Genomic DNA, 205,167 nt, shown 5'->3' with positions numbered 1-205,167 from the left:
CAAAATCTTTAATTTAAAAAATTGTTTAAAAGAAGAAAAATTACGTTTATTTGCTATTTTAAGACACGTTCTCTGCATGCGTATTGGCAAGAGGCCACTTTGGTTAAGTAAAATGGTAAAACTTCTCGCCATGGTTTTGTTATAGCAACGTATGACTCTTTTGGTAATATTTGATGTTAATAACTACTTATTTTATCGGTGATCGATTCGTCTTTTGTGCTTGGAAAGATTTTACTTTTCGGTCTTAGGACGATAGTGACTTCGGCAGTTGGCAAGGTCCGCCACTGACTGTCTTGGGGCGATAATAAGCAGGTCCTGCATGCACTGGACGTCCAGTCTACTCTTTGACGTTCGCAAGCCACTTCTTCATCTGGCCACCGCAGATAAACAACGCACACAACAGAGTTTAAAAAAAAAACCACTTGAAACATCTCAAAATAAAGAAATGACCTCTGTTTTCGTGTGCGCGTTCTTTTTGTTTCAACACAACTACACCTGTCTTCTGCAGTCCCTGTCTACTTAATACTGTATATCAGTAAGTCAGTCGATCATTTGTCTTATGACGGGTACCGGCCGCTTGGGGAGGGGTGCGTAATGGATATAGACGCTGCAGCATTTCGAACACCTTCCACAAATAGAAAATGACAAAAAACTGTTACCAAACCGTGTTTTATTTCAATATAACAATACTATTTCAAAGAAGTCTCTTTTCCTCTTTATAAAAATGCATAGACAGGAACGTAAGAAATTTTGTTTTTTGGTAAAAAAAATTAGTTACAAAGTAAGTGTGATGAAAAATAGATGTTATATGTGTCGATGATATGTTTATTGAACTATGTTACTTTAGACGCGCTCTCTCTCTCTCCTTTTCTTTCTTTTGCGACAACAAGAAAAGTGGTCGAGTAATACATTTTGCTTTTATTTCGAAATAGTTATAGTTCACTGCAGTGAAAACATGAGCGTGTAAATTTTTTATTTAAACACTGGACAGATATAGAAAAAAAAATAACGTTTTGCACTTCAGATAGGCTTTGTAAAAAATGTTAAGTACCTGTAAATAGTTTTAATAGGATCATAACTGCTTTACATGATCTATGACATCAGTTGTACCAATACAATATTGTATATCTAAGAGAGTGGTCATAAGCTACTATGTCTGCAGCTTGCATTGAGAGATGTTCATGTGGGAAAGGGGGTGGAGTGTTGCAATAAATGCTTTCCATCCACACACACTCTCATACAAAAACAGTAATATAATATATACATATTTACATTTTTTAGATATTCAGGGCTTCTGCAGGCATAAGTGCTGACATTTATTAATTTAACAAAAATACTTTAGTACTGATTATATTAAGATTTTAATTACGTTGTTCGGGTATTATTTCTTATAACTGGCGTCGTTCAGGTTGATTTCTGCCGCTGACTCTTCCAGTTGTGATTTCATTTATAACTTGATCTATACTTTTATTTTTTTTTTTTATTTGTTCATATGCAGCATCCGTGTAGCGAAATAGCTGAACACCTACTCTTGTTGCCTCTTGACAGGTTAGCAGCTCATGTTCAGCGACGGGGGTACGAGTGAAAACATGGTTCCACCCCCCAGGCGACTCGCTCGTTCTGTCTCAGTGTTAACAGTTTCATACAATATTGTGTTATGATTTTTAATTATTTTTTATTTTAGAGAAGCATGCTAAGTTGACGTAAGTGCTAAGCACTCACGGCATTGCAGGCTGCAAATGCAACAACTTCGAACATACACTACATCACCTCTAAAACCTAAACACTTCATCTAATTTTAGAATGTCACACAATGTGAGGCCTTGACTTCTCTTAAATCTAGATGTGATCTGCGATATTCAAAAGTATTATCTTGTGAACCTAACGGAGTTTTTCTACTGACATTTTGGGAAAGAGTTTCCTATGACGTAAACACATGGAAAATAATTCCGCCCTCGAGGACTTGTTAAAAGTTCTTTCTATACTGAGATTACTCACAGATAAGCTCGTTGTGATTTGTGCCGACGATCATCATTCAACAACACTTAAAAACAAATTGCAAACAAATAAAATTAACAAAAGGTGTTGGCATGATGAACAGCACTCGAGCCGGCCCAAGAATAGGACAAGAAGGATCAATAGCGAGTACTGGGCTGGATTTAGCGGTTAAAGGAAATGGGGGATCGACCAACAACCGTGCAGCCCGGCTCATATAACAGTAAATACAGACATAGGATTAGAGATTACTAAACATCGGTTCAATGCTTTGGTTGGTGACATGCACCATTGGGTGCAAATTTGAGTCTGCCGTTGTGGCTAGTCAGCACTTAGAGTTTGTGGCTTTGACATGGAGCGAGTCTCAACTTGATGTTTTCATGGTATTGGGTAGACGCAACCTTTTCAAAAGAATCATCGATTCGAAGGGGAGCACGGCTTTATGGTCTCGCCTTTGACCCAGCGCTTGACCTATTTGCTTAACAGCTCCGGATGTTCGGGTGCTTCTTGTGATTGAGGCTAACGCAGCGCTCGAAAAGCGGTTGGGATGGGGCACCGAGTCAAAACGATAAAGAGCTGAACCAGCACAAATATGCCAAATCACCCTTGAATTCCTCTGCCAGATTAATCAGTTTATGTTAGTCTGTCTTAATCTCTGTGTGCTGTGTACATCGAAAACTTTTTTCATGCATGGAAGACAAATCCATACATGGCACCTGGATCTGTGCCTCATGAGCAAGGAAGGATACACGATTTGTTCATAAGTTGGAACAGAAACGTAGCTGAGCAAAATTTCAGACATTTTCCAAACCCCCTTTCAACTTTCCCGGACCTAGTTTCAACTTTGACACTCACTGGCAACATAGAACCACGAACTAATATCCCACGTCCATGATACAACCGCAGTACCTCCGAGAGTTCCAGAACGAGGCCATGGACAGCCCAGCGGGATGGCCTTTCCGGGCTCCTTGCATGAAATTTGATCGTAAATTTTATTAGATTCCTCCAAATAACATTATGTTAACAAGGCGATTGCCATTATCTAAATGTAATAACTCAATATCGACAGGGAACTGAACAAAGGATTAAGTGTGCATAGCATAGGTTCCACATTGTTACATGCACTTCAGATATATTTTGCAAAACAAACCAATACAGGAAAAGTGAAATAAAATTCTTTTAAAGCAGGTGCCTAAACGAGTATCTTCTTGTCACCCACTAAGGTTAAAATCTACCACACCCACGAACATCCACCCTCAATTAAGAAAAAGGTCGGCAGATATGTACTTACAACAAAGCACATGATGCATTCTTTAAATCAATTACAATAACAAACGAGCCAAGTGTTGTTAGAGAGTTAGTGAATAACATGTCACTGCGGCTATAACCTCCGCTCAGACTAGACACAACGAATGCAGCAATATAATAATCATCTATAAGAAAAAAAGGCAAACGTGGTGTATAAACCTTACACACATCCTCTGCAGCTGTCGAGGCAACCCTCCCTACCTTTCCCTCGATGCGCCTCTGTTCACAGAGTGGCTCAAACATGGGGCCGTAGATATGAAGCGAGGGTAAGTCCTTGTTTGGACCAACATTACGACTTCAAGGACAAGCGTCTTGCTTCCGAAGTCATAAAGTGGTGTCCAGACCCTGCATATGTTATTTCATCCCTGGAGTCGTAGCGGTGGTAAAGGTGTCCTAGGGTTGAGAAATATGTAGTGTACGCGGGGTTTGGATATCGTTTTTATAAAGTTTGTTTCGGAAAACAAGACAGATCTCCTTGAGTTCCTCATTTTGGTCTGGGGAAACGACTTACTCTCACTTTATAACTACGGCCCGTGGTACCACCTTCATCCCTCCCACCTTCCAGTCTTATATTTAAACCCGACTTTTAGCGTGCACCCCATATGACCCAACTGTCGTGCACTCCAAGTGTGACGAGAACGTCATAGCGCTGCTTATGAGTCCTCAGCACCGCTCATCCTCAACCTCCCCCGGGCCCGAGAATACCACACTGCTGTCTTGAATCTCGCCATCACCAAGTCTGATACTTTGATATTGTACTTAAACACTCGCAAACAAAAATAGACAAACAAATTTTAAAAAGTAAAAAAATCGCACAGACTGAGGCAGGGTTCCTTTTACAGCCACAGGCCCGTGTACAGTAGCCCTCCTCCCCCTCCTCCTGTCCGACCTGCGTATAAGTGAGGTATGCCTTGCTCAAGAACTCTGAAGCAAAATGGGTAACATACTCTTCCATTGAAGTTTTTGCTCTGTTTCTGTCAAACGATCCCATCTATGTCGCTGACAACACAGAGATGAGCATTTGTACGCATGTACGCACGCACGCACACACACACGCAGGGAATGACATAAACAGCAGTTCACTGTATTGACAATTATTTTCTAGATTATGGATTTTCATTCTCAGTCAGGTAATGTATTCTTAATAACTTGAGGATACACCATCAAAAAATTCCAAGACTTTATCGACACACATAATGACTTTTCCAGCCTTAGAAAACTGTTTTACATTTTAACTATGACCTCAAAACTCTGAATGAAACCTGTGTTCCTGTAGCTCATCAGGTAATCTCGATGGTTTGCCATCTAAAGACTTTGTGTAATCAGTGACAAAACTCATGCAGGTATCCCTTAGAACCGACTTCAGATGAAGATAAAGAAAACTTATTTCACATACCTTTGTTTCTATTCTAATACGATCAGCTCGTTTGTGGAGCATGAGCAGACTTCGTTTACACTTAGAAGCGGATTATTTCTATTAAAAATTACTAGATAGGAAGAAAGATTAAAAGTTTAAAGCTCCGATGCACACAGCATCACAATCCGTTGTGTCTGACGATCACCGGGAAAAGTTCAGGGATTTAGATGCATTTCATGCGTTCAAAATGTCTTGGTATGTCAGATAAATGAACGAATTTAATGGTGATGGTCCAAATCAATAAATGAAGTGCTGAAGATGTACAGATTTGCTAAGAGTATAGGCACGGTGGCGGCTTTCTTGAAGATATGCATATTTTTAGTTTTGTCTATCATAATACTGTATCTAGTAAATCACATCAAGAACTTCTTACACTCTACTGCTCAAGGCATCCCAGAATGACTTTATACAAACTTTTTAAAGCATTACATCAGTCCCTTTCCTATAACTAAATGTTGCTAAAAACTACTTATTTTTCTTCTATTTGGAGATTTCAGAAGCCTGAATGGTTATAAATGGAAGTTTGCTACCTAGTCAGTACATAGGCCCTGAAGTCCTCTATTTAAGGGACTGAATCATAGGATGCAAAAACAGGGGGAAAACATCAAAACAGCAAATGGAAACAAGAGAGGAGAACTGAGAACACAGTATTATTTCACGCCGATATCTGAGCCTTTTGGATTCAGATTCTACACCAAAACGTTTCAACCTATAACGCCTTCTACTTAATGAAATACTATAACGATTTCATGCGAATTTGTTACACACACATTTAAAACAAACCAATATCAACGGTGTCATGTGAATCAGGCCATGAGATAACAACATTTCTGTGTGTGCTGCAGTATATCAGTGACTGCGAGTAAGTAAATTAGCATACAATACGGTCATCATCAACAAATAGTAGCCAAAAAAAAAAAAAAGAGGTAACCCCCCCAAAAAAAAACAAGAGGAAAAACCTCAAAAATACTGTCTCTGCACACCCCACAGTTTGCTTGAGTCACAGCTTCATAGTCTCCCGTCTGCTTGCAAAAATGTCTACGGGTAAAATATATCTACTCGTCACTCAAAAAGTCCTCATTGTTTTATTTTTCTGTCATGCTCCAGTTTTTCATGGGTTAGTGCCTCTCTGTTTTCTCCGACCGAGCGGCAGTTTTATTAGAAGTGTGTTTCACTTTCGCTTTTTGCTAGAAATGTAAAAGTAGAACAAAGTTGTTTTTCATAAAAACTCGTCTCAGTGCCCGCCTCTGAGGTGACACCAGACCTCAGCTGCGCGCTTCTCTGGAGCTGCAGTTGGCGATGAGAGTTCTCAAATCCCTTGCTAACGCCCCCGAGTCTAGAAGGACGATGCTGACGCACGTGGCGACGATGACGATGATTCCAAAGTAGCCGAAGGTCTGAGCCGACTGTCGCTTGTCTGGCACGCTGATCTTCTTGCGCCGCACGGCCGAGATCTCGCTCTTGTTCACCGTCAGCTCGCGGACGATGCTGTCCGTCATGGAGGCCAGACTGGCCGCGTCCACGCGCGTGGCGTGCACCCAGGCTGGGCAGGTGCAGGCGCAGAGTGAGGACGCAGGGGCCGCTACTTGCGATGTGGTGGAGCTGCTGGTCACAGGGTGGAGGTGCTGCTGAAGCTGGTGGTGCTCGGCAGGACAGCTGTGGGCGAAAATGCAGACTGTGTCGCGATGTCTTGAGACGAGATCAGTTCAGAGCTGGTCGTCATCACAGCAGAGATGTAGGTGCTGGGGGACGTTGCCGTGGGCGAGATGGTAGACGCTACGATGACGTCTGATACAGAACTTGTCATCGTCACTGTAGAATCATAAGAATAGGAGGGCATTGTCGTGGCTGAGAAGGTAGACTCTGGTGACGTGTCATCTGATGAGGTCATCTCGACATAACTTGTCATCGTGGCTGTAGAAACATAAGTAGAGGAGGATATTGTCGTGGCTGAGAATGTTGGCCCTGTTGGTATGTCGTCTGCTGAAGTCAGCTCTACAAAACTGGTCGTCGTGGCTGTAGAAACATAAGAATAGGAGGACACGGAATTGCCAACCTGAAGACTGGATCTCATGGAATCCTGGGTCAGCAGACCTACCTTCTCCACACTGAGAGAAAGTGTAGCAGACAGCAGCGTTAAAGAGGCCAAGACAGGCGTGATTTCGATACCCGTACTCAGCCCCTTAGTAGAGTAAACACTTTGAGCATCTTCCAAAAGGGAAGTAGGTGAAATGGTGTCCAAAGTCTCAAAGGAAATAGCTGTCAATAAAAACAGGCAAGCGTACTAAGACAAAAAAACACATGTCAGTAACACAGAACTCAGATGAACCACATGTTTTAGCAAAATAATTAAAAAATCTTTAAATATACAGGGTGTTCCAAAAATAGGTATACAGGACTGATTATGTTTAGTCTCTGTGGTGCTCGAAATTTTTTCAATCATGCAACGCGCAATATTTTTGGAAACTGTTCCTGACACAATACCACACAGTAACAGAAACTCCGGTTAATGTCCATAAATAAAACGGAAGTACCATGCCCCAGCCCTGTTGCAACTGCTTTAAACTCTTTTTAAAAAACCATTGCTACTAGTGATGGGTTTGCTCCGTGTGCACTGTATGGGCTTCGAGTTCGTAGGGGGGTGTGTGTACTATAAAGCGAAGTTTGGTGTCTCGTAATGTCAGTGTTCTCACAATGTCACGATTGTTACCGACTTTAAACTTATTTTTCACAGAAAGGTGTGCAGCTTAAAAAAACGTGCTTTAATATAAGCAATACAAGGATATTAACTATTTAAAACTCTAATGAGAATATCTGACAAAAAGGGGTTTTTACACACACACACACACACACACACGCACGCACACACACAATGTAATTTTCACTGAGGAAGACAGGAGTTTGTGTGTGTGCAGTATGCACAATAACAAATGGTAGATAAATTGCATACAAGAACATCTGTAGATAAATCGTTTACGCATGTAAAGTGTGTCTCGGCATAGTAGCTTCACATATGTGTGGATAGCCTTTAAAGGTATGGGAATTGTATGGAAAGGAAATCGGGCAGTAAATGGCTTCTAATTGGGCATATCAGGAGTAATTCTGATGATTAAGAAGATTAAATTTCTTATGAAAGTGCATAAGAGGTCAGGAGATGAAAAGTTTCTGAGAGGACAAAGATCTTGCTGGTTGTTTGACTCAAGATGGGCGTTTAACCACGAATTAATATCCCTGGACTGATGGCAGACGATTTTTTCCAGTTAACTGCTAAAACGAGGCATAAGACAAGAAAGCTTCCGCTTTAGTCACATTCTTTGTTACGGGTCGTCGAGACTAACAGCGGAGAACTTCTCAAGAGGCTAATCGTTGGTCTTGGCAGACAGACAGCAGTCCACCTATACATGTCTATGGTGTGACTGAGCTAAGCCCACGAGCCCAGTGTGCTAGGGCAGGACACTTCAGGACTGGATGTAAGCGCATCTGACAGAATAAGCTGCTTACTGGAATGTCGGTGAAGCGAGACCTAGGGCACCCACTTGCATACAGGAATATAGAGGACATGCTTTCGTGTCCATGGCGACGCAATACCACAAGCAGCATGTCGTTAACGTGTTAAATGCGCTTAACGACGACTATGATGATTAAGAGGAGAAGAAGGAATAGGAAGAAGAAAAAAAAAGATGTTCATAAAAACTCCACCCAATCTAAAACAGGCAGAATTGTTTCATGGCGAATGAAATAAAAAAGAATGGAATGAGACAGACCACGAAATCACACCATGATTATTTGTCACGGATCAAAAATATACCCACCTGATGAATCGATCATGGACGAGATGGTAGAAACTGAAACACAACCAACAGTTTTGATGACAAAGTATCTAATCACTTTCCTATATATCTACAAACATACACGTAAATACATAAATACGAGCGTGCGTCTGTGTGAGAGAGAGAGAAAGAGAGTGCGCGAATGTGTTTATCTACATGTACACTAACGCGGACTTAGTATTTAGTAACGCAAGCAGTCACTGACAGTGAGTTTGAGTAGTGACTGAGTTGGTGGATGAGTCGATGAGTGTGCCAATTTTAGGTGAATTACAAAAACTACATCAAATACAACTGTATTACACCACATGCTAAATCGAATACATGATCCACTCAAATGTGCACTTCCTTCTCACACAGAGTTAGCCCCTATCATCAATTCAGTAAGTGTTGGCTATCCTGGGTTCAGATCTCGTCTCGGACACGCTGGGGTTTTTTTCTGCATGTGGTATCTGCTTACAGGGCTGGCTGCTTTGCCTTGATAAAGCCTTAGTTGCTGGCTCGGCGTAAAACATTATCTCCATAGAGGTACACATCTATCCTATTTAACATAAATAGGCTGTAATTTGAAAAAAAATGATGCCTCAGAGGTGGAGTGGGGGAGGATAGTACCCGTTTTGAAACTTCTAAAGAAATTAAATCCATCAACTTGAATACTGTAATCAATTGAATTTCAAAATTCAGGATGCCTCGAGAATTAGACATCTATACACTGGCAAGAAAGAGGTGGAAGAGTTACTGTCTTCATAAACTAAATTGGCTCTTTTGCGTGAAGATGTCCTTCACTGCTCGCTGAAATGAGAGTGTATGTCCTCCTATCTGCTGAAACGAGAAAGCCAAGTAAATAATGCTGAAAGGTGGCTGGCTGGCTAGTTACCTTCAGGCATGCAATCTTCATTGTACCGTCCGTCTGAGTCAGTGTCTGGAACAAGAACCGACAAGAGGACACATCTTCATCGCAGTACACGCAATTTGACCAAAATAAAAAAAAAACACCACCCAACAACTATTCTGTACAAAACAAAGGAGTGCTTTGTAATTCTTTGCAGATGAGAATGTATGGATTGATCTGTAGCATTATACATATATTATCTGATATTATGTCACGTGCAATGATCCGTTTCCTTCTAATAACACTTCAAACAGCACGAACAAAAAATATCTGAACGAGAAACCTTTTGTTTTTGTGTGTGTGAAAGACTTCGACTTTGCAAAAAGGGAAAGAAAATGATGTGATCTCAAACTATATCTGTCACTCCACACTCTGCCAGCTCCCACCGTTCCAGAAGGAGATGAAGCATGGCTCCTCGTCTGTGATACCATCACAGTCGTTGTCCACTCCGTCACCTGGCTGCGGCGTCGACACATTACAGGTCTGCGGACAACATACAAATAACAAGTCGTCTTGTGTCATGACAAAGTGCACGCACTTGGGTCTTGCAGCGTAAGGATGAAGTGTGTAAATTCGGTAACAAAGTTCAAGTATGTAACGCACATACATTTCTGTCAATTCGGTCTTGTTAACGTCATACTAAAGTGTATTAAGTACACGTACTTGCAATATGGTCTTGTCACACTTCAGGTACTCTCATACAAAGAACGGAAGGATAAACAACAGTACTAACAGCTAATAAACGACAACGGTATAAGACGTAAAGAGGAATCGGGTAACAAACAGTAAGGACTGAGTTTCATGAGTATGCAGATGAAGACGAACATGCGGGCTAGTCAAATGACGAAAAAGTCAAAGAAAGGATTAGAAGATGGACTAACATTACGTGGACTGTTGTTCGGAGTAATGCTCATGGAAGAGATGTGTCTTTAGTGCACTTTTAAAGGATTCGATGGTGGGTAGGCGGCGGATATAAAAGGTGAGAGTTATCTAAACATCCTGAGACCATTTGTTGTTGTTTGTTGTTGTTGTTGTTGTTGTTGTTCAGGCGACAGGGATAATTAGTCTAGTCATTAGACGTAGGGTGGAGATGTCTGGCTGAGATGTAGGGGACGAGAAGTTGAGAGAAATGGGGCAGGAGCTTGCAAACAAATTAGAGCACAGCACAGACAGCTTGTACTAAATGCGAGAGGAGATGAACAGCTAGGTCAAAAAACGAAGAAGTTACATGTAACTGTGTATCAAGGGTCATGTGTCCAGTAATAATTTCTGAAGTTCCAGATTTCTGACAGATGACGTAAAGGTGAAGTCGGTTTCGCCCACCTTCACTTACTGGGGAGGGACTGATGAACGATGAGCGATGAGCGATGAGCGATGGGCGATGAGCGATGATTTATTTCTTCTCAACCATAAGATTTCTATAAGATTTCCTTATATAACGGTAGGGTCAGTGCGCTTCACAAAAGTAAGATAAATACACAAAATACACATAAAAACATACGGACACAATCACAACTTGTCAGCAAACAAGCGAACAAAGATAACAGTTTTAACGCAAGACAGAAAAAAAACTTTTTTCACGAAGCAATGCGGAGCAGCTCACCAACAAAAAAAAATGAGACTGGCAGACAGAGCTTGCGGAAAAGTTAAGTTATATGTATAGTGCATCGAGACATCGATCAACAAATTTTCCTCATGGCGGAAAAAAGATAAGAAAATACGGAAAGATGGTTTGTTGGGTTAGCTGAGGCCCACTGTTTATGTCAGATTATAAGGGGACACTTCAGAGACTCTCCATGAAGATAAAAGCCGCCATATTGGTACTCGGTAAACTTGATGCTTGCCAATACACTTTCGTATATTAGTATAAACTGTTAATGTGTGTGACATAAGGCAAGTGTTGGCCTTATTCCCAAAATGAACCATGACCATGAAAACGTCATTTGTGACATTGACGACCTGCTCATTTTCGGTAAGAACAAGCAAGAACATGATCGTCACTTGAAGAAAGTGATGTCGACGCTTCAAGAAGCGGGCATTACCCTGAACGACGAGAAGTGCCAGTTTGCCAAAGAGAAGATATCCTTTCTCGGGCACATCATCTCGAAAGATGGGATCGCCATCGACCCAGAGAAACTGTCTGCTGTGAAGAATTTTCCCAAGCCAGAGAACATTTCTGATCTCAGAAGATTGTTAGGAATGGTTAACCACGTTGCGAAGTTTGCAGGCCCTAACCTCGCAAACGACAGCAAACCGCTACGTGACCTGCTCAAGAAAAACATAGAGTGGTGTTGAGACACTGCTCAAGAAACATCGTTTGAGAAGATTAAGAAACAGCTGACTGAAGCTCCAGTGTTAGCACACTATGGTACTGACAAAACGACCGTCGTCTCAACAGATGCTTCATCTTTCGGTCTCGGTGCAGTATTACTTCAGAAACAGTCAGATGGTCACCTCAAGCCAGTTTTCTACGCTTCAAGAAGTATGACGGAAACTGAGCGCAGGTACGCACAAGTTGAGCGTGAAGCACTCGCAGTGACTTGGGCGTGTGAAAAGTTCTGTGACTACATCACAGGACTTCGTGATCTGACAATCGAAACTGACCACAAGCCATTATTGGCTCTACTGAAAACAAAGAACCTAGAAGATCTACCTCCGAGAATTCAGAGATTCCGGATGCGCCTGATGAGGTTCAAGTACAACATTGTCTACACAAAAGGCAAGAATCTCGTGACTGCTGACACACTCTCACGAGCCCCAGTAAGAAACACTCAGAAAGATGAGAGAAGTGAAGAAGAAGAGATCTTCATCAAGCAAGTGATTCAGAGCTTGCCAGCCAGTGAAAAACGCACATAGACTTGAATAGGAAATTCAAGAATATTAAAATTAATGTTAATTAAGTTATATTGAAACAATGTCCATTTTAAAGAAAGGGAGATGTGACATAAGGCAAGTGTTGGCCTTATTCCCAAAATGAACAATCCGTAAAAGGTTTAGTTCCGGTTAAGAGGTTTAAATATACTTGGGCGGGAGCCGACATGAAGCTGTCTCTTGTGTGTTTTCTAACTGGACAGTTTAATGAGTGCCACCACTAATACCCACAAACCAATAACACAACAATGTGCATGCATTTTATTTTCTCTAACTGTTTATAGTTCTTTGCTTTAAAAACTAAGATGGTAGGTGTCGATCTTTTTATGTTCCATTCTGGCTTAAATGACATCTTGAGAAGCAAGATGGCGGCGTGATGGCTTCAGCAAGGTCTATTGCAAAGCGCGCAGGGTCTGCCCAGCAGTTAACGCGTGCAGGGACGCAGGAAACATTTCCCGAAAAACAAAGAAAGAACGCACAAACATACAGACACAGCTGGAGACAAATACACTTATGTAAAGCTAGCCAGACTTGGCGATCGAGCTAAAGAAACAAAAGAAATAAAAAAATAGGCGACAGATGACACGGAAGATGAAGACTGAGATAAAGACAAGAAGACAGACACAGGGACTGAGATGAGAGTGTGTGAGTACCGAGCTGTACTGCTCCAAGATGAAGGCCAGGCTACTTATATCCGCCATTTGTTGCGACGCACAGTACGTGAAAACGTAGCCCCCAAAAGTTCCCCTTTTCGGCACGACATGAAGGGACTGAGAGACGTTGGTTGGAACGTTTGGAACGTAGCTGACGTGTACAACAAAGACGGAAATATTGGCTGAATAGCTAATCAGCATGAAAGGATAGGTTTCGGTATTAATGGTGACATCCTGACCCAGGGCATCGAACGAGTGGGCCACAAGGTGTATGGAATGGACCGTAATGTTCGGATACACCACTGGGACGGTCCTGAAGATGTCCTCGCTCGTGAACTGATTTGCTGCAGGGACCACCAGCATGGCAGCATCAGCCTTCACTAAATTCAGCAAAACATGAATGCACAGTACGGGGTCACTGGTCCGCACCACAGTAGTATCGTTAAAAAACAATTCTCGCACATCTCCCGCCCTGTTGAGTGTAAAGTCTGTTACCGAGCCGTTATCAAAACGTACAGTTGTATTTGGCTGGCTGGCTATCACATACAGTAGATCTGGATATGCCACATCTAATGAAAAATTTTTAAAACCGTACGTCGTGACGAAGAGATTACCGTATGATACAACTGGTGGTAGCTGTTCCATTAAATGATCTTCATTAGTGGATATTTTCGAAGCAGCCAGTTGCACTGAATCAGTCAAAGAAAAGACGGCCACAGGCTTGGAGGCACTGACAAGAGAACCACTCATAGTGCATGCGCTATAACAACTTATCTGCAACGCCTGATACGCGTTCACTCTGGTGTATATCACATCGGAATTCCTGTAAACAACGCCGCCGAACGTCACTGTTGTGTTCTGAGGATCAAGTACCAAGTAAACTTCAACAGTGGTGTTGGGAAAGACTCCAACAAGCTGGAAATATAATAAAAATATGATGTCAATATTATTGTAACGTTTTGCGACTCATGTGGTTAATATTCAAGTATCTTTTGTAGGTAAAGGAAGAGTTACTTTTAGTTATTTTGATTTTTTTTTAATTTTAAAATGCATTAGGCGCGTGGATACACGCTCATAATAACTGTTAGCATATTAAATCTTACATACTTATAAGAAGGACACATATAATGATTTGAAACAAGTAATGTGTGGTATTCAATCAAATAATTTTTGTATCTAATCTTTTTATGCCCGTCTGTACTGTAGTAATGTACACCATTATTTGTTTCGGTGGCTTTATAGATACAACAGCCATAATGTTTACCAAACACCCGAAACTTCAGGCTTTCTAATGTATTCACCTGAAAATAACCATTTTGGCCTCTGATGATTGGCGTGAAAATATAATATTCCCTGCCAAAAGCGTCTACGGGAATCAGTCGCATAGCACCGGCAGTTGGTTTTGTTTTTGGAGTACGGCCATTGAAGAAGAAGGTGACGCTGACCTCTGCACTACTGTTGAGACGATAGACGTTCATCGACATGTCATCTGCGAGTACGCTGTTGTTGTCACAGTTGATGATGAAGTATGACGAATTATACAGCGAGACATTGATGGTGGAGACGGAGCGGTTTGGCTCGTGCAGGTCAACTTGAGCCGTGTTCAGGGTAGTCACGGCCACCGTGATGCTCACCTTGCTCGGATTGCCGCCAAACACATGCATGGGGATGACGAACACGAACTGGGTTCCCCACACGTCTCGCTTGCCCCCTGTTGATGAACAACAATCTCGTTAAAGTCTAAAGTTGATAATAATGACGTCTTCAACCCTGGTTTATTATTTAAAACATTTCAACGCACAGCATTTTATCCACCCAAAATGACGAACCTGTAAGATACAGTCCGTTTGTTTGTTAGCAAGGCCTGCTACGCTACGATGACCTCTGTACATTGTGCAATGACTGCAAGAATTGTTCGATAAACTGCTGGGACATTTTAACATGCGACAGGTGCGTGCAGGCAAACGAAGGAATGGGCGACGTAATAGGAAATTTGAACAGCTTCAAAACAGAAGTCACCAGTTCTTACCTTTGGTCTTGTATTCTGTAGTACATCATCGTGAGTAAGTGTATAAATGAGTGTGTGCGTGCGTGTGCTTCCATGCGTGTACATATAGTTGATGTTTAAGTTTAACAATAGCTATTAGGAATCCACTCCCCTTACACTTTAAAGAAAACATGTACTCACCACTGATCGTCAGCTTGCAATCAGTACCTGAGACAAAGCAGGAAGTGGTGAAAAAAGAGAAACCAGCAAATGTTTCGTTCTGACAAGTACACCTTCCAATGCCGGATTTCTATATATATATATAAGACTACTGTTTAGAGTATAATCTATAGCAGAAAATTACAATCTATTTTCAGAACTTTATTACTGTCTTTTGGAAATCAATTGTTATAAATTAAATTATTGTTTTCAGAATAACCATCTATATCTTTGAATTGCGGCTGAGGCGCAAAATTATGTATTTTAAAAGACATTGGAAAAAAATAGAATTCGTTTATCTATTTGTTGGACTTTTGCATTTTGGGCATTTAAATGCTGTAGTCGTACGATTTAAGAGGGTCACAACGTTGCCTTTAAATGCTTATATCTATCAGAGAGTAATTGTCACGGCTAGGCTGAGTTTATTTTCTTGTTTATACCTCTTTGTAACCCAGTGACTGGTTCTAGGATCTCGTTTACAGAATGCTGAGGACCATTACCTGACGCATCTCTTTATGGCTCTTTATGTAACCTATGACTTATGTTTTACTCCTCGACACTTCGACTTTTAGCCACGCATTACCTCTATTTCTAAGAAGGAATGAAGAGAGAAACGTTTCACGAAAAAAAAATTCTATAAATTCCGCAAAATAAAAATATATGACTCGTCCCACTAGATCAGTGGTTCTTAACCTTGTCTGAGGTACCGAACCCACAAGTTTCATATGCACATTCACCGAACACTTCTTTAGTGTCATCACGAATTGTGGGTGTGTCTTGACCTCCGTGGCGGAGGCTCCGCCGAACCCCTGAGACCGACTCACCGAACCCCTAGGGCTCGATCGAACCCCGGTTAAGAACCACTGCACTATGTTCTCGCCTGGCACGAATTTATTTTCACCTGTCCATAGCTAAGTACATGGACAGCAAAAGATTACGATGGAAACGAAATTTTTTCTAAACCAGATTCAAAATAGCATTGCTGCGAGAAAATTTTCACAGAAACCGAAAACAACTAACTTCCACTGAATTTTATCGCTATAAATTGAGAATGATGACTAGTTACTCGCTTGGAGACTGAATACAGGTGACTGTGCTACTTGAGGGACTAGGCTTTACTTCGGAACGGAGTGATGGCACTTGCTTTGAGACTGACTTACTTTAGGTACTTGTTTTAATACTGAGTCCATGCTCTTTGAGATTATGAGACTAGGTTTATTTACCCGTGGGTGTTCCACTGCAATCGTCTTCATCGACCTTGCCGTCACAGTCGTTATCCACTGTGTCGCCAGCTTCCGAGGGTGTTGTACTATTGCAGTCCTGTACATTAAAAATTCTCTCTTCAGTTCTTATCTTTGTTTTTCATTAACGGTTATAGGACTCAATCGAATGGTCGTTTGAAATGCTATCCATCCGCCACCAGGGAAAAACTAGAAAAGAGACGTGATTGGTTTAGGCTCGTCAATTGGACCACGAACATGTATTACTGGACTGCTTGCAGACGATTTTTTTCCGGTTAACTACTCAAATGAGGCTGGTGTACACAAAGCTTCCAGTTTAGTCATATGCATTGTTTAGGTTACACACTTCGTCTCACCACGGGTGTGTATAGGTGGACTGTCTGCGGAGACCAACGCTTACCTCTTTGCAAAGTTCTCCACTGTGAGTCTGGGCGAGCTTAAACCATGAATGTGACTAAACCGGAAAGCTTTGTGCACACTATCCTCGTTCTAGTAGTTAACTGAAATCATCTACAAGCAGTCCATTAATACAAGTACGTGGTCTCACTGAGCCATAGTCACTGCGAAGTAGAGTGATGTCCAGTATCTAGGTGAGACTGAAATTAGAAGTTAGTATCGTTAACAAAAAATATTGTGCTGAATGTGAGAGAAAATTTACAGAATACATTTTTTTCTTAGTATTAAAGCTACTTCATCATTTCAAAGGGATAGGGGGCAATTATATTAAATTTACACGTGACGTGTTGAAACCTTTCTCATAAGCATAATTTACGTGATAGATTTGAAATTGCCCCAGTTGTTCAATGTCACATCATTAAAAGTATTCACCTGCCCACGTGCACAACGAGGAAGTGGACAGCCTAGCAGAGAGCGTAGATATAGAGAGGCTGCACTCTGTTAGCATCATGTTTTGAAGGGACGCAACTTTTCTTAACAAGTAAAGACAAAGAAGGAGTGCACCCTCTCTATATTTACGCTCTCTGAGCCTAGTTTTTAAAGCGGAGAAGCGCAAACCCGAAGGTGCGCACACAACCATGTGGCACCTCGTACTGTACTCAGCTGATCTGACTCTGACCCTAGGGTGGCAATGGTAAGGCAGCGAAGGAGAGAGGAGATGGACACCGCCCTCAAAAAAGCTTAATGAGAAAAGTGAGGACTCTGATACTTCAATATTTCAATTCCTTTGTCATCATATGGTCACATAGCTGCATTTAACTGAAGTTTAACACGCAGTTGTAATAAAAAAATTAACTTACTCTTACTTTCTTAATAAAAGAATAAACAACCGTACTGAACGAAGAATAAAATCAACTACATAAGACACAAAGAGAAACCAAATAACAAGAACAAGAGCTGAGAGTAACATGATATGGCAAAAGGAAGGATGTGAAAAGTACTAGCATTATGGGAAAGGTTAATAATAATAATAAGTGGAAATTTATAAAGCGCTATATCTCAGCCAAAGGCGAACTTACAGAACTGAACCAGATCATACAAAAGTAACAAAGATGTAGAAGGAAGAACAACGCGAGGACGTCTCGCTGCGTTCCTGCAGCAAAGGGAGATCACTGTAGATGCAACGGTAACAACAGCAGAGAATAAGGTCAGTGACATCAGGAGAATACTGGGGCGATATTGAGTAAGCTTGAGAATATGAAGAAATCTTATCACATGAAACTGCAAAAGGGTGATCATCACTTCAGTTTGTTGAATGCAGATCAAAGTCGTTGCCGAAGCGAGTGAAGCGGGCGGAATGGAAGCCAGCCAACAGATCCAAAAAGTTCGCACTTCAAAATAACATTATATACAGACCTCTTGCAAACCAGAAGAGGAAGAAAACGCAGCAGAAGCACATGTAAACATGAAGGTCCAACACTTTTATCCAAATCGAAGCACGACAACAAAACATAAACAATATCAAGGAGAGCAGATCCCCTCAGCCTGTTAGGCAAAGGGACAGAACTCTCAATCCCCATGAAAACATCATGGCCTGCACTTCTGGCATTACTAGCAAGCAGCAACACAAAGCCTTTGTATAACGGGTTTCTTACCGTCTAAAGTTATCTCTTCTGAGAGACTGTACTCGCAAGGGTGTTCTGGCATAAGATGAAGGACGTTAACGGCTCATTAACCTAAACATTTTGATCTTGATTTCATGTTCACTTGAGAAAAAAAAAACCAACTGAGGTAAGGCGACTTTTAAAAATCCCATTACAATCAATAAAGGCTGATGTAGTTGTCAGGTAATAAGGATCAACTAGAGTAGGCAACTGTTGTCACTGGCCTTGCGATGGACAGTTTGATACACAGCACAGCGTTGGTACTTACGAAAGGAAGATAATTACAAAAAAACATCAATAAAACGGCATTCTCTGGCCATAGAGCCAAATTTAATATTTTGCCAACTCGTATCGTTTGTTAACAATTTACAGTTTTTTTAAAAGGTGATCTTCCACGCAGCTGGCATTAAAAACACAAAGTGGTGTTCGTCAGCTGCAAATAATTTGCGGTAATTTTGTGTTTAAAAGTGTAACATGCTTTGTACTTAATATTCAAAACTGTTGTACGTACACTATGTCTGTTTATGTGCATTGTACAGCAACCCGACAAATGTGTGCTTTCTCTCTTAATTATTGTATGAACACACCTTACTCGAGTACATTTTAAGACTGTGATTTGGTTTGCGTAAGTGAGATGATGAAATATTTTATGTAAAAAATGTGACAAAAAATCAGTATATTCCTCATTTGTTGTGAAACAATTTAGCTCTAATACCACTGTAATTAGGATAAAGAGATACATTTCATGTGTGTAAAAAGTTTAAGATTAAAGCATTTTAAACATTATTGGAAAGCTTATTATAAATAATCTAACCTGTAAAATGTTGATAATGGAGAAGCCAGCTGCCAAAGGTGAAAGAACAACCCCATCAGGGCTCTGAAGCTGTATGTAAGCCGCTATGTCTCTTTGTCCACTCAGTATGGAAGTTGAAGCGACGTTTCTTTTAACGACCGCATAGTCTGGATAAACAAACTGGCTGGAGCTTGTCTTGTCTTGCACTGTTTGATTGAGCGTGACACTGCCATACACTATGTCCTCCATGTAGCTCTCTCTGGTGACGATGAACAGTGTCGAGGTGAAGGTCGGTAACAGGGAAGGAACGATGATGGATTCCGAACTGTTTACAAACTGTTGGCGCGTCGTCAACACAACCAGAAAGGGGAAATTGTTAACAGCTGGAGCTCTTGCCCCGAGTTTTCCGAACTGCAACACAAGGATCGGGCGGTCTGAGCGGAGGCGGGTAGGGGAAGCAACCTTGAGCTGAAAGCAGTGGGAAGCGGAAGTCAGGCTGATGGACTTCCGGTCAGGGAAGTGGATCGTAGTGAGAGGCTCGACGGCCACAACGCGCACCGTGCCGTCGGTCAGTGTGACGTAATCTGTGCCCAGCGCCGCCACTGGGGGTAGCTGCTCGATCACCGAGCCCCCGGCCCCTTCGTAAGAGTCCACTGAGCCCCAGCAAGGACCCCTACATCAGCGTCGCTCTTGATCAAGGTCCCGGACAGTTCGAAAGGCCGCTGGACCACCAGTGCTTGGTTCGCACCCAGTTCATAGACAATGGGAGTTCGTGGAACAGGGCTGATGTCCTCCGATTGAAAGACAAGATTCTCGACTGGAAACGTTATATTAACTTTAGTGTTTTGGCGGCTGGCTATCACCACCACCTCGCACATGCGGCCGTCGCCCTGGCAGAATGTGCCAACCACGTGCCTCTGACCCCATGCTTCCACTGGAAGGGCCATGTAGCCATCTTGAGCCCGTGTTCCGTACACCAACACTCCGAAAGGAGCTCCCGCCGACAACACCAACGTTCTGATGCAAAAGAAAACACAAATTATCTTCGTACCCGCGCCTTAGGATATAAGTTCACTTTTCCCACAGCACGATTGCTTATATTCAGGATGTTTGATACCTATATATATTAAAGTCAAAGTATACGACGATACTAAAAGATATCTCTAAATCTCTAAATATAATGCTTTGCCTATGTCAAAATGAGTAAAATTGGGTCATGAAAATTAGAAATAAAAATTCCGTCATGGTGCTGTGGGTGAATTTCGAGTAATTAAAAATATTTTGTATTCCTCCCTCCCCCCGAGTATGTTAAAACTATACTAAAAACCACACAAATGTGGGTTTCGACCTGTCGTATTATAGATAGCCTATCTGCTTCAGCTTACTTCCCCACCAAACACACACTCCACACACTCTCTCTCTCTCCTCAGTTCACTAGTTTTTATTTTCGCTTTAATAATAACAACAATAATAATAGCAATAATAAAAATAAATTAATAAAAAATAGATTGCTTCATCATGATATCTGACTGGGATAAACAAAATTTCTGGAGAACAATCTGTGGGTCAGGTGTCATTGTTAATCATGACAGGGCTATCAAATATTTACAAACATGACGAAGTCTATAAACAAAAAGTAGAAAGAAACAGAATTATCAAGCCTTTCAATAAGAATAAACACCTTGCATCAAATACCCATCCTTCCACCAAAACACACACACACATATTAGAGTGGAAAAAAACAGATAAAAAATAGTTTCTTGACCCGTTGGATATACTGTTTGGCGGCAACAGGTAGTCGGCAGTACCAGTCAGCTTGACAGACGTGGAGTTTCTGGCTGTGATGTGTAGTTGTCAGTCACTGAAGTGCTGGTGCGGATGCTGGTGACCGTCAGATCCGCAGTCCCAGGATTGGTCAGCACGATGTTAAGCTCACTTCCGGTCACCGTGGAGTTGGGCATCGCGAGGATGAACTTTTGACCAAACTGAGTAAAGCAGCCTGCATATGTATGAGAGCAGGACAATCAGGTTATGTCCCCACTGATAGGAGTAAGACATTTAGACAAATATAGCAACACAATCAACTGTTACAGATAAAAACAGGCAAAGAATCTCAGTTGTAAAGTCTCGTGTCTCTCTAAAAGATATGTAATTTCTTTTTTAACTACTTCTTAACTACTATAGTTCATATTTTACTACCATACTACTACTACTCCTCCTTCTCCTCCTCCTCCTCCTCCTCGTCGTCGTCATCGTCATTCGCCAAATTTATAGATACCAACAGTTAGGCGAAAAAATATCACAGTATGTGTGTGTACAGGAGATGTATAAAATTAAATGGATTATTTTATTTTGTGTTCTCGTGGTTCCCGAAGCAACGAGGCCGACTCAGTGATTACACTTGATTAAAGAACACACTGCAGTGTGGAAATGTTTCACGGTCAACCTCGTTGGCACACAGTTAAGAAGGAAGATGAGAGCAGAGACCTTTAGTCAATGCCAAAATCAAATCAATTTATAACTGTGACCCATTTGTAACCACTAGCACGAAAGAAAGCACATCAACAGAAGTGCGTATTTAATAACAGATGCCAAAATCAAAGCAGATTTGAAAGCAATATGGAATAACACTAGTATGTAAATACATTGACCTATTCAGGCAAAGGGACATTCCTGTCATGTCGGAGTAGAATTATTTATTTACATTTTTGATATGGGTTGGTAAGGCGACTGCTTACCGGTGGGAGAGAAGAGTTGTACGAATATCAGGCCCACGATGGCTGTTGGAAACCCCAAGGTAGCCATAACGAAGACTTGTCAACACCGAGTTACTCGGGTGACGCCGCCGGACTGGTAGTAACTGCGAGGATCGTCTGCTGCAGTGCTGGCTGCCGGGCAATCGGGCTGACTTCTACTGTCGATGAGGGTGGTCATGGTGGGCTGAAACTATCCATACAAGGATAGGCTTACATCGTGATTAGATCATGCTGCTTAATGAAATAGGTAGTAAACATGCACGCGCGCACGTCCACCCACACAAGATGTCACACGTACTACAAAGCTCTCCCGACATGAAGTTCAACACTCACAGCATACACTGTAATTGCGTTAGATTGTTTTCACGTGTCATAAAGAGCTCATGACATGTTTATGGAACTGAGGTACCTGTAGTTGTACAGTTTCCAGAATTTTGTAGTCCAATACAAAACAATTTTGGCACAAGTCAGTTATTAGTCTGTTTAACATTTAAATGTAATTTATTTTTAAGAAAATTCTGTCCTGACTTCCAGCTTGTTTTTCAAAGATTTTCACAGACCACTGACTCGACCATCCTGTGCTGCCGCTATCGGCTGTTGTTCTGTGTGCGCGATGTCACACGCAACCTGTTTTACTTCTGTACTATCCATCCGAGACAAAAACAAAGTTTGGTCGTAAGCACTATCATGAAATAAGTCAAACATGGGCATTTTTCTAGGATGAAGACTATTTTTTTTTTAAAGTAAACCGTCATTTTCCAACGATTGCCAACTGCCTGAGGCCACCGTGGAAAGTCACGCTTCACTGCTCACGAATGAAATCGGCCATCTTCATTGACGTGAACAGCTACCGTTCTTTCTGTTCGCTTATCCTTGCGGACCGTCAGAGTACAAGGGCTGGGACGCCATGCATCAGTTACCTGTCCATTTCAAGCCATACCCGGATTAGCACGAAGCTGGTTGCGCAGTGTTAGTGTTTTACACTGAGTCAGCAACCAAAGCTATATCACGGCAAAGCAGCCAACCCATCAAACAGGGCAGTGTCGGTAAAAGCCTACAAGAGCAGTCCTTCCTCATCATCAAAGGTTGAAGGTCATGAGGGGGTGTTAGACTGAGTTAGATTCACACACACACACACAATCGCATATTACGTGTTATTATTCTTTAACCTAACACAAATGCCGCATCGAAACACCCAGACAGCAAAACACGTAAAAGAACACGCAAACAACTTCTTGCATGATAGTCTAGCTAGGGTAGTTCAAAGAAATAGAAGGTCCCTAGTTTATAACAGTAAAATGTTTTCATGCAATGTAGGGAAACACATCTCATCAAAGCATAAAACAAGTTATTTTTCGCCATCGCCTTCTGGTTTGTGCATTCAACCTTGGAGAGGAAAACTCCCAGAAGGACAGGCTTTGCCATCTACACACGGATGTGGCTAGATATTTGTCCACCCCCTTGTTTGCTCTTTCTCTCCCTCCACAAAACACGAGTTCAGGATGTCAGCATGCGCAATAGTGAATTTACAATACATAGAACTTTAGAGTGAAATACGTGATTTGGTGTTCATCAGTGACTTGCAGAAAACAATAATTTCAACAACAGCACAATCTGGATAAATAAACTGATCAGAGTTTGTCTTGCTGAAGCAAATTGTGTATATTTGGCTTTTGATCAACGTTTGGCAAATCAGTCGTAATGTAAGCATAAGAAAAAATAAGGGTACAGTACTTGAAATCTCGCGTGAGCGCTAGGATGAAATCTCGTGTCAGCACTAGTGTCGTCTGGATCACGTGGACTGAGTCAACAGTCCATTAAAATGTAAGTTTGGGCTGCGCATGTAGCGCTTTAGACACGGTAATCCACTTAAAGTTTACTTCCGCTAAGATAAAAGGCTACGAAACCTTCACATGCACGCCCACCCACACACACTCGCACGCACGCACACACACACTCGTACGCGCGCACGCAAGCACGCACACATCTTTCGCATTACTTTTCTCCAAGCCTGGGAAAGGAGTTTCAGCCTGCACTATAAGCAATTGTTTTGCTCGTCACGGGGAAGCTTGTGTGCTCTCGCTTTTCTACTCACATAATGTAAAATTGATATCGAGCTGATTAAACACGGGTCATTATGTGAAAATCATTATGTCGCCCGCATACTGTTGATTATGCTGTCGGTGTCAGCACGAAGTTTTCTTCGTATCGCTTACAACATAACCACCATTTTTGCCTTTGAAAGTTTTAGGCATTGACCATCTGAAAAGATGATAATACTAAATTTCTCCTGGCTTTTTAATATTTACTGTCGCGGCGATTGATAACAGCAGTGATGTGATCTTTTTCTCCCTTTCTCTTTACTCTCATGTGTCTCGGTAAAAGCAACTGAATGGCTGAACCCCAGCATCCGCATGCGCTGAATAATTGACGAAACACCCTCATTGTATATAACAAGTAGAGAAAACACGTGGCTCATTCTCTTTTCCTCTTCTTTTTTTTTTCAATTGGGGGGGGGGGGGGAACGAGGCCTCTGGGAACGAGACGAAGAAGGTAGCCTCACGCTCGTCAAACAGGTCAATTGGTAATCGTGTTAGCTTGACCTAGGAAGTGTTCATTGTTAGTACTAGGTTTATCAAAAGATCTTCTGCGTTGCCTTGGAATGACCGAGAAATCGCTGTCTTCATTCCTCCGTCTCGCCCTCTTTTCTTCTCTTCCTTCTCCTGTTATAGTCATCTTCTCTCGGGTGATCGCGGCGCAGCTCGCGGTTTATCCAGACAGTAAGATCCGGGTACAACACAAAATAACTGAGATAAGCGGTATGCCGAATAGGATTCCACGTTTTTTGATGAAAAGAGTAGAACACAGTGAAATATCACAGTGTGAACTAAATTTAAGACGACTTTTATCTGTACACCTTTGCCCTCAAATGTCCTTTTCACCCATTTCCGAAACTGGACTAAAATGTTAAATATTAATCCTAAGACCGGAGGAAGACCAGTTGTAAATAGACCTTTTGCTAGAGCACTCCATAAAATATACAGCTGCTCTGAATCGATTCAAGATTTTAAGAAAGCTTCTTGAAACCTACTCTCCGGCTTTATCGTCTTCCGACGACTGGAGAAAAATAAAAGTTTCTATGGATAGCTATAAAATATCCGTGTGTATTGTTACCCCTGAAAATGATATTTCTTAACAGCTCGCCTAAACGTGTGTTAATGTTGATAAAAGTATTATGTCATCAATGCCTGCCATAACAACATTATTTTCTTATGAGAGGAATTTATTATATTATTTTGCTGCCAGACAAATAAAATAAAAATATGACAACTGAAAAATGTATGTATTCCAAAAGTGGAGTGTTCATACTTCATTTATATAACATTTAACATATTTCACACACAATGCACATTTTTTTACCAATGGCACAATTTCACGAAGACATTTAAGATCTTTACTTCAAAGAAGAAGTTGATAATGAAAGAGACGAAGAAGCAGAGCACAGTGTGTCGTTGTGACCTTCAATCACTACTAATAATCTTAAAGGCCCAATCGATCTCCAGAAATCTTGAAGACCCAAACGCTTAAAGAAAAAGACAATAATGTTTAGACAGCAAGTGTTTTGACAACCCATCCATGATCGATACACCCCAGGGAAAGATTTCCCTCTGCCACTGCGTTAGAAATGGAGGTAAATCAAGGAGCAGTCCGGACCTGTGGCACCACTCAGCGAAGATGCATTAAAATTGCATTCATCCCTATCCGTTAGTGCCACACAACACGGACTCTCTCTCGTCGTTCGATTCCTCCATATCTTTCCCTTCTTACTCTTTTTTCCACCACCTCCACCGCCACCGCCATCTGGGTGAACATACCACTTTCTCTTTTTCGCGAGGTAAACATTTTAAAAAACATCAACGTCCATAGAAAATGATCAGAAACACTGAAATAAAATTCAGCCATCGAGAGAGCTGGGACAATATGTTTATTAGACATAGTTGTGAACACATACGATCTCACGAGTTTGACCTGTGTTTGTGCATTGTGATGTTGGTAGCCACATTCATAGGATTTTGAAACCACAGCATCTTGCATTAAAAAGAAACTTCTCACCTCGTCAGAGTTTTAATATCCACGTATGTTTTCAGTCACCTTGTCTGATTAAAAGGCCAAGCTTTGCATTTTTACGAATAACAAAAACCTTTGTCTTTAACATTCTTGAAACTTCGATATATTTCTTCAAATAGCTCTCTTAGACGAGAACAATGCACACTTTTAATCATCTCGTTCAAACTTTATGTTGAAATTAAAGAGAAATTGATGAACACTGAAAACAACTTTTACTGTGCCGCGGTGTCCATGACGACCATTTAGAAACAAAAAACGATGTTATCCCGCTATGGACGACTTTTACACTGGACATGAGCAGAAGCTGCTTCTTTGTCTTCTCAAGACCTGCCTGACTGCCATTGTTTCCAAGAAACAGTGTTTGCACGAGACGTGGCCAGAAACGAAGTCTTTCGGGCAGCCCTGAGACTTTCGCAAACACCGAGGTAAAGAATTCTGAAAAAAAGTCTTCGATTATCTTGTCCGTTTGTAAGAGGCAATCTTCACCCAGTTAAAAGACTCATGATGACACGAATTTTCTTGCCAGTTATCACTAGACAGTGGTCATTGTTTTAGGTGTTTTATGTAGTACAGGCACAAACATACGTTATAAAGGGTTTTATAATTTTTTTAATTATCTAGGTGTAGACAAACATAATGCAGAATGAAGAACTTGGGACATAACTCGACCTTCATGAAATAAATGGGACACTGATACAGATTCTAGAAAATGGTAGCTAATTTTATAATGACGAAACACTATGAATCGAGGTTGAATTGTGTCATGGAGAGATTATCACTGAGTTAGTGTCACAAATCAGATGTGTTTAAGAACAATGGAAGGAAGCTAGCACATAGAGTGTGACAAGGCAACTTTAGCAGTGCCAAGAACATGCAGCATTAACTATCAGAAAATCCACTTCACTTTCACCAGCCACCAGGAGGAAGAACTTAAAATAAATGATCCTTTACTCGAGTATAAAGAGAGAGTGTAGAGTAAATATACACACTCAGCAGTAAACAAAAACTAAAACATAAACAAGAAAGAGGAAAAGAAAAAAAATGAAGGACGAAGGAGAACGAAAGGGAAAATATAAAAAAAAAACTTCTCAAATCTGAAAGAACCTATTGATAAATGGCTGTTACCCAACACAGCCTGCAGGCAAGCCTTCGTCGAAGGCAATTTCTATAGAGAAAGAATAAAAGGCCCTAGCGGCATATGAGCTACAGAAGGGGGCAGGTTACATAAGACAGACCTTTCTTGCGCAAACAATGTTCTACACAAAAGAGTCCAGCGGCAGTAATGTCTGGGGACTTTTCTTACTCTCCAAGACCCAGGTAAGAGCTCGGCTGATGCAGAACCAATGCAAAGAACAGACGTGGCCTCCGTCTTCACCACAACCATCGTTAGTGACAACAGCACGAATACTGCCTGAGGGGTCTTGAAGCCAAGAGTGTTTGGGTTAATTGAACCTTACAGCTAGGCACAGAGATTATATTATTTCAGTAAGAAAACAATTTTTGAAAGAACACAAAGGATCAGTCATAAGACTCCAAACAAGATAAGAACTGCAGCACATGACACAAAATAGTACACAGGTCTATCCGCTGATTTTGAAGTAGACAACTGGTCGAGAGGAATTAATCAGATATGTTCTGTACAGGGGAGAGTATAGGTAAAAGGAGAGCGGCTCAATAAACAGAACTTTGCATGACAGATTCTAACACAATAAGACATTGGTTAACTCTCCTTTCTGTCCACTGGCAAAAGTATCAGATTGTGAGTCTTTGACTCTAAGCATCCGTTCCATTTATCAGCATAAAGAGTCTTCTTAACTAGACGCATACTCTCATGGCGGTCGAGCTAGTCACAGAGAAATGAAAGAGATGAGACTTGAACCCACCAATCACTATCCTCACAGCCTTGGTGGCAAGCTTTTTGCTGCTTCGACACCAGGACACGATATTTCTCATGGGACTCTTCCCTTTTCTCTCCGTCTTGGGCATATCAAACATGGGTTCACAATCCACTCTACATGTTTACACACACGGACTTGGGACACAGGCTCTTCACCTTGCCACAGTCTCTAGACAGCTCCTGAAACAACTCGAAGCTCAAGGATCCTGGTGACGGTGACCCTGAGGACAGTAAAACGAAGCAACAAACTTGGGTAGCGGCCCAGCGTTAAAGGTCTATTTTCAACTTCCTGCGGGGAGTCTACCCCCAAGGGTGATCAAATTAAAGGAAGAAAAAACTATTCGAGACGCAACTACACACGACTTCCTGCTGTTCGACCAGTCAAACAACAAAAACATCCATCCGCACTAGATTGATAAAAGAGTCGTGAGAGGTGATCGGGTTAAAGTGTTTGAGTAGCAGAGGACCACCTTTCACACGTTTGATTGCACACAGGAGTTTTTGATGCAGCCAGATAAAAGTGCTTTCTTCTCCTTTAGGTCGGCTCAAGGACGAAGAGGCTCTTTTTCTTTGTATTTAGTGCTCGCACCACTGATTTGGAGCAACCAAAAAAAAAAAAAAAATCAGACACTTGGTGGTTGTTCGGTTCCTGGTTTCGTACATCGATTAGACAGCTCTCGATAACGTGATAACATCATCAACTAGTTTTGTGTTTTGTGCTGCATCTGCGCTTGTGCGCGCGACAGAAGTTTAAAGGTAGAAGAGGGCGAAGTTGGGATGGAGTTTTATAGGGGTGGGGGGTGACCTCTCCGTCTTATCACCAGCTATCGTCGACCAGATGAACGATAATTGCCGATGGGAGGGGAGTGGTTGCAAGAGGAAAAGGCGCTTAGCCCCGCTTGAAACTGATCACCCAGATCAGAGATCCAATCGCCATCTTTATTTCTTGGCAACTCCAGGCGGGCACCGGAAGTTTGGTGATCGTTCGTCTTCGTGCTGATCCGCATCGGACATACACCACCTGCTTGGCATAGTGCGTGCGTAAGCGCGTGTAAAAATCAGTGTATGAGCGTCTGTATTTATGTCTATCTGTAGGTATGTCTGTTGTAGAAGTGTGTCTGTTATTGGTGCAAGATGTTAGTGTTTCTGTAGAAATTGCAATCACTTTGGTAAAGCCGCTCCTAGCAAATTATTGGACGAGCCCTATAAAAATTATTATTATTTCAAGAGAGAACATCTATTTATGCACGTGTCTGTGTCTCCTGTGATCACCAGTGTGCACGCATTGGCTGTAGTTTGAGTGTACATCAAAAAAGGGCTAAATGATGATGATGATGATGATGATGATGATGATGATGATGATGATGATGATGATGATGATGATGATAATTTTTTTTTATCAGATATTTAGCCTGTGGCATGGAAGGACTCAACCGTCGAACGAAGTCTGTACTTCCCCGAGACTCCGCCTTTAGCGAAAGCCAACAACGTTCTAACCACGGACCCTGCGTTCCAGAAACAAAATTGTTTTTCTCAATTACATAACTCAAAGATAACGGCCCGGGCACAAAACCAACCTATGATCTTAATCGACGTCATTTCCGGACTACTGCAGGCTCCGAATTTTAACACTTTCTAGCTCACTCTATACATCTTTGGCGGGGGGGCCCTCCTAGCTGGGCAGCAGGAGTAGCTTCTCCATTTGCATAATGACAGCCACTTAATGCTATGATTGATAAGGGGAAAATGCTTTCGTAAGCAGCGCCAAGGAAGTGTAATGTAAACGGCTATTGCGCCTCCTTGGCCACCAAAAGCTTCTCGAAATTTCCATCAGCCCATTATTGGAAAAGATTAGGTAAACCTGCATCAGGCCTATAAAGGATTCGAGGGGGAAAGTTTGAGTTCTTCTTCTGCATTACCATGGGAATGGGAAAGTTTGGAGGGGGGTGTTCTTTTTGTACTGAGAGGAGGTTTCCAGATTAAAGTGGACATTTTCCATTGTAGATCTTATTTTCGCTAACGTGAGCAGTAAATAGTTCCAAATTACTTCAAGTGATCTCCATATATATATATTGTATATATTTTTAATGCGATCTTCCGTGTGTGGGATGGTAGGGGGTGGAGAGGAAACAATATCCACGGTTTACATCAACCTTTCAGCCATATTCAGAGAGGATTTACTGGAAGAAATGCGGAGTGGGAGTCCATTACTGGAAGAGCATAATACAGCCACTCATTGTTATGCGCAAAAGCCCGCTGTCCACATGTAAGCAATAGCAATCATATAGCCCCAGTGTAACCAGATAGATTGCCAGTGAAAGCTCAACAGCACACATCGCACATGGGTGTCACGTGACGGGGTGTTAAAAGCCTTTGTGTCGACGCCGACATCAATCCATCGACTGACTCGCATGCCGCCATCAGCACCAAGGTCTGCAACCAGGTGTCATTGTGCTGGCTGCCCTTGTAAATCCTTTGCTTCGAACACACTTCACAGGCAACAGTTTTTACTTCAAACAATGGATGGTTGAGAAACAAAAAGAGACCGGATCAAGCAGCATCCCAATCCCTCCCAGTATTCCGAACGCCATCCACCAGCACATCTGGGCAAGGGTCAGGAGGCGACAAATCCTTCGGTGTCACTTTAGCTGGGTCAACAAAACGAAATAAAGTGAAGCAAAAAACAAACAGAAAACAAACAACAGGAAGAAAGGAAACATCTAATTCAATGAATTTATTCTACAATAACGTCAAAAAAAAAAAAGAAAAGAAAAACAAACCTAGATGCCTGTGAACAGAAATAGAGCACCTTGCTCGATACAGGTCAAGGACTTCAGTGATGATGATCGGCATTTATAAAGCGTCTATTCCACAGGTACGAGGTTGAAAACTGTGGTGACTAGTCTAAATCGGGATGTCACGATTTGTCCAATTAACATATTTGTCCAGCTCTCCTATTGATGAGACCTTCGAACATCACCAGTTGTATAACTCTTAATGATTATTTCTTGTTTACCAATGCCTTTGATAATTGTGATGTTGGTGCCGCTGACAGCTTTGACTTATTTAATGATCGGCAGCATCACAAAGTTCTAGGAAATAATCAAAGGACAAACGAATTATAGTCATCGTTATTCGTGTTTGGCTTACAAATAATGAATAGTTAAATAAAGAAAGGGTGATCGATCTGCAATAAAAAATTTGACCCTTTATGCTCCTTATGTGGCAATGGTGCCATAGCGTTGTTAGCAGTGCCATCTAACGCCTGAGTCAAATGCGAGTGTTTGCCAAAGATAAACATTATAAACGTCGAACAGTCCGAGGGCGATGTTTACCTAACGGGCAGTAGCCTTGGGACAACGATAGTTGAAAGGAATGTTGCACAGCTTCTTAAACTTTAAATTATAGCTGATCATCGCCCCACCCCGACCCTAGAGCAGACGCGGGCATCACCTCAGTCCAGGCTCCGCAGACGGAAAAAAAAAACAAAACCCAACTACTTCGAGCCGTTAAAACGGGGCTTTCCAGAAGATGACGGGTGAAGAAAGAACTGGCAGAAGTGTATTGACAGAAAAAAGTAGTCTCGGTCGTTCATCAACAACAAGCTATTTACACTGCATTCTACACCCTGGGTGGGTGGCTGGATGGCTGCCTGGATGAACGCCAAAACACAAGCCGCTCAATACGGCCTTCTGTCGATCTCTTGCTTTATCGGGTACCTTACTTAAGAGCACATAGCAGTAACGGAAAAAGAAGTTAAGAAAAAAATGTTCAAGCTTCTATCAATGGATCAAAGGCGGCATTTCAAGTATTGCCTTGCCTCTTTGCAACACTCGCAGAGTAAACGCATGGTAGCCTAGCTACAGAAAGTGAGTGCGCGCAAAACAGTATATTATGTGTCTATAGTTTCTAAAAAAAATATTAAGTAATAATGTTATTATTATCTAGTGTGGAGACGAGCGCTGATGCTCACACTAGACTACAGTCTAAAGACCCACCAAGTGGCTCATCTAGGGCTGTTCGATGGCGCGACGGTTAAACACTTATCACAAAGAAGATCGTGAGCTAAGAGTTCAAAACTTGCTTGCTCACGTCATTTTTTTCTAGTTGTGGCCCTTGTTTACACGGTTTGAACAAGATAGTCTTAGTTGTTGGTTCCGCTCAAAACGTCAATATCTTCTTTCCCTTCGTCCCCATAGCTAGATAGCTAATGCGAAACAGTGAGCTAAAATGTTCCTAACATAGAAAATAAAAAAGCTAAAATAGAAGCGTTGTCAATCATCTAGCTTGCTGGGAACCTAGGGTCAGGCGGACGGCGGACATAGCTGCTACTAATATTTTATAAGTATTTAATATTCACTGTCAGGTTTTAACGTCTTGACAACTTGGTGTTTTTAAAGCTCGCCACGTGGGGTGGTCACTCTAACAAGCTCGCTTTAGACAGTGAGCAGAGAGCATAGAACAATTGTTTCATTGTGTTCGATCTTTCTTCATCATAAGACATCGTCAAGTTTTATTTTAACCATCCTGTTAAATAAACAGTCAGTAATTCAAAACAATATTATTTCTTGTTTTTCCTCGAATATGTATATTCTACACACATTAACTCACACCCAACGAAGCTTTAACTGCTCCTGAACACGCACGCTCTCTGCTTTTTCCTTTATGGATCTCACTCTCTTAAACACAGAGAGAGAGAGAGAAGTCGACATACAAACATGCGTGCACACACATAAACACATATACAATCACACATACGTGTTCTTGCCTATTTACTGATTAACTCATTTTCATCAATTGTGTGTGTTGGATTATCTCGACAACCTAAAGATCACACATACTAACGCGCATGCACTCCAAGGCTGCGCAAAATGCAAATACAATTTTTCACTTATAGGAAAGAAAGAACAATTTTACTTGTTGCTGATGGCTAAACACTAACCAAAACTCAGTATGAGGTCCCTGAACCCTTATCGACAAGAAACAGTTGAAACAGCTACGGTAATAGTCGCCTCACGCTTTGTCGATTTCTGTTAACCGAAAACGAAAATTGCAGTTGCCTTACACGTATGACAAGAACACGAGTTCTTTCTGTTCATGGGCGCAGTCACATTTACAATCACATTAATTTATTGTTGAATAAAGCACTTATCTGCTGAATTTTTCAGATTAAGGGAAATCAAGCTTATTTTACCCAGTGCAACCAGCTAAATTTAAATTTAAACAGGTTTTTTGTAATTGTGAAAGGTAAGAATATTTGCATTCATTATAATAATATTATAATAATTTAGAGTAATAATTAATAAGAGGAAAAATTGTGGCTCGGAGTTTTATATGTTGTAAAGAGAAGGCAGCACAGTTAAAGAAAGTGCAAAGGACAGTGCAAAGGTGGATACATTCGGTGAAAGTCACTTCAAACATTTATGTAGTCACTTTTATTAAACTGTAAACTGGAAATCGAGGGAGGTAGTCGTGAAATGAGGCAAAATCATGGGCTCTGGCTGTCACCATTATCTCTTTCTATGTCTTGCTTTCTCTCTCGCAAAGAGTAAAATGTGGTCGCTGAGAAAATTTACTCTACGCAGTCATTTTACTTGAACCACAGGAAAATCTAGTAATATGTAAAAGAAGCATTGAAATAAGGACTCCAACCGTAGACAGCCACGACATCTGTGTAGAAAAAACATAGGCTTCAACATTCAAACAAGAGGCATGACTAGTTGGTGGTCCGATGGGGTAGTGGTGGCGTTGGGCCACAAATATTTTGACCGTCGGTAGTTGCCTTCCAGCGTTCCGCTTTCTCATCCTCTCATTACTTCTTCATCCATCCACCCCCATGGAGCGCAGTCACTGCTTGGAAAAAGCACTTTCCTAGTAGTATCAATCAACCAGCCATATTGATCATACTTTAAGCGATGTCAGATCTCATAAACCAAATGGTTAATGCAATATTCATCGGTAGTATATATACCCTTTATTCATACCACCCGTCAACTTTTTTGCTCTAAGCCGATATGGGGAGAGGTTACTGTGACCTTTCTTTTGCTACCCGCAATAGCTACTGCAAACGGGTGCCACCCGAAATTACACGTAGGCGTATAGCAAGTAAGTACCTGCCTATTTTAATCAGGATGTAACAAACCGTGTTTGGCAAACTTCGTCCTGCTAAATCAGCAACACAGTCAGCGATCTAGAGCAGGGGTGGGAAATTAATTTTCCCAGGGGGCCTCATGAGAAATTGGGATGGTTTTAGAGGGCCGGACTAATATAGTTACCTCAGTTTTACCCAATACTGTATATATAGTATATATATATATACTGGCGGGCGGGCCAGCGGGCGGGCCGGTCAGAGACAGGAGGCGGGCCGGATGCGGCCCGCGGGCCGCCACTTGCCCAGGTCTGATCTAGAGGATATGTAATCATCGGTTCTCTCTAACCGAGGGCTTTATATATTATATCTGCATATTATACTCAGTAAAAAACCCAATAAAAGCTCTTCACAAATACATTTAAAAACTAGTTTTGAAGATGTTTATAAAAGTGTATTTTATCTTATAATGACTTTGTTAGCCACGTTTTTTCATTTCGGTGTCGCACTATCGATGCAATTAAAAATTATCGCAGTCACCACCTATCATCTCCCTTCCTTCCTCCTTGCTACTTAAGCATAACTTTAAATGTAACTGTTTTTGCCACCACAAGAACTGTGCCATATCGTTTCATTTATGAGTACTTTTTAATTCACCTTCTCTTCCTCCTTTGCAAAAATGCAGGCAGAATGAGGAGGTTTTGCTTTCGACTCTACTAACAGGACCGGGCTCGAACTTAATTCAGCAACAATTTATGTGACAGCCAGCGGTCCAGGAGGGCGGGCAGCTGCTAGGAGCAGGGTTTGAGGCTAATATAATTTGAGCAGCAGATCAATGGCGCGACATTCTGCACCTGTTGATGACGTCAGGCACTCTACAAAATGAATTGCATGCCTCGAGAATATAAATTTCCGATCACTTTTTTCGTATTCGTTTTTTCTATCTGTCTTTCGTTCATTGTTTTGTTCGTTCAGACCAATACAGATGCCGTCAATTCTGATGCAGAAATTGCTTAATTCGGTTTGGTTGGTTGGTTTGGCAGGAATGTGTCTCGAACTATGAAGGGAAAGCGTTGATTGCAGTTGGGTGAGGGGAATGGGAAACTACAGCACCTGAAGAAAATCTCTGACGTTTACTCCTGCAAACATGCATCATAGTGTCTGGAGACGAGATCTGAACCCCAGACCTATGTTCTCACTATGTATTTTAACCACCATACAACCGGGCGTCCAATTTTGGAAAAGCTGGCATTTGTGGTTGTTTTAAGTTCTTCACGGGCCTACTTTACAGGATACATCTTGTCGAACATTTGTGATAAAATGTATGTCTGATGTGTAAACATTTCCCGAAAATTGTACCATTTTCGACATGTTGACCGAGACCTTACCCCAGAATCCCATAACATGGCATAACCCTAGTAATAATTATATATGTACACCAGACGCCCTTCAGCATTCCAGTAATGTCTAAAAATAATTCATTTTATTCTAGCACAATCTGCGCTATTTTTATTGCTACAATGCTTTGAATTGTCTCGAAAACGTTAATGGATGCGTATATTTATTGCTTTTGTGGCAGCATAATCGACAGGCCCTCCACACATCTATATTTTAGTGACAAACGATTGAAAAAAAGCATGGCCATTAGTGGAATTTGAGAACCTCGCCTCTCTTTGATCGAATGCAAAATGTCCCGAATGGGCAAAACAGTTGTTTTTAAACAAGTCCATTGTAAACAGGCTACATTTATGTCTGCAACCAGGCGTGGCCAGCTTTTAACCTGAAATCCGTTTACAGTTCCGCCGACTCAAGGCTAGGTTTAGGAAATTTTAGCTTTGGGCTTCTTCTACCTCTTCAGGGCTACATATCTCCAGTTACTTCATTCAATTAGTACTTTTTGTGATGTTGACTTCTCCAGAAAAATGAAGTAAACGATATTAATATGAGATATAAGATACCCGGGGCTCCATGTCCTAAGCCAGTGATGCCCAACCTTCTTCGGCCTGCGGGCCATACACATTTCCGACATGCGTGTCACGGGCCGCTTCACCGCAAAAATACAAAAATAGAAAAAAAATAGAGCAGATACCATTTTTATTAGAAACAAGTTGTACTTACCATTAATTATGTAGTAATTAGTGGGATATTTGAAGTTGTTTACCCGAAACCAACTTCTGAATGTCCGGCTGCATCATAGAGACACAAAGTCGGAGCACTGAATCGAAATGTTCGTCCATCAAAAAAACGATTGAGAGACGCCCCTACGTAGGGATAAATACTTCTTCTTCCCCTTTTTTCGCTTTTTTATGTCTTTTTTTTTTATTACTAACATGCCGATTTCCTGCACTGTGGGCAGAAGTTTCGCGGGCCGGATGGCACCGCGTCGCGGGCCGGATATGGCCCGCGGGCCGTAGGTCGGTCATCCCTGTCCTAAGCCAATACAAGTCTCCAGTTGATTACTACTCAGCAAACAATGTCGTTGCCCCCAAACAAGTAAAGTTCAAGTTATTAATGAAGATCTATTAACTTCATACTTAACTATTTTACTGTCGGCAACAAAATGACAATAACCCGTTGTCTGCAGTTCTTTTGGTTTTTTTTCATCCGGATCGGTTTTTTTTTCGTATGGATTATTTATTCAATTCAGTGTGGCTGTTGTCTGTGGAAAAAAAAAAAACACACACACTCACACAAAATGCTATTTAGATGAGTTGGAGGTAAATCGTTACCTTGAGGCTGATTTTTGCTGGCTGCCAGGACAGTACGACCTTTTACCTGTTTCCAACTTTAATATAATTCCAGCAATATTAAGTTAGTATGACTTGATAAGGCCTGTAGCCTTACTGTATTATTCCCCATCCTACTTCCATATAATTAAAAGGATATCAGCCATCGATAGGAGGCGCTGGCTACAAAATGTGTGTACATTTTAGAAGGTTTTGTCTGGATAGACGATAGGGCTACAAATGTAATCGATCTTATTATGCAGATGGATTTAGGAATCGAAAGACCGTCTTGTTGTCCTTCTTAATGTTTCCGTTCATACTTCCCCGAAAATTCAATGGTAACTTAAGACGAGGGTGAGAGGATGGTTCGTTGGTTTGATTGAAGCACTTTGCGAATCATTGTATAAAGGTTCCTACTTGTTATTTCGCTAAAAACTGCCTCAGAATTATTTACATGCTTTTGTCAAGAAAGAATGGATAGAGAGAATAATGGATTGCATACATTTTTAATGCATTTTGTCTTGTTTGTCTTTCTTTTTTTCGCTGCCCGTCACACAAGTATCCCTATTAATGCACAAGTACCTTCCTCGTCAAGTTCACCTGGCACGCCATTTTCCATTCCATTGTGATAAAAGAAATGCCTGTCAAATACGACTCGGTCCGTGACCACATGAAACATTAAATACGGAAACCAATTATTCATCTGAATGACAGTAAAATTATTTCTTTCCTGAAATCAATAAAGCTATATGTTGTTGCTCTTGTTCCGGTTCTGCGTGAAACGACATTTACACAGAAAAACAAAATATAAATGTTTTAGACTGGTGTATTTTTATGGCCGAGTTAGAAAGATAGCTCAGCAGTGGGGCACAAAGTTAAGCATTTGAATTCCGAGCCTAGGTAGCCTAAGTAATGGTCATCCCCAAACCTTTAGGTTGTTGAGTGATTGGGGATTGAAAAATGTGACCTAAACGCTACATTAAACACAATTTTCAAAGAGAAATGCAAGTAGTTAATATGTCCTAAGAAGGTCAGTTTACATTTCTAATCCCTTTTCCTATCTATTCACATTAATTAACAAATAATGTTACATTTTTTAGGAATTTGTTTCCGGTCTGGAAGACAAGATGGTAAACGATTCATATGTACAACACGCTTCTTTTAAACCAAAGGAAATAAATAAATAAAAGGAGCAGCTCCAAAGATTTCACAGTAATTTGTCACCAAATGTTTATGTGAATCTATTTTTTTAACTGAATAACTTCACTGGGATAACTTGAAGACTTGAAGGATGCGGTGTATCTTTATATCTTATCAATAAAGCAGAATGTAGCGATGTGTGGTGATCTGTGTGTTTGTACGTGTGTCTTTGTTCCTGTGTGTGTATGTGCGCGTGCGTGCTGGTGTTCCCTTGGTAACTATAAAACAGCTCTACACCGTTTGTTCTATATTAACGATATTTTTCATGAAAATGCTCCTTTTGTTGGAGACTTAAGTTGTCACCTTTTTAATGTCTATTTTCCTCGCACGATGTCATGTGTGGCTTCAGATTAAAGACTCATTATGTAAAGAAAGTTTCGGCGAAGATTTCGTTGTCGTTTCAAAGGATGTACTATGTGAGATTTATTGATTTATTGATTTACTGATTAGGGCTGTAGCCTTTTGAAAGGGTGTAGTATATAGAAGAACACCAATATATTGTATATAACAAGCCCAGTGTACGATAACAGTCTTTCTATTCATGACACTGCCCTTTCCCACAATTTTCTGCCTGTATCTTCAAGTTTTGGAAGACAAAAGCAGCGAGAGAGAGAAAGAGAGAGGAGGCAGAGGAGAGAGAAAGTTTGTGTGTGTGTGTGGTAAGAGCGACATCCCTGGTCAGCAACACTTTGATCACCTGTGCCGCGCTTTGATCTGATCCACGAGCGTTCTGATAGGTGTGCTTATACTGCCATTGTCTAGAGCAGAGGTGGGGAATATTTTTTCCTCCAAGGGCCGTTTTGATATTTATAACATCATTTGTAGGACATGCAAAAATTATGAACTTTAAAAATTAGCTTTGCTCTGTTTGGTCAAGCTGTAGCCTCACCAGAGTGGAGAAACAATCCTTCGAGTCTGGACAATATAATTAGAAAGTTCCTAAAGGAGGCAGAGTATACAATAACTGAATAACCCTTTGTTTACTAATGTACAATTTTCTGTTCGTGATTGCGCAGTGATAGTACACTAATAATGATAACCATTACTATTTAGTACTATTTACCTCCTCCTCCTGGTGGAAGAGTTCATAGTATTAACAAAGTATCTACACATATGGCACACACACACACATACATGCTTGCAAATACACTAATAAACCCAAAATTAAATTTTACCAGCTAAAGCTTTTTCATTTGCTCATTGTTTAGAAATCCATAAAAGGACAGTGTTGGACATTCAGAAGCCTGAACTGTTCACTAAGGTAATGTCGACGAATTTATTTTATTGTTATCAGCCGAAAACGGTAGACATCAAACTGGAAGTGATTTAAAATCGGCTTGGGATGAAGTCACATGTATATTTGCTTGATTCCATCCTTGCCTAGAATGTTCCTGCGTGCGTGTGCATGCGTGATTGTATCTCGTTCAGGTAGAAGGGGTTCCATGCGTCTCGCGCGGATCTTCGATCTGGTCTTCGAGCAGATCAGGGACTGGTCGTCTGAAAAGGTTTAGTCTGATCCATTGCGCTACAAGCTTATGACACAGACCTAATACACCATCTTCATTGAGTAGGCCTAGATTGTTCGAAAGTAAACACTTTGTCGTCAATAAAATCGAAAGTGCTTTTCGCTAATGGGATGGGGTTGAGGTGTGTGTGTATGTGTGTGCCTAAAGATTTCAAAATAAAACGCACGCAAAGGTTTGTTAGTCATGTCTGAATGCACAAGAAAGAGTTGTGCGGATGGCTGGTTGATTTATTTGATTTAAAGGTGCTTCCACCTGGCGGAGGTTTTGTACTATAGAGAGGAGGGTGATGAAGGGGATAAACCTGCCAGGTTGTGAACAAATGCGAAGTGCAGACAGTGCCTGAGGTGGAATTCGAACCTATGACTTTACGACTTCGCAATAAGCGGTGATTTCTGCCTTGTTTGCAATGATTCTCGTGAACTTGGGGAAGAACGAGAACTTGCCAAGAACAAAACACTTGTGGTAAACACAGAAAGATCGGCTGTCAGCTCCTTTATAAAAGCACAAAGCATGCGATCGCTTCCGTGCGAAACAAATGTCACTGAAGACAAATGTAGGCATTAAAAATCTAGTGGGGCACAATGCATTCTAACTGTAAAGCTATTGTTCTATTATCATATACAAACATCACCATGAACAGGTCAAACTCGTGACGTCATGTTTGTATACAGATACGCCTAATTAACACCTGACCCTACTGATGGAAGTCTTCTTAAAGTAAAGGTATCCATTACACACTTCTATGTTTTTGACCTCTTGCTTAGCACGGGGATGTTTTGTAAGCGAGTATGTCAAAAACAGGAGAAGTATTTGCCCAGCTCTGGTGAATTAGTATCTCGCACTGAGCTTTACGAAGATCTTAGAAAAATGCACTCCCATTAGACCTTTAACCAGTCCAAGAGCAAAGCTTTGGTAGCGAGGACGTTCGGCTTAGAAAAGTCTGAAAGACATGTATACATGTATACAATTCACTCAGTTTCACACCAATAGACGTTCGAAGGAGACTAGAAAACGGTTCCTCTTTATCTTTGTCAAGCACGTGCTCACGAACCCCCGTCGCGCAGCGTGTTAGGATTTAATTACGAATGCTAACAGTCAAGTGTACATTATTTATAGCCAGGTCCGAGGTTCAAAAGCTCTTTGTTGTAGAAAATGTCATTGTGTGAAAATTCGATAACATGACCTATAACTTAAACTATTATTCTCGTAAAAGCTACATCACGTTTGGTTTGGAAAGTATATCAATGTTGCTATGGCAACTTCTACTGGAGCGCTCCAACATTTACCACTACCAATACTTCTACTGCTGCAGTTATTACACAGTACAGTGATAAATACTGCAAAAAAATTGATGACAACATTTGCTCTATAGACTGACTTACAATATTAGTACAACATGACTAATAATTTTTTTCTCAATAATAGATATATAAAAAGAAATAATGAAGGACATAGATCTCGTAAGAACTTTTTTCTGAAAACCGAAGAGACTACTTAATAAATTGGATCACTCTGGAATTTTGCCAGGTTGAAAAAAAGCAGAAGATGAGTTGTAAGTTCTCTTCCTGGCCGCCAAAGCCAATCGTGTGCGCAAAATGAAAAAAAGCATTCCTTTCATACTGCTATCTCGAAGAGCTAGAAATATAGTCATCAACTTTTAGCCATATAAATAACGCATTACTTTTGTTTTAGCTCCTCTTTAGACCTTCTAAAGTAGTTATCCTTCGGCGACAGGGGCGCAATGGGAGGGTAATAATAATTTTGTTTATCACAACATGGATACCATACTTGCCTTTAGTTTTGTCGGCTCTGCGAATCTCTACGACATAAAAACATTTGCTCGAAAGACGAATAACCAAGTGACTTTCTCCTTCACCACATTAACACATTTTTCAGAGCCCATGGTCAAATCTCTGAAGTGGACACTAGTCCTAATGAGAAGATCCCTGACTTGAACAAAGCGAGCACTTACTTTAAAGTGTCCAGTAGTTTTTGTGACACTTGCAGCCCGTGTCCTTCGCGGAACTAGTCGATCGACAGAGGAATGACTTGCCAAAAGTTTTCTACTTTCTCTCAGAACTTATGGCGGAGCTTCGTTTTCCCGTCTGCCTTCCAGACAGAATGAAGACTTCGATAAACGTACGTCATTGGTTACATTATCCTGAGCCGGCCAATGAAAATACTGGACACTTGCCCTGGCCAAAGAGGTCTTTATTGATTTCATTAGCAGGAGAGGCTAGAGTAAGCGCTTCAAGCAGAGATCAGTTTCGAATTGTGTGACAGATGTCTGGGGGAAAAAAAACCAAAGGCCTCTCCATCCTGAATACCTTCATCACTATGGAACCACTGTCAGATTTGTTCTGTCATTAGTTTCCATCAAGGCAGGGCTGGACTAACAAACTCACAACCCGAGATTTGCTGCTTTTTTTGGGAACGCCTTTAATGGATTGTGCGGCTGTGTTTGTGCCATGGAAATTATCTCCAAGTCATCAAAAGATATTCTGTTCTCTCGACACGTTTTCCACTCACCTTCTGTATGATTGCCTTATAGCTATCATTCGAATCATAAACCTCTTCTTGTCGACTGGTGGTGTTGTTTGATCATACTGTCGTCAACCCAAAACGGCCCCAATAACTTTAAGAACCATCGCCAGTTTCCAGTCTAAATTTTTGGAAATATAGAAATAAAAATAATGGAAAATTTGGTGCTGTTACAATCGACTCGAACGATTTCAGCTTGAATCATTCTACTGGGACGGCTTTGATAGGAGTGATGAAAGTCCACAATCATCTGATTGCGACAAAAAAATCGTCATGCGAACGTAACATCCTTCTTCGGGATCTTATTTCCTTCCATTTCTCTGGCACTGCTTTGAACTGGTTTCAATCTTACCTGACTGACCACACAGTTCGATTCAGACTCTTCCTCTATGGAGTCTATGCCTTCGACCTTGAAGTATGGTGTGCACTGGGGCTCGGTTCTTGTGCATCTGGATGGTCTCGCCATCCACCACGTGGACCTACATTTTCCCTTTCTTTTTCCATGCACTTTGTAAATGTTTGCCACTATGTTATACATTTGCTGATGACCATCATTCGTGATACCGTATTTACCCGAAAATAAGACATAGTTTTGTTCCAAAAATGTATTAGGGCTTATTTTCAGGGGATGTCTTTTTTTCATATACAAAAATCTACATCTTTTCTAGTATAGTCATGTAATTTTCTTTTGAAATATCTTCCTAACTCATAAAATTATTTTTTATGTCGTAACATGATTACTTTATAATTCAATACGTGCATCTTGTGTTTGGACGGACAAACGAAATCCGTCCGCCTGGCTGACGATCTTAGCTAAGGCTTATATCTGGGGTCGGGCTTATATCATGAGCACTCTAAAAAAACATTTTATTTTTGTGTTATGTCTTATTTTCGGCAAACACGTAGGTTCATCGCATGTTTAGCTGTCGGTTTCATTTATTTTTCCCCATAGCTCATTGAACTCTCATTCACACAAGGAAATGAGCTGTCCAAATAATAATATTTTTTTTTAAGTAAGTAGATGGCAGATAGTAGTGAGCTACACTTCATCATAGCTCCCCCAAAATCCCTATGAAAGCAGTGATGATCAAAACAAGTGGCACCGTGCCAGTGGCAAGTGGTCCGACGAAGGGCCATGCTCCAGTGGATGGCACGATGAATATGAGGCTTATCATCCGGAGACCCTACACGACACCCCATTCTTCTCAATCATCGATCTGATGAAAGGGAGCTCAGCAGGTCGTAAATTATATAAAGCAGTCAGTCTCGGAGACATGAGAGCTCAGTCGGTCGTAAAGAAACGAAAGATGAGGTCTGGTCCACATGCTGTGTTTCCAGATGTATCTCATGTTGTCTAATAGTAATCGTGTTCGCCGTTCATTTGAAAGACCAGCTTTGTTTTTAAATGAACGCGTTTTATCGTAAGGGAATCCTACTTCCAGAATGTAAGCAATCGACAGGTTTTCGAAATGCAAGACTTCAAAATCCGTGACGTCTAGAGGTACCTTTTTTCCCCGTTGAGATAATAAAGTCGTTTTGTAATGCATTGTGTTGTACGTTGTCATGGCCACAGCCTGTGACTGAGCTAGGAAAGTAAAGATGACCCCCGAGAAAAGTGAGGTCTGTAACACCTCACACTCCAACACCTGAAAAGGTTAGATGACGACCCTTGACCTTTTAGGAGAATATGCTAGTCACGGCTACAGCCTGTGATAAAGCTCGTAGAGTATGCTTGTCATGCGTCTGTCAGAGATATCAGGTTTCAAGGTTTTTTGTGTTGTTTTTTTTTTTTTTTTTTTTTGCTTAAGAAAATCGAAGAGTGAACGCTTGTATCTAGCAAAAGGTAGAGCTTTATTCGCTCAGATTTGGAGAACGCTTATCTTATGATCCACTAAGTGACCAGAGTTATTAAAGCCTTTTCTTTCAGATCGCTAATTGATATTCCAACAGACTAACATACAAATATCCTTTTGTCTGTGCATAACTAAAATATTGCACGTCAGTCATTCAACGACCAGGCAATGATAAGGAGGTTGTGATGATGCTAAAGCGTTCCATGATGTTAATGAGTACTGTGGAAATAACTTATCTTTAAACGAGTTTTAGATAAAACACGATATAACGAGAAACGGATTATATTTTTGTAATATTATAGTCTTTCTACAAGATAATATTAGAACTCAAACTGAACATGCCTTGCTTCATTAGGGACAAATAATAAGCTCGCGCAGGGGAAAACAAATCGATTTCCAAAACTTTTGAAACTTAGCCCTCATGTCATTTCTCGTCCCTTTCCATCTCCACTCGCTTTCTGTAAATTTAACGGATCGACTTCACCTGCTAGATAGGGAACCTGTTGTTAAGTGCGATTTTGTTGGATTCTTTTTGTGTTTTCTGACCCATGGCGTTCCAATAATGTTTTCACAAAGCCTGACTTGCGCTAATCAGACCGTGGTGTGTGGTCTAGTCTGGCAAATGGCTTTCCCTGCTCACCAAGCAGGACACCTCTCACCCCCTTGCTCTCTAGTCGTGTATATAGGGACAACTAATACCACTTTAACACCAGGCTTCTATTTAAGTCAACGTACTTGTGGCAAGAAGCAAAATACCGATAGAGGCCTTTAGCTGTAGAAATTAAATTATTAATATCACCCCACAAACCAGAGTAATTAAGCAGGTATGGCTGTTATGCTGGCTGGAATCAGGGTCAGCGAAAACTTTTTATAGCTACAATTTTACATTGAAAACTATACAATTTTTTTGTATTAACTATACCTAATACATAACTACATCAAAGAGAAGTAATAAAATTAAATAATTTTTTTTTGTATTACAAATTCAAAACAAGACTGCATTGGTTTATAAGCAGCGAATATATACAACTTGAAAGCTGCATCATAGGCATTTCGTCTTGTTTTCGGCACGATGAGGGCGTGTGCTTCAGCTACTGACCCGAATGCTTAAATTGTATGATGTTTTGATTTTAAAATGTGAACAATTAGCACTGCCACAACGTTAACACTTCAACATGGAGCTCATCGGAATCTGAAAAATCCGCAAACAAGCCTCATCGCTATTTAAACCGCAGGGTTTAAAACTGGGGACAAAAGTCACGGCTTATAGTCCGAAATTTTCGGTAGGTATGTGTATAGGTGTGTGTGCGCGCGCGTGTATTCATTCTATATTTTGGATACGCTTTTGTTATGCACACTGTAAATAGTATGCAACGTGGAAGACTAAATCTTGAAAATCTCAATAGTGGAAGAATAAAGAATTTTGAATCTTAACTCTTTAACTATACAAACCTTGCAATCATTTCAAGTTAGAAAAATATTTACAACGAGTTCTTCCACTTGCTTTGTTTTGCTATGAAATTTCACGCATTTTACATCAAGGGTTGAAAGCATGCATATCAAACCTTTAGTTCTCTCCGTGCCCTGCACACACACACACAAATGACATAGAGACATTGCTCATTCCATGCCAGTGCTAAAGAGTGTGACAGAAAACCCCGTTATCAGCTGCATAACCCTGCTGTGCTTAATTATTGAAGGAAATCTTATCAGATTTGTTTGTCGATATCTGTACACAAGCAGGAACAAAGAAATCAACTGACAGCGCCCATATTTTGTCAGTGACGTCACTAGTGTCCTCAAATGGTTTTTAAGTTTGTCAGGTTTTCTCTACTTTAAAAAAGCCAACAATATTTTTTATTATTATTATTATCAAATCTTTTCTCCACTACTCACTCTTTCGTCCACTCATTCATATTACATATAAAAAAATTACATCTCGTACATTAAATCCATGATTAAGATCGCAATTTCTCTAAAGCTGAACACCTCGCCAAGCAGACCGGCATCTTGGACCAGCACTGCCTGCCCTGACTGCATTCACCTCACAGTTGGAAATCAATTTGGTGCCAGAAATCTCCTTCCAAATGAAGTTAAGTGCATCATTACGCGGGTCGAGCAGCGGTATTTTTGACCACCAGGTGGTCAGCTAGCCACACTGCGGTTCCACTTGTGTCAACACAAACGTCTCTTTCATCCTTGACTACTGCGGAAAAAAAAGGAAGGGAGAAAGGCAAGAAGACAAGCAGACGAACGAATATCAAGAAACATTGATAATAAACCGGTAAGAAAGCAAGAGAAGAAATGAGACGAAGAAGAGCAGAATTACATAAAAAAAAGAGAAAATCTTTTAGACTCATTCTGCTCTTCTTTGTCTCTGAGCAAAATGGTTCTTGCCACAATTTCTTAAACACCATCTCTTAACCAAACATAGGCCATTCTTAAATAAATCTTGCTTATAAAAACCACATATAATTCTCGCTGGAAGCATATTCAGAACTACTATATATACATCAGAGCGTGAAGTATTTTCTAGACTTGTGCACCATTCCTGACAGAAAACACCACTGTCTTTCTGTAAACTTTTTTTTAGGAAACATTCTCCCTCCCTACCTGTTGGAGCATCTAGATATACCGAAATCCCATGGAGAGCAGTATCCTACGTATTTTGGTCGCCCATGTTTCATTGACCACTGGAATCCCTCAGGTCTAGCACGTTTCCTTTGTGGCTAGAAGCTTCAACAACCGTAACTAATATAGCATATAGTGGTTGAAATGGTATACAAAGGATACAATAGTGTACAAAGGAAACCTCCCTAAATTAGTTTGTTGAATGCTCTTACTGAGACCCCTTGGGGCAGTAGTTATGAAGTGTGGGTAAATCTTTGTCCTAGGGCAACATGGGAAATTAAAAACAAGTGTCTTGTTTGAAAAAATTATAAAGCGGTGTCCAGACCACGCAGATGTTGTTTTACTCCTGGAACCGTAGTTATAGAGCGGTGACAAATAGGCCTTTGGTCTGGACATCGCTTTTTGAACTACGGAAGCAAGACTAATCAAAACTTCAATTATACCTTTCTTAGCTTTATTCACGATATCATTCGCTGCATTGTTAATACATGTACTTAGTTTTGTGGAGAACCCAAGCCCAAGATAAGTGTACACATTCACCTTTTTACTAGGATACAATTACAGAGAGAGAGAATTTTCAGGTATGAGTACTTTAGAAGTAGTAGAAAGAGAGAAAGAGAAAGTGGAAACATGTCACTCCACTAGTTTCCTAGCTCTTTTTCTCTTCTATTTCCAACGGAAGCGACCAGAGTACATGGGCGGCTGACTCTGTTTGCAAATCCACAGTTCGATGCTGGCATTTTTGACATGATCGAAGTGATCGAAGAGCCAGCGTAGAAAATGTGCCACTCATATGCTATAGCTAGCAGCACCTGGGAATCAGTGGCTGTGTTAAATGAGTGAAATGAGCTGTAGCTTCGTTTAGTCGACAAGACTGATCAATCTCTTGAAGCGGATTTTGATCACTTCAAATTCTGTCATAAAACGAAAACCGTATACAGAAGAAACCAAGAAGCCTTTAAAAGTACTTTATAGCAAAATAGCATATTTTTTCGAAGTTATATAGCATTATATGCTACTACCAATGTACATTTTGTACCTATCATTGCTCCTCTGCAGTGGACCATAGAAATGTATTTAATACTGACTCAATGTACCTATAATTCCCACTGCAATGAAGCACTTATAGCGTTGATATACTGTGCTGCATCAATATCCAACATTTCAAGCACATCCTCCTCCAGCATGCAGGCATTTCGTGCCCAGTCTTCTTCAGCTGGATATGTAGGCCAAAAACAAAATAAATAATGTAGCAGCAGTGCCACCACCACCAGCAGAAAGGCTGGTCAGTGCAGCTACATAGTCAGGGTATTATTAGTAAAGATGGAATGCCGATGCAAATCTGGGGGCAATGTATACAATTTTCTTTAGACATTATATCTTCATCTTCTTTCTTCTTGTCTTCTTCGTGCATCAGGTTGCACATAAGGCCATATCTTAAGGCCATATATCTTCATCACTGAGGTCTAAATAAAGAATATTGAAAATATTTTAATTGAAGTGTGCGCATGAGCTCTGATGATATAATGCATACACGTGGGTGTTATTGCTTGTATCAGTGTTTTCTGACATACACTGATCTTATATTTTATTCCTCGTTAATATCAATATTTGCCACACATATATATATATTTGCACATAGTAAACTGCAGAATTCCGATTTCTTTGCACGTTGATTCTCAAACCTAATAACGATAGAAAAAGTTTGTCAGATTCACTTCATTGTAGTCATCACAGACCTTTATGAGTCTCTATGAAGTCTGTGGTAGTACTCTTCACATTCCGTTCGTTGTTTTCTAAGCATGCAGTGAGCGCGTATGCTAAAGCCGCGAAGTCCCTTTAAAAAAAAAAAAAAGCACACAAACTTACGGACATTTCCTTAACTCACAAGAGACAAGTAATATAAAACTTATGTTAAAGGCTACATTTGAAAATTATGCTATTATATATTAAAGATAAGAGAAAAAAACCCTTGATCCCACAAGTTCCTGAATCGAAGACTCAAAGAGTTTCGTAGCCATTGCATGGTTATCTCCCTTGAGCGTAACTCTTGTCGCGGAAAAAAGGTATTCTGACTAGTGTCATGGCTTCGTCTTTAAACAACTTTACTACTTTTCGATCATTTCATTGCATCACATAACAAGGGAATGGCGTGAGATCATAAGTTAACCTGGTGGACTATGGCAGCGACTGTTGACCCCTTTTCGTTTGCAACAGCCGAATTGTCGGAAGAATATGTTGGTTTTTTCCCACATCCCGACATTGTTTTCAGATATTTAGAAAATGTCAGTGATAAAACTGGAGCACAATTGTTGTTGGGTTTCAACAATACAGTCAGTCTCAAAGGCTCCTGGATGTCTTTGGGTAGGGTGCGCTCTTCCCTTACAGAACTTTTGGCATCCTACTCTGGTACAGACTACTCTAGTAGCCGCTTGGATAAAACAGACGAGGCTTTCCAAACATCTCACCATGTACAACAGTCGATTCCAAATGAGCACACGGTATGTGCGCAAACCTCAGCACTACCCCAACGAATTCAAGTCAGTACGAGTGTGCCTTCAAAGAATTTTCGGATTCGTTTCATCCACAAGAACATGCAGCAAAGACAAATCCAGCTGCCCAGAAAGTCTCACAAGACCAGGTATTTAAACCTCCAGAACCACTTGTTATGTACTCCGATCTGCAACTTAACCCAGACCCTGCTGCCAAAAACATTCCCACACTTGATAACATTGAGAGAGCTTTGAAGAATATGTATACAAAAAACAAATTTGCTACTTCAGCTGTAGCCAAGTTAATTCAGGCCAAAAAGACATCTTTCACAGAAAATGAGCCAAATAAAGTTTCTCCAATAGATGTTCCAAGTCATTTTGGAAGTTTAGAATCAGACCATGTTGATTCAATCATTCAATATGTTCCTGTTGGAATTGCTGAGAAAACCACCACAACATCAAAACATAATCCAGTGATTAAACAAAAAGAATATTCTAAAGAAATGCTGGAGAATGTGAAGAGTGAAGTTGAAGATAGTGGCACCAAAGGGGAAGAAATGCCTGTTCCTGTTTACAGTAAAGTTGAATTAAGTTTAAAAAAAGTTGACATTGATAATGCTGTGAAGATAGACAAAAATATTACAGCATCTAAAAATAAATTATATAAAGAAGAACTAAACACAGGTAATTTCAATGTGGAAAATAAAAAGGCATGCTTATCAAAGACCTCTAGTAAAAGTGGATCAGCACTAAACAGAGCAGATGAACAATTGACTGCACCTATTATGGGTAAATCAGAAAATGCAGATGATAAAAGTGATGTAACTCAAAATAACTCTATCAAGATCAAAAAGAAGGTTTTAATTGAAAAGGATAATGTGAATAAAGTTAAGCTTAGGAAGAGAAAAAAAAGGACTGTAAAAAAGAAAGAAAACCCAAATATAGCAAAGGTAGAAATAAGTAACTTCCCTCAAAAGAAGAAAAGAGGAAGACCTCCAAAACCACTTTCTCTTTCCTTGGAGGAAAAGCACTTTTTGTGTGACTTGTGTTCATATGTTACCAAAAATCACAGTGATCTGCACCGACACAAACTAAAGTCTCATCCGCGAAATGAGTATAAGTGTGAGGAATGTGGTAGAATGTTTGGATGTAGTAAGAATCTAAAACGCCATCTTGTAAGTCACAGAGGGGCAGAGAATGCATGTGACACATGTGGTAAGATGTATAAAAGCCGTCGATCCCTGGCTGCTCATTTGAAGACACATGCTGAAGGTTATGTGAAGCCTGAATTTCCTTGTGAATTTTGCAGCAAAGTTTTTAGCACAAAGTATGTTTTAGCACAGCATATTAAAGCAGACCATCTAGGCATGAAGCCTACATTCTTCTGTCCTGTGTGTGGCAAGAGTTTTACACAAAAACATTCCTATTTAGAGCATGCAAATATTCACTTAGGTGTGAAACCATATCAGTGTGAGATATGTGGTAAATCATTCTCATATGATCAAGCTCTTAAAGAGCACAAATATATGCATGATGAGACAAAGAGATTTGAGTGTCTTATTTGCCATAAAAAATTCCGTCAGCGCCGTGCTTTGTCCATTCATGTTAAGATTCACAGTGATCACAAGGACTATGTCTGTTCAACTTGTGGCAAAGGTTTCAGCCAGAAACAGGCAATGATCCGCCATGAACGGGTCCACACAGGACAAACCCCATTTCTTTGTGCAACTTGTGGTCGAAGCTTTGCTGATTCCTCTGTGTTAAGACGTCATATGATTTTTGTCCACAAAAAGAATTCTAAACTGCCTCCAAAAAATCAGGAAGCTATTTCGAATAATGCTACTTTTTCAGTGACACACATTCATGAAATAAAAGAATGCCTGCCACAGCAGTTTCCATCCCCAGTTATTCAAGAAAGGTCTACAGAACATACTCTGACACATTTATGAGAACGAGAATGCTGCATTTAGCCCATTATTTGTGTGCTGGAAGCAGTGATAGTTTGGACTACAGTCCTTGCAAACTGTGTAGTGCACGCCACATGTCTATTCACTTTTGAGTGATATATTGCTTTTCTATAGATTCAGGAAATTTTTTTCAACTGAAGTGTGCAAAGCATGTAATTATTTGTTTCACTCCTGGTAACCAATTCCTACCTTTGCAGGCCTGCAACTTTGATGTACAAAAGTAAAATGCAAATCATTCAAATTGTTATCCTGTTGCTTCAGAAATATTGTAATAGAACCCGTTTTGCTCTTTACAGCTCCATGACATTATGCAGTTTAAGAGATTTTTTTTTCCTCCATCCCATGTTCTTCTGGTCGTAATTTTTATCATGCATGATAGACAATTATGCTAATTTAAACTGCATTAACTTTTTTGTGGAACAATGTCGCAACAGTAGGTGATAACTACTTGGTGTATGTGTGTGAGAGAGAGAGAACACATCCGTGTGTTTTTAGATTCTTGAATGCAAGGTATGGTAGCTTAATACTAGTTTAGTAACTTTATGAATGTTCTGTTAACAAATAATTTTGCATTTAAAGTTACAGATGTGCAAATATTTAATATTAAGCCATACTTTGGCATCAAGATGTACCTCTTTCCAGAAACTGTTGCAATAACAATATTCCATTATTCTGCCTTGTTACAGTCTACCTGAATCATGCATACTTTCCCATGTTATAGCACCTGTGTATCACAGTGGTTCTCAAAGTGTGGTCCACGGACCACTAGTGGTCCGCAGGCATAAGTCAGGTGGTCCGCGGCTGAAGTCATCATATGTCAGCAAAGTGATGTTTAAAGTGATGCATTCCTCGCATAAACATTTTAATTACAAAGAACGAGGTACGTAGTTTTATGTCAACTTATTACTATATTACTGTCACAGAAGGACATTTAGTTTTGAATTGTAATGAAACAAATGCGGTAATTTAAATTTGAAATTCATAGTACAGAGTTATTTTTAGGGCTTGGTGGCCCGCCATAATTTTTACTTAAGTAAAGTGGTCCGCGGTCCGAAATACTTTGAGAACCTCTGGTGTATCAAACAGGTCAGCATAATGTAATGATAACAAACAGCAAGTACTGTAAAATAAACTACAGAATGAAATGAAAGTTTGGATTATTCTGGAAATTAAGCAAGCTTTATGTGGAATACAGACCAGCCTGCAATGATTGGCATCATGTATCTCCAGGAAGTTCAGTGAAAATATGTCAGACTAATCTGACTGATGCTGATGCTGAAAATGCCAACTTGTTTTTGACCTGACTACTGTACTTGTGTCTTTCTTAAATCTAGTAGCTGGTAAAGAGTAATACCAGGCTAAAGAGAGACAAAAGTTATGTCAGACAAATCAGCAACAAAATATTGTGCTTGTTCCAAATCTCAACTGTCTGATTCTCCACCAGCAAGTCAGCCATACGACATCACCTCACCACTGTCAGAAAACAAGGTGACCGTCACTCTTATCATCATTTGGTCATCATCATCAGAAGTGGTGATCATGCAATTTTGATGGTGTTGCCTGTGCCTGTCAGCTATAGACTGTGATAGGCAAAGGTCACAAATATACAGTGATTCTACAACTGTTTTTGAGACCAGCATCCATTCTTATTATATTTGTATTTTTCATTTTAGTAAAGCGCTTTGTGTGCGCTTTTAATGGTGGGAAAAATTTCTATACAGATAAACATTATTATTATTAAATTACCATACCATTGTTTTGTAATAGATGCTGCCTTCGTTCTTGGATCTGCCATGTTTCTTCAGAATTAGATTTTTCAGATCTAATCATATATTATCAGACACTCATTTATATAGCAAGACCTAGTAGTTTGTGTTGCATGGGAGGGTATTTAAAAAACCTTGTTTTTTTAAGCAGGACTAGGGCTATCAAGGTATATTAAAGTTTGACTATTATTTTTACACTATATTTACGTTAATACTTCATTCTGTATGAATCTTCAATCATGTCACAACTAAAGTTGAAATATATTGTATCATTTAGTGTTATGTTAAATGTAATGTTTTATAATGGCTTTAAAGGTATTTTTAAACATTTTTACACTGTCAAAACACCTTCCATTTTAAAACTTTTATACAGTGTTTGATTATCACTTTGGCAAGCTAAATTTCAGCCTTTCACAGAACTGTCTTGTGATTGAGAATAAAAGTTATCCTTAATACATGCTTGATATGCTGCTCACCGATTCAGTATCCTAGGCCAGAGTTAATAAACAATTGATAAAGAGTATGTGTTTGAATTATTCAGTGTAGCTGTATTTTTGGTAAACTCATAAGAACATTTATTTACTGATTCATTTGACAGAAATATACTTTTGTGCATGTTGGGGATTTGAAAGTGGGGCTAGAATAGTGACGAGTGATAAGGAAACCAAAATATCCAAAGAAAGGCCACAATAGCCAGCTTTGTTAACTGATAGAGAAGATCTGAATCCTCCCTGTGGATTTGTCCAGTAACACTGGACACTTCACAGCTGAACGATCACCACATCTCAACCAAGGGAACACGGCGTGAGTTTTACTATTCGCGCACTCATGTACAGCCCATGTACAGCCCTGTACAGCCATGTACCCATGTACAGCCCTGGAATCATACACCCATACTTGGATACGGGCTACAGTTGGAACTCTTTGGTTGGGCCAGCTTGTGGCAGCTTTGATCTGCAGGAGGCCAATGATGGTCCTGGCGGATCAGTAACAGAACTCCAAATTTACCAATTGATCCTTGCAGCTGCAATCGTCAATAGAGAAATCCCACAGCAGGACTTCGATGCATTATGTATCGTTCAGTCACTTGCTCTTGGACTAACTATATCTAGTTGCATGCATAATCTATGCTTGTCAAGTTTATGCATGAAAAGACTTAAAAGAAACGAAAAGATGTGAGCAGCAGTATCACTATATCCGTCCGAGATCGTGATCTCGAGGGACGAAATAAAAGTGTGTATGTGTGTAGAGGAAAAAGCAGGTACATGTATATATATTAATGCACTATTAAGTGCCGAGACTCGTTCCATCTTTACCATTGTCGAGTTTTAGCCGACTGTTTTTTTAAGGGTAAACTTAATTAGTGCAGATACTGAGGAGGCAAGAGCTGTGAATGTCAGCATGGAATTTGCACCCCCTTCCTCCAAAGCTGAGCATCTTTCTACGCCACTGTAGTGTTGAATTGCAGAAACACCAAGAAAAAATTAGGGGATTTTATTATCTTGTCGTTCATTCGTATTTGCCATGTTGTGTTCCGTTTGATGACGCTTGTGTTTTGCATGGTTGATTGTCCATTCATTTGTAATCTTTTACGTTCATCGCATTAAGTTCGCTCCATGCATCTACAAATTATTATTATTAGTATTTTTTTACAGTCCAACGGGCTGGGACTGTACAGCACACAATCCTCCTCGTCCAGCAAATACATTTTCTGGCCAAGTTACAGAGCGTCGACCGGATGATGGTCACAACACAATGCCTTTGCAAAGAGCAGATCAAAGGAAGGAGGTGAGAGACTGCCACCCGCTTGTAGCTAATGAGATAGACTTTCTCTTCTCCAATAAATTATTGTAGAGTGAGCACTACTGTCCATCCAATAGCATCCAAGAAAACCGTCTACGCTCTCTATATAGATCATCGACGGTCGCCGCCCACCCCCTCCTTCCGGAGCCTGGTGTTCCGTTCTCGATCTCCAGAACCCGTTGCAAACATGGGGAAATCAAGGACAGACGTCTTGTTTCAGTAGTTATTACACCGTACAGTTTTACCATTGGCGCCATAGTCATCAAGTGGTAGCAAATATATGTTTCGGCCTTCGGGAAACATAATTTCCAAGAGGTCTGGACATCGTATTGCAACTACGAAAACAAGACGCTTTTTCTTAAGCTCCTGATTTTGTCAAACGACTTATCACTCCCTTCGCTAACTACCGCCCCTGTTCGGGAGAGTTGGAACCGCAGTCAGTCCCTGAGGGTGGTTCGATCCTTGAGGCAAAAAACCCACCATACGTACGTGATCCCGGTGTGGCTGCGATCCACGTGGACGAAACCAAGTTGATCAAGACTGCGGTGCCATGTTATCGGGGTAGCCAGAGACTAAAATTTAATGGTCTCTGGAATGGCGTAGACACACGCGCGACTTAATTAGTCCTGCGGTACTTGTTTGGCTCTGTCCACCATCTTCGGCGGCAGAGGTTTTTACGCAATGATTCGTCCTTCCCAAGAACAGTTGCCTTTCTGGACTTACGTGTGTCTACCTAGCATTTGTTCATAGCCGGAGCACGTAGCCGTTGGAAATTATTTTTTCCTTATCCGTCTTCTATGAGGTAAGAGCATATCTCGCAAAATTAGTTCCTTCGTGCTATTTGCTTAACAACGCAAGGGAAGTAACTGCAATCAAAAGAACACGTACAAAGGGAACTCTCGTATTGACAAAAAAATATCTGAAGCATAACCAAGATGGCCACTACGCTACCCAAAACAAATGTCCTGTGTTATGTTTTTTTTTAAAAAACGTATTTAAGTGCGCTGAAGGAAAACAAAAAGTAAAACATGGCAGCTCTTGTTGATCCGTTTTCGTCCGCAACTGCAGAACTTTCTGACGACTATATCAGTTTCTTCTCAAATCCCGACATAGTTCCAAAGTACCTGGAAGCAATTTGTGATAAGACAGGTGTGCAGCTACTGACTGGCTACAGTGCAATCAGTATCAAAGGTTCTTGGGTATCTATAAATACAGCACATTCTTTTCTTTCAGAGTTTCTTACTTCCTACTTGAATTCTGATTTTTCGAAAAATCAAAATGGAAACAAAGACCAAAGTAATTCTTTGAAGGGGAATGATGAACGTTTTATTCCTGACGGAGAAACAGAAGACGATTTGAATGGATTTCACAAAAACGCAACGTTGAAACATGTGGAAAATAAAGATAATGCAGAAGGATTATCCGACTGGCACAAGTGGGCGTCGGATGTGTTACCTTTGATCCAACGCAGACGATCAAAGCATACCCATGTGTTTACTGCAACAAAGTGCGATGCTCAGAAAGCACCAGAGCCACTTGTTTTATATGCAGATATTCAGCCAGTCCCCAATCCTGCTGCCAGAAAATTGCCCACGCTCAATGAGATAGAACGTGTACTGAAAAAAGTGTATGAAAAAGATACAATTTCAGTAACACCTATCTCCAAAGTGTCTGCTTTGCCTCCTGATGAGAGCAAGGCTGTGGTGACTCAAGAACATCAAAGAAGTGAATCGGAATATATTCAAAATGAAAAAGATTTTCACATCAACATGATGAGCAGCCTGCACAGCTTTCAACATGTCTTCCACATACGTTAAAAGATGTGATGGTGTTGGAAGAAAATATGGCAGAGCCAGCAGAAGATCTTGTAAAGTGTCTGTCTGATCAAAAGAACAATCAAACATCACGAAGAGCAACTGAATATAATGCTAATAAACAGAAGCTCAAGCATCAGGCTGAGGATATAAGTATGGGTTTAGTAACTGATCAAAACAGTTATGTAAGAAAAAGGCTTCATCCTGATGAGGTAGGTGAACATGCTAAAGGTGAGCCATTAGCAGAGAAGAGTAATAATGGCAGGGAATGTTCTTTGATGAAAAGGGATAATAACCAGTTTAAGACATTACCAACCAACAGTTCATCAAACAGAAAGCACAAGTCATACGCTCAGCAGGCAGATTGCAGAGCACCATCTCCTAACAGAAAAACTCGACGTAAAGGTAGACCAAGAAAGAACACTGATTATACCACTAGAAAGAAAAGTGAGGGAGCACCCTCAGCATCCAAAGAAGGGAGAGTAGATAAAACTGCAAAACAAAAAGCAAAGTCAGTTCTGGTGGAGTTAAATGATTGTCCAAATAAAGATCACAATCCTGTGAACAGTGTAATTCAGCTGGTGTCAAAGAAGAGAGGACGGCCCCGGTCTAAGTCGGATGCAAAAGCAGAAGATAATTTTACATGTGACAAGTGTTCATTTGTTACTAAGAAGCATAGTCATCTGCGACAGCACAAAAGAAGAGTTCACATTACAAAAGAATTTAAGTGTGACAAATGTGGCAAGATCTTTGGTTTTGGCAAAGATCTGAAGCGCCATCGTAAAACCCACCAAAAGGCAGAAAACTGCTGCAGTGTTTGTGGTAAGATGTACAAGGGAATTCGTTCTCTAGAAGAGCACAAAAAAACACATGCTGAAGGTTACATCAAACCAGAGTTTCCTTGTGAATTTTGTAGTAAGATTTTTAGCACCAAGTATGTACTTGCATATCATATAAAGTCTGATCATCTTGGTATGAAACGCACCTACCTTTGTCCAACTTGTGGAAAGAGTTTTTCTCAGAAAAATTCTTATCTTCAGCATGCCAATGTTCATATGGGTATAAGACCTTATCAGTGTGATGTGTGTGGCAAATCCTTCTCTTATGAAAAATCACTTAAAGAACACAGGTATATGCATGAAGAAGACAAGCAGTTTGAGTGTCCAGTCTGCAAGAAAAAGTTTCGACAGTCATCGGGTGTAGCAATACACATGAAAATCCATAAAGAGCGTAAAGACTATGTGTGCTCAGCTTGTGGGAAAGGATTCAGCCAGAAACAGGCTTTGATCCGCCATGAAAGAATTCATGCAGGTGAAAAACCTTTCACATGTGGTGTGTGTAAGAGGAACTTTACAGATTCCTCAATACTTCGTCGTCACATGATACTTATTCACAAGAAGGATCCAAAGAAATGGAGGGAAGATACCATATCAAATGTGTCACGTCGGACAGACTTTTTCATTAGCGTACTAAATGAGCATGATGAGTCTGCAAATGGTGGTGAGCTACTTAGTAGAGGGACTCCCCAGCCGACACTGGGTGAAGACATGGCTATCAGTGATGTCGATAACGAAAGTACTGGGGGAGAAAATGAAGATAATTTGAAGCTTATGCCTGAAAATCTTGATCACCAGCAGTTGGTGGAGAGTTCTGCAGCAGTTACTCCTGAACTTTGCAAATCTACAGAGCCATTTGCTCAGAATCCACCATCTGTATCCAGCGATCTGGCCAGAGTAATGCCTGTACCTCTGAGCTCTGTATCCGAGGAACCCAGCATTATTTTGCATGTTAGCAATAATTCAGCTTCCTCCCTTAACCATGAATTTGGCAGAGATCTCATCCAGCCTCTAGACATGTCTGCCCCAGCACACACTCAAGTGTATGATCAGATTGCGGATGCAGTTTCAGCAGAACTTCCATCCCTGTCAGCAGGGGCCATTTTGAAATTTGAGGACAATTCATCAAGATTGTCTTCTGGTCATTCCAGAACAGTATCTGTTCCTCTGAGGTCTGTTATAGATGATCCCATTTCTATCTTGCCCATCACACATAATCCAGTCTCTTCCTATAGCCACGTGCCCCTCAGGGATCTTACCCAGCCCCTTGATATGTCAGCACCAGGTCTGAGCCAGGTCTCGGGGCACAACAGCCATCATTTTTCTACCTTTGGATTTGGGGACCATCGCTTGCAGCCGTCTGACCTCTACCCTCCTGAGATGCAAATTGTGTCGGCTGGACTTCAGATGCCTTACTCTAGCATGCTGAGCCATGGAAGCATGGCAGGGTACTATCAACCTACCGTGGTAATGGTGCCTGAGACAGTAAACACTGTTAGTTATCATGCGGGAAGCATAAGCATTAGTAGTTCTTCAGAACTGTCTTCTAGCCCAAAGTATGAACAGATGGCACCTTCCCCAGCAATGCAACAGGTTCAGTATTCACCCAGCAGCACTCCACAGTTATAGGCCTAAAAGTTATGATTGTGCAGCATTGTTTGATGATAATGAAAATAAATACTTCTGCATGAATGTTTTATGTGCCACTGTAAGTGCATCTGGAACTTGTTCTATTCTAGCTTATAGTTTTTTTTAGTTGTGGATTTTTTTTTTTTTTGGTTCCTGGTTGGAGTTGCATAACATTTGTTAGGTTTTGCTAGAAGATTCAGGTGGTATAACTTGCTGCATTTAGAACTTTGGTTTAATTTTATTCCTGCTTATATTTTTTGGTTCATGAAAGTAAGTTATGAAATATGTGTACATAGATGATTATATACAAGCTTTATAAATTCCTATGAATGAAATGGGAATTTTTGTCTTTTAAAATGACATATCAAATTTTAAAATAATTTCAAGTGAAATCTTGTTTAAAAGTAATTAAGGATTTTCATGAAGGCCACAGTTTAAAAAAAACAAAAAACCTCCTGTTGTATTGCTTATTTCAATGTGTTTTGCTTATGGTGCATCTAGGATCTTCATTATGAATGACTGGAGTGATCTGGAGTCGATGGTCACGTAGCAACCAGAATAGTCAATAGCAGCCAGAAACTAGGAAAGAACCATAATCTTGAGGTTTGCCTTTACAATCAACATGTACAGTAAACTACATGTACTTTTAAGTCCTTCTCCCATGATTAGAATTAGAAATGAAGTGCTTTTATACTCATTGTATTTTTGATGGTATATAAATTTATTTTTTATATAGGCATGTTTACTTATGATATGAAATTTGTGATTTTTCATAAGAAAATGTGATTTATTCTGAATCAGAAAGTATAATAAGCAATTTTTTTGTTATAAACATTTCAGGTTTTTTCTTTTTAAAAAAAGTTGGTGTATTTTCCAGATAAATCAAATGACTGATAAATTTTTCTAGTTATGAGTGTCATCCTGCCTCTTCTGATCTCACAAGCGTGCATGGTTGATCCTTTTGGGTTCACTTTAACTATAGGAAATTTTTTCTTCTTCTAACATTTGTACAGATCAGAAGAATGCATTCTTTTATTGATTTTTATAAAATTAATCAACAAAGAGGTGAAGTATTGGGTCTGGACATGCATGCACTTTTCTTCCTCTAAGATGCATGGGACAAAGTGATTTATCATCAATGTGATGACATTACTTTCATACAGTTTGGATTGTACAATATAGTTTACAAAGTAAAGCTTTTAATAAGGCTGTCTTCACTATGCAAATAATTCATCAATACTGTTGTCACTATTAATGCTATTGGTGCCACAAGCATATAATATTTTTATTACTGATAAACTCAGTCTAAAACTAAAAAACCCGTGTTATATTTGTCTTTTGAAATATTTGGAGTTTTATTGAACATTCACACAAAGCACATTTTTTTGTTATTCTGCAGACTTCCTGACAAAAATTGCGAAATAACCTTTCTCTTTGTCACTTTTTCACACCAATCACCTATAGATTTAATAAACATTTTTGTATTCTTTTATTGTCACCATAAAGATACAATTTGTGATCATATCACAGTGCTTTAAATGCATGGATCAAGTATCACATTTTCCTCAGTACTACACACCAATTGCCCTGATCATAGTAACTTTTTTCAATGATGCAACCATTCACTCCAGCACAAAGTTTCTCCAGTTCACCCTCTTCAAAAACATGATAAAACCGATGTAGGGTTTCATGTGATGATGTGCTATTTGTAAGTTCTTGCTGCCCTTTTTTCACTCTTGCTTTCTGTAACTGCCATGGAACAAGCACGTCCTGACTTTTAAAATCAGTCCTGTTTATGTGCACTTGCAAGATAGAAGTCTTTTGAGTATCAGGAAATCTGTTGTTCATGGCTCCAGGAACAGATGTCAAATGCTGATTTCCACGATCACCAGTATCTGCTATTTTGCTTTTTTCAGCTGCTGAAACACTTACCTCACCTTCCACATTATTTTCTGGCTTGGGTGTAAAATGTGAAACAATTTTCACCCCAGCATCATTACTGCACATCATGCTCAACTCTTCCTGTCCACTATCATCTCCATGGGGCAGCTCTTTGTGTTGTTTGCTGTCAGAAGGTTCTTGAGGGGAAGAGCATTCTTGTATAGGCTGTTTATTCTCTTTCAGGTATTTAGACTTGCATCTGTCTTTTTCTTGCTCTTTGGCCCACACATAGATGAGGACACTACCACCAGGTCGAAGAATTCGAATTAATTCCTGTACTGCCTGCTTGCGCCTGTTCTAATTAAGTAAAGATCAAAGGACTGCTTTAAGATTCATTGACTTTCAGACGTTTCTACAACAGACCTTATAAATAACATCCCAGTTTTTATTTATCTGTGAAATACAAACACTTTTAACTTCTTTTTCAAAGAACATTGACTCTGAAGAAACCTTATAATCTATTAATTCTTAAACAAATAGCAATAGTTCTCTTAAAGCTTTACTCTAAAATGAAAAAAAAAGGTTACCTCAGTGGACAAATGGTGAATAACTGCAATACACAGTCCCACATCCACAGCACCATCTCTGACAGGAATAGCCCTCACATCAGCCCTGAATACCTGGAACCTCCGCTCTCTGCAGATGGCAGCAAGCTTTTCACTCCTATCAGATCCAATCTTCAAAACAACCAGCCAAGCAAAAGCAAAATTGTAGTGATGCACAGAAAAAAAATGTCAAAGCAATAGCAAATGGGTGAACAGCAAGCTTCAAACTATTAAAACTTCTCCCTCCCATGCAAACAAGAGCAAAAATCATCTCATGTACCAGTTCCTCTAAACTAAGATGATGTTAATGAATCTATCTTCTGCAATGAAAATATCAAGATAGACAATAAAGTATTTCCCTATAGAGGATGGTTAAACAAAGGAATATAAGCAATAAGACATGTACTTAAAAGAAATGGGAACTTCTTTTCATATCAAGCTTTTATAAGTTTGTTTCTTATATGGGATGTATGCAAGCTATCAAGAAACATAAGTTACTTGGTAAAAAAACATATTTACTCATGTAAAATGATAAAAGACAAAACATCCGTTTATTCATTCATAAAAAATCTTGAAAAACAGACACAAAATTGAAAAAATGTAATGCATTTATGTCTATGCAATGTCAAAAATCTGAGGATCATTGGTCTCCTAATCAAAATCTGGTAGATTGATTTTCAAGTTACATGCTTTGATGATTTCTTTATACCATATGCACCTATCAAGCCATATCTATTGTATAAACATGCTAGTACTGTCTTCATGCATGTAAAGGAAGACTGCTCTCCCTCTAATATTTTTGTTTCACTTTACATAAAATGTATCCCTAGTAACTGAGAATTATATTGTATAAATGTAAAGAAAAACCACTCTTAATAAGACATAATGTGTGGTACTGTTAAGAAAACCACTCTTAATAAGACATAATGTGTGGTACTGTTAAGCTTCCACTGTCTCTGATACTCAGTTCTCCAGTGAATGAGACACTTTTAGTAGTTTGAAAATTAGTATTATTTTTAAACCATAAAGCATCATTGTTTTATGGCTGTAGCTGTCTCTGCACCATGTTAAGGCCATTATTATCATGCAACTTTTGTACTTTGTATGTGGTCTTTACTCCCTGTAATTGTTATGTACCAAAATATAGTCATGAAATAAACTGTTTAAAAAAAAGGCAGCAAGGAAGAGGAAATGGATACCATCCTCATAACAATCAGCACCGAGATAAGTGAAACTCTAACACCTCAATCCCACCCCCCTACAGCCATAAAGTAGCACACTATGTCTACTTTTTTATTTTTTTTTTTCCTTTTTTTTACCTCAAAGATGTTCTTGTTAATACCAAAGTATTTCCCATTGCCACAGCCAGTATCCATAAAAAGAGAACCTGGCTCTTGAGCCAAAAGAAACTGTGCAATTTGTGGCCAAGGCTTGTAGCGGGTGTCACTAAAATGAGCACCAATCTGTTCGTAAACCTGTAAAACAAAGATGGCAGTAAACAAATCATGTGATATTTCTTCGTTTTCTGTCAACCAGATGGTATGAACAGATTCATGGAGGATATATGTTACATCACTGGCTTAATAACATCTCAGTATGGAATGATAGTAATAAAAAGCGCACAATAATTTTGCAAATATTTTCATAAAGGTGAAATAAGAAGCAAGTCACATCAGCCTTCACAAACTTATTATACCTGAACAAGTACCTGGAATTTCTTCTTGTTTATTTGTTTCTTTGTAGGAAGGGATAGGGCTGGTGGTGAAAATGAGAATAAGAGTCTACTTACTGTAGTTACATATCTGAGACAAATATCAGGTGAAAAATAGCAGGTGAGAAATCTATAAGCACCTGATGGACGTGTTGATTTTCAAGAGCCATAGCTTGTCTATCTGTTGTTGGCAGAGAACTGAAAAATGGTATCATTTTTCATGTTATTACAGAAACAAAATCTTTTTTTTTAAAAAATCTCTAGGCTAATAAAATACTTGTAACTTCATAGAAGCTTACATAAGCAAGAATACTTCAAGATTTTGGAAAACAGGAATATCTTTTCTGAAAAGAGTAAAACCTGAGCAAGTAACAGCCTTTCAGAGTAGGGTCTTTTTTTTATTTTTAATTCATAAACTAATGATAAGAGCTAAATAACTGCAGTCATATAATTGCATTCTTCATATTCAGTAGAGGCTTATTTTTTCCCTCACCATAATTCATTTTTCTTGAGGATAACTCCTGAAACCAAAATGTGCAGATAATATGAGTACTAAAAATGGTTTTCTTTCACACAAAAAAGAGTACATTCATTATCGTGTATATTGTTCCATATGTTCTTGCACACAATGTTTGACAATGAAACTTATTCGATGATCATGGATATCAACTGACTGTTTTCTGAAGATAAAGGTCAGTGTCAAAGTATTTCACCAGCATACAAAAACCAATGTTTATGTATGTTTCCTATGCCATCACCACCACCATCTCCTTTAACAAAGTTCAGATTTTTAAAATTATTTTTCTAATAAAAGAAATCATTTTTAATGTAGCCTCTGCTTTTCTTCTGCTGATAGTCTAAAAAAAAACAAAAAACAAAAAAACTAACAGAATATTTGACATAATTAATTCTTTAAAGATCTGTTGATTGCTAACCATATGATTAAGAAAGAAACTCTGAACAGTAAACAGTTAATGTAACACACATTCTTAAAAGGGGACTGCTAAACTGTAGTTCTACTCTTTGTTGGCAATGACTCTGAAGTCCTACAGATTTTCAATGCATTCACTTTCACAACATAGCAATCATGGTAGAAAATATTAATATTCTATAATTATTTAAACATCTCTTTTCTAACCAGCAGTTGGTGACAGTTTTCTGAAGGTGAATGATGTCCTTGTTTCTCGAGCTACTAATGTCAGTCCCCCTGATGCCAAAGAAACAATATCTGTTTTTCTGGGAGTGATGCCATGTGACCAGATAAAACGTGACTCTCCACACATCACTAACAAACTTCGTCTTGGCAACAACACAGAAATACATCGCCCATCAGGATGCCGAAAGTCCATAATGACCTGTAAAACAGTTTAAAATTTCTGTCCTTTAAAATTTTTTTTAAATGTTCGCTCAGCTTTCAAGATACTACAGTCATATACAGATATACAAATATATCTTAGCAGACAGTATTTCTACCTTCAGTTTACCAATGAAGGTGGTAAGATTATAAAATCTTTCAAAACTAACATTATTATTCCATCATGGTCATGGAAAGTCACAAATTATAGTTTTAATTTTAATTCAAACCTGCACATAAAAATACGCTTATGTAAAAAAATTATATATACAGTCGGAACTTGCTAAGTCGACCTTCCCTATGTTGAATTACTTATTAGTCCCTGGCTGAATTCCCATAAGACCAATATATTTTAGATCTCAAATCGAACACTTTTCAGCCCCCAAACTCTGTTAGTCAAATTTTCTAAGGCCTTTATACTATTATTCTGGGGCTACATTTCAGAACATGTGTGACAGAAAACCAAGAAAACAGATGCAAATTATTATCTTAATGCATTCCACAAGGGATTAAGCAACTCTCTGAGGGTAGGACATTTATTTGATCTGGACAAAAAAAAAAAAAAAAATGGCTGGAAGAAGGGGAACTAATCCAGATCTCTTGGGGGCTCTGACTCTTGAATCATAACCAACCAGGTGGCATCTGGCATTCCCAAATTGTCTCAAGAAACATTTCAACCCATTTTCCCTTCACCTTTGTCAGTCTCTTATTGGTAGGAGGCTTAAACAGTGTTTGCATCAGTGTTGTTTTCTATAGTCTCCCGAATGGTATGTACCACAAAAATGGCAAGTGGTGTCAGCTCAAAATATTGTTGGTGTTTGAGTTCAACAGCTAAGTCCAACTATATATATATATTTACCTGTGATCCACAACTGAGAGATACAATTCCATCTTCAAATGCTGAAGGTGTGTCCACATGTGGAGGAATACCTGGGCATAGAAGTCTGACACTATTGTGCAGCTAGTGCTTCACATACCTCCAAATGCTAGTGTACACTTTTATCCAGTTTCACTGTTACAATATGAAGCAATCTTTGGTTTAATTGTTCACAGAAGCAACAGTACAGAATTGTTTAGCAAGTTTTTATTAACTCATTTTTCTCAACCATTTAATCTCAAATAAAAATAAATTATTTGACATACAAAATATAATTATTTTTAAATGTATTCTTCCTGTATTCCCTTTGCATTATTTTTTTCTAAAAGGAACACTTAAAGTGGCTTTTTTTCTCTTATATTTATGATCTTTAATTTTCAAGTTATCTTAGGTAGACCTGCACTGATATCTTTTTGCTGTTTGTGCAAGTTCCAGACAATTCAATTTCAGACATAAAATAAGAAAGTGTGCATGTGAAGGATAACAGATTTGGTGTGCATGTGAACTAACACCAATTCAGTATGCATGAGAATGACAGCCTCTTTAAAAACCTGATAAAAATATATTCCACTCTAGTGACTCTACTCACTTTTTGTCTCTGAATGACAATCAACTTCAGCCTACAGATCCCTTATGCTTAAATCAACTATTCCATTACACACAGGGCATGGATTTCTGGAGGTCAGTTTTCATGAAAATGTGCTCACTTATAAAATATCAATAAATACCTCTGTGTTTTTAAGTAGATAAAGCTATATGTGCAACTATGTAGTCCAAAAGAATTTAGTCCTATACTGCTTGTTGGTTTAAACAAATTCGCCAAGGCCAGCTCAGTGATCATTTTCAAATCATTTATCAGTGATCAAATAATATAGCAACATGAATGTTATATACATGTATATCAAATATTTTACCTTGACCAGCAAGGTACTGGTTGACTGTGAGCTGATCAGGCATACAAGCAATAAGTTTGCTGTCCAAGGCCTGCTTTAAGAACTCATGACAAATTTCAGGTATCCCCTCTTTAAGCGGTTTTCTTGGATCAACGTTGTTGATTTCATAATTGAACTCATAGCCATAGTGTTTGACTTGTCTATGCTTCAGTGATGAACCAGCTGAAAAATCAACAATAAAGAAGCAAGCTAAAATGTATACTTTTCATGATTTAAAAAAAAAAAAAAACAACCCAAAAGATATCTTTCTGATAAATTCAATATTATCCTCTGAAATGTTAAAATGTACATACTTAATTAACTGCATTCATATATATCATTTTAAATACCTGCTGTGGAAAAATGCAAAGTATTTAAATTTGATGTGCAAGATATGACTTTATAACAGTTAAAGAAGAGAAAAAAGCATGTTGAATGCTTGTTCTTATTTAAAGGAAAATAGACAAACAATGTGTAAATACCATCTCTGGAATCTCCATCAAAGTTGATGATTTTGAGAAGCTCATGCTCCATATCTGCTGTGATGAAATCTTTAACCAATACAAGTCCCGAAGGCAAATCAGTCACAGGGCAGACATAAGAAGCAGCTATGTCAACAGAAAAAAACCCCCAAAAAAACAATATTCAATGAATCTAAATTAGTCAAAGACATGATTTTAATTCTGAAACCAGTATAAAGTGCACACCATACTCATTTGCTCATGAAATGGACAAAATGACAAAGATGCATCATTATAGTGTATGTGTCTGAGAAAGTGTGAGGATGCAAATGAAACTTTCTTTCAGTATTTTCAGATATCGACCTGAATTATTTTTTCGGTATAATCCCACATGCACACACACAAAAACACAAAATAGAAATTCATTAACACCAAAATTACTCACCTTGTGATACAAAAAATGGATAGAGTACAACATTTTGTGAAGGATCTATTCCCTCCCGAAGCAGATACCCAGTTGTTTTTTTTTTAGCATTAAGTGAACTGTCACAATTATCAAAACACACAAAACAATAAGGTTTTCTTGGAATCATGATGATATCCTGCACACAGCCATACTGGCTGAATATCTCCAGAATATCTTCTCTGCTCACACTGTTTCCTAGACCTCCATTCTGCACACACAGTATCTGTGAAAAGAAAGAAAAAAATGAAACAAGAAATGTTTTTTTTGCATGAAATGTGTTAATTAAATGCCATGACATCAAGTTTTTATCAATAAATTATTCATCATTATTATTATAAATATACTAGTATTATAATATTAATAAAATTCTTAAATAGTACTATCGCCAAAAAAAAGGGGGGGGGGGGAGGGTTAACTATTATAGCTTTCCCTTGCAACTTTGGACCTGCTCTCTCATCAACAATGCTGCTGCTGACAGTAATATAAATATTGCTGTAGTGTGCAATTGCACATAGCTCTTGTCATGTTCTCCAGGAATGCAAAGCTGATACATTAGGAATACCAAATGTAAATGCTAACAACTGTGTTATACTCCCTGACAAGGCTACTGCTGACACTTTCAATAACTTGCTACTACATTATCTGAGAACAGTTTATTATCAGTCCTGTTATCTGTCCTGCTCTGTCATTTAGCAGAACAACCCACAGCTTGTAAACACTTAGGAAATTTGATGTATTCAGGTTAGCCCTTTAATTCCCACTGCCAGTCAAAACTTCCAGGTCAGCAATACCCAAAGTATGCCTCATCCATCTATGATTCACATTAAAAAATAGAAAAAAATGTAACCTTGACAACAGGTGTGCTATCAATCATGGGCACGTACACGTCAATTATCTCTATGCATTTGTCCTGATTCCATTTGATTGTACCATGTGTACTTTAATGGTGAAGCTGGAAACACTTCTGATTGTTTTAGTCAAATTAGGAACATAGACTATGAACTATAGTCAACAGCTGTTGTTTAAGGCGGTTCATGTGCCCACGTTTTTTATCAATCGAAATTTTACTATACAATATTTCTTCCTATATAATATTACAAAGTCACACAAAAGTAAGCATTGCACAATCCAGCTATAAAGGACCAACGATAATTGTATTCTTACCTTTGTTGGGTTATCATATATTATGAGATTTTCAGAAGTCTCAAGATATTTTCGACACCGCAATACTTTTTTATTCAGCTTTCTACAGGTTTTGTAAGTCAAGTTTACAGGAGTGGACGCTGCCATGTTGGAAATAGCTACGGACAACAGCAACAAAATTTCTCATCGGTTTTAGTAGATATGCAAAGAAAAACTACACAGAATAGTGTCGAGCAAAGTTATTAACACTTTCGTTATATTTTCTGAGAATTTTATTTTACAGTAATGAATTAGGAAGTGCCATCGTAATATTTAAGTCCTTAGAGACTAGACTGACGTCAGAAGCGGCTTGCAAGAAAATGGCGTTACGTTGTATTGGTGTGGAAGCTGCAAAGACATGGGAAAAGACTGGAAGAACAGACTTGTAAGTGGGATCAGTGGTTGCTGTACTTCAGCAAATGATTACCAGAGTAAATAATTTAAGGGTGGCAATTATGCTAGGCATTTGTCAGTCGTTAACTGCATTCCCAAAATTTGTTGTGTCGTCCGAAGTTTTTGTCAGTCACGTTTGGTTTGGGTTTGTTTGGGCAGACAAATTTTTTTTAAATACACAAGCAGCTGCAAACAAACTACAAAACCCTTAAAAATTTCGATGATAATCATTGGAAACTGCATACAATTCATCAGATTTACTCGTAAAGACGGGAATCCCAAACATGGTTCCTAAACTCTTTGGCGCCTTTCAAAAGCTTACAGTTGGTGTAGAACACAAATCTGTGGTCAGAATAATGTGCAGACGACTCATTTTGTATAAAGGAACAAAGAAGACCAATAAAAATGGACGTTTTACAGTATAGTAATGTATTAAAGAAATATCTAGTCAGACTTCCTACCATCCCATTGCTCTGTGTGTGTGTGCATGCAAGGAAGTGGTAGGGTTGTTATGTTAACTAGGTAGAAATATTGTATATTAATATAAAGTAAAATCATAGCGTAAGTGAAAAAAATGAAGCAGTCAAGCAATCTAGAGTTCATTTTTTTCAAAGAAAGAACTCTGGAAAGCATTAGTGGCTAGCATTTTAATGCTTAGTTTTCTTTGCTATGCATCCGGGTGTCAGGCTTTTATCATGCTTCCACTTCAATGCTCATCATGCATATGCGTTTTTAAACCATGCAGTACTATCAGATTAGGGATGGGCCTAATTACAAAACAGCATTGTCTCTCCACATTACTGGTTAATTGATGAGTGGACTGAACCCTAACCACTAGTAGTATAAGAAGCACTAAAGGTGCAAAAGTGCAAGGACACAGAGATATGACAATTTACCATTATCCCTCTCACCATTACTACATGTATGTTTCTTTACAATTAAACCTTGTTGAAGGTTTGGATGAGAATCGATTTCTAAATCATCTGTTATGCTAGTTTCACAATTTTTTGTCTAACCACATTAGACTTGTTTGCTTGTTTGTTTTCAGTGTAAACTTATGCAGGTCTCTGTCTGAAGACAATGACAATGCCAGACCTGAAAGCCTTGCTAGACCTCTGTATGAGTTATGTGACCTTGTTCTTAAAGGTCACTTCAAAGTGGAGACAGCCATTGCCACCTTAACAGAAATAGCCGTATGTCGCCTTTTTCTGATACAGGGATTGCTTATACTATTTACTTGTTATTGCTTGTTCTTACCTCTGGTTAAACTCTTCAATAATTCCTTTTTGTGTTGTTTTTCACAAGCCCTACAGATGATGAGTGTGTTGCCTTTAAGGTACTTATGTTGCATTTTATGGTAGTTGGAAACAGATGAAAAACAGAGTAGTGGTTTATGAACAATGAGGAGAGTGAAGATTGCTCTTTGCACTATAGGGATCACTGAAATGAAATATGGCATGTGTATTTTTCCTTAAACTTAATCTAAAATGTCAAGTGTAACAACATAAAGAAATGTGCCATATAATTTGCTCTATGTGTTTTACAATTTTATATTTGAGGTAAAGCATCCAAAGTTATCTGAGTAGTCATGGCATGACTGAAAATAATATCTTAATTTTTTTAAATATATTTTCAGGCAAATTTGCTGGGTTATGCTAAAGTTGGCTTACTGTTTGTTGTCAGCATCTATAAGTGTTGTACACAGTGTGGTAAATAAATGATGGAGTACTTTATTGGCATATTAGTGTTTCTAATCAGTGTGACAGTGACTGAATGATGGGTGTATTTCAGGATCAGGTTCCAAGTCTTCCCTCTGTTCTTGCTGATGTGCTGGGTGTGCTTGGTAAGCAATAATGCTAACAGATTTGTTTGTAATATGTAGAAAAATAGTTTTGCAAACATAAAATCTTAACTACTTTTACCATATATTAGAAAAGAAGTTTGCAGTATAGATAGATTATACATCTTTCTGTATAAACATTAAAGAGGTTTTTTTTAAAAATATTTACCGTAATTTCAGGCAGACCACTTTGCTGGCATATATTAAAATTGGCTATTGTGAACATCTATAAGTATTGTCTCAAATATGTGGTTAATAAATTAAGCTGGTGTACTGCACTGGAATATTGGTTGCAGAATTATGATATGTTGTATGAATGCACAGGTTTTTTTTGGCTTTTCTTTGTAGTTAAGATAAAAATTTTTAAAAATTGAAAAATTCTTTGTATGATGCTGTGGGGAACCTACAACAAAAGGTAGAGAAAACTCACATTCAGGCATTGGTTCCATACATTTTTTTGAAGTTGATGAGTTGAAGGATGGAATCTTTTGAAAAGGCAAATCAGATTTATATTAAGTTCACTAAAAAGTATCATTTAAAATTTCACACTTTCAATATGATAAAAAAAAATGAATTACAAACCTGACCAATCTCTCTGCCTGTGATGTACATTTCATCTTATGCTGTGTTAAAAGCTTAATATAAAATAAATGTATTAGTAATTACACTTTTTTTTTTTTTTTTAGATGTTGAAACATCTAGTATTGAGGAGAAAAGTGTCAGAGACAAGTTTGTTTCACTCGTTTCTGCAGCAGTTGTAAGTATATTTGCAGATCAGACATTTTTCTCTCTCTCTCTTTTTTTTTTTTTTTTTGCTGCATTATTACATGAGTTATTACCTAAGTGACAATATAAATTGCAAGTCCCATAAAAACTGAAAGTGGTGGCAGAACTCCATGGACCTAAGTGTTGAAGTCAAATGTACAAATATGAATGATTTATTTGTTAGGCCTTTGGGCCCATTCAAAAGGGTTAGTATACAACATATTTCGCAGGAAAAATATTCACAATAGATGAAAAATATCTGTAGCATAGAGTAGCATGTCTTTTCTTTGTCACTAAATATAGAAACTTGGTAAGGTTTGACAGTATTATTCCATTTTTTGCAGACATAGTTTAAAGCTATTTGTAGTGTAAGACATTTTCGGAATGAAACTTTTTCTTAATATAGAAATATACATCTTTTCTATCTTTTTTTAATCCTGTGATTTTCATACATGCAATAGGATGATATGACTAAGCCATCCTCAAGGACCATTAATGGATGAGTAGTGTGTCCTTCCCTTTAGACCTTGGGTTTCTCATCATCTTCTGCTTCTTCATTTCACTATATACACTGTAACAAATAGCATTTTTGTTCTCACTATATGTTTCATTCCATTTTGATTGTACCTATTTATCTCGGTCATATCTGATTCCATGTATTTGATTTCAACAGAGCATTGTAACGGAGGGTCTTCTAAAAGAGAGACTTGATCAGGATACATTAGAAGTGGCAAACCTTGTGTCATCTAGGCAACAGTTTCAACAGAAATATGTCAAGACCAAAACTCGACTTTAGTAAGTGTTCAGTTCCATACCAGTTTCTACATGGAATATTTTCATAAACTCATATTTAATCAAAACTGATATGACTAGATGATGTAAATTTAGTGTGATTTGTAGATGATGTTCATATAGAGTTAAGGGCAAAAAATTACAGGGTAGTTTTGTGATATAATAACAATAATACTACTACATTGGTTTAGATAGCACCTATCCGCAGCACCAAAGCACTTTACATACAACATATGAGGGCATGAGCATCCACCTTTCTAGAGTAGGGATCAAATACACCTTTATACATGAACATGTGTAACACAAATATGCATGCACACAACACAGTTTGTAACATATCCACACGTGTGTTTGATTTAGTAGATTTGACTGTAAATTGCCATTTATCTTGAAGGTCACCTCATAAAAGTTGGTGCATGTTTGCCTGTAAAACGGGAAAACCTGCATTAGTTTTAATCGTAAATGGATATAAACATAATTTCAGCAGTGATTATCTGTGCACACAGCTACAAACAGCAGAAATTCAACTTATTGCGTGAAGAAAGTGAAGGATACTCAAAACTAATAGTGGAGCTGAATCAGGAGATTACAGACCATGTGACACCGGAGTCTGTCTTGCAGCACATCAAGTCTCTCATTGGTGAGGAGGCTTTCTACAGGTCCCCAAACTTTCCCTTCCAGTCTATCACATTACTAATGAGCATTCTTCATCATAAAAGAAAGTGAAAGGGATGAAAATATGTAGTGAATGTCAGTTCCTCATATTGTTTGCTCATATACCATAAAAGATAAGTCTGTCTTCCTAGATTTATGAAGAGATTACTACCATTCCTATTTCCATAGAATTTCTCACATCCTCTGCAAGAGATTCCTTATCCTTATGATTAAAATTTTAATGTCACTTGTTAGTTAGATTCTTATTATGGGTAAGGTAGTAGCTGTCATAATTTTTGGGACCTTTTAGGTTCACATCACAAGAAAGGCATGGTTCCAAACTGATGTTTTATAAGATGAAGGTGTTTAGCTTCCTTTTGCCAACTCTTGCCCTTCTGTCTTTTCCTAAATACTTTTGGGAGTTTTTGTGTTAAAATTGCTCTTTTTTGTGTGATAATTTTATTGTCAGATGAGCCCAATGATAATATTATTATTATATTATTATTATTTAAGGATAAACAGTTTTGACCAATACCTTTGTTCAATTCAGGATGCTTTGATCTTGATCCAAATCGTGTGATTGACATCGTGCTGGAGTCCTTTGAGTGCCGACCACACCTGCAAAATTTCTATCTCCCATTATTGTGTGACTATGTGTCAGACCCACTCACACTCTGCCACATCTTAGGGTTCAGGTTCCATTTCTACTTGGTATGAAAATATTTCACCCTATTTCTAAAAGTATGTAGAGCAAGTGTATTATTTGGTTGTCATCAGTGCTATACTTTTTTTCATCGTAGTCTGAAGTGCATGTTACTGTGTAGCAGTTTTATCTGAAAATATGGCTTTGAAAAAGGGATTATATATTTGAATATTTAAAATGTTTGCAGTGGCATGTGTAAAATGATTGCATAGCATAGCATTTTGCTTTCAGCCTGAGGATTCTGAGACTCCAGCTTCTTTGTTCCAAGTGGCAGCATTGTTGCTGAAAAATGGTCTTGTAGATTTGGAACATCTGTATCCACATGTGAGTAGCAGTTTTCAAAGGAAATGCCTTTTTATTGCTTGCGCAATACATTTATATTATTGTAAATAGGTTTTACGATCAGTTTACTTAATCTTGATATGAAATTTCTCATGGAAAATAAATTTTACGTTGCAGCTGCTGCCATCTGATGCAGACATGCAACAGTTCCAACAGAAAGAGCTACAAGAGGCCAAGGCATATGCACGTCGCCTCAACACAATCGTACTTGCAGACAAGAAAGAGGAGGACAAAGAAAAGGAAGAGCTTCAGAAGATAGACTTGGTAAGATGCACTAATCGAAATTGATGAAATTGCTTATAAAACAATTGTGATGAACACTGAATTTAAGCAAGGTGTTTCCGTGCAGCTTGTGCATGTTTCTTCTGCTGTTGTGACTTGCAGAAAGTAAACAACCAGAAATTAGGACTGTGTGAGGCCTTATTGGAGATTGGTGCATGGGACAGTGCCAAAGCAATATTGGATGGACTTCCTGAGGGGTTTGCCATCTCACATAAGCCCATAACCCAGGCACTCTGCCACCTGATTCATGCTACCATTGAGCCACTTTATGCAAAGTAAGTGTTAAAAATTACGGTTTGCACAGGGCATGTTTACTCATAGTCTGTTTTATACAGTAAAACTTTTCTTATTTGAGTACTTCTCTAATTAACTCATCTCTTTAAAGATGACTTTCTAGAAAGTATTTCTTTTTTACAAACTATTATTGACATATTCCCAACCCACCTCCATCAGCCTTAAAAATGTAATTAGCTTAAGTTTGTTGGAGTGGGAAAAATTGATGCTAGTACAACAAATCTTTGGTCAAGAATAGCTGCTGATATGATGACTAATGATAATAAAAGTCATTTACTACAAAGGCTGTGATCTTTCACTAGACCTGTCTGTTGGAAACTGAATTGTAAAATTTTCATGCATATACATATAATTTAGAAGTGAATGTCTTGCTGTGTGGCTGATTTCATTGTTATAAAAATTGTTTTAGATATACTGGTCTGACATCAGCCCTGACCAAACGACGACCAATACCTGTCAGACGGGCTGAAATTGAATCTGTGACAACATTTTCTGGCTTGCATCGTGTGGTGTTCCCAATGGTGCTGTATCTGGGTCCCCACATAGCAGCAGACCCAGCCTTGTTGGTCAAACTTATCCGTTTAGGAAAGGCATACATGGTCAAAGTTAGTTTCCTATCCCCTCTCTTTGCATGAACTTCATTATTTATTTGGTGGTGAATAAGACATTTTTCAAAGAATTCATTTTAAATTAAGACAGTGTCTAAGATACATAAAAGATATGTAAAAGAAATGTCACAGAATGTCTGTTTTTAGTGTTTTAAGAATATAAGGTAGTGAAGGAAAGATTTTATCTTTAAAATGTGACTGCAGCATTTTAATGAAAAATATGAGTGGGGAGAGGAATGTATTTATTGTGTGTTGGGAAAAAACTACAAAATTGCTGCATAAACACTTAAGCTGTCTGTTTAGTTGATTGTGTAAAAGCTAGTTTGCAAATCAGACCTGATAAAGATCCATACTTTCAGCGCCAAGATGGGACACTCAGTTCAGATGATGAGGCCACTTACTATGGGCTGTTGACCATAGTAGATGATGCACTCCTGCCTTCACTGTCTTTACAGCCTGGCAATTGCTGCATGGCAGAGGAGTTGTGGGGGCTTGTCAGATTGTATCCCTATGAAATCAGGTTTGTGATTCTCTTATTGGAAATTCTGCTGGAGCTTGTTCGTATCTGCAGACAAGCTGAAGGAATTAAAATAAGAAACAGCAAGAACACTAGAAGGAGTGGTAACTACAAACTAGGCTAAAGTTGCTTTCCCCTATTTTAGCATTTTTTTTTTTTTTTTTTTTTTTGTTTGTTTGTTGAGATTGTGGATGACTTACTACTCAATCTACTTGAACTCTGAAGAAAGAAAAAGTTTGTGTATCAGATGTATGATGCTGTTTCAAACAGGTATCGCATGTATGGACACTGGAAAAATGAGACCTATTTTACACATCCAAAGCTGATTCGTGTCAGGGCAGACACACTTGAGCGAGCTAAGTACATAATGAGGTAATACATTTTGTGTGTGGGTTTTGTTTAAAACAAAAAACATTCAGTCATTCTCTTTTTCTCTAGTAATTTCTAAGACATGCTATTCTGTAGTCAGTTGATGCTTAGTGCAAGGGTGCAAAGGGGAGAATAGGCTGGCTGAAGAAGTGCTTCTATATTTTTTGTTGTTTTTATTTATATTTATTTTGATGGGATGAGTATGGTCAGAGATATGAAGATATAATGATGTGAAAGTAAGACATCTTTTTGTTTCAGGCGCATTTCCAAAGAAACAGTAAAGCCCTCAGGAAGACAGCTGGGGAAACTGTGCCACAGCAATCCTGGTGTTTTGTTTGAACTGGTTTGTGCATTTGTGTTTGCTATAATGGTTACACTTGTAGTAAGTGGGAAGAATTAACACTGATTGCTTAATCACACAGGCAAGTCTATAGAGTAAATGGGTTTTTCTGTATGGAAAAAGTGTGTGTGTGAGAGAGACCTTGATTATTGTATGTGTTCTTGTTCAGGTGCTGTCTCAGATCCAGAGATATGATAACTTCATTCTACCTGTTGTGGATTCCCTGAAATATCTAACTGCCATGTCCTATGACATTTTGGCTTGTATCCTTCTGAGTTTTTTGCTGGAAAATCACATTACACTGAATGTATAATTACTACCATTGAGAATATGTGTAAATTGTATATCCTTACTCTCATTAATATGATATAAATAACTTAGGTGCTCATAAAGTGGGAGTGTGTTTATTGGAATTATTGATGGCTTCATGAGGTTTATTTCTGTGGTGGGATCACAAGTGGCTGTCAAGGCTAGTCTGAGCCTAAAAGACTCCTGAATGTGGGTAGTGTGGGGGATGGTGGGATGCTGTTAGAGATGATGGTTGAGGGCAAGGGCCTCCCATTTGCAGTGTTGATGTCAGGGTCCTTAAGAGAGGCCTTTGACTCCATGATTGCACTTGTGCAGTTCTTCACAAAGAAGCTGCTTGGCAACTATCATGCCTGCAGGCCATGTGCTCAGCTAACCTTGCTTGTGCCTTCAACAGAAAGGTGTGGATGTTGGGAATACCAATATTTAGGTTAAATGAATTTCTATTAATGCCAGATAACCCTGTAAAATGCAGAGGTTGAAAGTAGGGTGCACTTGTATAAATAAAGGGGAGACTCAAAAGAGTGACAGCTTAGGTTACACAGTCAAGTCAACCATAGATAGTCAGAAGCAGTTCCACGGAACTTAAGTGCTTTATGAAGTGCAAGACTGATGAATTATTTTGAGTAGAAGCCATTGAGGTAAAAAGTTTCAGAAGTCTTGAGAGAGTGGGGCACTTGATATCATTAGTGGAACAATTATTAGCCAGACAGGTTGATGGCTATGGAAAGCCCTGCAGGAATCATGTCAGTAGTAAAATGTGTTATTCTGTCCCAATTATAGCTTTGAATAGCCAGGGTTGGGGGAAGTTATGTTTTATGGTGTATGCCTAAATAGTGTGAATGGTAATGGTAGAAATGTTGGCACTGTAGAGGTCATTTGGAAGTACAGGTTTGTAAAAAATTAACAGGACACCGTTTGGTACATTCTCCATTAGTACACATCTTTTTGTTGGTAGTGGGAGGAAGTAGAATCATGTCTGAAGATTAATTGTGAGGGATTTAAAGCATGTGAGACAATTGTTGCTCCTAACAACCTAACTATTCATTTGATGTGTTGATTATTTGTTATCCCCAGGATGGATTTGTTGGGGCAGTGGGGATCACTGTGCATAGAAAGGCAAAGAATCCGTTACTTATGGTGCTCTTTTCCCTAGAACTAAAATTGTCAGTGAAAAATAATAATAGTCATGCTCGGCCTTAACTAACGTGTAGATTGCATCATTGAAGCTGTGGCTAATCCAGAGAAGGAACGAATGAAAACTGATGACACAAACATTTCCCTTTGGCTTCAGAGTAAGTATCTTATGCCTTTATTAACTTGCAATCAACAGGATATTATAGCAGTGCTTGAATGTTTATGGAAGGGTTTTTTCCTGGTGACACCATGAAATCCTTAATTTAACGGAGAAACAATAAACTGGAAAAATAATCCTAAATGTTACTGGATAGAACTTGGAAAGCCACAAATAAATTGTTATAAATAGTTCAGTTTTCCTCCCATACAGAACTCAATAACTTCATCTATTAACTGCCTTGTGCTTTTGGCCTCTTTTATCATCATTCTGCATGAGGAATAAAATTGATATCAGGTGCCATTTCAACCAAACCACTAACATGTTTAAAGGCTGTTGAGAAACGTGGGCTTAATTTTTGTTTTCATACCCCATATTTTGTTTAGGCCTGGCTAGTTTTGCCGGAGCCATCTGTCGCAAGTACACAGTGGAGTTAACAGGAATCATGCAGTATGTAGCAAACCAACTGAAGGCAAACAAGAGGTTAGTAAAGCTGCTGTGTTTTCACTCCTGCAGTGTGTGTGTGTGCATGCTGTTCAAGTTGATAAACTTAAAGTTATAGTCCTTAGTCTGCTTCCAAGTTGTATGTTGTTACTGTATAGTAGAGCAATTAAAAATCCTGTACATTTATGTTCTAAAATTATTTTTCAGTTGAAAGAGATGAACATGAAAGCAAAATTAATTTTAAATGAGTGTTTAGTGCATGTAAAGATACTAATTCCCAGAATTTTGAGATACTGGCCTTTAAGTATTACTTTTTTCATCTGGCTTTTTAAAATAGGTCAAAACTTAATTTCTGATATCACAAGTGTTGGCTCACTAATTAGGCAATGCTTTATTAGCATTAGCTCAGTGCTCTGCCACCATCAGTAATGTTAGAAATATGTATTTAGTCATGTGCTTTTTTTTTTAGAAAAATAAATTAAGAATTCTCTAATTATTTGTAACCAACTTGAACAGCTGTATGTTCTGCTAAGAAGTTTGAGCTTCACTTTATGCTTGACACTGCCTCATAAAGTCATTGTTATACAGTCTTATTTATGGTGCATGTCTAATTTGTTTCCTCTAAATTTCTGGCTTAAGATTCCATTTCTCTATTCTACACTGTTTATAAAATGGAAGATGCCACATGGTTTGCACAGTTTAAATTTTTTTTACCTAGATAATTTGTTTTAAAACTAAGAAATACTTTTTTGAAGAAAATTTTGGGGAAAGAGGACAACTTGGGGTGGTTTAAAAGGAATTAAAATTAAATTACAAGCAAAAGTAACCTTTTGTTTTGAGCTAATCAGCTCTTCCATGCTTGTGTTTTCAGAGTTGTCATGAATGCTCATTTTGGTATACTTGCGCCACATACAAAATTGTCATCCTTTAGTCGAAACAGTGAGCAGTTAGGATAGGATAGCAGTCTTTATGTTGTTTATGAAATTATCAGTTTCCTACCAACTGAAGACCTCGTTATGTTTACTCCTCAACAGTTTAGATCTTCTACTATTACGAGAAGTGGTGCAGAAAATGGCTGGCATTGAAGTGTCAGAAGAAATCACAGATGACCAGTTGGAATCTTTATCAGGGGGAGAGCTCCTTCGCCAAGAGGTAGGACATCTTTTTATCGCTTCACACTGCTTCTTGGTTGCCTATTTTGCTTGTCTTCAAGGCAGTTGTAAAGGCAAATGTAAGCTCGGCTCAGCTCAGCTCATGATTTTACCATACTACCCCTCTTTCCCCATGTTTTCTATATCACAGAAAAGAAATAATTTGACCTAAAGGAGGAAGGTGAGGAGCATACATGGTGCCAAGTACATGAGCAGTTTGCATTTTGTTGTCTGTTTTGCTGTACAGTACAATACAACTTTATTGATTCCCAGGGGCAAAATAGTGCTCATACTAGCTGTTTGTGGGACTTAAGATAGATAGGGGAATTAGAAAGGGAGAAGGAGCAACAGCAATAAAAAAAATAGTTCAGAACTGTATGTGCTTTAGTTTATGATTGTATTTGCTTTGGTCACTTTTCTCCCCTTATTTTGCTTAATATTTAAAACACCACCTTCCTCTTCCTCATGAAGCACCTGTTAGTCAGAAACTCACCATTCTCATGAGCCCAAGTGAAGTGTGGGCTGCAAGCAAAATCTGTGGCTGTCAGCACTGTCATACACTGTTGGACAGAAGGCATCAGTGAAGCTTGACCGCGTAGTCACCTTCCTATGCTTCTCATTTACCTCCTGTGGGTCAAACCTATACTTTCTTGCTGTAGGCTAGAAGTTTAGCCTTTATGAAGTTTCCTTAGACATCACATTAACCCATAGTCTTTCAAGAAATTTTCTTTGGAAAAAAAAAATATACCTCTGTTGAACATCAGAATCAAACTTTTATTTTTGAGGTGTTTTTCAGGCATGGGAGTGAGAGGGTACATCTAAGTTTTCTCATTAATTATGCATGCTTTGAAAATACATGGTCTCTAGAGGCTTCATCTTTCTCCAGTCCTGTAGACAAACACTCTGTTAAGACCATTAACTTCAACAAATTAGCAAGAAAACAAACATTCACAACATTTGATGTCACTTTAAACATTTCTTTTATTGAAAGTGGGCCCCAGTTAAAAAGTTTACAGAAACACTTAAATATATACTCTGCTAATGGCATGTTGAGCAGGCTGTTGTGGCAATAGCAGTGTAGTGTGCCCCATCATCTTGTAAGTTAATGCTTACTTATTGTAACTATAAAAATATTTTTGGCTTTGTGGGACTGTGATAAAATGGTAACTTTTTACCCAACATTCTCTGTCTAGGGAGGGAATTTCCAGCAGGTACGCAACATGAGGAAGTCCTCAACAAGGCTTAAAGACACTTTGCTGGAACGTGACCTTGCTTTGTCCTTGTGCCTGCTGATGGCCCAGCAGCGGTCTAGTGTTATCTTTAGAGAAGACACAGGCAGCCGCCACCTGAAGCTAGTAGGAAAGCTTTATGATCAGGTACACTTTCCGATTTTTATTCATTGCTGGTGCTACTTTCATTCCCAATGATGATTCATGTTTTTTTGACTAGCCATTTGGACCATGTTGGTCAGATGCATGTTTGGTGGAGTCCTGGAATGAGCAGGACAAATATGCTAAACATAAAATTATTTTCAAGAGACTACAAAGTATGCTTGTTGTCATTATATTGCTGCTATGTGCAGGCCTGTTTTCCTTTCTGAAGAACCATCCAGCTTTGCATGAAAAGGGAGAATTGATAGCTTTTAGGAAGACTCACTTTATTGTTTTCATTGCTATAATTATGTCAAAATTAGCAATTTTTTTGCCATTTCTTTAATTATAATGTTAAAGGCATTCCCAATACATTAGCCTTTCCATGCATTTTGTAAACTGCAAGTTTTGTATGCTCTTACTATTTTTATTTTTAAGAGCACTATCATTGTTTGAACATTCTGCTGCAGGATGTATAGTCCCAGGCACACTATATATTCAGAAAATGTAATTAAGTCTTTTTTGTTTATCTGCAGTGCCAGGACACTTTGGTTCAGTTCGGCAGCTTCTTGTCCATGCAGCTGTCAACAGAAGAATTCGTTAAACGTCTACCTCCCATTGATGTACTTATCTCAACATATCATGTGCCCCAAGATGCTGCCTTCTTTTTGTCGCGACCGCTGTATGCTCATAGTATTGCTGTAAGTTTCTTCATCATGAAACTGTTATCGTACACTACAAGAACGAGTTCAGCTTTCACTTTCTGTGAGTATCTAAAATCCTTTCTTAAAGTAAGCTGTTGTATAAATGTCTAGAATTATATGCAGTGTTCAGGATTTTTTTTTTCTAATTTTCAATGCTATCTTTTTGCAGACTCGCTATGACGAGCTTATAAAGAGTGATGCCAAAAACAAAGAAGCGTCTTCCTATACAAAGGTAAGATATTTAATGTTCAAATGCAATTAGAAGAAAACTTTTTGACTATAGTTAAACAAATGTTTCTCTCTAATAAACACCATGCTATGAAAATATAATAAATATATGCTTCTGTGATGTATCTTTTGCTAATCTGTCCTGCCATATGGATTTCTAGAGGTACATTGAAGCTTCAGAAGAAATACAGAGACCTGTCCTAGAAGCATTAAGGCCCCTGTTTCCTCCCAAGATTTGGGAGGATTTCACGTATGTATGGCTTCTTTTTTTTCTTTTTTTTTTTGGGGGGGGGGGGGTGTGCATACTATATTGGGAATAATCTCCTTCCTTGTTTGCATTATAGAGATTACCATTTATAGATTTCATTATAGTTAAGGGAAAAGGACTATTTCTCTGTTCATTATAAGAATACAACTTTTTTTTATCTACATGGGCAATCCCAGATAGTGTTCATATTAGCAGTATATAGAGATAATACATTTATGTATATACTTTTTGAAATAATTTCTCTCTCACACATATTCCCAGCAACAGTAGATACAGTTGGTGACCTAAGGTCTCCTCAGGCTAGTACAAGACCATCTTCTAAAATGATAAACAGAGTGCTTTAATAGCTGCTAATTTTGTGTTTACTTTTTCTTCATTAGATTGTATAAAACAGACTTTATTTATAACAAAGACACTTTGTCAATCTTATGCAGGCCACTGTTCTTTCTGACTTTCTGGTCCTTGTCCATGTATGACCTTAAAGTCCCAACCACTGCTTATGACAAGCAAATCCAACTTCTTCAGGCACAGTCTAACCAGATTGAGGAAAACAAGGACATGGTAAGTTAACTTCTTGATTTTTATTTTTGGTGCCCCATTTTGGTTCATTTTTTTTTTTTTAACAGCAAACGAGAGTTCTAGCAATTATTGTTCTGTTAAATAATGTGACAATGTATGAACACTCCTCCTGCAACTGCTTTTGGTGGATGCTTTTACAATAGAATCCAGAATACTTTTTTGGTCATAACATCTATATCACATTAGATGAGACAGTTTTGTTGTAACATCTATACCACTAGAGACAAGACAAATTTGACAGATGCTCATTCTCCTTTTCTGATCTCATTGCTTGGAATTTTTTGCCCCTTTGAACCATAGCTGTTCAAAGCTTATATGTCTGGCTTCAAAACACACATTTTTTTGGAAGTATCTTTTATAATCTAGCAAACTTTTCGACTCGTCCCTCAGTTTCCCATTCATCCACACACCTTATACATGTTTTGACTAAGCATGACCAAGTGAAAAGGACAAAGTAAAATCACTGTGATATGGTTTTTTAAGAGCTTTATTTTCAACATTTAAATAAATGAACTTAAATTTATAAACTTTTGAAGACATGGTTCATGGAATAAAAGCAGACTGGTTGATTTCCCTGCTAAGACCTCTCTCAGTTACGTCTTGATTTTGATGGATTTTAGGGAGTTTTAATGTACTAGTACCATAATGGATACAAATATAAGTTAAACATTGCTGAAGACATGTTTAAAGACCTATCTGATTAGTGACACGTATCACCTCAGAAGACTCCTTTCATATCACTTATTAATGTCTTGAATATGAAGTTGCAAAGAGAAACACAAATCTTAAGAAATTAAGGCCAGGCACCTGCCAAAAAAAAACCTTTTATGTTTCACGCGATAGCGCGGATTTTTTTGTATCAGCCCTTGGGATTATTAGCCCTTGACTGAAGGTTCAAAAAATAGTTTTACTGCACTTGTCACACCATCGGTTGCCATGGAAACAAACCAAAATGGCGCCAAAACAAACATTTTAAAAAATACAAAACTTCGTCAATTTTGTGAGTAGACTCGAACTTTTTATTGAAATAGTTACTTAAAAGACAGATCTACATTTCTATGAAAAGAGATTTTGCAAAATCGGCTTAGTTTTTTTTATGAATTTTTTTGTAAAACACTGTGTTAAATTTTAAGAAACTTGATTAAAAACAGTATAACTACCAACTACTAAATATTTCTTTAAAAATCGTTCATAGAAATGTTTTATATATGAAGAATTACTTTGTACGACTATATCTCTTGTCGATAAAAAGTTTTGTCCTTTGAAGTAAACAGTCTGTACCCAAACAAGAAACTGAGAAAACGAGGAAAGAAAATTGAAAGTTTAGTAACTACTAAACTACTAAATTTTTTTAAAAGAGCCCTCATTTAAATGTTTACATGTATATAAGAAACTCTCAACCGAATTTCATGACTATATCACATGTCAATATTAATTTACAAGCTTTTGAACTAACCAAGCTTACCAAAACAAGAAACTGAAAAGGCAAGGGAAAACAAACTAAAAGCTTAGTAACTACTAAACCACTAATTAGTTTTTTAAAAGCTCTCATGGATATGTTTAGATATGTATAAACCAAATTTTAAGCCTGTAGCACATGTTAATATAAAGTTATAGGGTTTATAAGTAAACAAACTGTAACATAAACAAGGAACGGAAAAAGCGAGAACAGAAAGTTCAAGCTTAGTAGCTTTGTTTTATCTAAGCCTTTCATGTAATTTACCTGTTGAATAAAAACTATAACCATCTTTCAATGTGTTAACATTACTAATAAAATTAATTATTTTGTTCACTTTAGTAAAGTCAACATGGTTGTGTTGTGTACCCAAATTTTGACTGGGCTTCAGAGAAGTACACAGTAATAAAAACAATGGTGTTTGCAAACATTGAGCAACACAGTTATAGGTTTAGATAGTTATATAGAAGTTCAGTGTCCACTAGCTTCATGGTTTTATGCCATCTTTGGTCTTTTGCTATCTAACATTTAGTGATGCTGTCTCACATATTGCTTTCAATTTTTGTAAGCATCTACTGAAGTAGCAGCATTAGTGGGAAACACTCTCATCTTTCTTAGCCTTCAGTTGCAGAGTGATGAGATGAACATCAAAATATAATTCTTTCATTAAAGAAATTATTTCAAAAGCTTGTAGAGTATAACCTATTCTTGCGGCCCTATATACTCACTGGGGGGCGAATAGGAATAAGAAGAATAACCTGTTCATGAAATCTAGAGATACATCATTGTGCACCAGAATTTGAGCAGCTGCTCATGTTCTGTTCCTCTGTATGCTAGGATTATTTTATGAATTACCTCTGTAGTCACATGGATTAAAGATGGTTGATTTTTGTGGCTAGGTGGTTTTTTTTTTGGTTTTTTTTTGTCAAAAATTTATGGGGAAAGCACCAGCTGTCTGGCCTTTTAGGGCGCTGACAATGATGTGCTCTCTAGACACTGAATGGCTACAACTTGACTAGATAGCAGTTTTCATTCTATTTTTTAGGAATGTTTCATAATCACAATTCTTTGTGACATTTGCTTGGAGTAAGACAATCCAACCCCACCCAACCTTTGTTTTCTATGCAAATGATGTAAGCTCTGTTTCGTACATTCCTGACAAAGTTAAATAAACTAGCATTGCAGTTCACTCAAATTTGTAATGTTCACATCTAGTCCTGATTACTACCGAGTGCAGCAGAAAATTAAAACTTCGTTCAGCTCGCTTACCACATGACTGATGGTGATTTCGACAGCCGAAGTTCACTAAGTTACCTTTTTTTAGCTGCGGTCTAGAATGTCATATTTTTCGCACGTGTATTGTGAGAAGAAATGAGCGTCTGACAGGCACAATGAACTTAACGTTAATGTCTTAGAAAGAAAATATACTAGCTTTGAGTTGCTGTCGTACATCCGGAGGCCATGACGATGCATTGCGGAAGCACGAAGCGTGTTCGTGTGACCTATGACCCGTCTAGGTCGGCATTAGTGAATTCTGATTGGCTAGATGCAGTATGTTACGCATGCATCCATATAAGGAAATTCCAACCCTTTGTGTTCTAGAAAAGATAGGCCTTCTATGGGCCTTGACCAGCCTCCTGACGATGTTTCGCACGTGGTCGAGTGTGTTTCTATGTCCCAAACATTCTCATTCTCGTAGAAGTAGATGTTTTTATTGACAAAATAGACATATTTCTAGATTGTTTTATGAAATCCACGGTGAGTGATAGAACAGACTTTGTCAAAATGGCTAAATTTAAATTTTCGACAATTTTAACCCAGAAATTAAATAAAAGCAATTTCCTTGCCTGTTCAAATCTCCATTTGGGCCCAAAGCCATGTATAACTTCAGTACCAGTGGCATCATGGCCAACCACAGCATGGCTGATACAAGTTGCTCAAAATATAAAATCTCAAAAGCTATTGTGCAGATATGGAAATTATCATGTGGTTGAATGCACAGGGAAACATAATGGTGGAATAAGTGTTCATACATTTCCAAAGGATTCATCATTTAGAAGACAATGGATCAACTTCGTTCATGTGTGTAGAGCTGTCTTCACTTTGCCCAGACTCTGTGGTATGCAGACACCTGCTCCTAAATGTTACCTAATAGCATATACGCTGAAGAAGCAAGAGTTTTTTTTAAAAGCTTCTTCCAGGTAGAAGAGTGCCTACTCTACATTAGCATGCTTTTTCTTATCCTACAACATAGATTAGCTGTGTGAACACTTGAAGTTATGATAATAAATGCACTTCAAATTCAACTTTTCAAGCCACAGTATTATAGCTGTGACTGACGACACAATATATTGCTGGTAACAGAGACACAGTAAATGTTAAGGGATATTTGCAACAGTGTTCTTGAAAACGTGAAATCTCTGGTTTTCCATTTTTAACAAAAATTTGACCAGACAAAAGTCTCTTTTCGTACTGTTATTTACACCATCAGCTGTATGAGCAACAATGCCCATATAAATGTGCAAATCAGTCTTAATGGTAAATTTTCACACTTGAGGCTTTTGTGACAACATGTAAAGAGACAAACATAAATTGTAATGATCACTATGTCTTGCAAAATTTGATAAACATCAATGATGCTTACCATGTGGTATTGTGAATGAAGTTGTTCTTTGTCATCTGCTGCTTGAGCATATTGTGTTTGGGGTTTTGAACCTTCACAGTCATCAGGTTCAAACCTGACAGATTTAATACTTTCAAGGCTAGAGAATAATGTTTCCCTTAACTACTAGTATGATAAAAGTAGATTGTCTGATGAACTTGATTTATTGCTCCACCCTCTGGACATTATATGCTTACCACAACACAGTGTGGATGCCACTGGCTATGATGTCACACATTATTCGCATGCAGTAGCAAGATTTTGCAGGTCTTGCTGACTGTAGGTGCAATTACCAACTTTGAAATTAGTAAATAAGTTGCTGAAACGGGAATGGTGACTAATTAATGTCACAGATTCATCTTAAAACTACAAAAATGTGAGACCTATTAAAAGTTCTGGTTTTGCAACTACTTTGAAGCATTTAACTTTTAAATATAAAATGGAGACAAACAGATCAAATGGAGCAAAGATGAAAATTTCTTAAAGAGTTGTCAGTTTCTCTTTTTTGCTTGCAGCCACAGAGTAAGAAGAAGAAGGAAAAAGAACGATGCAACCAGTTGATAGAGAAACTCAAGGAAGAAGCAAAGAGGCAACAGGATCATGTTACAAGGGTGATGGATCGACTGAAAAAAGAAAAAGACTCATGGTTTCCTTCTGGTAAGCTTTGTCAGCTTTTATGAAATGTACTGTTTTTGCATTTAAGCATTAAAGCTTAAAATGATGTTGAAAACAGTTTTTTTTTAAAAATATTATTGTAGCTCAATCATGTTCACAGCTATAAAAAGTTAAAAGTGTTGCCGTATCTGCTTTGAAGAAAAAAAATCATTTCTTAATGCAACAATATGCAGATGTTTGGTTTCAGACTGCATTAAAGTAGATATGGATGGAGTGATTTTTGTGTTTTATTTTTTGCAAATGCAGGGACAACCAAGTCGGAAATGACAACAAATTTTCTGCAGCTGTGCATTTTCCCACGGTGCTGTTTCACAGCTAGCGATGCCATCTATTGTGGCCAGTTCATCCATGTTTTACATAGTCTTAAAACCCCAAACTTCTCAACTCTCATCTGCTATGACAGGGTTAGTGTTCGTGTGTGTGCATTTCTTTATTACATTAATAGAAAATGTGAATTTCCCTATCAGTGTTTGACAGAGTGGTTTCCGTTAGCACTAGAGGGCTTTTTACTGTTAAAAGTTGTTATTGCAATTAGCATTTGTACTTAATCTTTTGAAAATAGAATCGCCCATTGTATGTTAAAAATCATCACTAACATTAAGAATGATGATGCAAAGGTACTGGACAACTTCCACTAATGATAATTACAATCAGACTGAAGTGGTGAAGTTTACACAAAAAAAATTTTAAAACACTTGCCAGGCATCTAAAAAAACAAACTTTAGTGTCTACAAAACAGATAAAAAAATTTTCCCCATATTTACAACTCAATTTTTGCAATGTTTCACTTGAAGTAAAACTAAGTCATGTAGGCATTGACAAATTTAAAAGACAGGGTTATAGTTGGAACCCTTAAGCAGGTTTTCAGGCAAAGTGCTTGTCAAAATAATTTTGTTGCTTGCAAGGTAGCTCAGATTTTGAGGAAAATCAATAGCACATTATGAATATCTCACTTTTTGACAGTTAAAAGACTTAAAGGTAGGGAGATTTCAGTCAAATAAATGATTTTATGAGAAAAGTAGGCAGTCCTCAAGATTCATATACATCTGGGTTGTCTTTCAGATTTTCTGCGACATTACTTACACGGTGACAAGCTGTACAGAGAATGAGGCACATCGCTATGGACGCTTCCTGGCCAGCACTCTTGACACCATCATGCGTTGGCACAGCAGCATCAATGTCTATGAAAAGGTAAACCAGAAGGTGGCACTCTGTTTTGAGGATCGTAAATTAATCCAGGGTGAAGACTAGAGGGAAGGTTTAGAATTTCAAGTCTTGGCAGACTTTCTTAAAACTATTTACATACCTTCTGCAATGACACGAAGTCAGAAACACGTAGGCTTTAAGAGCCAATAAGAGTTGTGTTTTCAAGACACTAATGCTAAACCAGTAATTGGGTCAGGTCATTGCTGACTTTAACTTGCTGCTTTGACAAAAAGCATCTGATGTGATGCAGAGCTTTTGTTGTGGAAAGGATAAGCTAATTTGCTTATAACAGACCTTTTGAAAAAAAAAATAGTGATTTTTTTTAAAAAGTTTTTTATGTTTATGTTGTCACTTTTTAAAACAGTTAAAATATTAAAAAAATTTTTTAATGTGACATTGTGGCTTTTGTTCAAGAAACAATATAATTTTCAGTACATGATATGGAAAATGTATTCACTAAATACTGATTCTTTTGAAAATGTATAGACGGCTCTGCTTTCTGCCTTAGAGAAGCATTGAATGCTGAAGAAATATTTTTTATTTGTTGCATAGGAATGTGCCAAATATCCTGGCTTTGTGACAGTCTTCCGCAAAGGACTTGACAGCAATAATAAGATGGACAGGCTTGACTTTGAGAACTTTCGTCATGTCTGTCACAAATGGCATTTTCGTCTAACGAAGGTGAGTAGTATTTAATGTGACCTCTTATTGGTGTTAGTAAAAAAATAATAATAAAAAACACTGTGATATTCTGTGTTGTGTATCACCTCCAGCATCACCAGAGGCTGGCTCGCAAACCGCTCACACAACCGGCACAAACACACACCCACTCAGCCAGAGGCGGGACACAATGTACCTATTGAACCACAATAAAGACAAAATGAATAGTACAAACAATCACTTTAATCATATGTATATAAAATAAATAAAATATAAAAGTATTTTAAAAAAGGAGAAAATACATTACTGATACACACATACACAAGAAAATACAGATATAACATGCCCAAACAAAAGATAATCAGCATTATTACGGGGAGGAAAAAAAACATCCACACACACTGCAGTACAGTACTGTTAGGGCGCTAAGAGTTTTTGCCCTTGAAGCCTTCAGGCCCAATGTTGGATCCAGAAAAGTTTGCACTTTGTTTATTCTGTCTCTCTCACTTTCTTTGGCCTTGCGCAACACTCTCACACTGACCTCTCCACTGTCTGTCCAGTGCACACACGGACTCTTTGTTGGTCCTCAGTTTAAGCTGCTTTGTTGACCACATGATGTAGGACAGAATGACGAAGGCGACGGATAGATGAAACGAAGGGGTTAGATAAGTGTAGAAAAGTCTTGACTCCGCACACACAGGAGTGTATAGGGGCAAAGAAGAAGCGGATAAAAAAGAGAAGATGTAGAACAGCAACAATGATAACAAGGACAAGAATGAGAATAAGATTGAAGACAAGAACAAAGTCTATGGACAAGGTCAAAATGAGAAGCAAGCCTCTGGAGAAAACAAAAGGGACATTTGTCACTACCAACAGTTTGTGCTATTCGGACATTAAAAGTCTGCATTTCTTGTGCAAAAGTAGCAGTTTTTCAGAACCACGAGAAATGCAGAATGTCTGCGTCCAGATAATCCAAACTGTCGTTCATTCTCTCTCTCTGAGACTGATGTTGACTGCTGGCAACCTTGTAAATGGTGCACTAGAATGGCGTAGTACACCTTAATCAGCTCTCATTGATCATAGTGAATGATTAATGGATGGGTTTTGAAAGCTGAAATTTACAGGTTAGTTTTATATTGCCTATATATATATCTACTGACATTTGAAAAAAATGCAAACAGGTTGGTCTTTAAGCTCGTGGTAATACTCTAACTCGCATGGGTCACATTCTCTGACAAGCAGATATATCTCAACTCTTGCACTGAGAAAATATACTCACCCATATGTGTAGCCTTTTGCTTGCTAACCAAGGCTTTCACATACAAGAGAAAATATTGGAAATCACTAAAAGATCTTAGCACTCACCCACGCGGGTTGTGAAAGGTCCAGCAGTCACCTTACACTAACCAGCACTGGAAACATGCTCGTCTCACACAGACCCTGGTGGTCACCACCTGGCTACTGAATTCAGTTCCATGCACCAACCTTACGGATTTCCACTAGCTCCTGGTGGTCACTACTGGCTACTGTGTCTACTAACCGTACCAGCCTTCCAGTCCACCCCTAGCTTGCATGGTCACTCCTGGCTGTTGTTCAAACACGTGGCACCTTGCCTAGGCAGTCTCTCACTGCTTTCTCAGCCTCTTAGGAAGAATGCCTTGAGGGACCTACGCTTTGGGGTTTGCTACATTGTCTCCCAATGACCAGCACCCATAACATCCATGCCGCACTATAGCACATAAAGGCTTTTCACACCAACGAACAGCAAACTCCTATTGCTAGACCAAGCAGTAAACAGTACTAAAGCAGACAACGCGTGACATAGCACGGGCATGACATCAAATGTTGCTGCAGTCAGCGAAAGAAGGCCTTGACCTTCTGTGAACTTGATATAAATAGCCTTGCATTTGACCTCAAACATTGCTGTAAGTTGCCTTTCTATTAACGTTGCGTCCCATGCGCTGAGAGAAATGCAGGCACAGAAAAATGTCTGACACACAACATTCTGCTTTTAACATTCTTGGTTTTAGTTGGTTGTGTATGACTAAGTACAGACTGGAGAATGTGCTTATGTTTTCTCATTTTTGAAATAACAAGCTTCAGGTGACTGTCTGTTTCAGGCCATCATTGCCTGTCTGGAATCTGGCAACTACATTCAAATCAGAAATGCTCTCATCATCCTTACAAAGGTTTGTGGTATACCTACATTAGTAGTATCACATCTCACATTTTGGAAAACGCCTTATCCCTGGACAGTGAAATGTATCTAGCTGGTAGTCAGAAAGTGTTCTTAGGTAAGTTTTTTTTTTCCTTCTGTTCCATGGAAACCTCCAGATCTTGCCTCATTACCCACGCATTGTGCAAATTGGCATGGCGATAGAACGTCGAGTTGACAAACTCAGCAAAGAGGAGAAGGAGAAGCGCCCCGATATCTATGCACTTGCCATTGGGTAAGACACTTCATTTGTTATGAATTATATCAGGATTCCAAAGTTTAAGTGATGGTATTTATAAATAGATAAATCTTTGTGTGTGTGTGAGAGAAGGTAAAGTTAATTAGTCTTATGGGAATGAGGTTTTAGAGATAGCACTTAAAATTGTTTTTGTGTGTGGGTGTGGCCCTTCTTTCCTACCCATTTAACACCTTGATAAATGGAGTAAGCATAGAGATGCAGGCGGTGGCTGCTAGCCTAGCTTTCCATCAAAATGTGGTTCTGGCCATTATCGAGACCCCCATCAGGTGGCTTTTTTGACTCTTCCCTCTGGATTTTCGGCTTCAGCCCATTGTACTATTCTGCATCTGATTACACGCACAGCCTAATGTTACTACAGGAAAGTTGCATTATTGGCAAGTGTGGTTTGGCAGAGCTACTGTTCCTTAACATTAAGTCATCTGGTGAAAGCTAAAGAAAAAGGAAGTTTTTCTTGTAAATTATCTGATATTTACCATATGACCAAGTGTGAATGGGCTACTAGCTTTCCTGACATCTCTGGGGAGTTGATGAAAAGACTGCTGAACTCTTTTGTAGAGCTAGGGCAGAAGCACTAAATCATCCTCATGACATAAAGGTTAGAGAGAAAGTATTGTATGGTGACTGTTTATGATTATGCATATTTCAGTGGCTATAAGATTAAAGTAACCTTATTGCAGGTACTCTGGACTGATGAAGAACAAGAAAACAACGTGGGTGCCAGAAACAGAATTCCATATCAAGGAGGTAAGATACACTTGTGTGTACAGTTTGTAGTCCTTTCATTTGCATACATCTTTTAGTGCATTGTCTTATGCTAAATTATCTGTTAACAGCTATTATTTATTCAGTTGCATTTTGTTTTTTTAAAAAAGTATTATATGGTCTGTATAGTTCTAGTAATCTCTTTTGTGTCATGTAAATTTTTTTTTTTTTTTGCTACATTTTTGTGACCAAATAGCTAGTAACATTTTGTCGAAAATGTATTTACTTATTATTAAGATAGGGTAATCCATTGCTTGCTTTGTCATTTTGTAGTGTCAAAATTCATACTAAGAAAAGTACAACTGAAATTGTAATAATCTATGAAGGCCTTGGGTATTCAAGTATCTGGCAGCTGCTGTTACAATATTGATGATAAATTACATTACAGCCCAAACAACCTCTCAAAGGATCAGCAGCTGGGTCTGCAGCAGCAGCTTCTGCCAAAGAGGGAAGCCAAAGTGTCAATAACCGGAGGCCAGAAGATAGTAAGTTTCTCTAGAACATCAGATTTGTTTGGGTAATTTCATTTCTTAAGGTTTGACAAGCACATCTGTGCTGAGATGATGTCCTGTTGGTGGTCATATTTCAGCTTGGTTGGCCTTTGAAATAATCCATTAAAAATAGAACTGTTTACAGAATCATCCACCACAGCTTTCCTTTCCTTCTTCCACAAGGTTTAAAGATACTTTAGTCAAGAACCTACATTATCATTTTCATGAAAGTGACAAATATCATTTTCAGTAAATAAGATAGTTGCTTTCCTTTTCTTCAAAGAATGATGCATGATAAACCTCTTTTCAGGCAAGGTCAAAGAGAGCAAGACAGGAGGTGAAAACCGAGAGGACCGAGCCAAGGACCGTGGCAACGACCGCAAGGAGAAAGACAAGCGTGACAAGAAGGACAGCAAAGGGAAATCTGCAAACAGCACAGACGCTGGAGAGCAACAGGACGTGGTGTATGTTTCTTTCACCTTCTACATTTGCTTCATGGCTCTTTGCCAGACCTTTTTATGAGATTAATTGTAGTATTTTGTGGATCTAGTTAAACTGACCAGAAATTGAAAGTAGATTTTCACCATTGTAATAAAAGAGAGTGCAAGCATTATGGCAGCATCTTGAAAGTTTTACAATAAGCACTTGGCAAGAAAGGGCACACGAGTGCAGCTAAATACCATCTGACGAGTTTTATTAGAAGGGACAGTAAATTTACTAGAGATGCACAAGTACTGCCAAATTGACATCTTTTGTTCATATTCATTACCTCTTCCTATTTATAATCCAGGAATCTGCACGGGTTGGTTATTTTCCTGGTTAAGTCTGTGAACATCAGCAAAGACTTGACATTTATAAAGAGAGAATATGCTTCCACATTTTGCTGAGCTTTATCTTCATATAAGAAAGTGGGAAGCAGAAATTTATGTTAAAAATAAATAGCAGATGCTTTGGAAAGGGTGTCAGCTTGGGTATTGTTAGTACTTAGTTCATGCAATGGGCAAGTTAAGAAGTGCATAGAACATTTTGTTAATTGCTTGCCATCTTGAAGTTTGTGCTTGTCCAGATTGTTTCTTTCAGATTTCAGAATCAGATTTTTTTTATATTATTATTAGAAAGTTATCAAAGGACAAAAGTACTGATGACAGAAAGGCCAGAGAGGTGACATCATCACAAGCAGCTGCACTTTCTCGACCAGGGGAAGCAGATGAGATGATCCGACGGGACGGGAAGGCTGACAAGCTTATCAAGGAGGAGAAGCCAAAGAAGAGTGAAAAAAAGGACAGGGAAAGAGGGAAGGAAAAAGAGGAACGTGGGGGCAAGGACAAGTCAAAGCGCAGTCACAGCCAGGAGCCCGAGGAGGAGAGGACTACAGCAGTTTCATCATCTCATTCTTCATCACACCGTCGCAGCATTGAGGCATCACCATTGGCTGTTGATGATAGAGGTAACATAGTCTGAATGCTATTGTTTTAAATATATACAACATATAAAGTTTTAAAAAAATTAACCTATCATGAGCAAAAATAGAAAAAATAATTTTATAAATAAAACTAAAAGACAGAAGCTCTGTCTCATTGTTTTCACTGATTTGTGCATTGAGGATGGGTTGTTCTGTCTTTTACCAAAAATGTAGAGAACACGCGTTTGAAGTAGCATATGTAGTAGTATGTTTAAAAAATCAAGAAATGATCACACAGAATAGAGAAGACAGAAATTTCAGAATGTGAAGTGTATAAGTTTGTTTTTTTTTGTCTTTTTTGTTTTTGTTTTGGTTTTTTTTTTTTTTATGCTTTTTGTCAAGTTCATACAGAAGCTATTTTGGAATAGTTTATTATGGCTTTGTAAATGGGCAAAGAAATTTCAGTGTTGCTGCATCACATTGTCTTGGTGTAAGTAGCAACTTGTACAGTTAGAGATTTTGCAAGCAGCCAGTGTTGTAAAAGTGCTTCTTTAATTTTCAGATACAAAGCGCAGAAAAGTGGAAAATGCTGGATCAAGTTCGCAGGTTAGTATAGAGTTAATGGAGGTGTGTTATTAGAAGCGGCACACCTGCACTTTCCATACGTCTACATGTTCCAGGGCACTGACAGCATCCCAGGGTTGCCTTCACCAAGAATTCAGTAGAATTTCCTGTCTTCCACCCTCCAACCTCACGATGTGGATGAACGAAGCTTACAGCCCATTGGTTATTTTCTTGCTATCAAGGCATGCTGGCTGAGCTGCACCAAGAGAAAGCCCCACACACCTAACCTGAATCTTCACCAGCCTGTCCAAATTGTCTGCGCTATACAGGAGGCAGCTGAATTATTTAAAAGAGCGATATTTTTTCAGGATCATCTTGTTTGTTTCCTGTTACCACGTTCACAGCTGGCAGATCTTGAGAAAGGCAGTGTCTTTTGTTGTTGATTTTTGAACGGGAAGAGAAGCCAGCGGCAACCATGATGGACCTGGCAGCAGCATCTGCTACAGAGAAGTGACCTTTAAGCATGAAATATCAGGAAAAGACAAGAGAACGGTTTCTGAGGAGCAGCAAGTCATGAAGTTAGGAGGGAGAGAAGTGCTGTCCAGGAACGGGGGCAGAGAAAATCTGCAAGGTTTTCTCTATGTCTTTGTGCCTTGCTCATGTGAGTAAAGCCATCTTTGTCTTCCAGTGGCTGTGTAATACACACCCCCTTGATGCTCTTAAAGTATAGGAGGAAAAACAAGCCATGTCTATACACTGGCCATCTAGGAGCTTGCTGCTGAAACACCATTGTATCTAGGAGTACAGAGTAGTCCAGTTGATTTTCTTTTCTTCTTTTTAAGTTGCTTTCCTGTCTGTTCTGCTTCATGATACATCAGTGCAGTATACCCCTACCAATGATCTCCACAGCTGTGATGTGATGCCTAACCATGAACACTGCTGACCAGCAAAATGCACCGCTCACATCGAGCCTTAAAACATCCTGCACATTCTGTCACATTTTGAATCAACAGTCTTCAGTTGCAACAGTCTTCATGAACTAAAGCGAGGAGGGCAGATGAGGTGCATGATCTCTTGCCTTACAAGCAGCTTTTGGTGCTGTTTATTCAGCAACATGTCATGATAGAAATTTCCACTCATCTTTGTGCTTCATATCACAAGATCAACAAAACAACTGCAACAGAAGGAAAACAAACCCCAGCTGAAGCATCACTGCCTCCAGTCACAAGTCTTGCAAGTCAAGAGTTCAGCAAATTTTCTATACAAGAATTAGATGTCCGATAAGCATCCAAAGTTTTTGAAGTTGCTGCTAGAAGTCTACTCCAATCCAAATGACAGTCAACTGAATTGGCATGAAATGTCATAAAAACAAAGTGTATGGTTCCCAACACAAGGTCATTTCATATTCCCTCTCCTTCCCCTTTTTTTGTCTTCATCTGTGATAATCCTTTACTGCCAGTAATTTATCGTGTTAAGTCATAGAGGCAGCAGTTTCATCAGAAATAAGCACGTGCATGTGTTATCTACCTTTCCTCCCACCCTCAGCCCCCCCCGCCATCCTGAATTCCTATTCCTTTATTCAGAGTGGAGGAGATCTACAGTTTCTTAACCTAAAAGGTTTGGTAAAGTCTTATCCTGAAGGTTTGTCCAGCAATGGGCTGTGCACATGGAGGGGAAAGAAGTCCCTTTTTTTTCCCTGGTCTTTTATGTTTGTGCTGTAGCCGACAACTGTGGAAGAGTTCCGGTGGTTCTGTGCCACTTGAGAAGATTTTATCATTGTGCTTTATACATATCCCTGCAGCATTGAATTCCAGAAGTGTTGTGAGAGTCAGATATCTCCATCCTAAACAATCATTTATGAATCAGCTTTCTCAGGAATTGATCTGGAAGTTATGGGTGGGGTAGATTAAAATATCTTTTCTATTAGCACAAGTTTCTAAAAGTTTTTTCTTATATAATGGTATGGTTTCATGGCACCATATTTATCCCACATCTAATTTACTCAGGAATAATGTACTTACATTTAAGAGTTCTTGGCCTAGGGCATTTACAAGAATAGCCTAGTACTGGTTCATAAGGTAGATGCTGTCTGTAAATTTGCAACATTTGACATGATGGTTAAAAACCTGAACGGCAGACAGCTCTGTAATTCCCTCACTTTCAAGTTTCTTTTTGCATATTGGGATTGCACAAAAACACTAGGTTTGATGGGTGAGCAATCAAACGAAGGAGACCAGAATGCATTTCCTACTTTAGAGTGCTTGAGGGAAAGCTGTTGATCTTTTTTGGCAGGAGTAGGGGGAGAGAGAGAGAGGCCGGCAGAGCTGAATCTAAATGTAAAAGCTCAGGATAAATTTCAAAGTGAAATTTTTTATGAATTGATACAAAACAGCAAGGAAAATAAAGAGGCAGGCGCAAAGTATATCTTTGTCACAAGATACTTTTGTTAATACCAGGGTGCAATACTGGTGGTGTGGCTTTGTGGGTAAAGAAGATACAGTTTAGGGCCATTAAGCTGCCATGATTGGGGTCCAAACTGCTTAACCATGACTTAGGTGGCCCGTGGCTTAAATATTTTTTGATAATGCATAAATTACAAAAAATAATGAAAAAATAAATTTTTTTATCACAATCCTTTCTCACATGTTGACCTTTTGATTCACCATTTTGTTATTTAATCTGTAGTAGTGCATAGCATGTCAATCACGGACATTCAAGTGTTTGAGAAGCCATGTCCTTGTCTGTACGATCCATAGTGTCCAAAAATTGGGATCCAAGCATTTTACGCGGCTAAGCGAATTTGCAGATTACTGGACTGTGGCTTAATGGCCTTACATTGTACATGCTTCTGCATTAGTGTGTGTGGGTGTGCATGCAGTGCATCTTTGCATTCATGTTGTGTTCTCTTTTTGGACTAGATGCATGCACACGTACATTCACACATTAATGTGTGCTCAAAAGCGAAGTGTGCGTTTATGCTTGTGTATATGGATGGATGTCTGCAAACATGGGTGTAGAAGGTATATGCTCTGTGTGTCTGCGCAGTTGGTATCAACAGCTGCCTTTCCTTGCTGCTAAAAGCCCTTCATAAGTTTTAGGGTTTGTTTTAATGATGTGTTATTTTTTGTAAAAATTAGGTTGTAATTTTTGTATGCTATTTAACTGTTTAAAATGTTACAAGACTGTACATTAGTGCCAAGAAGCATAAAAACCACTTCAGTCTTTCAAAAGTCTTTTTTTTTAACCAATAAGTATAGTGTTTTGGCATTTCTTTTATATTTCCAGTTTAGAAGTGTGATGTTTGTGTGACCATCGTGTGAGTCTACTTACAAGTTTCTCCCTTTGCATGTGTATGTGTGGACTGTCTATTCTTGTTCCTAATCACCCCCAGTGGAGCATAGGGCCGCAACTACACCATGTGGATTGTCTATATTGAGATTTAAAAGGATATCAACTTCTCCTTCCGTTTGGCATATTTCTTGATGGCAGAGTGGGAGGATTCGTTTTCCTAGATGGTTTTAGTTGGAAATGAAAGCTTTTGCTTTGGTTCAGGGAAAACCTAGAACTTCATGCTTTGTTTTATTTGCTAGAGTAGAAGTTCATAAGTGACATACCAAGCAGATAATATCAGTGTGAACGAATGTATGTTTGCCATGTTTTTTCTTAAGAGGGCAAAAAATCTTTGCTGAAGCAAGAAAGCTGTATAACAGCATCGGTAATGATGTGTAAAGTTCACTGTCTCCTATTTGTGTCCCCTTAATAAGACAGCTTGATGCTATTATCTTCATATTACATTACAGACATAAAAAAAAGTAAATTTTAACTATTTGATGGGTTCAGAATCTGTGTCAGTTCTTTCTGAACGAAACTGCAAGATGTACATTCAGTAGGATCTTATTAATTTATTCTTATTCGTGCCATAGTAATGTTTATTGCAGGTAACCTGTATCGTGTTTGCTAAACTTTTTTTATGCGGCACTTGCTTCACTAAGAAGTGTCTTACATTTCAAAATAAAGCAAAACAGTCTACGTAAGAAAAGAGGAAACACAACCAATGTTACCCTTCCTCCCTTTCTCCTCACCCCTAAAGAAAAAGTTGAACAGTAGTTTCTTGGTTTATAAAACTTAACATTGTACAGAACTTTTTTTAATGTTTGGCGATAGCTTATTAAATTAGTTCCACATTAGTCCCAAATTATAAATATTATTTATAATGTAATGCTTGAGTTTTTTTAATTACCAACATATTTTTAAAGAAGTCCAAGATGTTCTTTGTCTATAGGTCAGTCATGTTGCTCTGAAAATATTGATTTCTCCTTATTCATTAAGTTTTTTGCATGCAGGTGCAACATTCTGAAAAACTTTCAAAGAAAAAATACTTTAGTACCATCCCGCAGTGTTTTTGACTTCTAGTGGTCATGGAGAGAATTGTTATAATGAATTGAATGGTTTCTTGAATACAGTGTTTTGAAGATTTTAACCCCCTGTTGCAAAAAATATTTATTGCTTCACTATACAGAAGCATGCCAGGTCCAGGTATCAAACTCCATTAAATCTGTCAGTGCATTAAAGCTTATATGCATTTTTTAAAAAGTTACATGTATCTTACCAAGAGTTTACATACATTTCAAAGGCCCAAAACTTTCATTTGGCTTAAAAAGCAGTTAATAAAAATAATTTTAGAATTAAATTTAATTGCATAGCTGCTGTTAGCAATATCTGGCTGATCAGCTAGCATGCAGATGTGGTCTTTTCATTTGTAATTGGCGTAAACTTTTTGTGAGAACATATGGACAATATTTCCCTTTTCATTTTTTAGCACTGCAATAAATTTGCTTTGCTGGAATGTGATTAGATATTCTGCAACTTGCAGGCTTATTATATTTGTATGCACTTGTGGGCTCATGCAAGTTTAGCCAGCAGGATACTTTTTGTTTTTATGTTGGATTGTTTAGATGGCCAGTATCTTTTAAATATTACCTTCATTTTGGTGGGGAGACCCATAAAGACAGTAGGATATGGGGAACTAATGCCTCTTTCTACTGTAAATATGAGGTACAAGAACAACAAAGTGCTAAAAAGTAATTTTTATTTACCTTTACTTTGTGTTGAACAGTGATTATAGATTATCATTATGCTTAAAGTGCAGCCTAAACAAATTGTCTATTTTTCTAAATAAAAAAATAAGTCTAATCATAACATTGATTAGATCTTGTCCATTGTTTGTCCATTTTTTTCTCTTTGATTTTTACCTGCATTGTACAGTTTAAATAAAAACAGGACTTTTATGGTTTAAAGTTGATCATTTGTATCATATGGTGCAGTGTTCGCAGAAAGTGTCCAAGTAATTGTATGACAATTCCACATCTGCTGCGCAGATTGGTTGTGGACCTTAAGATGGCTGTAAACAGTGGGTAGTAGGATGCATCAAGAGTTGAAACTCATTGTTTTTATTGATACATGACACTCCTAGGTACAGATGTACCAGTGAGGGCTGATATGATAACCATGTATGACATGTTGATGTGCGATTGTTCTGTGTTCACAAAATTCTCCATCAGCCAGCTTGGAGGTTGCTTTGGCAACAGTCAGCGCCAAGCCGCTTGGAAAAGAAAAGGGAACTGAAATGCCTTTATGCCTATCAAGTCCATCTTTTAGAATAACTGCTTGACTAATTTATTGCTGCTGACACTGACAGTGAACATGTAACAATGAATAGTGTTCTAATGGGTTGAGGAGAGGTATTTTGGGGGATGTGCATGTGTGTGTACATGGCTGTGGATGACCAGGAGGGAATAGGATGCTGCTATATGGTGTAAGTGCTGCATGTTTGGAGAGAGATTCATGTGGTCAGGTCTGGAACAATGCAGATACATTACATGCACCTGGCAAGATTTCTGTGAATGCAGAACTTATTAAACTGTTGCTGTCAAGGTTTACTTGAAATAGTTAATCATCTTGATTGGCATGTTCATATATATTAGCATCAGATCATCACAATATCAAGTGACATAATGTTGCCAGTTCATTTTTTCACCCTTGGCAGTAACTGTGCCATGGTATTCTGCGGAATATTACAAACAAGTAAGAGATGATGAATCATGAAAGAAATGACATTTGTGTTTCAAAATCCTTAAAGGGAGGTTGATGTAGTTTTTTATAGCAAGGCTTTTGAAAGGCTTAATATTTTCTTGGGATTTCTATGAGGCAACAATTTTTTGAATTTACTTCTTCAGTTTTTATACAGTATTAATACAAAGATGCTGTAGTGTTACTAGCATTCTTCCACAAATGACATTTTGCCAGTTTGCCATCTGTCCACTTTCTTATCTGCCTTCCTGATTAGTCTCCTGCATATGCACATTTGCACACAAACTTTGCATTACAATCTGTCATATTTAATTGGCAATTGATGAAAGAATCAAAAGCCTGTTTATCAGCAAAGCTTGTAAGTGTATTCTCAGGAAATCAGAGAAATGGATATTAGCAGTCAGAATGTTATCTGTATGGTGAATGGACAGAACACCTCATTACAGCTGCGGCTCACTTTCTTAGCCATGTCAAACATTTATTGTTCTTGTTTCCCTGTCACTTGTTACATGCATCTAGCTGACCTAACAGAAAGGACCATACACTTTGTAGAAGTAGCTGACAACTATTTCAGTTAGACTTAACAGACTTTACTCTGCTCAGGAAACTTTTCAAAATGTTTTGCGGTAGCCTTCAGTAATCAGGTACTCAGTAGCACTGCTATGTTCTGTATTGGAAGGATTTTCTCTTGCTTGCATTCAATCTTACTGAAGAGGGACAAGATCTTGGAAAACAGCAACAGAACATCAAGATGGCTACTAGTCGTTTGTTTTGAGACCCCTAAATGCCCTTTCCACCCCCACCCATTCCACCAGAGATTCCTGAGCATTATAAAGTCTGTTGATGAGCTGCACATGGCAGGGTTGGTGCTGACCAGCAGTATTTGTTGATTCTGTGATGACATGCTATGTTTTGCCCATCTCTTCCTGTAGGAGAGCCCCAACGACAGTGCTAGTAAACCAAAGACAAGGAAGGTGAGTGGGTGCTGCTTTGTCATGCTCATTAACAGCACTGCTGCCACTAAGGAGTTAATGTTAGGTTATATATTAACCCTTTGCTGTTCCTCCCACCCAGTCAGTAAAAGTTATAATACAGGCTAAATTTTGGCAAGTGAAATTGAAGATTAAAACGTGATTTGTAAAATATTGCATTTTCAAAAAAATATGAGGGTCAGTCCAGTGTTGCAGTGGTTAGTGCTGTCACCAATACAGCAAGAGTTGGCTGTCCTGGGTTCAGCTCTGGCTCAGGCACGCTGTTCTTTCTCTGCATGTGGCATCTGTTTACACAGCTTGCTGGCTCAGTGTAAAACACAAATTTTCCTTCCTCAACCCCTCACTTCCAAAAATATTATGTCAAGACTGTAAAAGTCATAAAGAAAATGAGGCAGGTGAATTCTCCTTTTTGTTTTGCTTTCAAAGTTTGCCAAGATTCACAATATAATATTTTTTGACTAATGGAAAAGCAGTAGAGGTGTTGCATTTACATGTGCATGTGCACAACCCCATACATGTACAGACGCAGAACAAAAATGTGCTACAGATTCTATCACTGCCAATAGTTCATCGAGATGTGAAACTTTTAAAATATGTTTTGCGGAAGAGGATTAATAAATTGGCATAGATTTAAAACTGTTAGGTGTGATATAATTGTCAAACACCAAGAGAAAATTTGCTAGACTATCACTATAGGAAAATGTTTTGACCCATTTCTAAGGAAACTAGGTGGTTTTATTTGCCTGTTTGGAATTTTTTAAAAATATCTTGTACCCTGGATAAACCAAGTAATTTAAAGGTAATTTGTACACTGATGGGTCTTTAAAAACTAAAGTGTTTTTTTTTTTTTTACATTTGCACCTTTTCATCTATAAGAATATTATGAAAAATCCAAAGGAAACCTTTACCATTTGTTGGTGTTTAAGAAGACTACCATTCTCAAGCTTTTCACTTCAGGTTGTAGTTAAATTTAAACTGCCTTTATCTTTTGATTCAAACTTGATGCCAAAAAGTGTCCAATTTATCAACAAATAGAATTTATAATAAGAGACTAGATCAGTTGCGTTTATTTCATGCATTTTAGATTAAGATAAAAAGAACATTCCAGCAGCTTTTACAGCATTACTAACCCTTACAAAATGACAGACTAATTTTCATGTGTTTTGTATTGTGAACACAAATAAATTCTATTGAGGTATCTTTACTGTGAAATGAGAAACAGTTAAACCCAGGAAGGTTCAATTGTTGCCCTTTCTCTGTTTCTTACACAACATTAAGGTAAGCATATAACATGCAAGATGACTTTTTCCAGTTAACAATAAAACCATTAAATATCAATATATAAATATATTTTTAATGTAATTTTTATTTTAGTGAGGTGGAGTATATTTTGTTTACATTACTGTTGTCAAACTATTTCCTCAAGTTTTCATCTTATTTTAGTTTTATTTTAATAAAATTTGTGATTTACATTGCATTTAAAAAAAAAATTGAACCTCAGACCTGCAGAGGCAACTGAATTTTCACAGCAAAGAAATTTGGCAGGTATATATTTTAAAAAAATGTTCTAACGTATCAGTCTGAGAATGGCTTATTTTCTTACAGAATATGTGCACAACATATTTCAAAATATGGTAGGAATATCGCTATTACTGTGCAGATGCAGTGGATAACCATTTACATGGTGTAATTCATGTACCCTACCTCACTAAAATAGGAATTGCGTAAAAAAAACTTCTGCAGCCACCTAGTTTAAATTTCTTCAAAGAGGGATGGTCCATGCTTTTCCAGTCAACAAATCTGAAGGAATATAATATTTAGTGGTTTTATTGGTAATAAAAAAAACAACAGGAAAACAATGTCTTGGAAGTTATATGCTGACCTAATTGCATGTCTATGTAGTAGGTAAGAGACAATAGTGGAAAAAGCAGCCAGTGACGATGATGTGCTGTTACTTTCAGAGCCCGTCAATAGAGAGAGAGGGCAGTGATAAAGACAGGGAAACCGGAGACTACCGCAAGGAAAAGAAACGAGTAAGTCACGCGGATGTTGATGTTGCCAGCTAGAGTGGCATGCATTATTTGTGCTGCCACAGTTGAACAACTTGTGCTGTAAGATATAGTGTTGCATTGTTTATCAAACTTACACTGATGACAACATTTCCTCACAGGAAAGACTTTAAAAAGCGTAGGACCCAGTTTTTAGTAAGCCCATGTAGACAAAGTTATGTTTTCCCTTGTTTTGCTTTTCCGCTTTTTCCCAAGAGTACAAAGTGTGAAAAGTGTTATTAAACTTAATTTGTTCAAAATAAGGATGATAAATTAAGTTTGTGTAAGTGTCCAAATGTTTAATAGTGTTTACATATGTTGCTTTGAAAAATTAGGGTTCTAATTTACAGAATTTAGAACTTTAATGAACCAGGATGATTCAAAATTCTTTCAAGTACTTCTTCAGAACCAAAGGCTCTAAATCATAGCAAACTAAAATGCACATTTACTGTATTGGAAAGGAAACAGGTATTTATTAATTTAATTTAAAAGCACAAGGTGCCTATTCACCCTACTTTAAATTATGCTCCAGGAATTGAGAATAACTGATTGCGATGCACACTTGTAAGTGTTCTTACCAACTTGACTAACAAAGTTTATGTTGGGTATGAAGGTGGGTCTCATCTATGCCCTACTGGCACATGCATGAACATGATATACATTTTTCTCACACATCCTTCTCTACTTCTGTTGGTCTTATCAAGAACCTTGGGAAATTTTTTTTTTTTTTGGAGTGGTGTTTTCAGTGGCCATTGCAGCTTATCAAAACTACTAAAAATCAGAGAAATCTGATGGTGGGAAAGGTGATGGTACGAATAAGAAAAAAGTATAAACTGTATAAAAATGTTTGGTGAAGGAAAGAAGTGTTACCAATACACCGACCATCAATGATAGTGAAGAATACTTGAGACAGTTTTAATCTTGTTCGAAAAAAAGAGACTAAATGTCAAGAGAGATGTTTCACCTGTAAGTTACATTTTCAAGAATTATAAGTAGTGTTTCTAGATTTGTTTCATTTCTTTGGCTTTTTTTTTTTTCAGGAGCACTCTATGGATGCTGGTGATGCTGATATGAAGAAACGACGTAATGATGACTACTATGATCACTACACCTCAAGTTAATACACTTTGTTTACTGCTCTGTCATCTCATTGATATATTTTATTTACTGAGCTCTCTCTCACCTCAAGTTGATTCATTTGGTTTACTGCTTTCTCATCTCAAGGTTATATATATTTGTATATTGTTTACTGCTCTTGCTATCTCTACAAGTTTTTTTTTACAAGTTTACATTTTGTGTACTGCTCTATCTATAAGAGTAAACATTGTTATAGTGCTTTTCCAGGGTTTTGCTCAGAGTTCTTTACAGAAGTGACATTACACAAATGGAATCACTAACAACCATGCACCCATATTTGCATGTAACAGGACACACTCACTTCTACAAAAGACGCACCTGCTTATACATAAGGTAAATATAGACACGTGCATGCTCATTGTCAGGACAGGGTTGCAGTGAAGTCTTCTATTCACTGTGATGTTTGTTTCAGTTTAGGAGGTTTGGGTTTTGTTTTTTTTTAAACCACACAAGCTGTAAAACTTTTCTTCAAGCTTTGGCTCCAGAATGTGCCTGATTGATGAACAAAATATCTTCAGATAATTTCTTGTTGACTTCTCATGCAAAGCATGGAACAGCATATTCTGGTAAAGTGAAATGTGTTATTAGGCATAGCCATTGTCCACAGTGGACCACCCATGGCTTACTTTAATGGCATTAAGCAGCTTGAATAAGAGAGTCGAAAGATTTCTCAGCACTTCTATAATTGAAATATAAATGAAGCCCTGTGACCTTAATGTCATAGGGTAGTTTGGTGTCGGAGCCCTTTACATGTCTTATGGTCAGACTGTTGATCGTTTATTTCTTGTCAGATGTCCACTTTACTGGGGAGGTGTGGTTTGTCACATTTCATTATCAAATCAACTAGTGTCTTCTAGTTTGGATGCCTGTGTTGTAACCACTAGGTTGTATGCTCCACACACACAGCTAGGGAGTTGTACATTGAAGCTCTAACGTTTTTATTAAAAGATGAAGGACAGTGTGACATTCAAATTTGAAGTCTTTTTGTGATTAATTGCAGAGAACCTGACATGAATTTTTTTAGGGATAGCTGCCATCAGCATTTAACATAAAATGTAATTTATTTTCACATTCAGAGAACAAAGTAAATGGAGAACAGAATGGCTCAGAAAACAGACCTCGTGAACGTGACAGTCGTGAGAGGAGCAAACATGATGGCTCATTCAAGGTGAAAGACAACAGAAAGGTATACAGTTGACTTTAAAAAGGACATTTTTAATCTTGATGTTACTGACCCCTTTAACGTGTAGTCTTTCTGGCACAAGTTCTGTGACAATTGCTGATGCCAGTCAACAAACATATTCTTCACATCAAGCTCTTGCAATCTCCCATCCCCTAGGAGATTGTGGTCAGCCTTAAATGGTATGTTGGTGTTTGTCAGGAAGAGTGATCATTAATCACTTCTCTTTTGCAATTGCACTAAGAGTAACTTTTTTTACAGATTGGTATTCTCTCTGATGACACGAAACTTAAAGCTCCTGTAAGGATCACTTTTTTCCCTAAACCAGCATTAATTTAGGCAGATGTTAGATGACTATGCATGGTCTTGTTGGATGTTGCAGGAGGCAATGCCAGGCCCTGATGATTCTCCCAAGTTAAAAAGCAAAGAGAAAAAAGAAAAATCGTATCCTTTCAGCTTTAGAAAAAAAAGTATTTCCTTTACTTTCTTTACTCAGGCAATTTGTGGTTTGCTTTAAAAGTTTGGGTGCGTGTAAATATGTGCATGTCTGCTTGTATCACTAACAGTGTAGGATGTGATAGTGTTTCGAAATTTTGTTTTGTTTTAGATGCGATGTTGCCTTACAGACTTGAGGGAGGCAAATGATAATATTTTAATACAGTTTCTCTGTCACAGATCCCAACAGTCTTGATTTTTTTTTATCTTTACTTGGCCTGAGTATCGATTGATCTGTTTCCCACCATTGTCTTTATGACCTTTAGATCTGAATTGTAAGGAATCACAATTTCTACAGATGTACTCCACCAGAGCAACAAATGACTTTTTAGCTTTCCTGTTGTCTTTTCTACATGATGTCGTAACGGCTTCTCTAGTCATCTCTGTTTTAGACCACTGATCTTTTTTGTGTTCGCCATGGAAGAAACAACACCTTTACGACCCGACCCGTAGATTTTCACTGTACTAGATAAACATCTTGGTCTATAATGATTTCATCCAGCAGAGCAGTGACAAAGTCTTTCGTTAACTGCAATGAGAGAGCCACAGGATTTTCGTCTTTTGTATTTGTTAAGCGCGGTGAGCCAGGCTTTGGCCAGGGAAACAGCTCTATACAAGCTCATTGATTATTATTATTACAGATGAAGGGTATGCTCAGAAATGTACTGGGAAAGGAGGTTGTGCTGTCAGTTGTCATTTCTACCCTCATTTTTACAGTCTGTTGATGGGAGTAAATAGATATTTGTAGTGTGATTTACTTTCCATCTGGGTAGGTTTATGTTGTCTATTATATGGGATTTGTTTTAATAGTACTTAAGTGTAAATACAGCTTTTCTTAACAGCTTTTACAGCTCTTCCAAGAAACAGAAAAAATGATGAGCCAAGGCTCCAAATTACCAGCTACAAAGATCATCTCAGGCAGTCTAGTGCGATATTGTGTTCCGACATTGGCAACATTTCCATGTTGTCAGACCTCGTACACATGATCCATGCATGCACCTGATAGAAATGCTGCAGAAAGCATTTCTGTTTGGCACCTGCACTTTCCCCAGTCAGTACTGCTATTAAGCAGAGCATGTTGAGGAGCTTCATCATGTGAGCAAGTGATTTGCTCTGCATGAAACATTTCCATTTTCTTCTTTGTTAGAGCTGTACAGCATGAACTGGCAGGTTAAAGGCAGTTTTGTGATCAGAGGACCAAAATGTTGACTGTATTTTGGCAAAGTTTCTTTGTACCTGTGGTCATATTTTCATCCATTGAGCTGCAATATGTTCTTCGTTCAAAAGAATGGAAGAAAGTTTGGAGTATCTGCATGTAGATATTGTGAGGTCGCTGATTGCAGTTACATTTTTACTGATTGCCATGTCTGCCATGTATATATTAAATATGAGAAAGAAAAACAAACTGAATGATGGTGAAAACTACCAACATCGTTTATTTTTGTTTGACCAAATGCATTGTGTGAGATTGACAGATGTATTTCTTGATGTGTACACATTTATGTGACAGAATCAGTCTGGATAGTCTAAAACTTAGAACTTTGACTGGATCTCACTTGCTTGACCTACTTAGGATGGCAGTAATCCTAGGTGATTAACATGTTTAACCCTAAACTGATGGTACAGCAGAATGGCGTAGGCTACAGCTCATCCCAGTTTTCCTAACAGTAAATAATAGAACGATGCATTTACCATCTTGGCTTGTTTTTCTACAACAGCTGTAGTAAAGTAACATTTGATATCTGCTCCTGTATGCAAGGAAGTAAGGAACACATTCACATTCCAATGTTTCATAAATTGTATTGCTGCATTGTACATTTTAAATTTGTATAAAATGTGTGATTTGGTCAACCATCACGTTTTTGTGCAATAAATATGGCACAAGAGAACAATAAAATGTGACAATAATTCACTTTCCACAAACACAGTATATGCAAACTATATACCTCTCAAATAAGATGAGGAGGGGGTGAACTGTCTCAAGCAAAAAAAAAAAAAAAAATAATCTAAAAACTTTTTCAAGTGATTAGAGCACTGGTGTCTAAAGTGATAAATGTGCAGGTTCGATACCCCACTAGAATTGCAAACTTCCCACTCAACCCAGCTGATAAGAATGAGTACCTGATTCCAATGATAAGGAAGGTAAGGCAGCATGGGAGAGGAGATAGGCACCCTCACATAAAGCTGGCCTCCAGAAAAGTGAGGTCTCTAAACTTCAATCCCTAATAACAACCTGAAAAAGTAAGGGGATGATCTTCATCTTTTCAAAAGAATGCAGTTGCCTTTATATAAAAAAAAAAAAAAAAAGCCAAAGGGTTTTACACTTGTTTTTATGTCTACAATTTGTCATGTACAAAAACAAAATAGTACTGCCAAAAGTACTAGCAACCCACAGAATTTGACCATGTAAAATAAAAAGCTTTGAACTGCCAGGATCTATCAGGATTTGGTTTTTAAAGTGGTCATGGAATATATATCACTTCCAAGAACGTGGGATTTTTACATGAAGCTATCTAATTGCACTGAAGTAAACTACAGTTGAAAAATTCTGTGGCTAGTAAGGCAACCAACAAATTTACATCTTCAGCCAACAAGATAATTAAACAAAATTCAATTTACCTAAGTAAGGTATTTGATGATATCACATGTCCAAATCTGCAAAACACTGTTACACTGAAATATTTTTTAAAACATTAACTCCATGCCCCCTTGAAAAACAAAGTAAAATCAAATACTAATCTAAACACCTATAATCAATTAAAGCATTTCAGCTGGTTTGCAGTATTCAGCACAGAATAATGAAGGATGTTGGATTACTGCAGCTGTTTCTGATGTGGAAGTAAAGTATCTACATCATCTTCAAACACAACAAAGGAATTCCACTCAGCTGCACCTTCAAATCCATTTTGATTCAGTCTATAGTCCTTTTCAGCTTGTCTGATTTCTTCTTCTGTTGTCATCACAAATGTTCCTGCCAATGGAGTATGTCACCATCAACATTTTGGTCAGGTAGTTGGTAACTACCCCAAGGAGTTTGGACATTTAAAACAAAACAAAACAAAACAAAACAAAAGCATACAAATTTACGACTTTTGCTACAAGAAAATAAAAGGATTGAGATAAGTATCTATTTGATGGTGTAGATTAAAATTCAGCAATTGCTAGATTAGCATGCTTCCTAATCAGAAAATAAAATTGTGCATATCTACAGTTTGTAGGGGTTTCTTCTGGAATGTAATCAGTCTTTCAAGAGATCTAGCTTTCTACACCTTTGAAGTAATACAATACTGTCAAGCTTGCTAATCAAAAATATTTTCAAGGTACCCAATTTAAAGGATCACAAATTTGTTCATCAATGTCAGAGTTGGCTGAAGGCCAGAGGTAAAATTCTAATTAAAGAATTGTATGAGGGATGATTGAAAACCATTTACGCAACATGCATGATGTGGCCATAGACCATGAGAGTCTGCATTGTGTGAGGGTTGGCATGAGAAGCCCAAAAGCTGTAATCAGAATGGTATGTATTTTTGATATGACAATTCATGTTAATAACTTGTTGAGCTCCAGGTTGGTGCTTTTTCAAAGCCATTTCTCCCCAACCGATAATCCTTAAAGGTCTCCTTGATCTCTTCTTCGGTGTTCATAACAAATGGGCCTGCAAACAAATGTACGGAGATAGCAGTATTGCTCTCAGCACGCCATAACATCTTTCAAGGAATGTTTAGATAAAACAGATTTTTTTTTGGTCTCGTGTGTCACTCCTCATGTGTCGCTCCGTGCAGAAGAGAATATCTTCACAACCTCAGTGACTATTTGTAATGTCAACTGGTTAGTACCACAAAGCATCGCACTCTGTGTGCGTGAGAAAATGAATAAGGGAAGAAACTGTTGCAGCCTTTAAGGACCTTTTTTTTTCTATGAATTACTTCCCTTGAGGAGCTAAACTAGTCATTAATGTATTTTATTATATCTGAAAAAAAGACAATGAGTCAAGAGTTGGTCATGTTTGAGATAGTTGTCGGTTATTCAATTTGACATGGCGTGATACTCAAACAGCAAAAAAAATGACAACAGAAAGTCTAATGTATATTCTAATACAATTTTTTCATAGTTTGGCACTTTCTTTGTATATATTGTGTAATCAAAAAAAAAAAAAAAAAACAATTTCTTCGTCTTAACCTACTTTTATGATAGAAGCTCTTTGTTTCATATCATTATCATCTTTCATTTGAATTTAAGATAGCAAAAACTATATTTCTTGTGTTACTAAATGTCTAAAAAAAAACTTTAAAAAGATGTGTCAATTATGTTCTCTTTATTTAGATTAACAGGTGTAAATATTGCAAACATTGTACTTTCAGCCACCACTTCTGTTCTAAGCATTGCATCACTGTGCTTTTGGTCCTTATTGAATGAGTTAAAACTGTAAGTCTTAGTGAGCAAATGATGGGACAGAAATATCTTACCATGCTGCACCACTTGTTCTCCCAATGGTTCACCAGCCAAGAGCACAAAGTGACATATATCAGAATCCTGCAGAGGATAAATCAGACATCTGAACAGATAGATCTCTCTCTACCCAACAAGACTGCAAGAGGCAGCTTTAATTTCTTGGAAGAAAATGAGTGATTATTGTAAACTGGTATAAGCACTACCATACACCCTTTTGTTACCAGAATGACTAAGGCTGCACTTTTAAAATTCTTATATTTTGAGACTGCATGACAGAACAAAGAATTTTGCCCACACCATGACATCTTAAGTTCATCTGGACAAAGAAACCAAGCAGTTTAAATGGTTTGTTACACACAATGTGTCAGCAATTGAAGATGTACCCTAACATAGTATATGACACTGAGTAAGAGCTCTTCATGTGCATAAATCCATGCAATCATAAGCATTTTACTAACCTTGTTGTAAACCTGTATATGATCACCATCCTGTTTGAGAGTCAAAGTGTGATGGGGCTCACCCAGTGTTTGTTTGTTGTCAGGACCTAATATTTGAGAATTTCTTATTTAATTATGCTGCAGTAAAATAAACACAGTACTGATACACATTTTCCATGGTGACAAGTACAAGTGTCCTACACATGTTTATATCTCATTAGTCAGACATCTTTCCTTTCTGACGTTGTGCATCAATTAAACTTATTTTTCAAAAAAGCAATTTTTGTGGGTAGCACTTTCATTCTCTTCTGCAGACACAATTTTGTAAAGTATGAAGGACACATCCCAAAATATCAAAGGTCCTTGGTATTCAACTTTTTTTTTTTTTTTTCATTACCCAGTCTGTATGTCCATGGAACAAGAAATGACTAAAAAAATTAAATATACCAAAGAAAGCAGAACCCTCCAGGATGTAGACAAAACCATTCCAGCTTGTAGGGATAGGTTGTGTGAGGCGTGAGCCTTTTTCCATTTTGAAGTCCAGGTACATGGTGGGTGTGCGAGTATACACCTTTGACTAAACAAGCATCCAAAATTTTAGAGATACTCAAAAATGGACCAAGAAAAGTTTAAGTCCTACAAAACCCAAACTACAGGCTGTTTCTTTCCCATAATGTCTTTATTATCTAAAATGAAAGAAGAAGTGATCATCGCTATTTTTTTTCAATGTGACACTTTTTATTGATACCATTTCCAGATCTTTAGCAAGGATTCATCTATCCTGTTACAGATGTTTAAACTAGATACTGCTCACTTTGAATCAAAAAGGAAATGTCTCTACAGGTTATTTATTTATCCTTTCAGGCATGAATTTACTCTATTGTTGATTTAAAATTATGCTTTGTTTAAAACACTTTAGATGTCTCCAACACTGATCGTTGAAACATTTACTCTATTTACTCTTTTTTTTAAAGTATTAATTCTGCAAACATACCCCTTCAAAAAGTATGTTAAATATATTAAAAACATTTTGTAAATATCTTTATTTAACCTTCTAATAATCTATCCACAGGTGAGCTTGTGTCAGACATATAATCCCAAATTTTCACCTTGTTGCTGCTTCAACTCCTAAGATATCATAGCTACAGCTAAGAAGATGAGGGTGTGAAATGTAGGAAAAGTTAATAAAATATTTTTAAACAGTCTAAATAAAACTGACATTTACTAAAAATTATGTTCTCTTTTGTTTTCTTTTCCTGTTATATCAGCCACAAAATAACTTTTCATAATTTATCAGAGCTGAAGAGGGAAAAAAAACCCCACTTGACAAGTGTTATAAATATGTTTGGATCTACAAAGCTGAAACTTTTATCATCTTATATGCTAACTACTTACCTTGATGCCAAAAGCTTCTCCAGCAATGACCTTGACCGTGACACCATCTTTTGTCCCTGAAGGAATGTCCTTAGCTAGCAGTTCCTGATACTTGGGCTCAATCATTTTTTCTGCTTTTCGAAGGTTGACCCAGAGCTGAAGGCCATGCCCAGTTTCTGGGCCATATGGCATCTCACAGTGAACTATACCTCGACCTGCTGTCATCCACTGTAAAAGAACAGCACAGATTTACAAAAATACTGGACAGATGATGCAGGTTATGTGACTCCACATGTCCTAATGTTTGTGTGATGGTGATGGCACATCTGTTTAGTTTACACTCATACAAAAACTAACACGACAAAAATAGATTAATTTCTCAATATAAATACCCAAATCTTTTTTTTAACAAATACATATTGTTTCCTATCAACTTCAGAAGAAAAAAGACCTGAATCAGACATTACAACAAAAATGCTCTGGTGGCAGTGCTTCATAGTACATAGTGATTAGTACTATACACTCAATACTGAAATTTAATCAAACTTGTGAAGTATAAGATGGTTCTCTGCCTTGCTCACATAATGAATATTTCAAGGCATGCAACTCCTCTCAAAAAAGAAGAAAAAGTTGATTGTGGTAGAACCATGTAGTACATGAGAGAGCCAGAAACCATAATTTAACTACTCCCTTGCCCCTTGTTGATTCTGCCCTTTTCATGAAAAATTACGCACATCTCAGAGGCAAGATTAGTGCTCAGGTCACTATAGGTTTAACTACATTACCAACCAAATCTCTTTAATACATAATGTCTATCACCTGAAGATCTCCAGCTTTGATGATGCCCTTGTGCCCACAAAAATCCTCATGACGAAATGCACCAGACAACATGTAAGTTACCTGCAGATGAAAAAAAAAATGTACTGAATACAATTATCCAAAATGTAATCACATATACAATGATCCTGTTATGGATAAGGATTTTGTTTTTCGAAAAGAAAACTGCAGTTAGAAATATCTCATTTCTAAATTGTCTTAGTCATTGTCCCCGTTATCTTAATAACAACTTTACAATTCAGTCAAGCATACATAATCAACAAATTACATTTACTTGACAATTGAGCAGGAAGCTATGAACTGTAAAGAGTTAATTTTGAATATTTTGTAATAACAAAGACCAGCTATTGGGATAGCATGTTTCACTTGCTGAAATATGAGCGAGGAAAGGATACAAAGTCATATATTTCACTAAGAGCTCTTTACAAAGGACAACCTCTTTCACCCTTTAAATTTCCAAAACTCATTGTCTTGCACATTTTTCTTCCTAGGCAACTAATATTTCAAGGTTGAAAGAGGTCAAGCCACCTATAAATATTATGTAGCTCACTGTTTCAAATCCACGGTGTGGATGATCTGGAAAACCTGCTGGAGCGGCCACACGAAACTCATCCAGCATCAGAAAGGGATCAAATCGTGGCAGCTGTGGACACAAGGAAAATCAGTTGGACATGCACAAGCCTCAAGTTAAAAAAAACAAAAAAAAAAAAAACAACAAAAAAAAAAAACTACTATGCATACTATGCATAAAATTGTTGCTATTACTTTTTATTATATAGCACTCTTCTATTCATATTTCAGCAATTCAATATAAATAAATATAAATTTCAATAATTTATGACGAGCATTTATATTTTGCTGACATAACTCCAGCAATTATAAGGTGGAATAAAGCAACAGGGTTCACAAACACTGACACGTTGCTTGCTGCAACCATAAATGCGCCATTGATGTGCTCAAACATTTTTCTGGTTTTTATTTTTCTCTTCCATCATGAACAGTTATTCTAAAGGGGAAGACAATACACATACTGCATTTAAAAGCTTAATAAAACTTTTTACAAGTTAGTTTCCTTTGCTTTAAATTATAACAGGATATCTGGTCTTTACCAAGTGTAATTCTTTTGTGGTTAAGCAAGCAAAACATGTGCAAGGTGATGTGATGTGATGTTTCCCATTACATGTATTCTGGTGGTTTGATGTGGCAAAGTCATCGGAATTACTAAGTTTATTGTGACTCTCCTAGTTGGATCACGAACTAATATCCCTGGACTGCTGGCAGATGATTTTTTCAGTTAACTGCTAAAATGAGGCACTAGACAACATAGCTTCCGGTTTATTCACATTTCAGATTAACTATTAAAACGAGGCATTAGACGACATAGCTTCTGGTTTATTTACATTCTTTGTTACGGCTTGGCGAGACTAACAGCGGATCACTTCGCAAGAAGCCAAGAGTGAGTCTTGGCATAAAGACATCAGTCCATCAATACACGTCCATGGTTGGATAATCTACATTGATATTAGGATGATTTCAAGAACTAGTGGCTTTTTTTGGATTGGCTAAATATACAGCGCATATGTTATTTTTCAAAATCTAAAACTGCATCCCTTCTGTTCTCGAGAAATACATCTACTACACAGAAACACAGACATCAGCATTGTCCAGGGGGATGTCGTGAAGTCCTCAGCCAATGGGAGAGCTGGGCGATCAGTGTACAAACATGATGTCAAAGTTTTCTGATGTGGGTAAATATGTTGCAATGAGCTTTACCCAATAATTAGAAAGAAATTTGCATTTCATAATCATTTAAAGTTTATTCAAGTGATTTGATAACTGGAATTATTCACATACATACCAAGCCTTCAGTGTGGTCCAACTTTAGTTAAAAATTACATTTTTTAAGAGCAATTTCACATAAGCTATATGTGCATTTTGTAAAAAGAAATGTAAAAGAACAAAACATGCTATCATCTAAAGAAAACAACAGATAATTTCTACTAATTTTGATACTAAAAACTCATTTGCAATTATATTTTTGTTTTTGTGACAGTTATTTTTTTTAAACATGTTTTTGATTTAAAAAAAATAAAAAGTTAAAATGTGTCATTCTGAAGCAGACATTTTGCCTGAATTGGAGGTGATTTTTATGAGTTGAGACAACTTTGCTGTTGTATAAAGAAAGTAAAGAGAATAATGGATTACAATATCCATCTACTACAGCATTGTACTACATGGAAAACTGCTGTGTGAACGTTACCTCACGTCGTCCAATGCTGCGTCGAACACGGGCTCCAACTCCTTCATCTTGTTCTACACTGAGAACACTTTTGTCTACTGTGCGGGACATTTCTTCTGTGAATGGAGGTACGCAATTGAAATTCTGATGCTCAGTCACATAATTGTGTCTAATAGTGCTGCTTTTGCTGAGGCACTCATCCAAATCTGATGTGAACACTCTAGCAAACTGTGTCAAGATAAGAACAGCTTTCCAGGTGTGAAATCTGCTGAAATGGGAAATGCCAACCTGAAAGCAAAAGTAGTCAATTTATAAAGTGCTTTTACGTCAGCAAGCTTAAAGCACTTTACAAAAAATAAAAACGGTGAAGGCGATTTTCATTACTTTTATTGCAAAGTTCAAGTTTTCTCCTTTCCAAAAATGTATATATAGGTTTCTTGGTCTGATCTTAATTATGCATGTTTACCTCAGAGCAGTAAAAATAAAAAAATAAATCACTCAGCGTTGTCTTCACAGTCTTCAGTTATAAGCCAGTCATTGTAATATATAACAATAATATAAAGTACATTTTTACGTGGTGCTAAGAGGGTTAAAGATCTCCTTTTATGTCTTGCAAAAGGCCTGCGAGCTTATATATGGAAGTTAGATCACCAAGAAAGCATTTTATAAGTTGCTATTCAAGTAATGGTTTTATGAAAATTAGTCCATTTTCCAGTACTTCAAAGGCCATTTGTTATATATTACACGTTATATATAATAATCACTACTTAATGATTCTTTCTTCACATTCTTTTCTGTATATCATACAGCCTAACGTATATATATACTGCACGCGATACTTATGATAGCACCAAAGTAGATCCGATCTGTAACATACAATTAGTTACTTAATAATGTAATGTATTAAATAACTCGCAAACTATTCAATAGTTCTCGCAGGCGGCAGCCTAACAAAACTATACAACGTTGAGAAAAGCAGCAGCACCTGCATCAGTCTTACTTGGCGTATCCCACCGCTAGGTTGTCTCCACACTGACACTTCCTAGAGCCCCTCTGATAATCTACTTTGGCAGTAATTTTATAGGGCTGAGCGTCAAACACAACAACAGTGACTCAGCAGAATCAAAGTTGCTGAATCAGAGGCAAAACTTTTTTTAACTCGGTCACCGTGAGACAGTTTACGACAATCAAACACTTGCTTTTTTTTATTATTTACCAACAAGAAACCTTACTAAAATTAGGTTTTCGGTTATTAACTGACCGAAACACCACCAATCTATTCTTAAGCAGGAAATCAAACTGCAACAACGGAGGGGTTTGGTTTTTTTTTTTCCACTTTTCTCCTCAACTGGAACTAGGGGTGATAATGAGTTTGTCCTTTTGACCTTTGTCTTGGAGTGATCACGCCTGACCACAGGAGAATCCAGAAGAGTGATGATTGCTGACTGTAAGAAACTGTACATTCCATTTTTGTCTCTCATCACAAATGCGCGCAGACACGCATATGCACGCAGAGAGTTATAGCTATTCTTATATAAGACTGTGCATGAAATTAAAAAAGTATTCTGAAAGCTTGAGACTCTTCGCTACAGACGACACAGTAACAGTACCAGTGTGTCTGTCAAAGATTCCCGGTCAGCCTCATTTCACCTCAGAATTATTTTGTTGAGGTCTGTCTATAAACCGTAACAGTAAGGATATGTGCCACCAACGCAACAGCCATATCTTTGAGATCATCTGTTATTATGTATAGCAGTGCTGTCTCCCTGCTATGAAGGACAGGAAAAAAGTGGTTTGCGAGCCGAGAATTTAATAGTGTAGTTAGAGAAAAAAGACAAAATACAAATTTACGTTATTTAAAAAGCAATAAATCAGTTAATGTTTTGTAATGTCCATTTAAATGTAAGGTATTGAGTGTAATATTATTAAGTTTATTGTATTGGAAATTATTATAATAAACGTGTGATTTATATAAAGCATGATCACGGTTATGAAAGTGCATGCTCTCAGCACTTAAGAACGAGACATACACAACATGCGAAGGATAGATGAATAAACATCCGTGAAGACAAGTAATAAAGACAACCATAGAAGACACAAAGAGGAATCAGGGAACAAACTGTAAGGATTGAGAGTTTCGTGAATCTGCAGAGGAAGACAAGCAGTCGGTAGACGAAAAACGTTTTAAAAAAGGGTTAGAAGGTAAACTAGCAGTTGGTAGATTGTTGTTAGGAATAATGATCATGTAACAGACATAAAGCTCACAATATAACATCTTTGTTAAATTTGCTTGGCAGGTCTCTTTTAGTGTTAGCTCTATGAGACGAAATTGTGAAACTATAGACATTATTGGAGTTTTCTCTTTTTAATCTGACAATAAAACATTTAATCACTGTTCTTTCAGGAATGTAAATTATTTTATGCTATAATAATGTACATGAACAGTTGCAGTCATATTCAAGAACAGTAAAACATGTATCAAGTCAGTGATCTGACTGTGTGAAAATTATCCCCTAAGGTGCTTGAAGAGGATCAAGTTTACCCTTACTTTTCCTGACAAGATAACCACAACTAATGATCACACAAACACTTAGTTTTCCAACACTGGACAACACACTGTCGAAAAGTTTCCTACTTTTAATGGAATTAGACAATTACCTTAATTCTTAACTGTTTTAATGCTTATGAATATACTTATATGCATGTGCACATGAAAGTTTATGGTGGTGTGTTCAATGATAAAGGATTTTTATTGTTCTGGATTTTTTTCTTTTACCAGAATGGAGGGAGGTAAAACAGCACTATTAAACAAGGTACGGCAGCAAAGTGCAAACCAAAAGCTCCCACCTTTGTTAAAACGAGAATTTCAGACAGCAACGTTTAATGGAGTTTCTAGGGAGCTGCATCAGCCTACGCTGCGCATTATGCAGTGGAACTTACTAGCTCAAGGTATGAATCATTTTAGCATTTTCAAGTGAACATTTGATGGTTTTCTAACTTTTGAGACTCATAAACTGTTAAATGTTGTCTAATAGAATAAAGGGAGAAAATAAATATGGAGCTTTTCGTTACAGTATTGATGGTTGGCAGTAGTAAAAATGGTAAGAAAGTAGGCTTGGTAGCAGAGAAGCAGTTTGTGAAATGTGTGTACTGCAAAAACTCATTGATATTTGGTATAAGTATGATGGATGGATACATTAGCTTGTCAGCTGCTTTGATTTGTTATGTGGAGACCTATTTCTATAATATCTGTGCTTTCTTGCCCACAGCTCTTAGTCAAGGTGAAGACAACTTTGTCTTATGTCCAGAAGAAGCATTGGCCTGGAATAACCGAAAGCTACATATTTTGGAAGAGCTGCTTACTTACAATGCCACCATTCTTTGCTTAGAAGAAGTTGATTGTTTTGATTACCTCCAACAGAATCTGGCTGACGCTGGCTACAGTGGTATATTTCTACCAAAACCGGATTCTCCTTGCCTTTACAGCGCTCACTGTGTTGGCCCAGATGGCTGTGCATTGTTCTGGAGGTCAGATGAGGTGACTCAGATTTTCCAAAAAGGCATTGTCCTCCATGATGATGATGGGCAGGAGACAAATCAGGTAGCACTTCTATGTAGATTTACCCTCAAGGAACTGAAGAAAGAATTTTATGTGGTTGTCACACATCTTAAGTCCAAGACTCCATTTTGGCAGCTCCGACATGAACAGGGAAAATACTTGGAAAAGGTCTTGTCTGAGGTCACTGTAGATTTTCCAGTTATTATTTGTGGTGACTTCAATGCGGAACCAAATGAAAAAGTGTACCAGGTGTTCAGAGAGAGCATCATGGACTTGGGCAGTGCATACTGCCATCTGAGTCCACAGGAGGAGGAACCCTCATTTACAACATGGAAGATCCGAGGAGGAACTCATGGGAAAAACAAAGAAGTGGCCCATTGCATTGATTATATATGGTATTCACGTTCAGAATTAAGACCAATATCTCTTCTAAAATTTCCATCAGAAGATGAGATAGGCAAAGACCGCCTGCCATCCCTATCCTATCCGTCAGACCACTTATCCCTTGTGGTAGATTTTGGCTTTATCAAGCACTTACAAGAGACAGATATGTAATGACAGGTTTTCTAGTAGCTGTGTTGTTATTTATTTAATCCTGTATCATCTTTGATGCTTTATCGTATGCCAAGAAACAACCCATACAAAAATATTTTGGTGGCTTGTCAGGATCTATTTATGAATCGTTTATCTGTTCCAGTGCACACATACATCCACAAAAATTTGCAATGATGGCATTATGACTTTGCCTCACCCCCCAGCAGCAGAGGAAGTAAAATAATGCTATCATAGTTTATTTTACTGCTCAGAAATTGGCTTTGCTGCTTGAATAATATCTAGTACAGATCTCGTCACAGGCAAACTTTTTTTTTCTGCCTTGTGGCACCTGTTTAGTTTGATGCATCAGTTGTTAGCTCAGCATACAACATTCTTTCCAACCCACCCCCATGACAAAACACATTAACGTGGATTAACTATTTTACTCTCTTTTGTACATCAATACACCATAACACAATTTCTGAATGTTCTGTTTATTTCTAATCCCAGAGTAATACACTTGGGGGAAACTTCCAACTGTGACTATTTTCACACATTTAAATAAGTTTAAGCATGTATGCATACCTACATATAGGCAAACCTACATTTTACTCCCAGCCCACAATTAAAAAAATTATTTGTATGGTTTCTTTGCATCCACATTGTATTCCTAATGTCTCATTACCTGTTTGAATTGACTAATGCTTATTATTAAAGGCATCTGTAATATACCGTAGTTCAAATTTCTGTTTAGTTCTTTCACAAGCATTGTTATTATGAATGCAAGATCTTTTAAGAGCAGGTGTTTATTGAAAAATGCTTAGGGAAAAGTTCCATACTTTAAAAAAAAAAAAATTGAAAAAGTTGCAATTCAAGAACCTGACCACAGCTCTTGTGGAGAGAACTGACTTAAGTGATTTATAGACCACAGACCAAGGGAAGGGCAATTAGTCTTTGAAGTTACAAGATTTTCTGACCACTGTATATTGCAGTTTTTCCTTCAGTATTCTAGATTTCCCAGTTAGCAAACATCCAGAAGCAATGCAGAACTGTGGCACTATGGTTGTGTGATTACTGACAGATAAAAGAAGGGTTGCTAGACAGTAAAAGTATCTTACAAAACAGTTAATAAGAAACGAAAATCTTTTTTTTTTTAAGTGTATATGTGAACATTTAACCACTTTGTCTTGAATATCATTTAATTAATACTACATTAACAAGCAAGTAGACTTGTAATGCATTTTTAAATAATCAGCAATTATTTGCAATGCAAATTCATGTTCCAGGATTCTAGTAACAGGTTGCAAATCATATTTCAACTTAGGCAAACTGGCCGAAAGCTTGCATTTAGCCTGCGTAATCAAAGACAGTAAGTCTCAAGATGTGAACTGCAAAGATAACAGAACAGCTAGGCTCAACAATGTTGGCCATTGACATATGCAGTAATTTGTCGATAAATGACCACACTCTCTGCATACCTTTATGGAACAACGATTCATTAATGAAACAGTTTTTTTTTACCATTCTTAAGTTCTTGACCAAAATTTACCAGAAAAAAGTTGAGATGATTTACAAGGCTAAGGACTTGCCACCAAGAACTTGCAATGGCATAATCTCACATGTAGCTTTTTTTGTTTTTATAAAAAGAGGGGTGGGGTGTTGCTGGCAGGTTCAAGATGCAAACATTTACATGCCTTAGTTTACATCAATATGATCAAAATGAAAATTTAAGGCAAAATGAATGTTGCAGTTTGTGTCAATTTTTCTACTTGGATGCACAGAGGGAGGAATTAAGTGGTTTACACTGAGACTGCTCTAGGCAGCAAGATTAAATAAAGTATACAAACTGATCATCAAAAATAGGCTATGGAAGGATCTTCCAAATTAAATGTTATTGTTTGGATCTCTATTATTTTGAATTTCTATTATTTTAATTTGCAGATGGTTAGGGTAGAAAACAATGAGTTTTCTTTAACAGAATCATTCAACGACTCAAAAATGTTTGCCTCAAAAAATGTTCATTCCATTTTGCACTTTCACATGCTTGAAATAAAACCCACAAAAGTTATCTTGTCAGCACCAACGTCATACTTTTATGATACAAAAGAATCAAACCCACACATACATCCTTATAAACATGCATCTCCACATGGGCGGACACATATGTGCACACGCGTAATCATACAACAGCAAAATCACCCAACACTTTCCTTAAAAAAATAGTTTGTAGTTTTCACCAAAAGGCATCTTTTCCTGGTCTCAGTTCAGTGAAGATATTTTGCAAAACAACATGGACTGCATTATGTGTGCAGATTCTTCAACTCCAAATAGTCTAGGATAAGCCAATCACTCTATGCAAACCTTGACATAAAAAAACCATATTCACTTTAACCTCATTCATGTAACTTGGCATCACAGAGTGGTGCAGTGCTATTTAAATGATGAACTTAAGACATTCTCCCTTTACAATTCACATTATGGCACAAGCACTATCCACCTACCCATGGAGACCAACAAACACAACAGCCCAAGGTAAGAACCTATCACAGTGTGTGCCTACAATTAAACCCAAGTGCACTTTCTGAATGCATTTTTCGGATGCACCATTAACAAATTTTTTCAAGTGACCAAATGAAAAGAAATTTTACATCCATTCAAGTCACAACTCAATGTTAGTTTTCTGAGTCTTTTGATGCACTCTCTTCTACTGCAGAAGGTTCCTTAACATCAGCAACCTGCTCCAAAGATGGAGACATGGTGGGAGGTGAAGAAGTATTGCAAATGGCTTTATTTAATGTGGCTTCAGCACAAGTCTGTTCAGGTATTAATGAATCTGTAGGCTCTACCTTAACAGGAACAGTTAAGGGTTCTGTTACATTATCACTGCTTGGCTCTGTTTTAATGACAACTGGTACTAACATAATGTCAGAGCTAACAGGATGGGAAGTATCTGCAGCAGTTGTTGCTGTATCTGTCTTGACAGGAAGAGAAGAGTCAGAGATTTCGTGTTTAGCTTCAGGTAAGCTGTCAGCCGAGGTGACAGATGATGCAGCTGTGACGTGTGCTTCTTCTACTGGTAAAGGCTCAGTTTTCACATTTGTTTCCCATTTTTCTGGCACTCTTGTAGGTGCTGGAACCTCTTCAAAAGCTACACCTGCAGATGCTGAATGCTGAAGCTGAGTTTCAAGTGGATTCACAGCAACATCAACTGTCGGCGTTGGGGTGACAGTTGCACCACTGCCCTGTACACACACACAAAAACAACAAAGTTTTGACAACTTTATAGGAAAATTTAACCGTGTATGGTCCACTTTGTTAGTACCTCAGTGTACATAACAACTAATGAAATCTGCCACTCATCTGACAATGGCAAAATACAAAAATATTACATTTATGTCTGCTGCATTTTCTGGAAACACCACTTTTGCTGATTGTCATGAATTGAAAATAAGAATCCAGTTTAACAGAGATGGATTATAGTTACAAACCCCAACAAACACAGCCCCTTCTCCCCCCCCCCCAAAAAAAAAAAAACAAAAACCCAACCTCAGACACTAATGGGAACAGGTGCATCACATAATTCTAAAACCACATCTGGAGATGTATTTTCTCCATGCTTACCTCTTTAGCATCTTCGTAACACACAGGATGATATACCTGAATGAAAGAAAAGAAAATATAGTTTAACTATAAACTATTGATCTACCAGTTTATTTGAGCTAAGAACTTTATTTTTTTTTACTAAAATAAGTGTTCCAAAAATGTGATGTCATGATCAGCTAATGTATCTGTTTCAATGAGTATGTGTTCTGGATGACTGCTCGTCCTTTTGCTAACTGGCTGCGACTTCATGATCATCACTTTACGAACACTTAAGCAACACCACACGTCATGATCATCACTTTGCAAACATTTTAGTTGCATGCCAATGAACAAGGTAAGCCTGCAGTCTTCTTGCAGACAATGAGTACTAACCCTAATTATTCTACCATCTTTCTCTGAAGTCTATGACCTGACATTAATATCTCCAACAAGAAAACAAGATGTCAATATCGAAAATATGAAAATCTGTCCAAATTTACCTTATGTTGAATTACATTAGGTCCAACTGGTATGCGTAACAGGTAAAACAAAACTAAAGATGTTCTAAAAAATATCTATGAACCAAACATACTCTGACCTAGACAAATGAAACTTTGAACTAAAAAAATTCATCCACTCAACATGCACCACAAAACAAAACAGAATCAAGGAAAAAAGGAAAAGCAAACTGACCTTGCCGTCAACTTTAATAGCATCCCTAAGGTGCCAATCTTCTGCTTCTTCATCCCAGTATTGTTCAAATGGATCATTGCAGATCAGGCAAATCTGGTAAACATTGAAGGAAAAATACACACTTAATGTTATGTAAAAGCAACAACAAAAATGCACTTCAGCATTCAAATAGATCAATGGGGCTGAATCATTTGCTGCTATGTGTATTGCACTTGGTAAACTGTAAAGTTTGCATATCATTAATCAGCCTAGTGCATTCTAAAATGCACAATATTTCACAAAATGAAAATCTACTAATTAAAATAATAAAAATATTAAAATAAATACTATTTAGATATTCTTACTGTCACCATCATTTTCTACTAAATCTTTATTAAAAAGGAATGTGACAATGTAATCTCCTGTTCTGTAATTCATGAGTCTTAAAATAAATAGCAGACATGAAGAATAAAACACCCAACGCTAAACAAATTCACTCACATCCTCTTTTTCATTGCCTGTTGCTGTAGGGTTATGAATAACTTCAACCCCTTCAGGTATCTGAAGTGGAAATGAAGATGCTTGGTTCTCAGCAGAATGGGCAGAAGCTTCTTCTTCAAATACAGAGCTGCGCACTATTTAAAAAAAAATCCAATGTTTGATATGCACAATAAAATTCACCTATACTATAAATACACATATATATATATATCTCTCTTGACCTTTTACTTATCCTTTAATTTAATCCTTCTACCTCCCAATAAATGCACAAATGTGATCTAAAACCACTTACATTTTTCTTCAGACTCTTCCAGTTCTTCATACAAAATCCACTCCTGTAAAAACAACAACCAAAAAAAACAATTCATTTCCTCTGCTCACCGAGATTCTTAACACATTTAACAAGAATATAAAAAATGTTATTCGACAGATATAAAACCAGCACAGCTCTTTAAACTTTGTAGCCGCCATAATAAAATTTTTACAAATTACCTTATGAGTGTGTTTATATACTACTAATCCCTCAGTATAATTCAAGACTCACGTTCATTTCATAGTACCACTTGCGATAGCTGGCAATCTTAGCAGCTTCCTTCTCTCGTTTGTTGGCACGGAAATGCCAGTCCAAATGCTGCCGGTATTTCTCAGTTTCACTCATAGGGAAGCGGCAGCCACAAGAAGAACACTGAATACCTTGGTAGAGAAGGTGAACCACCTCACTATACTGCCTGAAAGCATTGAAAAATAGGTGTTTGATTTCAACCCATCAAATCAGCATGTACAATCCATCTTCTACTTACATTTACATCTAGTCCATACTATGTATAAGCAGAAAACCAACTGCATGTAAAATTTAATATGTAGAAAATGCATTTGCATATCTTCTGTATTTTGTTCTAGCATAAGAAGCTTCTAAAGAATGAAACACAATTGTTCAACAATGACAACCAAAAAGTGTACTTACTTTTTGAGTTTGACTGACTGGAAGTCTGATAAATCAGGTGGATGCTCAAACGCAGGCTCTTTTTTGGGAATAACAATCTGTAAAGTATCCAATTAAATTTATTATAACTTCAAGTGCATTTGAAAATGATCTCTAAGTCAAGTTAACCATTACACTTAGTTATCACCATTTTAAAGAACACAAACATACCGAAACAAAATGAAAAGCAAACGGTTTGTTGTCCAGAGTGATAGGATGATTAAAGAATATAAAATACTCACTTTAGGTTTCACAGCAGGAACCAAAGGCTTTTGCTCCACCATCTCCTGCTGGATTTCTGCAAGTGCTTCTTTTGGTTTTGCTACCTCTAAACTCACAGTGGTCTCCTCCTTTTTCTCTTCTTTTTTGATGATGCCAACTGCCACAAGTTTTTCAAAAAGATCTTTTACATCCAGCATTGATGCGCCAGCAGCAGGGGCCGCAGGAGAAGCAGCTGGGCCAGCAGCAGGTGTAAGAGGAGTAGCAGATGTCACTAATGTCTGTGGAGTAGATGACTGAGTCACCATCGACTGATGGATGCTTATAGGTCCAATTTGTGGTCCTGTGGTAGCAAATGGGCCTGGTGATGGGGAAATCATACGTGGCAAGGTTGGGTTTCCAATAAAAGGCGGGCTTGTCATTGGCTGTGCAAAGGGGTTTCCTCCCACTGTGGCAAAAATCAAATTTTGGTTAAAAATAATTTTTAGAAGCACATATTCAAGATGCATAATCCAAAACAAAAAAACTGGGACAGCCATGTATGTCTTTTTCAAAACCAAAAAATTTTAAATGTACAAGATAGAAAATATTTAATAAAAGTAGTCAGGTCTTCAACACGTGTGCCAAAATGAAGGGTGCTGCCCAAAACCGTGTCCGCTGGCAAGATGTTATTGCGGTCCTCTGCTCCTTAAGAATTACAAGGACCAAACTAAACTTCAATACATGTTTATAAACTAGAGGAATAAAACTATTTGTTTTGCAATGAAGAAAAACATTTAAGACACAATTTCCAGCAACATTTTGAGTGATGCATAAAGGAAAGTGGAACAATAAACTTACTCTGTGGGCTCATCATACGCTGAATGCCCATAAGGGCTTCTGGCAGCCCCAGAATTTGTGGCATGGTAACGGGCATCATAGGCAGTCCCTGCATCATATTTGCCAGCAGCATTGAATTCCCCATCAAGTTTTGTGCCTGTAACATTGCTCCTGGTCCTGGCCTAGGTCCTTGCATAGGGCCCTGCCCTACAGGGCATCCAGTTCCCTGGAACCGCACGCTTTGCTGATGTGGAGGCCTCATGCCCATCCCTTGGAGATGAAGAGCTTCAGTTCCTTGCTGCATTGATACCACAGGCTTTGGAGACTGGTTCACAGTAGTAGTCTCAGCAACTGGGGCTGGAGGTTTGCCAGAACTTACATCCTGAGCCACAGCAACAGCTTGAGATGTACAAACAGGCAAAGGTGACTTTTCAGGCAGTACTCCAACAACGGGGGTTGAAATTCCTGCACCAGGCTGATTTTGACCAATTGATCCTGGTTCGACAATTGGTTTGGCTGTTACATCTGCATCAATGCGCTGCCTGACACCAATGGTAACTGAATCAACCGGATGAGGATGACGTAAATCAGCTTTTGGTGACAGCTGCTGGGGAGTGCGTGCAAATGGTGATGGGCGATTAGACTTCAGTAATGCAGACTCATCATATGCCTCTGTCATTTCAGACAAGATCTTCACACGTGGTACAGGTGGTTCGAGGCGCACTGAACAAATGCGATTACCAATGGTGATGTTCTTTGGGTTGTTGTTGAACTTCACTTCATACCATCTACCATCAATGATAACTTCATGTGCTGGACCTCCAAATGCAAGAAAGTGAGGCCTTGGTCCAATCTTGACCTTTACAGCCCTGTCAAAAGGCACCAGATATGGAACATCATTGATGTAGATGTTGCGAGGATCACCCTCAAACCGGATACCATGAGGCTTTTTATTGTACATTATCACAGGAATTTTTCGGTCTAACTTAAGCTCGCATGACTGATTGTCAATAAGAATGCGGCGAGGTGGTGGCTCAAAACTGATTTCATGATGAACACCATTCAGGATTAAAGGACGAGGGGGACCTCCAAGGGTACCTTTCTCAAGTCTATCCACCAGTATCATGTTGTCACGGCCATCAATCTGAAAACCATATATTGTATTATCAAACACCATGTTGAGTGGTGGCGCATCTATACGCAGACGATACTGCTGACCATCAATCCAAATGTCACGATGAGGTCCATGATAAAATATCTCCACCACCTTCCCACCCAAGCTTATATCTTTCTTGGGTTCACCAAATTTGTAGACTAGTTCTCCATTTACACGAATGCCACGATCAAGAGGATCAATCAGAACATCGTAAACAACATTGTAGATCTTGATACGGCGTTCCACACCCATGCGGACTTCAAATGGCTTTCCATCTATTACAATCTCTTCCTTAACTTCATTACCAAGTAAGCCACGCATGACTGACCACCTGGGGTCATCCATAGGACTACTGGGTATGGGTGCATCATCGGGGAATCTGGCAAGACTATCTTGATGCATATGTGGCGCAAGACCCCGTGGCCCACTTGGTCCCTGAACAGGTACTCTTGGTCTAAGAGGACGAGGACCAGCTCCAAGGAAGCTAGGCCTGGGTCCATTAAAGGGGCCTGCTTCAAAACCAGGATGGTAGGGTTCCCTGATTTCACCATGTGGCACACGTTCAGATCTGTTCAGCGGAAAACTGTCCACTGGTCCCATTCTGCCTTCATGATCCCTTGGAAGGTTTCTGTCATCAAATTCTCTTGGTGGACCTCTGCCATCAAAATCTCTAGGACTCCGGTGATCAAAATCCCGAGTGTGCACCCTTCCTTCATAATCCCTAAGAGGCCCTCTGTAGTCAAAATCTCTTGGCATTCCCCTGGCATCATAATCATAGTCAGCATTCCTGTCAGGTCCGTGCCTAAAGTCTGGTCTGGAGGGTCTATTTCCTTCAAAGTCAGGTCTGCGGGGAACCCTTCTATGAAGATCTCTTTTGTCATAATCAGTGGCGGGTCCCCTTTCATCACTTTTTACATGATGTGAATCAACCGGAACTCCTGGAGCAATGCCTAGAAGAGGTCTTTTACTCCGGGGCTCACCATGAGGCATATCCTCAAAGTCTGCATGTGGGCTCCCACCATATTCTCTTGCACCTTCCCTGCTTTCAAAGTCTCTTGGACGGTCTCCTCTAGCAAAATCAGGCCTAGCACCAAATCTATGATCTCGCTTGGGACCCTCTCTGCCAGGATCATAATCTTGACGAGGTCCCGTCGACCATCAAAATCAGATCTAGGGCTGTCTCTAGCATCAAAGTCAGCTCTTGGACTCCCATAGGGTGCTGCCTCTTCTCTTCTACCAGATCTGCGAAGATCAACATCTCCTTCCTCTGCTCGTGATGCCCTGAAGTCTCTGTCTGCATGGCTTTCATGAACTGAGTCCTGTGGTCTATCAGAACCACTCTTACGAAAATCGCTGTCAAACAATCTCCTGTGATCAACATCATCTTGTATTTCTTTTCTTGAGGCTAACTTATGATCTCTCAGGTGAGGATCACCATGTCTGGAAGGATCATTCCAGTCTGCATCTCCACGATCAGAGGTTTTACGCTGCTGACGCTGAATGTCGAAAACTTGACCAAGCTGCCGAAGGAGATTTTGGTGCTCCTCATGAGACATGCGTCCTGCACGGAGTTCTTGCTCAGCCTGCATCATTATCTCTTCTTGATGTTCTAAAGAAAGTGCCTGTGGGATTGACTCCTTTATATCTGCTCTTACTAATGGACGACGTGTCAAACCAGGTTGTAGAATACTTCTTCTCCTGAAGTCCACATCATGAAGATCACGATCAAAATCACGATGACGAGGTCCACTAACTCCTGCTGCCTCTAAAGATGCACGCCTCACTTCATCCATTGATTTACGTCGCTCAAGTTCTAGGGTAAAATCTTCTGGATGGTTCTCTTTGAATTTGGACCAGCGCTGTTGAGCTGGACTCTGCATCAATGAACCTCCTTGCTGTCTGTAGTCGATATCTTGGCCGCTGAACAGTTTTCTGCAGAAAAAGGATCAATCAATCACAGTTGTTGTATAATTCAAAAAAAAAAAAATTAAAAAAAAAGGAGAGAGAAAAATCTAAGTTGCCTTCCACAAAATAAAATCAGTTTATTTTGGGTTGTCTAAACATACTGGCCAAAGGTATTCTTAGTCATTTTCCGAAAAATATACATATGAACATACTTTTGATTTCTTAACCATATAGCACTGCCTATAAGTATTATAAAGACCATGGCTAATAAATGAAGACTGAAAAGACAATACTGGGTGGTGTTTGTTATTATTACTGCTCTGAGGTAAACATTCGACTAAGAAACCTGTGAATTTTTGGAAAGAAAAAAATCTTGAAATTTACAATAAAAGTTATGAAAATTGCCTTCCTTGTGCTTCTCTGGCAAAGCCATGATCGTGGCTCATTGCGCTTTAAGGGTTAATTTGCTACTGATGTGATAACTTTTGGGGAATAATAATGCTTGTTTAATGGTAGCAAGAGCAGAAAATTTTGCAAAGCTTGAATAGTTTTCAAGTTGCTTGCTACTTATTCTTACACATCCAAGAAAGGCACATCATGGTTAGAACATGACATTTTTTCTTCTCTTATTTAATAGTCAGTGTCAATTATGATAGCTATATTATGTTTTCATTAGCAAATGGTTGACTCATTCTTGTGTGTTATTAAAAACATTAGATCCTGACAGGATCTTCACTAACCCAAGTTTATATGAGAGGACTACTGCTTAATCTGATACAGGCTATAGTGTTTAGCAACTATTTAACTAAGGAAAACTATGTAGGAAAAGTTTGATGTAATAAAGACAGGCAAGTAAAACGTACTCTATGTCTTCTTTGGAGTCAGATTCCCCAACAGAAACATCTGTTGTGGAGTTGTCTCCAGAAACAGCTCGTGCTTTCTTGGGTTGTGGAGCTAGGTTGTCATCACTGTCTAGAGACCGCTTTGCAGCTGCACGGTCATCGACATCAATAATCTTTTCCTGACTAGAAGCAGCTGAGACTGTGCCCTTGCTAGATGCAACATCACTGCCTGAGGAAGACGTTGTGATACATGAATTCTGATCAATACTTTTTCTCTTATCACCCTTGATGGGTGATCGGGAACGAGATCGTGAAACAGATCTTGATCGAGAATGATAATGGTAACTTCTACCTCTGCCTCTACCTCTTGAAACTCGTCCACGAAATGAGGAGCGGTGAGGGGGGGATTTGCGGTGGTCAGTCTTTTCTTCTCTGCCACGCCTCTCTCTTTCTTTAGCAACATGGCGTTCCTTGCTGCCATGTGATCTGTCTTCACCGGACCGAGCACGATCAGAATCCTTTGAGTCACGACGCTCGTGATCCCTGCGCTCTGTTGAAAGTGACCTACGAGAACTGGTGCTTTTTTTCTCTCTAGAAATGCTAGATGTTTTGTCAGTCTTTCTGGGACTTTTCTCACTGCTATCCGTTTCTCTGTCGGATTTTTTCTCCACTTTCCTTTCTTTACTCGACTCTTTTTCAACAGGCTTGTCCTCCTTTTCTGATATTTCTTCAACCGTTTTATCAGTCTTCTTTACCTCTGGATTTGTTTCGCTTTTTTTAAGTTTTGCACTTGTCAAACCAGAATCTTCATCTAAAGAACCTTTTGCATCAGTCTTTGGCACTACCTTCTTTTTCACAGCAGGTGGCTGAAGTTTTAGAGGTGGTGGCGTGCTAGGCACCTCAGATGTGTTAATTTTAAATTTAACTGGTGCAGGTGTCTTTTCTGGAACAGCCTTGTCTGGAATTATTTTTGGTTTTGCTGGTTTCTTTACTTGCTTACCCTGCTTTGATGTTGCAGAGGATTGTGCATTGTTTGGAAGTGGAATTGTGCTAAGCAAAGAGTCCTTGTTTGAGGGCTTGTTTGACAGATTAGGAGTTTTGGGCTCAGCATGCACAGGTCGAGGCTCTGTTACTGGAGCTGTGGTGACTACATGTGTGTTACCCGCTGATGTAAACCAATCAGCCAAAGCTGCAAGATCTTCACCAACTGGTGCAGGGACAACAGGAATTGCAGGTACAGGAGGTATTGGTTGTAGACCAGCACCAGCTAGTGTCAATGTCTGTGGCAAAAGCTGCTGCTGCATAGAAGTAGGTGGTGGTACCTGATTAGATATAATGCTAGGTTGTGCTTGTGAGGTAGGAGTTAGCTGTTGCTGTGATGTTGGACCTTGATTACGTCGCCTAGGATCTCTACTGGCCACAGAACTAGCAAGATCTGGATTTCGGGCCAAACGTGGATCCCTAGACCGTGCAGATGCAGATGAAGACTGAGATGCTCCAGTGGTCCGGGGAAGAGGGCCAGAAGAAAAGTCTGGTGGTGTTGAGCCTGGACCATCTACACTCATGAAATCCTGAGTAGCGCGCAGACGAGCTTCCTCTTCCTCCACTTTCTGTTCATACTGAAAAAATGAGATAGCAGTTACACTGTAAATTGTTTTATCTCCATGAGAATTATCAGTGTTTCTATTCACCCTTATACAAAGACATAGTACTTGAGTGATAGTCATTGAAATATCTCTACTGCAAACTTGCTCGGATATCCTTAACCATTGAACAATCTAAAAATCACGTGAACTGACACATTTTGGAAAAAAAAATCACCATTGGTAAACCATGTTATAACCTCTACATGAACACAAAACAAATGCTTCAGTATACAGGAAGAGCCCCTCCCAAAAAAATGCAACCTGATGTGTCAAAGCATCATTCCTGACTCTCACCTTTCGTTTTTCCTGCTCCAATTTTGCTCTGGTCTGAGCCAACTCCAATTCCAATTTAAGTCTCTTAAGTTCTTCTTCCTTTTCCTGAAGCTCTTTCATTTTGTCATCAGGAGAGCGATCAGGTAATGTTGCCTCAGACTGAGGAGAACTCGACCAAGTTGGACTGTTCTCACCTGAACCTGCTTGTGCTTGTTTCGCCTGTAATCAGTGATAACTAGACTAAGCCCACGTTTAATGCACGAATGGATAAAGCACAGTCATTTCCACCAGAAAAAAATAAAGTGTACTAAAATGGTCTATAGTTAAGACTTTTCTTTATCCTATTATTTTAAGTGTTTACCTGCTCTTTTCCAGTTTACTTAGAGATGCGATGTTATTTATCTACAAAACTTTCTTGGAATGATGCCATCCACTTATCTTTTGGTAATATACAAAAGGGTAACAAAATACTCAAAATCTTCAAAGATCGGTACATGGAAATTTTCACTTTTTTGTATTTAATAGACACTGCATATTGTTAAGATGGAGTGACCAAAGGTTGCATGAATGCTATAATCACAAGCTGGGCCTTGCATGTTGTACATGTGTTAATATCTTTAGTTCCATTAACAGTGTGCATCAGAATGCAATCGTCTGGTTTTAATCTTTTTAAAGGTGACAACTTTGGGGGAAAGACTAGTGTGCCAGTCGTCGATGTTTAAACAAGTGCATGGGGCAAGCAGTATTACCTGACTCACTAAAAATTTAGGGTTGACATGGATGCTCCCTTGTTCTGGTGGTTTTGCTGTGATGGGCCAAGCAGGGTCTATTCGTTTCACTCGCACATCCAAGGCAAAAAGCTTGTTGTTGGGGATGCATTTCACCCAAGTTTGTCGTAGTTTGTACATAGCTGTTCTGGTCTTCTCATCCACCTGTTACAAATGTCAAAACTTGGGAGAGTCCAAGATGGTGGACACCTTTCTTTGGCATGAACAATTTTATTGCTCTTACATTAAAAAAAAAAAAAAAAATATTAACTTTCCTAAAAGGTTGAATGGCTATATCTCTTGTCTGGAGTGCTGTCTGCCGATTCCAAAAAAGAAAAAAAACACCAACAAAACTCAAACTTAAAACATAAGCAGAAATAACCAAGCAATTTAACACACACACAAACTTCTATACCACAGCAGCATTTATTGCCCTCTTTCCAATCATAGCATTTCATGTATCAGAACAAAATAGAACACAACAGAATTTGTTCTTTTCTTGAAGTATCATGTATCCGAAATGCACCAGTTTTCAATCTTTTAGCTATGTTTGAGTACTTCGCAATGGCAAAGCATTAAAGACTTTTAATAGCTTCCTGTCAAGTACATAGAAAATATTCTAATGTAGTGTCAATTCTGTGTAGATATTTATGGAAGAAAAAGCTGGATTAACATCTTTAACACCATACATAAAAATTCCTTTAAACCTTGGTTTAACATATAAACTAGTGTAATGGCAATTGGAAAGGATTGCAAAAAAAAAAAAAAAACCCCAAGTTTTCCTTAACCTGTTTTTACACCGCGCATTTTGTTATAAACGTATAATCTACTCTTTCAGAATTCCAGCACTATGATAATTTGGTGGAAGCAGATTACCAAGTGGACCTGGAGGTGCAACAGTTCAATACTTGTGTTTTTGTGAACTTCCCCCAGTTGACCTGTCAGCAATAGGATAAAGCATTAGGGAAAGGTGGGGAGATTTGTGTTTTATGAGAAGGCAGCAACTAGGCTATATTGCAGCAGGCCCTGTAAACAGATGCCACTTCTAAAGAAAGAACATCGTGCCTGAGACAAGGGCTTAACCCAGGACAGCTAACCTTCACTGCATTAGTGACAGTGATAATCGTCGCCGGACTACACTTAGAAAAAGGTAAGGGTAAAAGGAAGAAAAAACCCGAGGTCTTAAAGCCCACCCCCTAAATCTCAGATACAAAAATTTTGGTTACTTATAATTTATACTTTTGGGGTACTGTTTCCTAGATCCAAATATTGTCAGTGGTGACAGGGAAAGTTTCTTTTGGTGGCTTAAAGCCAGATACCATCTTAATCTCATCTACACCAACAGGCACATTTGCAAAAACTGTACCCTCCAGAACTGTGGAACCCAAGTTTTACAAGTAACTTTTCATCTGCAGTAGTTGATGAACAAGTAGACTTCAAACTGATGCTGTGACAGCTTGTAACAGCAAATACTGATCGGAAATGTCTAATAGGCTTCTAAAAGTGCCTGTTAGATGTTTTCAGCGGTTTCTCTCGGCCATACTTATTAATATGTGCTCAGCTTTAATAATTAAGAAGTTGTTTCAGGCTTTTTCGTAGGCCTAATTCAGATTGACTCTTTAATGATAAAATCTGGGTATCAGTTAACATGCTGTGCAATATTTATGTACTTTAATGTACCAGAATATTTACCCCACTACGAAAATAATGTGTTCAGAGCAAGGAAGCACATGTAAAAAAGGGCAGACGCAGACATGCACGGTTAAAACTTGTATTTAAAAATGTAAACCATTAACTGTGAAATGTCAATAATATTGACTGGGCTAACATCACACTAAAATTAATTCTTCAAAAGAAAAGGGTGGGGGTGGGGGCGGAACTGTGCTGACCCAGTGTTTTTCAAATAGTTTCTGGGAATGCTAAATTAAGTCACAACTGAAATCATTTTGATTATATTGCTGAATTTGTATTGATTGCAAAGTGGAACATTCCATAAAAGCACCTATTTAACTGCAATTTTTTAGGTACTGCCGCAGATATAATGATACCCGCACGACAACCACATCATATGAGAAGCAGCAGCAGATGTGTACTGATACTACAGAAAAATTATGAGTACCTCTGAATGTCAACTCATTGTTTCTTTATCATAATAAAATCACAGAAATGTTTGCACTTAGGAATGCATTTTGTCTATATCTAATTGAAGGCAAATGGACTCAACGCAGGCACATCTCTATGATGCATATACTATTTGAGGTTTAAACATGTTAAAATGTGCTGTACAACTGCAAAAGACAAGATTTTACCACTGTAAATTACTCTTAGCATAAATTTTAAAGGTGCTACTTTTTCATTTCATGCATTCACACAAGCCCCGTGCATTTCATAATCTGTTCCTTCTCAACTTTCAAGTACGATAGCATCAGAGATGTTCAAACACTTTACTAAGTTTTAAGTGTTATGGCTCCCAAATACATGCGCTGAAGAATGCCACCAAATACTTATGGAAATGTGAATGGGGCATTTCAGACTTGCTTATCATGGGTGGTGCCCTCATCATCTAAACTTTTCTCAACCCTTTTGATAGGTGGGTCAACATAGGAAGGGGATCGGAGTACACTGTATTGTGTGGGTACTAAACTCGTTGATATGCCTTTTCTTTAATTACTAGTCTTAATGTAAAATAACTTTGTGTCTCTTTATGTTGTTTGTACATTGCCCACATTTCTACCAAGTCTACTAACAATGACAATTAGTCACCACAGGATGGCACAAAAATCTAGCTGAATCTGTATAAAAGTTGTACTATTCATACAAATGAAACCAGTGTTTCGAAATGCAATGTTTTTATTATTTAAGCCCTAGTGGTTTTTTTTTACTACAATCATACTTTTATAATTCAGCAGTCTACATCATCTGCACTGTAGATCCATCACAGTAAAATGCTCACCACCAACCACCTAAGTGAATTGGAAACTGGACCGCATAGACCATCTACACCATCTTTTCAAGACTGGTGGGCAACAATCCTTTATGACATAGCATGCCACATAAGGCTCAAATTTAACAGCTGAACTTTCGATGCTTGAGATTTCCTATAAACATTTAATATCAATATGGACATAAAATGGCTTTATTTGAGTAACATTTAAAAAAAGGTTTTAGGTTAAATACAGAAACTTTTACAATGATGTAACAAAGAGCACTTTAAGGCACGTGGTGTGAAGGCGATAGCTACCTCTTCAAACACTCGACAAAACAGCGTGACGATATTCTGGATAAAAAGTTGAGGGTACAGCGTTGATGAAAGATTCTTTATCATGGAGTCTATCAGATACAAAATAGGCAATTTCCGCTGGGCTGGAGCCTGAAAACATACAACAAAGAGATTAATGAAATGCTGGCAGTAAGACTCACAAGGCCATATTGACATGCATCGCTGCCCATGCTGTGAGAACCTGCAACAGACAACAGATGCATTTTAGATACTTGCAAAAACATTAACAGTGCAAACTACTTTACAAAAAAATCCTGTCTTGCACCTGGCTCAAGTCAGACAACGCTCCTTTGAGAGTCCCATATTTGTTGTCAATGAATGCAGTTGGGGTTCCTTGTGCAGGTTCTGTGGCGATGGAATATAGTTTCCTCTGGCCCCATATTTCCATCTCAGGTGATCAAACATTCCAAAATCATGGAGGCAACAATAAGTGTAAATACAATATCAGGGTAGTGTGATGTTGTCATGTCAATGAGTGACAAACCTACCAAAGTGTAATTTTAAAGCTTACCCGCCTGCCTTAAATAGGACATTAATAAAGCAGCACTTTGAAGTGGATAGAATATGATTTGGGGGCAAGAAAACTGCTGCAATTTTACGTCACAGTAAACCCATAAGAAAGCAAAATTGATTTAACTTCAAATCATTATCTAATGCCATGTGCACAATTTACTATGAATCAGTATTGCATGAACAGCAAGAGAGCAAAGGTTGCTTTCAACCATACTCATTAGTGTATTATCATTACAAGCTGGTTTAGGGTGTTATTGGTGACTGTTACTGTTATTGGTGACTGTTCATTAGTCACAGCCCTGAGAATGGTTTTCAGGGTTATCTTTTTGCAGAAGAACCATTAACATGGCACAAGGAAAACTCTGCTTTGTGAACCTAAACAGCAACAGATGTAGAAATGTTATGTGCAGTCATTTTTTTTCTTTTATGCACATTTGCATACTCAACGTGAATAAAAAAAAAATCGTTGTCAATTCTGAAATAATGCATAGGCCTTGTCAAGTACCAGGCACTTCTGCATTATTTTGGAACCAACTCAACAGTGTTTCAGATGTTCAGTGAACAAAAGTTTTCCGGCACAGCTTGGGTGCAGAACTGTATTTAGGCATGTGTTGCATGAATGTTAGAGTGGCTCACAATTGTATGCTTTTAAACATAATGCCTCCTAATCATCAACTTTAAACCAGGTTACACTATTCCTAAACGGTTAGAAAAGTGCACACTTCAGGTAAAGTGTTAAATCCATGACGCACATGGAAATCCTATTCATAGCAATTTTAGTTCTAGCATAAACATTCGGAACTAAAAAATATTGTTTACGAACATTCAGATTTCATGCAAACTGTATTGTCCCATGGATAGATTTAAATCAAATACAAAATATAATGCAAGACACACAGCTGACACACCAGGTTGGAAAATACACAGAATCAGCACAAACAACAGGAACTTCAAAATTTTTATTTTTTCATGAACTGAAAGAAAAACAAGCATAAATTTAATGCGCTCATCTTAATTTTAAATGATAACCGAATTCCCAGAATTGTCTTACCTCATCTCTATACAAGTCAGTGAACCACAAAAATACGCACGCCTAAACACTAAAACCCCGATTCGTCGATAGTAACTGAGACTTTATGCGTATTACTTTGAATTGGGTCAACCCAAAAGATTCGATGACGGCCATTTTGATCTCGTTCGCATGTAAGATAATTCGTCAACACGAAGGACGCCATTTTGTCACTCATGACAAGCGTACTAAACATTTTACAGAGCAATACATATATCTTCTAAAAAATGTGCGAAATACGATCTGATAAGTACTCGTAATACCTTTTTTGAGAGTTGCTAGTAGCTAATATGCTAGAAATAATATGTTGAACTGAAAAACAGGTGAATCCTAACCGGAATTACCAAACGTTTCCGCAAATGCTAATTTTCTTTAAAAATGAAATCTTACACTCTTAACTACAAATGGAATGTAATTATGAGAAAAACACACGCAAATAAATATAAAAACCTTCTCAATTTCTTCTTCGATAACTTGCACGATCTGCGTCGCCGTCTGCTCGTTTTCTTCGGCCAACATTGTCAGCATGTTGATCATCGGTTTACTGTTGAAGGTCAGGTCTGCCAGTGCAGCTCTGTAGCTTTCGGCGCTGTCGGTCATCTTTGGTCCAAAATAATATGAACGTTCTTCAAAGTTTAAATTGCAGTTTCATATGTCCTTAAATTCCTTTTGTTTGAGTGGCACATCGCTTGCTCACGTACGTTACAACATGGCGTAAGCTGAGTCACGTGAGTAACATACGGGTTATTTCGAAACGTGCACTGGATTGTGATTGGTTTTATTCGACCAATCATTAGAGTTGAAAACTTCATTGACGTCACCTACTTTCCTATTTCCGGAACTATGAGCAAGTAAAGTAATAGCAGCCACACGAAATGAGATTTGTATTGGGTACATGAAGTTTTCAACGAGAACAAACACTACCCTGACAAGAAGTTTGGTAGAATATGTTTCTGTTGAGATTTGTCGTTAGTGATTTGAAATGCTGCTTAAGCTTTGAAATCCTTCGACTGTGTCCTTGCTGTACTGTGTTGCCAAACCTGTTTACCCCCAAAATTCATCGTTTATTCTTACTCATAATGTCTTTCTTCCCAAGTGCATTTAGCCTTTTATTTTTATCAGCAGGATTCGCGACATTTTCGCCTGTTAGTGTCAGTAGTTTTAAATATATTGTCGGAAATTGGATTTCACTTTGGTATCGAGTGCATTTTAGGAAAACGTCCTCGCTCAGTTCCAGTGTTTATATCCAACCTCAGGCCATCCCTTTTATGTATTTAGGGTAGTGACAGGTAACAACAGCAAGTGCTAAATGAAATTCCAAGGCATCAACTACACAGTTAAGGTTGTCTTCCAGTAATTGTTAAATTCCCCATCATTGCTAATTGCTTGTGCTTCAGAGAAACTGATGTTGGTTTATGAAAATCCGGTGTCCAAATCCGTACCTGTTACGGAAAATCCGTAGCGATAGGCAAGTTTGATATAACCTAGGCAATACAACAGTATTATGACGATGTACTTCTCTTCGAGAACTAATGCTCTCTCAGCAAGAACGGGACAAGAAAAAGTTCTGGATATGATTTACTGAATTGAGTATCTGTTTAAACTTTAAAAAACAAAAAGAATTTATAAATAATTGAGGAATATTAAAAATAGTACTACCCATGAGTTGCAACCGGATTAAATACTGATTAGGGAATTAACCATTGACAGAAGTGAAATTGAAGTGATGTAGAAGAATCTGAAAGTATATGTTAGCTACTTATTGCACACAAAACACATGCTTACATGCATGCTTATGCAAGTCATTTTTCTTTTGCCATGAAGTAGTGAAGTAGTGTTTTATTACATGATGCAGTATGGAGAAAATGTACTATTTAAAATGTTTCATGGTGGGAAAAAATGTGAACCTAACATTTTCAGGTATTTTTCAGTAACCTAGAATAGCTAGATTTACAGATCCAGATAGATGACAGATTAATGGGGAAAAAATTGGAATTTTTATATCACCATATCATTATATTTTGTACAAAGGTTTATTATAGAAGTCAGCTAAAGATGATTTTCTGTAACATATCTACTTTTAATAAAAATATTCTGTCCTCTTTACAGGTCCACTACAGGCTCTAATTGGATTATAAACTGCATTCATACAAAGATTTTATGAATGGAGGACTACAAGTATCTGTTTAAGGTAGTTCTGATTGGAAATGCTGGTGTGGGAAAAACTTGTCTCGTGAGTCGATATACAAAGGTGAGGATATTTTTATATTTTCCTAGTCGTGTGATCTTTTAGTTGATCATCATCATGTTAGCAATATGTAGCTGTGGCCCTATGTGCCTCGAAGAGTAACAAGGAATAAACAAAACAATTTGTTGCTTGTCTTGGTATGTGGTAAATTTATATTTTTGATGGCTGTGTGTCCTAATCAATACCAAGAAAGTAGCATATAGTTTTTAATTAACATGTGAAACTTCTTTCTTCCTATCTTAGCGTTCTCCATTTGCTTAGTCCACTTAGTCCATTTTCCCAAATGTTTTTGTAATTGAAAGAAAAGATCATGGGTTAATACACTTTGACAATGCTAGTGCTTATTAGTATAATAGTGTGTTCATAAGCATCTGAAAACTTTTGGTTTCAGGGGTTTTTCCCTCCTGGACAAATGGCTACCATTGGAGTGGATTTTATGATAAAAACAGTTGAAATTGATGGCGACAAAGTAAAAGTATGTTGAATAACATTTTGGTTTATTAGAGATAATAGTGATAGTAAAATATTTGTTAATAAACCCATTCTTGATATTTCCTCCTTGCCATGCAAGTAAGTACAGTTTACTTGTGATAGTTAAAAAAAAGATAGAATTTAGTGATGATCTTTTCAGGTTCATTGTTTAGACTATGGCCATTTTTGCCTGACTCCACCCATGCTTTTCCAATCTGTCCACTCGCTGTCTTTCACATTAATTTACTTGAAGGAAACAAGAACATGGGTGAATAATTTTTAAAATGTTACCTTTGGTGCCATTGAAGGAAGATTAGGTTACATAGTTCTGCAATGTTTTCTTTGCATTGTCATTATATTTTTTTTCTTTACTGAAAATGCAGCTGCAGATCTGGGATACTGCTGGTCAGGAGAGATTCCGTTCGATCACCCAGAGTTACTACCGTTCAGCTAATGCTCTTATTCTGGTATACGATGTCTGCTCCCAGCAATCATATGAAAGCTTACCTCACTGGATACATGAAATTGAGTTATATGCTGGAACCAAAGTTCTTTCATATCTTGTTGGTACGTAATTGATATTATTGGAGTTTGCTTAGACTGTTGTATTGTTAACTGTTAAATGCTAAAAAAAAAATTGTTGGTTGTCATGTTCTGAAATCATCTTTATTTTCTTTTGAAAAAGTGCTTAACACTAAGAGCACTGATGTAAAACTGACAAGGTAAAGGTCACAAATGAAAGTCATTTGGTAGAGCAGTGTTATCTGAAATAGTAACGTCATGTTATCTTTTATAGTAAGAGATAGCTGAGTAGATTGGAAGGGGTTATGTAAATTAGTGTTTTTAAACACACACATATAAAAGTTTTATACCTGTGTTTTTACCAAAATTCCTGGTAGCAAACTTGCTAGGGCATCTTTACTGCATCTGTAATTTTACACTTTGCTTACTTCTCCTGCTCTGACATGTAACTTTGAGAAGTTTTGTCAGAAATCTCATAGTCATTAGACAGACTTTGCTTCAATAAGTCTATGCATGAAAGAATTAAATTTCAGGCTTTTGTAAAACAAAAGAAAAGAAAGATGAGGAAGTAAAACTAACAATTTATAGTTTGTTGCTTCTCCATTACTTTGATTTATACTTTTTATGCATATTTTTTGTTGTTGTGTGTGTTATAATCATATTGCAGTGCAAAATGACCTCTATTTCAATTTCAGGTAACAAGATTGATCAAGCAGACAAACGTGAGATCCCAACACATGTTGGTCGAGAATTTGCTGAACGCTATGAAATGCGGTTTTTGGAAACATCAGCTAAAGAAGCTGACAATGTGGAAAAGCTGTTCTGCTCTATTGCTCACCAGCTAACTGCCCAAGCACGAGATTTGGAACTAAGGCCAGAACAGCAGAATACTTTTGTCACAGGAGGCTCAACTCCAATATCACCTCCTGGTTGTTGTAAATTTTGATGACGTGTCACTGGATCAGTTGCCCTTGGTATAGAAGTTTCTTTGCAGCTCTTCTTGAGTAAGTTCTATTGCTAATGTTTGTTTTTAAAGCATTTTTGTTGATAAGGTGTGATTGACAAAAGATTTTATTGCAAGCTTGGCTTTGAATTTTTGAATGAAGATGTGTTCATTATTCATAGGTAATGGCTTTTTAGAGGCATCAAAGAGAAGAAATTGCCAGTGAATCATCCCCTTGTTATGTATCATAATATATTGTAGATATTACCAGTTTATCACTGAAATGAATTCTAGTATGTAGTTCGTTCATTATAAAAAAAATACATGCCTTGAATCCTTGTGATCCCCTCACTTTTTGTGTAGGTGTGGCAGTGGTGGGGGAGAAATGTTAGAGGAGGCACAGCATATTATTTCTATGCATGTAGGGGTGTAAGTTTAAAAGAATATCATAATAAAGATGTCCATTCATCCCTTGAATGCTGCCAGTTGATAAATGGTTATGTCATTATCTGCTATATCTGCTGGTACTGCTTGTTGGGGTGGTGGTGGGGACAACTGGATAAACACTGGCTGACAAGGATTGCCACTTAGACCTGTCATGAGCAGTGGTGAGCAGGTTTTGCATAGCCCACTCCTTTATGTTTGCAAGCCAGTTGTTCCTCTGTCCACCTTAGCATTGCCTCCCCTCCTAACTCCCTCCAAGATACCATGAAGGATGATTTAGAGTGTTGCGCCAGCTAAATCAGACCAACTTGTGCTACCTTAGTGTTGTTAGAAGGAGTTTCTTGTGGCCCACTGGGGTGGCAACCACGCTTCATGTAAATAGATTGAAATGGGTTGTAAGTGTAACGAAATCATTTAAACAGTTAAAGTTCTGTTTTGCCATAGCATTCTAGATTTTATTTCTCAGTACCTTAGTTTTAGGCAAGATTAAAAAATATATATATTTATATTCCTGGCAGATGTGAAGGAGTCCCATGATTCACCTGGTGGATGACAAACACTGATAGTAGTCCTTGGAAAATATTCACGAGTGCATACACAGTTAAAAGGATAAAAAGCATTATCTGTTTACAGTTTCCTTAGTACTTGTAATCGAAAAACTGAGTTTGATTAAGTGATAACGTTTAGAAAACAAAATGCTCATTATGGATAGATTTACTGTTTTGCATTTATTGTGTGTGTGCACACTTATATGCATGAATGCTTACTCTTACAGACAGAAATCCATGCTTGTGTAAAAGTGTGCACATGGATTGTTGCATATGTTTTCATATATGGAATTTGATACAGGTGAAATATGTGCCTAGGTTTCTTTGTAGAGTCTGTAAAAAGAAATATGTTTTTGGTAATTTTTTTTCCCCTGCCTGAATATAGAGAAACATTCCAAGCCAGTGATATTCTTTATTTGGCTTAGTTCTCAACAAAATTTGTTTTTCAGTTTTGCACAAGAGCGTTTGGACTAAAACCTCAGACACATGAAAAATGTGAAACCATGTTTTTCCTGTTTGCTGAGACCTACACTGCGAACAAAATAATTTGGCAAACCTGTTTGGATCTTGCTTGTGGCTTGTTTGCCGCTTCAGAACTCGTTCTAAAATTTTGCATGGGTTTTCAGTTTTTCAACATGGCTTCCATGGCCACTTGCCAATTTGACTGAATTGAATTTCTGTTAAGTGAATTATTTATAAATTGATCTTGAATTATGGGTCCTTCAAACTTTGTTGTTTCTCACAAAAGACTTTTTAGAAAAAACAATCTTTAGGTCCATTTGGCAGGCAGTATTGGGCCAGGGCTTCTGCTTACACAAAAAATTGCGTACAGTACGCATTAAAAGTTCGGAGGACCCCTTCAATTTTCGTCAATGGGGTCCCATTCAAATTTGGGCGAAGAACAGGGACCCCTTAAAAATCTGAAGAAAGGGTCCCTGGGACCCCATAGAATTTAGCCTTAGCAGGAGCCACTTTGGAGATTTGACAACATCACTTCAAAACTTCATTGTAGATTTTAAAAATAAAGTTACAGTGTGCTGGTATAAAATGTTTGCTGTGGCTGGGTATTATATGCTTTGCTGACACCATAAAGTTGTAAAACAAGCTCAGAATTAAGAGAAAAGTTATGCTCTCATGGTTAAAACTAAGTACTTAGTGCTGATACTAGAGGTAGCAGCGCTTGAAGCCTATGTTGTGTAGTCGTTAACTGTAGCTCAAGGCAGGAGATTTATCTTCTCAGTGTGGTTTTTTTTCCTCCTGAAACAGCTATAATTTGACTCCGCCTATAATACCTTTTTCAGCATGATTCATACAAAAAGATTCATGTTGCTGACAGTCTAATTTAGACACAACTGCTGAAATGACAGATTTTACTTGCCTTGCAATGATTTTATTGCTAGAACAATGCGTTCAGTAATAGGTTTACACTATAAATTAATCACTCCTTAATCTACAAATACAGCCACAGCAGAAGATATAAGCCCACATTATGGAGGTCTAAGTGTTAAAAGCAAATGTGCACCATTATTTACTTTATTTCATTGCTTTGAGAGATATATGTACACACACTAACATGAGCAGATTAGCATCTGTGAACAGTTACTGTCGTACACATAGTTTCCCAAATGGCATACTTGAAGGTTTGCTGTGTGATTAGCAGTTGCAAAAACTGGTTTGTGAAGCAGTCGGCAAGCAGGCTTGGCAAACCGCTGTTTTTGAAAAACAGGTTTGCCAAACTATTTTTGGTTTGTTGTGCATCTGAACCTTTACAGAATGTCAGTCCCTCATCATTTTGACAGAGTGGACTTTTCTCCCTTTTGGATGCTTGGTGGTCATTTGTAGTGAAAATCCTTTTATGCTGGGAGAATGGATAGTCTAGTCGTTAAAGAAATATCATCTGAACTTGAAGCTCTAACACAGGGTACTTATAGTCAACCCAGCTGAAGAGTGAGTACCTGATTTAAATTGGATATTTGAAAAATTAAGAAATGATGCACCATCCTAAGGGGAAATCGAGACTAAAAGACAAACTTTTCCTGAAGATTTGAATTTATTTATGGTATTTTTTGCTCTCCATAACAGTATTTTGCTTATTGCTAATCAAATCAAACACTGTTGAAAAAAGCTTGAGCAATTTTAGAGGTCAAGATATGATTGAAATGTTTGGATATGGTCATGTTTTGTATTCTCTATCCTGTTGTCTTCTATATGTAACCCATTAACAAATTCCAAGTTACTCGATGCTATCACATTATCCGTATTCTATTGTCATTGTCCCCTAATACTTATTGACAGTACAACTTGACTCATTCAGTTTTGTGTACAAATATTAGTGGCCTCTAATTTGTCACATTCAATAATGTTCACTCCAAAAGTATGTAAACAAACAGGGATGAAATCTGACCATTTAACGAGTCATTTTAAAATAGAGTTACATCCCTTAACAAACAGAAAGATTTGATTGGAATTGAAAAATTTTTCTAGGTGTATTTTTTTCTTAAAAAGTCATGTAAACATGATAGTGATAGCACATATCAAGAAGGCCATTGACTTTTTCTTTATTTTTGAGCCAGTTTCATAGTCTAGAGCTATTCTTCCTGATCACAAATTATGTTTCTGTATGGTGTGTGACCATTAGAATTCACTTCCTAGACATCACACAGGTCATACATTTTCTGTAATATTGTGTCCAAAAATTACTGATAGATTTAGAAGATTTTCACGATGGACCGGGGAGTAGCTTATGTCCACTTTCTTTAAACTTTATATTTTTTTTTATTTGTCCTGTTTATTTTTTATGAAAAAAATCAGGGATATCTGAGTACTTTCATGAACGTCAAGGTCACATGTCGATATGAACACAGATTAATGTATGTATGAAGGGGTGTGGTTGTGTAGGTTTTCAGTGTAATCTACCCACATTGACATTCTGTGCTGCATATTGTCTCTGGGGCTCAGGGTAGCTACATCCCTGCCTCATGGATTAAACAGCTGTCATTATCCACTCCTTTTAAAAGTGGCATTTATCAATCAAAATAGTTTTTATTTAGCGTGCATATAGGTATAGCTTGTGTATATATACTTAGGCATGTTTTTGCATGGATGCATGTGAGTTGTAAAACAAGGGAGTGATATGCTTTGCAGAAGAACACTTTGATAAAGCTAAAAGGTTATGTAAATATTATAAGAACACTAAAAAAATCTTTGTATATGCAGATACATAGAAGTGTATAGATGTGTATATTCATGCAAACTACTGTGGGTATGGGTGGTTGCTGGGATGCATGTATGTATTGTTTGATCAAAATTGCAAAATCTTCCACAGTTTTTTTTTTTTTTTTTTTTTTTAATTTTAGCTAGTCATGTGGATTTTCTTCACAGTGAATAGTGGAAGTCTGCATTTATTTGGTATTGCAATCCACATTCATGTTTATCCACTTCCACAGCCTGTCTTTTTATGTGGCAGTAGAACCTGTTGATTTGTTGATGTTTTTCAGCCACATGATATTATGCCTAAAAATGCTCATAGCACACTGCCATTTTAATTTTCTATTTGCTGCTATTTTTTTCTTGTTCCAGTATTATGCTAATGAATTTGAAACACTGTCTATGGCACTAAGATTTGTGTAATTGTCCTCGGCTTTACAGTTCATATGCTTTAGGGTCTTGTGATCAAGGAGTGGTCCATACATATTTTTAAGACCTACCTTGTTTGTGTTGGCCTTTTGGCTTGTATTCAGGTGGATGTCCCAGCCATACTTAATGTGTCACGTTTTTGTTGCGTTTCAACTTGTTGTAACTGTTGTATGCTTTGAAGTTTCTATGATTACCTGAAAGTATTATAAGTTCCACAAGAAGACAGTTGTATTTTTTTGAAGTAAAAGAGCATCCTGCATTTTTGATAGAACATTATTATGTCATCTAAGAGTACCTGTGATGGTGTGTTGAAGATGCTGTATTTCACAAACAAGTTCTTATAGTAGTGTAAGTTTTATGTTTTTGTAGGTTTTACACACACACAAAAAAAAAAGTTTTGCAAGTGACATTAGTGTACAGTTTTTCTGAAAATAAGAGTAGGGTGGAAAGGTGAAAGTACTGTCTGTTATTTCCTGTGATTTTTAACATGACATTTTCCTTATTCTATTATCATTTATGTACAGTATGCTAATATAACGACAGTCTTTTGCAAACAGTATTCTTTTATTTGCATTGGATGCTTTACATTACCTATAATTTCATTTCCTGTCCTTTGTACACTTACATTTCCACTTTTTTGGTTTATTATTATGGACTGATAGTTTGTGTCTTGTGCTTTGCACAACGTTAGAGGAATGTTTAAACACCTTTTCAAACTGAAATTTTTCAGTTTCTTCTGGTTTGAAGTCAGCAATATATTTTGTTTTACTGCTTTGTAATCTTGGAGCCCAAAGTTTGTATTCAATAATTGTAAACCACTTAAACATACTTTTTTCCCTTGAATATTGTAACTACAAAGATAATGGCAGGTGTTAGGTTCAGGTTGCCTCCCTTTTACCTATTTTATTTGACAGATAACTTAGTTATCTCACAGCCATATGCGCAGATCAGCAATGAAATAACAAAATAGAAGTATTATTCATGCGAAAGTTTATAAGGTTACTGTAAGATAATACATGTTTTTGCATTTTTTAATAAACTTGCGAAAACAGGTTTTAATACATGCAGTTACTTATTACTAATGTTTATTTACTTCTTTCCTAAAAAGGAAAATATGAGTAAAGATTAAGCTGGCTTTTTCATTTGTGTTTAATGAAAACATTGTTTTCAAGGACAATTGTCTATTAAACTGGCATGGTCGTTTTATCAGTGTGTTAAGTTGCATGTGCCAAAATGTATAATTAAAATATTAATTTTTTTAGGGGTTTTGACATCTTCTAATGTGATTGATGTAAATGAAATTACTGACAGTTAAAGCTATATTATAGCAAAAGTAGTAATGCAGGAGCACTAAAAGTCTTTTAAAAATGATTAGTGTCAGCAATAGTATTGGTCAGAATAAGTCCCGAGAAATCACTGCTGAAGAAGTAGTCTTAATCCATCAAGCTTAATTTATTTCAGTTACATGCATGCATACATACTTAACATAATTCTTCACACAAAAATATTTCCATGATTTTACTTAGTCATTTACTTAGTTATGTTTGCATGGCAAATTTAAAATTAAAAAAAAAATATTATGTAACTGATTAGGCAGTGTTATTTAAATTATTAATGATTATTTAATCTTTCACATTTACAATAATCATACATTGGCATAAATATGAACACTTTAAATGATCACACAAGCAGGCTGGGAGACAAAAGACATTAAAAAAACCAAACTATTATTAAAACAGCATTGTTGTAATGACCATTGCTTTGTGAAATTTATGCCTACCACAAGTAGCTCATGCTCCAAATACGAAAATTGTGACCAGCGTGCAAAATAAAAAGTGCGACTTCACCCAGTACCAGGGTATTATCTGGATGCTAAGGCCAGGCTGTCCGCTAAATGTTTAGAAAATGGTATTATTTTTGACGACCTCTAGATCTTGTCATCCAGTTAGTGCAATTGTGCACTGAACCCTTGGGAATAAAGTTGCAAACAAGGTTCATTCTTTCAATCAGTTTGGTGCAAATGTAAATCAGTCATGCTACATGCAGCAATGTCTGTCTTTGCCTTTTTTTTTTTTTAACTAAACAAAAGTAAACAGTTTTTTAAAAACTTTATATACTGATAATCCCTGGAAAGAAAATCAGGATTTTATGCTCGTGGAGGGTTTGAATCTCCTAAAAGAATTAAATATGGTACGTAACAGCGTGTTTTGCTTCAGTGACATATTAAAGGAGGTAAATGTGTCACTCAACTAATGGAGTTCAGGTGAGAAAATAACAGCATACAGACAAGAAAGTAACAGTATACACCTATACAACTTGAATTCGCTGGGTGCAGTTTTACTGTAGTGTTCTGAGAGCATTTACATTAATGTGGAGTAATCAAAGTTCCTATGACAATTGTATTTGTGATCTGGGATCAGTGCATTAATAATCATGAACTTATTTTAAGAAAAATTCTTCCACCATCATGAATAACAGATGGGGAATGTGCAACTTAATTTGAAAATGTTACCTAAATTTTAATTAGTAAATTTTTTTCTGCCAAAAAAAACCTGTCCAGTTCCTTTTTCCATACAGTTTCATCTGAAATTCTTGGTCTGATGGTGCAATGCTTGAAGACAGTGGGGATTGTTTGATAGTGGGTTCAGATCATGCTCTGTCATGCACAAATTCTTTCTGCATGTTGCACCTGTTTACAATGCGGAATTGGTGTAAACACCAACAATTTATCTTCTGAGAATTCTGTGGAAAAATGATGACAGAATAGTTATCCATTCATAATTCTACTATAAACGAACAGCAGCAACAAACACTAGTTTTCTGTGTTGCATTCCACCTAGTTGATATCTGCCAATCTTTCTTCTAAATAATGACTGATGAATTGCATGCAGTGTGGCAAAGAATAGCTTAAAGATTAGAATTTGTTTTGTGAAAACAACTGCCAGAAGTAAAGGAAGGAGAACATGAAAGGCAAAGGGACACATCACCTCTTTCAAAATAACAGTTTATTCATAAGCTTGAATGACATTTGGCATATATATATAAACATATATTCAGGGGACATACAATGGAATATTTTTACAATGTAAAATTTTACAAACTTGTGAAAGTGGTCACGAAACCATTGCCAATCAAAAAGCCAGTCACGCTTCCAATGAACTGGGTCCAAATTCATGTTGAGCTTGTAATCCGCATACAGACTGGTCTAAATACTTATTTCACCCCTATCCATCATGAGTAATGCATGAACCTAGCGTGGGTCAGTGAGGTGGATGTGTTGCATCATTGCGGAGAAAGGTTATTGGCTGACTGGCCTGTTAGTCTAGTACAAGCTAGGCATGCAATCCTTGTCAGAAGTTGGATAAAAAACAAGGACCTCTCCCTCTCACCATGGGCAAAAAAGTTATAACTTTTTAAAAATTAAGCTGCTTAATAACAGGCAATGAAACAGTTATTGATGAAACATAAAAAACATGGCTTTTAAAGTCTCATTTTCTCCAAACTAACATCATGAAAGCACCACAAACTTATAACTGGAAAAGGTTGTGATTTTGGGTGTGACAATATTTTAAAATAATACATAATTTGACAAGATTTCTGAGAGACATGACACATGAAGACATTTCAATAGTTTCACACCAGAATCCAGCTGGTGTTATTCTGTGATTACACACTGAAACACATTGAAAGTCAAATACTGCTCTTCCCTAAAGCTGTACTTTGTCATGTAAATGATTTTTGATACCTGTCGTGCTATGTAACGAACATTGGGCAAAACTTAACAGACAATACAATTACCACAGAATTTTATTTTACAGTAATGTCTACACATATTGACAGAAAAAGATATAAAAGAATACAGCAGATTTATGATGCTATTAAGACAACTCCAGTTTCGTGGAGCGTGCTCTGAAACAATCGCCTGATATATGTATTAGTGATAGGCTAAACATTTTACTCTTAAAGCTTATTTTGTGTGGTGTTAATCCATCTTTATTGAATTTCACACAGAGTTGAAAAGTGTGCCTACCGGATGCAAGCCAACACAGAACAAAACGAAAAAGCACGTATGAAACTGTTACCTTCAACAGTTTCTGGCAAGCAGCATTAACTCTGTCAACACCGGAATGACTCAATCACTTTCCTCCCCACAGTCGGAGTCCCTCGCACCTTCCTCTGGCTCATCAACAAACACAGGGTTCGCGGTCCCATCCGCACCACCATGGCAAAGGCTGCCCAGGAGTTTCTCGCTCGCCTGGTGGTCCTCGTCGTCCTCGTCGCAGTGTTTGTCACCTGACCTGTTCTTGCTTTTGCTCTTGCGGGAGGTTCCGCTGAGGTGTGGGTCAACCTGACATCCGGTCACTGCAGAAGGGTGGCACGTGATGCCAACCACAAGGCCTTCACTACTTGAGGCCATCCGTACGTGGATGTTCTCCGGGTTGATGACGCAAGCGGGTTTGCAGCTGCCTGCGCTTACGTAGTGCGCATCAGAAGAGCCGTTTAGGCAGCTGGCCTCAGCTTTCACCTTCACCTTCACCCCGGCGCTCTCCGTGTAGACAGGACGGGGTCGCGGGATGCGGGTCAGGGTGAAATCCTCCAGCTTGAGATTGACATGCGGCACCTCCAGCAGATCGAAGGACTGCGCGTGCTTGCGGCGGTAGCACTCCTTGACGCAGATGGCCACCCCGATGGCCACCAGCACGGCGCATACGCAGCAGGCGACGACGATGACGATGACATCCACCTCGTCCATGACCTCGTTGACGATGTTGTAAGTCTCCACCGTCGACTTGAAGGCCACTTCTTGCACATGCACGAGCTGGAACGTCACAAAGTGACTCTCCATCCAAACGGGGACCACCAGTTCCTGCGCAGAGAAAGTATTACTACTTTAGTCTGACCTGCGACCTGCGTGCTTTAGAAACCTGAAATATCGCATCCTCCCTCCCGCTAAGGGCTTTTTACGGTCCTTCACCGGGAAAATGTCGAACGTAAGTTTGTCGAATTTGTGCCCGAAGGTCGCGGGAAACCAGTTGTTGGGGGCAAACGTTTGGAACATCAGGACTTTGTTCAACCTGCTGTCCAGACTTGCAATACGATATTGCTTTTGGATACTTAAGGGTTTGATGTATAGGCAATTTACCTGGCATAGAATGGTCTTTATCCAGACAACATTATTATTAATTTGAGATAGCATCTTCTTAAAAAAAAACCCCAGATATTGGCAAAATATAATTACTCTTGTTACAGTCTTATATTATTAACTTTGGACTCCTGATGTCCTTGTCATTCAAATTAGATATTGACGTGCGTGGCCTTACTGTAGCGAAATGGATGTGATCAAATACTGAAGCTGGCTTAGCTGTCTTTACTTCTGATATCCCTTTGATACTCTGACTAACAAGAAGCTCAGACCTGGAAATTCTCTCTCTCACCCACGCACACACAGATATTCCAATATCAGAAGAAGCCGTGTGCGGACGTTTTGCCGACGGACGTTTCACCGCCGGACATTTCGGAGCCGGACGTTTTGTCGACTGGACGTTTCGCCGCTGGACGTTTCGGAGTCGGACGTTTTGCCGCATTATGTCAGAGAGAGAGAGAGAGAGCTTACTTACCTCTCAAAGAATGAAAGTAACTACTAGATTACACAATAATTCTTTATTTCAAACAAATTTTACACACAGACTTCACAGACAGTTCACTTTGATTGTCACAGATTATGCGCAACAGCTTTGAGAAAAAACATTGATACAATGGCGAGAGAAATGTGTGAGCTAACGGTTCACATGAGGAGGGATAGTGAGAGAGAGTTCACTGATACATTGATACAATGGCGAGAGAAATGTGTCAGCTAAGGGGCGTCACACACTTGACTTCGGCTAAAGGTCCCGCGTGAAATGCCGAAATGAAGTGTCCCGCGCCGAAACGTCCGGCGGTGAAACGCCGGTCGGCAAAACGTCCGACTCCGAAACGTCCCGTGGCGAAACGTCCGATCGGCAAAACGTCCGTGTACCGAAGAAGCTGACTGAATGTCGAGGGGCAGAATAAAGGCATCAGATGGGAAATAGCCGGACTCCTCCCATCACATCAATGTTCTCTCTACGCTCTCGAATTTTACAGTTCGAACTTTTAATAACTTTGTAGCACTTTCTCGACTGATATTTTATAAGCATTTTGGCTGAGTGCTATGCGACGTTCATATCAAGCCATCGAGCCCCTAAATTTTTGTCCAGTCATAACCAACAAATGCTAGTAAACTGATTTATGGAACACCTTCATTTTGTCAAGTTACCTCCCCTCCTGTACGGACAGCTGCCTGCAGAACAGCGTCGAAGTGTGGCATAGGCACGTGCAGGAAGGTGACGTAGACGTGGACCGAGCCGCAGGTGATGTCACCGAGCTTGTAGGCCTCCTCGCGAATGTGCAGATGCTTGGTCAGCAGGTCGTGGAACCCTGCCAGGAAGCGCTCGAAGTACTCGGTGTTGTTGACGATCAAGTGGCAGTCGCCAGACAGCTTGAAGAGGTAGCGCGCGTCTCTGATCACGGTCCGGGTGGCCGGGTGCCGTGGGTGGGTGGTCGTCAGGGTGACGTTTCTGGTAACTACAGCTCTGCTGGTATTGCCGACGACAGTGGGGGGTACCCTTGTACCAGCCGCGGTACTGGCAGTTGAGGCTGCTGCAGTGACGCTTCTATTGGTTGCAGTTGGGCTGGGTAAGGTGGTGGCTGTGGTGGGGATGGAGGTTGTCGTGGTGGTCGAAGCCGTGGAAGTCTTAGCTGAGGGGGTGACATTTGGCGAGATGCCAAAAGCAGAAGATGGGGTTTCTGAGGCAGCAGGTGACATCACGCTTTGGGTTGCTGAGATGACTGTCGTACTAACGGTGGACTCTCCGCGGACTGGTGTTGAGGATAACATGAATGTGCTGGCACTCGGCTCCAGCATAATGGTTGCTGCTGATGCAGGTGGCGCGGTTAGTTGGGCAACACGTGTGGCTGGTCTTAAAGCTTCGCTCGTTGTCGACGCAGAATAAGCAACGTCACTGGAAGCAGTGCGCGTCTGGGAATAAGCTCGCGAGCTAGAATCTTCCATTAATGGCGGTAGAGTTGTCTGTAACGTAACACGTGGTGATTCCTGGGAAGATGGGTGCACATCGAACGCCCGACGAGACGATGCCTGCACAAACAGATTGGAATGGAGCGCCGAAGGGCCCACAGAAGGAAGAAATTCCATCACGGGTGTAGAGGAGAATGAGGCAGAAACTTCAGAAGACTGACGCAGAGATGAGGAAAGATGTTCGAGGAGGGTCTGAGAATGAGAGAAGGGAGGGCTCCGTGAGGACGTGGGTGCTACTGCTGCAGCAGCTGCTGCTACACTGATTATTGAAAGACTTTCAGAAACAGCTGTGGCTGAATCAGTCATACGGGTGGCTGAAATCTGTGCTGGCATAGATGTTACAAACACGGTCGGTTGAGGACGGGTGATTAGGTGTGCTGATGACGTCAACGGTGTTGCTGAAGTTGCAAGAGCGATCTTGGGGTGACACGTCGACGTGCAGCCTTCATCCAAAGTGGAAACCTCAGAAGCCTGCGTCTGGTCCTCGGCCAACGAGGACATCATTGCAGTAGACGGCAATGTCTCGGACGATCGCACAGCCAAAACGGACGCAGCCGTGGACCGACTAAGAACCCTCGACACTTCAGCCGTCGATGACCGGTGGACGTTTGATGAAGTGAGCCTGCCTTGGGGCTTATGTCTGAGGCTCCTCCCATCGTCGGTTCCGGACTGGAAGTCATCGCGGCCGACTGCCACGGGGAGATGCTGCGCAAAGTAACTACATCAGGTTCGTTCAACACCTGCGTGCTTGTCGAATGAATTATTTCAACATAACCTTCAGGAGAGGAAACCGAAACAATGATGTCGGAATTTCCGGTCGCTGCTGGAAATGCCATGTCCGACTGTCCTGTCGTCACGATTTGTGACCGGACCCGCGAGGGTCTCTCATAGCGACTAGCTGGGATCTCTGTCCGCTGAGCAAGAGTTGCTACTGGTGTCCGAGGAGCTGAAACCACTGATGTTGATCCTGTGAATGATAAGACCACACCAGTGGAGTGGATTGCTGCAGTCGTCATCATCAAAGCGATTGGCGCCCCTGGTATTTCGGTATTCACCCATTCCTCTGATACTGCAGACGGACTTGAAGGAAGAATAGGTGTACTGGAGTAGGGCTCAGTAGATGACGCCTGTTGAGCTGTACCCAGCGGTAACACTGAAAACAATGACCGGCAAATAATGATGACAAACTATTTGAAAGATCTGAAAAAATGCCCAGGCTATCTACATAATCTATTATTGTTTCTGTTTGTTCGTCTCATATCTGTTTCTAAATTAATACACACATATTTGATGCCCTCCCGGACATTTCACGAGAAATATTGGGCATAAGACTAACATTCGTCAATAAAGCCATCTTAACGAGACACACATTGTCGTATGACTACGGTAAGTTTTTAGTTATCGTTCATAACAATCAAATAATTAACTCTCTGTTGTTAATAATGTCCAGTTAATAAGGTTTTTAAACAGAATTTTGATAAGGATACAAAATAAATAAATAAATGCCTCCGAGCATGAACCTTTGACACCTGTCCAGACACCTAACCTTTGGCACATTGATGTGGGGGAGGCCCTAATCTGCAGATTGTATTGTCTCAGGTAAGTCGGCTTCCTGACTGGACGACACTGACCCTGACAGGCCATGGAGGTATCGGTCCTCTGTGTCTGATATCGGTACAGACAGGCACCCCCATTGTTTTGTGAAGCCGCCACACTGATCTCTTTTATTTAATTTATCATCAACACCTAGGATGTGCGCTGGGTGGGTTGGACGGTAATACTCCCCCTTTGCTGTGGGTGGTGCAAGATTACTTCCCCCCTCCCTTGTCTCCCTCTCTGTCTTTCGTTACATGTTCATGTGTGCTTGCGCCCACGCGCCTTACTTGATTTCCACTTTTTCTTTTAAACCCCTACTAGAAATTTCATGCAACTATTATATAACTAACTAGGGAATATTATTGCGTATATTACATAATTATGAAGATAATATCGATTGTGTTACAATGAAATGGTGACAGCATACTTCTTATTTCAGCGCCAAGCTAATCTGTCTTTGTGAGAGGGATCCCCACAGGTGAGAAGGGCAGTCAAACCGACGCAGTAAGAGCCAGCATCCAATGAATGTCAGCATCCAATGCCAGCATCCAATGGCGGCGCCCAGAGGGCAGACGGGGGAGGGAAGATGGTGCAACATGCACAACTGCTTGCGCAAATGAAGGACGCATGTGGACCAGTGGCAGCGCAGGTGTCAGAGATACTCGAAATGGAGAAAGGCAATTTCGAAAACCTGATATTATGGGGGTTCAGGTGCTGCAGGTGCTACAGCATGTTAGGTTGAAAACCCAGGAGAACCGTTTCTGAGGTCTGTTTACCGGCATTAATTGATTGTTCGCGGTTTTAGAAACTTGGTTCTCGAAATGACGAAACAAAAGGACTGAAAACGACAGGAACTGGCACTAGACATGCGCGCACATGTTTGAAAACATCAAATCAAAACCAGCAAACAAGCAGTCGGATTATTTACGCTATATATTTACTCTCCTAAGACATAGTGCAAACGTTGTAGTGCATGTTTAATGCTGGCAAAATCCAACCCTTCTGGGACTCGAACCATATGCTGGGAGCAACTTCTGGCTACATAGCTTTTATTTCATATGACAGTCTATAGACAACAATTTTGCATGCTATGTTGCGTGCGTCCGTACGTATTATTTTTTTCTGAAAAGCTCCATGAGCTTGCCCATGGGGCCAGGATATGAGACTATATGTTTATTATTATTATACGACAAGGCTGCACGGTGATGTAGAACTCTAACCACTAAACTACTCTGCCTTACTCTATTCGATATAGGGGAACTAATTGCAGGAACTAAAAGAAAGATATAACAAACGCATATGCAACAGGAAAAAAAAAAGGTGTGGAGAAAGTCTGTACTTACAGAGTGCTAAAAGCCAGCAGGCAGGCGCTGCCATGACTACGATGCGAGGAAGCGAGGACAGCGAGGCGAGTGCTCGGTACTGGTGCTGCTGCTTGTTGTCGTCGCCAGGCGGCGCCAGCGATGCCCTCAGCGCCGCACCCACCCCCACACACCCACACCTTCAGCCTTGCATGTTGTGGCGGTCGAGACTGCAGCTGCTGGAACGCAGCTTCACTTTGATGTCAGCTGCACGAGACACAAGATGCGACATGAGACATGCGCGTGCAGATCAAGATACAAATGTACGGGTGGTTCGGTTGCCACGGCAGCTGAAGAACGTCGGGTGGGGGTTGGGAGCAAGACGGTGTAAAAAAAGTAAGAAAGATAAAAAAAAAAAAAGGCATCGAGCTTTAGCATCTGTCTCCACACACGCACGCACACGTGAGCACCATCACAATCTATGGCTTCATAGTCTTCGTCAGCAGGATGTTCGGCGATAATAGGACAGCGCAATCACATTATAGCGAATTTATGGCTGAGAGCAAGCTAGGATAGGATCAGGAAAACGGACAGACCCTTAGGACATGATGAACAACAAAGAGTTCGGTGTAGAAAACTGAAATCCGACCCCCCAATCCCCCCTCCCCCCACACACACATATTTCCAAAACATACTTTATTAAAATTCATCGTTCATGTCACGAGCTGATGTTGCGTCGGAAATATTTTGTCTAAAATTAATGTGCAGTTTGACCTCCTGTGGGTTACTAAGATACGCCTATATCTGGACAACAAGCAGGTATTTTATTGTTTATTACTGCACACAAATGTACGGATATAGTACATAAAACAATGTGTAGGACATCGGAAAAAAAGTAACACAATCGTCTTAGTAGACAAAAATAACCCAAGAGTTTTTAAAAATGCGCAGGCACAGTTTTAAAAAATGCACAGCATCATAGCTTTTCTTGAGCCACCTAAAATAATGGCGTTTGCCTGCGGCAAAAGACCAATACCTCACCCAGCAAGTGATCTGGAAGATATTCCAATCGATCGGCAGGTGTACCTACCATGTTCACAGCACTTCATGCTCACCAAGTCCAAGACCTAGTTCCTGATGGCGCACATCGTGTGACACGCTGCTCCATCCCTCGTTCAGGCGCCTCCTCCCTCGTCCTGCTAAAGTCAACAACGACTCTCGAGACTCCACTAGAAGATTAAACCAGACGACTCTCTGTTTGTCTGTGTTTTTGAAATCAGCAATTCTAAACATAATCGAGATATACGTTGTATTATAGCTGCAGGCGCCAATCTTTTATGAAACTGTTTATTGCTGCGCTGGAGGGACCCTAGCATCTATTTCTTCTTCTTTTTTTTTTTCTCTCCTTCTCTCTCACTCTTTTCTGTCTCTCTGTGGGTGATTAGGTGTTGCGTGACTTCGAATCCCACGACATTTCATCACGAGTGTCAACTCGGCGAACAGAGGTCGTGGGTGGCACGGCCTTGACCTCTCGGCTGTAAGTCCCGCTGCTGCTGCTGTGACCCTGCGGCAGACGAGGAAGAACTGGAGGTTTTGCGACATCCGCAGGGGTCTAGTGTGTGAATGACAGCTCCATCAGGGTTTCAAAGCGTTGTGGCTCCCTACGTTCGATAGCAGTGACGACAAACTCTTTTTGGTTTTTATTTCCAAAGATGGGGGGAAGGGGAGAGAATTACGGGAGCAGGCTCGCGGGGAACAAAAAGAACTAAAGACGATCAGACCACACAAATGTTCCAAATGACGGACTACTCTGTGAAACAACATAAAAAGCAGAAATTTCTTAGTTTCAAAAATACTTTCCTTAGAAATTCATTCGCAAATTTCAGGTTTAGCTGCACGCACCACTCAGGAGAGGAGTTACAATTTTTAAAAAGTAATGTAAATCACATTTCTTAGTTATTCTATAAAATATCTGGCAACTACCACACTTCTCGGAAGAGCAGTTTCCAGGCATCAATATTTTTGTTGTACGATGCACATTGCAAAAAATGACAACTGAAAACAGCTGAGTCCCAGTCGGTCTGTGAAAGTGTTAAGACTGCAGAATAAATGCATCGAGTGGCCAAAAAAGTGTCGGCTTGTTAATGTAAGTAGACCGCGCCTCTCGAGCCAATATGTTGTCTGGGAACGCCGTTAACAACAGGCACCTAGTCTCTACTTCCTGCCTCACAGGCTCTACCGTTCCCAGGGACATCGCTCTCATCTTAGACTAGGGGGCTACCGCACTTGAACTGAGACATTTTCAGACTAAGTGCGTGTATGTTCGCGAGCACACACACACGCGCAAAGAGAGAAAGATGACAGAAGAAAACTGCTTCATCGTGTACCAAGAACACAATAGAGCATGAACAGTGTATAAGGCTAGGACCTGGTCACTCAATACATGACCTGTAGCCCCACAAGACAGATGTAGTCCTTGTAGTCCTAAATGTAGTCCTTTTCTAAAAGGATGCTCACCACAGATCGCTTTAAAAATTATTTTATTTCAAAGTTCAGTTACATATTAGAATACGATTTTCCGCCATGAAGAAATAGTACTTTATCAATTTTTCTCCAACTACTGCAGAACTCACTAAAGTATTTATTCACTTATCTCAAAGCATGATAATTTGCTATATTGCATGTACTCTTTACCATCCACTATTTGCATCTGCTGTAAGAGAGTCTGTAGACCTACTGCCTTAGTTTGTTTTATGTCCGTCGTTATTGTCGTCTTGACTTCAAAGACAGGAGAAAACAGTTCGGGAAAATTAATCCCCGAATAAAAGAGTAAAGGTTAATGCACTTTCTACTCAAAAGCAGGTAATTACAGGTAGATTGAAGATTTATACCTGAAAGGCTTGGGGTCTGACGTCATAGTCTCGAAGCGTTTCGCGCTTGCGGGATGCCAGCCAGCCAGCCCGCCAGCCAGCCAGATGTTGTCTGCTCGTTTGCTCACAAACACTGGGACAGCCTTTCGTCTTCAGTCAACAGACGTAATCCCTGCTCCGTTTTCAAACCTCTTCCTCTCGCTTTCCCACAATCCCTTGAGATTTCTAGCATGCTTATCGAACAACAAACCCATCTACAGCTGTCCTCCCTCTCTGTCTCTCTCTGTGTGGGAGGGGTGGAGGCAGTGGGGGTGTCTGTTGAGGCTAGGATTATCCATCCCAGAGGCATTCACAGGCAAGGGCTTGCTCGGGTTTACCTGGCTTTTGTTCAAGCTTACATTTCAGCTGCGTGACATTTCGGATGACACGGACCTTGGCTGACTTATACAAACGTATTTCTGTATACAAAAATGTCCGCAGCGCCTGCCAACGATCTGAAATTTATCACTCTTTTCAAGAAAGACGATACAAATTGTTTTACTGTGGAGTGATTGTCAAGTAGGTCGTTCAGTTAAAGAGCGATATTCAATACCAAATGTTGCTGCTAGCGCCGGAGAGAAGGGAAAAATACCTGGAGATGCAAGATGTCGATTGACTTTTACCTGGCCGCCAGACAGTGGGTGGAACAAAAGAAGAGCGTGGAAAGAGGGTTAGCGGGGGTGGGGAAATAGGCTGAAGGACTACACCCTTAGTGGGTCTGCCGGGACATGTGCAAGTCTGATCTGACCGGACTTCATGGACAAAGCGCGAGCGATATCTGCGGTCTGATACACAGCAAGGAAGGAAATGACCCCTGACAGCCCTGGAGCCAGCGGATCCATGGAGCTCTTAGTCGACCGGCAGTCGTGAAAGATTCTAGACATTTCCATACAGTTTGCAAAGTGCGTACGCAGAAAAAAACGACTGGATAGTGAAGAAAAAATGAAGTAGAGTTAGCTCGAGAAACACAGACTAGAAGGAAAAATAAAATTATCAAAGATCACTGCCAACGAACATCTCCACCTACCCCCCACCCCTATATGTGAAGGTTTGAAAGCTCTTGCAACCACTTGTATCACGAGCACGCAAAATGCGAACACTGCTCACGCAAGTGGAAGCCACACCATGTTCATTTATCCTGCAGGCACGGAAGCTGGCGGCCTGATGTAATGGAATAAATAAAACTCCTCAACATGCAGCTTCCTTTACAGAGTGACCTGGGTTCATCATTTGGTCTTTTAGTGGGAAAGTGGTGTCACCTAGCGGTGACCGCTCACGAGTGAGACATCAAGCTCTTAATCTGATGACGACACAGCTGGCGTTTCTGTCTTACAGCTTCCCTAGGGATCCTGGAATCTGATCCCCCCGTCGGGAGTTCGCAGGGAGACCAAACTTTGCCCGGAGGAAACGTCAAAGCACAGATTGATTCCCTTGATAACAAGAAGTAAACTGGGGAGGAAAAACAAAGTTAGAAATGAAGCGGAAGTTGAGGGTGTCGGCGTGGTGTAGCTGAGAGGAAAAAAGCCAAAGGTTGCAATCAATGACTTATTTACCCACAGGGCAGTTCGCTGGCAGTCGGCGCTTTCGCGTCACTTCCGCAAGGAAACGGAACAACGGTTCAGCCAGCAATTTTGGAATGACTGTGTCGTGGCCCCAGATGATTTCTCCACACAAGTGACCACACTACCTTTTAAAACACTTATTTGCTCTTGCTCATCCACTTCACACACAGTCACTATAAAAAATTAATAGCTTTTATATCTGTTGCATTCTATCTTTTGTCCAAGAAACAGTAAACCGACAAGAACAAGAAAATCTCTCTGAAACGGTAAGCTTCTTAAAAACAAAATCAAAATAAATAAACAAAAACTACTAATACAAATAAAGCAAATACGATCCCTACTGCTGGGTAAAAACAAACAAGCTTCGTATGATAACATTGTGGTGGCAGCACAGGTCCGACTGCTGTGTGCTCATCAAATCAAACCTTGCCGTTTATTCAGCCCGAGGTCCCCCTGGGGACCGTTTAAACCAAACAACAGGGAAGCGACCAAATCGCAGGCAATGAGAAATTCCATTTCGCAGTTTATTTCCAGCAGGAAGAGAGTGGTCGTGGAATAGTCAGTTTTTTTCGGCATTGTCCCTTTCTCCCACGCGAGCAGTCCATCCCTGTCTCTTGCTGACCATCGAAAAATTATGTGATATGTTGGTATGGTATGCCACGGACGCCCTACAAGATCCCAGAAGATTGTGTTTGAAAACGTTGATATGCGAAAAGAAGCATGCCGGGAAAGCTGTTATGGCGGTGATAGATGCCTCCTGTTAGTGAAGGATGCTGGATTCTGGCCTGCGAGCTACATTTATTGTCCTTTGTTGTCCATCTTCCCGACTTGTACTCTGAGGATACGCTTTTTACTTCTGATGTTACACTCGGCTACACTGTTGCTTCTGACAGCATACCTTTACATCTGGTGTTTCTTTGCTTCGGTCTTTAGTCCCTCCGTGGAATAGCTTGCGTCAGACAGAGTGCGACGATCCGGTGAGATAAAAGACAGACAGCAGACCAGCGGGTGGATGCTAACGTTCCACCGCAACCTGACACGGTAGGCACGTACACAAAAGGTCCTGCTCCCTCCCAGCCCCACACCCCCAGCATACCGTTTCGCACGATCGAAACCGGAAGACATTAGCCCAGACAGCGTCAACCCATTAGAGCGTCTAGTGTTGCCGAGGTTTTTATGGACCTTCGGTTAGCCCAGAAATTTGCAGCGTCATGGGCCAGCCGCTGCCAAGAGAGGAGGGATCCAGACCCCAGACGACAGGCCTTAGAGAGTCGCAGACCCCACAGGCGGACCTATACTTCGACGAGACGTGAAGATAAAATAAAGCCGGGCCACCCAGTCGGAGAGGGCCAAAACTCAAGACAGCGACAAGCGGAAGACACTTAGAGCACGAAAATCAATCTACAAAACAAATGGACAAGATAATCGATGCCCGCTATTTTCAAGAAATTTATCTGCCCATCCAACAGCATTTCTTTCCACCAGAAGACGGGAAACTCTCGCCGACAGGACGAAGAAATAGGAATGGAGGGCGAATGAAAGAGGAGAGGGCAGGGTAGGGAGGAAGAGCAATGGTTCTATCAGAAGATCTTCGAGTTACTTTAGGTCGGAGAGGCTGAGGACTGCGACCATGCTGCCTGTCAGACGGACTCTTAGTAACACAGTGGTCTTCCCTGGTCAGATTTCGCAAGATGGCAGCAACGAAACTTAAAGTGTCTTTGCTTTCGAAGAAGAGGAAGAAAAATGTAAACTTCGGACGTACACGTGGACTGCTTACAGACGAATTTTCCGCCTGTTAACTTCTAGAAGGAGGCCGTTAGTCCAATTCGCTTTCGTTTTAGCTATCACCATGAAGATCAAACCATGCAGCTATCATGTTGACGGAGGTATAAAAGCTCAAGCTTTATGGTCTGTTGTGTTTTCAGTTTATTTCCTCTATGCTGTGAAAATTGAAGGTTACTTTTTTGGAAAAAGAACTAAACCAAAGAAAGTAATCATCACACTTATTGGAAGTATACTGTTGACGTTAAGAATTTTTTCGTGATTTCAGCTGTCAAACGGCTCGCCGAGACTTGGCAGCCTGCAACTTCGCGAAAGGTGAAAGGTTGGCCTCGGCAGACCGCCAGCTATCGAGAGATAAGCCTTTGACATAACAACATCATCTTCACGCTAAGATCTGCAATGGATGAGTCAGACGATCTTGTCAGAGGTCCACGCAAATTCTGAGGGAGTCGGGTGTCGGCAAAGCTACAGACACTAACCTCTTGCCACGAGGTATAGTCATTGCTGTGGAATCTGACCACCATTGGAGAGCTGCTGTTTGTTTATCCAAGACCCGGAGCATCTTTGACACATCGTCAGTCTACCGACACAGAGCCCTCCCACGTATTCATATCTCGTTCCCCCTCGACAGAGGTCGACATGGCATCTATAGGTTCCCCTCCTGGCGTTCAGTCTACAAATTTTCCTAGTGCTCTCTTTCTGGAGGTAAAGAAACATCGGAGGTCACCACTTACCTCCGGTTCACAGTGACAGGGCCCGGACTTACAAGCATGGCTAGCTACCAATACCATCACTAGAACAGATCCAGCCTGAGCACCGAGGCTTTACCGAGACTTGACACAGGGGACAGAGCACTTTCTCTCTTTTCTTTTTGTCTACATTATCTATATGCGTGCACGCATCCAAGTATTGTTGCATGTGAAAACACGACTTTAGATCTACTAATCTTCGGTTAAAAAAAACTTTCTTAACGACGAAACAGAGTAAATACAATTAAAAAAATTATTTACCTTCTTTTTCAAAACAAGAACGCCTCCTAGATGGTTTCTTTTTTCAGAGAACCGAAAGTAATTTACACATACGGCATGTCGTAATTCTGTGACGCCAATACACTATCCTCTCTTGCACGCCACCTGCTGGCGAACTCCGCAACCTGACGAAAGGCGAGTCCGGCCCCCAGACAGCACTCCATCACACGATGACGTACAGCGCCGCCACACCAGCCACGTCCTCTCTCGACGTCCTCTCGAGCCACACACCTCCAGCAAAACGTCCACTTGTTTAGTTTTGACCAAAAAATGCCGGTGTAGCTAGATGAAAACCTGGATGGATGGATGAGTTGTGTGCGAGCAAGGCGTGGTTTGACTGACTTGCTCGCACAGTCTCCACGCCTTTTCTAGGGTTAGGAGGTGTAAGTACCGGACTTCATCAACTGCTTCCTTCGCCTGTGTCGCCAAAGGCGCCAGCACACTTGAACACACTTATTAAACTGCGGCTGAAAAGGCCACAAACTTTGAAGGAGTGAGAGGACGCTAGCCTCATATGCAATGTATGAACAAGAAGCACAACCAAAGCCGTTCAGTCACCGACTGGGACGTTATTGCAAGCAAGCATCCAGACGATCTTAGCTGGTTGAAAACAAACATTTTATACAGACATTGTCTAGAACAATACTTTACAACACAAATATATTTATATGAGCGAGTAATAGAGAGAGGGAAGGAGAAATGGTGTATAGTTTTTCGTCTGAATGAATTCACCATGGTCTTTGTCCTGAGGCGACAGAGCCTCCGTCTGCGACTCCCAAGAAAGTGTGTGGAGTACAAGGCTAAACACTCGAGGAAGCTTCGTATCAATTGGCCACTCAGCCACACACATCGCTGCTTCGGCACAACTGCCATCAAGGCTTCAAAGAGCCTCTTGTATCGACTGCATGCTATTTCAGCTCCTTCTTGCTCTGTCCGCAAGACACGGTCTCTTTTGTGACTTCTGTCGACACATGAGCACGCACGCCCTCAGAAAAATACACTAAAAAAAAGTTAACAATAACGGTTGTCGTGTGGACTGGCAAGAAAAGCTCCATTATCATCATCAGTTACATTTCACGCTGCCAGAAGCACAAACAATGCGTTGGAAAACAATCGAATTTACTGTTCGAACTGATTGACAACAAAGCCGAAATTAATGACACCGCAGTTTACTGATACAACAAAAACTAAAAGCAGTGTCATTGATGTAGGTCTGTCAGTCAACCCCGAATCAAACTCGAGACTGTTAAACACATTTGCCGAAAAAGACTCAAGGGAATAGTAACCTGGGGTTGTATGTCATAAAATGAAGATAAGTAGCTGTCCCTAAGTAGCTCCTGGGTTCATAGTCACGAAACGAGTTCCAGACCTTGCGGATATTGCTTCAGGTTACTGTACCCTTGGGCATCTTTGTTTCATAGCAACATTCAAGACTTTTGACACTGTATTTAATTTTTCTCCATGTTATCCCAGAGGGCAACAACTTGCTTCATGGCCGACTCATGAACTGCCATGAAAACTTGCTTCTGCTCCGACCACCGCGTGAAGAATGAACCTGGGGCACTCTCTAAAAAGCTGAAACACTCACTCTAGGCTCTAAGTTAAAACATTTTATTCAAATATCAGTTCTCTTTTCCCGACATACAGGGCGATTTGAGTCCCTAAACCTTATTTGTTACTTTTTTCTCACAATACAGCCTTGAACATTTGGAAAATAAAGTGTCTGAGGATGTGAATGTGCACGAAAGAGTTGGAGGTAGACGTAAGTAGGATATTTTATCCCAGGGTGCACCAAGTGCTCGCCACGAGACTGGTCCTGAAGGCGTGAATAGCCGGGTGAATGCAGACAATCAACATGGCCGCCGGACACGAAGAAAACAACAACACATGCACGCACGCACGCACGCACGCATGATGGGAAGCATAAGGAGAAAGAAGAAGATGAGGAGTAGAACAACAAATTGTCTGAATGCGTCTGTACATGAGTATTTTTAGCGTCTTGAGAGAGAGAGAGAGAGAGAGAGAGCAGGCCATGTAAAGAATCCATAAAAAGCCGTTTCTTTTGATTAAATAAAAGCCTTGAGTGGGCATCAAACTAATAATGCAAGGTTTCAAACAGATCACTTGTTCGCGCGTGCAAGGCTTCTTATTTTTCTCCAACTCCGACAAAACACGTTGGAAACTTATTAGACGGAGGTGATGACATGGACCAGAAATAACCAACAGGAGTGTCTACACCCCCAAAATAGCAGAAAGCTCGGGTTTAAGTATTTTTTTCCCCGACAGCTGCTTAAATCAGCATCATCTTTGTGCAACAGGAAAAGCTCTTTTCTTATCTCGCCATTTTTGTGCACGCAGTAAGACGAGAATAGACGAGAGGACAAACGAGATCTTCCATCCTACTCTTCTCTTGACTTGGCTAGCTTGGTTTGTAGCCTCAGCTATGTTCATCATAGTCTCTTTTTTCGTTTGTCATCATTTACTCTGCATTTCACTCAATTTTCGTTTTCTTGTCACTTAATAGGTGTGTGTGGGTATACACTATAATATGTCTCCCTCTTTCTTTGTATGTATGAGTGCTTGCGTGCATGTATGCATACATGGACTTGTTTATTTCTGTGTTTATGTTTTATTTACACGTGTGTGTTAGTCAACATTATTTATTTCTATTCATTGTATTGTTTTTGTCTGTCAGAGACTATCCACTAGATTACCTCTCTTTGATTCAAAGCGACAGGAAACAGGAGAGCGGGGAGAGAGGGCCAGCAACTCTAGCGGAAACCCAGGACATGACTTACTGCGCAATTTGAGAACACGTTCTGTTCTGGAATGGTTTACTGCGACGTTCGATTTCCGCTGTTCACGCGGCCTCCCGTGGAGAGTGCTAAAGGCACGATTCCACGACCAGTATCAAGAAAAAAAAAACGACCATCTTCTCTAGAAAAGTAGTGTGAGTTAAAGCAGTTTCGAGATTGACTTCGGTCGCCATATTGTTTTGAGTGCGCACACGCGTGCGCGCGAAAGAGAGAGAGAGAAGGACGCTGGATGATCACATTTTTCTTGTCTGGTCACGAGATTAAATGATGTAAATGAAGCCAAGGCTGCAGATGTTCCCACTAAAAGACAATGCTCACAAGCCAATGTCCACGTGCAAGTACCGCACGTGTCTTGCCTGGCCTGGAACACTCTCGTTAGACCAGACGGAACATTCTGCAGACAGAAGATTGCAATCTCCGGGTCCGCAGCTCATATATGCAGGTTCGTGGACTGCCGAGAAGCACCTTTAATCCAATTTTGATGTTAGCCATTACAAGATTCATTACCGGTTGACCCCAAAAGGAAATCAACGCAGAAAATGTAGACAAAGTTGTTTTTTTGATTTTATAATACGGACATCGACGCCATTTTTCTCATCACAACAGTCGACATCCTTTGATAGACCATCGTAAGTGAGAAGAAAGGCAACGAAGAGGGAATAGGGGAGGAGAGAGCGAGAATTACCAGATCTGTGTGGCCCTTAGTAGTCAGTTATCAAAGGGGCATCTGAAGACTAGACACGTTGAACCAGAGGCAGTACTTGATCACACAGGCATCACGTCCATTTTCAAACACTGACGTCACACATATCAACCGGTAATTTGATGAACTTTACTCAAGCGTGGTAGGTCCAATCTTGACAATAAAATAAGACGCGGTCATTTTACATTTTGCCAAGAGCTTTCGATATTTGTTTTAAAAAACCTGAGGCATTCGAGATTAGAATTCGAGAATGGCTCTTAATGTCTACTAATTGTTCGATGGACGTAGTTAATATATTGTCACCCAGCGCCCTCACAAACCTAACATGGTGGGATTGGTGGCACCTGTCCCACTCAGCGCAAGACTGTTGGCATCAACCTCGAGTGGCTCTCTGGCCGGTCCACTTGTCTCTCCTATGACACGACAACTTCAAACACAAACGCAGCTGAAAGGTAAGACATCCGACATCGAGTGACTCATACTTCCGGTATTGCGCTTTGTCCAATCAAAAAGCAGTCCCCCAGGACCATCCCAGAAACGTCTCGTCTCTCGGCTTCGTTTGTCAACCACCAAGATGGAAATCACATGCTCGTCTAAGATTTCCCTCCCAAACATCATTTGGCGCATCGACCATGCAGATCTTGCGATTTGTTTAGCTCTTCTTACAATATGAATCACCGACTTTGTCGCAAATGTTTCCTTTTTTTGGTGCCTTTATGGAGCCCGTAAAAAATCGTGCTGCGAAGCGAGGACACCAATACGGTGCAACGACACAAACCGAGGACACGAAAAAAGGAAATTTGTCCATCGAAAAGCTTTACACTCGATAGATGGCGTCCCTTGGTCCTCTTAAAATTGTTCCTCTCTGGCATTTCTTACCTCATGAATAGTTTCATCAGATCGTTCCCGAGAAGATTTAACATCCATTTTCTACTGATGTAACTGTATCTTGCTTTTTTTTATAGCAGAGAGCTTTCCAGGTCGCATCCTCCCGGTCTTGAGGCTGTCAGATCCCCGCTTCTGCACTGCTTACTCGTCGGGTCCCCCAGAGTTTATTCTGGTGCAGTGCTAATGGAACGTCACTTCCATTTCTTTAGTGGCGGCCAATAGCATCAGAAAAGCCAAATGAAATTGTCAATCTGCCAGCATGTCATGAAATTTATCACAAAAAGATATGAGAAGACAGAACACGGGTTCATGGCGCAGGCACCACGGCGCGAACAGACGCATACGCCATGCACGCGAATGCATAAAGATATTTCTGACACATTGCGCATGCATGTTAACATTCAAAAAATATCATGGACAGACAGTTACGACTTGCGATAATGTCCTCCACACAAAGTCTTCCAGCCTGGAAAATCGTAGAGGAGGTAACAAGGTAGTAATCTTGAATTAACTTGGGTTTTATTTATTTATTTCCACAGATGCTTGTGACGCTTGAAAAATCTCAACGTTAAATTTTTTTTTCATCTGGCTTGATGGTCTCCTTTTTTTTCTGGCAGATCACCGAGGACCGATATTTTCAGCAAAAATAAAGTTAACGATAGTGTTTGTTGCCCGCTAATGACTGCTTAAAATTCCAACCAGGACGTTTAGCGGCGGGTAATTGAGTCATAAAGCAGCCTGGGTGGCGTTTCCAGTTGATGTCCTTTGGATTACCCCGGCGCCAAGCGGAGGCTCGTTGGATTTCTAGCGCCTTCCAAATATTCTTGCAAGTATGCCGACCGTCCGGTGTTTTGATGTTCGTGTTCCGAATCGAATGTTTCGTGTCATTAGGACCTCTGAGCTTTACTGGAACGAGCGACTTTTGAGCGTCGAGACACCGGAGTTACTTCTCCTGTGAAAATGGTGGTAAAGGTAAGAAATAACTGAAGTTTAGAAGAGTGATTTTTTTCAGATGACTAGATTGAAGCCACAGTATTCTGTAAATCTGAGAAAAAAGCGTTCTACAGATACACCCCTACAAAACAATACAGTGAAAATAAAGATGTCAAACTATACGTGAGTATGATTGTGTTGTCCGTTGTTGATTGTAGCCAATGGGAGAGATGGAATCGTAGATATGGACGTTGGTGAAGCGCTAACGTTGAAAGCGTTTGTGTGCTTGCTGATGTTTGTAGGCGTGTGTCTCCCAAGATACATTGCGAAGATCTGGAGATTCGGGGAAACAATATCAGGGAACTATTGGAAAAGAATTGCTATGGAGGACCTTTAAGCACTTTGCTTACAACAAGAGCTCTTTGCTGACGTAGACACACGTTAGGGCAGTATGGGAAAAACAACAGCAGGGAGAGAATTGTGAAGGACGTGAAGTGTGTGTGTGTGAGAGAGAGAGAAAGGACCGTGATTGTAAAAAGTTGGAACCTTGCGTAAGGCTTTGTTATGGGACACGGAAGTTGTAACGTCACCTAAAGCTTAACTATGGAACTCTAAGAGGTGTAGAATTATGTAAATGGAACAACAACAACAACAACACAAGCCCAATAACAAACCTAAAAAGATGGACTAACTGTCTAAAGGTCCGCCTTGCATACGGCCCTAGTAACGGCTACAGAGGGCTGGAGGTGTTGCATGGAGGTAAAGATACCTCGGGAGTACGATGTGCCGCTGATGCGAAACTACTCTCTACAATGTTTCATTTACAAACACTTTACCGTTAGTAATATGGCCCTTCCTTTTTACACGTGTAAAGGATGTGAAGGTGTTGGAGCACGATGCTATCGTTTTTTATTATTTCAATACTCCCGGAACACACTGTCAAACAGTCTTTTGTTTTGGAACAAACAAGTCTGCAGGAATGAAACGCTTGTAGTTTAGTGTGTAGGCAAAAGAAGATTTTTTGCTTCATTAACCGTCAGATTGTTCACCTTCTACAGTGACGTCACGACCAATCACATCAAGACTTTGGGTAGACAGGGGGAGAGAATGAAGAGTACTTCGCCTGATCTTGGACAAACAACAAACCTCGTGTCTAGCAACGACACGCCAACGACTGTAAGTCTGTAACGAGAAATGATGAATCTGGGGTTTGCGCAACTCCGATTGTGCAATTCTCTGAAAGACTTAAAAACTGCCAAGTAACAAATTGAGGGGACTGAACTCTGTCTTTTTGTCTCGCCTAATGTCTTCTGCTGTCACAGGACTTGGTTTTTGATGTGTTTGGGGTCGATGCTGCCACTGAATATGATGCCCCTTTTCTTCTCGGATTCAGTTCGTCGACGACTAAAAAAGAATTTTCAAAGTTGCATGGCAGGAACAAAAGACTACTCGACAAGTATCCATGTTTGTTTAAGGTCGACCTTTTAGTTACGAGCGGGTAATTAAGGAAAGTTAGAGTTGAAGAAAATGAGAAAGTACAAACGTAAAGGACATTGGGAGAAGGGATAGGGATGAACACTGTTCAATTCACTCGTCAAACTTTATCACAGATTCCTCACGACGATGTTGTGGAAGGCGTAGGCAGATGCACAAAATGGCGCCAGACCCCAGTAAACTTATTTTAGACATTTGCCGCCGTCGCCGCCACCACTGGCCACTCTTTATCATGTTTAACTTGTTTCTTATGGAAATCTAAATCAAAATGTGCGGCGTCTGGTTTCTTAAGCTCAGATATATCAGGACCATTTTGGCCAAAATTAGCATCACGCAGGTCTGGCAGGAGACACTGTCTTGTCGATTCCTTGTCAATTAGCCATTCAAATGCCAAAAAGCATGGATGAATAGGGGTGGGGAAGCTGGGGGGAAGGGTAAAAGTCTCGGAAAAGCGCCACCACGTGTTTTCTGAATACATGTTTTAAAAAAGTATTCATGCATATGAACATGTATCAACGTCTGGGCAAGATGATGTCCACATCTGGAAAAAAGGAAGCTCTATAGTAAGATGGAGATACAGAAGCAGGCGAGACAGCGAGCACGAGCAGGCGCCTCAGGTTCGCCTTGCAGACTTGCTGACGTCAGTACAAGACAGTTCAGCGTCGGGTCGGTTTGAAGAAGGAAGCTTCTAGAACAAGAATAATGCGTAGAACCTTCAACATTTTTCTCCCTCGCCGTTGCAATGACACAGAGAAGCCAGATGGCCCTGCACCCCTAACCCATATCGTAGCTTTAATGGACAACAAACAAGGCCATCACAGCCTGGGATTACTTATTACCGCGCAAGATTATAGCAGTGAATAGGCGCAAAATTATCAAAGGGGATAGGGTTCCTCCCGTATTTAAGCATGGATAACGCCTCCATCACGCATTCAAGTTCTCTTGTTATCTGCTCGGACTCTCCGGCGAATGAGGACGGGAGGCTGAAGATAATGGAAACACACGCTGATGAAGATTTTCTGGTCGACAAGAATAACAGGATGGACTGACACGAAACAACAGCGGTGCTGCTAAATAATATGGTTTGGCTGATGGAACGGGATCGATGCGACGATCAGTTGTAGGAAAAAAATTAGTATCTGTGGAACAACGGGCTTACAACGGAAAACATTTTTTCTTTAACGATGTCTCATCATAAAAACGTTAAGAGCAGCAGTCTTCAAAGGATGTTTTCGATTCTAAAAATAAATAACAAAACAACGCCACGTAAGAATTTCTCCGATTTTTCTCTTGCCTTCACCTTTCCACCCGATTCCTGATTTTAGCTTTGAATGCAGCTCGCTCCACGACCCTTGCCATGGACTGTCAGAACCTACCATTTGCATCTACTAACGGAGAGAAATTTATAAAAAAAAAGAAAGAAGAAGAAGAAGACAAGAAAAACCTAACCTAAAATAGTTTTTGACTGATTGATTACTTGCGCTTGGATAGAAAAAAAAAGTACAGGCAGTTTGCAGGAAAAGGAAACCTCACTGACAGTGAAGTCTGGGTAGGAAGTTGGACAAGATGGCATGCAGCAGGCAGACAGCCACCCAGACGGCCGGTCACACGGGATGCCACGTGCACGCGCACGCCAGCCAGTGGCTCGGGTCTTAAGGGACCAGAACTTAATCATCATGAAAGGAGCAAGGACTGGATTTCTTCACGAGCAATCAAACCCTCTCTAAACCAACCTGAGACACCAGACCCGGTCGTTCCCGAGCATCTTCGTGGAAGACAAATTCTCTGAAGCCTAATCTCAAAGATCAAATTTCAACATTTTATTTGTCTATGTGAACAGTGTTCACCGTTAAGCCCTTTATTTTCTATCCATTATCATCATTGTCATGATCATCATCAGCAGCATCATCGTCGTCGTCGTCATCATCATCATCGGTCACAAGCCTGCCAGTGGGATGTGCACCAACGAGACAGGGTTTTTCACGATGTTACTGCTGCGTTTGTGCGTTAGTTCAGATTACTCGTGACACCAGTCGTTAGCAGCTTTAATTACCTCCCCTTCGCGAGCTCTTCTTTCCTACTCGTCCCGTATTTATTTTTATCTGCTGAAGATTGTGAGAAATTAACTCACTTTCATTACAAGATGAGGCAGCACACTTCAAGTGCGTTCAGCAGCATAGGAATGAATCCAGATTTACTTTTCTAATAATTTGTTAAGATTCTGACAAATGTTTCTTGCTGAGACCGACAACAATACAAACAAGAAACATGAGACTTTCCAAAATAAAGATCGAGGGAAAAATCTACAGTTATTAAAAAAACCTACCACAGATGGCGAAGGAGAACACATAGAAAATTTTTTAAAAAAGAGGAAGAAGTGAAAAATCGGCAACTATCGTGCAGCATCATGTAGCCCATAGAGAACAGAGTAGGTGATTGTGTCGCTAGGTGCAAAGAAAATCCGCTCTTTACATTTTTGTGTAAAAATATAGATGAAAATACACCATTATCCATTATTCGGGATAGGGGGTGGGTGTTCGTTGAATTTACGGTTCAAACTGTATAGCATCAGTCGCTTCGATATTTTACAAAATACAATTTGCAGGATTGAAAAAAAAGCAATAATTCTCATTTTCTTTTTGCTTGTAAACACGTTTTACAAAAAGAAATAGAACCGTCATCTCTATCTTCTCAACTGTGAAATTAGCCCTTTATCTCCACTCCATGTGCATGCCTGGTTATTGCAGGCTTTGATGTGTGTGTGTGTGTGAACGTGTGCGTGTGTGTTGCTATAGAATGAGAAAGCCCTCTCTGCGTCAAGAAAAGAGGAATGTAGGGCTTGAAGCAGACAAAAGATAAAAGGTGGAAAAGGAACCGAGGAGTGATTTTTGTTCTGAAGCCTTCGTGACCTTAATTTTGACCCCAATCTCAAGCGAAACCATCTTCAATCGAACGTCCGGCGGGACCCATCAGCGTGCGTCTGGTGGCACGGAGGCGACTTGTCAGCAATATGGCCGTTACGGCGGGCCGCTGACGTCACCTGCAGACCAACTTCACACGCAGAAAGTCACGAAGAAAGGCGAGACACCATTGGTCTCGCAGCGTTCAAACTCACACGTTGCACAGTTCAATAGGAACACACAGCCTGCGGCGTCCAATTTTCACAAAATAATAATAAATGTGCGATTTCTTTAGAGAGCCTCAGAAAAGAAAATTCTATGAATGATAACAGAAAATTCTTACAATCTGTTGGTATTACAATCTTGCAACTCTTGGACCTATATATATATGCTGTAGCATATTGTTCCAGTTAGTTCTAAGAAATACCCGAAAATGGAAATAAAATACTAAGAAAAAGCTGAAAAGCTATATGAAGTATTTAGAAATAGTTGATTAGAGACCTGACCTAGCAAGAAATAGCCGACAACAGACATGAAATGCCAACACATAGCTGGAAAGGGCCAGAGAGAGAAAGAAATAGTAAAGCTTATCTTTTGTAGAAAATGTTGACTTTTGCTTCTACGTGTGTGTGTGTGGACCGAGAACTGGTGTACAATATAAGAATTAGTATCCATGTTATTAAATTAACAAAGAGGAGGGATGTACAGTGTCGGGCTTCACACGCCGAGCATCACCACGGCTAGACAGTCAACCCACACCTAGCAACCAATCTCATCGCATTTAATCACAAATGATGATCGCAAGGGGACACGAGATGGGTGGGTGTGGGGGGAAGGTGTCCGCGATGGTTTGTGGGTAGTTTTGCCAGCGTGTACAAAAATAAGTCGCGAAAGAATTTAAAAAAAAAATGGTTCAGATAACCAGTTATTTTAAGGATTTGAAGTAAAATAAATTGTACCGAGTCAAACGATTTTTCGATGTCAACAAATTGAGTAAATACTTTATCTCCCCTTTTTATTTTTCAACAATGGCATTTCACGTAAAAATATAATCAGTTGTGGAGTATCTAAGCATAGAATTTACTCCATTACACTTTGCAAAGATACCATTCTATAATTATCCACCCGATTTGTATCACCTTTGTGGATAAGGACAACGATTGCTTTGCATCACTCGGCCTGGGATGTGCCATCAACTGAAAATTTATTGAAAAATTTTGTGCAAAATTCTAACATTACATCCTTTGAGAATTTCAGCATTTCTGCTAATTTTATGAATAGCACCTTCCAGATTTTAGTTTCTGCAATGAAAACTTCTTCCGCCGCAATAGGACTGGTCCAGCTGAACCTTCTTTCCATCCATCCTCTTTCCGTCGCCTTTGTAAAAAAAAATCTCTCGACCGTACCACCTACATCCCTTGAATTTCCAGATGTAAAAGTAAATGCACGTGCTTGTGTGTGTATGTGTCTCATCAATGTAGGTCAGGAAAAAAAAACTCTTACAAGCAAAACATCGATTTTTTTGTTTCAAATACAAAAATATCGGGTTAGCAAAAGCCAAGCAAAATCACGTTCTGTCAAGCAAGTTTAGTGTAATTCAAGCTGATGAAACACAGCCATGATTATTATATTACAAACATATAATCTGAACCTTTGCTCTAATCTGCAGAACCAGGAAGCAGAACAAGAATAGAACTGCTGATGGAAGTTCCTGAAGGAAAAAGGAGTGAAAGGAGAGAGTGGGTGATTAGAATGAGGAAGGGAGGAGGAGAAGGGAGAAGATGGAGGGAGAGGAGAGGGAAGGAGGATGAAGGGGAGGGAGTGGAGAGAGGGAGATGACGAATTGACGATCGATGACAATCTCGGTAGGCTGACTTTCAAAATGTACATTCACACAGACAGGGCGGTTTCCTTTCATACCACACCAATCCTCCCAGTTCTCCTTCCATCAAAAGCAGACGAAAATTCGTTTGGTGGTGGTAGGAGGGAGGCAGGGAACCGCTAGCCCCCCGCAGCCTTCTCCATGAAACGATAAAGCAAACTCTCGCAAAAATGGACGGGTTTGCCTTCCTCCTTTTTTTCAGGAGGAGTAACCGGTGGCAAGTGAGTTACACCTTTTATTTCAGTTCTGGAGGACATGGATAGGGAAGGGGTGGGGGAGACTGCGGCTGTAAACACTCCGAGATTCTGCTGTCAGATGAGAACATCGGGAGGTGGGTCGACTTGTCCTCACCAAAATGTCAATATTTGTGGAGAGCTTTGATGTTGTAAGAACCTGTCACTTGCAATAATTTCTCCTTCCAAACGATTTGCAACAATACTGGCTACAGTTACGATGTTACAACTATCTTGGTCCCCTCAGCTGCTCGTCTGACAGCCTTGCTGTAGATATTTACGGTAACCAAACATACTTCTGAGAGGGAGGGGAGGTCGACTCAGCGAATTTAATTTGATTTTCTTACACTCAGGCTCGTAATATTATAGAAGCTGGAATTGCAGAACAAACAGGACTGGGCCTTCAGAATTTTGTTTACTTGTTTACTTTACACCAAGGTTTTACGTCACTACAGTAAAACCCAGTTAACCCGTAAAACCTTACAGGTCGAATGGGATGTCGGTTCTTTTTTCCACACAAGGAAACAAATTGTCTTCTTGACAATAAAGCTTCTACGGATTTTTACCGTGGTTACATTACGGCTGAGCAAAAAGGAGACATTTTCTTCCGATGATAAAATATTTACCGTAAGAATTACTTAGTTTAATTCATTCTTCATTTACTGAATTCTAGCTGTCTCTGTTATTTTCCTCGCTGCTCATGCTTCCCAACCGTTTTCCCTTCAACAAAATGAAAGCCAAATACGATTACCGACAACAGACACAGGGGTAAGCAAAACACAAAGTTTAGAGTTTAGCTCAATTCCCGACTCTTTTCCTCAGAATGCTACAGCGTATGAGCACATAACATCTAGTGACACGCCTACACACATACATACACACTTAAGCGCACGCATACACACGCACATACACATATGCAAAGATTTTGTCCTGGTTAAAAATAAACACCAAAGGGAAACAGTGAGGATACAGGAAGAATGTGTAATGCTAGAAAACATGTTCTTGTAGGTGTCAAGTTTGCCTACAGCTGATTACAGCTAATTACAGTTCTGAGATTTCTTGTCGATAAATTCCCACATGTGTACGTGTAACTGGATCTGTGTTTTCTCTACCCTGACCAGACTGTTGAAGTTTTTTTTTTTTTTTTTTTTAGAACCGCAGTTCCAAGCTCATTACAAGCTATTATCTCCCTCTCGAAGAACTCCCTTACTTGCCTCTGTAGAGGTCTAAAAATATCTCCATCCGAACACGGTGACGTCATGAATGTCCAGGAAGTCACCTACTTATCGCTTCAGGTCTCCGACTGGCTGTAACCTTGGCGAACAACAACAACAACAACAACAACAACAACAACAACAAGTTCCTGGTCTTAAAGCATTGGTTGTCGTGACTTGAATGTCTTGTGCCTTTTCCCTCAGATTTTAGGAAACATTGAAAAAGAAGAACGGCTATGAGTGGCTTGATAGTGTTGGCTGTTCCTGCAGCCAAATGTTGCTGCACTTGGCAAGATGCAAGGCTGCACGATCCAAACAGATGCAGGGTAAAAATGTAAACTGAAAACGAGTGATTACGATCAAAGGCTCGAGGGCTGACCGCTACGGAAGCCTCGCGCTGCCAAAGAGCACATCTCTTCACTGAAGCGGCCTCTCGACCCAAAAACACAGGAATTGAAATGCCGAAGAATCAGAATTCAAAAAAAAAAAAAAAAAAAAAACAATCGCTGGGAGACATCTCACGATCTGAAACTCGCGACCTCACTTACGGCACTTGCTGTTGCATAAATGATAATGACAAAGTTTTGTATCATTGCTTGCTGTGTTCTCGTCCATGCATACAACGCGGTCCTAGAACTTAATGAAACCACCAGGCAATCATCTCACCGATTGTAAATATCATGTAAATATCATCTACCAGCATGGGACAAACAGATTGACACCTGCATGCTCAGTATTGAAGTCGATGAACTAAAGCAGTTCAAGAAATAAAAAAGCGTACTACGTTGACAATTTATGAAAAATTCACAAAATACAGTTGCACCCAAACATTGAGACAACATTGCTCAGGAGACTGAGTGGGCTAATCAGCTTGTAGAAGAACCAGCCAGGGTCTGTTTATTAGTTTTCATCGTCTCTTGGCTTAAATTATGCAATATTTCACACACAAAACAAGAAATATCCATTCTTTCGTGTTACTTCAAAGAAAATAGATTATCTGAAGAAACTGTAATTTATGGATTTTTTTAAAAACGAAATTTGTAAAATTGTAAAATTGTGGCCCACTTACAAATTTTCACATTCTTAGCTCTGTTATATACATTTACGCTCTCATATATATATATATATAAGCGATATCTTCTGACAACGATCACGAAAAGTATTTGAATGCTAAGATATTAAACTGAAATGTATTTTAATGTATCATTTAGCAGTTCTGACAAGAGGGATGTACTTCTGCGCGCGCCACGAATACACAGCATACACACAATTACACGCACGCATACACACACACCACACACGCACGCATACACACATACGACGCATACACACATAACACGCAACATTACACGCACGCATAACACACGCACACACACACACGCACACACTTTCTTCTTCTCAGGATTTCGGCAAGTCCAAACAACACAAACAAGATTCACAGAGACGACAGCAAAGTTAAACGGAAGGCATGCAAGTCAAACACCTGACTATGTCCTGCCATGGCATCTTTATTTACCAGCCACTGTTTCATCCCCACCTCACCTCACCCCAACCGCACCTCACTTGCAATTGCGACATGATGCAGGCTGCGTACAAGCAGATGCTACAGAAAAATATCCAGTGTAATTTGACAAGCAAATCAATTACACTGCTCTTCCCAACTTGGCAAAAATCATTACAACGAACCAGGGGAAGATAAGACGAGGCAGCGTCCGCCTCCTAATGACAGTCGGGGCCCTTGTGATGCCGGCACAGCTCGGTGCCACGACTCAACAACATTCTTTTGGTCATTTTTTATATGCTGTACATGGCATTCTGTCAAACACTACAGATGATATTTTATACATATATAGTCTCTTTCCCATGAATGTATATTATTTATTATTTTTAAACCCGGAAGGTCCATCTCGCAATCTCTTTGTTTCTAAGATCTTTAAAGGGCAACGCGAGCGCTCAACGAAAATTGCTGGAAATAAAGCACTCAGATGAAGGTAGGTCCTAGAGATGATGGCTACAAACTCCAGTGGATTAACTTTGCCTGGAGTTATATAATTGTACACATCTCTGCTTCGTCCCCGCCCAGTACTCAAACGTTTGAGGATCTCAAATGGGAACACGTTGGAGACAGTAAACAGAAAAATTTTGCATGTTGTTATACTTTAAATGGCAAAAAAGTCATAATTACCAGTCTATAAAATAACTATAAAATAAAATTGCAATGCTGGAAATTAACCAGCTAACGAAAACATTACAGGAGTTTATCTTAGAGCAACACACATTTGAAATGTGTTTATATTTTATTATCAATTTTATTTTTTATTAACAATAATTCACATCGAAAAATAAGCCCAAATGCCTCCACTTAGTAACAATCAATAATTATCGTGATTGTTGCCCACGAGATTTGGAGCGAAGATTTACTTTCCAATCTGTCCAGTGAACTCTTTTTTTTTTTTTTTTTTTTATTTATTTTTTTGAAAACTTCAGTGGAAGCTTCTAAATAAAGTTCAAATCTGTAAGGCTGTATTCCAAAATCAGCCGTTTCATTTTCTGAGCCAAAAAACTTTGCTTCTTGAACACGACAACCTGAGCGATGTTTCATCATCTGATTAGAAGACATGCAGAGATTCGCTAGACTTGTTACAAATATTGTTTATAAGCATATACTCATACTTATACACTCTCCAGTGTAGGAGAGTAGTTTTCTTTTGCGTTCCTAGTGGCAGGTGAGAATATAATTGTTTGAAGACCTATATTATGAAAATAAAGCATTATTATGCACTCATAATTTTAGGGGAGTTATTATTCTAAAATGAACTTACCCCATCATATGAAAAAAATATGTTGCCATCGTGTTAACCTTTAAGACTTTTTTGTCAAACGTTTTAAAAGAAGGAATAAAAACATGTGCTACCTAAATAAAAAGAAAGGAAAAGTTCTAATTATTCTTCCGCTTTAGTGCCAGCTAGAATCGGAAAACTGTCAACAACGTGATGACCTTGACCCCAACCTGCTCATTAAGGAATAGTTTTTTTTTAATGAGTGGGATAAAGCTGGGTGCGAAATCCTGTTGTTCAAAATCTGGGTGAACAGTACCTTTCCGTTCTCGAGATAAACGTCTATTCACCATGCAGAGAAAAAGGTCAATACGTGTCACCAAGATACACCTCATTAACATCTGGTCCCAGCTCTCTCCTTGGATGTAGTCTTGGCAACATAAACAGTTCACGCTCTATCCTTTTGCATGAGTTGTTGACCTCTTTCTGGGCATGACGATGTTTAGAGATGTCTATTTCGAGAAAGCTCGCCAGGAATTTTGAAAATAGTGTTTTGAAAAAAAGCAAAAACATCAAACAAGCCTGTAAGTAATCCGTAATCCTGTCCCTAAGTACATCCTGGTCTGAGCATTGTTTGGTCTTTAGCCACTTTTTATATATATCCCTCTTCCCAAGCTCTTTCCGTAATCTCCGTTAATTACCTACCCTCTCTGTCTCTCTCTGTAATCTTTGTTAATTACCTTGCTTCTTTACGGCTAGAGACACTCTCGTCTCGGGTTTCAAGAGATCAGCCGTTGCATTCTCCTGAGGTATTTAGCGCTTGTTTATGTCATCTCCTCTAATTCCTTTGTTTTTTTAACGGTGTTTGTGTAGTGCCACCCTATCAGCTCTCTTCGACCAGCATGTATTCTCATACACAAGAAGACGAGCTTGACATAAGATAAACAATAACAGGACCAAGAAGAAGAAATTAAAGAAAGAGGAAAAGAAGGATTTAAATTAATAAATAAAGCAGGATGGGTGAACTTGAAGGTGAAATGATGAAAGAAAGAATAAAAAGATGGAAGAAAATACCGAAGAGGGGAGAAAGATACAAGAAAGAATAGAAAAAAAAAGTAAACAAAGAAAGAAAAAAACCCTATTTACTAAATATCAGATAAACGGAGTGGTAATTGAAGTGTTATATCGAGCCAGCAAAATTAGGCAAAAGCACAGCAAAGGCAGCCAGCCCTGTAAACAAATAAAACATCGAGAAAAAGGACAGCCTGTCCGAGAAGAGATCTGAACCCAGGACAGCCAATCCTCACTGTATTGGTGACAGGCGCTAAGCGTTGCACCACCGCACCTCGCTTTATTTTCAGACGAGATGGCTCCCATCTAACCCTCACCTGGGTATGGCCAGTGGGCAGCTTCACAACTCGAGCCTAAACAAATTTTGACTGGCTTGGCATTGACACCCAGGGTCGCGCGGGTCACAGGACGTGATCGTGCAGACCTCCATCCAACCATCCGTCTCCCTAAAGACCAGGGAGAGGAATTTACTGCAGTCAGACGACTAATCCATCTTACTAGAGGCCCATACCCACCCCCTAGTCCGTGGTTATTTGCGGTAATATTAAAGTCTTTCCTGTGCATAGACATAGGAACCAAGACCCATGCATTGCAGCCTGTAACCTAACCTCCTCTATCAGCTAAACGGACAACAATCCTCATCAACAAGAACCGGAACGAACCGGTAGACATGTCGCCGTTGCATGTTCTTTGCCAAAAGTAAATATCAACTATAGCTCTTCATCATTGGCAACCTGACAGCTTACAACAATAATACTCGCATTCCTGGTTATTCAAACTTCCTTTCTTTTTTTAAAAAAATGAGAGAAAAATAATGTAAGAAAAAAGCAAAAAAAATTTTGTATACAATGACCAACACGGGAACTGATGAGATTTTGATAATATGTGACCATAACCTGATTTTTGTTGTTTCAAAGCCTGTTGTATATACAAAGGGCGAAAAAAAAAAAAACCACCAAACATGCGAAGTCTTATCTGCATCTATGAAGTCGCTCACCGACAAAAACACACCCACCCACCCAACCAATAATAATAATAATGAGCAGCAGCTGCAGCAGAAGCAGAAGAGGAATAGTAGAATATAAGTCGTCCGATGTTTAGCAGATCAAAGAAAACAAAAACAACAACAAAAAACTTACTGTGATTCACTTTCTGTTAACTGTCGCTGTGTTCAAACTCCTGCTGCCCAAGATTCGGAGGGTTTCTAACGACGAAACATCTGAACTATTATCGCTCACACGCAGACCGAGGTTCAGGGACAAATTTTTGATGCGAGGTTGGACGCAGGCAGCCGGCCGCGGACGCGCGTGAGAAACGCATACTGAGCGCAGTCTCGGCGAGCCCACACGCTCTGGTCTCGCTCTCTCCCCGCGCATCGGCTAGCCGCCTAGCAACCAGTCGTCTTACTGCGCCACACAACGGCTGTGCAGCTGCTGCACATGGAGTGCGCGCCGTGCTGCGCCATGAGTCGTTCTTCTGTCTGCAGCGCCAGTATTCAGTTCCCAGTCTTGCTTTTTCTTTTCTCCGTGGCTGTATAAATCGTTATTTGTTGTGTAATACAAGACGTCGACGCCTTGGCGGTACTTTGCCTTAGAATAAATCCGCGGGGTGCGAGGGTCAGTGAAGGGATGTCTGGCTGGCCCTCAACGAGAGGCGGGGTAACCTCAGATTGTGTCCTTCACGAGTATTGTTGACATCCTTTTGAACAATGTCACCTGTGTCATCCTTGTTTGTGGATTGTTTTGTCTTTGTCCTTTTTTGTTGTTGTTTTTCCTTTTTCTGGCGGAGGGATACGAATTTTTGCCACACTTCAATGTGGCTACGATTTGTTGACAAACATCTTCTTAAATTCTATTTTATCTTCTTGTAAACTATTCATTTAATCCTTTAAAATATTAGACACCTATTTGGGAGAAATATTTTAATTCAAATGTATTTTCCTCTGAAGGAGCTTGTTTTTTCAAGCGGACCTTCGTCGTCTAGAAATAGTTGTGACGTGTCCAGGTGGCGGCTGACATCTTAACCTTTGTCAAACCATGATTTTCAATCGTCTGCTCTCAACCGGAGAGTCTGTCTTGCCCTGGCTGTCGGGCTGTTTGATGCGAGGGGAGGTGGGGATGAGGGTGAAGGGGGCACTAATTTTGTGGCAGTTGCAATCAACGAGTTTTCTCCGCCGAAATCGATGAGAACGAGGTTGCCAATCCAGACATAGTGGAACGTATTTGCCGCTGATTGACAAATACTCACTCACAGTAAATAAAGGTCTTATTCGGCTTCCTTTCAGCACACTCGCCTGCTGCTCTGTATGCCAAGTACATGATGATATTTTAGCAACAAAAATGGCTTTCTCAAATGACTTTTCGCCCTCCTCTCTTTCTTTTCGCTTTTGTGCATTTATTCTTTCTGCCATCCTGTCTTTTCCCTGTTCCATCACCTCACTTTTTTCTCTCTGTTGGTCTGTTTTTCCCCTTCTCTCTCTCACACACATAAAAAAAAACACACACACACAGAATGGTTTGGCTAAACAGTCAAACAAACAGGAACAGACAGGGAGTGGAAAAGTACGATCTTTGGTGAGAAGAGAGTATGAAGTAGGTTCGGATGGGTGTACTACCCTCTTGCGACTGCATCGAGGGCATGAGAGCACCAGCAAAAAAACGAAGTGCATCGCCTACATTCGGAAGTAGCATTTACACTTGGAAGGCACCCGTTAGAACAACAATCTGGGCCAATTACAGTGAGAAGCACTTGAGGCTCAAGAACAAATGACCATTACAAACTCGAGCACATACTTCACACTACTCCACATCACTGACAAGTTCAACAGCCATCTTGACACAGATGTCTCTTTCTCTCTCTCCTTGCTACAAGTTTTTTTTTAATATTATGAATGAATGAGCGAATGAAGTAAAAGAAAGGTGGGTTGACCAATGACGAACAACCTTTCTTTTAAATAAACAAATGAATGAATAAAAGATAGAATGAATAATTAAATGATGCAAGTAATCATCTAATGGACTAAAATTTTCCTGCTTAAACAATTGTCATAAATAATAATATGAGTTGAAATAACTATAGAATTAGTGTGAGAATTTTGGTTGTTCAATAGGTAAGTCAACAAAAGAGACACACACTGTCTCTCAAATTATAGTTAAAATGACATTTATATTGACAATAAAATGCAGGAGAGAGTGAAAGAGACAAAGATGAGAAAAAAGACCTACAGACAAACAAACGGACAGATTGACAGAGTTAATCGTTGCAAGCAGACTACATCCACAACAATGAATGTCTAAGAACTTTCTTAGCGACGAGGGACCACGTAGTCAAAAACAGCTCGACTCGTTCACCTTTGACAATAAAAGTTCCATATTAAAAAGCTTTGCAATAAGGCTACTGGGGAGCTGACGAGGTTAAAGTTCACGAACTCGCTAGCGAAGCAAAGAAGCGCTTGTGGCAGCCGAGAGGTACTCACGCCGACTGTTTCTCCACTTCTGGCGGTCAGAGTGTCGATGGAGGATGTTTGAAATGATTCACTAAACCCAGACTCAGACAGTTTGACCTTCCGCTGAAAGAAACCTGCGGCTTAAAAAATAGTCCCACGGTCTGCGGTGAAAAGTTTTTTTATTTATTTCCCGGTAGCCAAATATTTGTAGACACATCTTACCATGTGATGTCGGTGAGGAAAGGCTCTGGTGGTGGTGGTGGTGATGATGGTGGTGGTGATGATGATGGTTCGTTTCGTGGAGGTGCTAGAGGTAGTGGTGGTGGAGGTATAAGAAGAGAGCACACTAGAAATAAAATCCTTTTTTTCTGCAGATTGTCATCTTGACTACCATGTTAATTCGCATTGTGAGAGAGCAGCATACTGTAAAAAAAAGTCGAAACTGCTGTTTACTTAACAGAAGCCTGGCTTTGTGAACATTATACGACACCAATCTTGATTGTACTTGGTTACTCAGACACCCATCAGACCTTTCACGTGCTGCTATGTTTTATGGTTAGAAAAATTGACTGACTTTTGAAAAAAAAAACTTGAATACATCACTTATCCGTTGTATTTGGAATATTATCTTTTTGTATATTATAGTAGGCGTTGAACTTAAATAAATATTAAGATTAAAAAACTAAATGTGAGTTTACATGACCCATCATGAGACCAAAAATTGTTATAATCAAATGGCAATAAAAAAAAGTCAGCTCAGAATTCAAATTTGTGAATGGAGGAAAGAGAGGAAGAAGAAAAGGAATAAATAAGGAAGGGCATTGAGACTCAACTGTTCACATCGCTGCCCAACAGCCTCTCGGAATCCGTTTAATCTTAACGTCCGTCCCACAGATCGCTGCGACTTGGCAATGTTTGTCCAGATGGACTGACGGGGAACCAAGGCCGAGGTCTGTTAGCTCGAGATACTTTGCTGAGTCCCCACGGTTGCCGCTCAAAGCAGACTAAACAACCTCCCCCCTCAGACTTTTGAAACCAGATGTGTTGAGAAAAGAGAAAGCTATTCCGTGAACCGTCTTTATCTGCCAGTGTTTTCTTTACCCATCTTTGTCCATCGCTACCCTTCTCTCTCAATCAATCTCTTTCTCACTCTCACTATCGTGTGTGTGAGAGAGACAGAGAGAATCTCTTTTGTTGGTTAATAATCTGACGACCTACCCATTCACCACCCCAAAGATAATCCTGGGTCACGAATGTCTCATGGCATGTCTGATATATTGCATATGCTGACACTAGCAACAAATTAATGCTGTTGGTGGTGGTGGTGATGATGATGATGATGATGATGATGACAACAACAACAACAACAACAACGACAACAACAACAACAACAAACAACAACAATGCATACTATAGTTGCATGATGACCCAGCAAACGCCAGGCACTCGTTGAACCTTGGATTATGAGTTCACAGCGCAGTCGCGGCTGCAGCACGTGCATCCATGACGTAGGGACGAGACATGAAGCCATGGCAGCAATTTTTTACCTTGGTAATTTATCAAGTGATTTATCTCATATATGAAGTAGACCATATTCACCACAAAAGCAGCTTCTACGCAGCACCAAACGACACAGGATGATAAACGAACATACAGCAAAGTGAATGCTTCGAAACATTGTTTTCAGAGAAGGGACAAATTCACATACTCTTTCGAAATACACAATTACAGCTATAAGGTTGGAATGCAGTTTATCTTGTCATTTATTTTTAACATTTCTATTACAGAAAAGAACATCAGGACACACAAACGAAGTTTCTGACATCAAAGCGTGGGAACTGGCAAGTCATTACCAAGACCACGGCGCCATTTTGGGAAGGAGGCCCAGAAACAGCAGGCTGCGTGGCCATCTAGTCCCATCTTTTCTAAACGGCAATTGGGGAAAAGAAATTTTGCTGGCGTGGAGAATTGGGCCAAACGCAATTTGCTGGACATTTCGTGCGTCGGCAGTGAACTGAGCTCCGCTGACTCGCAATGGCCGCACGTCCGCAGGACGAGAACGGATGGGTGAGCGGACAATGAAACACTTACAGGCGGGACTAAAAGTGCAGCGAATAGGCTGCTGAAGCATTCCAGCTTGATCATCTGTTCAAACCGCTCTTACAGTCCCGTAAATTGAAACTGCTGAGTCGTTCCGTCTGTCGGTTTAAAAATTGCCCTCCCGCAAACCAGTCTCCCGCTTGGCTGCGGGTTCTTCAACCCTTGGTGACAGATGTCGCTGGTTTGAGTCCCAGTGCGTGCTGACTTCCCGACCACGACAAAGGAGCTGAGTTCCGGCTGGGTGGGGAGAAGGTCCGAATTCTCTCCCCTTTCTACGTCTGCCCTATCTTCCTTCCATCACGATGATTTTCTTCTGCTCTGCAACTTCTGTCCGTAAATCTCCCTGAAAATCAGCAGCAGCCTGATACCAGATGGAAGCCTTTTAAACCCCAGGAAAGATGTTGTATATCATATTCCAGTGCAACACAAAGATTAAAGTAGCATTTCTGCTGGACATGGCACCGTCATGATATATGCATTGAGCCATCATTAATGTCTTCTGCACCGGAGACAACCCACGGTCGCATTTGTAAATATGCTCGGCCAAGTCATACAGCTAGGTAACATAAAACATTTTCCCAAGAAACCCCCATTTCGACAATGTGGGTAAGAAGACGAGTGGTGTTTGCTTACATTAGCTGTTTGAATTCAGCTCTTCAAAATCTGTCTTACACGCGATTTCCCTTCTTTCTCCTCTCTATTTGTCTCCAGTTCTCGTTGTCTCCCTCTGCCTCTATGCGTGGGAATACTTAAGTGCATTAGTATCACAAGATCAGAAATCTTCTACTACGCAAATTCTACTGAATGTCATGAAAATAAATAGATATTAAAACATCTTCTTCCACATGATTGTATTTCTTTGTAGCATAACAAAAACGTTCAGTAAGCCCATTTCTAATAATCTTTTAAGGTCTAATTCTCCCATTCATGAATGTGATCAGCCAGGGAGCCATTGATCTTAAGAAACGCGGTGAAAACATTGTGAATAGTCTTTAAGCAGCCTTTTGCTGCTTCTTTGGAAGAAAAACACCACAACAGACCATCAAACTAACAAAAATGAGCAAATACAACACACACACAGGTTTCCAGCTAAAAACTTACCTCTGGCAAAGAATCTACTTATCTTTACTCGCCTCAAGTCCGATCTTTCAAGAATACTGTTGCCTAAAACCTCTTCCCCCATATGTCACAAACAGGATCAAATCAATATGAGCAACATATTTTTTTTAAAAAAGAGAATGGCGCACGATGATCGCCGGATAGAAGAAAAAGGCGGAGTTTGGCGCACGAGGATCGTGTGGGCGAGAAGCGGATGACGAGACCAAACACGTGATTTTTTTCTCTTTCGTCTGACGTTCGCGAAATGACAGCAGCATCAACCCGATAACCTTACGCGACAGACCGTGGGATGTTGGCGTCTGGATCAAAACCAGACATGTTCAGACATGTAAAGAAGATTGGACCAAAGCTTTCAGACCTCTCGCTCACATCAGATCGCAACAAAGCTTTCGACTGACCTCCTCGCTCCAGGTCAAGGCCATCTGCAGGACAGCGGGCATCAGATTTCAGACAAAAGCCTCCAACACAGGAAGCTGGAGTCAGAAGGTTTGAATGAGAAGGACGCTGCAAACTTTATTGTGATCATCAGCATTAAGCTTGGAGGGAATAACACCGTTTGTCTCTTGTTATCCTGTCCTTATCGTATTATCAAGTAAAAAGGGTTAGAAACTATAGACGCCATAAATGTTTACGCGATTTGAAAATTCTGGAGATGTTTTCAACAAAGTTGTTTACTGTGTGAACTTGCTTTTGATGACACTTTGCACTTTAGGTTTCTACGCATTCAGCGCTATCTCTTATTTCACTTAACATTATACAATATTTTGATACAAAAGGTTTCTCTTACAAGTACTGTGCCTTTTCTTTAATAATGACTAGGTAAAGCTCACCACGATATACTATTTACCGAGGCTAAGTGAATAAGTCCTGTTTTCTGTAGATACATGTCTACTATTCACGGAATTCCTGTACAATGTTGACGTCTGTCTTGTCGACCTCTTTCTGAATGTGGTGATGTCTGTAGGTGTGTGTCTCTACAATAAACAAGAGGGTATTTCCTCGATTTTGATAAAAGTGTTTTGCACCAAGTTTTACCCAGTGATAAGAAATAAAATTGCACTCCCAGTCCCACTAAATTGCATCCATTTAAAACTTTTCAATTTTTGCAGTATGGTCACAAGCTTTATAAATTGGTCGTACAGTCATCAATGATTGCAGGGGGAGTAACTATTCCATACTAATGCATAAAATGTGAGAATGCTTTCTTGCTTGCAAGTTACACTGGTCATATATAGAGACAAGTGTATTTAATTAAAAATTTTTAATTGTACCAGGTATCACATGTCTCAATATTGTAGCAATAAATCTAGTATTGCGTTCTAAGGAGTGGAAGTAATCCAGCAAAACACACATCTAAAACAGTTTGAACTTTGTAACAGTAATAATATCTTGTGTAAAGTATATGCAGAATTCACATACAGTCTTTTTTTTCCTCCTCGGATGCGATGTAAGACCATCTGGCCATCTGGGCTACACAAAAAAAGATTGAAGATAATTAAGAGAGTTAAATGAAACAACCGCCCTCTACCTTCCCACAAATCTCTGCGATTCCTGTGATTTTATTTTATTTTATTTTATTTTATTTATTTAATTTTTTTTTTTGATCAAGCTCCTAACCTTTCACAAGATAGTTTCAGGCAACATAATTACCAGAGATCATGTTACAAAACTTGATGCAAGGTCCGCCTATTGACTAAAATGGACAAACAGTGAGTGAGGGGGCGGAGCGAGACAGAGAGTAACCCACACCAGGGTCATTCGTGTGTGGAGCTCTCCCTCACTTATTTTCTTTCCCCCGTTATATCTAATTATAATCTCTCTCTATATATATACACACAGACACACATTCACAAACTGGTAATGTGATCAGTAGCAATTCCATGTGTTATGCTGTGAACGTGAGGAAAAAAATAAATAAATAAATAAAAATAAATAAAATGCAAGAAAATTCAGTTATTATTTATAGGCATACCCATTACTTATATAGCATTGGAATAAGATATTTTCCTTATCTGCAGTGTCTGTCTTTTTTCTTTGTTGTTCTACTTTCGCAAGTTGGCCTTTCCCGAACCTTAGGTGGAAAGGTCAGTGCTCCCTCTACCTCCCCCTCCACCATTAATAACAATACAGGAAGAGACAGCCTAAAAGTGACAAAAGTGCTGGTGCAGAATAATTATAAGCGAAATGATTAAACATGCTAATACAGATGTTTTTAATTTTCTGTTAAACCTCTGTAATCTCCTGTTTGAGAAAAGGTACATTTCCAAGTGAATGCTCAAAGTCCATAATCGAATCAATTTACGAAAAAAGGTGAAATCAATCAACCAGCCAGTTACAAGAAGTTTGCAATAACAAGAGTGCTAAACAAAAGCTATACAGACATAAAACAGGAGAGCGAGAAGACAGACTGAAAAAGAACAGGAAGCAATAGAAGACAAGGCTGGCTTTAGAAATGGCCATAACACAATAAATCACACCTACACGCTTTTGCTATTATACAGAATGTCTTTCAAAGCACAAGAAATTGTATGTGGCCATCATGGACTTTAAATGTGCCTTAGTCTCAGTTATTAGATATTGATTGTAGAGCATTCTGAAGAAAACGGATGTTAGAGAAGAATGAACCAGGCGTTGAAAGGAGTTGACAGTTCAGTCGGTGCATGTCCGAGAAAAAGCTGTTCACACTGATCTTCTACAATATCCAACAGCAGCCAAGCAAATGTGTTTACTTATCCTCTCGTGTTCTCAATTTTCTCAATGAGTTAGAAATAGAAATAAATAAACAAGGAAAGCATGACATCCAGCTGATACCTGGAAGAAGAATTCTTTTTGCTGTTGTTTACTGACCTCATGTTCTCAGATGTATTCCTGGATTAGAATTAATTTAAGCGAAAATCTTCATTTGTATATGTTTGTTTTTATATTCTTGAAATCTCCATCAATTCGCATTGAAGAAATTAAATATATTAAAGATATCAAATGTCAAGTCACTCTCTCCCTTTTTCTCTCTTTGTCACTCACCCCAACCATGTTTAAAACATTCCAGGTTGGACAAGTGCACAGAGCAGGTCACATGCTGGTTTCCAAGAGCAAGCTACAATAAATCTGCATGAGATTTTAGAATTAAACAAGTATTTCATTTTTAAAGAGCTTATCGTGAAAAATGGACGTTGAGAGACAGACCGTGTATTGACACCGAACATTTTAGAAACGACAGGCAGATCAGTCATATATCAGTCAATCACATCATACAGTTAAGTCCACAGTTCGTTTAATTTTAAATAGCAGTTCATCAGAAGCAATTTTTCGCCGAAGGAAACGGTGTGTATTTACAGCAATAATTCTTGCAACAGTTAAACTGATCGACCGCAGTGAAGACACAACCGGAAATAGACTTTTCTCCCTCGAGATGTACAGGGTCACGTGACCTGTGTCTGCAGTCCATGATTGTTTGCTTGTGACCCCGATGACATCGTCGTCCTAAGTGACACACACACACAGGGATATTATATTTATAAGTTTGCATTCGAGGGTTGATTACTAAAGTTTATCATCCTTTCTTTTTTTGGTGAAAATGTCAATTTAAAAAAACGTGGTGAGCCTAGCTTTTGCTGGGGTATCTCAATTCTCAACAGACACATCCACATATAAGAAATCATGTACAGAAAAGTATCAGAAGCAGTCAGTAACAGGCACACGTACCGGTGCTGAGTGGAGAAAATACAAGAGAAAACCGCATGACCTCTGACCTTCCACGCGTTGTTTTTTTTTTTTTTTTTATTTTTTAAAAAAAGGCTGCTGGAGGAATTTTCTTCAACTTCGGGTTTTTATTTCCTCGTTGGCCTGCTGGTCTTCTTGGAGGAGATCGCTGGTGGCGCGGCGTTCATTTGATTGTGGGTGCTCACTTGAGGTCGTTAGCCCGCCAAGACCGAGGACGGGCTCGGGAGGAGCGGTGGGCAAGGCGCAAACTGCGCCATACTAAATGGATTATGCTATGAGCACGAGATGAAGCAGGGCTCTTGCGTAATTGTCCGCGGGAGAGCGCCATTGATTTTTCCATCTACAGTCCTCCCGTTGGTTTAGGTTATCCCGAACCTTACCCTCCCTCTCCCCCCCAATATCTGTGCGGAAATGCCTGTCCGTAAACATTCTCCCGCAGGGCCGAGACCAGGCCCTGCCAAATGCGAGGTTCACATAAAGCAAAGTTGTCGAAGCTATTAACTCTGTGGTGTCGAGTAAAAAAAAAAACCAAAGAAAAAAAGAAACCGCCAAAAAACGTTAATGAAACAAGAAACAGAGGCCGGCACACGCACGAAAAAGCAGCCTGTGGATGTGTGTGTGTGTGTGTGCGCGCGCGCTCGAGTGTGTGCGCGAGAGCGTGTGTGTGTGTGTCGAGACCTCTGTAAAGCTTCCTGCTCTCTGTCGCCACGGAGGGAAACGTTAGGTAAATGGAGGGAGGAGAAGCTGTAAAGCGGAAAAAGAAACCGATGAGAACACAACTAAGAAATGAAAAGACCATAACTCACAGCTTCTGACAAGAAACGTTACTTGATTACGAAAAGGTCCACGCAAAAAACAAAAGACAACAAAAAACAAACCAAAAAGCAAACAAAAACAAAAACAAACAAACGAAACAAAAGAGAACAACAACAAAACAAAGAAGCCAGAGCTGCGTCTTTGATGAGAGCGCAGGGAGTGGTCATGTCTGACATTGCCTTTAGGAGCCACTCACATCTCTAGATTTGTTGTTGTTGCTGTTGTTGCTGATGAAAGAGAATGAAATGCTCTCACTTACAAGCGATTTAGCTCTATGGTGGTGGAGGAGGGGATAAGAACCATGGGGTAACGGGGATCAAAGGGTCGTTGTTCCGTGATGTGTTGCTGCAGTTGTTGGTGTCTCTCTTTCAACTGCTTTTCTTTGCTCTCACGTTCAGCAGGCATGTCAAGAAAAGAGAAACCCTGGTTTCAGGATCCATGTTTCCATATGTAAGTCTGTCATTTCGTGTTGGATTCTGTTTGATTCTTGATCGTCTACATTCTTCAGAGAGTAAATGCATGCAAACCCAAAGGTATGCAGGTTCGATACCCAGGTGTCAACCCAGCTGTCGAGAATGAGTACCTGAGCCCACAGACCGTTACTGACAGTGTCAGATACTACAAGATATTCTCCCCACTTGGTCTCCGTAATTTTATGTATGATTGTCTCTAATGCTGTTTGTATAGTGGTCACTTTAGCTGTACATAATGATGGATGGTTTGAGAGTCTGGCCGAGATAGTTATGTTCTTCGGGAAAAGATCGACCACTCCTATTATTTTAATATTAGGGTGATGTGATGCCTGTGTAGGTCTGTGTAGGCCTGGAGATCAACTTTCTAGGTTGTGGTAAGTTGTGTCTGAATTCTAGCAATCTTCTTCTTGCTATATTTTGTGTGGGAGGGTCTGTGGTATCTGTGACTGCGAAAATGTCCAGGGGCTGATTGCAAGGTGGTGCTGGCAATGGTGCTGTTTATTTTATTCTGACACCTTTACGGTGGCATGGATTTAAGGTTAAATTTTAACACCTCTTCTCAGTCTGTTCTTTCCCCTAAACCTTTATCCGTTGATGCTTCTGTCGTCTGCTTCTCCGTTCTTACCATTCTGCTACAAGAAATCAAGTCCAGAACTACACACGATGATTGCGCTCCATCATGAAAAGGTCCGAGCAGCAGGGAGTCTTTCCACTCGGAAACTAATTATGTTCTCAAAAAAGAGAATATCCTCTGCACTGCAATCCCCTGCCCTGTCCATACTCCACTCTGCAAGATGCATGCTGTTCACATAGTGGCAGGTCAAAATTGGTCACAGACCTAATGAAAAAAGGAGTAGTTTGTAATGCTAACCATCAAGGCCTGGTTTGCAAGACCTTACAAGTTTGTTCCAAAATTTCAGATGTATAAATGAGCATCCAGGAGACGCCGTCTGAAGAGCATCAAGATTGTTTGCGCATGACTGTTCACAGGTCAAAACTTGCATACCCGCCTCTTGCTCAATCTTAGAAATCATGTAACCAGGGCTTATACATGCACAGCTACTTTTTATTTTTATTTTTTTCTGAATTAATCTTTAGAACATTAATCTCCAGAGCGACCTCGAAAGCCTAGCATGTAGGAGGCTTAGCGAGGTTCTTGAGTTCAAACAAGGTCGGCGGATAATCTGTAGAATGTTGGTCTATCGTGTGGGTTCCTGGGTTTGTAGGTAAAAGACGGAGCTAAAGCAATGTGGGAGACATATAGGCACCTCCAGTCCAGCCCCAGAGCTTCCCTCCATGATTGGCATGTGGTGGCCACAGCTCCGGACATCTTTGTGTACAGTGTCTTCATCTCGAATGCCTCCGCCATTACACAAACATCAAGACCCGAGGCTATGGCTTCTTGTAGCATCAAGTAACATGAAACAAACAGCCACTGACAGTGAGTGGGTCGCCAAAACACTTTCAAATGTCGTCTTCAGCCTCTTAGCTGATCTGCGACACTTGAAGCAGAAATGGTTGTCTAATGGACCTTGTCGAGTTCTTGGCTGTGTCCAGCAATACTCAAGGTTTTGTGTCTTGTGTTTGGGGGCTGTCAGCTATGACAGACGTGCTGCACTCAGGAATGACTCATCTTCTAGCAAAACTAGTAATTTTCACATCCTAGATTATCATTTTTTTCTTAAGTCGCTCTTTTACATAATGTGTCTTTGTAAAAAGTCTGCACATGTTATGAATGTTTTCAGTTCTCTACTTCATAGCTTCCTAAACAGCTACCTGTTCAAAAATACAGAAGGCAAATAAAAACAAAACAAAAAAAAAAAACACACAAAAAAAACCAACAACAAAAAACAAAAACAAAAACATAAATAACAGAACAAAAAACAAAACCAACCAATCAAGCAACCAACCAACCAAGCTGGATAAGGAGGAAACAAGGGAAAGAAAAATGAAAGCAGGTAGTGGAATGCTGGCTGTAGGTATGTTTTAAGGAAGGAGCTGGACCTGAAAATGTCAAGAAATGTTGGATGCGAAGCTCGTAAAGTTAATTTGCACATCACTTACAGTAAACTTGTAATCAAGTATCCAAACTCTGAGAAGGTATGAGAGGACGTGTCAGGCCCTCCCTAACTTTTTTCTGTTATTAAAAACATCGTTCAAGACATCACCGCAATTACTTTCAGCGTCAGGACAACAGAAAAAAAGTAAATAAAAGAAAAAAAACCCACTAAATTTATTTTTGTTTACGAAAGTTAGAGTTATGCATTCTGCAATGTGTAGTTTGTAAATGAAGAGTTATATTCTCTCTGTGATTATCTGGCAACAGGAGTAATCTACTTAAGATAACTTGAAGCTATAAATACAGAATTTGCAGTTTTTTAGTTGTTTTTTGCGGGGAGGGGTCTTTTTTTATAACGGAGGGGGTTAGCAGAAAAAAAAATGTTTTAAAAATCCTTGATTCATTTGTCAAGATTTTTGGCTCTCAATAATTCACGAGGACTGTGAACTTGCAGGTCTGGGAGGCAGGAAAAGCAAGTTATAAATAGCACGACTCCTTATCATGTCTGCCAGACTCTTGTTCGGACTTCGATTTGTGGATTAAATGACAACGGACGATAGAAGCGTCTGCTTTCTCTTTGTAGTTTCCAGGAGACAGGTTACAAACTAGCTCGCACGCGCTGGAAGACTTGTCCTACTGTACAATCAACCTGCCAATAGAGGCTTGCCACGGTGAGCTACAACCGAGCTCTGACTGGCAGGTAAGTGGCTAGCAATATCGATACTGGGCTTGGGTAGGTAACTCTTCGTGCTAGGGTCAGACGAAGGGAGATCATTTTGCTGCCTATAACGCAAATAAGTGAGGGACGCGCGGACACACACAGAAAAATATCCACCACCATCATCCCAAGAAAGATAAAACGTGGGTTCCCAGGATTCCTTCCAACGCTGACCAGAAACGAAAAACGGACGAGCGAGACTTTTAACATCACATGAGTACAGTTCCCGGTCTTAAAAGTAGTGATAATGGTTGTGACTGGGCGTATGTAATGGTAAGGAAAGATTATTTCATCAGAAACTAGAGTTATATAAGGGGAGAGACCGATAGTCGAGTGATTAGACCATTAGCGTCCGAACCGAGCCGGTTCGACACCCACGTGGCGCAGAAAATCTCCTCCTCGACCCAGCTGTCGGGGATGGGTAATTGACTACATAAAGATTAGGGGAAGGTAATGAAGGCAACCAGGAATGGAGATGGGCACCATCCTTACACCTTCACATACAGCTGGCCCCGAGAAAAATGAGGTCTCCAACACCTCACTCCCCAAACGACCTAAAATAAGGTTATCAACGACCTTTACCCTTTCTTTAACCTATGTAATGACCAAACACACGACTGAAGCCCTATTATTCTTTGGATTTATGGATCCGCAATATCTGCCACCAGCCGTGCTCAGATTTCTATACGGAGACTTTGCGTTAGACCGCAATTACTTTCAGCGTCAGGTCAACAGAAAAAAGTAAATAAAAGAAAAAAACTAAATTTATTTTTGTTTACGAAAGTTAGAGCTTATTTCGGGCCTGATTTGTGAGTTTTCTTGCAATAACGTGGCGGTTTCTACTACCACCACCACCGGGTTTTGGATGGTCAAAGATTGCGGTTTCAAAAAAAAAAAAAAAAAAAAAACAGAAAAAAAGAGTGAAAACAGGCAACAGGAGCAGACTGAGAGAATGAGAGACACAGAGAAAGCGAGGACACACAACTAAACTACTAACTTGTTTATTCTTTTGATCAGACGCTATTTGGAGACATGAAGGATACAAACAGTTTCTTGTAGAACACAGAGAGAGGCGTCTGTGTGTGGGAACAATACACAAATGTCGTCGATACATTTTAATCAATCATCCGAATTGCAAAATCTGGCGAGTTTAATAGCAGCTGCACGAAATATGCCATCACAGCTGATCAGCTGCTAAATTCATCCTGCAAGCCTCATCTCACAAATGGCGGATCCTGATGCTGCGTTAGGTTCCTGCCCACCGCGCCAATGGCCTCCAGTGCTTTCAGGAGCTTCACATTAGAAGACGCATAATCTTCCTGGAAAACCTTTTTTTAACATTTACGGGATTGAAAATGTTGACAAAAAACATGGCAGCGTGCAGAAATGTTTTAAGTGAAAGGTTAAAAAGAGTGTGCATTTCAAGGCTGGAACCGGACACGGGAGACCTCTTCTGGACATGCGGTGGTTTGAGTGACTTGGTGCCGAAGGGTACGCTGGTATTGATTGAAAACATACACAATACACGATAAAAAATACACAATACACAATAAACAATACACAATAAACAATGCACTTCATCTTGCCTACAACTATAAGCAACGCTTGTGGTGGGTGTAATGATAGTTAGATGACACTGGCGATGCCAAACAGAGAGAATAAGCATCCCCGTGAGTGTGCGTGTGGCGTGAGACACTTTGAACAAAAAGTGACTGATCGGACAGGTATTGTTGCAGGAGAACTGTTTGTTGGCCATGGTTTAAGAAACCCTCGGTCGCAGTTAACACGAAATCAGCTGTAGTGTATTCTCAACTGTAACAGGCATTCAATAAAACCATACAAATTATCTTTATATTCACTAATTTCCCTCATAAATTACCACGATCTGCCCATACGTACACCTCTTTGCTATGGACGAAACACAATAAAATGGCATATCAAAGCATGCACAAACGACCTTTTTCCTTCAAACGATAATCATGGTGATGATAATGACGACTACAGTTTCACATCTCGCGACCATCAACACACAGCGGACAGAGCTCCACTGAGTCCAATGTGAACATGTTGGCACACTTTAGAGGATGGACTGGTACACTAGATGGTCTTGACAGACATGGTTGGTTTCTGTATTACAGACTTATATACACGACCAACACACACACACGACCAACACTCACACACACACACACGCACACACACGTAACTTTATCCTGGTGTACACAGAGCTAGGTCATCTACAGAACCTCTTGCTCGCTCCCATTTCTCAATGTTCTTCGCATGATTTTGCGTGCCAAAGGTGTTAATATAATGTTTTTCTCGCCGTGGGAGACCATAATAGTAAGCTCACCATAGTTCCAGAAGCATTCACTCGCTTTGATCTCATTACACGGTTCATAAAACTCACGCAGCGCCCCCCGCCTCCCCCACACACACACGAGCGAGCGCAGGGCAGCCGATGTCGGCTGACAATACAGAATTTTTAGCTCCATCATTTTCCTTACAATAAAAGAAAACAGTGGAAAGTCAAATTAAAGGAAGTCCGAACGTCCAGTCCATGACAACTTTCAATCCACCTGTCAGCTACAGCAAAGTGCTCCATGCCTGAAAGTATTCCCTGGGACGGAAAAATATTTCATTCCGGTTAACCGCACAATAAAGTGTACTGCCGAGAGATTATAGGACATTTTCAGAGAAATCTGTGCATCTTGTATTGTGCATGCCCTACCAAGGAAATATTAGGACTCAGTGACTTATCAGTGTCTGAAGCTCACATCTGTTTGAACAATGTCAGTGAGACATGAAGCCTCTGTAAAGAATGGCGTGGAAAAGCATTAATTTGTGTACTCAGTGCAATGTCCATTACATATCTCAACAGCAGATCGAATTTCGTCACAAAGCGCAAGGAAATGCTTTCAAATTGATTTGAAAACAAACCTGGTGTACAGTCCTGTTTGTCTGACTCTTTAACCCAGACAGCCTCGGGGATGCGAGTTATCTCCCTTTCGCACCCAATTACCTCCCCTCTCAGTGCAGTGTCTGGGACTTCGTGAGTTATCTCTGACTTCGGCTATTGTCTTCGTCGCTGACCCTAGACTGAACCTTTAGCCTTCTACTTTACATCCCACATTTTGGGGACTTTTTTCTGTGCCGAGTCTCACCACCCCATGAAGATATCTGCGCACACTTTTGTCTCGCGGAATGGTGTCGCCTGTTGTCTAGTGATAGCACCATACGTGTCTGCTGGGTACAACTGACCTTTGAACACTTCTAACGTGGGAGGCTGGAAAGATGGTCCTGCTTGGCATGGCCAGAGATACTGCAAACCTGACTTCCGACCTCCCCAGTCACTGACAAATGTGCTTTACAGTATAACTGCTTTCATAAATCACATTCTACAACCAAAACTAAAGGCTTTTATCTTCCCCTCACAACTTCCCAGTCTTTAAGAATTAATTCCCTGAATATGTTAACGGCGATAAATAATCAGCTTTCCATGGAAACACTGGTCTGAAACTGTTGACCATGATAATATTAACTATTATTTGTTCGAAGTCAATAGTCGTGATTGACCGAGGAAGGACTATTTTACGAGGATACAACTTGATGCAAATGTCATTACTTTTTTTATACGCCATTCTTCAGAAATGGAATTGTTTTCAAACTGTATATTTCTGAAAATTAAAAATTTTTACAAAAAGAAATAAATTTTATTTCAAAACATTTTTCCCACAAAGCGCCTGTTTCACCGCAGGAAAAATAGGAATATTTATCCTTATTGATCGGCAAATTCCACTTTATTTACAATTCCGCTGGCATCTCCTCTCAGTACATTTTTGATGAAAACAGACAAGAGTTTTACGGTCTACGGAGAAGTCGAAGAAATATGATCAAGAAGACTCGCCATAAATAAGTCAGTTGGCAGAAGGAGTGTCATCTCGGATTCTCTCTGAGATGAAAACTGCACAAAAACAGTTATTCTCTTCATCCTCTAATTCTTCATGTAAACGTATTCAGCTGACTCCGGTGTCGTCTGAATGGCTCAGGCACGTGCACAAGGAGAAAAAAAAATCCATCCTAAGCCATGCAGTCGGCGGAATTGCTGGGACTCTGCTTGCAAGGATTTAGCGATTCCAGACGTGGATGTAGCCCTGAACAACCATGATGGATCGCACTATTTTCCGATAGTTTCTCTGCATCGTATAGATATCTTAACTTTCATTGTGCTGTCTTTCATTTTGTGTGTATGTATGTTATTTTTTATGTTGCTTATTTTTTATTTTTGTGTTCAGGTAAGTGTATATGTCTGTGCTTGTGTAAGTCTTTACACCTGATTGAAAATATTCCCTAAGCTTCTTATGACACACAGCTGTCTTCCCTTTCCTCCTCCTTAAATTCTCCCATGAGAAATGAACAGTTACTGGTTGACCTCGGGGTCGATGAGAGAATTGCCCAAAGACCAGACGAGCGCTGCTAACAACTCACGGTCGTCTCGCGTGGTCACGTGATCATCAGCTGTGACGCACCACGCGCCCTTTTATTGCTATCTGTGACGCGCACCTTATTGTCGATCATCAGGCTAGGTACACCTCTTGTACTCCATTCTGTACCAAGGTCCTTCTAATATCAACCCGCCAATTAACCAGCGTAACTCAACTTTCTAATTAGTAGCAAAAGTGGAACAACAGAACGCACGAACATACACGCACATAAACACATAATTATACGTCCACACATACAAATAAACATACACAGATACATACATCGACAGATGCATACATATGACGCACGTACACATGTACACACAGATGCACACATACATATACATACACGCATGTGAATTATATATATACACACATTTACATAACGCATGCATAAATACACGCGCGCAGATGTGCGCTGACATAAAAGCAACCTTACCATTCTAGTGTAGCCTATAAAGCCTGAAAAAAACTTAGGAACAAAATGCGAAATACTGGTAGAAAACAAAAAAGAAAACACAAAAACAGACCTTTAGTGTGATCAGAAACTATTCCGTCATCATTTAGGGGAAGAAAAAAACTCATCGGCATCGATTTCATTTAGTTGAGTAGCATTAACTCGATAGTAACTCTGCTGGAAAGATCCGCTGCCTCGTTAATATTTCCTCCTCTACCATCGTCTGCACCGAGAGGTGAGGGGGGTCAAGGTCGACGGAGAGTAGAGGAAAGCCGAAAAAAAAAAAAACAATGCCGGTCCATTTAATTTCTTTTATGAAGCCAATCAGTGGATCTAGGGACGAAATAAATCTGCAGTGAGATATATCAAAAAGAAAAGTGCAGTAAGATATTTCACGGTTCATTAACTTTATATTTTTCTCTCTCACACACAGACTAATGAAATATTATATTGCCCTTTGCTTTTGTGTGATTAAAAAGTTTTTATTCAGCGCCAATAGAAAATTGATGAAAATAATCTACTCAGTTCTCACAAAACAACAAACAAACAAACAAACAAACAAACAAACAAACAAACAAACAAACAAACAAACAAACAAACACTTAATATGTTATAATAAAGAGTGAAGAGCTGAGAAAAGCTCCCCCAGAAAGGATCATCAAGTTTTAGGTTTCTGCGTCTTGTTTTTCTCGAGGAAGACATTGCATGCACGATCGTGGTTGTCTCCTGACGAAAGAGAAACATTGTGTGGAACAGGCTGTCAGTGGATGTAATGTAGCCGCACAGATGATGAAGGGATCACAGTTCTCAATAATTCCATCTGTGCCCCTGGAGACGAGGTCTGCCTCAGAGAGGATGTCGACTGTGTATGTAAAATACATTTCAGCTTCCGTGCTTACCTAGCCCAGGATGCCAGAGCTTGTTTATGTCCGAAAAGAAAACACCAATCGTTTGCCGTGGAAACAGTCATTGCTTATAGGGCTTAACCTCAGTTTAAACAACTAATACTTGGTAATCACACTTTTCATCCCCTCATCTGTCCACGTCATCCATTTGTTTGCCGAAGGAAGAAGAGTGAAGGAGGAGACTAAAGAAGAACAATAACAATGGATGAGAACAATCAACACAGAGCAATAACAGAAGTATCTCATTTCAGGTTGTTGTTGTTGCTGTTTTTATGCAAGCCATGTACTACTGTATATAAAAGAAGGAAATACAAATTCAAAAATATTTAGTTATCCTTCTTTATTATTATTATTATTATTATTATTATTATTATTATTATTATTATTATTATTATTATTATTATTATTATTATTATTATTATTATTATTATTATTATTTTCAAAAAACAAAATTAGTAAAGAAAATGCCCGACCAGTAAACAAGACAATTTCAGAAGGTGTGTGTGTGTATTTCGTGTGCACGAACGAAATATGAATATAAATGGTCGTGTGTCGGCAGACGGGAGGAGGGGGAACTAAACCTCTATAAAAGTAGTAAAGACAGGATTTGAGTGGTGGGATGAGCAGTCCACGAACACCAGACCATGCAGAATGAGGTTTCTTCACACTTGACTGAAAGCGTAAATGAATGTTGAATCCATCTAGAAAGCTTAACGGTCGAATTTTCCAAACTTTGCCCGTTTAAAACTTTGTGTGGGGTTAAAAGACGGGATATTTTCGGTGAGGGAAAGAAATAGAAGAGTGTTGAGAAAGCGCTAGAGCTTTATGGGAGGAACTCCTGAAAAGAAAAAGAGTGAAAAATAAACTGAGTGGAAGAATCAATATGCAGTTTGTTACCTTGAAAGATGCAGAAGAACTGTCCACGCCTACTCACTCAAGCTAGTTTTTTTTTAACGAAAACACACACACGGAAAAGACACCTCCTGAAAAATTAAAAAGTCAAATGTTTGGTAAATTACTACACGAAAAAAACATGTCTTTACGCGTTTTCCCTGGAAAATGAACATTGTCTGACACATGCCACTTCTTGTTTCCCACGTGTTTTCTCAGAAAAGACCGACTTCCTTCCCCTTTCCCACCCCCACTCCTTCAATTTCGAGAACTGTGGAACTGGTACACAAGCTGGGTGGCTAAAGCCTCTAACAGACAGCTAAACTGTGCTATCTTTTTAGCTGAATGCTCTGGTTAGCCCTCCAGCTGTCGGAGGTGAGCGGTGTGCCGTGCACCCGCCTGGCCACTGAAACAGTTTTCAGTTTTCTCTGATGAGGAGCATGCAGGGAGTATCACGTGCATGTATCTCCTCATCCCCTCTCTCCACTATGCCTCACATGCACGCATTAAAGACTCAATGGATTCCATTTTTATGTGATTGCACTAAGCAAGCTAGCAAGGTATTGTTTCTCAAAATCAAGATACATACTCCCCACTCCCCTCCGACACATACATACTTTGCGTTTGTAAGATACACGCACCTACGAACATCTACACGAACTGAAAAAAAAGGTTAAATGTGCTGTTCACATAATATTCTTAATTCCCCAACTAACCGCAGCCGTTGACAAAATAACTCATTCATGTACAATCCTGACGTCAGTGTTATTGATCTTTTTGTATGAATGGCTAAGTTTGTAAGCCTGTATCTCGAGAACAGTGGAGGATTCACCTTGAAATAGGGAAACATATCTTGCACCTATCTTTACTCAGTTAGAAAAGAAATGTTCCAACCTACCCTTTAGCACGGCTTCGTTTCCTTCGACCTGAACATTTACTCTCTCTTTACAACAAAGAGACAGGGTTAGTATTTTCTTGATTTCTCTAAACTGTTGACTCTTTCATTGCAAAGTGTTAATACAAGAGATGTAGGTGAAAATAAATCTTCCAGCGATAAAAATATCTAATTGCATCTGAAGCATTTTCTGTGTTGAGAACAATGTTTCCAGACCTCCATTTCCTTTCAGGCAAAGTGCTCACGCATTTATCTCTTAGTTTCGACTACTCCATCCGCTGCCTCAGAGATGTAGACAACATGGCGAAGCCAGACCCTAAGCTGCAAAATGTCCTCATAAGATTCGTCGCCTATCGTCAATGGTATCATCTGGGTTTATTTTGGTGACGATGTTTGATGCCCTGAAAGTGCGGACGACAGCCGCCGCCACCTCCGCTCACGTGTTCTGGATGTCAGCAACATGTCCACAATCATTGGCAGCAGCAGGAAGCCGCAAAGAATCATTTACGACAGTAAGAAGACACAAAGAATCATTTACGACATAAAGAAGATTCGTGGATTTAGTTAAAGACAGTAAGACTCGATTACAACAGTAAGAAGATGAGGGCGAGTTTCGAGTTTGAGCATGCCTTGTGCTGTGAGTATTGAGCAATGAGAACCTGCTGGTTCAATCCTCCAAGTCGGGTGGATGTGTTCAGAATAAAGACATGAAATAATATTATTAGAAACTTATGTTTTTGTTAGCAAGGCGCAAAGATACCACAGTTTACTTGAGTGATGCGGCTTGATGTTGAGGCGTTTTCAAGGCACTGATTAGAGATGAATGCAAGAACATTCATTTCTAGAGTTTTAGAATGTCAGGAAACTGTTTCAGACTGCTGAAGTTAGGACTTCAATGAACTAGACATCACACTTGCATGTTGTAGTACCGGTAATCGTATTCTGGGGTCAAGTACAGAACTGATCACGCAGGGTGTAATAAATATTTAGCTCATTAAGCATTTCCAGAAAAGATAAAATTGTGATTCACATTGAAAATTTTAGATGATTCACTTCTATGCATTACCGATAATCCATGTCCATTCAATAGTATAGTGATTTCTACTCACAACCAAAGTCTGCAAATACCTCTTCGATCTCCTGAAGTGAAAAACAGAGAAAGGGGAAAAGAGGGAGTGAAAGAAATTGGCAAGAAAGGAAAAAATTTGACTGAACAGATGAGAAGGGATGGGTGTTGGTGAAAAGTGTGGTGGACTTGTTTTTTTGTTGTTTTATTCTTGACTTTTTTCATTCTTCTAACAGCAATAAACACAAATAGATGCTAGTAACTGTATTTCATTTTTGGACCCCACACAGTGACACATCCCTCTATAGGCGATGGAAAATAAGAAAATGTCACCACAGAAACAGGTTTAAATCCAGAAAAGCATGCCTGCTGGAGCAGCAACAAATTATCCTTAAATGAGCTTCTTCTCTCGCATAAACAACTCTCG

The 205,167-nt window shown here is 39.3% G+C and overlaps 11 protein-coding genes across 20 annotated transcripts; 5 read left to right on the top strand and 6 right to left on the bottom strand.

Annotated features, from left to right (window-relative positions):
• Positions 1–6,189: 6,189 nt before the first annotated feature.
• On the bottom strand, positions 6,190–14,667 carry LOC112560513. 3 transcript variants are annotated; one of them, XM_025232419.1, is made up of 6 exons: positions 14,265–14,667; positions 12,964–13,878; positions 9,826–9,922; positions 9,425–9,469; positions 8,533–8,565; positions 6,190–6,979 (listed from the first exon to the last, which is right to left on the bottom strand). In XM_025232419.1, exons 1-6 carry the CDS (start codon positions 14,625–14,627, stop codon positions 6,330–6,332), a joined length of 2,103 nt encoding a protein of 700 aa, XP_025088204.1. In that variant the 5' UTR covers positions 14,628–14,667; the 3' UTR covers positions 6,190–6,329. The 3 variants fall into 3 exon arrangements, with proteins under 3 accessions (XP_025088204.1, XP_025088205.1, XP_025088206.1); XM_025232420.1 differs by having other exon boundaries at positions 6,190–6,736; XM_025232421.1 differs by having other exon boundaries at positions 6,190–6,634.
• A 163-nt stretch (positions 14,668–14,830) lies between these two features.
• Positions 14,831–19,931, bottom strand: LOC112559654. Its single transcript, XM_025230989.1, has 4 exons — positions 19,285–19,931; positions 16,393–16,489; positions 15,152–15,178; positions 14,831–14,865 (listed from the first exon to the last, which is right to left on the bottom strand). The coding sequence occupies exons 1-4, from the start codon at positions 19,510–19,512 to the stop codon at positions 14,831–14,833; spliced, it is 387 nt and encodes a 128-aa protein (XP_025086774.1). The 5' UTR covers positions 19,513–19,931.
• Positions 19,932–48,667: 28,736 nt separating this feature from the next.
• LOC112560881 (zinc finger protein 2-like) lies at positions 48,668–51,927 on the top strand. The gene has a single exon (XM_025232986.1). It carries the CDS (start codon positions 49,113–49,115, stop codon positions 51,048–51,050), a length of 1,938 nt encoding a protein of 645 aa, XP_025088771.1. The 5' UTR covers positions 48,668–49,112; the 3' UTR covers positions 51,051–51,927.
• Positions 51,928–54,095: 2,168 nt separating this feature from the next.
• LOC112560886 lies at positions 54,096–60,235 on the top strand. The gene is given in 2 exon segments (XM_025232997.1): positions 54,096–56,451; positions 56,454–60,235. Coding segments are annotated over 2 exon segments (3,249 nt in total). The 5' UTR covers positions 54,096–55,665; the 3' UTR covers positions 58,917–60,235.
• Positions 60,236–60,386: 151 nt separating this feature from the next.
• LOC112560879 (alkylated DNA repair protein alkB homolog 8-like) lies at positions 60,387–68,647 on the bottom strand. Its single transcript, XM_025232983.1, has 11 exons — positions 68,368–68,647; positions 67,183–67,426; positions 66,759–66,884; positions 66,259–66,459; positions 65,327–65,397; positions 64,252–64,468; positions 63,607–63,634; positions 63,254–63,311; positions 62,722–62,877; positions 61,385–61,534; positions 60,387–61,154 (listed from the first exon to the last, which is right to left on the bottom strand). Exons 1-11 carry the CDS (start codon positions 68,491–68,493, stop codon positions 60,471–60,473), a joined length of 2,061 nt encoding a protein of 686 aa, XP_025088768.1. The 5' UTR covers positions 68,494–68,647; the 3' UTR covers positions 60,387–60,470.
• Positions 68,647–108,347, top strand: LOC112560878 (THO complex subunit 2-like). Of its 2 annotated transcripts, XM_025232982.1 has the most exons (40): positions 68,647–68,770; positions 69,827–69,971; positions 70,570–70,621; positions 71,305–71,375; positions 72,057–72,178; positions 72,682–72,815; positions 73,380–73,540; positions 73,764–73,856; positions 73,992–74,138; positions 74,259–74,431; positions 74,860–75,055; positions 75,418–75,578; positions 75,846–75,947; positions 76,203–76,287; positions 76,454–76,547; positions 77,805–77,885; positions 78,271–78,367; positions 79,363–79,480; positions 80,673–80,855; positions 81,386–81,550; positions 81,723–81,785; positions 81,943–82,031; positions 82,484–82,610; positions 87,262–87,403; positions 87,668–87,825; positions 88,484–88,612; positions 89,180–89,308; positions 91,408–91,476; positions 91,622–91,737; positions 92,439–92,505; positions 92,912–93,008; positions 93,325–93,478; positions 94,130–94,461; positions 94,979–95,022; positions 102,003–102,044; positions 104,024–104,095; positions 105,151–105,226; positions 106,324–106,433; positions 106,810–106,871; positions 107,774–108,347. In XM_025232982.1, exons 1-40 carry the CDS (start codon positions 68,706–68,708, stop codon positions 107,796–107,798), a joined length of 4,548 nt encoding a protein of 1,515 aa, XP_025088767.1. In that variant the 5' UTR covers positions 68,647–68,705; the 3' UTR covers positions 107,799–108,347. The 2 variants fall into 2 exon arrangements, with proteins under 2 accessions (XP_025088767.1, XP_025088766.1); XM_025232981.1 differs by lacking the exon at positions 102,003–102,044 and having other exon boundaries at positions 68,664–68,770.
• Positions 108,348–108,702: 355 nt separating this feature from the next.
• LOC112560882 (pirin-like) lies at positions 108,703–125,510 on the bottom strand. Of its 4 annotated transcripts, XM_025232991.1 has the most exons (10): positions 125,506–125,510; positions 123,236–123,240; positions 116,283–116,540; positions 114,573–114,665; positions 114,005–114,085; positions 113,207–113,413; positions 112,259–112,388; positions 111,833–111,918; positions 111,389–111,455; positions 108,703–109,893 (listed from the first exon to the last, which is right to left on the bottom strand). In XM_025232991.1, exons 3-10 carry the CDS (start codon positions 116,370–116,372, stop codon positions 109,736–109,738), a joined length of 912 nt encoding a protein of 303 aa, XP_025088776.1. In that variant the 5' UTR covers positions 116,373–116,540; positions 123,236–123,240; positions 125,506–125,510; the 3' UTR covers positions 108,703–109,735. The 4 variants fall into 4 exon arrangements, with proteins under 4 accessions (XP_025088776.1, XP_025088775.1, XP_025088772.1 ...); XM_025232990.1 differs by lacking the exons at positions 123,236–123,240; positions 125,506–125,510 and adding an exon at positions 117,262–117,398 and having other exon boundaries at positions 116,283–116,549; XM_025232987.1 differs by lacking the exons at positions 123,236–123,240; positions 125,506–125,510 and adding an exon at positions 117,247–117,383 and having other exon boundaries at positions 116,283–116,549.
• Positions 117,573–121,090, top strand: LOC112560883 (nocturnin-like). 2 transcript variants are annotated; one of them, XM_025232992.1, is made up of 3 exons: positions 117,573–117,708; positions 119,041–119,210; positions 119,531–121,090. In XM_025232992.1, the coding sequence occupies exons 2-3, from the start codon at positions 119,042–119,044 to the stop codon at positions 120,373–120,375; spliced, it is 1,014 nt and encodes a 337-aa protein (XP_025088777.1). In that variant the 5' UTR covers positions 117,573–117,708; position 119,041; the 3' UTR covers positions 120,376–121,090. The 2 variants fall into 2 exon arrangements, with proteins under 2 accessions (XP_025088777.1, XP_025088778.1); XM_025232993.1 differs by lacking the exon at positions 117,573–117,708 and adding an exon at positions 117,758–118,463.
• LOC112560885 lies at positions 122,300–139,307 on the bottom strand. The gene is given in 15 exon segments (XM_025232995.1): positions 122,300–123,596; positions 123,976–124,011; positions 124,630–124,722; positions 125,110–125,243; positions 125,402–125,444; positions 125,654–125,837; positions 126,074–126,150; positions 126,334–126,758; positions 127,151–129,239; positions 129,242–130,217; positions 131,054–132,651; positions 132,973–133,170; positions 133,701–133,883; positions 136,960–137,088; positions 139,031–139,307. Coding segments are annotated over 15 exon segments (6,885 nt in total). The 5' UTR covers positions 139,181–139,307; the 3' UTR covers positions 122,300–123,026.
• A 67-nt stretch (positions 139,308–139,374) lies between these two features.
• Positions 139,375–148,598, top strand: LOC112560884 (ras-related protein Rab-30-like). 2 transcript variants are annotated; one of them, XR_003098617.1, is made up of 6 exons: positions 139,375–139,520; positions 140,690–140,831; positions 141,220–141,303; positions 141,683–141,866; positions 142,517–142,825; positions 143,727–148,598. XR_003098617.1 is itself a non-coding variant. In XM_025232994.1 (5 exons), the coding sequence occupies exons 2-5, from the start codon at positions 140,745–140,747 to the stop codon at positions 142,765–142,767; spliced, it is 606 nt and encodes a 201-aa protein (XP_025088779.1). In that variant the 5' UTR covers positions 139,375–139,520; positions 140,690–140,744; the 3' UTR covers positions 142,768–148,598. The 2 variants fall into 2 exon arrangements, 1 of the variants encoding a protein (XP_025088779.1); XM_025232994.1 differs by having other exon boundaries at positions 142,517–148,598.
• On the bottom strand, positions 147,105–183,265 carry LOC112560880 (mucin-5AC-like). Of its 2 annotated transcripts, none has more exons than XM_025232984.1 (4): positions 182,735–183,265; positions 157,446–157,670; positions 153,688–155,659; positions 147,105–152,259 (listed from the first exon to the last, which is right to left on the bottom strand). In XM_025232984.1, exons 3-4 carry the CDS (start codon positions 155,008–155,010, stop codon positions 151,525–151,527), a joined length of 2,058 nt encoding a protein of 685 aa, XP_025088769.1. In that variant the 5' UTR covers positions 155,011–155,659; positions 157,446–157,670; positions 182,735–183,265; the 3' UTR covers positions 147,105–151,524. The 2 variants fall into 2 exon arrangements, with proteins under 2 accessions (XP_025088769.1, XP_025088770.1); XM_025232985.1 differs by lacking the exon at positions 182,735–183,265 and adding an exon at positions 164,667–165,008.
• Between the last annotated feature and the right edge of the window lie 21,902 nt (positions 183,266–205,167).

The sequence above is a fragment of the Pomacea canaliculata genome, linkage group LG3 (genome assembly GCF_003073045.1).
Source record: "Pomacea canaliculata isolate SZHN2017 linkage group LG3, ASM307304v1, whole genome shotgun sequence".
Classification (NCBI taxonomy): domain Eukaryota; kingdom Metazoa; phylum Mollusca; class Gastropoda; order Architaenioglossa; family Ampullariidae; genus Pomacea; species Pomacea canaliculata.
The sequence above is the reverse complement of the archived record's forward strand: the minus strand, read 5'-3'. Positions and strand labels throughout refer to the sequence as shown.

What these genes read in the sequence shown, in the direction of transcription:
- LOC112560513 (XM_025232419.1), bottom strand. Translation starts at nt 14,627, where the DNA reads ATGCATGTGTTTGGCGGCAATCCGAGCAAGGTGAGCATCACGGTGGCC. An exon ending in GCCAAAATGGTTATTTTCAG is followed by an intron (nt 13,879 to 14,264) that starts GTGAATACATTA and finishes TTATATTTCCAG; the next exon opens with CTTGTTGGAGTCTTTCCCAA. An exon ending in GTCCATGATCGATTCATCAG is followed by an intron (nt 6,980 to 8,532) that starts GTGGGTATATTT and finishes TTTTATTGACAG; the next exon opens with CTATTTCCTTTGAGACTTTG.
- LOC112559654 (XM_025230989.1), bottom strand. Translation starts at nt 19,512, where the DNA reads ATGGAGGACATAGTGTATGGCAGTGTCACGCTCAATCAAACAGTGCAA. An exon ending in CCATTATCAACATTTTACAG is followed by an intron (nt 16,490 to 19,284) that starts GTTAGATTATTT and finishes TTTAATGTACAG; the next exon opens with GACTGCAATAGTACAACACC. An exon ending in TTGCAAGCTGACGATCAGTG is followed by an intron (nt 14,866 to 15,151) that starts GTGAGTACATGT and finishes CAATTCTTGCAG; the next exon opens with TCATTGCACAATGTACAGAG.
- LOC112560881 (XM_025232986.1), top strand. Translation starts at nt 49,113, where the DNA reads ATGTGCGCAAACCTCAGCACTACCCCAACGAATTCAAGTCAGTACGAG.
- LOC112560879 (XM_025232983.1), bottom strand. Translation starts at nt 68,493, where the DNA reads ATGGCAGCGTCCACTCCTGTAAACTTGACTTACAAAACCTGTAGAAAG. An exon ending in TATATGATAACCCAACAAAG is followed by an intron (nt 67,427 to 68,367) that starts GTAAGAATACAA and finishes TTCTTTTCACAG; the next exon opens with ATACTGTGTGTGCAGAATGG. An exon ending in AAAATCAACACGTCCATCAG is followed by an intron (nt 62,878 to 63,253) that starts GTGCTTATAGAT and finishes TTTGTTTTACAG; the next exon opens with GTTTACGAACAGATTGGTGC.
- LOC112560878 (XM_025232982.1), top strand. Translation starts at nt 68,706, where the DNA reads ATGGCGTTACGTTGTATTGGTGTGGAAGCTGCAAAGACATGGGAAAAG. An exon ending in ATTGAGCCACTTTATGCAAA is followed by an intron (nt 74,432 to 74,859) that starts GTAAGTGTTAAA and finishes AAATTGTTTTAG; the next exon opens with ATATACTGGTCTGACATCAG. An exon ending in AGACTCATGGTTTCCTTCTG is followed by an intron (nt 87,404 to 87,667) that starts GTAAGCTTTGTC and finishes TTGCAAATGCAG; the next exon opens with GGACAACCAAGTCGGAAATG.
- LOC112560882 (XM_025232987.1), bottom strand. An exon ending in CACACCGTGGATTTGAAACA is followed by an intron (nt 114,086 to 114,572) that starts GTGAGCTACATA and finishes TTTCATCTGCAG; the next exon opens with GTAACTTACATGTTGTCTGG. An exon ending in ATATACAGGTTTACAACAAG is followed by an intron (nt 111,456 to 111,832) that starts GTTAGTAAAATG and finishes TATCCTCTGCAG; the next exon opens with GATTCTGATATATGTCACTT.
- LOC112560883 (XM_025232992.1), top strand. Translation starts at nt 119,042, where the DNA reads ATGGAGGGAGGTAAAACAGCACTATTAAACAAGGTACGGCAGCAAAGT. An exon ending in GTGGAACTTACTAGCTCAAG is followed by an intron (nt 119,211 to 119,530) that starts GTATGAATCATT and finishes TCTTGCCCACAG; the next exon opens with CTCTTAGTCAAGGTGAAGAC.
- LOC112560884 (XM_025232994.1), top strand. Translation starts at nt 140,745, where the DNA reads ATGGAGGACTACAAGTATCTGTTTAAGGTAGTTCTGATTGGAAATGCT. An exon ending in TCGTGAGTCGATATACAAAG is followed by an intron (nt 140,832 to 141,219) that starts GTGAGGATATTT and finishes TTTTGGTTTCAG; the next exon opens with GGGTTTTTCCCTCCTGGACA. An exon ending in TTGATGGCGACAAAGTAAAA is followed by an intron (nt 141,304 to 141,682) that starts GTATGTTGAATA and finishes CTGAAAATGCAG; the next exon opens with CTGCAGATCTGGGATACTGC.
- LOC112560880 (XM_025232984.1), bottom strand. Translation starts at nt 155,010, where the DNA reads ATGATGTCCTCGTTGGCCGAGGACCAGACGCAGGCTTCTGAGGTTTCC. An exon ending in CTGTCCGTACAGGAGGGGAG is followed by an intron (nt 152,260 to 153,687) that starts GTAACTTGACAA and finishes TTCTCTGCGCAG; the next exon opens with GAACTGGTGGTCCCCGTTTG.